Source organism: Emys orbicularis, chromosome 2 (assembly GCF_028017835.1).
Source record: "Emys orbicularis isolate rEmyOrb1 chromosome 2, rEmyOrb1.hap1, whole genome shotgun sequence".
Lineage (NCBI taxonomy): Eukaryota > Metazoa > Chordata > Testudines > Emydidae > Emys > Emys orbicularis.
In genome coordinates, this window is record NC_088684.1 from 267,917,135 (window position 1) to 268,205,492 (window position 288,358).

Genomic DNA, 288,358 nt, shown 5'->3' on the forward strand with positions numbered 1-288,358 from the left:
ACTGCCCATGCCTTGTCTTCACTAGGATTTCAGAGTGAGCCAGTATGTTCTCTATTTTGCTGTAACACCCCCCGACACACACGTTTTGGCGGGTGAAGATAAAAACTTAGCTGTTCATCAATAAGCTGCCTTTATAAATGTATTAAAATTACTGCTCTAACTCCTAGGGTGCTGTGAGAGGCCTAATTAGTTAATGCTAGTAAAACACTTGGGCAGTGTAAATGTATAATAGAATACATGTAACAAAGCAACTGCACCTAGGCACTATGCAGAGCTGGCTGCCTTTGCTAGCTAGGCTCAGCAACTCTTTGGAGGCGGGTGGGCAGGTAACCCCCCCTTGAACCTGCAGCTGCCAGACTAAAGCATTTTCATTCTTGCCCCACTGACTGATTTTACATTTTGGCACAAGGACTTAACTGACTGCCCCTGGCAGCCCCCAGGATACAGCTACAGCCCATGCCCCCCCATACAGTTACAGCCCATAGCCCTAGGTTACAGCTCCAGATCCCTGCCTTGCTCCCTATCAAGTTACACATACAGCTCAAGTCCAGTGACAGTCCCAACCCCCCTGCCTCCCAGGATACAGCTCCAGCTCCCCCACCAGTCAACTCCCAGCTCCTCTGCATATAGACACACCTCTCCCAGTCACCCCCTATCCCCACCACAGAGCTCCAGCCCCCCCAGTCACCCCCTGGACCCTCACCACAGAGCTCCAGCCCCCCCAGTCACCCCCTACCCCCCCACAGAGCTCCAGCCCCCCTAGTCACCCCCCCACCACAGAGCTCCAGCCCCCCCATCACCCCCTGGACCCTCACCACACAGCTCCAGCCCCCCAGTCACCTCCTACCCCCACCACACAGCTCCAGCCCCCCCAGTCACCCCCTGGACCCTCACCACAGAGCTCCACCCCCCCAGTCACCCCCTACCCCCCCACACAGCTCCAGCCCCCCTAGTCACCTCCCCACCACAGAGCTCCAGCCCCCCATCACCCCCTGGACCCTCACCACACAGCTCCAGCCCCCCAGTCACCTCCTACCCCCACCACACAGCTTCAGCCCCCCTAGTCACCCCTGGACCCTCAGCACAGAGCTCCAGCCCCCCTTGTCATCCCCTGGACCCCCACCACACAGCTCCAGCCCCTATAGTCACCCTCTGGACCCCCACCACACAGCTCCAGCACCCCCTAGCGACCTCCTACCCCCACCACACAGCTCCCGGACCGCCCCCGGGACACTCCTGCTGGCGGCGCGGCTCCTTTAAGAAGTATCTGCGAGAGCAGCGCGGAAGCGGCCCGTGCCGGGGTGAGACCCGCAGGGCAGCGCAGTGGCCGGGCAGGGGCAGAGGCAGGAGGCGGGGTGCGCCGCGCCGGCTCTGGGACAGCGGAGCAGCCACTCCGAGGAACGGGCCGGATCCCTGCAGGCCGGCGGCGGCGGGGCAGTTGCTGCCGGGCTCCCTAGATAGTTAGGGAGCCGCCGCCGGGGCCACCGCGGGGACACGGGACGCAACAGGGTAAGTCCCTCAGCTCAGCTCCGGGCAGGGCGGGCCAGGCACCGCCTCCCCCCGGGGCACGGCACTACACCCCCGCCCCCGCGGGCGCTAGGGACGCCTCCCCACCCCCGGGCACCGCTCTTTCCGGGTGTGGGCGCCGGGGATCCCCTCCCCCCGGGCAGACTGCTCCTGGGGCGGGGGGCCGCGGGGCACGAGGTCGCTCTGCTCTGTCTCCCCGGCCGGCAGCCTGGGTCCCTCCCCGTGCAGCTGGGGAGGGTGCGCGGTACGGCCCCCGGCTCGCGGAGCGGTGTCCCTGCCCCAGAGTCACTCGCAGCCGGGCTGCTGCGGGGCACTGAGCAGCGCCGCGCTGCGTGCCTTGGCCGTGCGCACGCCCCCCGCCGGGCTGGGAGCCGCCTGCCGCGCTCGCTCGCTCGCTCGGGGAAGTTTCCCTTTGTTGGTAACTCTCCTTTCTCCTGGCGGTGCCGCGGGCGTAGGGCGGCGCGGAGCAGGTGGCTGTGCTGCGGGGCCTTCGCTGGAGACACCCGCCTGCAGCGAGGTAAGGGGGGATCCTTCCTTTGCCCCTGCGTGTGCCGAGCAGGGACCCCCACGCGCTCCGTGTCCTGAGCGGTCTGCAGGCTAGTGACCATGCCCTGTGACCAAGGGGCCCCGCTCTCAGCTGTAGCCTGGGGCCAGGGGGCAGCATTTGCCTTGAGAGGGGCTTGCTTCAGGTAAAGCGTGTGTTACCTGCCTGCCGGGGTGATTGCATGGCTCAAGGGCCGTTTGCCCAGGTGAAAGTTTGCCCATGGCAATCTTTGGGTGTAGGGTGACCTGATGTCCTGTTTTTATAGGGACAGCCCCGATATTTGGGGCTTTGTTTTATATATCCTATCACCCCCCACCCCCGTCCCAATTTTTCACACTTGTTATCTGGTCACCCTATTTGGGTGCGTGGTGAGACTGATAGGGGTGACGGACTTTTTCTCCAAATATCCTCACTCCCTCTTGCCCCCCTCACGTACAGACTTCTAATTTTTTTAAAATCTGGATAACGCCTAGTACATAACAAACAGCTAATCAGACAAGCATTGTAGGACGTTGTGCAAACCAGTGTTAAGTCTCTTGTTGAGCCCAGAGGGAGTTTGACTTCTCCCCACCTCACAAAAAGGACTGCTGGCAAAATAGTAAATAAATGAGTATGGTAACATACTCTTTGCAAGAATCCCCTTAACAGCCAAGTGACAGCTTTGTACTGCCCTCTTTAAATCATGCGCTGTAAACAGATATCACATGATTTTAAATGGACAGTATCAGTTTCATCTAAGTTCTAATATCTTGTTTACTTATCACTATTTATACCGGCTACTTACATTTTGCCTTACTTTCCACGTGAGCAACGATTCAAAGGTCAATTTCACCATTGTGTATAGTGAGTTTCACTTTCAGGGCCTTAATTTGAAATATTTAGTTTCTAAATACTTCAAGGCAATGTTTTTGTTTAAAAGTTTAAGAAAAACTTATGTTGGATTTATGTTTTGCAAAAGCTTTTTCCCCCCTCAAAAACTTACCTTAAGTTTGTCCTTTAAAAAAAAAAAAATTCAGCTCTCTTCAATGCAGGAAAAAATCTTGCAGGGCTGTTGGCTGGTAATTTGCCTACGTAGCGTCATCATTTTTTGTTGTAAATTGCTTATTTTAATACTAGATCAAGGTGTTGAAGTATCTGCCTATAGTTATCCATAGTGAAGCAGAGCTATGATAAAACAGTTGTCCACAAAATTTCTGTCTTTTACAGTGACTAGAGCATATAGGAAAATATTTAGTGCAGACACTATCGAACTGTATTACTAAGACAAGGACAACTTTCACTAAAATGGAACTTTCCTTTATCTTGACATCCTCCCCGGACTCGGAGCTGGTAGCAGTGTTGTCTATAGTGCAGCAGAGGGTGCTCTTCCATTATTGCACTCACTCATTATTGCACAGGCAAGTAAGGAATGAAGTTTAAAAATATGAAGGAAGTGTCATTTCTCTTTACTGGAAAAAGTTGTCAGAGGCGTGTATGTGTGAGAGAGATCTTCTGATTTTGGTTTAGTTGGAAGAGTGCGAAGAGGAAAGAATCAGCACAATATCTGGTTACTGTTATGCATAAACTCTTGATTTGGCCCACAGCCCAAAACCAAAAGATGAGGTTGATTAGCTGTCTCCTCCTGTAGGAGGTCTGCAGTGGGATTTTGGCCTGCCCTTTCCTATTGTCACTGTCTTTTTTGCAGAAGTATGAATAGAAGGGGAAACAAATATGTTTAGGTGGACAGGAAAAAACAAGTAGATGAATAGATGCTAATGTTTATAAACTCTATAATGTTTTGCAGGATACTGCCTGCAGTGCAGAGGAACGGCACTATAGCTGACTGTTTAAAGGCTGCTTTGGAACTGCTCTGCTTAACAATGCTCCTTAGTTCGGGCATGTGGTTGTGGATTATGATTCTCATGAGAGCTTGAAGGGGTCTTGCAGCAGACTGATTACGTATGGATTTAGAGCGTGGCAGGGGGCAATAAGGCAGAGGTTGGAAAGCAAACAAGAGTAGACACATTATCAGTTTATTCTTGATGTTGTGCTTGGGCTTCAACAGCTGTTAGTGCCATCTGAACTAAATAGTCCCATGTTAATGCCCCTGGTACTAAAGGGCAGGGCTTTTATATTGGTTAACTATCGTTTTTGGAGGGGTAGTTCACATATACTCAAAACGAAGTATAGCAGCTAAGTAGTACAGTCTGGTTTAATACAAATGGTGGGCTTTCTAAAAAATCATTTATTTTTTGTTAAATGCTGACAAACATCTTTCAATATTTTGAAGTCTCATACAAATTAAAAATTAATAGCCGTTTGAAAATATAATGGAAAACTCTTTTGACCAGCTGTTCCCAGTAAATCTGTAGCTTGGTTGGTGCTGTTCACAGTAGTAAGACTGAACCATATTTTAACTATGATGGGATATTATTCAGGGCCTGAGGTATACAACCACGCAGGGGACTCTATTATGGCTCCATGCCCCAGCCCTACCCATATACTGTGGGCCTGCCCCTGCACTTAGGAATGGCAGTGACAGGAGTCCCCACTCACCTTCCAGAGATACAGGAGCAGTGGCATATGGTCCTCACTCATCTAGGAGGGGCAGCAGGGGTTCCCTTTCCCATCCCAAGAGGCAGGATTGGCAGCGGGGGGAATCTCCTGTTATCTTGTCTGCTGGGATATCTGCTTGGGTCTATTGCATAGTCCTGCTAGGATAGTGTTGGCTGCTTCCAGGCGTAGCTAACACCCCATTGAGATGCATGCGGTAGTTCACTCCTGTCAGAGTTATTATTTCCAGCTGTCTGTAGAATCTGTCAGACAGTTTACTGTAAGGTGGATGCATAACTGGTTGAAAGACCGTACTCACAGTAGTTATCAATAGTTTGCTGTCAAATTGGGAGGGTGTATTTAGTGGGGTCCCACAGGGGTCAGTCCTGGGTCCAGTACTAGTCAATGTTTTCATTATCCAATTAATGTAATTGAGTGTGCCTATAAAATTTGCAGGTGACACCAAGCTGGGAGGGATTGCAAGCACTTTGGAGGTCAGGTTTAAAATTCAAAATGACTGACAAACTGGAGGGCTGGTCTGAATTCAACAAAATGAAATTAAATAAAGATCAAGTGCAAAGTACTTCACTTAAGAAGGAAAAATCAAATGTATAACTATAAAATGGGAATAACTGTCTAGGCAGTAATACTGCTGAAGAGGATCTGGGGATTACAGTGGCACTAGATGAGGCCCCAGCTGGAGTACTGTGTCAAATTCTGGGCACCACAGTTTAGAAAATATGTGGACAAATTTGAAAGAGTCAAGAGGAGAGCAACAGAAATGATAAAAGGTTTAGAAAACCTGACCTATGAGGAAAGGTTGAAAAAACTGGGCATGTTTAGTTTTGAGAAAAGAAGACTGAGGTGAGCTGATAATTCTTCCACTATATTAAGGGCTATCATAAAGAGGATGGTCATTAATCACCTGGGGAGTTGTAAACAAGGGATTTACAATTCTGTAAGAGGGCTGTGCAAGCATCACACTGAGGGATATTGCTCAGCTCTGTGACTCAGCAAAGCCCACCAGGACCTGTCTGGGCTAGTGTTTTCCAGGCACGTGGACTGATTGTATAAAATAAGGGACAGTGGCATCATGCTTTTACCTTTCTCGTCCCCCACCTACACTGGCAGCAACAAGAACACTGAGAAGACAAAGACTTGAACTGATGAGACTGATCCCAGACTTAGAAGGGAAGCCTGTGTATTAACAATTGTAACCTACCTGCAACATAGAGTGGGGTGAGAAAAACTGCTTGATTGAAATACAGACGCTCCCTGGGTTACGCAAACCCGACTTATGGAAATCCTGACTTACGGAAAAAGTTCCGTAATCTTTTTTGTGTGTGTGTGTGTTATTGTTGGAGATATGTTCCCGACTTATGCAAAATTCGACTTGCGTAAGACGGGGAGCTTCTGTACTGCTTAGTCTAATAAGGTTTAAGATTTAGACTGTGTGCTTACCTTTTATTTTCTTTGGTAACTATCCCTGACATTTGTGACTACCACTTATAATCACTTAAAATATATCTTTCTGTAGTTAATAAATCTGGTTTATATTTTACTTAAAACAAGTGTGTTCTGCTTGAAGTGCTTGGGAAATCTCAGCTCGGTTTACAAAGGTGAGAGTGTGTCCTCTCCACATTGAGGGGGGGCGGACTGGGTAGTGAACTTACACTGGCCAGGCTTCTGACCAGGGCAAGGATGGTACAGCTCTGGGGTGCAAAGCTGGGGGCTTGGGAGATTTTTCTGGTGCCTTTCTCTGTGTGATTTGTGAGTGGCTCAGGGACCATTCCTGCAATTTAGCTGGATGTGTGGCTCCACATGCAGTTCTACTGAGTGATAACAGTGTGTTGGAGTGGTTTGCTGTTTGTCACTAGCAAAGCATTTTGAGAGACAGCCCAGGCTGGAGAGTTAAGGGGGCACAGCAGTACCCCAGTTCCAGGCTGTACCCTGAGGGTCTCATCACAAGGAGTATCACAGCTCCTCTTCCCCTGGAGTTGTATACAGTCCCTTGCTTACAGGTGATATATAAACTTAGTACAATATGGTCGCCAAAGATATTGTATGTGGTTGCAATAACTGTCACACAGATGGTACAGAAATGTCACTTCTCCTCCCCTCTCCAATGATGAATGTGTAACTCCCATTAGATGATAAATTCTGAATTATGTGCATTTAACCAAGGTAAGCTATGAAGTTTCATTACCTAGCTTGTGTTTTGGTGTCCAGCACAGCTGGAAGAAATGGAAGTCTCCTTCATATTGCTAAACATCGATCAGTTTGTCAACACCACTCAGTCTTGTCTTATCCTCATCAACTTAAATGTATACCCCAAATTAAAAAACATCGTAAGAGAACCAAAAAAGTGCCACCATGGCTAAACAACAAAGTAAAAGAAACAGTGAGAGACAAAAAGGCATCCTTTAAAAAGTGGAAGGTAAATCCTAGTGAGGAAAATAGAAAAGAGCATAAACACTGGCAAATGAAGTGTAAAAAGATTTTGAAGAACAGCTAACCAAAGACTCAAAAAGTAATAGCAATTTTTTTTAAAGTACATTAGAAGCAGAAAACCTGTTAAAGAATGATTGAGATGCTAAAGGAGCACTCAAGGACAATAAGGCCATTGCGGAGAAACTAAATGAATTCTTTGCATCGGTCTTCATGGCTGAGGATGTGAGGGAGATTCCCAAACCTGAGCCATTCTTTTTAGGTGACAAATCTGAAGAACTATCCCAGATTGAGGTATCATTAGAGGAGGTTTTGGAACAAATTGATAAACTAAACAGTAATAAGTCACCAGGACCAGATGGTATTCACGCACGAATTCGGAAGGAGCTCAAATGTCAAATTGCAGAACTACTAACTGTAGTTTGTAACCTATCATTTAAATCAGCTTCTGTACTAAATGACTGGACGATAGCTAATGTGACGCCAATTATGAAAGAGGTTTCCAGAGGTGATCCTGGCAATTACAGACTGGTAAGCCTGACTTCAGTACCGGGCAAACTGGTTGAAAATATAGTGAAGAACAAAATTGTCAGACACATAGATGAACGTAATTTGTTGGGGAAGAGTTTTTGTAAAGGAAAATCATGCCTCACCAATCTACTAGAATTCTTTGAGTGGGTCAACAAGCATGTGGACAAGGGTGATCCATTGGGTATTGTGTACTTAGATTTTCAGAAAGTCTTTGGCGAGGTCCCTCACCAAAATAAGCTGTCATGGGATAAGAAGGAAGGTCCTGTCATGGATTGGTAACTGGTTAAAAGATAGGAAACAAAGGGTAGGAATAAATGGTCAGTTTTCAGAATGGAGAGAGGTAAATAGTGGTGTCCCCCAGGGGTCTGTACTGGGCTCAGTCCTATTCAACATAATTCATAAATGATCTGGAAAAAGTGGTAAACCATGAGGTGGCAAAATATGCAGATGATACAAAACTACTTCAGATAGTTAAGACCCAAGCAGACTGTGAAGAGCTACAAAAGGATCTCACAAAACTAGGTGACTGGGCAACAAAATGGCAAATGATATTCATTGTTGATAAATGCAAAGTAATGCACATCGGAAAACATCCCAACTAGCTGTTATCACTCAAGAAAGAGATCTTGGAGTCATTGTGGACATTTCTCTGAAAACATCCACTCAATGTGCAGCAGCAGTCAAAAAAGCAAACAATGTTGGGAACCATTAAGAAAGGGATAGATAATAAGACAGAAAATATCTCATTGCCTCTATATAAATCCATGGTACGCCCACATCTTGAATACTGCGTGCAGATGTGGTCGCCCCATCTCAAAAAAGATATATTGGCATTGGAAAAGGTTCAGAAAAGGGCAACAAAAATGATTAGGGGTATTGAACGGCTTCCATATGAGGAGAGATTAATAAGACTGGGACTTTTCAGCTTGGAAAAGAGACGACTAAGGGGGGATATGATAGAGGTCTATAAAATCCACACCCCATGAGCAACACAGTTAAACCAACCTAACCCCTGTTGTAGACAGCGCTAGGTTGATGGGACAATTCTCCTATCAACCTAGCTACTGCTCTCGGGGAAGTGGAGTAACTATGCCAACGGGAGAACCCCGCCCAATGGCATAAGTAGTGTCTTCACTGAAGCGTTACAGCGGGGTAGCTGCGGCGGTGCAGCTGTGCCACTGCAGCATTTTAAGTGTAGACAGGCCCTTGCCATGATGGAAGGGGTTCTTCTGTCTCTGTAGTAAGTCCATCTCTCCGAGAGGCAGTAGCTAGGTCGACAGAAGAATTCTTCCATTATTCTAGTGGTGTCTATACCAGTGGTAGAGCTGCTTAATTACCTCACCCAGGGTATGACATTTTTCACGGTCCTGAGCAATGTAGTTAAGTCAGCTTAACTTTGTAGTATACAGACCAACCCTAATAAGAGTTCGTGACTTGGAAGTCGGAAGATCACTTGGGGACCAGGGAGACAAAACTTTCACGCAAGTCCTTATTTAAGTACAGTATTTGGAATTTGTCTCCGTTGCATTACGTTAGGACATAGCTTGCAATATGTTACCAGTGATTGCATAACAACTAACAGATGATGACACCCTCATGTGTAAAATGCGAACTGAGGGGAGAGTATTGTCTTGCTGTTTTAGGAAGTAAGCTTGTATTTTCACAAAAGTAGGTCACATGAGATGGCCTCTCTTCTCAAAAAAATAATCTTCCAAAATGCTAGATTTCTTTATAAACTAGCTAACTTTTATGCAGGCAGGCTCTATCTTAGAAAGTTTACATACTTGGTTTTCTTTCCTTCCTTCATACTACCTCAAACTACAGTGGTAAGAAGGAACCTTTGTGTATTGCAGATGGCAACTTACACAGTACTGTAGAACTGAACAAACTTGTTTTGGCAACCACTGGTGGAAAGCAAACGTTAATTCAGAACATTTTTAGTGACACAAAGGGACTTTCTCTTTTTTGAGGTTAACTTGTGATTTAGAATCTTGTACCTTTTTGTCCAATTGGAAAATAGGCTGTCTATTTTGGTGATCAAGCTGCTGCTTTTAGGATGAAAGTCATATTTTGTAAATGTGAACTCCATTTGTATCCACTTGCTGTGCTTTGTCTATGAAGAAAGGAGCAGCTGTAGTGCATGTGCCAGACCTGCATTTGGCTGTTGCTGCCATTGTGTTGTGTATAAACATGTACCATTATTTTGGATCACATAGCCTGTTCAAAAGTGTCTTGCATTCCCCAGCTGTTCCGCAACTTTTCCATCTCTGAGCTTGCCAGCTGCCCAGAACAGGCAACTGTAGTTACATGTGTTGCTTTTGTGTAAGTACTAGAGAAGATAATTTTTTTTACCTTTTGTTAAATACTAGTAATTGTAACTAACTGTGTTATTCCTAATAGGTTGGTTACTAAAGAGACAATCTGTATTTGTGTTTAAATTTTTTTATGTGAATAAACCAAGGTCTTAGAAGAAAATGTATCTACGGTATGTTAGAGTGAATGACTTGCACATAAAACATCTTAGACATTTCGTTTTAGGTATAAAATGGAAAGGTTCATAGTTACTTAACTAAAAATATATTCAACAGCACTTGTTTTTGCTGTGGGTATATTTTAGTGGCCTTTATAGAAAACTAATCTAAAAAGCCCCTGTGGTTTGAGGAGGAGTCACCTCTTGAAATCATATTATTAATCTATTTTCCTTTCTTCCCCATTTCATTGAGGGATGCCTACTCTTAACTGGTTGTCTTCTGCTACCTTAAATAAAATGCAAGACCAAATAACTCGGAGGGTTTGACCAAATGTTTTTGTTTCACTGGTGATACTGTTAGGATCAGATGGTTAGGAATAAAGTAGCTCTGTCAACGTTTTCAGATGGATTAGGTAGGGCTGCTGCTTGTGGTTTAGGTGAGAGTGTTTTATGTATATCTTGTATTTAAAGGCAGACAGAATCCATTTGCATAGCAAGTTCAATTCAAAACTTTACTGCATTGTGGAGCGACTTTGATAGCAGGGGGCCATTTGCTTTAACTTGCTCTAAGCTCATTATCATTTTTAAACATTTCTCAGAACAAGCTGTCAAGTGCTGCATAGTTAAGGACTGAAGCTGGCTGTTGTCAGGCGGGAACGTTCATGATCTTTATTTGTGACATCCAGGCCAATGATGTTTTTGTCTATAGTCTGTATGTTTTCCTCTTTCTATTGCAACAAGACATATCTGGAATTGTCACTAGATGGTTATTTATCTGTTACAGTAACACCTAAAGGCCCCAGTCAGGATTGCATAAATAAACTAGAAAGAACTTGTTTATCTTGGCAAACCAAAGTTTCCTATCTCTCTGTGTGCTGCCCGTCAAGGGAGATGAACTCCAAGCCTTCCACTGGAGAAGCTGGATTAAACAGAGAGGAACCTGCACCTGATCATATCCTCACTCATTGTAAGGCAGTTTGGTGGGCTGGTGGTCTCTCCATGTGAGGAATGACTTCTTGCAAAGCCGGGCAATGTCTCTGCCATATGCTTTCCCACCTTTTCCATTGTTCTCCAGGACCACAAAAACAGGAAGGTGAGAGCTGCGGTTATACTGTTTGTCTTTCTGGCTGAAGAGGCTGTGGCTCACAAGCCTGATTAACCTTTCCAATGTCTCTGTCTCTCAGATGTTTTGCTATTGCAAAACCAGTCCTCCATCTGGGACCAGACACGTTTGGTTTGGGTGAAGTGATCATTCTCATAGACCCCTAAAGAGAAGTCAACAAATGGAACATATTCTACTGGCTGGTGCAAAGCCCATAGTGTAACTACTATGCGAAACAAATGAGACATAGCCTTGAGTTCCCCCAAGAGAGTCTTGATGTGGATATATGTGTCTCCAAGCAAAAGTCAAGACTATGTCATTATCATCATGTTCCCATTACGCCTCTGACGTTTAGGGCAGCAATGAAGCTCCTCCACTTCTGTCTGTTTTTTGGAAAGTCTTTCAATGGTTCCCCAGCTGTGCCCCAGGTTTTTCAGCTCAGCTTCCACAGCTCTACACGATGTTGTTTTCAGGCGGCTTCGTTTTCGCTTGCCTTCAGGTGTCCATCTTATTGCTACTCTGTTGATGATGGGATCCATTTCTATCCAAAGTACGTGGCCAATCCATCTCCAGTGCCTCCTGGCAATGATGGTGCTCATATCCTCTTGGCTGCAATGTGTCGGTAGATCTTGGTTTGAGATTGTTCTGGCCCAAAAGATACGGAGGATTTTTCTGAGGCAGGTTGTATGGAATGAAGACAGTTTGAACATGTCAGACTTTCTCATTCCCCAGCATTCTGCACTATAACATAATGTTGAAAGTATGCAGCTCTGATAAATCTTGTGTTTGGTTTTGGTGTTATATATTGATGATTTCCAGACTGTATTTAAGCTCCTTAAGGTGTTCCTGGCTTTAATGATTTTGTTCCGGACGTCCTGGCTTGTTTCACCATCCTGGCTGATGATGCTGCCCAAGTATCTGAATGTTTCTACTTTGGTGAGAACATAATCCTCTATCTGTATTGGTGATGGTGAGGCAATATTAAAGGTCTTGATATCTGTCTTATTGTGGTTGATTTTCAGTCCAATTTGCTGGCTGAATGCGTTGAGTCGAGTTGTTTTTTTCTTGTATATGATGTTGGGTATGTGATAGGAGAGCGAGATCACAGGTCTTCAAGGGATGAGAAGGGTGTACATTTAATGCCTTTTGGCATGTCTTCTGTTGTATGCTGCATTACCGAGTCGATGGCAGTGTTGAAGAGGATTGCAGACATGACACACCCCTGACATACTCCTGTTTTGACTTCAGAACTGAGCTCACTGTGATCAACACTGCATGTAAAGTTGAAATAAAAGCTTTTGATGATGATGACTATACGGAGAGGGATTCCATATTCCCGCAGAATGAGCCATAGGCTGGTCTTGTGAATGCTATCAAAAGCCTTCTCAAAGCCTATGAAGTTTATGTAGGATTGCCGTTGCCATTCTAAGCATTGTTCTATTATGTTTCGTAGAGTAAAGTTCTGGTCTGTGCATCCACGCCCTTTCCGAAAACTGGATTGCTCTTTTCTGAGAATGTTATCAACTGCCTCTGATATATGTTGGACTATGATCTTACGCAATACTTGGCTTGGCACAGATTAAAGTTTGATACCATGCCAGTTATTACAATCACTGATCGTTCCTTTCTTTGGTATCTTCACTATAACCCCGTTGGTCCACTCATCTGGCACTTTTTCCCTTTCCCAGACTGATGTAAATAGAGGGGCCAGGATAGATGCTGCTAACTCAGAATTTACCTTGAATAATTCTGCATTCAAGTTATCTTTGCCAGGAGCTTTCCCATTTTTTTAAGGATTTGATGGCTTGAATGATCTCTTCCTTAGTTGGGGTGTCTGTGTGGATATCAAGATCTTCTTTAAAATGCTCTGTCCAGCACATTTCTTGTTCTTTCTGTTGTTAGTAGGTGGCCTTGTTTGTCCCTGATGAGTGTTTGTTAGTGTCTGCGGTTTACCACTGATAAGCTGTGTCATTTTGTAGACAGTTCCTTGTTCACCATGAGCAGCTGCATCCTCTGCTTCTGTTGCCAGATTATCAATATAATGTCATTTGTCTGCTCTCGTAAGGCGTTTGACCTCCTGGTGTGCCTTGCTATACTGCTCGTGATATTTATCCATTAGCTTCTGGGATTTTGTGTCTGAAACTTCTGTGTCTAAAACGTTATTGATAATGTTTAAGAAAAGACAGTGTTGTACAAATCCCAACGCTAAATGCTTCCTTAAGGTAACAACCCTTATTCCAGCCGCATAAGGTCATAGAGCCCAATCTTGGAACCTCTTTCTGCTTCTTGCAGCACTATCCAGATTGACTTCCCTGCAAGAGATGTCATTAATATTTCCTGTCCATTAAAATGATCTCCCAATAGCTACCGTCTCTATTTGGATGAGTTTGGAATTGGGGGGGAGGGGGGCTCTCAGATGAGACCCAGTATTGTACTTTTAATAGAGACAAGTGGAAATTCTTGCTATTGTCATAGCATTCATTTTCAAAATAAATTGATGTTTTTTTTCTAGGGCTATCGATTTTAATCGCAGTTAACTCACGCGATTAACTAAAAAAAATTAATCGTGATCAATCGCACTGTTAAACAATATAACACCAATTGAAATTTATTAAATATTTTGGATGTTTTTCTACATTTTCAAATATATTGTATTTTGTGTAATTGAAATCAAAGTGTATATTATTTTGATTATCATTTTTACATTGCAAATATTTGTAAACAAAAGAAATAGTATTTTTCAATTCATCTCATACAAGTACTGTAGTGAAATCTTTGTTGTGAAAGTGCAACTTACAAATGTAGATTTTTTTTTTTTTTGTTACATAACTGCACTTAAAGATAAAACAATGTAAACTTTTAGAGCCTGCAAATCCACTCAGTCCTAGTTCTTATTCAGCCAATCGCTAAGACAAATAAGTTTGTTTACATTTACAGGAGATAATGCTGCCCTCTTCTTATTTACAGTGTCACCTGAAAGTGAGAACAGGCATTTGCATGGCACTTTTGTAGCTGGAATTGCAAGGTATTTATGTGCCAGATATGTTAAACATTTGTATGCCCCTTCATGCTTCGGCCACCATTCCAGCGGACATGCTTCCATACTGATGATGCTCGTTAAAAAAATAATGCCTTAATTAAATTTGTGAGTGAACTCCTTGGGGGAGCATTGTATGTCGCCTGTTCTGTTTTACCCACATTCTGCCATATATTTGATGTTATAGCAGTCTCGGATGATGACCCAGCACATGTTGTTCATTTTAAGAACACTTTCACTGCAGATTTGACAAAACGCAAGGTACCAATGTGAGATTTCTAAAGATAGCTACAGCACTCGACCCAAGGCTAAAGAATCTGAAGTGCCATCCAATATCTGAGAGGGACAAGGTGTGCAGCATGCGTTTCGAAGTCTTAAAAGAGCAACACTCCAATGTGGAAACTAAAGAACCCAAACCACCAAAAATGAAAATCATCCTTCTGCTAGTGGCATCTGACTCAGATAATGAAAATGAACATGTGTCGGTCGGCACTGCTTTGGATCGTTATCAAGCAGAACCCGTCATCAGCATGTCCCCTGGAATGGTGGTTGAAGCATGAAGGGACACATGAATCTTTAGCGCATCTGGCACGTAAATATCTTGCGACGCTGGCTACAACAGTGTGATGAGAACGCCTGTTCTCACTTTCAGGTGACATTGTAAACAAGAAGCGGGCAGCATTATCTCCTGCAAAATGTAAACAAACTTGTTTGTCTGAGTGGCTGGCTGAACAAGAAGTAGGACTGAGTGAACTTGCAGGTGCTAAAATTTTACATTGGTTTATTTTTTGAATGCAATTTTTTTTTACATAATTTTACATTTGTAAGTTCAACTTTCATCATAAAGAGATTGTACTACAGTACTTTCTTTTGTTTTTTACAGTGCAAATACTTATAATCAAAAATAAATATAAAGTGAGCACTGTACACTTTGTATTCTGGGTTGTAATTGAAATCAATATATTTGAAAATGTAGAAAACATCCAAAATATTTAAATAAATGGTATTCTATTCTTGTTTAACAGTGCAATTAATCACACAATTAATCGCAATTAATTTTTTTAATCGCTTGACAGCCCTAGTTTTTTCTTATGTTAAAAACTAGACTTTGATGTTTGGGAGCACTGATAATTTCAGGGTAGAGAAATCTTGTCTCCTGTATTGAGATCTGCTAATTTGGACACCAATATGTAAATTCATCAAATTCAATATATTAGTTATCTCATCTTCAGCCAATGCCTTTTTTGGCAGAAGACTTCAGCATGTCTTAAACCCAGAGAAGAGAGACATTATATAACTTATTTCATTTTTGATATCCATATTTAAAGGATGATCTTGCTTTCCAATCAGGGGAGACACTGCTGCAAAAATTCCTTTGCAACTGATCTGTGAACTTTAGCACAATGAAAAATAGGAAAATTTATCTGTGCATACCTGAACAATTTCTTTTTTCAAATAATAAGATCCACAGATCCAGCCCACCCTGCAGAAAAGTAGATTATCCAGAATAGGGATAGAAATTGACATCCAAAGATTTGGGTTTATTTCATTAAGAGGACTTTCCTACCCTCTGCGCTAGGAAAAATGGTGCCTTTTTCTTCAAAGTATATTTAACAATCTGTAATTATGGGTATGTTTACACTGCAATTAGACACCCACGGCTAGCTCATGCCAGCTGACTTGGGCTCGAGCTAAGGGGCTGTTTAATTGTGGTGTACACATTTGGGCTCGGGCTGCCCTAGCTATGGGACCCTCCCACCTCGTAGGGTCCTCGAGCCTGGGCTCCAGTCAAGCCCAAACATCTACACCACAATTAAACAGTCCCCTTAGCCTGAGCCCTGCGAGCCTGAGTCAGCTGACACTGGCCAGCCACAGGTTTTTAATTGCAGTGTAGACATTCCTGTAGGAAAGTAGATTTGAATTATCCTGGCTGTGGAATTTAGTCTCAACTGAAGGGAACTTCAGTAGGTGGGGCATTCCCTCTACTACCAGTTGCTGAGATGTCTGATTCTTCCACAAAGCTGCAAGCAGGTTGAAGTACCCATTGACATGGACCTTATTACCGTGAGAAGAAACTTTCAGATAATTTTTTTGGTCCTGTGTCCATTACCAGTTCCAGTTGACTCTAGCCAATTCTTGTTTTAATGACTGTATTCAGCAACGACAGTACTACCTAGGTTACAGTAATAGGAGGATTTCTTTGGTTTAATAATAGTGCACTGCTTTGAAAAAGCAAATTTAAATTTTATTTGATGTTTTCAATTTAATGTAGCATATTTAAGGATCTGTTTTTTATATATTTCCAAATAGCTGAAATACATTTCCCTCAAATTGCTAGTGGTCTTAAAAGAAAATGAAACATTAACTGTTTCTGGATAAACACTTACTTTTGCAATGTGGAAAACTATTCTGTCAGGATTAACATCAGAGCACTAATATTCAGATTTATTTTTGTCTTGAAAGTTATAGCAAAAATATTGATCTGCCAGTTAAAACTATTACTGTGTTTTGTGCACTCAAATTAGTGTAACTGTGTACTAGAGTCCTAAAGTACTCGCTTGAAATGTATAATTAGTTAATTTGGAAAAAGTGTTTAAGAAACTAACCCCTGTGCTAACTCTGATAGGTCTATAGATCTGCATAGGTCTTCATGAAAACAGACAGACACAGAGTTCCTGCCCTGAAGAACTGACAACTTAAATTAAGTCAAGAATAGGTGAGGGTAGGGGAAGATGAGTAAAAAGATCGTAATCTCCCATTGTTGGTGGATCAATGGATGCATTTTGAGACTCTTTTTTTAAATGACTAATTTATGGATCTCTCTGCAGTGAGTGTTGGGAAGGGATTTAAAGGAAAGTGGAGTTGAGGATGGTGGGGAAAGGGTATGATCAGGAAAGGGTTTCCAGGCTGCTAAGAACAGAGGTAGGTATTGGGGAGTGGGGTGGTGTGGGGGGCGGAAAGGGGACAAAGGAAGCAGTGGAGTGAGTGGCTTGGGCTGAGCAGAGGGAGAGGAGACTAGTTGAGAGGTAAAAAAAGAGAACAAGGATCTTGAACTTGGGAGGCAATAGGGAGCCAACTAAAGGATCTGAAGTGGGGCTGAATGTGGCCAAATAATCAGAAAGGTAGCCTTTTTCAGGGGAATTTTGGACTAGAAGGGGATGAGGCTAGTGCCAGGAAAGTAAGAGGAGGCGGTTGCATTAGCTGAAGACGTAAGACATTAAAAGCTTTTCATGGTGGAAATCAAGATGTGTTTTGAAGTGGCAGCAGGGGAGTGGTGGTGGTGAGGAGAGATAATGGCATGTTCGTAAATGTAGATGAAGAGTGGATTTCAACCAGCTTTCCTTAAATTCACACACTTTTTCCTCCCTGTTAACTGATTAAGTTTATAGTAAACAAGTCTTCTTAGAGTTGGTATGGCAACCCCCATTTTTTCGTGTGTGTGTGTGCGCGCGCGCACCGTATATACTTGTTCATAAGCCGAATATTTTTGGTAAAAAAGTGACGCATCAAAGAGTGGGGGTCGGCTTATAAACGGGTCTACACCAAAATTTGATGATTTTAAACTCTACGGAATCATTGAATTGAATATCTAATACATTGTCATTTTCTTTACCTGGAGCGTCTGCAGGCATGGAGCCCCTCAGCTCCCTGTGGCCGCAGTTCGCTGTTCCCAGCCAATGGGAGCTGCGGGAAGCTCCAAGTAAACAAAACGTCCCGACCCACCAGCGGCTTACCCTGATGGCCGGGAGCCAAAGTTTGCCAACCCCTGAAATATAGGGTCGGCTTATGAAAGGATCATACAGTTTTTGCTATTTTTACCTAACCATCTTGGGGGGTCGGCTTATAACTGAACAGGCTAATGAACGAGTATATACGGTATATAATCTTCCTAGTATATTTTCCACTGCATGCATCTGATGAAGTGGGTTTTAGCCCACGAAAGCTTATGCCCAAATAAATTTGTTAGTCTCTAAGGTGCCACAAGTACTCCTCATTCTTTTTCCTATGGGAATGGAGTAAAATTCTCTTTCGTCAATTTCACCACCCTTTTAAAGGCTAGTGGCTCTCTACCCTGCAACATCTTCTGCCCTCAATAAGACTGGCAGCTGAGGGGGTTCCATGGGGCAAAGCTTTAAAGCCCCGAACACCCCTGGAGACAAGGAGACCAGCAGGGCAGAGAGGATTTTTGCAGTCCTCTGACCTCAGAGACTTCTGGAATTCAGCACTTCATTCGTTGACTCCTCCAGCTGTAGTCAGTGGATTTCTTGTGGGCATTAATGGTGTTTGCTTGTTCAGTCACCATGCATCTTACTTGCATCTTCCTTTTCATCTTCCTTCCCCATCCCCTGCCTCTTCCATTGTCCGCTATAACTTAAAGCCTCCCTGGATGTCTGCGTGGTGTTTAAAAATAAAAATAGGAAGAGACTAAAGTAAAAACTGGTTTGAACTTTCTAATAGTGCATATTACTTGCACATTCATTGTGTAATCTTATGACTGTTACCTTTGTCCTCCCTCCTGTCATCTGCCATTGACTTGTTGCCTCAAGCTGGATTAACTCTTCACGTTAGGTATCATGTCGTCTTATGTTTGTGTAGCACCTAACACTGCGGTTTTGATCCTGACTGGGGTCTCTGACCATACCAGAACATACATAATTAACATATTTACAATCACGCCTTTAAACACAGGCATACAGTTTTCTGGATATAACTTTTCATGTTTTATTAATCTTACATGTCCTACTCCTTGACCTATCGTATGGGGTCACCAATCTGAACTGTTCTGTTTCCAAAACACAGCTCCTAATTTCCTTGAAGTAATGACTGGTGATATGAACTCACTATCAGCAAGAATAAGTCTATTTGTGATCCTTCCTAGAGGGAATCCAGAAATAAGCATTTCTTTACTTGGTGGCTATATGTTACCTCCTAGAATGCAGAAGACTGGTACAGAGTTATTTTTACATAATACCTGAACAGCATAATATCTGGTGCATGCATGACACTATATTTGCCATGTAAAATGTCTTTTCCACACTGTGTTTGTCGTGTTTTTCTTTATCTTTTTGAGGGTTGGAAGAGAAGGTATTCTAATCTAATATTTTAGGTAAAACACTACAGTATGAAGTATAGTAAATCTGCATATAGAAATATTTGTAGGGAGTCCAGGTATGTGTATAGGATTCAAATTGAAATAACTCTTCTAGGTTTGGAGTGAAACTACTTTGAATTAAATGTGCTGCGGGGAGGAGCTGTTAAGTGATGTGGAACCAGTCTAAACAAGCAAAAATAACTTCTTGAGACTTGTTACATTAGTCAGATATGCTGTATTTAACTTTTATTGCTGCAGGGTATTGAGTGTGCTATGAATTCTTAACATTTCAGCTCTGGAAGAGGTCACTATAGCTCAGCTAAGGTACAATTTTATTATATTACAATAATGCCCCAAATGTTCTAGGCACTGTGCAAATCTCAGAAGGCACAGTCCTTTTACAATCTTAAAAAGAAAAGGGGATGTGCTGGTGGGGAGTGGGGAAGTGAGCATCCCAGGTGAGACATGAATCCACAGTCCCTGGTTTGGGATCCCAGTGCCTTTTCCATTAGGCAACTGGGGTAAGAGTAATTGATGAGTTATTTTTACCTGCCCTGCAGTCTATTTCTTGTTGACACGTTGTGACACTACTCTTAAACACATTATGTTGTGCAGGCTCTGCAAGAATGCATCTACCAGTAACAGAAAATCTGAAACTGAATATGCAAGTATAGTGATAGAGAGAGGGGAGGGGTTTGGGTTTGAATATGTGTGGTGTTGCTCCTCAGCCTGTGTAAAAGACCTTTCCAAACACAAGCGAGTATTAAAAAAAAAAAACCCAAACTTGTACATATTTTAAAAAATTTAACATAAACTCAAATACAACAACGCTGGCAATGATTAAATTGCTCTGAGAAAACTGAATTTATTGAGTGCAGTAGTTGATAGTGTCCCTGTAGCTCATACAAATGCCACATTTGTTAAGCAAATATATCCCTTTTGTCACAAGTTTGCATAGGAACTCTTAACCGTACCAGTTTTTCCTGAACTAAGTCACGATGTCTTGGCATTACAGAAATTAGTTGTTTTATGCAACCCCCTAGAAAAGTTTCCATGAACGAATTAGTTCCATTCTAGAAGACTAGGTATCCTTCCTCTTGCAGGAAACCACAAGTTCTTATTGTGTCAAACTTCTGTTACTTTTGTGAAACAGTCATTGGTTTTGTATTAGGTGTTGAGAATGTTTAGCTTATTTGGACTAACCTCTAGAGAGCTACTATAAGAAATTTTACTGTTTGGTAATAAGTGAAAACTCACTTCCTCAAAGCTGCCTAGTCCCTAATGTTCACTTTGCACATTACCGGAGCTTCAAAAACTTACCCAATACTTACTATCCTGAGGGCTGAGTCTAGTCAGGAGTTCAACTGCCTGCCCCCCCCGCCCCCAAATCCGTGTCACCATGTATCCACCAAAGCCGTGACTTATACAATCTAAATATAAAACAGTTGGCTATGTTCATTCAGTATAGTGTTTTAGTTGATTATATGCTGGAATTACCTTTTTAAAAGCTAAATAGACAGTTATCCTGCTGCATCAATTGCTTTTGTTACCCCTCATTGCCCTTTCTGCCTTTTTTTCCCCACTGATCGTGGGGTATATCTTTGTTTTCAATGTCTATTTCCTTTTCTCTTGCACTCTTATGTATCTGTTGTTACATTATTCTCTACATCTTCTGTTGTTTTTAAAAATCTACCCCAATCTTCCAAAATCAACCAATATTCCTTTCCTCCCTGCAGCCCAGATCTTTGTGTGTAACTTGTGAGCTCATTTTAGATTGAAAAGCTCTTTGAACATTTTCTGTGAAGCACCTACCACACTTGTGGGGGCTATAAAATAACTGGTAATCAACCTCTTTCCAAACCACACTTATACAACATCCAGCTTAATATTTCCCACCACTCCACCCACCCACCGCCCTGCATCCCTTATACCTGCTGCTGTCTCCATGACTGCCACCCGCTTCTCTGGCCATTTTCTCAAGACTAATATATGAGATTGAGACAAAACACCTCAAGGATGAACTAAGATGAGGCTCTCCACTGTTGAGGGGTAATGCCCAGCAACTCCCTTAGTTACTGGGGAAGGGAGCATGTTGGGATTGCTCCCAGGGTTCTGTTCCTGGATCTTACTCAGTGGTTCCATCTTTTACTAACTGAATGCTGTGGGAGTTTGATCAATGTGGAGTCTACCAATGCCCCTATCAGTCAGAAGGGAGGAGTGGTGTTTTCCCCTACTACGCCAGAGCCTCCTAGGTGCTGTGAGGCTAGAAATCATGCACCTTTCTGATAACATACTCCTCTGCAGCCTCTGATTTTTGGGTGGTTGTCCTCAGGCACTAAAACTATTCCCTATCTCTGTTACAGCTCTTAGCTTCCCCAGGTAGCCAGGGAGTGAAATGGACCGTGTCAATTTCATAGCTGCCCATACCCACCTCAGTAGCAACAATGAAAACAAGATTTTGGTCTGTTTTTACTCTGGTGCGATATTGGAAAGGTTTGAGAAGTGGCAATGGCAATGGAGTTGTCTGTCCACAGACTTCAGTAACCACGCTGGAGCTGCTAAGATTTAGACAGAGGTATTTAGATAGTAAAAGTTATGGACAGGTCACGGGCCATGAATTTTTGTTTATTGCCCACGACCTGTTCGTGACTTAAAAAACAAAACAAAACCATGACTAAATCTTAGCCTTAATAATGAGAATTTACATAAGTGTAATTTAATGCACCCTGCAATTATATTCACTTCAAAAGCTTTTCTACACATTTAGTGTACTAATAAGAGTATTCCTTGAACAATATAGTTCCATTACAAAACTAGTAAAGTTTGATGTAAGTTGCATAAACTGATACTGATGAAGGATTATATTGCTGTGCAGAGCTGGCTGGGTCCTTTAACTATTCAAACTTTAATCTGAAAATGATGTTTGGGACTTCTGTAAAGTATAACACTTTAGTAAAGATGATGTAATACTGTTTTTTGGGGGTGGGGGTTGCTGGACTATGACATACTTGAATGTCATGGCTGTTGTTTCAGGACATGCATCTGTCATGACGTCTGAAGTTTGATTTCTCATTTCTCCAACAAATGTTTTACTTTTATATCCTACTTACCTTTGTGTAGCTTATTTATCTGAGTTTCTCAGGTTCTTTGCAAGTGTTATGTCTGACCTCAGCCCTGTGACACAGATATTACAGATAAGTAGAGCCACAAAGAGGTGAAGTTAAAGGTCTAAGGGGGTAGCATCCCAAAGCAGGGAGTTAATGGGAATTCAAAATGTCTGGGTTCATCTGCTTTAAACACTAGATTGCCCTAGCAAGCTCAAAATACTTAAAATCTTGTTCCGTGTTGAAATATCTAAGTATTCTTTGTATTCTAATACCTCAAGTATTGGAAGGGGCACACTAACTGAAAACATAACTCAGGAACAAAACCAAGATATGTTAAGCATACTGTCAAATCTCTTAAAATGTAGGTTTTTAAATTATAGCAAATAAGTACAAAAGGTATACCCCAATACACTGTTGGTCTCTGTATTATGGCCAAATGTCTTGTCCCACCTGAAAAAGGCATGATGAAGCAAATCAGTCCTATTGAAGTCAATGGGCCTTCTCTGGCCCTAATAACTTAGAGCTTGCTAATGCACATCTTGACATAGCCTGTTGCTTTCAAGGTATGGCTCATATATTAAGTTCTTTGGACTATTTGGACCTCTCTTTCCTTGCTTTTGTTTGAAAAAGTGACTGCTCTTTCAGTAGCAGTTTGTGGCCTGACAGCCGTTAAAATTGCACCCTATTTTAAAAGCCAATATTGGACTATAGCCAACTGTTCCCAGCTCACTCCCTACTCAGACATGTGGGTTAACTATCTGCAGGTTCAGAAATTGCTGCTGGAAGGGGCAATTTGACAGTTTAGGGGAAGGAGGTAATTTAAAATAGTCACTTCCTACTTTCCTTAATCTTCGTTACCTTTGAAATTATACCCTGTAAACTTTGTTTAAAGAGGCACTCTTTAAAGAACAAAACAGAATTTCATTAAAAAATGAGTTTCAGGTACAATGTCTGCCCTGATTCCCATACTAACTTTTATGATTTTTACAGTAACATTGTCCTAGTTTATAATGTCTTTCGTTCTCTTGTTGCTGTGTGAATTATCCACATAAATGGGAAACTGAGTCTACGGGAGAAACAGCAAGATTGACTATACAGTGTGTATCTGATAGCAAAATAAACATTTTTTTTAAAAAGGTTTTTTTCCTCATCTAGTTTTTCAGTTACTAGGTTTAAAAAAAAATAATAATCATCCAATGTTCCATTGGATAAGTTAGTTTCCTTTCACACTTGAAACAGGGAAAAAGGAAAAAAAAAAATTATCACTTTTTTTCACCTCTGTTTTCCTGAGCTGCTTCATTCAGTGAACATGAGCACTTTTTTTTCAGTGAAGTCCAGCTGTGAGGTAGTGAGAGTTGGTACAGAAATGTGACACAGTTGGGCCCAATTGGATTGTGGCTTTGGATGATTGGCATCCCAATCTTTATTCTAATACAGTGGTGCACAACCTTAGTACACAGGAGGGCCACATAAACCTACGTACAACTTTGTGTGGTCCAAACAGATTCTACATTTTTTTAATAAGATTTAAAGTCACCTGTATTGATTTATATTTTAATTTCAGCTTTTTTCATTTGTATTTAGATAGCTTGTTTCTATGTATAGTATTGTCTATTTACACACTTGTGTAAACTAAAACGATGTAAACCTGATGACAAAATACTAATGATAGCCATTAGTATATTGTGTTGAAGCAGGCCGCAGGCCTTATGAAATGCTCTGGTGGGCTGTATACAGACCACATGCCATAGTTTGGGCACCCTGTAACATGTACTTATCACTGCAGACTGTAAGGGAAATTTAGTGATGGAAGTGGAGACCTATTGTCATGAGATAGCATGAGCTGTCACTGAAATTCTGGAATTGATTTTGTCACTACCACGATGCATCTCTTCCAGACTTTAAAAGTGGGAGGGGGATAATGGGGGGAGGAGGGAAAGGAGAGGTTAGGGAGGAGCGATGGTTTCATTGAATGTGGTCAGGATTGGAACATATTCTGGGTCACTCAGGCTGATGGAGGGGGAAAAAAAAAAGTTAAGGCTTTGAGACCTATTTTGTCTTTAACAGCCTGTACAGACTCTTTGGGCATCTACACAGGTTATTGGAGACGCATATGTTAGCTAAGATGGCGATGGGCTGCAGCATATGCTTGTCAATAAGGCCTAATTTTTCAACAAACTTAACAATTGGGATTTACTTTGACTGAAAGGGGTCAAATGGCTTGCTTGAGTTAGCATAATGCAAGTGTCTGGTTGATATGATCCTGGAACTGATTTGGTTCCTAGCCATTTGCTGTCACCACTAAATACTGCCACCAGTGCATATTTGGCTACAAAGGAGTTATGAAAAAACTGTATAAACTGCTGTGTATGTGAACATCATGCATAACAGTATTAAATGATGTCTTAAAAGCAGCTTTTAAAAAATCCAATAAATCTGCTGCCTTCAAACAAAATGGGTAGCAATCTACTGTAGCTACTTCTCCTGGACCCTGACTTCATAGTTCTGGGAATCTGTGGCATCTGGGGTGCAGCTTGGAAAATTAACCTCTAAAACAAATAAATTAACTGTATCTGCTGTATAGGTGGAAGGAAGTAGTTTATTTTCTTCCAGGAGCCAGCACATCCTGAATCCTATTGCTCCTGTCTTTGTAGGATTAGTGTGAGGCGGTCCGAGAACTTCCTGGGTTTTTCCAGGTGGCTTCTACTGTACCTGCCAAGCACTGTCCACTATTTCAGGCTCCTGAAGGTACATAGATTATTTTGGAGATGGCTATTAAGTAATGGCCAGACCTTCTGTGAGAGAAGTGACTGAGTAGGGGGTTGTTGTTGTTTTTTTAATTAAAAGTCCTGGTTTCTGTCGCCCCAGCGAGCCCTTTGAAAGGCAAGACTCCTCCATTATTTTTTAAAATTCGGTTTCTTACATATGTCCTATAACAGAGTATTTTCTTAAACTATTAGCTCCATATAACTTTAAAAATGCTTTTTATTGTAAAATTGATTACGTTTGACTTCTCATTTCTCATGACAAACATTAATTGCAATATTGCAGAGGTGGCCAACCTGTGGCACCAGAGCCACATACGGCTCTTCAGAAGTTAATATGTGGCTCCTTGTATAGGCACCGACTCCGCAGCTGGAGCTACAGGTGCCAACTTTCCAATGTGCCGGGGGGTGCTCATTGCTCAACCCCTGGCTCTGCCACAGGCCATTCCTACCCCCTCCCCTGAGCCTGCCGTGCCCTCACTCCTCCCCCTCCCCCCCCCAGAGCCTCCTGCATGTGACGAAATAGCTGATCAGGAGGTGCGGAGAGTAAAGGGGAGGCGCTGATCAGCAGGGCTGCCAGGGGCAGGAGGCACTGGGAGCGGGAGGGGGAGGGGAGCTGATGCGGGACTGCTGACTTATTACTGTGTCTCTTTGGCAATGAACATCGGTAAATTCTGGCTCCTTCTCAGGCTCAGGTTGGCCACCCCTGCAATATTGTGCTATAACTTCCTTTTAAAATTTATAATTACAATTTTTCTATTTACCCTTATTTACAATCCATGATCCAAATGAAGATACCACAGGTGATTCAAGAGAGGTCAAGATAATGTAAAGTAACTGTTGCATTAGTGTAGATTCAAATGAAGTAAAAATCTTAAGCGAATCCACAGGTTCCATAGAGTCTCTATGGATAGAAATGTCATGCTCTAGTAAAAATATAACATTAGGGATCTATTATCGACCACCTGACCAGGACAGTAATAGTGATGATGAAATGCTAAGGGAAATTAGAGAGGCTATCAAAATTAAGAACCCAATAATAGTGGGGGATTTCAATTATCCCCATATTGACTGGGAACATTTCACTTCAGGACGAAATGCAGAGATAAAATTTCTCGATACTTTAAATGACTGCTTCATGGAGCAGCTGGTACGGGAACCCACAAGGGGAGAGGCGACTCTAGATTTAATCCTGAGTGGAGCGCAGGAGCTGGTCCAAGAGGTAACTATAGCGGGACCGCTTGGAAATAGTGACCATAATACAATAGCATTCAACATCCCTGTGGTGGGAAGAACACCTCAACTGCCCAACACTGTGGCCTTTAATTTCAAAAGGGGGAACTATACAAAAATGAGGGGGTTAGTTAGACAAAAGTTAAAAGGTACAGTGACTAAAGTGAAATCCCTGCAAGTTGCGTGGGCCCTTTTTAAAGACACCATAATAGAGGCTCAACTTCAATGTATACCCCAAATTAAGAAAAACAGTAAAAGAACTGAAAAAGAGCTACCATGGCTTAACAACCATGTAAAAGAAGCAGTGAGAGATAAAAAGACTTCCTTTAAAAAGTGGAAGTCAAATCCTAGTGAGGCAAATAGAAAGGAGCACAAACACTGCCAACTTAAGTGCAAGAGTGTAATAAGAAAAGCCAAAGAGGAGTTTGAAGAACGGCTAGCCAAAAACTCCAAAGGTAATAACAAAATGTTTTTTAAGTACATCAGAAGCAGGAAGCCTGCTAAACAACCAGTGGGGCCCCTTGACGATGAAAATACAAAAGGAGCGCTTAAAGATGATAAAGTCATTGCGGAGAAACTAAATGGATTCTTTGCTTCAGTCTTCACGGCTGAGGATGTTAGGGAGATTCCCAAACCTGAGCTGGCTTTTGTAGGTGACAAATCTGAGGAACTGTCACAGATTGAAGTATCACTAGAGGAGGTTTTGGAATTAATTGATAAACTCAACATTAACAAGTCACCGGGACCAGATGGCATTCACCCAAGAGTTCTGAAAGAACTCAAATGTGAAGTTGCGGAACTATTAACTAAGGTTTGTAACCTGTCCTTTAAATCGGCTTCGGTACCCAATGACTGGAAGTTAGCTAATGTAACGCCAATATTTAAAAAGGGCTCTAGGGGTGATCCCGGCAATTACAGACCGGTAAGTCTAACGTCGGTACCGGGCAAATTAGTTGAAACAATAGTAAAGAACAAAATTGTCAGACACATAGAAAAACATAAACTCTTGAGCAATAGTCAACATGGTTTCTGTAAAGGGAAATCGTGTCTTACTAATCTATTAGAGTTCTTTGAAGGGGTCAACAAACATGTGGACAAGGGGGATCCGGTGGACATAGTGTACTTAGATTTCCAGAAAGCCTTTGACAAGGTCCCTCACCAAAGGCTCTTACGTAAATTAAGCTGTCATGGGATAAAAGGGAAGGTCCTTTCATGGATTGAGAACTGGTTAAAGGACAGGGAACAAAGGGTAGGAATTAATGGTAAATTCTCAGAATGGAGAGGGGTAACTAGTGGTGTTCCCCAAGGGTCAGTCCTAGGACCAATCCTATTCAATTTATTCATAAATGATCTGGAGAAAGGGGTAAACAGTGAGGTGGCAAAGTTTGCAGATGATACTAAACTACTCAAGATAGTTAAGACCAAAGCAGATTGTGAAGAACTTCAAAAAGATCTCACAAAACTAAGTGATTGGGCAGCAAAATGGCAAATGAAATTTAATGTGGATAAATGTAAAGTAATGCACATTGGAAAAAATAACCCCAACTATACATACAACATGATGGGGGCTAATTTAGCTACAACGAGTCAGGAAAAAGATCTTGGCGTCATCGTGGATAGTTCTCTAAAGATGTCCACGCAGTGTGCAGAGGCGGTCAAAAAAGCAAACAGGATGTTAGGAATCATTAAAAAGGGGATAGAGAATAAGACTGAGAATATATTATTGCCCTTATATAAATCCATGGTACGCCCACATCTCGAATACTGTGTACAGATGTGGTCTCCTCACCTCAAAAAAGATATTCTAGCACTAGAAAAGGTTCAGAAAAGAGCAACTAAAATGATTAAGGGTTTAGAGAGGGTCCCATATGAGGAAAGATTAAAGAGGCTAGGACTCTTCAGTTTGGAAAAGAGAAGACTAGGGGGGGACATGATAGAGGTATATAAAATCATGAGTGATGTTGAGAAAGTGGGTAAGGAAAAGTTATTTACTTATTCCCATAATACAAGAACTAGGGGTCACCAAATGAAATTAATAGGTAGCAGGTTTAAAACAAATAAAAGGAAGTTCTTCTTCACGCAGCGCACAGTCAACTTGTGGAACTCCTTACCTGAGGAGGTTGTGAAGGCTAGGACTATAACAATGTTTAAAAGGGGACTGGATAAATTCATGTTGGCTAAGTCCATAAATGGCTATTAGCCAGGATGGGTAAGAATGGTGTCCCTAGCCTCTGTTCGTCAGAGGATGGAGATGGATGGCAGGAGAGAGATCACTTGATCATTGCCTGTTAGGTTCACTCCCTCTGGGGCACCTGGCATTGGCCACTGTCGGTAGACAGATACTGGGCTAGATGGACCTTTGGTCTGACCCAGTACGGCCTTTCTTATGTTCTTATGTTGCATGACCACTTCTCTTTCAACACTTTTTACCAAGAATTGTGTGTTAATTCATAATATACAAACTCTGTAGTAAATTATGCTGAACTTTAAAACAAAAAGCAAGGACATTCAAATATACACCAGACTTTTTATTTAATTTAGTGTGTCATAAGTAGTATTATGGAGTTTTTCCAAACAGTGGGCTATTTTAATCTGATGAATTTAATTGTTCTTTCTGTGTGGGAATCAAATCAGTTTCCAGCCCTAATTCTGTATTACTTTATGTCCTGCCATTATCATTAGACTTCAATTTGGAAATTTAATTGTAGAATTCCTTGAAGTTGGACTGCTGCTGTGCGTGTAGCCAAAAGCAGGTGCAGCCACTGTACAAGTTTACTCCTTTAACTATGAGTTTTCTCATGACCTGCAATACCCCAGACTTCCAATTTTTGTCTAGAAGATCAAATATAACACTTGGATTGAATTCTGAGATATTTGTGATGTTTCCATGGTGATGAGTGGCTGAGATCTATGGCTTGGCTGCACTAGAAAGTTTTGCCATTTTAACTATACCAGTGTAGTTAAAGCAGCACCCCCCCAGTGTGGACTCAGCTACACTGGTATAGCTTACTCTGATCGGGAACTGAAATAAGCTATACTGGTAAAAGGCACCTTTGTGCCAGTATAAATGTGTCTACACTAGATGTTTTATTGGTATAACTGTCAGCAAAATATTGACAGTTATACTGGTAAAACTTTTAAGTGTAGACTAACCAATAGTCCAGATATAAACCTTGGCCCATAGGTAAAGAGACTGACAACTATGCAAAGGCCTTTTGGGGGTGGGGGAAAGAGGAAAGGGTGGCAGGAGGGTAGATTAAAGCTTGGAAACTATCCACATTTTACTTGAGTGCAGCTGCTCTGTTGCATTGAATTTTCCATATAAAAGCAAAACTCAGTAATAGTCTATCCTCAGATCAAAAGACAGCTTTACTTTTTAACTTTTCCTTTAACCATGTGGCTATTTTACTGACCAAAATATTACATAATACAACTCCAAGAGGGTTAGACTATGTTAGGGCTTGTTTAAGTTTGTAAGCTTGAAGTGCAAGACCACTGCCCACAAAATAATTCCTTAGCGCTCAAAGGTGACGTGTGTTGGATTATACTGACAATTCTTACCTTACTTTTCTCAAGCATCAATTGTAGCATCAGTTTAATTAATCTTATCAAGACATACTATCTCCTGCACTAATGGAAGGGGAAGGACTGATCTAACTCTTCCATCTCTAATATCTGATTCACTGTTGAAAATATTGGTATTTCATCTGGTTGTGGAATGCAACAAAAGTATCCTTTTTTTTTCCTTTTCTTTTTCGAAAAAATAATCTCTATAGCCCCTCTGCACCCAGTATTGGATTCTAATGTTATTGGCTGAGGAAATGAGGTCCCCGTAAATATGCAGACTAGAGGATTTATCTGCAGAAGTCTTAAAGTTGTCCTTTGTTTTCTAAAATACTTCCTAGACTTGCTCCAACCTGTTTTGTAGCTCTTGTCTCTGCTCCTTTCCTGTATTGTCATATCTGACTTTTAATGTCAGTTGAAAGCCTTTCTCCCTTGCCTACAGCTCTGAATTTTTTCTCTTTCTGCAACTGTGTTTCTCCCTGGTTGTACCCCAAAGTACTTTGTAGAGTAAAACATGAATTTGTGTGAAGTATGCCACACAAAAGTTAGCATATACACAAGGTGGTAAGTATACCACCCCTAAATTCCTCAACTGGAGTGGGGACAATGGAGTGTATACTATGTATTGTAAGGGCTAAGGAGAAATTATCTTATAAAACTGGTTCCTGCTGCTCCTTGATGCAAAATAATACTCTTCAGCCTGATTCTGCAGAGTTGTTCAGAGGGGAACGAGCCAGATGTGGAATTGTAGGAAGAGGGAGGGAGGTGCTTTAAAGCAGGCACTGATGAAACTATGTCTCCCTCTGGTCAGAGTTTTTGTGCTCTCAGACTCTAGTGTGAACTCAGTATTGTTTATAGATGAAGTATTTTTGAAAATCTCTGCCAAAGTAAATAGGAATGAGAGAGACAGCCTATTAAGTCCAGTTTGGTCATAATTACTATTGCTTCCCTAGAAAATCTCCCTCCTAGACTAATACACTTCTTCCTTTGTGAACTGAATTTAATTAATATATTTGTAATTTAATTAATATATTTGTGAAAGTTTTTCTTCCCATATGTTTTAAAAATGACAAGTAGATCTGCCGTGTCTTGATGCCTGAGCCCACAAAATAAGTCTTTCAGACACATTTCCCTCAGGCGTAGTCTAGACTAGCAATTTATGTCGTTATAACTACGTCGCTCAGAGGTGTGGAAAATCCACATCCCTGAGCAATGCTGTTATACCGACCAAACTTCCAGTATAGACAGCGCTATGTTGATGGGAGGGCTTCTCCTGCTGACGTAGCTATTACCTCTCGGGGAGGTAGAGTATCTATGCTGATGGGAGAAGCCCGCCCATCGGCATAGATAGTATCTTCACTGAAGTGCTACAAGGAGCTGCATCAACAGAGGATTATGGAGCAGAGGATTATGGTCCAATAGTCTTGCCTTAGGTAAGGGACAGTCAAATGCCTAACGTTCCTTCCATTTCCTGATCTAGCCTTTTCTGGAGCCAGGCCTTGTTTGTGACTGAATAGTGTTTGGTAGAATAAGTTTCACTTTCCTTATATTCTGATTCCTGAGTTTTGTATTCTGTCATATTTCTTTCCTCAATATCTTCTGTTGTTTTTCTCTTCTTCCGTTTTCACGTCTGGTTCTTGGCCACACATTCTTTCCCAACGTGCTCCAGGTAATTTTGGTATTAGATACTGGTACTGGAGCTAACCATGATGCAAGTAGTGCTGTTGCGGGCTCCTTGATGATAGGGATTGCCATGATGTCCTAACAGGATAAAAATCATGCACTATTGGACTGGGATGATATGACTGTGGTGCTTCCATGCACCCTGAGAAGAACCCCCCTGCCTCAATTAGGAGGCATTCTTGTTCAAGGGAGAGGAAGAGGAGGGAAATGAGATGCTGTTTGAGGGGTAGGGAGAGATCTGCTGCAGAAGAATAGGTATATGTCTAAATGAGCATTTCTGTTAGGAAAGCCCTAATAGAGATTTCTACTTCTGATCCTCATTTAAAATTCTATGAATGACTTTGTTGCATCTAAACGTAACCTCTGGTCAGGGTGGATAAAAATCAATGAATTTTTTTTTTTTAAAAAGGACTTTTTTTATTTTAAATTGGATTTTTTGATAGGGTTTTTCCTCAAAAAACATTTTATCTAAAGATTAGTTTTAATTAAGATACATTATAGCTCAAAGATATCTCATCATGGAATAGAGATTATAAATTCTAATTCTATAGTATGAGACAATATATTCATGTAATGTTTAAGAAAAGTTTTGTAAATGAGTTCCAATAGTTCATGGATTAGGGACCCAATCTTATGGGGTTTCAGGGGCTTCTGTATAGATTATTTAAATTAATCTTTCCATCTACCCAATGGGACTCAGTGCTCCGTCTAGAAGATATCATCAGAGATGCTTAGTTTTGTAATTCTCAAACTGGATTTGTGTCTCCAGAGGTAACATGCTTGTTAACAGCAAAAATGTTTTAAATAAATAATATATAGAGGTGAGAAATAACAGACCTCAACTCTATTGTCCCTTTGCAAATGTGTGTACACAGAATCAATCCCTTACCTCTCTCTAAAAGTGCAAAGTTTCAAAAAGTTCAATGAATAGAAGATTGTTGGGGGTCGAATAGATCTGGACAAGGAGAAAAAGTCTGGAGATAAATGTGAGAAGCGAGGGACATATGCTTGTTAAAATATTATATGTTTGCTGTTGAAGAAAAAAAAACAGAATACTTAACGTTGTTGTTTTAGTTAAATAAAACAATTTAAATGTATGTCTGGTGATGTTCTCCTCCTAATACAGCACGGCAAGAAAATCCTCCAAATATTAATGACTAACCTGTTGAATTGGAGATAGTTCACCTCCCAATGACTTCATAAATATCTGCTTCAATTACCTTTGGTAAATGAAATAACCAAGCAATCATTCATTTTCTGATATAGCTGTAAAACTAATCTGAAACGTTTTCAAAATAAATCACTGTTTAAAAATGTATAGTGTGTACTTTCTAAAAACGAAACCTACATCTATCTCTGAGTTGTGAAGAATATGTATTAAGGTTATAACAACCAACAAGAATGCATTTTTACGTAGAAAACCATGATTAAATTGAGTCTTCCTGACTAGTGATTTAAATCAAATCCACCCTGCCTCTGGTTTTAGCCAAATATATGCAAAACTTTTATTGTTGCAGTGCTGTGCTGCTTTTGACAGATGTTGTTGTCCAAGATACAGAATTGTGGTTGTTATGCTAATGAAACTTCAGTGGGACGTGACCAACTCATTAATGTTGTCTTGGCCAAACCTAGATTTGAGTCTGGCTCTTTAGAGATAAAAAGACTGTGAATTAATCACTGCTCCACATAGCCCAAACAGATTTACAATACAGCTGAATGTACTTAATGAAAAGGTCAAAATTACCTTCCAACTTTAATAGCCAGTACCAGCTGTGAGTATGTGACTGATCCAGTAATGAAAACTGACCAAGTGGAAACTTAGTCTGTCTTCTTGCTCAAGAGTTAATTTGAGTGGAATTGAGACTTTGGCTGGTAAATGAGGCTGCCGCATTTCAGCAGGGTGAAGATTGAAGCCCCACTTTTGTCCCTTTTGTTGGTTCTTGTTTTTGGGACCACTGTGGGTCCTGGATTCTCCACTGTTGTCTCTTAACCCGGATGTCTTACCCTTCCATAATACCCACCACCTTTTCTCTCCCTTTCTCCATTTCCAAACTCTCCTGTCTCCCTGTTCCAGAAGACAGCATGATAATTCTGTTCTTCATCCACTCCTCCTTTCCTCTGACCTATGCTCCACCCAATTGGCAATGATACAAGAATGGGCTAGCAGTATGAAGGCAGGGCTCCTTCCCCTGGCAAGATAGTAGGAAGGAAGATATTACCATCTTAAAAAACAAGAAAAGTAACTAGGACAAAAGATGTAAAAGTTTTATGTGGCCAAAAACTGGGCAGACATTAACTGAATAAGCTTAAAAATTAAAATGCACACATTTTGGTATGCCACTAGTTCTCTCCTTAATTCTTGCTGTGCAGAAATGGACACTTATTTTTAAATGGCATTTGAGCCTTCTGTTGGGGGTGAAAATTATGACGAAAAGGTGACATATGTGATGCAATGGATTTCCATTCTACTAGTAAGATTATAACCAGCTCCCTTGCTGCTTACAATACTGGTTTACAGCTTTCTATTCCCAGTATCACAAATATTGCTGCTGTTAAACCAGATGCTGAGAAGCAGTAGCATGTGAAATGCCAGTTATAACAAATTTAAATGTAAAATACTGTAAGTGGCGAAAAGTGTTTCGTTGCAAACACTTTTAGGCTGACCCCGTAAAATGAATGTGGAATACTTCTATAGTGGAAATGCAAACCTCTGTGCTGCTGTTGAAAAAATAAGTGCTGGAGTGGTTCAGACTATTGTCATCCGTGGTAGAGTCACTTTACCATAGAGGTTGCTTGTAATTAAGGTTTACAGTGCTGGCACTTAAGAGAAAACTGACAGTGTAGCAGACGCTTGCTCTTAAAACAGTGCCTGGGGGGAAGGGGGCGTATAGAGTAACTCTTCACTAAAAATTGGTCTGAAATCAAAAGCCTTAGTGTTGTAGCAAGCATTTGATTGCTCTATTTACTTGCTAGTTTATTTACTGCAGGCACCATTCCTTTTTTGAACTTCTCTAATATAGTATGTTGCCATGGTTGGGTACATTAAAACATCCAGTATAGCTCAACATCTGTGTACAGCTTATGCCTTAGGAGCTTTTCACAGTATGAAAAACCCTTCCCTATTTTCATATAGGGGTACAAGTCTAGTTAATTCTGGAAGTGGGTCTAGGGCAGGGGTTCTCGCAACAAATTTTTTGGTGGCCTCAGAGCTCAGCCACCAACTCTTGCTGGTGGCGGCCCTGACACTTTTTCCTAAAATACTTGATTAACTTTAGGAAGAACAAACAAATAGCACATCCACATCATTGTAATTTATGTAGGGTTTTTTTTTGCAGACTCAGTAATAAAAATATTACTGTGAAAAGTAATATTTGTATGTTAATATCAATCACTTTTCACAGGACACTTAGTAGCTGTCTGGAAGGTTGTGAAAAGTGATACTTGCATGTTTGTTAATATCACTTTTCTCAGCAAGTGGGGGACATGGTGGGATGGATGTGGACCTCCCAAAAAGGAGGCAGTGGGGGCCCGGGGCGATGGAGGGGTGGATGCGGAGCCAGGGTCCAGGGGCGATGGGGAGGGGTGTGTGGATGTGGGGCCAAGAGATAGGAGGGTGGGTGGTGAGCCCCTGCAGCTGCGCGGCTGGAGCCAAGGGTTTGGCGCCTGCTGCCGTGTGGCGGGGATCAGTGCCCATGGTTGGAGCTGCACGGCCAGGGAGGGAGTAAGTGCCCACGCCCAGAGCAGGAGCTGCACAGCCGGGGCAGGGAGTTTGACCCCAGTGCCCGTTGCCATGCGGCCGGAGCTGGGTGCTGGAGCCTGGGACTGCATGGCCATATCTGGGGGTCAGTGTCACGGGGCTGAAGCCAGCACCCACTGCCGCGCGCCTGGGGATCGGTGCCCACCTGGGCCCGGGAATTGGCACCCGGCCGGGGATCAGTGCCTGCTGCCACGTGGCCGGGGATTGGCATCCGGGGCCAGCAACCAGGACTGGGGGTTGGAGCACTCGGCTGGGGGTTGGTGCCCTGAGCCAGCGGCTGCCACTGGGGGTGGGGGATCGGTGCCTGGGGCCAGCGGCAGCTGCCAGGGTCAGGGGTTGGTGCCTGGGGCCAGAGACAGGGATTGGAGCCTGCCGCTGCGTGGCCAGGGGTTGGAGCCTGAACTGAAGCCCTATGGCCGAATGCCAGGGCCACGTGGCCAGAGCTGGGGGGTCAGCGCCCAAAACCCTGCAGCCGGAGCTGAAGCCCCATGGCTGGACCCCTGGTCCATGCAGCCAGGCTCCTAAGTCCTGCCACTGGAACCCGCCTCCCAGCCACCCCAGGGCTGAAGCCCAAGCCTCATTTCTCTCCCCCAGGTTGAGAACTCACAGTGCTCCTGGAGCGTTGTGCCCACCTTTCTCCATGTGCAGCGCTGCACATCCAGGTGGAACAGGGAGGGACAGGGGAGGGGCCAATGCTTCACGCCCCTCCCCCACGGCTCAGGAAGCTGTTGTGGCCGCAGGGAAACCCCCTGGGGGCCACGTGTGGACACGGTGGCCACATTTGCGAAACGCTGGGGGTACATTACAGTTATGTGGAATTATGACCCACTAGTACTTTGTCTCCAGAAAGTGAGTTGCAATCTTGCTGATCACAGATCTGCTGTACTGAGAGGCTACAATCTCATTTTTAATAGACGTGTTTCTTCTGCATGCACCAGTTGCTAGGTGCTGTATTTTAGCATGCAAAAATAATTCCATCCTTTGGTTCAAACCTGTTTCTGGGTGTATTGCAAAGATTCTGTAGAACTGTACACTAGACCTGAAAATAAATATATAAAATTTATAAAATAAATAAATCTTTAACTTCAAATGGAAGTAGGTAAAGGAACAAGATTTTGGTAATACACCTCTATCCCGATATAATGCGACCCGATATAACACAAATTTGGATGTAAAGCGGTGCTCCGGTGGGGCGGGGTTGCGCACTCTGGTGGATCAAAGCAAGTTCGATATAACGCGGTTTCACCTATAACGTGGTAAGCTTTTTTTTGGCTCCCGAGGACAGCGTTATATTGAGGTAGAGGTGTACGTTGGAAATTGACTTGAGCATTCTGACTCTGCTGGGGTATAGGAATGACTATCTTATCTAAAAAATTCTTACTCAATTAACTGACATTAATGTCCAAATTAAATGATGTTCATTTGTGAGGCATTTTGCTTCTGAATCCAGCTTAGAAATGGAAAATGTTTCAGATTTTCAGTACTTCTCCCCAAATTAAAGTGCTGTGGAAAGTAAGAGACCAAGGATAAAACAAAAGCTGATAGTGAAGACCATACAAGATGACCTTCATCAGATATCGGATGGAATAACTCAAGCTTTTGTGAATGAGTGCTCTAATTTTTTATACCAGGCATCTACATTAAAAGCTTAGAATAGTTAGAATATGAAATCACAATGGGAAGGATGCCTATCATAAGTACTTGTAAACTGGGAAATACCAAGCTAGACAAACAAAACAATGGTTAGCTTATGGCAGTCCCATCTTGCACTTACCTTTTTGAGAAAGAAATATTATGCTGAATTTCAGAGTGCTTAAACAAGTATGTTGGCGGTAGGGGGCGGAGGAAAGGGAATTACCATAGATATGAAAGCCAGAACACTCAAGTCTCCAAGCATGGAAGAATGTTACTCAAAAAAAATCCCTCTGAATGCTAAGAAGCCAGCCTAAGGAATACAAGCATTACTACTTGAACTGAATTATACAATTATTAAACCTGTTTTGCAGCCCTTATAATGAAACTTTCCCTAAACAATTGATGCTTAGGGGCTGGAGAAAACAGGTACAGTGTCAATACTTGTACACAGCTGAAGCATGTTTGATCACAGAACTTCTACACTGAAGAATTCTTTATAGCTTGTTTAAGCTGAGATAGGCATTCCATAATTGAAGAGAGTTTTTATATTTCCTTCAAGCATCTGTGAGAACTTCTTGAAACTGTAAAATATTTAATATTTCTCTCAGTTTAACCTGACGGTTTATAATTAAAGCTAAGATTTTTGGCATGTGTATTTTTATAAAAACAAACAGACAGGATGTGGCCAATAAACAATAAATCACTGAAATGTACACACTAATGCAGTTTTCACTATATCAGTTCTGAAGCCCAAACCCTGCTGCCCGGGGCTAAATTACTGGAATTTTCAAGAAGCCGCTGAGGTCTCGTAAAATCACAGAATCTGTGACCTCTCTGATAGATTTGTACCCTTATTTATAATGGCAAGTGACACTTGGCATTCATATTCACTTTCCTGTAGCAGCTCATCTTAAATTTGTAAACTGCTGTATTGTGCAGATTAGCTGAGTCACTGAAATACAATTACAAAAGAAACCTGACAAATTGAGCTCCATGTAGTTTCTCTAAGTTGCTGCAGATACTTAAATTACGCAGCTATTACCTCATTAAGCATACCAACTAGTTCTATTTCACTGCAAAAATATGAAATCTATACATCAAAACTCCTGTTTAGCGATTTACCATGATATGATATATAAAAGCTTAAAATGAAGTAATGAAATGAGAAGAGCTTTGAATTCTAGTGACATTTCTACTCCTGGCACATGTACTATGTTTCTGCACACAAACTAGCTTTTATTAATTGAATTTTGGAGCTGAAATGAGAAAAGAGGCTTATATGTTTCAAGTTGCCAAAAATAATTTTTGCCAAGATAATCAAGGATGATGGAGTGAACTTAAATTGAAAATTAGGGTTGGAATCAACTTCCCTGGAGTGGGTGTCTCAGACACAAGAACTCCTTAAAAGTCAAGACAGATTTAACAGATAATTGAAGTCCTGGCAGCGTACTAAACACTGAAGAAGATCCGCCTCTGCCTTGAGGAGACTGCAGTCAAAATAGCATCTTAAATATGCTACATGCCCTGGAACTAACAAGATAGTGCACTCTGGAAGAGCGCATGTTGCAGACTGGATTATTTCATTTGGAAGTCTAATTGTGAAAGTAGCTGTTTGGTGTCGAGTCCAAATCTAATTCCAGTAGCCCGGATGGGTGGATCCTGAGGACTAGCTTCAAATGGCTGATGTGAAAGGTTCCACACAGCAGCAATCACTTCATCCTGAACTCCTTTTTGGACTGCTTGGAGGAGGCTATAGTCAAGTCCCACACTTGCTGTCCCATCCTGGAAATATCCAGTTTTTGGACCTCTTCTCTGCTCCTTCTCCCCAGTTCAGCTTACTGGTAGGGACATTCCAAAACTTGCAATTCCCCTTGAACTTGCTACAGCTGTGCCATTAAGGATCATGAAAATACTCACTGACTCACTCACCCCTAGCAAACTGAGGTTCCTCTCTTACTATGCCTAGCATAGCATTGCTGTGCTCCTGAGGGCATTGGCTTTCATAAGACTTGGCTAACTTGTTCAAACAGACACTGTCAGTCTAAACATTTATAGACTGCCCCATAGCCAGTGTGGTACCTGAAACTGTTTAGTTTTTTGGGTTGGGTTTTTTTTTTTTTTTTAAAGCTGAGTGAATTTCAAATTGACTGTATCCATGTAATTTCTTTGGATAGTTGCCTGGTTTAAAAACTTGGAGCATTAGTAGCTTACATACAGTACCAAGATATGCTGTGTAAACAGGAGATCACTGGGTAATTGACTCTAAAGTATTCCCAGGTCTTGAAAAATGCACTTGCTCACACACTGTTGATGAGTAGAACATTTTTGTGGTAGATGAGCTTAATGGCAGCCAGGTGCTAAATAACTTGGTTGTTAGTGCTGTTCCAGATGCTCCTGCTAAGCAATGGGAACAGTAAAGAGAGGGCGTTCTTTTTGTTACCTTCCAGACCCAATGCCCAAGCAGTGGAGGATGGAGTCCGTGCCTGCTGTTGCTCATAGAATTCCAAGTGCTAGCAGTGTAGTGAAGGTGGGGGGGAGGTGAGTGAGGGAACATGGGGTCAGGGGCTTCCCATTTGATCAGTGATCCAGACTTAAGACACTTGTTAACAAAGCCTGATATGAAAGTTAGAGCCTCCAGGCAATGTTTAGGATGAGCATCCTGTTGGGATCCCAGCAGTTGTAAGGGGCGGTACTGGGTTTCTCACAGCCTGATGCTCCTGTAGCTGTCAATGACGTGAACTACTCAGTCCCCTCACTGTGCTCTTATGTGTATGCCTGGTTACAAAGCTTTTCTTTTAAATATTTTAAAATAGACTTTACCATAATGCTGTGCTGGTCAGTTTTTTTCACTTAGTTGATCGGAAACTGTAAAGTCCCATCTCAAGTGACTTTTGTACAGTAGAGACCACATAATTTGCCTCTTTAACAAGAGCTTATGTATGCTCATGCACTTGTAATTCCTTTTAATTGCTTTTTCAATCGTCTGTCAAGAAGCTTTAATCTTTGTTTAGAATTCATCTCTGTTATTCACCAGCTTTGTATGGTAGTGACATTGAAATAATTAAATATAATAGAAGTGCTGTCTTCTAAATACAGAACATCGTCCTGTTGCTGGTTTACAAGACGTGGCTTATAATAAATACACCATCAAAACTTTTTGATTTTATATCTAAAGTAGAACGTAGGTTTTTATCTTCCATAAGGTAGGTCTGTCTTAAGGTGACCAGACAGACTGTTGGCACAATAGCACATATTGCCCTTGAGTAGAGACAGTAAGAGTGGGCATAGCAAGGGGTAAGAGAAGCACACAGTGCTATGAAATCTAATCAACTAGATGGCATATACTGCAATTGTTTGATCTACTTGGGTGAATTATCCAAAGCTTTGTTTTTAAATTGAACTGATTTATTTACACTGTGATTGGAACTCTGATTTCATGAAACAAATGAGGTTACAAGAGGGGAGTCTGAAGGCTCCTTCAGCTTTGCAGATAAAGATGACATCCATTTACTTACTGGTTTAAAAATACCTGGGAGGAGATGCACAGCTTTAGAATTGTGTAATTTCTCCAGGTAATGGCTAGGTAAGTTAGAGAAGGAAAAGCCTCATTAGAAGACTCACTCCATTCCCCAACTCAAGCAAAATTGTTCCCTACAGGACGCTTCCCACTGTTCTGACTAGTTTAACTTTAAAAGTCAAGTGACTGGGGTTTCCAGCATTTCCTTGTTCCACAGGCTAATACATCTTGCTGTCAAATGTTTCCTGCCTTATGTTCTAGTTCTGCTAACAAAATGACAATTTTTTTCTTCATGTTACTGCTTTGGGGCTGTTTAATTCTCTAGTCTGAATATAACCTCAAATGCATTTATCAGTTTGAGGTTGTCTAATACTGGTTAGATAATTGAGGAGTGAGAGTAAGGAAGAGCGTATCATTTTCTCCCCCCCCCCCCCCTTCCAGATGGCTAAAAAACAGCTTCTTATCTTGTCTGAAGGCAGAGGAGAGCGACAGCTGACAAGCAGAGTTCTGCCTTGACTATTCTGGGACACTTATTATACCCTTCTTCCCCTGCCCCTAAGTAGCCAGCTTGTGAAGGCATTAGTGGTACATGTGTCACATGATTGCAAGTCCTCTAAACAAGGAAATCAAAGCTGCATGAACCCTTTTGGTGTACAAATGTATATCTGCATGAACCTTCTTCAGCTTTTCTCTTTCTGCAGTATTTTTACAAACAAACGTAAAAGCAACAGGTGAATAAGGAATCATGAATTAGGAAGCAAACTTTTGGTGGTGGTGATGCAAATTTCTGCTTTATAGTACTATTTTTGTAGTTTGTACCCAGATCTTGGAAACCAAAATGCTTTTATGTTTATTTCCATTTGCTTCTGTTGCATTTGGACTTCTTTAGATACTTACTCTAGACAGCCACAAATCATTCATGTGGTCCCCTCTTGCCTTTACAGAATGCTCTGGAAACTTTCTTTGCTTCATGAAATCCTGACCTATGTCCTCTTGATAATGGAGACAGACTGGTTTTATGGCATTGTTAAAAATTACTCCAGTTGCTTATGTCTCATACAAGCTTAAAACTTGGACCAGGGAGTTTTCCTGTAAGGAACTGTTACAAGAAGCCTTGGAAAAGAGAGCGCACAGGATTAACAAGCACTTCCTGTGAGTCATCATCTCATGGCTTCTGATTGGATGGTATTCTTAATGGTTGAACTAATCCATTCCTTATACTATATACTTGGGGTGTGTCGTTATTACAGAGCCTTGCCAGCATAGCCACAGTGGAGACACAGCATAAGCTGGTAGAAGAAGCTCTTTTGGCAGTGTAGCCACACCTCCTCCAAAATGACATTAGCTATGCCGTCAGAACCACTCTTCTGTTGGCAAAGAAGCATCTACATGGGGGTTTTGTCAGCATAGTTATGTCAGGTAGGAGGTGTGGTTTTTCCACATTCCTAGCCCAGATAGTTATGCTATCAAAACTTTGTAGTGTAGATAGACCATGTTTCATTGAGAGTGTTGCTGAATGTAGGTTAAGTTGAACAACTGGAACGTTATTAAATTCTGTATCAGAGGGGTAGCCGTGTTAGTCTGTATCCACAAAAACAACGAGGAGTCCAGTGGCACCTTAAAGACTAACAGATTTATTTGGGCATAAGCTTTCATGGGTAAAGTGGTTTTTTACCCATGAAAGCTTATGCCCAAATAAATCCGTTAATCTTTAAGGTGCCATGGGACTCCTTGTTGTTTTTATTAAATCTTGTGCACTGCTCTGTCCATGTGGTTGAGTTGCTTCCAGACTAACCCACATGTTCTCTGTTCCACTGGAGTCCTGTCAATAATAGTCTTTCCAGGGAACATTGGCCCTTTGACTCCAGTTGCACTGATCATAATATATCTTCCCTATTTTACAAATATTTTAATATAAACGTTTAAAACAAATAATTGATTCCCAGACCCTCACCTTGTGTCCCTTTGACCAAAGATTGCTAGCACATAGCTAAGTTGTTTTGCCACAGACTCAGGTGGTTACATGGTTACATAGTCTTTGAGATAGTTTAGTGTCTTCAGAAGGCAACCACACCAGAAGGTGACCTATCTCCATCTGAGTCAAGTTAGCAAATTATTTCTCTGTGGCATCTCTTCCTCCTTCCCTGTGAGGTTGGTTCTCGGCCTCCATTCTGTGATGTCCTCTGTGTGCTCTCTGGGTGTTGTCTTCTGGCTCACAAATGCCTCCTGTTCCTATGGATCACTTGTCCCTCTTGTGTAGACATTTTATGAGCTGGGTGACACTGCACCCCTCATGACTCCATTAGTTAATGCTTTACGGTATTTCTCTAATGGCTGGATCCTCACAAGAGTGCCTGTCTCCAGGGCCAGTGGTCCTTGGCTGACCTCCCAAAAATGTGAATCATAATCTACTGTAGTCAAATATTGCTTTTCTTGAAGGTAGGTAGGTGTGCTCCCACCTTTCCCCATGTCCAGATGGGCAGTTCATGCAATAACAATCATTCTTCTGGCAATTATCACATGACTGGCAGGTGTCACAGTCTTTTATCAAGGAGCCGAGTTCTGTATTCGTTCCTGGCTTGGTAAACATACTTGTGAGCCCATCTAAGACAGGTGTCAATGCCCAGGTGTGAGGCGCACCTATGTGTGGTGTGGGGAAGGGAGGAGAGGAGAGGTGTGTTTTGTTTTTGTGTGGTGGTGTTTTTTCCATGACATCCTCACATAAAGAGGCAGGGACAACAGCTCTGAGTCCTCTAATATGACTCCATCCTGCACATTCAGTCCATCTTTAATTTTCTCCTACCACTACTTGGCTTTTGTCTGCTTGCCACCCTGCCAGTATCACTCTCTTCAGGTTCCACTGTGGGGTCTATTTCCAGTTGTAGCTTTTCTTCGAGGAACCTGTCACCTTTGAAAACATCCCCATATGCTTTTATAATTGTCTCCACTGTCCATGCCACTCCTGCTTCTTGCACTGCAGCTATAAAATTCTGCTTCCCCAGCGCTGATCTGATCAGATCCAAGACTCGTATTGTTGTATTTCTACAAGATGGAATACCAAGATGGAATACCACCACAAACTTCAGTTGGTACCATTTGTTATTTTTCAGATTAGTTACTATGAGGCCACACTTTTTCTTACAGGCTGCATTATTACTGTTAATGTACTCTTGTACGTTATTAGATTGCTCCTCCTCTTTGTAATGGGATGAAGTAGATTTTAACACATCCAAAGAATCACGTTGCAGGAGGCCCCACTATCCAGCTGAAATCTCATATGGTGTTTCCCTGTTAACATTGTTGTTGGCATAAAGGTTTGTATTATCCCTTGTTGCTTTCCTGTCCTGACAACCTGACTTGATATGCTCTCATACTCAAGAAGAGAGTCAAGATGTCATCACCACTGTCTGATGTAGAGTGTCTTCCTCTTTTACAAGTTTGACCGAATCTTTCTGAGACCTTCCTCTGCTCTTGCACACACTGCTGAAATGGTTCATCTTGCCACATTCCTTTTCAATGCTGTCCTAGGTCAGGGCACTTCTCCTTTATCTGCTCAAGATGTCTCCCACAGTAAATGCACCTCACTATGAGTATGGAACTCTGGCCAACTGCTCTCCTTTGCTGTTGTCTCATTGCATGTGTGATGTCTGAGTGTGTTGTGCCTCCTAGGGCTTTCATCCATTCTCTGAGGCTTCTCCTGTATGCACCATTTGTAAGCATCTGTCTAATGTAAGATCGCTTTCCTGGAGCAGCCACTCCTGCAGGTGTTTGATCTCAGGTGCCACAGATTATTCTGTCCCAAATCAGGGAGTCTCTCAGGTCCCTGAAATTGCATGTAACAGCCAGCATGCATAAGGCAGAAACATAGAGGTCTATCCCTTACCCTTCAGATTGGTCTCAAGTGAAAAACCTGTGTGGCTCCACAGTTTCATTCTGCCCTGAGGTGCAATAAGTCCCAAGGGCTCCCACGACTGCTGAGAGTCTTGAGGCACTGGTGAGCTTCAGAGTGGTACAGATCTATCTGTCTTGTTCCCCATTAAGTTTGCTCCTGGGGGAATGCATGGACGCATAATTAATGAGCTGTGCATATTTTTATTTTTTTTGCGCAGAAAATAGCTTCTGCCAGAAAGTTCCTGCAGTTCCGCCTTTTGCCCACAAGAAGGTACTGTGGCAACAGAACAGAGCAGCTGCTCCTGGCCAGCTAGGGAAGAGAGAGCCCGCAGTGCATTCTTCACAGTACCTGTTGGGCCAGGTCAGGAGACGGGCTATGGGGAGACAGACAGATGGGACTGCTGGGCGGTCACAGACAGGGGCTGAATGGGAGTGGAGGCAGAGGGCCACAGGGGAGGAGGGGGTGACTGAGTGAGGGCACAGAGACACATGGGGAAGTAGTGATGGAGATGGGGGAGGGGTGTCTGGGGGGGAGGAACACATGTGGACAGGGGTGCAGGGACACATGGGAACAGGCAGATGTGCCTGACTGAATGGGAGAGGCTAGGGGTCAGCCAGGGTCTGCCTGGGGAGGCTCCCTAACAATCCCTCCCCACCCCCCCAAAAAACTTGTTCCATATTTTTCCCACCCATACCCAACAACCCTCCAAGTTCACACCCAGGCTCCTTCCCAGCAATTACTTCAGCTCCTCTGTTACCCTTGACTCCCCCAAGCCTTTGCACTGCTTCTGAGGGGTGAGGGAAACTTTGTAGTTTAACATAAGAACATAAGAAAGGCCGTACTGGGTCAGACCAAAGGTCCATCTAGCCCAGTATCTGTCTACCGACAGTGGCCAATGCCAGGTGCCCCAGAGGGAGTGAACCTAACAGGCAATGATCAAGTGATCTCTCTCCTGCCATCCATCTCCATCCTCTGACGAACAGAGGCTAGGGACACCATTCTTACCCATCCTGGCTAATAGCCATTTATGGACTTAGCCACCATGAATTTATCCAGTCCCCTTTTAAACATTGTTATAGTCCTAGCCTTCACAACCTCCTCAGGTAAGGAGTTCCACAAGTTGACTGTGCGCTGCATGAAGAAGAACTTCCTTTTATTTGTTTTAAACCTGCTGCCTATTAATTTCATTTGGTGACCCCTAGTTCTTGTATTATGGGAATAAGTAAATAACTTTTCCTTATCCACTTTCTCAACATCACTCATGATTTTATATACCTCTATCATGTCCCCCCCTAGTCTTCTCTTTTCCAAACTGAAGAGTCCTAGCCTCTTTAATCTTTCCTCATATGGGACCCTCTCTAAACCCTTAATCATTTTAGTTGCTCTTTTCTGAACCTTTTCTAGTGCTAGAATATCTTTTTTGAGGTGAGGAGACCACATCTGTACACAGTATTCGAGATGTGGGCGTACCATGGATTTATATAAGGGCAATAATATATTCTCAGTCTTATTCTCTATCCCCTTTTTAATGATTCCTAACATCCTGTTTGCTTTTTTGACCGCCTCTGCACACTGCGTGGACATCTTTAGAGAACTATCCACGATGACGCCAAGATCTTTTTCCTGACTCGTTGTAGCTAAATTAGCCCCCATCATGTTGTATGTATAGTTGGGGTTATTTTTTCCAATGTGCATTACTTTACATTTATCCACATTAAATTTCATTTGCCATTTTGCTGCCCAATCACTTAGTTTTGTGAGATCTTTTTGAAGTTCTTCACAATCTGCTTTGGTCTTAACTATCTTGAGTAGTTTAGTATCATCTGCAATTGAGTAGTTTAAATGAATTATTACTCAGAATTCTGTATTAATATACTAGTAAGGAATCTATTTGTCAAAAAACATTTCCTGAATCTTTTTTGTTGCAGAATTTTAAAATATTGTACACAGAATTTTTAATTTTTTGGTGCAGAATTCCCCCTGGAGTAATTAAGGTAAAGTAACAGTTTTACTTTCCTGTTGCTGCTGTCCTCCTGCAGGGCCAGGTCTCTGTGCAGCTCAAATGCCTCCTTCCACCTGGTCCATTATTGGGCTAAGTTGGTGTCTTCAAGATCCAGAGCTCTGGAGAGCTTCAGACAGAGTTCCATGGTTCATGCTGCCAGCTGCTGCATTGCAGAGAACCCACAACTCAGACATTGCCACCAGTGTTCCCTCTAACTTTTTACATCCATGTGCGGAATGAATTTTGTTATGTGCACCAATATGGAGGCGATGTGTCACATGTGGTGGAGGTGGGACTGAGGGGTTCGGAGTGTGGTAGGGGGCTCAGGGCTGGGGCAGAGAGTTAGGATGTGAGGGGGATGAGACCTCTGGCTGGAGGTGCGGCTGGGGATGAGGGATTTGGGGTGCTGGAGGGGACTCAGGGCTGGAGCAGGGTGTGAGGGCTCCAGCTTGGTGTGAAGGCTTTGGGGTGGGAGCCAGGGATAGGGTGACCAAATGACCCCATTTTTATAGGGACAGTCCCAATTTTGGGGTCTTTTTCTTATATAGGCTCCTATTACCCCCTAACCCCGTCCTGGTTTTTCATACTTGCTGTCTGGTCACCCTAGCCGGGGATGAGGGGTGTGGGTGGGGGCTCAGGGCTGGGACACAGGGTTGGGGAGCAGGAGGGTGCGGGCTCTGGGGTGGGGTCAGGGATGAGGGATTTGGAGGCAGGCTTCCCTTGGGGCTACAGTGGGGAGAGAGGACTCCCTCCAGCCCTCTCCTGGCTACGGCAGGCCTGGGCCAGGCCGAGGGAGGGGCTCCTCTCCCCGGCAGCTCTGGCGGGCCTGGGCCGGGGGAGTGGCGCCTCTCCCCGCCTGCCTGCGTGGCCCTTGAGAGCCTGCAGCGCAGCCATGCAGCTTACAGGGAACATAGATTGCCACCATATTTCACTCACAAAGAGTGATGCTGAATGCTGGTTAACTTGAACAAGTGGAGCTTTATTAATCCCTGTGCACTGCTCAGTCTATGTGGCTGAGTTTCTTCAAGCCTAACTTCACTGTTTCACTTTTGTCCTATCACTAATAGTCCCTCCAGGGAACGTTGGCCCTCTGGCTGTAGTTCAACTGATCTAGACCTGATATAGACAAGGCCTAATACTCAAGTATGCCAAGCTGGTTTGAGGACCTCCATATAAGATATAATTTAATTCAATGTTTCACAAGTAAACTGTGTACTTCTGACCAAGAATACACAATTAACTTCTGACACTCCTGTAGGAATCTTGTTTATTGGATTACAGTGCATACAGACAGTAACCTAATCAGTGACAGGCCTGTTTATGTTCAGGACCACTACTTTTTAAGCAAGGTAGCTGATAGGACAGACTCTTGTGTCTGTAACAAATCCCTTATATGGAATTGGAAGACTGATTAAATTAAACTGGGTCAATATATTATATTTACTGACAACTCTACACTGTAAAATATACAATGTATCATGCTATCAGTGGCAAAATATGAAATCCTGCTTAGAAATCCTGCACTGGGGTTACATGATTAGTCACTAACAAAATACACAATGTATTTTGAGCCATGTTCGTTGTGGCTAAAACCATATTAAGCCTAAGGCTTTGAGCACAAAGCTTAGAGGAAAAACTGGTGTATTCTACATGCCCTGTTTATGATTTTTTTTAATTTTTTTAATTTTTTTGGTTGTTGCATTCATCCTAGGGGGGGAGGTAGTGGTGAGGGGAGAAAGGGGGATAAATTGGGCAACTTGTGTCTAATATTCCCATGTCCATTTTCTTAATGTTTGTAGGCTGGCAGTAAGAATGGTTGACCTACCTCATCCATCTGCTTTTCCAATTGCACAGGAAAAATGTCTTTTTATCTTTTAAAATAAAAAACAACTGAACATTTCAGAGAAGACTAGAAATGTTCTAGGTAATATGCTTTTTTTGAAGGGTAGGACATATGTTAGTCCAATTTTTAACTAGAATAAATTGTAGACCATTGTTGTTTAAAAAGTCTGTCATAAATTTTCAAGCTAACTCTTAGAATATTTTTGCACTCTTAACTTTTTGAAATGTCTAATAATGAAGAGTTCTTTTGTTCTAGTCTTTGTCTAGCTTTTTTTCTAAAACAGCGTCAAAATCTGTGTGTTTACACAAATCATAAGTCTTCTGGAAACAAATGCATTATTGTGCGGATTCTTACATAGCAGGTTTTTCAGGTTAAGTTGTAATTAGAGACTCGACCTTAGTTACAAAGTTTGGAATATACCTCTTGCCCTTCGAACCTGTAAGTCTGATACCAACAATAAATATGTAATAAATGACTGCAATGTGGAGCACATGGTTTTTGCTTCACGTTATATCATCATTCTTCTTAGTGTATGTGCAATGTGCCTCAGGTGGCACGTGACCAGGATTCATCACCAAATTTGGTCTGCTGGTTGGATCATTAGTGATGGGGTGTGTGTGTGTGTATATATATATATATATATATATATATATATAATATATGCATCCAAAGAATGTTTTCTCCCCGTGAATAAAATATACCACTTTTAAAAAATGGAAATGCAAATTCTGTTGCATGCAACCATAAGGATCTCCTACAAGGATCATCAGCAAAGTATGAACGCCTTGGGCCTTCAAATACCTGCATAGACCTAAACCACTTGAGCTACAGGAACAGTTCCTGTCAGCTGTGTGGAGCCCCAGAGATATCCTTGATAAACACTGTGTCAGTAGGTTGCGTAACTGTTTGCTAAACAAAAGTAGAATATTAGCAATCAGGACCCCTAAGTTGTATCCCTAACTGTGGGTTGAGTACTGGTTATCCCAGAGGTGGGCAAACTACAGCCCGCGGGACTGTCCTGCCCGGCCCTTGAGCTCCCAGCTGGGAAGGCTGTCCCCACTCCCCCGCAGCCTCAGCTCGCTGTGCCGCCAGCGCTCTGGGTGGTGGGGCTGTGAGCTCCTCCCGGGCAGCACAGCTGCGAGAGCCACTGGGTGTAGTGTATTAAATTGCTCCCCCTAGGAATGTGCTACCTGTAGCACCAGGACTGGCAGCCATAAGTAGTACACCGTAAGTAGCACATTCCTACGGGGAGCAATTTAATACACTACACCCCAGATAGGGAAGGCTGTGCCTCCCCAAACAGCCTGGCCCCCACCCCCTATCTACCCCCTCCCACTTCCCACCCCTGACTGCCCCCCTCAGAGCCCCAGACCAATCCAACCCCCGCTGCTCCTTGTTCCCTGACCGCCCCCTCCCAGGATCCCCACCCCTAACTGCCCCCTGCAACTCCACCCCCTATCCAACCCGCCCGCTCCCTGTCTCCTGACTGCCCCCTGGGACCCCCTGCCCCTTATCCAACTCCCTCACTCCCACACCCTCACCCCCTGACAGGCCCCCTGGGACTCCCACGCCTATCCAACCCCCTCCCTGTCCCCTGACTGCCCCCTGGAACCCCCTGCCCCTTATCCAACTTCCTGCCCCCTTACCATGCCGCTCAGAGCACCAGGAATGGCAGCCGTAAGTAGTACACCATAACTAGCACATTCCTACAGGGAGCAATTTAATACATTAAATCTGGCCCTCCATACAGTTTCGGAACCCCGATGTGGCCCTCAGGCCAAAAAGTTTGCCCACTCCTGGGTTATCCATAGGATAATCAAAGGACATATATTTGGCACACACTCAAATCAGGAATGAAATGTGGTTGTGTGGATAAGACCTGAGTCTGCCATATTAGACACCTGGATTCTATTTACAACTCTGCCTGAAGTAACCTTGTGCAACCTGCATTATGTTTTGTAAAACTGGGGTGGTAATACTTGACTACATACTACAATTGGAGTGTGAGGCTTAGTTATTAATGAAGGGCTGTAAAGCACATGGAAAGAAATAACAATTGGTAGAAGTGAGATTTGAACTTGGTGTTCTGGCTTCCAGCTCAGTACTCTTTCTCCCAGACTACAGGTTATTTGGTGAGGAGGAGCCCGAGGGATGGACTTTTTTCACTCTTGTGTGTCTGTAGAACACTGCCTGCTTTTGTGATGCAGCAGAGCAGGCAGCCAGCTTTGATCAAAATGCAGAGTCCTGCAAAATCAATTATATTTGAGGTCTGGCTTGGGACTGCTCAGATTCTGGGTTTTGGTTTTAGGCCCCTATGGGAATTCGTGTATCTGGCATAAGCTATAAATAATTTAATACTGCGCCCATATTCTTCAGCAATGACCAGATTTTTGTCTTCCAACTATCTCCTTTTGGGCATAGAATTTTAGAAGTAACCTCTAATTTTGGGTGCCCAATTTTAGACACTTGACTACATATTTTTTTCAAAAGAACTGAGCACCTGCTGAGTTTGACTTACCTGTGCTCAGTGCCACTGGAAGGGCAGGTTTTACATGTCTAACACTGGGCACCCATCATTAGAGGACCTATACTTCTAGACCAGTGGTGGGCAACCTGCGGGCTGCACGCGGCCTGTCAGGGTAATCCTTTGGCAGGCTGCGAGACAGTTCGTTTACATTGACCGTCCACAGGTATGGCTGCCCGCAGCTCCCAGTGTGGCCGCAGTTTGCCATTCCCAGCCCACCACTGTTCTAGACAGTCTATAGTCAGTAAAAAGAACAGGAGTACTTGTGGCACCTTAGAGACTAACAAATTTATTAGAGCATAAGCTTTCGTGGGCTACAACCCATTTCTTCGGAAGTCAGTGTGAACTAGACTGCTTGAAACTGAGAGCATGTTGAATTTTGCCCAGGTATTTATTTAATTAAAAAAGTCCCTGTTAATGACCGTCTTTTGGAATCTTGAAATATTTTTTTCTGACTACAGTAGAATCTCAGAGTTACAAACACCTTGGGAATGGAGGTTGGTTGTAACTGAACAAAACAGAGTTATGGTGGTGGTTTCAAAAATTTACAACTGAACATTGGCTTCAGACAGCTTTGAAACTTTACTATGCAGAAGAAAAATGCTGCTTTCCCTTAATTTTTTTAGTAGTTTACGTTTAACACCGCACTGTTCTGTTTGCCTTTTTTTGTGTATCTCTCCTGCTGCCTGATTGTGTACTTCCAGTTCCAAATGAGGTGAGTGGTTGACTGGTCAGTTCGTAACTCTGAGGTTCTACTGTACTGAGAAACTGCAATGGCTTTTTTGGCAGTTAAGGTTCTCTCTTTGAGTGAATTTAGAATTGCTTGTTGACAATTTAGCATTCTTTTGTTAATTTTAACTGAGAACAGGTGCACAACATTAAAATTGCACAGCTTTTTGGGGTAAGAATGGGGGAATAACTTAGGAACTTTGACTAAAAGTTAAATAACTGCTTGGGAAGTGATAGTTGAGTTTATAAGTGCTTCTACTGTCCAGAGTAGACAAAGCACTTGGCACAACCATAGCTGTGCGTGTCCATGAATTCCAGAGGAAGTGAGCAAGGAAATCTGAACACTTAAAAACTTTTGAATAGGTCACTCGATTCAGAAGCAGTTCTTGAATAACTTCCCTACTTTAAAGGGAGGGCTGAGAACCAAATCAAAGATAGAAACCAGTATGTCTTATGGGATTCAGACTATGTCTGCACTACAGTTTATGTTGGCATAATTTAACGTTGCTCCTCTGAGCAACATAAATTACACCAACATAAGCGCTGGTGTGGACAGCACTATTATCCGTTGGAGAGCTTCTCTCGCCAACATAGCTTCTGCTGCTTGTGAGGGCTGAAGTAGTTAAGCGGATGGGAAAGCTCTCTCCTGTCGGCTTAGAGCAGCTACATTAGACAGCTTACAGCGGCAGCGCTGCAAACTCTCTAGTGTAGCTATGCCCTTAGTATCTGTAATCTTAGGGCCAGTGTCTTATGGAACACCCACAAAAGAAATATGAAGGTGAATAATCATGGATTCAGCACAGCCATTGAATCTTAAGACCATCCTGTTGGACTTGTTTTCAACTTGTTACTGCTACGATAAAGGATCTCTACTGAAAAGTAAAATGTATTTAAAACAAAACCAGCCTCACCGGACAAAATCCAGATTCCATTGTGCCCAGTGAGCGTCGGGCACTCCTTCTGAAGCATCGCAAAGCAGGTTTGTATCTTCAAACTAAATACTAATTTAAAAAATTCAGTCTTGGGTTCAAAAACAGCTTCAAAACAAATTTCCTGGCAACCTCAAAAATAGGTCTGCATCAGTCCCTAAGAAGAGTCACAGCACCCTTACTGACTCGTGTGGGCATGGAATGCTTCTCCATGGAGCCTTGTCTCCCTTGAAGTTTGAAGGAAGTGGGGTGATATCCTAGGTGGGCCCCTCATTCCTAACAAAAATTTCTTGTGTTCCAAATATTGGCTGTAACATGTGCATTTAACTCAACTAATGCTTTTGGAGCATGCAGAAGCTGCTACGAGGCAAAACCCAGACTTGTTTATTTTTATTTTGTAGAATCCATTGTGAAATTATTGGACTCGGTGGTGTTTGAGCCATCCCAATCTGGCTTTTGGTGGTTTTATTTGACTGTTTTACAAAGTTCATTAAGCCTGCTGTACTTCACAGAATCTGTAGGAGTTAAAAATAAATAAATGAAGCTGGCGTTCAAAGTAGCCCAGTGCGGCTTTGATGTGGAGAGCATTATATAAACACAGCAGCAGTTTAAATCATTAAAGCATTCCAAATCTTATAGTTTATTTTGATATTTTTTTCTCTCCAGTTTTTTTTTAAAATGTGAGTAATCCTATGAGATCCATCTGACCTCAGTCTCTTTTTATTGTCTGAAAGGCAGATCATGGTGGAAATAACTTACTAAACGTTTCATAAAGCTTTGAAACAATTCCTGATGTCTTAAGTTTTATTTACTACACTAGAGGTCAGTGTGTGATGGGAACTTCTACAAGGTAGTGTAGAGTTTCTCTCAGAATCCTGTTCCATCAGATCCTGAAACAAGATTCTATGAGAAGCTATACTCCAGCACTATGGAAAAAAACTTCAAATTAATGTGTCTTATGACTTTCTTGGCTAACGCTCGTATTTGAGCTTTCTGCTTTTAATGTTTCCTAATTAAGGGAGGTACTTGGCAAGTAGCAGAAGAAGTTGAACACACTATTCAATCCTAACACTCTGCTGTTTTTAATACATAGACAGCTTCTCCAGCATGCATCTCAAACATTCATTTTGTGTTGCAGTGACATGATTTTTTGGGGTCCAATATCCTATACACTGTGCTATTTACAGGAATCATCCTTACCCTATGTGCTATATAAACCTAATCTTGGCACAGTGGAAGGAATTACATATGCACCTCTATTTTTAGTATAGCACTCACAATTCCCTGAGCATATAAGTGATAACTTTAATTTTTTTTTTAAAAAAAAGATCAATGGGCAGAGAGGGAGGTGTTGTCATGCATACTTCTGTCATGATACAGTCACTGTCATTCTATCTAGCCAGTCTCCTCAGCTCTTCATAGAAAATCAGTCTCTAAACTAATGGGGAGGGGGAAACAGCAAAGAATGTGTGAAAGAATTGTTGGCCAAAGGGCTATGACAGATTGACAGTCCATAATAGCATTATGGGAGGCAATACTGAAAAAATTTAACTGAAGGAGACTGCTATAACCAATGTCACTTTAAGATTGCGAGGGGGATTGATATAATGGTAGGTGGGTTTAACTTTCTTCTAAAAATAAAGCTTTTAAATTTATTTGCTAAAGAAAGTGTCTAACATTCAGCCAAACACTATGTAAGCTAAAACACTTAGCATCCTAAATTGGACTTTCTCTTTAAATATCTGGAAGTCTATCCTTTTCTTCTGACGAGTTTCTCTATTATCTCTAAGGGTACGTCTATACCCAGCCGCTAGTTCGGCGGCTGGCAATCGAACTTCTGGGTTCGACTTATCGCGTCTTGTCTGGACGCGATAAGTCGAACCCGGAAGTGCTTGCCGTCGACTGCGGTACTCCAGCTAGACGAGAGGAGTACCGCAGAGTCGACGGGGGAGCCTGCCTGCCGCGTGTGGACCGAGGTAAGATCGAACTAAGGTACTTCGAACTTCAGCTACGTTATTCACGTAGCTGAAGTTGCGTACCTTAGTTCGATTTGGGGGGTTAGTGTAGACCAAGCCTAAGTTTACTCACTGTACTGCTGCCTGTGAGCAGACTGTATCTGTAGTAGCAGGCATAGCTTGGAATTGTGTTCTTTCCTTAGCTTTTAATTCCTTTGGTTTTAAGGCAAATATATGCATTAGCACGAACCATACTTCTGGATATGGGCAGAAAATGATGAGTAAAGGCATTTGTAGTCTTTTCAGGGACTTTTTTTAAAAAACACAAATGTCAGTTAAAATAGTCACAGGACTAACCAGTTTCCCGCCCAGCACTACCTGTGACCTGATATTAAAGGAATCTGTTATAAGCAAATTTCCATGATCTTTTAATTAAGTGTGTGTTTCAGCTTATCAATATGTTAAAACCTGGGCAGTTGGTTTGCCACTCAAGTATATATTTTAATCAGCTGGTGCTCGTGGGCTTTTGGCATCACTCTTGCTCACATGACTGTTTTACTGACTCCTAGTCACCATCTCTGCTGCTTATGCTCATAAATGTTAAATATGCTAATTGAGGCTTTGTAGCCTTACAATAGCTATTACTGCTACAGGGCACATGCACACTGTGTTCAGTCAGCTTAACTTTACTTCCTAATGGGGTCCTCTTCCCTGTGTGTGACAAGGACACCTGATGTACTGCACAGAGTAACAACTGCCTCACTTGGTAGCTGGAGTAGTGGCACCTCCCTCATGCACTGCTGAGAAAGAAGTACTTGTGGTACTAATAAACCACATGGTTCTCCAAACACAAAATTTGAACCCATTTTGGCTTCAGTTTCAGTTGATGCTTGCTGTTTAAAACTGGCAAATAAGTCAAGAGTTGGCACCCACGGGCCAACATTGGACAAATGTAGAATTTTAGTCAGACGTTTGCACAGATGACCTCTCACTATAGAGGAAACTCCTTCCCAAAATCTTATCCTAAATAGATGACGCATAATATAAGTCTCAAAAATATTAGCAGAAAAGTTTCCTTTACCTGATGCCTGCTCCTGTCATACTCCTAATGCTCCAAAGAAGGTCAAATTGTATAAAGCGTATATGTAAAAAGCAAATATTTATAAAGCATGTTTCTGAAAGTGGTTTCTGTCCCTAAAACTTTCTTGCTCAAACTTGATGTACCAAGATAATTTCAGCCCCTTCTTAGAGGGTTTATGTAGAACTTATTGACAGGAAAAGAGATGCTACCTTAATGTAAGGTAATGTAAGCTCAGTAAAAACTCCTCGTATGTACATGCATACATGTATGCCTTGAGGGAAATTTTGTAATTTGAAGGAATGTTAGCAAAACTATAAAGGTTCCAAAAAAGGTTTGGCTTTTCTTTTCTTTTTTTAAATAATACAAAAATCCAAGATTCCATCAGTCTCTTATTTCTGAGGCATCTTTGGACATTCTCTTCAAATAAAATACAGCCTTAAAAAACCTCTAGCTATTCAGAACAGCTGTCTGAATTAATCCAGCATAGGACAACTTTGTTTCTGAAATACATAAAGTAGTTGTACCCGTCATTGATAACTTAGAGAACCGCTGTTCTTAAACATATTGTAGTAGATAGTCACAATGGCTAAAGAATGGGACAGACTGCCCCCAAGGTAGCTGTGATGCACTTTTGTCAACATTCTGGGACAGGGACTGTCTCTTCATTGTATGCATGGTGCTAAATGCAATGATTCTCTGATCATGGTTGGGGGCCTGATTCTAGGCATTAATGCAATACAAATAATAATCCAGGCAAACAGGGAAGCAGAAGCTTTGATTTTACTCTAGGCCTGAACTTCAGTTCTGATGCATGTCTTAAACACTATTTTCTATTTGGGGCCAGGTCGAAATGCTTACAAACTAGAAAACAGAGTGAATGGGTAATTGCAAGTGTCCAAGGATATTTGGATCTTCCTCCTTGCCTAAATCATTACTCTGCTGTAAAGATCTAAACACTGCTTTACTGGTATGAAATACAGCATCCCATCAAAATATAAAAGCCAGTATCTGAATGATACTCTCTACCCTGTTTTTCTAACTTCTAAAAATTTGAGAGTCACTAGTTCTGGACTCCAAGTGACTTAGTAAAGAAAATTGTAAGAGATTAAATATGGGGGTAGTACAGGCAATAATTGCAGCCAAAGTCGAGAATATTTTAGTGACTGTAGACCTCTGTTTCAGCTTTATGTATTCAGATTTCCACCAACCATCAAACGTTTCCTGGGAGAGGCAGTCTTTTTCAGTATTCTCTTTTAGGCCTCATGCTCATCACCACTCTACTTACTACAAGTTCTTGCCAAAATTTTCTTGATAGTGTCAAATGCCTTAAAGAATGTATGGAAAGCCCCATACCTAGACAACCAGCTAAAGAAACAACACTCCCTCAAGATAGCTCAAATTTTAGAGGCCTTTCAGAGGTGGGATTTTGAAGTTTTAAAGAGAGAATTCCATTACGTAGGCTCCAGCTTTCTTTCACTGGCACTGATGGGCAAAGAGCATCTAGCATGTGCTGCAGCAGAAAGAGTAGCCAAGTAAGTTGGTACAGTTATGGAGTGTTGATAGCAATAGGTATGGTTGAAGCAAGCTTCACACTAAGTCCTGTCTCTTCAACTTATTCCTCCCCCTCCTAAAGGAAACTGACTTTCATGAAGCTTCACATGCTGCATCTGATCTCAGGATAGGCTTTGGGTAATTTGCTAAAAATCAGAAAATGGGGTTTAAAGTTAAATTTCATTTGAAGCTCACCTTTTGAAAATGTTTATATTTTTGGCTCATCTCTGAACTTGTGGATTTGGCCTGGCTGAAAAGCGCTTTCGTGCGTGTATGTAAAGTGTAATTTTTTTGGAGGGGGAGAAGGAAAGAGCATTACAAAGATGTACTTAAAAAAAGAATAGCTTGTAATGCTCATACTAAGGTAGAGGGGGAGTAGGTTTATTAGGACTATTAAAGCTGGATAATAAAAATAAACTAGTTGAATGTAAAGAGGACGATTCTTGAGGATAGAAAAGGAGGCGGTACCTGCGTAGCTGAGCCATAGGGTCAAAAAGCAAGGAGGGACCAGGAGATGGAAGGATAATATGCTGTTTAAGAAACTGTCAGTTAAGGATTTGATTTTGGTTTATTTTCCTCTGAGCTTAAGCTTCTCTTGCTTGCTGTTTTGGGGGCCAGGGTGAAGAGAACCCCAGTCTTGATGCCCTGTACCTTAAAAAAGGGCAGAGGAAAATTCATGTTGAAATACTTGAGACTAAACAACGGTGGGGCGGGGGGAGGGGAATCGGGCACTTTTAAGGTTGCATTTCCTTTTCTAGTGTCTTGTTTTGATTCCAGTACATAATTTTGCCTGAGAATATGGAAAAATAAATGTAGGGGGGCAATGTAAATTGTGTGGGTGAAAGTGAGCGATGAACTAACTATATGTAACATTGGTAACAGGCTAGATCCCTTTCCTATTCATTTCTAGACATTCTGTGATTTGGGTTTTTTAAAGGAATTGTTTGATTTAGGTATTGCTGGATTCCATTTTAAAAAAGAATGGAAGTGTGTTTGTGTGTTTGTTTAAATCTCTGGCCAGTAGCAAGGGAAACACCAGTTTAGATAGGACTGACCTCTTGTCTAGATATTGTTCCTTGTGCTCAACTTTCCTCTTCTCCCCAAAATGTGTTTAGCAATGGCTGTGGAAGCAGAGCAGTAATCTGCTAGCCACAACAGTTGTTGTTCCAATAAGTCAGGAAATCCATGACTTGGTTTTATAGTATTTTCAGAATGTAATAAGGCTTATCCTTGAAAGAGCTGGACTAGGCAATAAGTAACTACCAGTGCATCACTGCACAGATGTCTTTGGTCTCCTATCAGCAGCTGTACAGGGGCAATTGCCTCTTTAACAAGACACATTTTTTTTTTCTTAGAATTAGTTCTGTTATTGAATTTCATTGTATCCCATGGTAGTCCTAATAACAAACAACTGCATCAGTGGTTGGGTGTATATAAATGAGCCTGAAGTACCTTGCTAATCAACGACTCTTACTTTGTTTAATTTAAGAAATAGGCATCTAGGCACCCAGAGTTTAGGAAGTAAATAAAGGCAAACCTGGTTAGAGGCAGTGATCAAAAAGCAGACCATCTGGCAGACATTCTGAACGCAAGCAAGTTTGCTGAGATACAGACATGTTCAACTAGGACAGTCCTCAGTTCTGTCAGGTGCTTGGTCCAGTGCTGGGAAGACTGCCAGCTCCTCCACACAATCAAAAGACTTTAAAGTTAAAGCTTGTTGTGGTTTTAGTTAGTAGCTTTCACTAGATGCTGCATCTGTCTCACTAGCTTTTCCCCTACTTCAAAACTTCTTGCAAGTAGCCCAACTGGAACTGAGGAAATAGATAATGTCCAGTCTTGAACACCGTGGAAATCCAATTTTTCCATCTAAATTCTATTGGAGAAAACAGTATGTTTATAGATAGGATTAAGTAGGATTTCTTCTAGGTACTTAGTGTTCTCCAGTAACAGGATCTGGGATTGAGCTTGTAGTTTAAAAGGCCGCACTTTCTTGGACTTTTAATTAAACTCTGCAAAAGATCTCACTGTCCTGCCATATGAATATCTAGCCAGAGTGGATTGTCAGATTCTTGGAAAGTAGATTTCCAAGTGCCGAACACTTTGCCCATGAAAATGGAGGGAGATAACTTCTTCTTGTAGGTTTCCCTTTCTCTCCCCACAGCTTGTGATCAGATCAGCCCCTCGTTCTCATTCCTAAAGTTGCTTCCTTATTCCATGTGAAGCGGAATGTCTGCTTGTCTTTCAGCCATCCCCTACTTTCTAAAAATGCAGCAAGGGCAAATTCTGCTCTAATGAATTTGAGAAGTTTGCTTCCCTCCCCCTACCTTTCTTCAGATCCCAAGGCGTCGGACATGATCCTGTAATTTGGATTACTACTTGTGTTTGAGTCTTCTAAGAGAGGCAGGTTTGTAAAAGCCTATTCCACTAGAGAAATGGCATTTTGCTGGGCATCAGCCGTATCTCCATTCTGCAGAGATTTGCATGAGAGGTACAGTCTGTCCATTGTTTTTACAATACTTTGTAAGTTACAAAGTGGGGCCTTGGCTGTAGCATGTGACAGGTTACTCAGTGCTATTCAAAACATTAATGAGTTCCCATTTGGGATTCTGTTTATAGCAATTTTCTAGCATTCTACGTCAATCCATACATCTGGACTCAGTCTAATGAGCACATAAGAAAACTTGCTCCTGACTTATAAATTGCTCCATTAGGGAAGCCTCCAACATGATTGGACATAGTAAACCTATTTCATTCCCCAGTAACTCTGGAGTGACTACTGTACCTTAAGTAATGTTTGGTGGTGGTGAAGGTAAATCTGCTCGCTTATAAGGCAGAGGTTTGAAGTTAGGAATAGAATGTGGAAGAGAATTGTGCCAAAAATTGCCAAGTATAATTGTTCCACCTGCCAGGTTAGAGTGCAAGAGCTGTTTCAACTGGTAAATCTAGTGAGCAGAAGCCTTGTTTTTTTGGATCATAAGTAAAATAATGATAGTTATAGATAAATGTACTGGGAAAATATTTTTTTAATGAACTTGTACACAAGTGTCACATTTTAGTAATGGAAATTTGAAAAAGAAGGAAGCAGGTCAGACTTTAACACTTGGTCATACTTTTCTTTATGTGTGTTTAGTATTTCTTACCTTTTTCGGGTAAAATTTAAAGATAACAGCACTTCCACAATTCCATGTGTGGGTGAGGGGGAAGCTGCATGATCACAGGGGACTTCAATTTGAGTGACATATGCTGGCCGTTTCATGCTGTCAGTACTAAAACATCCTTGGAATTTCTAAACATTATAGATGACAATTTTCTAACTCAACCAACACTGGAGAATTCTATATTAGACCTCGTCTTGACTGATAAAAGGGAACTGATCACAGAACTAAAATTAATAGTATCTTGGGAAGAAATGATCATAACTTGATCACCTTTGTAATGTGCAAATTGAATGAAGTCCAAATCAGTAAAATATACTACTTGGTGCTTTAAAGGAGCCAATTGCACAAAACTGAAAACAGTCACAAGCCACATCAGCTGTGAGGAAGAATTTAATCAGAAAAATGTGAATAATAATTTACTAGATGCCCAAAAAGTCCCCTCACAATCAAGGAAGAAGGCTGTATTGGTTAAAAAAACCCATTGATTTAGAAGGCGAGTGAAGGCAGCTATAAAATAAATATAAAAATAAATGGAAGAAAGGGGAATATAAATTAGAAGCTAGGAATTGTAGAAAATTGGGAAGGGAAGCAAAGGGACACAAGGAGAAATGTATGGCCAACATTGTTAAGGACAATAAGGGGTTAAAGTATAGTAGGAACAAAAAGAATCCTGATAACAGTATTGGTTCATTACCAGCTGGAAATGGTAGAATTATCAATAATGATGCAGAAAAGACAAAAATATTTATTGAACACTTCTGCATTGGGAAAAAACAGATGATGTAGTCTCATAACACACTTTCCATTCCACCAATATCTCAGGAGGATGTTAAAAAGCAGCTACTAAAGATATTAGGGAGACAAGGTGGGTGGGGTAATATCCTTTATTGAACCAACTTCTGTTGGTGAGAGAGATGAGCTTTTGAGCCAAATACAACTCTTCTGTGCTTCGAAAGCTTGTCTCTCTCACCAACAGAAGTTGGCCCAATAAAAGATATTATCTCATCCACCTTGTCTTTCTAATATCCTGAGACCAACATGGCTACGACTACACTGCATGCTACTAAAGATAGACATTTTTAAATCAGCAGGTCCGGAGAACTTGCATCTGATCGTTTTAAAATTGCTGGCTGAGAAGCTTTCTGGACCGTTAATGTTGATCTTTCAATAACTGTTGGAACACTGGGAAGTTCCAGATGACTGGAAAAAAACGAATGTGCCAGTGTTTAAAAAGGGTAAATGGGATGACCTGGGTAATTATAGGCCTGTCAATCTGACATCAGTCATCAGCAAGATAATGGACCTGTCTTGATTAGTAAAAAATTAAAGGAGGGTAATATAATTAATGGCAATCAATATGGGTTTATATAAAATAGTTTGACAGGATCTAACTTTATATATATATATATATATATATATATATATTTATGAGATTACAAGTTTAGTTGATAAAGGTGATAGCACTGACGTCGTACGCTTAGACTCCCGGAAGGTGTTTCACTTGTTACCACATGACATTTTGATTAAAAAACTAGAATAATATAAAGTGTAACGTGAGTCAGACAAGATGGGTGAGATAATATCTTGTATGGGGCCAACTTCTTTTGGGGAAAGAGATGAATTTTTTCTCTCTCTCCTATCATGGGATCAACACGGCTTCAACAACACTGCAAACATAAAATTAACATAGCACATGTTAAATGGATTGATAGGTGTCAAAATGTAATTATAAACAGGCAATCATCATTAGAGAAACATATGCTCAGTACGGTACTGCAGGGGTCTGTTCTTGGCCTTACATTATTTAACATTTTTATCAATGACCTGAAACAAAACACAAAATCATCACTGACAGATTGCTGATGATACCCAAATTAGGGGAATGGTAAATAATGAAGAGGACAGGTTGCTGATACAGAGCGATCTGGTTCACTTGGTAAACTGGGTGCAAGCAAACAATATGCGCTTTTAATACGTCTAAATGTATACATTCTGGGGACAAAGAATATAGGCCATAATTACAGGATGGGGGACTCTGCCCTGGAAAGCAATGACTCCGAAAAAGATTTAGGGGTTGTTGTAGATAATTAGCTGAACTTGGCTACAGTGTCACACTGGGAGCTAATAAGGGCTAATGTGATCCTTGGATGAATAAACAGGGGCATCCTGAGTAGGAGTAGAGGCTATTTTACCTCTATTTGGTACTGATGTGACCGCTTCTTGAATATCGTGTCCAGTTCTGGTGCCCACAATTCAAGAAGAACGTTGAAAAATTGGAGAGGGTTCAGAGAAGAGCCACAAGACTGATTAGAGAACTAGAAAACATGCCTTAGTTATAGTTGTAGATTGAATGCGCTCAATCCATGTAGTTTAGCAAAGGGAAGCTTATGGGATGGCTATAAGTATCGACATGGGGAACAAATATTTAATAATGGGCTCTTCAATCTAACAGAGAAAGCTGTAACAGAATCTAATGGCTGCAAGTTGAAGTTATCCAAATTCATATAGGAAATACGGCACAGATTTTTTACAGTGAGAGTAATTAACCATTGGAACAGTTTACCATGAGTTGTGGTAGATTCTCCATCGTTGACAATTTTAGAAAAACATCTAGTTTTGATTTTAAAAGATATGCTATAGGAATTATTTGGGGAAGTTCTATGGCCTGTGTTATGTAAGTGATTAGACTAGATGATCACAATGGTGCTTTCTGGTATTGGAATTTATTCATCATCAGAGCCAGGTTAAATTGAGGATTTCTCCTCAGATTCAACCCGCCAATAATAGTGTAGAGCAGTGGTGGGCAACCTGCGGCCTGTCAGGGTAATTCACTGGGAGCTGCGGGCAGCCGTGCCTGCGGACAGTCAATGTTAACACTCTCTTGCGGCCCACCAGCGGATTACCCTGACAGGCCATAGGTTGCCCACTACTGGTGTAGAGACTCTTGCTTGAATCTGTATAGTCATCAATAGTCTTACCTATACTTCTTGTTTTCTCTAGGGTGCAGTGCCTACAGCTCAAAGCCCATCTCGTTTTGAGTGGTGAACATTTTGACACCGTTCCACTTGTGAAGCCATATGGCCTAATGATTAGCACTTGAGGTAAGCCCTGTATAGAAAAACTGTGGATTTTTAAAATTTGACTTTCACTTGTAACTGCTTTCCCTCTTTGAGAGGTTGGCCAGCTGCTTTGTACATGACTGACTGTTTAAAATGAGGCACTGTTTACCTCAACTCTGACATGGACATCACACTACTATTGCTGACAATACAGGGTGAGGATGAAAATCAATGGTAGCCTCTCTGGGGGCAGAGGGATTAGAGAGATAAGTATTAGGGAAAATGTATACTGACCCCTCTTATTGGAGAAATGCTTTTCCACATAGCAATTTTATTGAACAGAACATTAAAACAAGGAAAATGTTGGGATAAAAGATATTTAACAGCACAGGTGCTGTACCTACCCTATATGTTGTGAAGCTGTTGTCTCCTAAAAGTACACTTTTTTTTTTTTTTTAGTTGAAGAGCAGATAATAAAACTAAAGACATAGATATCTATTTCACCTTTTAAAACCTTGAATGCTTCTGATTTTATGGGCTTTTTGAATATTTGAAGCTTAGATGTATGATTTATTTTCAGTTTTGAGCTATGTCAAGATGGTTGTGCCTGGACCCATTCTGTCTAGTCTCATAATTTGTATCTTTATTTTCTGTAATTGAAATAACTTTCTAGGCTTCTTTTGTGTAATTGATAATGGTTCTAATGTATGTTTTGTGACTACTCAAAGTGTTGTGTGGACTGCTGCTATGCAACTTACATTTGTACTGCTAGACCTCAAAGTTCAACTATCTGAACTTAGCTAGCAAAACACTTCATTGCTAGCTTCATTTAGTATCCTTGTCATGCCGGGCAGTACTCTTCAGAGCCCTGCTTTTTTATACAGCAGAATCAATCCCTTTTGAAAGCCAACGTTACAAATAGGCCCATAGTTTTCCATGCAGTCATTGTTTGGAAACAAACCTCATGATCCTTAGGCACTTATAAAGAATCTTTCTCCCTACTGATTTACTTCATTGTTTTCCTTTTCCTGTCACAGAAATGCATTTCTTAGCTTCTAGCATTAGATCTTACTGCATATTTAACAGCTGTTCAGACACACCAACATAGAATTCAAATAAACATTTCTTTGTTTCTAAAGCACTGTGAAAAAGCTGAGTTGTTGACAAATATTTTATGAGCATCTCAAACTGTCTTGTGTGTAAGCTTCTTACTTCTATTGATCTTAGCAGTTTAGAACTCTGGTTAACCCAGAAAACTAATGTAGCACTTTTGACAAATGTTTCTCTCCCAATTCATCTCTTAAACTTACTTGGTCAATCTCTCTAGTTGGGCTTTCTGCTCACATTTATTACAAATGGAGAAATAAACTTGACTCAAACTGAAGTCCAAGAGGATTATCTTGTTTCAGGCCGCAAAATATGGATTTGTAGTAGGTAAATACTCTTCCCATGAACCAGCTGTATTTTAGTAGTATAACTACCCTATTATTGAGCTATGTTGGAGAAGTTGTGGCCAAACTGTCCTTCACCATGTGTAGTGATTGTGTCTGCTGAAGTTATAATGTTACTACTGTTATGAGTGTGGCAGTGACTGCTAATGGTGAGGGTTATATAAGAATTTCAGTTTGCATCCTTTGTTTCAGTTGCTTATAACTTTCCTTAACTTTTACTCTTCAAGCTCAGATTCCCTGGGCTTGGAAAGTTTGAGTAAAAATTATTCATTTGTTCTTCAGGACAAAGAATTGCGGGGGGGGGGGGGGGGGGAAGAAGGTGTATGTGTGTGTGTTCCCTCCATCGAACCCTTTGTCGTCAGGAACAGGAGAATTATTTCTTATCTATGTCTTAAAAGAGCCTGAAGAGCCAAAAGGACTTGGGATAGAAAAGTGAAAATTGGCATGGATTCATTAAGCAAGGTCTCTTCACTACTGTTGTGAAAATTGGATTCAATTTAACAGTTATGACTCATTTTAAAACTTTATTCATTGAATGAAACTTAACCTCTTTAAAAAAAAAACAAAAAAAACCCCCATGAATATTAAGGCTGCACAACTAAGCAGTCAAGTCAATAAATGACAAAGCTAAGGTTGCATGTATAATCTTAACTAGGGCTGTCAAGTGATTAAAAAAAATAATCTTAATTAATCTTGATTAATCATGCTGTTAAACAATAATAGAATACCATTTATTTAAATTTTTTGGATGTTTTCTACATTTTCAAATATATTGATTTCAATTACAACACAGAAAACAAAATGTACAGTGCTCACTTTATATTTATTTTTTATTACAAATATTTGCACTGTAAAAAACACTTCATACAAGAACTGTAGTGCAATCTCTTTATCATGAAAGTTGAACTTACAAATATAGAATTGTGTACAAAAGACCTGCCGACGCAGCAGGTAAACAAACTGGCCCGGCCCGCCAGGGTGTTTACCCTGGCGAGCCGCATGCCAGAGGTTGCCAATCCCTGATGTAAAACTTTCGAGCCTACAAGTCCACTCAGTCCTACTTCTTGTTCAGCCAATTGCTCAGACAAACAAGGGTATTCACATTTGTGGGAGATAATGCTGCCCGCTTCTTGTTTACAATGTCACTTGAAAGTGAGAACAGGCGTTCGCATGGTACTGTTGTGGCCGGCGTCACAAGATATTTACATGCCAGATGTGCTAAAGATTCATATGTCCCTTCATGCTTCAATCACCAGAGGATATGTGTAAATGCTGAAAATGGGTTCTCCTGAATAATGATCCAAAGCAGAGCGGACCGACGCATGTTCATTTTCATCATCTGAGTCAGATGCCACCAGCAAATGGTTGATTTTCTTTTTTGGTGGTTTGGGTTCTGTAGTTTCCGCATCAGAGTGTTGGTCTTTTTAGACTTCTGAAAGCATGCTCCACATCTCGTCCCTCTCAGATTTTGGAAGGCACTTCCGATTCTTAAACCTTGGGTTGAGTGCTGTATCTTTAGAAATTTCACATTGGTAACTTCTTTGCATTTTGTCAAATCTGCAGTGAAAGTGTTCTTAAAACAAACATGTGCTGGGTCGTCATCCAAGACTGCTATAACATGAAATATATGGCAGAATGTGGGTAAAACAGAGCAGGGGACGTACAATTCACCCCAAGGAGTTCACTCACAAATTTAATTAATGCATTATTTTTTTAAACGAGTGTCATCAGCATGGAAGCATGTCCTCTGGAATGGTGGCTGAAGCATGAAGGGGCATACAAATGTTTAGCATATCTGGCACATAAATACCTTGCAATGCTGGCTACAAAAGTGCCATGTGAACACTTCTCACTTTCAGGTGACATTGTAAATAAGAAGTGGGCAGCATTATCTCCCGTAAATGTAAACAAAGTTGTTTGTCTTAGTGATTGGCTGAACAAGAAGTAGGACTGAGTGGACTTGTAGGCTCTAAAATTTTACATTGTTTTGTTTTTGAGTGCAGTTATGTAACAAAAAAAATCTACATTTGTAAATTGTACTTTGAAAGAGAATGCACTACAGTACTTGTGTGAGGTGAATTGAAAAATACTATTTTTTATCATTTTTACATTGTAAACATTTGTAATAAAAATAATATAAAGTGAGCAGTGTACCCTTTGTATTCTGTGTTGTAATAGAAATCAATATATTTGAAAATGTAGAAAAACACCCAAAAATATTTACAGGTCTGTCGCATCTTAGGCGCATTTAACATGTGCGATTTCAGCTTTACGCGGTCGGCAAAGAGAAAAATAACAATTTAAATACTGTTTGTGTAGTGCGGGCGATTCCGCCCACCATTACACTCAATGTAATTTTGAGTATACGCGATTTTCGCTTTAGGCGCTGACTGCGGAACGTAACCCCAGCGTAAGATGAGATAGACCTGTAATAAATTTCAATTGGTATTCTGTTGTTTAACAGTACAATTAAAATTGCTATTAATCGCAATTATTTTTTTTATTTAATTGCATGAGTTACCTGCGATTAATTGACAGCCCTAACCGTAACTAGTCTAATTACACAAAGTGAACAACTTCTCAGGCATATTAATTTACTGTTTTTCACAACATTGGAGATATGCATACCATATAATGACTTGAAGCAAGGTGTAATTCTCAATGTGATAAAACATTTTGATACAATTGCTGTGTATTTTTATATTACACACTATAGAGTTTATATAGAGAGAGTTATACACTATATATTACACACTACACACTATAGAGTAGTAGAACAGAGAATGATAATTGAAAAAATTGCTGGCCTCTGTAGGCCACTTAATTTTGTAGCTCAGCTTTATAGTTCACTGCCACATCCATTGAATTGGACCTGAGGAAGGCTGTGCTGCTGGTTTTGTGGGGTGTGGACTATGGTACCTGAATACTGACTAAATTTATTAGTCATCGAATTTAAGGCCAGAAGGGACCACCATCATCTATTCTGACCTCCTGTATATCACAGGCTGCCAACACATGCACTGTAAACCCAATAACCAAAATTAGACTAAAATATTACCGCCCACAGGAGACTAAACAATTATGTGCCACAGGCAGAAAATATGAGGGACCAAGGTTCACCAATGCCTGAGGCCTCCACAGTGTCACAGGATTGATTGAGAGAGATACGCAGATAATTCTGGCAAGTGAGCTGCACCCACACACTCCAGAGGAAGATGGAAAAACCCCAATGGTATCAGCCAATCTGAGTTGGGGGGAAATTGTTTCCTGACTCCACATGTGGTGATCAGTCAGACCCTGAGCCTCTGAGCAAGCACCAGCCAACTAAGTATGAGAGAGCACGAATGCTCGATGCTGCCTCAAATCACTGGCCCACCCTGTCCAGTGTCCCATCTCCAGCTGTGGCTATTTCTGATGCTTCAGCGAAAGAAGACCAAAGAAAACCCCACACACAATACATAGGGAGGGAAATCCCTTCCTGACCCCTGCAGGTGATTGGCTGAAGCCCTGAAACATGAGCTTTAGGAACATAAGACATAAACTGGAAGGAGAACCCCAGGGCTGCTGAGAACTGCCCCCTAATATCACGGGCAACTCCATCATGTAATCATAATCATAAATTTGTCCAGCTCTCTCTCAAAGCTAATTAAGTTGTCTTCCCTCCCACCCCCAACTCCTATTGGGAATTGACCACGAGTGACCAGAATTGTACACAGTATTCCAGTTGAGGGCTTAACAGTGCCTTTTACAATAGGATTAATGCCACTGTATCTCTACTGGAAATGTTTCACCAGTTACATCCTAGATCGGATTTGCTTTTTTTCACAGCCACAGCACAGTAGTGGCTTGTAATCATCCTGTGATCAACCCACACACCCAGCTCTCTCTTCCTCTGTTCCAACTGATGACCCCCCAGCTTGTAGCAGAAATTCTTATTATGAGACCCTATGTGCATGACTTCGCATTTTGTACTGTTGAATTTCATCCCATTTCTGTTACTCCAGTCTTTAAGGTCATCCAGATCTTCCTGTATAATATATCGATTTTCCTCTGTATTGACATTGCCTCTCAACTTTGTATCATCAACAGATTTCATTAGCACACTCCTACTTATGTGCTAAGGTCATTTAATAAAAATATTAAAGAAGATTAGTCCCAAGACTCATCCTTGAGGAACTCCACTAGTAACCTCCCTCCAGTCTGATAATTCACCTTCACACAGCCTGTTACATTCTCCCCTTTAGCCAGTTCCTTGTTCACTTTACAGTGCTTATACTGATACCCATCTTCCCTAATTTAACCAATAATTTCCCATGTGGTGTTATGTCAAAGTCTGCATATTAGTTCTTCTGCATTTCTCTTCACTAAAGTCAGTTATTTGCTTAAAGAAGAAAATCAAATTATCTGGCACAATTTGGTAAACCCATGTTGAATTATATCCCTTCTTCTGTTTTCTCTATGGATTTAATTATTCTTTCTTTCATAATTTTGTTCCAAAGTCTGACTACTGAGGTTAGATCAGGGGTCAGCAACCTTGGGCATGCAGCCCATCAGGGTAATCCGCTGGCGGGCCGTGAGACATTTTGTTTACGTTGACAGTCTGCCGGCACTACCCCCTGCAGCTCCCAATGGCTGCGTTTCGCCGTTCCCAGCCAATGGGAGTTGTGGGAAGCAGCGGCCAGGATTATCCTCATTTTTACATAGAATCGGTCCCTAGCCATCTCCGTTGTCTCTTCTGCAGGGACTGGTTTTCCTTCTTTTCTCCCCTGTCCTACCCCCCCATCTGCCTGTTCCTCCTCTTCTTTTTCCAATGCACCAAACCTGTAACTCAATTTTTTTTTTCACCTATATTAGCCAATCTCTTCCTCTGCTTTGTCTGGTGGTCACATTCTACCATGGATCACCCTCCTCTTCTTGCAGTTTTCCCTCCAGGTTCTTTTGCTGATCTGGTGTCAGCAAATATTGAGTTGTCTGTACCCTCTGCTCTTCTCTCCTGTTTTTGTATCTTCAGATCCCCATCTGAATTCTATCATTAGTCTCCAGCTGCTTATCTTTATCTTTGGATCATCTCTGCCGTGAGCTATATCAGGCAACATTTCATGCATAGGGGCTTTCATCAGATACCCACTCAAGGATGTGGCACATCATGCAGCTTCCACATCCAACCATCTTCTGTCTCCTCTCCTGCTTGGGTCCTTGCTAGTGGTGCCTCAGGAGCCATCATTGTCTTCTCTTCTTACTACCTATTCCTAGAGAAAAAGAAGGAAGAAAGAAATTTTTAAAAATCCTCCCAAACTGCCACAGAAACTCTATTAGCTGCTAACTGTTAAAATACATAGCTGAGGGAGGACTTACTTAAAAAGTCTAAATCAGTGTATATTTTGGACCATAACACCAATGAACAGTATCAGCAGCAGCAACAACAAAAATTGTCTTGTATCAAAGGCAGTAAATTGTCTGATACAGATGTGTGAAATAACATGTGACCAGGCAGTTGGATTGTATCATGAGGCATACACAAAAGGAAGCAGAGTGAAGGCTCCACATGCAAATCTTAATTCTTTTACTTCCTGGCTGTCATCTTGGTAGGGCTGCAAAATGTCCATTTGGTGTAGCTTCATGAAATCAAATAAATAACTACACTTGGCATCCTCTAATCCTTCTCTTTTATAAAAGTTCAGCCATAGTGCAATTTTTGACCTAGTGAAATTTTCACTTCTCCTCGCTGGGTTATAACTGAAACACCAGTGATACCCAATTTTTTTAAGTCCCATGTTTTGATACAGTGCAATAGCATTTACGCTGTTAATGTCAGAGATTGAACATCATCACTAAATCTAATTTAGGTAAGCTAGAAACATACTCTGGCTCTACATGCCTATGGGGCTACTTTTATTTTCTCATTTCCGTTGATACCAATCAAACTGTTCCTACTTCATCTTTATTAGTTTGGAGTCAACTCCTTTCTGAGAACCATTTAAACTGTGTTTAGCATGTGCACAGGTTGAGAAGTACTACCACATTTGTATCCATTTATCTTTCTTTAATGTTGAAATGATTTGTGCTTTTGCCACTCTGTGATTAGATTGCAGTAATTGCTACACACTGACTTGCCAAACCAGGTTCTATCTTCATTCCCCAGAACAAATATTTGATGCTTTAGTTTCAGAAATGTGGTTAAAGCAGGTTTAAATGCTTGGGAAGCTTTAAGGGCAGACAAGTTCAGAATTTTCTTCTAAAAGTGGAAATGACTGTTCCTGCCAATTGTAAGACTGGGGACTGAATTGTGTCACCTGAGATGACAGACTTTTGGGTGATAGAGAGGCTCATCTTCTGTATTCTAGGAACTGCAGTATGGGATGATACCAGTGGCCAATTTAGACCTGTGTCTTGTATCAGATAGGGACTAAGTACCAGCTACTTCAAAGAAAAATGCATGGAATGGTGGAGTAGGCAGTTAGGGAATAACTTTCTCACATGGAAAGTTTCTTCCTTGCTCCCATTAATTAAGGGTTAGCTTATGTCTTGAAGCATGAGTTTATATTTCTTCCCAAACTCTTGTTTTGGTGTCCTATTATTGTAACTCTGGATGCCAGGAATAAGTTGTTTTCCTTCTGCATGTATTATTTTTCCAATGTGGTTAACAGACTGAATCAGAGCCTGTATCCTGGCCCAATGCCACTTAAAGCCAGAGTAGATGCAAAAAATATATGAGGGATGGTGATTCAGCAATGTTGCTCATGCTAATCCTCCTAATTGTGGGTTCCAATTTGTTTGGATAGCCTTAAACTCAGTGTTTATAACATGCTGTTCACATCCTTAAAAGAAGGGAGAACTCTTTGCTTGGATAGGTAATAATTTCAAAATTTACTTGTGTCTTTATCACTGAGTTATGAGTCCTAACATAACTAGTGTGCTGAGGTTACAGCTTAGCAAGTATACACTCTTAATTTAGAAAAAGTGATGCTTAGCTGGTGCTTATCAGAAGACCGATAAGGAACAGAGGCATTTCATTCACTCGGTGTTTGAAGCACGTGTATAGACATAAATTCTGTTGACCATTCAAGCTATAAGAGAGACGACCTTAACTTCCAAAGTCAAACTTCAGATCTTAAGGATTTCACTATACAAAAGCAACCTTTATTTTTTTTAGGGCCTTCCTTCAACTCCATTGTAATTGAGAATCCTGCCATCTCCCTATCAAATGGAAATTCCATGACATTGTTTTTTGTTGTGGTTTGTGTATTTCCCCTACCCCATCCTTAGCTGGAATGTTGTTTCTTAAATGGGTTTAAAACCTCTGAGTATTTCACACAGACCATACATTGTAGGAGCCATGAAACCAATTGCTACTTTTATATTTCCCCCCCCCCCCCCCCCCCCCAGTGAGGAACAAGTAGTCTCCCAGCCCTTAGAGTTCTTGGTGGTATTCACATGTGCTTTTCATGCAGTCAGATCACTTCCTAACAACCTTCAAATTGTCTAAGGGTATGTCTACACAGCAAAGAAAACCCTGCAACTAGCCTGTGCCAGCCGACTTGGACTCGGGCTTGGGCAGGGTGGGAGGGTCCCACAGCTCAGGCTCCAGCCGAAGCCTGGAAGTCTACACAGCAACGAAACAGTCCTGTAGCTCAAGCCCCATGAGCCTGAGTTGGTTGGCCAGTCACAGGTATGTGTACACTGCGAAGAAAAACCCTAAGAGGGTAAATCCTGTCTCACCATGGTATATCCAGATGTAAAAAAGAATGCAGTTTTTCACTGCAGCAGGGTTGGATGGCAGCTCTTGAGATGCCCCCCCCAAACTATGTGGATCCTTCAGCCACTCACCCTGTGGATGAGAAGCACGGTAGAATTCGGGGTTACTGCAGCGTGCGGGGTTGGGTGTTTTGTTTTGCCTCTCACCAGCATACAGGCAGTGTGTTTCTCAGGCAGTGTGCTGGGGAAAGTATTTTGGCCCTATTAAAATGAAACCAATTGGGACTATTGAGTCACTGAAAAAGTGAACTTTTCCCTCTCCCGGAGGGAGGAAAAACAAGGCTGGACAAAAACTATGTGGGTCATTTTAGGCTTGCACAGAAACATGAATATGCTAAATAAATGAGGTATTTTAAATGGACCAATAGGGATAGCTAGACAGAGGGTACAGGCAGTGCTTTTATCCCACAAGAGGGAGGAGGAGTGTATGAGCCAGAAGATAAAAGCTGAAACAAAGCCATGCTGTGTCCCTTTGAGTTATTCACATAACACTGGATGGTAAGGCTTTCTGCTCCTGAGACACAGAAGTGGGGTCATGATTCTAACAATGGACGCTGGTAAGTTGCATTAAGTTTGCCTTTCTCTGTATAACATAGCTTTTCACAGGAAGGAGCAAAAGCCAGTAGCTAACTTTTTTGTAAGTAATGCAGTTTCTTGTGTAGTTATACATCTTACAAAGCCTGCAATAAACTTGGCATAGTGTGTGTATTATACTATAATTGTTCCATGACTGTTACGCATTGAAACGTGGATCCTCTCTGGAAATATGAGTCCATGATACCACATGAGCATGTTAATACGAGCCCTTCTGACTTAATTAAAGGGACAGTCATCATGGGTCTGAATTACAGCCCCAGTGTCTCACTTCTAGAGAAGCCAAGATAACTGTCCATGAAAGGTGTAGGCTGAATCACATCTATACTGTGAGGTATCATGGAAGGAAACCTATGACAGTAAGCAAAAACTAATGGTGACGCTAAAATTTGTTAGCTGTAACTCCTCAGGGTCTTTGGGACCCTACAAAACTTGTACTGTGTGTGATGGGGTCAGAGCACTTTTACAAGATTCAGAACCTCTTCCCGTGATTTGTACTACTAAGGCAGCTTGTGTGAAAATAGGATCTTAACGTTGGGTTTTTTTAAAAAAGGAATAGTTCAGGAGGGTGGGAACCACCTGTGTTGGTAGTGACAATAAACTTACTGTTTGGCTGTGTAGTGGTTTGTGTGAAATGAATTGGTAATCTCAGTCCAGTTTCTTATTCATGGGAGTGGTGTCTGTGTCATAAGGGTCAGTCATTTTTAGAAGTCTTCAGATAAGAGAGCCAGGATTTAAATGGATATGGAGAGAGCACCAATTGCCAGAACTTCTGCTGTACCTGTGAATAAATTGTTTGTTGCTGCTTTCAGTCTGATTCCCATCACAAGCAGATTATTTACTCCAATTTAATGAGTATAGTAATGTAAGAATTATTTTGAATCCCTTCTGTTACCAGTCACAGTATACTCAGTTGTGGTGGGAAAGGGGAGGCTACAGATCTTAGAAATCGTTTTATTTACAAATGAATTACTTTTTAGAATAATGTTCAAACGGAAAAAAAAACGGTTAAGACAAAGTTCTGAATACTTGTCAGCCCAGTGCCTTTCTCCAGTAATGTGCATCTGGCTCCATTTGGATTAATATTTATGCTCTAGGGCTTGAGGAAAAAGTTGTCTTCATGCCCTCTTTCAGTTCTTGGCCTTTCTGATCAGACTTCAAAAGCAGGCCAGCTGAGGTGATTTGTTGATGGACATTTCTTCACCAGAAACTGAGCAAAGATTACAAACACCTTTACTTAAGTCACCAGCATTTTACTGAAACTATTTTGAAACTAGTAACCTGGTTACGATTAAAACCAGTGACTCAGATGTGGTGCTCACAGTGTGCTAAGCGCTTTGCAGACAAGGTTGAAACCAGGACCTTGCCACTGTGTAAGTTGACAATGTGCAGAATGAGGAAGGTGATGAAATGCAACACAAAGCTAACTGGTAGGTTTATCCATGATTTTCCTTCTAGGTTTTGGGGATTTTCAAACATTGCTTCATTTTCATTACAGCAGCACCTAGAGGCCCCAACCAAAATTCAGGTCCTCATTATGCGAAGCGCTGTGCAAACTCATGGTAACGGGGAGTAGTATTCCCATTTTCCAGAAGGGGAACTGGGTCACAGGCTAAGTGACCTGTCTGAGGTTGCAGAGAGAGAGGCTCTCTCAGAGCTGGGACTTAAACATAGCTCTCTCAAGACCTAATCCAGTGGCTTCTGCAAGACTATCCTTCTTCCAAGAACTGGAGTTTGTAGGCTTCATGGAAGCAGTTGTGGGCTTGTTTGTTTTGTTTGTAAGGATGAACCTGAGCGAAAATGTGGAAGCATATAATTTAATCTTAAAGATTACATCTAATTTTATACTTTCAGTTTAAGAAAATATACTTTAATTGGCATGTTCTTTCCCTGTGATGATGAGTAACTTAAAATGAAATGCTGTTCGGGCACCATTATTCGTAAGTCCTCGCTCTTAAATTTTCCTCAGGACAATGTCACTATTTTACACTTTTCCAGGCGTCACTGTCCTTCAGTAGTGCAGTTAATATTTTTAGAAAGTTACATTGCCTTGCATTGGTAAAACATAAAAATTGCCAGTGGCTTCAAAATGTTCATGTTTTTAAATGGTAGTTTTGTTTTTTGGTGAGGGAAAACACTTCTAAATACTTCAAAGGAAACATGGTACTTTAAGCATGTATAAAATGAAGGTCTAAGATTTGCTCCAAGGATAATATTTGAACATTTGGTTTTTGTTTTTAAAAGTCATGGAAAAATATCTAGGCAGTTTAATCCTCTCACTCTAATAAAAACACTCGAGTTGTTACAGTGTTACTATCTGCTCAATTTCACTTGCATTTAAAACTCAATTTGTTGTTCTTTCTACTATTTACTTATTTCATATCATTTGCTTTGCAAGTCTGGGCTATTATTTTGTCTTGGACATCAGATTGTTAAACTGCTTTCTTACCCACTAAAACTCTGCTGGTTTTTAAAAGGATTTTAAGAGATACTATTTTAATAAAAATCTTTACTAGAAGCACTCTCTCTCTACTTACTTTCCATTCCATTCCCAGGCCCGCCTCATATCTGTAATTGGCTTTCTTTGTTTTATTGCCCTTTAGTTTTTGCTGCTTTTAATTTCTTGGTTTGGTGAGAGGATGTAAAATGAAAGCTGCAGGACATAGTTGATAATATAATTGGATTTGAAGTAACTACAGGCTGGGAGTGTTGCAACAGCTGATCTGATCCTTCTGAGTTTCAAGAGCTATTTATGGTAGATTAGCTGGTATCAAAGCTCTACTGTTCAGCCCATAAATGGTTGGTCCCATGTGAAGTTGCCACACTGCATTTGGCTTAGTCCTCGGAGGTTGGAAAGCCTGTAGTTTTATGTGGATAAATCAAGTGATGGATGGAAACACTAAAGGCAGATCAGGGAACTACATTGTTGAGGACTTTAGACGGCTGAGGACATTTGAAAGAAGAGTTTTGCTGATAACTTTCTTCCCAAATATTTCAGAAGCAGCACTGGGAATATAGCTTTTGCATATTTACTCTATTTGGCACCCACATGCCATAGGAAAGCACCGTTCTAAATTTATCTGTCTCTGAATCATCTTGGCTGCAGATGTTCTTGCCAAACTTGCATGTTGATATTTGGTAACTTGAGTGAGGTGTCATTTTTGTTTTCTTAGCACCTGAATGTTTTATGTGCTTTGAAAAGAAATTTTTAGCTGAAGTGAGAAACTTCTCCAAAATAGTGCTATGGAAGTCTAACTCTTACTGTTGGCTAGAAGGAGTTGCAATAGTTCTGTGACTATTCTGTGAAGACTTTTTTTCTTTTTTCCTATATAAAACCAGACAAGCAGTTTTTTTAAAAAACAGGATTTTGAAGTAAGTAACACCTCTTTCTAAAAGCTTGAAAGCAGATGTTTAAAAGCCAGTTGTTTTGAGAGTGTTTGAAGCTTTGTCAGGTTGAAGTGTGAGTAGTTTTTTCCAGCCTGTGCATGCCAGTCATTCAGTCTTCCTTTGAGGCATTTTTATTCTCATGGTTTTGTTTAAACGAAGAGTTCATTTCACTATGGATGGAAAGTCTGTCACTGACTGGATTGTGTGTGAAGTGTGACACTTTTAGAGTGTATTAACCTATAATACCAATATCTCAAATTGGGTTAGGAATATTATTTAAATAAAAGCTATTTCAGTGTGTTTTCCCCCCTCCCGCTCCCCACAATATTTTGGGGGAGGTGTTGTAAAACCAGTACACCTCTACCCCAATATAACACTGTCCTCGGGAGCCAAAACATCTTACCGCGTTATAGGTGAAACTGCGTTATATCGAACTTGCTTTGATCCGCCGGAGTGTACAGCCCCTCCCCCCCCCGAGCACTACTTTACCGCGTTATATCTGAATTCATGTTATATCTGGTCGCGTTATATCGGGGTAGAGGTGTACTTAAATGTATGATTTGAATCTGACAGAAGTCTTACAGTAGTTTAGATGAGATACAACAGCTGCATTTTAACAATTGCTAGACTTGGAAGTTTACTCGGAATACTCCTCTCCAACTCTCCAGTTTCCACTCTTTTCACATGTTCTCTGGCTTTCTCCATTAAGATACCTTGGCAGAAAACTGGTTGTGCATTCATTCTTGACCACCAGCACAGCATTATTAGCTGCTGAACCTTTAGGGTTTTTCTTTCCTTGCTCCCAGTATGCCCCCTGATGTTCTACCTTAACTGGTTTAGAGACACTAATTTACAAAACATCCTGTGAACAGGGCCGGCTCCAGGGTTTTGGCCGCCCCAAGCAGCCAAAAAAAAGCCGCGGTCGCGATCTGCGGCGGCAATTCGGCGGAAGGTCCTTCGCTCCGAGCAGGAGTGAAGGACTGTCCGCTGAATTGCCACCGAATAGCTGGACCTGCCACCCCGCTCCGGAGTGGCCGCCCCAAGCACCTGCTTGCCAAGCTGGTGCCTGGAGCCGGTCCTGCCTGTGAAGGAAATATAAATACTTATCCCCATTTTAAAGATGGAGAAACGGAGGCAAGTAGTTTCCCAGGAGCTAGTGATCATGAGTACATCTCTCAGTTCTGTACTTGAACTGCAAGACCATAACCTTTCCTCAAACAGCTCTAAAAACTTGTTCCCATAATATACCCACTATCCCTTCATGAGCTTGTGTTCTCTTCGGGTGTTTCACTATACAGCATCAAATGGACCAGACAGCTAGCTTTTATGTATTAAACTGTTAACAGTCCTCTTTCATCCATTGGTGAGTGGAGGTAAGACATTTTTATTTAAAAAAAAAAAAAAGGTTTTGTTGTTTTTTGTATGCACTTGAATTTTGGTAAATACTGCTTGAATGCCCATTGAAACCTATGCATGCAGTCTAAGTCTGTCCAGTATATTACAAAAAGATGGATCCTCCCCAGTACCGAAGCTGTGGCCTTAGTCACATGCTGTATCAACTGAAATCATCCTTCAGACACCATGTCAGCTCGGTCTCTGACAAACAGAAGTTAGTTGTGTTCTCAATGTCTTTACTATCTTATCTCACTAAAACTCTTATAACTCTTTTATAAAATAATTCCTCCCCTTATCAATTGGTTGACTAGGTTTGGATTTTAATAGCAGCATATTCTAAAACTTTACCTCTTCACATAAGTCAATTATTCCTTGTCACCTGCCACTGAGAAAGATTGTTGGTAATAAATCCTATCACTATATTAACATACCTGTACTGTGCACTTATAACCACACATTGAAGGGTGAAGAGTTTCTTTTGGAAAATGTCTTGTCTGCTTCTGCACCTGACCCCTACATGGTGGTTTTGGGCAGGAGAATTGGGACTATTCCTTCTATGAATTAGGAATATACAGGGCTACTGCAACATTCAAACATACATGCGGATGTGGTAAATCTTATGTATCAGTTCAAATCCAGGGTTACCATCCTGTAAGAACAGGAGGACTGTGCTAGAATCCTTAACCTTGGATCTAAGCTCAAATGCACTAAAGATGTAGCTGGATATTTTAGGAAGCATTTTGGTTAATGAAAAGTAACATTATCGGCCCCTCTTCATACAATGAATTCTCAAATTACTAGGATTTGGCAATGAACCAATCCCCACCACAGATAACAGGGACAATAAAGTCATTCTGTCAAGCATTAATAATTCTGCTTTTTAGAAGTACTCTTTTTCCTCTGTCACATTCCTAGCAGAGACTAAGTCTGTGTACGAGTATTTTGAATTAGGAGCTACATTATTCAGTTAGGACTACAGGTGTGTAGCTCTGGCGTTCATGCAAAACTCCTAATCCTGGTGCTATTTGGGGGGGAAGGGAGGGAGGTAACTTCCTTATCTTTAATCCGTTAAAGATGTCCAAAGAATTCTATTTTCAATTCATTATGCAGAATGGAAACATTACAGTATGAACTTGATATACACTGAGCCTCTGGGATTCTCGCTAAGAAAAAGTGAAATGGCATTTCTCCTTTGTTTTACTTATTGCAAAAGTATGATGGACCCAGTCTGTTGTAGTGAGATGTCAAAGATGCTATAGTTGAGTCATAGGTTAAGAGTCACTTGCCACCACAGAGAATTAAGGTGCATTCTGCAATCACAGTGGCTTTATTTGTGAGGGGAAAGAATCTGTGTATCATTTAAAGAGAGAGCATACGGTATGTTGTAAAAGCAAATTGGTCCAGCATACACATCATTAAGCATCATGAGCTGAAGTTGTTTTCCTCTGGAGATGCATGTTCTCCAAGTGCGGGTGTGAAGGCTTTTTTTAAAAACCCAGGACATTTGCTTATGCACATTTGTGTTCACTGATTTGTGGAATTTATGTTTTGACATAGGAAAACTCACTACCTTCATTTTTTTTCTTATAGAACAGGTCCACCAGACCAGTTCATCCAAGTGAATTTTAATATGAAGAATGTAGCTAAAGAAATGAAAAAAATACTGCCATTGTCAACCTACTTGTCCTCCTTCCCCAGTTTGTCAATTAATGACAGGTTGTATATAGCATGGTTGTCATTAATTATAATTGTGATTTGTAGCTTTAGAATGCAAAGATGTAGCTGGCTACCTGAGACATCTCACCTTCCACAGGCATTGCTTGTGATGGAGGGTTTTTATTCAGACTGCCTTTCTCCACTGGGAAGGACCCTGCCCTCTAGCCAGAATTGAAGGGCATAATTTCCCCTTAAAGAAGCAGTAGGCAAGTTTTTCTTCCGCTTTTTAATGACACATTCTTATCTTTGTGTTAACTCTAAACTATCTATTTGAAGTAGCTGAAACGCTTGAAGGTCTCTGGTTTTAGTGAGCAAAGCATGTTCCAGTTGGAATCTGCCTTAAGCAGATAAGGATGCATTGGGTAACTGATAAAAATGCTTTGTTCAATGGAGTCTTTCAGTAGAGAAAACAGGAAAATTATATACTAAGGCCAGGTCTACACTACCGCGGTAGTTCGACGGCTGGCAATCGAAGTTCCGGGTTCGATTTATCGCGTCTGGTCTGGACGCGATAAATCGATCCCGGAAGCGCTCGCCGTCGACTGCGGTACTCCAGCTCGGCGAGAGGAGTACCGCGGAGTCGACGGGGAGCCTGCCTGCCGCGTGTGGACCGCGTCTGAACCACGGTAAGTTCGAACTAAGGTATGTCGACTTCAGCTACGTTATTCACGTAGCTGAAGTTGCGTACCTTAGTTCGAATTTGGGGGTTAGTGTAGACCAGGCCTAAGCCTTTACTGATGGGCTTCGATTTATTAATGGAAGACATTTTTTTCTTTGTAAGCTTGAATTGTTGCATCAAATCAATTTTTTAAAACTTAAATGAAAGAAAAGACATTACATATCCAGATTGAATGAGATTTCAGTTTCTAATACTTTTTAACAGACTTTATTCAGGTATTTGGAGAAGTGCTGTGTAGACTCTCGATAGATCAGAGAAAACCGTGCATGCCAAAGAGCAGTGGGGAGTTAACCGTATTATTTGTATGGAGTTAATTATTACCAGATGTTCATTGTGATTATACCTGCAAAATCTACTGTTAGAAAACTACTGGCATTCAGCTGACAGCTGTAGGGTCTCATTTTTTGTTTAATCATATTGGTCTCAAATGTAAGATAACTTTTTTGAAGGATGCACTAGATAATTTAAGGTCTATTTTCCATTGTGGTGGAAATGGGGTATGAGGTGTAGTATTTCAAAATGAGATTAAACACACAAGAAGTGCTCTAAAGTACGTTCAGATTTCATGTGCTTTACATGAGTTTTCCTTTCAAGGTCTCTCACTTACGGCAATCTGTTCCATTAAGCCGCCAGGGAAAACCTCAAATAGTACTGTGTATACTCTTAATTAACTAAAAAAAAATAACCTCAACCATTATATTGTACTGAAATATGAAACCTAGGAACCAAGGCTAGTATTCACCGGGGCACTGAAATGGTGGTCTCATGCTTACAACATGGGACTGACAGTAGGGACATCTAGGTTCAATTCTTGTCACTTTTGGTGGCAAAGTCACTTAAATTGTTTCAATTTTTACAGAGGGGGAAAAAGAAGGTTCAAACAAGTAACTATTACCTAACCCCGAACGTGTGCTACAAGGCTGAGTACCCTTGTTTGGAGGGTGCTATAGAAGTTCGCTAATGAATAACATCTTCAGTTTGTACACTTAGGGCTGGTCTACACTAGGGGGGGGTCGATGTAAGATACGTTGACTTCAGCTACGCTATTCCCATAGCTGAAGTTGCGTATCTTATTTCAATTTACCTCGGGTCCTCATGGCGCGGGATCAACGGCCGCGGCTCCCCCGTCGACTCCGCTACTGCCGCTCACCCTGGTGGAGTTCCGGAGTCGACGGGAGCGCGTTCGGGGATTGATTACTATCCGCCAATTCGGCGGGTAGTCTGGGCGTACCCTTAATCTGTTAACTCTGTAACACCACTTCCCTGGGTGCATCATCAGCAGTCGTTGAACCACAGACCTCTAGATCTAACCTCTACTGCCTCAGCTAAGGCCCAGGCGTTTGGTCTCAAAGCCAGTAGCAAATTTACAAATCTCCGTGATCTGGCTTTTAGTGAGGGATGGAGAGTCATGCTTCAAGTTTTGGTTACACTTGCAATATCTCTATTGGTTTGAGTTGCCTCTAGCCACATACAATACACACATGCTGAAAAGATAGATGGTTGCGGGGGGTTTGCAGGAAAAGGATGACATTGAACAGTACTCCAATGTGTGTTTATATCCACACTATTTAGAAGGCATGTAGAGATGCTGGCCCAGAAACTCAGTGGAGTAACTCTAAGCGGTGTAACGAACTTCTTAAGCTAAGGCAAATGCAATACACTGCACATTTTCAGAATCCTGTTTCTACATTGCCTTGAAGTAATTTTGAAGTAAATTAGCTAAGTATGTGTTCCTTCTTCAAGAGCACATAGCATTCAAACTGGCAGTTTGGGGGAGCAGGGGAGCAATTGGAAACACCAGACGCCTGGATTTTTCAAAAGGGCTAAACGCAGCCTATTTCCTTTGCAAACCATTGGGATTTCAGCACCCAGCTCCTTGGGCCCCATTGAAAAATCACAGCCTAAAATGTGTATCAGATGAAGTCTCCCATTTGGATGATGCAAATTGACATTTTTGAATTAAATTTAGCCTTCGCTGCTTCCTGGGTTCTGAGCAGCACTCATGCTCTTCAGTTCCAAAATAACTCTCCAAAAAAGTAAGTTCCATCTTGTAGCTGTAGTGCCCCATAAAATTGCATTGCAAAAACAGTCTATGACTTAATTGTTGTAGCTTAAGGGTTGAACTGGAGCTTGTCTAATTAAACACTGTAATCTTAGTTTGCTATCTCTCATCAGATGGAAAATACTAGTGAAAATAATTACTGTGCCTTGCTGATAAAATCATGGTCTGGTATCACTGATTTACGTGTAGAGCTCCATAAATTAAAATATTCCAGCAATGAAAGCACAGAACAATAATGCTGTAAATTTCAAAGTTAACAATAAACATTATTATGGTGCTAATTGAAAATAGTAATTTAATATAGGCATGACTTTGTTTTGTCAAACTACATATGGACGTTATTAAGCCTGGACAAAGTATTAGCCAGAGGGCTCTCACTTTTTAATGAGTGCTCTCCTACTACATAAAGCCCCCACTTAGCTTCCCTGTTCGCCTGCAAAAATAACTTTGAAATGACTGAGTAGAGCCAAGTGTAAGAGAACCATTAAACCAAAACTCTTGCTCCAAAAAACAGAACACCACCTTTTCAGATTTTCAATAAAATGATGCTTTCAGTAAGCCTTAAATTGGTACACTAATTAATTAGCTAAAACATCGTTTATATAAATGTGCAACTGTGTTTTAAAAAAAAAAAAAAAAAAAAAAAAAAAGACTCTGGAGTGTTACCAGTTTTATTTCATGGAGAAAGTAAAAATATTTCACCTTAGGAAACGTATTCTTTCCACAGAATTGTTGCTTTTATTTTGTGTTCAGAGAGAAGGTAGTATTTTAAAGAATACTTTGGTAATGAAAAAGTACTCATAGGAAATTTATTTCAGCCTACTTGCCATTATGATCTCACATAAACTCTGTTATGTTCATGTAGCAGGAAGCCCTGTTTGCCTTTAAACCCTATGATCACGTCCCTGATTAGTCATGATATTGCCTGCTAGGTGAACTCATAACATTTTAATGCGCAATCATTCAAATTAAGGGGGCTGTAATGGGGTGCACTCTGTCCCCGTCCTATGATGCCCCGGAAACCTCTCAGACTCCTTCAGTAGGTGGCAAGTTCATGTGAATTTATTTATATTCCCATCACCAGTACCAATACAGACTCATGTAGCAAAATATTTTGTTTCTTTCCCACAGGGCTAGGGAGGAACAGAGGTCTTCCTTCCTTAAAATGTCAGATCATACTGGGCTCAGTTAGCCCAGGTCCTCCCTCCTCACTTCCTTCTGGTGTCCTCTTTTATGCCCCTGAGCTAATAGCTAATTGATTCATCAGCTCTCCCAGACGGATCAGCTAATTAGCTGCATATCCCCAATCAGCCTTCTCCAAGGGAACTGGTTGGTGTCTAAGTGATCAGAGTGCTGGCTCTCCTGTTAGCTTCCAGCAGTCTGTCATAGTGGCCCCAACTAAAATTAACTACACTGACACGTCCCTCATTCAAAGCAGTCAAAGGTTTGCTTTTCTAATTTTAATCTTTCCTTGCTTTTTGCTATTTGATTTATTTTTTAATGTAGTACACTGCAGTCCTGTGTCAGGAGCCTGAAATCGTCAGAGTAAAGAGGGGGTACATATTGACATTATCTACCAAACTATCTTGCTATTGCTTATTGCTATTATATTTTTTACTTCAGTAAAATTAGGGGGAATGTAATGAACACTTTTATCTGATTTTACAGCATTATCCTGTAGCTTTTAAATGGAAGTCACTTGCTGAAGTGAGGTTCCAAAGTAAATAGAATGTTGCCTTCAAATTTTCCAGGTTATTGTATGGCCTCTGTTATAATACTGGAAATGGATAATTGGATTCCAAACTTGATGCATCACACATCTTTAAAAGTCCAAAAGGTAAAAGGACATGAAGAAATACTACATGACAATATAATTTTATACAAGTAAAGATTACACATAGCTTTTAACCTCTAACTCGATAGTTTGACTCTTCTGGCTTGAAAAAGAGGACAGTGTCATCTTAGCATCCTTTTTGTCACATTATTGTTGGCACATGAAGTCCCCAATATTGGCTTACCTTATTTTAGTAAATAAAGGTTTCAGAGGACAATACCTATCATGTAACATTATCTGTGGGGAGGGTTCCTGAAATCACTAATTTGGGTCGGATCAGAGGAAGGTATTTGGAAGTTGCACAACCCACAAAGGTGTTTGATTAGCATTTCAACCAGGACTTTCCTCATGACTGATTTGGTTTCCATGATGGGATGGATCACTTGATGATTACCTGTTTGGTTCATTCCCTCTGAAGCACCTGGCATTGATCACTGTTGGAAGACCGGATACTGGGCTAGATGGACCACTGGTATGACCCATTATGTCTGTTCTTATATACTAATTGGGGATTGACAGAGCACTGTTAATTGTAGAGCTACTGGAAATGCAAAATCAAATTCCAGATTAGGAAGAAAGAAAACACTGATACCCCCAGTTACAAATGTATGTTTTGGTTACTGTTGGTAAACTACAACTCATAATAAAGATCTGATCTACACCCAGAACTTAGATTAAACTAGCTGTCATTCACAGGTGCAAAATTCAAACCCCTGAGAGACATAGTTTAAGATGACCTAAATCCTGGTGTCCACACTGCTAGGTTGATGGAAGAATGCTTCCATTGACCTAGCTACTGCTTCTTGAGGGGATAGATTTACTGCGGAGATGGAAAATCCATTTCTGTCGCTGTAGCAAGTATCTACACTACAGCAGCATAGCTGCAGCAGTGCCACTGTATTACTTGTGGTGTAGACATACACAGACCACTGGTTTTGTGGCTCATTACAACTATTTGTAACACTCCACACTGCCTGTTACCCTTAATTGGCACTATTAATCCTTTATGAATACAATCTAACCCTTAATTGTCCATTTCATTTCAAGTGACCCTTTACAACCAGTTAGAAGAACATCTTCAGTTTGGGGACAAAACTTTGTCTAGAATTCTGAGGGTTAACGGAGGCTACTTTGTGAATAACTAGCTGCCTCTGGACCTACAATTCAGGCTAGATTAATGTGTATATATAAAATATAAGATATATTATATATTGGGCATGAATTGGAGGTCCTAGTGTAGGTAACATATATATTTTGGCTCATGGGAACTTACCAGGTTCACTGAAGCAAACAAAAGCAATTGGTCTCTGCAGAAACATTTAAATGACTAGGTACTTCTAAATCATACCAAAGGCAATTAAGTGTTTTATTAGACTTCTGTAATGAATTTGGAGCTGCCTGTAATTTATGGATGCTGTATCTTGACGTTCACTGTGTGCATATATCAATTCAAATGCACCTAGGAAGAGGGGAGGTGGGCCTCTTAGCAAACACTTGAGACAATGCAAGAGGCCATTCATTTTTATGCTCTTGCTCAGCTCCCTCCTGGGCTTGCCAGACTGGCTTCTTCAGGAATGACTTGCTCCCTGTGGAGGGGGTTGGTCAAGGGATCCAGGAGATTTTAAAGATCCTTTGTTTCTTGAGTGGAAGACAAGTTTTTGGGACTGTACCCTAAAATCAGCTGTGAGAAGGTCTGAGGGAGTTTAGTCCTTCCAGGGTCTCCATGAGAATAGTTAGATTCTAGGTAAGATAGATATGCAAGTAGCCCTTTTTGTCTTTTTAAAATCCTTTCTATTATGTTATGCTTTGTTCCTACTTTTAAGATTAAACAGTTGGTTTAATTGTTTTGGGTCACTGTATTCCCCACTTGCCACAGGCTCCCAAAGGAAAGAACCACAGATACTGAAACAGAGTTGGATGTGCAGGATAAGAACACTTGGTAAATAAGTTACTATAGCCTAGGACCCAGTCTGAGAGTGGGAGAATCAAGAATTCTATCCCAGGAGAGGTAAAGGCATGAGGCCTGCCATCTGAAGGGGGTGCTCTCAGTGACCCCAGACAAGGGGTCAGAGGCGCAGCTAGCCCTGTGACTGAGACAACTTTCTTACTCAATAGCTTGAGATTCCTTTTTGTTCATTCTACACTGATGTAGAAAAATTTAAAAATTTGATTAACACTCTTAACTACTCTCTTCCCTGAAATTTTTTTGGGACAATTACTTTAATGTACAATAGGAGACTGGCATCTATGCAATATTTATGGTTGGTCCTGCTAATCCAGATCCTTACATTGAGTGTGATTATAGTTTACAATTGCATCCTTCTTTATCAAGGTGCTGGCTGGCTTTTCTTCTTTATCAAGGTGCTGGCTGGCTAACAGCCCTTGAATTGAGAACACCTGCGATGACTAGAATTATCTGCCCTGAAGGCAAGCCTGTGTTCTGCTCAGATTGAGCGGGCTTCTGATTCCAAGGGGTACATTACCAGTTCAGCTGGGCTTTAATATGTTCAGCTAAGTACAGTCTAATTGGTGGTGGTTCTGTTCCTGTGACCTTCTGACCACACTATCTGTAGATGGTCCAACAGGGCAGAGCGGCTCAGAAATTAAGCTGTAAACATGAGAAAATGCTTACATCATTTAGGTACCTGACCCAGGCCAATGTGGCTGCATCATTCTGTATGCTGTGGGATGACCTGCCTCACAGGGACCAGACCCCCCAAAACTGAGGCCAACATCTCACTCTTCCATTTAGCTAGAGTGCCTTCCTGAACCCTCTGAAGTGTCATGGTCCTTTCATCTCTAAGGACTGACAACTGAACTAAAATTTGGCCCTATTTGCAGCTTAGGTTTTGGCTCTCTAGGTTCTAAGGGCTAGAAACACAGTTCTGCAAAGCAAAGCTTATTCTTGAGCTCTTGCAATGGGAGCAGCAAATTCAGCTTTTACTTCATGATCTCAGGAGGAGTAAATTAGGTTAGGCTTGTTTCCAGGGCCTATGGAAGCTGCACTTCAATTTAAAGCAGACCTTATATTTGGAGAAGGATCAACCCCAGCTTCCTAAGGATTACATTCCTTATGGAAGCCCACAGGCTGCTTGTGATTTTTTTAGGTCTCCTGTGTTCTGGAAAGGACAATGGGGATGGGCTTTTACGGGGAGGGGGGAGGCACTGGTGTTCCCCGCATTCTCTAGGGCACCCCACCTTCACCCTTCCGTGGGCTCGAGGCGTAACCCAGTCAATTTAGGCGCCCCCACCCTTTCCCAGTTCCTAGGGTTCAGGACGTAATCTTCTGCGGGCTTGCAAGGTCTTTTTACCAGTGAAAGAGTCTTACACAGTAATATCCTTAACCTCTATTTATTAACAGTTACCAAAACAGAATACACACGCTAACCATACAATGCTCACCACTCCCAATAAGGCAGACAAATTTTCCTGGTGACCATTCAGGATCAGGTCGTCCAGGGACTCCAGCTTCTGCATGATGTAGTTGTCAGGGTGTTGAGGTCTGGCAGCTCTGATCTTGGGCTGTGTCCTGAAGTTAGATTACAAAGAACTTCCTTTTGGACCCCAGTTTATATAGTTAAACTTGAGTCCTGCTTAGCTCTATCGTAAAGTACTACAAAACAGTATTTTTCACCAATCCTAGCCCATTATGAAACAAATCTTTAAGCGTTCCTACCTCACCACCTTAGTTGATTTAAATCTTGCAAAATTAGTTATGCAACAGACAGAAACAATTAAAGAATCAGAGAGAGAGAGACCATATAGATAAACAATAGAGAAGTAGGGACCATAAAGGCAAAACAATAGATGTCTAGATTTCACAAACACACCTGTTGATAAGTCATTCCTTGCCAGATCGAATGCTATAAAACAAAGTTTTTCCTAAACATCTCAAGATCTGTTTCTTTATCTGATGATGGTGGGTACTATTAGGACAGGAGGGCCTTCTTAACAGCCTGATATAACACTCTTTGTTTTGATGCAATTGAATGTGAGGATGTGACTTTCTGCTGCTTAGCTCATGGCTGCTACTGTCCTAATGTGGCTGCAGAAAAAGGCCTCAGACCTTACACTGGAAAAGGCAGAACAAATCCTTGCCAAGTAGGTTGGTCTCGCACAAGGGTAAATTGGAAATATTGTAATTTACCAGAGACTTGTCTAGACTGCATCAGTGAGGATTGTCTAGAACAGGGGTTCCCAAACTTGGTTTGCGGCTTGTTCAGGGTAAGCCCCTGGCGGGCCGTGAGATGCTTTGTTTACCTGAGTGTCTGCAGGTATGGCCGCTCGCAGCTCCCAGTGGCCGCGGTTCGGTGTTCCTGGCCAATAGGAGATGCGGGAAGCGGTGGCCCGGCAGCTCTGCTACGAACGGCCGTACCTGCGGAGGCTCAGGTAAACAAAGTGTCTCGCAGCCTGCCAGGGGCTTACCCCTGAACAAGCCGCGAACCAAGTTTGGGAATCCCTGGTCTAGAAGCTGAATAAAAAGACCTTGTTCTTAAAGTTTGCTTTGAAACTTTCTGTCTCTCTACAACCAGATCCTACAGCAAGATAACTGGTCTGGTGGCTGCAGAGGTGAATCACACCTATTTGAAATTGGCCAAGTGACTTGCAGAATTTCATCACATTTGTTATAACTTAACATAATTGATTGTCCTGTATCATAGTAGTACATGTCTTGGACTTTCTGGTTTGACTAGTAGACTACTGATGTATCAGTCACAACTGATACCCCTTCCTTTCAAACTAACTCCCATTTACACCCGAGAGCTTCACCATAGACCTTGTCAGGTCAGTCCCCCAGGCCCCTGTCCTATCCTGCTGGCCTCTCATCTGAGGGTTCCCCCTTCTCCCTCACACAATGTGAATATTCTACCGGTTAGATATGGAGGCCACTTTAAATATTACCTTTACCAAGAAGACATTTGGGCAGCAGTGGGAAATTGGACCCTTCCAAGTCCAGGCCTCATTACTGCTTTGGAAATATCTCGAGTATCTCCATTATAGAAAAATGAATGCTGACTTTAATACCTGTTTTTTGGACGACTTCTATGCCAGGCCAAATTTTGGCCATATTTGTTTGCACAGAAGCTGAACAAACTTGCATTGTCTATACATTGTTTTAAATTAGGCTTGGTCTACACTTACCCCCCAATTCGAACTAAGGTACGCAACTTCAGCTACGTGAATAACGTAGCTGAAGTTCGAAGTACCTTAGTTCGAACTTACCTCGGTCCACACGCGGCAGGCAGGCTCCCCCGTCGACGCCGCGGTTCCCCCGTCGACGCTGCGGTACTCCTCTCGTCTAGCTGGAGTATCGCAGTCGATGGCGATCACTTCCTGGTTCGACTTATCGCGTCCAGACAAGACGCGATAAGTCGAACCCAGAACTTCGATTCCCAGCCGCCGAACTAGCGGCTGGGTGTAGACATACCCTTAGCTTTCAAAGGTGACTGAGCTAGTAAACTCAGGGCAGGGAAATGAGGATCACAATTCTACACTGCCTTGGACTGCCCATCTGTTGGCAGGTAAGAATTATAGCCAAACGTCTGTGCAGTAGAAATGGTATGCTACTTAGCTTTCAACATTTTTTTCATGTCAACTTTGCAGTGACATTAGGAGGATGGCTACTGAAAGTTTAATTTTAAAAATCTCTGGATTAGCACTTCAAGTGTAGTTTAAATTTCACTGGGTTCACAAACTTGGCTTCTTGTTACTGATAGATATCAAGGGCAAATCCTTTGTTATTTGAGCGGCCTCTTATATCAAGTGACAACTATGCTGTTTTTTTTCTGTCCCATACTGCAGATAGCTGCCCTATGCAAATCAGAAGCTTGCATAAATGTGAATAGTCCATGCCATTAAATTCAAAAGAGCAGCAGAGCTGGCTTAGAAGTTAGGAGCTGCTTTGAATCCCGAGCCTGTAAAGCAGCTTTTTGTGAATTAGATCATGGGTGACAAGTTGTGTAACTTAATTTTAAACTTGTTCTAAGTGCAGTACTGGATGCTACTATTGTGGGCAGTGAGAACTAAATGACTGCCATATGAGTTAGCATTTCAGTCCTCTTGATATGCAAGCAAAAACTATTCAGACTCCCATAAATCTTCTTGGCATTGAACTTCATGGAATGTGTGTCAAACTTTATTTAGCTTCTGTAATGTACCAGTTTCCAGCAGGCTTGTAGCATGTATTGGAGTAAGCTGGGTATGTAAAACAACTGTCTGAACAAATCTCTCAGAATTCTTATGTGAATTATTTGGACTTCAGAAGGGTGAAATCTGCTCCCATATGTGGAAACAGCCTTGAAAATTTATTTTAATTCAAATGGCATGTAAAGGAAGTGAAATAGGAAATAAGGGGGAAAAACTAGTTTTAAAAGCCTATAACAGATTAACCCATGTGAAAGAGGCATGATGTCCAGGAAGGAGATTAATGTGTGGTACTGAGATGTCTGCTGCTTCTGCTAATCTGTGTAAATGACCTAGATGGAAGGACCAACTACAGGCTAGATAAATTTTCTGACCGCATAAAACTGGGTTTGTAAAAAGCACACAAAGCAAACAGCAAGTATAATGCAAAGGATTGGAAGCGGCATTGTCACTGGGTTTGTAAAAATCCCTGGAAGTGTAATGTTGGCAAATTAGTATTAATGAATAGGCCATTAAAATTAGAAGAATCTTGAGGGGTAGTGATGAAAACTCCAGAGGTAATTATAGAGATGGCAAAATATTAGGCTATCTAGTTTAATAATTACCTTGTCTAGGAAACCATGATGAGATTATACTGTGTGGGAAAGCCTTACTGGGAAGTTATCTGTTCTTTGCATTTTATAAATGGATCTCTGAATTAAAAGTATGTGCTTACTTCCATCTATTAAGTAAACAGATCTCCATTTCAAGTGCTGAGACTGACCTTTCTTTTGTTCCGTTTTTGTGTAGATCACAACTGCTGGTTTGCTGGCACAGTGTATCTTTGGATGAGGGAAGGGACATACAGAGTGGTTACCCTCGTGAAAAACCCTCAGTTGTGTTAAATAAATAGACCTCCGTATCTGTGGTAATCAGTAGGGTAAGGGATTTCCCTTACCCTACTGATTACCACAGATACGGAGGTCTATTTACTTTACTTTACTGCAAATACTAGGGTAACCTTGGATAAATATAAAAGCTAAAATTGTACATTTGAAGGATGGCCACAGCATATAAAGGACTGATTCCCTTTCGAAGAGATGAAGTTACCAATACTTTGCTTGTTAACAATATTAAATGTTCCTTTAAAATAAAAACTGTATGGAGTCTAAGGAGAACTACACATTCACAGTTTGTATCCATCCCCTGGCAAATAGAAGTTAATAGAAACTTCTATAACTTGGGTATAATATGTTTTGATGTTTGGGTTCATCCAGGCCATTAAGGGGTTGGTCATCATCTGCCTTGTAACCCTAGACTGGTGGCTGTGCCGCTTCGGTGCAGGCATGGACCCCAACAGCTTGCCAGCACCCCACAGGCCTCACCCTGGCTTTGCCCAAGCTGATTACTCCTTGCAGGCTGACCTTAGTACCCTTCTGGCCCTGAATTTGCCCCCAAATCATCCTATTGCAGGGACAGTCCCTTTCACTGGACCCTCACAGAGACAGTGTTTAGGTTTGCAGCCTTTACCGAGGCAGTAATACACTCCAACCTGTTAGCTTTCAAGAAGCACATACTTTACTGAACTTACACAGCACTGATGATTTTATAATGAAAGCAAAATAAGTTTATTAACAAAAGTGGATTAAGTGATACCACGTAAAGAGATAAAGGTAAAGATGGTTACAAGCAAATAAAAGTGAAAACATCCATCTAAAATTCTAAAACTTAATCTAGCAAGATACAGTCTTTGTTCAAGATGGTTTCTGTCCCTGAGTCTCCTTTCCATCATTTACTGGCCAGGACACATCACAGAGATCAAATCGCTTGGTTGTTTTTTTTTTTGTCCCCTAAGGTGAAGGATAAAGTTAGAATGTCTCTCTGTGCCTTATGTCCCCAAAGGGATGTCTTTCTCTGAAGCCCTACTGGGCATTCAGTCTCCTGAGTCTCTCTCTGAGGAGCAGAAGCCATATTAATTCTCTCTCTTGAGTTCAGGATCAGGATAACCCCACTGGTTTCGCTCAATGGCTTTGTTTACTGATAATATGTACATTGAGGTAAACTCGTATTCCTTTGGCCAGAACAGACCTGTTTATCACCTTTACCCAGGCTAGGCTGTCTGGTCTTAAATGTGTTCTAGTAACATCATACAGAGGCAATTTATAACTTCATTTATAACGTTAACACATTCATTGTGCAATATTAATAACCAGCATGTTATTAGCTTTCAGCTGATACCTCACAAGGCATATTTCATAGTAGTGTGTATGGTGTGACGGGGTCACATACGCTTGTATTTCTTTTTTTTATAGAATAAATATAAAGGGAAACTTAATTTTGGAACAAATGCTGAAGCAAATCCCCACTGGTAAGACTAGCATTTGAAATGTGGGTAAACATGAAACATTTGAACATTCTTGAGTAGGTGAAGTCCAAAATATAACGAACCTTTAAAGTTTGTTAGAACTGAGCTGTTGCCAATCAATTTATAAATTTCCACAGGTTTTAGGGTGGGAGTAAAGAAGGAACACACCATTTTGACACTCAAAAATTAAAGATGTCATATATTATAACTTTATAATGACGATGAAATGCCTCTGAAATCCTGGGGGGGGGAAATAGTATGGTCTGAAAAAAACCCTGTAAAATTAAAAACAAGCCAAAAGGACCCTGAAGGCTTGGAGGCATTTAAACTGTTCTTCCAACTTGATTTCAAATTGAAAACAACACTTTTAGAAATGACTCTTCAGCCACTGACTTCAACAGATAAGCTACATACCCATGAAGCTTTAAAAGCGCTCTGTTAATTTAGCATATGAAGTATTAATATAAACCAAAAGAGAAAATAACCATCACAGGAACTCTCCCACCAGCTGGTAACCTGCAACTGAAACCTACTGCCAGCTGGTCAGTTCTACTGTGGTGTTGGGGGAAGGGAGAAGACATTAGTTCAGCTCTGTCAGCACCAGGGCACTGAGGCAGCAGGAGACCAAAGAGGGTAGGCCTGCTTATTAGGGAGATGTCCTGAGGCAAGTATGCAATGAGTTCCAGAGCAGTGGTCTGCCAATTCTGAAGACCATTCATGTGGAAGGCTTTTTAGAAATAATCTGGTTGTGCACAGCAGTGGGGGCTATCCCAGAAAGTGCTTAACTAAGTGAGAAGCGTGTGGTCCTGCCTCCCTGTTCATCAAATCAATCTTCAGAAGAGTTAGGTCATTCACTAGTAATTACCCATAGAAACGATTCACCTTGTTTGATGCTTCTTACCCCAGAAGGCACTTACCTTTATAACCTTTGATTTATGTGTTTCCAATTCCTAATTTTAAAAATAAGGAATAAAACCAAATTGAATCCTTTAAGGAATAGGGTCTCCAACTGTGGTTTGGGGTTGTGCCATCAGCATATGGGGTTGCAGGTCCAATGGTCCAGATTCAGCTTGAGATGATGCCATCTGTACCCAAATGTGTCCAGACCAGCTCCACAAATGCTGCATCAGGAGGGCACTGTCTTGATCAATAAAATGGTGGCCTCCTGGTGGTGTAACCTCACACATAAGTGAGTGCGAGGTCATGTGTGGACGCTGCCAATTTGTAGTAGTTCAAAATGGCGGCCCCCGGGTGTGGCATGTGTGGAGCAGGTATGGACATGTTGGCTGTACGGAGATGGCGTGCAGATGTCAGTTTGGCTATTTGCACCACCTTCTGTGGAAGCATCCAGGTGAGGGACTTGAGTGCAGAAGATCCTTTTCTGTGGCAGCCACCTCATTAACAGAGCATCCTCTCTGCTTGAGCTGGTAAGAGCCTGTGCTAGCTTTTTCTGAGATAGGAATCTGCAGGGCTTGTAAGCTTCTTAAGGCAGGGTCTATATCTTCTTTTATGCCACCCTGAGTACCTTGCTGATGGATTAAAAAAAAATCATTGCAAGACTGTTTCTGTGCTGTCTTAGTATCACCACATAGGGCCTTTCTAAGTCTTGGCCTCATTTACATAACAGTGAATTCCTCTTTCTGATTTGCGATAAGAGGCACAACTGACTCATTTTTATGCAGAGTATCCACTTCGGCCTCCAGCGGTGAGTCTAGTGATGCAGGAACGAATGAAAAACAAGAAACATGCTCACAAGTATGGCCAGGCTTTCTTGGATTATGGCATCAGCAGTGTTTTGGTCAAGAATGAAGAAAGGCCAAAATGCCCGTGTCACGTGGTGTTATCTAGTTTCACATTAGAAAGCATTAAATATACTTAACATGTGGGTTTCTTGGCCACTTTGTTGCTGTCTGGGATCACAGGAAAGAGGAAGTCTCAAAATGGGGTCACGCAGGCTTTAAGGTTCAAGCCTCCAGAGCAGTTACAGATAATTTAGTTTAGTGGAGGACTGTGACTGGCACAATGAGTGATTAAAATTAAAAACTTTGCTTAACTATTTTATATTAAATAAACAGGTATTACAATATAACCATACACTGCATTGACACCCACATTCTAAAATGAAATGATACATTTTGGGATGATCAGTCCCTAAATGAGGAGAATGGGTATTGGTACCTTGATGGTGGATGGGCATGCCTAATCTTAAATTAGCACGTTACCCTTTTTAGAATCAATTATAATAATGCACCTTAAGTAATTAGCATTAAATCCACCTTCTTTACCATAAAATAGTCTGTGAGAAAATAGAAAATATTTATTAATATTAAACTCATATTTAATTAATATTTGCATAAATGCCATACTAATAACTATCAATATAGGTAGCATTTTCCAAAACATTAACACTTCATGTAAAACACTTGTAAAAACCAGTTAGGAGCAAAACATGTTTACTACATGACCTTATTTTCAGCTTGCTTTTTAATTTTCTCACTTCATTTCTATATAAATGTAAGCAAGCATCACCTCTATAGGCTACAACCTACATGGCACTTTTCTCCCTCTTTGACAAATACTGGGGGGGAAAATCAGGCAGGACAAAGCCAAACTCTCACTTGCCAGATGCACTTCTTGGTGGAATTGTGCTTCAAGATACTTCTCGACAAATGGTGCCCACTCAGAGTACCTTTCAGAGTACAACTTACTGCCACCGCAAACCCTATTGGTCACATCTGCAGTTGGGCATAAGGTATCGTGTAGGGAGACCACAAGGCCATCTTCCTAAGAAGAGCACCACGCTCCTCTTTGAGGGTTCTCATTTGCCAAGCCACAGCCAGCCTAAATGTCCACAAATATTTCCTCTGGAAGGAAAGCCCTGGCTTGTTTTCAGTCCAAGATATCCCAAGTGAATGATGTTTCTTGACTAGATATCTCTTCCACCCCCCCTCCCCCACCCCCAAGTGTCTGTTCATAATTATCTCACTGTCATCTTGTGCATCCCTGTTCTGTCTACATTCACCTGTTGTGTCTTAGCTTTCCCTTGAATTTTAAGGGCCAGGACCACGCCATTGTTATGTGAAGTACAGTGCCTAGCAGAGGAAATTCTCACCCCTTAGGTGCTACCACAATACAAATAATATTCACAGGCCTGGGGACTGAGATAGACAGCTCATTCTTTCTGGGGTTTCATCTACAGCTAGTTGAAGACGAACCCAAATCCATGGAAGTGTGGAGAAAAGGGGTTTGTTTCTTGAAGCCTGGTATGTTGCTACGAGGGCTAGGCACCTGGTGAACGCTGTCTGCTGTGGCAAGATAGAAGAGCGAGACTTGGTGATGGTGGTTTTACCACACAAAAATACTTCTAGTGAGTCAGCTTTGATAGCGATTGTGAAAGTATAAATTGTTTAGGTCAAGAGCCCTGAATCAGTCTTCCAGGGGAAGTGTAGGAATTGTACAAGCTAAAGGACGTGTGAAGAATTTAAACTTTGATATAGCATTTTGTTTCAGTTCTTTTTTGGTTTTGGGGAAGATGAAGTACCTTGAGTAGAAACCCTCTCTCTCCCCTCTCCCCCCCGCTCACCTCCCAGTTCTGCTTTAACACCTTTTTCTATGTCCCTTGTCTCTGCTTTGAGCATTGTCTTGTCAGAGAGATCCCTAAAAGGGGATGGGAAGTAGCACAGTGTGGAACTGGATCACTTCTCTCACTTGGATTCTTTCCAACACCTGGCAATCTGTTGTAATTCCACACCATTCCGCAAGCAATAGACCAAATACTCTCCAACGGGAGGAGACGAGGGGGTAATGGAAATACCAAATGGCCTGAGTGAGCTGTCAAACTCAAGACCAGCTGGGTGCTGAGGTGTGTCCTCTTTGTCTCTTCCACTGCTGGCATAGCTGAGATTTCTGGAAATCAAGAGTAAAAGGCACCATATAGAACCAAAAATAGACTAAGCCATATATTTTCTCCAGGAAGGATAGGCTGGCCACGGTGCAAATGTTGTCTTTATCTTCTCAAGACCTCTGGTGGAGTTGAAGCAGTCAATGGAAATGACTTAATGTCCTAAGTCTATTCACTTGAAGACCTCTAACTTTGTACATTCATATATTGGTTTTTGGGGCTTGTCTTTATCACAGTGTTGCATGGCTTAAGAAAACCAACATTGGGAACTGTCAAGAACATTAACGTTTTTGAATGGGTGATTTATGTAACCACAGAATATTTTTGTAACAGTTGCCCATCCTCCATCCTTTTGTTTGTCATCCTTGCTTGTTGTGTCTTGTCTCAAATGAAACTGTAAATTCTTCAGGACAGGGACTGTCGCTTGCTAGAAGTGGGTACAATGTCTAGCCCAATAGAGACATATTTATAATTTGGCCTTGAGGGTGCCATGGTTAATACAAATAGTAAAGAATTTTAAAAGCACAATAGCATCAATCTTAAACCAGTCGGTTTAAGCAATTCACTTCTCTAACTACAGATAGATGATTCCTCCCCTCCACACTTAAGAGATTACTAAATAAAGGGATTATTGTGAATGGAATTAATCATTTTGTTAGAAACCATAAAGCTTTTGTAGAAGAGTCTAGCTTTTTGAAAATCCTGAAATTCAGCACATTTTTGAGTGGCTAGAGTAACAGAGGCAGCACACAGCTGAATTGATTGTGCCAAGCTGTCACTCATTTTGCCAAGTTGTTGCTAGTTTACATGTGGCTGAATACCATTTATGAAAACAGTTATGCACGGCCTGCTCTTGCTTTGTCTCCAAATAAAGGCACATCTGACAAGAGAGGAGTTAAGCCTCTAACTGTCAGACCTTGAGAGAAAGGACCTTTACTATGAACTGAATAGAAGTGATTTCGCTGTAGCAAACTGTTTCCCAAAAAGTTGATTTAAGCTTTCAGTTATGCAAACTTGAAAGCTTATACATTTTAAAAGCATGCTTATATGCTTAAAATATATTTTGCTGTGGAGCCTAACTTTCAGGCCTGGGGCTTAGCCCTGCAGTTGCTTGAATAGACTACTAAAATGCCTAATCTTATCTCAGGTAGTTAAACAGAATATTTACTGTTAACAGTAAAGGAATGCAAAAGTGAGCCTTCTCTTGCATATGAGCTCTGGTTGTTACACAGAAGCATGGTGTAGACAAGGGTGTGCCACATATTGTAGAGCTGTGTATGGGTCCTGGAAGGCATACTGCAGCATGGAACCTAAGGTAAGCCTTTGATGTAGTCTTCTGCTGTGGGTTCTGTTGAAAGGGTAATGATGATTTTCTCCTCTTAATATGAAAGTAGTTTTTACTATAAGTTGTTCAGAAAGGTTGTGGTGGCTTTATAAGGAATATGTGGTAGTTTAAGAGACTTGAATTTTTCAGATAAAGTGCATTTCAATTGGGTTCACATGGTTTTAAAGGGGTGTAAGTTCTTTAGGGCTGGTTGAGAAGGGACACTCTCCTTCCTAGGTCTGACCCAGCTATTTTTAGACCCAGGTCTAAAAAGAACTTAGTTTTGCATATTATTTATATTAATTCCCAACATGGTTCATGGGTTAAATTTTCCCCTTCCTTTGTAGCGGTGGTTTATAAAATTGCTTAGTAGGACAATTTGTAGCTGTAAAGATAGTGAGTGGTTAAATAGTTGTGTGTTTATTTCAACTAATTTTCTTCACAAAAGCAAATGATCCCCACCACTGCCTTCCAAAGGCAGATACATACATACCTTCTGGGAGGAGCCCTGAATGTTGATAAATAATAGGGATTCTGAATAACATTAGAGATATAATGTAAGAAGACAGGAACAGGATCCAGGAGTGAAGCTTTGGTTGAAATGTTTGTGCCTTTGCACTAGAATGAACTCTGTGGTTGTTCTAGGAGTGTAGCTGGCAGTTTGGTGGTGTTATGTTTTGAATTAGGAGGATCTTTTATCAAGGATGTTGCTTGAATATAAATTATGACTGACAGTGCATTTCCAATGTGTATTGGATTATATCCTGGGGGCGGCGGGACCACTAAATATTCTTTCCCAAAGTTTTTTTCACTTCCCTTCTGTATTGCTGTATTCTCTAGTTATTAATGTTGTACCTAAAACTACCCTGGACTAAACATTTTGAAGTGGGAACCATTAGCTTACAACTTTGTAGGCAGCTTTCTTTGCGCTGTTTGACGCTTATTGTACAAATGCCCTTGGATTTTCAACTGCGTACAGACTAGAACATCCCACAAAAAAACATGATCTGACCTTAACATCCCGAACTGATTTTCAATATTAGTTCAATATTTAAAATGACAGACACTGCAACAACCAGTGAAATGGGTGCAGTTGGTTCTTCCCTTGAGCCGTAGGGCTGTGTGTGAAATGGGAAAGTCTCTTTTTGTTCAGCTGTTTCTTGTTAGCAGTGAGGGAGCTGAGTAATTAGCGCTTGAGTTTAACCTAAACTCTGGTTCTATGGGAGGTCAGAAGAGCTGAACCTGATTTAGATAAAGTGCTTCCTAGAAAAGGAGTTTAGTTCTGTTAGTAGCATTTGTCTCTTTACCAGAAGTCATATTCTTCCCTCCTGCTGAACCAGAGAGCTCCTAAAGTGGAAGGAAGTACTTGTGGAGCTCCCAAATGGGACGTGAGCCCTGTTAGGGAGAGTGACTGACTATGCACCCCTTTATTGTGCCTTGTCACTGTAGGATCGAGATTTTTCTTTGCCTCTCTGAGACCTGAATTCTCCCAGCAGCTCTCTCAGGATCAAGCCATATATATAAAACTATTCATTTTTGCTTATCTCAAACAATACAATTAGACACATTTTTGTTGAGTTTATAAACTTGGTGAGAGTCCTCATCCCTGCTCTGCCCCTTTCTCTCTCTCTCTCTCTCTCCTCCCTCCCCCCCCCCCCCCCGGTCTCCACCATGCCCCACAGTGTTGGAAACTGTGACAAACCTACACACGTTCATGCTTGTTTGAATTTGTAAGAATTGCTTCATTGTTTAACAAAAATGTTGTATGTTCGAATACAGCTCTAAGGGTATGCCTGGTGCCTGGTATGGAACCTGCCCCATGGAGCGTACAATCTGATTGTGAGCACTTAAGGTGGTGGCAGATGGCCTCATCCAACAGGAAGGAGGAGCTAAACCAAGGGCGGGCAAACTTTTTGGCCTGAGGGCCGCATCGGGTTTTGGAAATTGTATGGAGGGCTGGTTAGGGGAGAGGGTGTGGCCCGTGCCCCCCCCCCATTCCTCCACCCCTGCTTCTGGCCCCCTGACGGCCCCCCCCGGACTCCTGGCCCATCCAAACCCCCCTGTTCCCTGACGGCCCCCCTGGGACCCCTGCCCCATCCACCTTCCCTGCTCCCTGTCCCCTGACACACACACCCCGGAACCCCCACCCCTGACTGTCCTGCGCCGCCCCATACAACCCCTCCTCTCCTTCCTGACTGCCCCCCTCTCCCCCCCCCCCGGACCGCTGCCCCATCCAACCACCCCTTCTCCCTGTCCCTTGACTGCTCCCGGAACCCCCGCCCCTGACTGCCCCCTGCTGCCCCATCCAACCCCTCCTCCTTCCTGACTGCCCCCCCGGGACCCCTGCCCCATCTTGGTGCTCAGCTAGCCCTCATTGACACAGTGTCTGTCTCATGACCATTAACACATTTTTTACAGAACACATATGAGGTAGGGCAGTAGTATCCTCATTTTACAGATGGGGACCTTGTGCACAAAGAGACTATGTGGTAGAGCTGAGAAATGAACCTAGATCTCATTAGCTTCAGGCAAGTGCCTTAACCACAAAGTCATCCTTTCTCCTACAGACCATGCTTCCTCCATAATAAATTCGTTCTCCTCAGGCTATTTACCCACTTCAAAACTTTTAAAGCTCCAGCCTGCATCCATGGAGGCTTTTAGCATCTTCTTCCTCATGATAACTTACAATAAATTAGAATAGCTTTTGGCAAAAAAAGAAAAAGGGAGTGCTCACAAATGGCAAGTCACTTAATGAAATGTCCTTTTATTGTCCAAAGTTGACTATTAAAATGAAGCGGTACTGTCCAATAAAATCCCCATGTAATGGCCTCCTTAGCAGCCATCCACTAGTTTGGATCAGTCTTATAAAATATGTTCTAGTGCCCCAAATTTGCTTGGATATGCTTTCCTTCTTTTACAGCACACTAGTGTGGCATTGTAAGCTAATGCAAGTACTGGATCAACTCCAACCTCTTTTGTACTAAATCTAGACTTCGGGTATAAGCTGATTATTTTTGTTTCTTAGGAAGTCAGAAACCAGAATTGAGCTAAAGAAAATGTTGCAGCCTTGCACAATGATCCCCCTTGTTCCCACATGCTATTAGAATGATTTTAAATTTCTTGTACTGAATTTTAATTTAGGGATACTGTCCAATAGAGTTCAAAATACTACTGTAGTTTGACTTGAAGCCATTGGCAGTAGGTCCACTTACAAGAAAGATTAAATTACTTAAATCACAAAATGGACTCAGCTTTGTTTCTGTTTAGTTGGCTACTTGAGAATTAGATTTTGAGGTCAAAGTGAGAACACTTCAGTATATGCTTTGCAGCAACTTTTTGATTTAGACTTTATCTAGAGAAGCTCTGTTACTACCCAACTTTTCTGCTATTTCCACTTACTTATTCAGCCTGATCTGACTTTTATTTCTGGGGGGGGGAGGGGGGATTTTTGATGTGGGGATCATGTCTTAATTGGTTTGCAAAGCACCAAATACACTTAGTGCTGAAAGAATATTCACTAATGGCATTTACATTGGGACCACAGTCAGAGGGAGAGCTGTTCTCACACACATTGTAAGAATCTTGAATATCTTTCCAGAGGCCCTTTCAATGTGACACTTGCTAGCAGTGTAGACCTTGTAATCTCCAGTAGTTTTGTCGTACCCTTTTTAATAGATATACTATGTAAAGTTTTCTATCTGTTGTATTCACGTTTTACGTCTACTTAGAGAAGTGGTTTTCAAACTTTTTTCCTCGTGACCCAGTTGAAGAAAATTGTTGATGCCCGTGACCCAACATAATTATATCTTTTAACTAGAGTTTTCATAAAATCATAATATTGCAATACATTCCAGCTTAACCCACTTTACATAACTAACGCTAGACACTAGCCTTAGTAAGCCTACGGTAAGGAGAGTGGGAGGTGGCCCAGGGTAGGGCAGAGGGTGCAGTGTGGGGGTGAGGGCTCTAGGGTGGAGCTGGGAATGAGGGGTTCAGGGTGCTGGAGGGGGCTCAGGGCTGGGGCAGAGGGTTGGGATGCAGGGGTGAGGGCTGTGGGGTGAGGCCGGGGATGAGGGGTTCAGGATGCAGGAAGGAGCTCAAGGCAGCAGCAGAGGGTTGGGATGTGGGGAGGGAGTGAGGGCTCTGGCTGTGCAGGCTCTGGGGTGGGGCCAGGGATGAGGAGTTGGGGGTGCAGGCAGGCTGCCCCAGTGCTGGCACCAGAGGACTCCCCCCAGCCCTCTCCCCACTGGCAGCAGCTAGCTCCGGGGGAAGCGGCCCATCTCTCTCCCTGCTGGCAGGCAGCATGGAGCTCTGGGGGAAGGGTCCCTCTCTCCCCGCCAGCAGCAGGGAGCTCCGGGGCCGGGGGAGAGGCCCGCAGCAGCCCTGCAAGCCCCAGTTTGCTCCCTTCCCCAGTTCCCGCCCACCCCCACCTCTCTTCTCTCCTCTCCAGGTCCCTGCTGTGCGGCCCTTTAGAGCTGCTGCGCGGCAATGATGGTTATAATTTGAATCAGCAAGGCGACCCAGTGCCTGACATTCTGCAACCCAGTACTGGGTTGTGACCCCTACTTTAAAAAGCGTTGACTGCGGGTACGTCTTCACTACGGGGGGGGGGGGGGGGGGTCGATTTAAGATACGCAAATTCAGCTACGCGAATAGCGTAGCTGAATTCGACGTATCGCAGCCGACTTACCCCGCTGTGAGGACGGCGGCAAAATCGACCTCCGCGGCTTCCCGTCGACGGCTCTTACTCCCACCTTCACTGGTGGAGTAAGAGCGTCGATTCGGGGATCGATTGTCGCGTCCTGACGGGACGCGATAAATCGATCCCCGAGAGGTCGATTTCTACCCGCCGATTCAGGCGGGTAGTGTAGACATAGCCTTAGAGGATGCATATTTTAAGGTTGCATGATTAAGCACTGGAGTCAGGACTTGCATGTTTAACTCTAGCTACAGTGCTTGTGGTTTTTATACCACTGCTTCTCAACTTTTCGGAGTCTGTACCCCAACTAGTTGTCCTATGAGCTACCGTATCCCATCATCCCTTTTTACCTGTAAAGGATTGTGTGGTTTGGTTAACAGGAAGACACAATGGGGATACTAGATGGAACGTGTCACCCTCATCTACTCACCTACATGGCACTCTTCTCCAGGCTAGTGCTGCTTCCAGAGACTGACGTCGGCTCCACAGTCCTTTGAAGCACTGGTTCCTCTGTCCTGGATCTGAGCACTTGTGACCAGGGCTGGTGCAAGGATGTATCGCGCCCTAGGCGAAACTTCCACCTTGCGCCCCCCTCCCCGAGCCCTGCGGCAGCTCCCCCCCCCCCACATAAACACCTCCCCCCCCCATGGCAGCTCCCCTCCCCCGGCCCGGGGAGCCATGCGGCAGCTCCCCACCCCAGCTCACCTCTGCTCCACCCACTCCCTGAGCCCTGCGGCAGCTCCCCCCCCCCGCGCCCTGAGGCACCTCCCCCACGGCAGCTCCCCGCCTCCCCCGTGGCAGCTCCCCGCCCCCGCCTGGGGAGCCGTGCGGCAGCTCCCCACCCCAGCTCACCTCTGCTCCGCCTCCTCCCCGAGCACGCCATTGCTGCTGCACTTCTCCCGCCTCCCAGGCTTGCGGCGCCAATCAGCTGATTGGCGCCGCAAGCCTGGGAGGCGGGAGAAGCAGAGCGGGGCGGCGTGCTCAAGGGAGAAGGCGGAGCAGAGGTGAGCTGGGGCGGGGAGTTCCCCTGCGTGCCGCCCCCCCCCCACTTGCTGCAGACGGCCCTCCCTGCGCCCCCCCTACCCCAGCTCCCTCTGCTTAAATGCCGGGCGATCAGGGCGGCCGAAGATCCAGCCGCCGCGGTTGCTGCCAAAGAAAATGCCGCCCCCCAAATCCTAGCACCCTAGGCGATCGCCTAGGTCGCCTAATAGGTTGCACCGGCCCTGCTTGTGACTATGGGTTGATATAAATCACCAATTTTAATCATGATTTAAATCATCAAGCAGGAAACCTTGATTTAAATCCATTTTAATCTTGTTTTGCCTTTGTACTTTGCCTTTGTACTTTCTAGTTCTTTTGCTAAAGAAAGGTTGATTCTCATTGGTTGGTAATGATTAAAACATGTTGATTTGCAATGAAATATAGCCTCTAAACTAAATTTGATACTGCTTTATGCTAACTAGGAGATTATAGTATAGCTATACATAGATATTTAAGGTATTATATAGCTTAACTATTCATATTCTCAATTTTTAAGGTTTTTATGTTGTCTTTTTAGTCAATAGATTACTAACGTTTTACTTACGATTTTTTGTATCAAGCTCTACTTGGATGGAAATTAAAATTCAAAAAAGTTGCACAAAAACATTTTAAAATGTTTTTATTAGTAAAACAACGCTAAATATGCTGGATATGTAAAAAAATACGTTTTGCATTTAAAACTGATTTATTAAATCAAGGAAGTATTACCTATAGTTAGTGAATTGAACTGATGGCCCTTCAAGATTTGAAAGTAATAGATCTCATCATCTCTCACCTAGTTTTTATTCATAGATTGGAAGAGGAACAAAATCGTTTCTGCTTCTTCAGCTCCCAATTGGTTTCTCATCTTTAAATGAGCTAGTTCAAATAAACTGAAAAGAAAATATTCTCGTTGCACCTATAGAAGAGGCTACTGTTGCCAAAAGCTGGTTTAGCACTTCAACAGATTCTATGGTTCACATGCTTACCAGTGACTTCCCCAGTTCAGTGGCTTAAGTTTCTTTTTAACTTGGCAGCAAACATGTACTACTTAAAATCATTTAAATAAAAGAACATTATTAGATTATAGTAACTTTAGACCTTAATATAGGTTGTCATAATTTCAAATTTAATGTAAAATGTGTTTGTTTGTTTGTTTGTTTTTTTTAATCAATTTTTATTCACCCTACTGTGAAGGAGGGGGAGAAACCTCCACTGTGATGGAGGGGTGATGGAGGGCTTGCAACTGCAGCAGGAGTCGGGGTGGTAGGAGATGGAGAAGAGAGCATGTTACAACAGGAGCCAGGTAAAACATCTGGGCTCGGGCTAGAGTCTTGACTCTAGGACCCTGCACGGTGGGAGGGTCCCAGAGCTCGTGCTCCAAACCGAGCCCGGAAGTCTTCACAGCAATGAAACAGCCCCGCAGCCCAAGCCCGGCAAGCCAGAGTCGGCTGGCATGGGCCGGACGCAAGTGTCTAGTTGTTCTGTAGAAATACCCTTAGTGACCACTGTGGGTTTTATGACTCCCTGTGCAACTCCCGCAATATATGGTAACCCACCCAGTGCTCCCTCATGACCCACCTGATGTTTGTGCCCCACAGGCTGATAAACGCTGCACTGTATAATAGTCTTTAATTATATGATCATAGACTATTATGCGAATATACTTTTTTCTGCCGCTTTAAATAAACATTTAATTATTACATATTTGGATTAAAAACCTGGATTGCAAAGTCTGTCTCTTACAAAGAGTTTGTCCATTACCATCACAATTTCGGCCTCTTCCCTAACTCGTACCTCTGGGTCACTGTAATGCAAACAGAGAAAGCTTGGAATCCTTCATTCTTTACTACTTTATTCTGTCCTAGTTAGAATACACCCAACTTCTCTGAGGAATGTCATCACCCATCTACATGGCTGAGTTGGTTGAAGAGAGGCATTCTTTTGCTGCTATTCATGGGATGAACTAGTTAACTCTGAAGCAAATTTAGCTGCCAGTATAAGTGGCCTGTATACCAGCATACTTCCATTATCGCTCTGTGGTGGTAGACTTATCTGTAGTAAGTGGTGGTAGACAGTAATCTGCTGCATAAGTACAGTTAACAGTGCACTCTTCATGTGAATGGGTTTCATCGACTGTCTGGGGTATACAGTAATGCACTATACTGCAAGATACATTTTCTTCCACTAATTTATATACATTTGAATATTATATTTCAGAAATGGCATAGGATCACCGCATATACAAGGGCCTTCTCATGACTCAGCTTGTGTATGTCTTTGCAAAGCTCACAAGGGTGCCCTCTCAATTCATTTTAATCTTACAAGATACACATGGGCCTTTTCTCCATCCTTAGGTGTCCCCACCAATGTGCAGCAGTATATTTAACTAGACTTTTCCCTGTACAGCTAAAGCACCTCTGTAGGCATGCCCAGTAGGCTTTTGTAGTGAAAAGCTACCACACAGGTTAAGTTAGGGTGACCAGACAGCAAGTGTGAAAAATCGGGACAGGGGGTGGGGAGTAATAGGAGCCTATATAAGAAAAAGACCCAAAAATCGGGACTATCCCTATAAATTCGGGACATCTGGTCACCCTAGGTTAAGTACACAGCTTTCAGAATACTTCGGGTATGTCTACACTTGGAGTTTTTGCACTGTAAGTTTCACTGGTGATAGGGAACCGGTGAAAGTGAAGTGCTGGTTTGTGTACTCAATTCCTCAGGCATCAGAGAGTGTTTACACTACCAGCACTTCCATCGCGGCTGAGAGCAGGATGAGAGCAGCGCTGTACGGCAGCTATCCCACAGTGTAGCTCTCTCAATAGATCTTGTGTGTGGGGAGGGGGGGGGGGAGCGGAAGGCATTCCGGGTCCCTGCTCAGTGCCCCGTGCTGCCCTGCTTCATGTCCCAGCAGCCCCATTACTTCCTTGTTTCTTTCATGGCATTTTTTTTAAAAACCCCTGCTGTCTGGCTGCTTTCCCTGCCATATCTACAAGCAAAGGGAAAGGGAGTTTCAAACTTCCCGGGGCTTACACGGGGAGGGGTGGACGTCTATTTACTTGGCGTCAGAGCAGCGGAGATGCTGGCCAGAGTGGTCACTTTTGGAACTGTGGGATATCCTTCGGAGGCCAAAAGGGGTTTACGCTGGTAGAACGTCTCTTCACTTTCACAACAGCGCAAAAAGAACAGCGGTAAGAGCTATATGTCTCTTGTGAAGGTGGTTTTCTTTTTGCTGTGAAACTTCTGAGTTTCACCGCAAAAAGTAATTAACAAGTTTAGATGCTCCTGCGGTTTTAGCGCACAAAAGGGACTTTTTGCGCTTTAAATGGTAAGTGTAGACATAGCCTTAGAAATGAGTCAAATCAAAATCAGTTCCCTTCAAAACAAGGTAGAGCATTGCTTCTTAATGAGGATGATTTCCTACTACTTCTTGCCACTGCCCTCTTTGCGCTAAGACTGTTCAAAATAAGGTGCAACAAAGAAAGTGTGGAAGTGTTTTTCCCCATTGTGCTAAAAAATGAACTCTTTATCAAACTGTCCAGAAAAGCACACTTTCAAGAAGGTACATTTCTGGAAAACTTCACCCTGAAAGTTTGAGCATTTCAGAAATCCGTGAATGATAGAAAATGAGTGATTAGAATGGAACCAGTTATACATTCTGTACTACCAGTGCAGCAGTCACATTCACTCCTGCTTAAATTCAAGTTTTACAATATTTTACATGCATTAAGACTTTTAGCATCTGCTAGTGTGTAGTTTTGTAGGTCTTCTTAAATGCATTGGTGCAATTGAGTATGGAATACTCAGAGATATTTGTAAAAATGGCATTGTGGGATTTTGCCTGTGATTTCTGTATTTAGTTGTTACATGTAAACTGAAGGAATGTTCTGATTTTTCCAGCCTTGCAAAATCAGTCTGCACTCTGAATCAGACTGGGGGGTTCTTGCAAATCACTCCCTGCAATAAAAGTTTTGTAGGCCAAATTGGATTTGCTACAGATGATCTTCAAATTGACCTCCATGACATCTGTAAATCCCACTGCCTTCAGTAGCTTAGTGCCGCTACAGCTGATTAAAACTTAGTTAATAATTCTGTTAATGTGCAATAAGCAATAGAATCCAGCTCACTGCTGCATAGTTGTTTGCTCCTGCAATGTTGGAGGGAATAAAAAGCAGTAGGAACATCCTTGTTAAATTGAGCAAGTTGGACCATGAATACACACAGGCAGCAGATCTGCTGAGTAACGTGCCGTTCTTACATAGTCACACTTCAAAATATAGCTGCACTAAAGTGGCTTTTAGAAGTATTTCTTCATTTTGCATTGGGAGAGCATAATATAGTTTGGTGGGAAAATAGCATTTTTAATGGAAAAGAATAATAGGTTTGATTAGGGTTACCATATGTCCGGATTTTCCCGGACATGTCCGGCTTTTTGGTCCTCAAATCCCCGTCCAGGGGGAATTGCCAAAAAGCCGAACATGTCCGGGAAAATGCCGGCATTACTGAAGCGGCTGGGGAGGGGAGTGTTTGTTCCTTCATTCCCCGGGGGACATGTTTGTTTCTCTGCATTTTCAGAGGAGTTGCGGGGAGGATCGGAACTTTCAACAGGACGCAGGTCTGGAGAGGTGGCATATGATCATGGGAAAGCCAGGCGTGGGGGCAGGAGAGAAGGCAGAGAACGTGTATGCTCTGCTCGCCGGGACCTGGCTTGTCCAATTCCTCTGCACCTTTGGCACCAGCGGGGCCGAGATAACGTGCCGCGCCTGCCTGGCCCCGGGGAAGCCACCTCGGCCGCAGCAGGGATTATTATTCATGCCCGGGTGGCCGGGCCGCGGGGAAAGAGGAGAGCCGGTTCCCGGCGGCTGGCGGGGAAGTGACCTCCCTGGCTGCTCCCAGCCAGGAGAAACGGACCAGCCAGCCTGACTCCGAGCTCCCCCCCGGGGGACTGCGCCCGCCCTGTCGGGCCGGCGTGGCAAAGAGCGGACCCCGACTGGGCGTGCGCCCCGCGGCAGCCGGCTGAGAAGGAGCCAGGCGGAGCAGAGCAGAGCCAGGGGGGTCCCGGCGGAGCGGGACCAGCAGGGCAGGGAGGTGGCAGGAGCATCCCCCGAGCAGCCGCAGGGCAAAGCCACCCGCTTCAGGCTGGAGGAGCTGCACTTTCTTGCTGACCGGGGACTCGGCGCACAACCAAGCCATGGTGCACTGGTCGGGCCACAACAGCAGCGTGAGTAGACCCAGCACCGCGGCGGGGGGCGGGATGCAGACCGGGGGGCGATGCAGCGCCGGGTCTTGGACAACGTGTAGAAAACGGGGCTGGGCTGGTGGATCTGGCTGGTCTCTGGCCCTTCGCATCGGGTGTCACTCGGCAGTTTGCAGCTGGGCAAAAGTGCTCCCAGTGCCTTTCTGCTGCAGCAAAAGTTTTCTTCCCCCAGCCCTAACAGCCACCTGCGTTGCACTCTCGTTGCTCTTAACTGGGTGAGGCCACCGGGAGGTTTGGAGAGAGGGCAGGGGTGTGACTGGAGAGGAGGGAGCAGTATCCTCCGGGCTCCGGCTGCGCTGGGGAAGCGCCCGGCCGGGGGCACAAGGTCTGGGGGCTGCCCAGTAAACCGTGAAGCCGGTAGCGCTCGGGCAGCTGTTTCGCGTGGCTGGGAGGGAGGAGGGGGAATGCGGGGCGCTCAGGGGAGGAAGCGGAGTTGGGGCAGGGACTTTGGAGAAGGGGCGGAGAAGGGGCGGGGCCAGGGCCCCGTGGAGTGTCCTCTTTTTTTTTTTAATGCTTAAATATGGTAACCCTAGGTTTGATCCAAGATCTGCTGTTACACTTTGACACAAAGTGGACAGTAAATGATGATAGAAGCTAAGTTTACCAACTGTCAACATGATTCCCTGTAGTGTTTTTAACACATTCTTTTTATAAGAGCAATTCAGCCATATACACTAGTACTTTTTAACCATGATTGTATGAGCAAGAGATTCATAAGAACATAAGAAAGGCCGTACTGGGTCAGACCAAAGGTCCATCTAGCCCAGTATCTGTCTACCGACAGTGGCCAATGCCAGGTGCCCCAGAGGGAGTGAACCTAACAGGCAATGATCAAGTGATCTCTCTCCTGCCATCCATCTCCATCCTCTGACGAACAGAGGCTAGGGACACCATTCTTACCCATCCTGGCTAATTCATTGCAAGGGTAACTGTACAGTTGTTGCAGTAGTCCCCCCGCACCCTACCCCCACAATGGCAGATTTGGTTCCCAAACCCAGCTTTATTTAGTCATTGTGGACTAAAGATTTTCTAATAATGGAAGTCACTTGGCAAATGTGTGGCTGTTGTGCCCAATAACACTGGATAGTTATTTTGGTTTTATGCTGTGTCAGTATTTTTCACTATTTCAAACCAATGTATATGAAATCCGTGTCGAAATCCAAAAAGTGAAGAAATATTTCCAAGTTGTCAGACAGCATCTTTTTGTTGGTGTCTAGTGACCTGGTGACTACCCCCTCTTTCTTTTATAAACTTTCCTTCCCTCACCCCCAATATCTGCTGAAGAGTGGAAGTCTCCAGTCCTCTGGAAGGAAGTTAGTTCCTAAATTGTGCCTACAGGGTCTTAAAAAATAATACTGACTCAGATGTTGGAAGTGGTCATTTGGGGAATTGCACTTAAACTGTTGGTGTGGGAGGCCTGGTGAAAAAGCCAATTGCAACGTGAGGGGGAGCGCTCACTGCACCATACAACAAGAGGGAGCATGTGGAGGGAGCTCCCTTCTCCTATACCTAGAGTGGGATTTGTACTGCCCTCCACTCCCCCCTGGTTTTTACCTGTGCTGTAAGCCTAGGGAACGGTCTTGGTGCTCTTCTCTCATAGGCATCCACTAGTAAACATAACACAATGGCAGTGTAGCATGTGAGTTGGGAACTGCATGAAAACTTTTGTGAATAACAGTAGGAGCTATGGGCATCAAAAGCTAAAAAATTACCAAATGATAGTTTTGGTGTGAGTACTCCACTGCAGAACTCTTCTGTACCGTTGTACAACGGAAGTCTCTCGCTACCAAAGATTATCAAAATTAAAAAGTGTTTCAAATGAATGTTTCTATTTTGCTTTCATCTAGTTCAGGAGAAAATACATGTATTGGACAGTTAGGTACCTTGCTGTCTAGAACGTTGGAAAGTAGCTGTTTGCAACTGCTGTAGTGGCCCATTTTTAAGCAAGCAGCAAATGCGTTTATTTGGAAACTGATTGACTTTGAAATAGCAAATTGTCCTAAAATGTGTTGAATAAAAAATAATTGCACTTACCATCTGGGGCTTTATGTTCATGTCCGTAAAATAAATTAACAAAGCTGTAAGCTGCTAGTATCATGAAATGGCAAATGCAATATGTTCCAGCCTCTGCAAATGAGATTCGGCATCTTCATAACTTTGCATATAGTAGTCTCCTACACAATGGTTCCTATTGCTGTGTTAATATAGTGAAACTTTTTTTCTGCTGTTGACAAGGGATAGCTGAGCACCCTCTGTCTGCCAAAAGGTAGGCTGTCAGTTGCTTGCATGCTGTAAGCTTGCAAGGTAAACACTGGATGACCTATAAGCCAGCCAGTCAACTTGCACGTTGCCTTATTAGGTAAGCAGCTGAGAATGGTGTCTGGGGTCAGAATATGCTGGATGGCAGCTAACTGAGCGTTCAGCTTAGAGCTAGATACAGCCCAGATCTATGCGATGTGGCCCAGTACTATCGTACGGATAATGCATTGCATTTCAGTTCATTTTTCATAAAAGATAAAACTTTAGTTTGCAGGTGTCGCAAAGGAGGCTAAAGAGGATGTGAAGCTCTTTGTAAATGCTGTGATTTAGAAAAGGGGGCTTCAGTATTGCTCTTTGACTGCACAGTGAGCACTTTATGATTATAATATGCATTAGCTCACCACTCTCTCTGATAATCTTGCCGGGGCTTTATGAGATATATTTCTTTGTAGAGCCTGGTTGTGTCAAGTGCTTTGCTGTCTGAATATCCTATTAACTGAGAAACCAGTTTTAGAAAAACGATTTGTGACGTTCTGTTTCTTCAGGTAACATTCTTTTAGCACAGCAGACGTGCAGTTTCATTTCCCTTCTCAGAAGACGGTTTACTGGCTGAAAGAGTGAATTTATCCTTTGTGAAAGAGAGGGAATATCAAAACCAGATTTTCATGTGTAGGATAGCACTGACTGAATCGTTTCACTTACCCATCGCAATGACTGGCTTTCACACTGAGAAAGGCTTTTAAGTAAAATATACGTATATTTGCAATTGTTATTCCTTACCAGTGATATTGAGTGCCCATAGACTCAGCCAAGCATAGTGCAGCCAGGTGCTTCCCTACATAGCTCTGCTAATACAGTTCAATCCGGACCTATAACTTTCTTGCTCCGGCCCGTCAAGAGAAATTTGAAGCCCCAGTACATCATGTTTGCTGAGCCTCTGGCACAATTTACCCCCCCCCCCTTTCCTCCCCTCTTGTCAGGCCCACTATTAGTAGCTTGTTCCTCTCTTGAGCACACTAGAGACTGTCTGGTATATTTGCAGCATGCACTAAAGGGGACTAAGAGGAGCGATCTTGCTTTTAGCCATTCAACCCAGGTCACAACGGCAGCTTCCCCTCTGGTCACTGTGCTGACCAGTTCCCTTTTCATATGTTCTTAATGCATTTTGCTCAGAACTGCAGAACGTAACGTCAGACTGAAATACACTTGTCACCATGAATGAGCAATAACTTACCAGAACATTTACAATTGGGCTGCCCTAGGGCTGGCGTTCTAGACAGTTGTCATGGTGAAAACTCCTGAGATGTCACCCCAACAATGTGACAACCCAGAGAAAGGCCAAAATGTTGTGTGAAGCCAGCACTAAGAAAAAATAGCATTTAATGTTAAATATTTTGTTTAAACATTACAGCTTTTTATAGTGTTAGGCTCCCTTATGATTTAGTGTCTGCCTCATCTCAAGACTTGGAAATGGCCGTTATATTTCTAGGTAACTAGTCATGGTGTAGCTTGTGAAATGGGTGCAATGCTGCAGTGGTAAACAGAATTGATGTTTTCCTTTAGAAATCAAATATCTTTGTTTTAAAGGCTTTTTTGCAGCTGGTCTACTCTTCCTTGGGCTCATACGTGTGTTCGGAGAGTACTAATCTTTGCATTAGAATACACTCTTGTATTGTAGAGTCATCTAACTGAGCTCTTTATCCTGGCGTAGCTGTGCAGGGCCATTTTCCATTTGTCTTCCAAGCAGACTGCCTAGAGTTAACAGAATTCCACTCTGGGGGATCATCTTGTATTTGGGAGGAGACTGAAGTGAATACAAGTATGGGAAGGTGGGGAGGAAACAGTTTCTAGGAAGGAGGTTGGCACTGCCTCGCTGACAAAGCTTGTCAGAATGGCAGGGCATTTGCAAGCAATGCCTCTGAATACTGACTAGTCAAGTCCTTGTTCAATCCCAGGAAAAGTAGGGTTGCCTATTCCTGGAGGATCAGCACATGACTTAATCTTTAATTTCTGGAAACTCCAGAACAACCCTAAGAGAAGAGATCCAGTTCACTTCAGAGTTAAGAAAGAGGTGAAGCTTCTTGTTGAGCAAGTAGGGGGAAAACAGATGTTTCTACAATGCCATGGCTAAATGTGGCAGACCTGCCTGCACAAGCAATTATTTGACAGGAGGCTGAGAGCATCTGTGAACGTAGCTGTTTAGAGAAGGAGGAGGATTTTGAATTGGAGGTGGGTTTAAATTACTTAACCTGTTTGAACAAAAAAATTAAAAGCCTCTGAAGCACAAGCACTTTATTGTGAACCACATCCAGAAATAGCATTCTGGAATTTCATGGACAAGGCAAAACTCTGGTTCACAAATGCCTCAGGTTTGTATACTGTAACAGGAGAAATGTGTTTTTAATACATTTCAGCCACTGGTGATTTCTCATGTTGATATGTCTTTAACCTGGTTTTGACTTCATGCTTCCTGAACTACTGATATCCAAACCCGCACAAGATTTTAATTTAAACTTAGGCATGGCTTTATCTCCTATTTTTTAAATTCTTTAATATTATGCATAGCAAAAATTCGAAGTGGGTGTGAAGATTTTTGGCAAGATTGTTAATTTAATGGATTGCAGTAAATCAGTATTGTAATGAGTTACATGTCGACTTACTTCAAAGATTCGACAAGCCATCTTTGCTTTAAAAGCCTCAGACTTCTGATTAGAGAGACAAGGTAGAGGAAGTAATATCTCTTATTGGATCAACTCCTGCTGTCTCTTTCACCAAGAGAAGTTGGCCCAATAAAAGAATATTACCTCATCCACCTTGTCTCTCGAATATCCTGAGACCATCACACTGCATACAGACTTCTGATTTTCATTCACTCACAGAGGGAATCAAAGATGGTGTCTAGACACTGCAAATTCCTTGCAGTTTGTCCATATCAGCTTTCAGAAGGTTAAGGGGTTCTTGGTATAATAGAATACATAGATTCTGTTAGGACTACACTAAGTATTGACTGCTCTATTAACAAACGGTGCTAGGTTTAAATGAATGAAACCGTACCCAATGTATGTGCAAATCTGTCTATAATGCATATTTCAGTGTGTTCATTTTCAAACAGTGGTGTACATAATTAAAAAATCAGTTCCAAATATACGGCAGTCTTTGAGAAACTAAACAGGAGATTATTTTCCTGGGGATGCCTAACAGAGAAGGGTCTAGAAAAGATGTACTGTATACTTCTAGAACAAGAGACCTAACACTAGCACAGAAAGGAATGTAATAGGACTTGAATTGATTTTACCGTGTATTGATACAGTTCCTGTGTTTAAAATACTGTTCGAATTATTAACTTAAAAGAATTCTTTATGAACTCCAAAGCTGCATTATAGATTCAGGAGCATTTCAGGGTAAGTCTGATTTATTTGGGTCAATTCTGTGTCCTGCTGATACCCACATACGCTACAGTAGATCACTGGGTTGGGGAATGGGCTTCTCTGACATGAGCCAGAACTTAAATGGATGCGTAATACTTTTTTTAAAAAAAGTATTGATCTTAAATCATCCTATAGGCTTGATATATAGGCTAATGAATATTGACATGCATTACGTGAATGCTGGAATAAATCCCTCCATGCCTCCATCTTTCTTAAAACTTACTGCTCTTGGAAGCAATTGATAATCTTTTGCAGGAGACTTGTTGAAATTGGTGCCTCTTTCAAGAAATCTCACTACTTTTGTTCAGTGAGGAAAATGCTTACTGAAACAGTAATACAAAGAGTATCTAGATTCTTGGGGTGCATACAAAAGTATTGGTTCTTTTTTCCAAGTGAGAATTCATGTGTAAGTATATAGAACAGGTGGATGGGCCATGTCCTTTCAACACATCTGGCATTTTACATCAGATAGCTCAGTACTCAGAGTGCCATTTTACTGACCATAAGAACATAAGACCAGCCATACTGGGTCAGACCAAAGGTTCATCTAGCCCAGGATCCTGTCTTCCGACAGTGGCCAATACCAGATGCCCCAGGGGGAAATGAACAGAATAGGCAATCATCAAGTGATCCATACCCTGTCGCCCATTCCCAGCTTCTGGCAAACAGAGGCTAGGGACACCATCCCTGCCCATCCTGGTTAATGGCCATTGATGGATCTATCCTCCGTAAATTTATCTAATTATTTTTTTTGAACCCTGTTATAGTCTTGGCCTTCACAACATCCTCTGGCAAGGAGTTCCACAGGTTGACTGTGCGTTGTGTGAAAAAATACTTCCTTTTGTTTGTTTTAAACCTGCTGCCTCTTAATTTCATTTGGTGGCCCCTAGTTCTTGTGTTATGACCATTAACTTTGTTTTTGATTTCTTCACATGTGACCTGTTTTAAACTACCTGACGCAGGTGATGCAATGCAGAGTTCTATTTATCTGAAGACTTGTCCAAAATAGCAATACTAACCAAAGAGCTGGTTTGCGGCATTCAGGAGGCTCAGGGGAGGAGCGAGGACGCAGTGTGCAGCCGCGTCCTCGCTCCTCCCCCCAGCCTCCTGAATGCCTCAAGACAGCTGATTGCTGCAGGCAGGAGGCGGGAGGGGGGAACAGGAGGAAGTCGCTGATCGGCGGGATCTGCCGGTGGGCGGGAGACGCTGGGGGTGGGCGTAGGGGAGCTGATGGGAGGGCTGCCAGTCTGTTTAATACCTGTATTAAATTGCTTGTTTAAAATTGTTTAAAATGTATATAATGCCTTTTTGTCTGGCAAAAAATTTTTCCCCTGGAATCTAACCTCCCCTATTTACATGAATTCTTACGGGGAAATTGGATTTGCTTAACATCGTTTCGCTTAAAGTCACATTTTTCAGGAACATAACTACAACGTTAAGTGAGGAGTTACTGTAATTACATAATAATTACGCAGAAACGTACGATTCTGGAACTTATTGCATAACAATAGAAGTGATAAAAGGAAAGTGAAAAGGATTAAACATACTTCCCACTCAAGGGATGATCTCATGTCAGGAGATTTTATCCCGGATTAGAAATCCTGTATAAATTACCTTCACTAAGGAAAATGAGAATACCACTTGCCAATATATATGGGGGCAAGGGGTGATGAGGTGTATGTGATCTATTTTAAAATCTATTTTATTTAAAAAAACTGTGTGCAGTCTTGCTTTAACATAGAATGGATAATCATTTTCTGTTTAACGTACCACAGGACAAATACTTTAATTTTTTATAACTTTATTTTGGGGGCTGATAGCTGTGTTGTGGTTGTTTGTTTTCTTTCTTTCTTTCTGGAAACATTAGGAAAAAATGCCAACTTTGTCCTGAATTTGTGGTGGTTTTGTTTTGTTTTGTTCTTGTTGCATGTGGCCACAGTCCCCAGAGTCTTGTGATTGTGGCACAATCTAAGATGCCATTTTACAATGTAGCATCTAGCCCTCGTGATTGCAGAGAGAGGCTTGAGAAGAAACTCCCAAGAACTAAAACTCAAAATTTAATATTTTTAAAAATGTCGTGATTGGGGGTGGGGGTGGGGGTGGGCTGACTCCTGGATAAAGCTGTACTGTAAGTTGAGAGCAGCTTACAAGCAGTCTGAGCTCCAGCTTTGATTACAACAATCAGTGTCCCCAAACAAAATGATGACGTTTTGCCGCAGTTCCTGAGGGAAGTTACAGAACAATCTTCAGCTGCCAACAGATCTTTCGTGGGCAGTCTGTTTTTGATTAGCAATGTATGCTTAACCTAATTTTTTCATTAACTGCAATTTTAACTTCCAGCTGTGCTCATATGTTAGAGGCAACTGACATTTAAAAATTGGTCTGGGGGATGGGATGGGCAAGGAAATAACAGCAGATCTATAGCATAGCCTTGCTATATCACTGAGATGGACATGCTTCTGCTCTTGATCACTTGATCATTTTAAAGGACAGAATGGCCACCTTGAAATATTTGGAGATCTCCCTGTGACGTTGTGCAGTCTATATGGTTTTATAAAAATATAAGTGAGTATAATGTAACTGGGATATGCTTCATGCAAAAGGTCTCTTGTAAGGTATCATTACAAAGCTTATAATCTACTGAGTGTGATCATCCGATTTGTATAAATGTACCACTCTTGTATCTAAAACTAGAAATATAAAACATAACTCTGAGGGCCTATTGTAATTATGTAAAGTGTGGGCCATTAATGATGGTTTGGAATCTTGATGACTCCCATTAACAAGGACCATTGTCTGCAGATGACTGTGTTTACCTGTGAGTCTTCCTGTATATGTGTGCTGGCAAGTGAGTAATGAAGTCTTGCAGTGACATGTGATCATGTCACCTGAACTGGAATCCATCTTTAACCTGGTGCTTTTCCAGTGAGGGGGGGTGGAAACCCAGAGAGACAAAGGGTTCCCGCCTTATGCAAAAGATATATAAAGGGGTGGAAGAGAACAGAGAGGGAGAGGAGCCATCATGGAGAATCCCCTAGATAACACCTAAGCTGGAACAAAAGCTGTACCAGGGGAAAGAATTGTGCCCAGGCCTGGAAGGTGTCCAGTCTGAGAAAAACTTCCTGAAGCATCTCTGAGGGTGAGATTATCTGTATTTAGTTTGATTAGGCATAGATTTGCGCATTTTATTTTATTTTGCTTGTGACTTACTTTGTTCTGTCTGTTACTACTTTGAACCACTTAAATCCTACTGTCTGTATTTAATAAAATCACTTTTTATTTAGTAATTTACTCAGAGTATGTATTAATACCTGGGGGAGCAAACAACTGTGCATATCTCTCTATCAGTGTTATAGAGGGCGAACAATTTATGAGTTTGCCCTGCATAAACTTTATGCAGGGTAAAACGGATTTATCTGGGTTTAGACCCCATTGGGAGTTGGGCATCTGAGTGCTAAAGACAAGCACACTCCTGTGAGCTGGTTTTCAGGTAAACTTGCAGCTTTGGGACAAGTGATTCAGACCCTGAGTCTTTGTTAGAGCAGACTGGAGTGTCTGGCTCAGCAAGACAGGGTGCTGGAATCCTGAGCTGGCAGGGAAAACAGAAGCAGGGGTAGTCTTTGCACATTGGGTGGCAGCTCCCAAGGGGGTTTCTGTGATCCAACCCGTCACAGTGGCGTAGTCGGCAGGATCTGTGCACAGCTGATTGCTTTGAGATACTGGTAGTGATTTTAAGTGAATTTTAAGTGTGGTGGCTGAAGAACAGACAAAGTGGTTACTGGTTTGTTATTTTCTGTTTGCTTATTTCGGGAAAGGAAATTAGGGACAAAAAAGGAAGCAAAATAAGTAAGAATGAAGATCAAAAGAAGCTAAAACTACACAAGTTGCAAATTGCCCAGAAAGACTGAACAATGGGCGCTGGAAATGTCTCTGTTAACTAAGAAGCCCCTGAGCTGAGTACATCTCAGTTTCAGTGAACTGCAGATGGGTGTGGCCCAACCTCTGTCTGTGCTGAAGCTGACTGGAGTGTCTAACCTAGCAAGACAGGAGGGGAGGGGTGCCTGTTCTGGCAGGAGGGTGTTCTCTGTGGTATCCCAGCTCATCAAGTGATGGTCTCAAGGGAAGACAAATGGAAATTGATGTACAATTTGCCTGGGAAAAGGCTGCCCTGGAAAAAGAAAAGGCTGCCCACCAGCCTGGACTTAAGAGACAAAGCAATTAAGACCCAGAAGCATGACCTGGCTGTAATGGAGTGGAAGAGGTGCACAGAGACATGTATCCTGGAGCTGGAAGTTGGGGTCCTGGTGACTGCTGCGGTGGGAACAAACCCCAAGGACTCTAGCTGGAAGCAAACCCAACCTGAGTGAAAGGGGGGGGATTTTGCTGGCCAGCGAAAGGTCTCTCATAGCTGGTAGCTGTGAGCCTACAGCTGGATCAGGGTCTCTTTCCCTTTTGGGGGACACAGGAGTGTCTGCCCCATAGGGGAGCCCAAAAACGAATTTTAGGTATACTGCCTCCGCCATGGTCAGTGTCCAAGTCTCTGGCAGTAAGTTCAGGAGGAGGGTGTGACGTTGTGCAGTCTATATGGTTTTATAAAAATATAAGTGAGTATAATGTAACTGGGATATGCTTCATGCAAAAGGTCTCTTGTAAGGTATCATTACAAAGCTTATAATCTACTGAGTGTGATCATCCGATTTGTATAAATGTACCACTCTTGTATCTAAAACTAGAAATATAAAACATAACTCTGAGGGCCTATTGTAATTATGTAAAGTGTGGGCCATTAATGATGGTTTGGAATCTTGATGACTCCCATTAACAAGGACCATTGTCTGCAGATGACTGTGTTTACCTGTGAGTCTTCCTGTATATGTGTGCTGGCAAGTGAGTAATGAAGTCTTGCAGTGACATGTGATCATGTCACCTGAACTGGAATCCATCTTTAACCTGGTGCTTTTCCAGTGAGGGGGGGTGGAAACCCAGAGAGACAAAGGGTTCCCGCCTTATGCAAAAGATATATAAAGGGGTGGAAGAGAACAGAGAGGGAGAGGAGCCATCATGGAGAATCCCCTAGATAACACCTAAGCTGGAACAAAAGCTGTACCAGGGGAAAGAATTGTGCCCAGGCCTGGAAGGTGTCCAGTCTGAGAAAAACTTCCTGAAGCATCTCTGAGGGTGAGATTATCTGTATTTAGTTTGATTAGGCATAGATTTGCGCATTTTATTTTATTTTGCTTGTGACTTACTTTGTTCTGTCTGTTACTACTTTGAACCACTTAAATCCTACTGTCTGTATTTAATAAAATCACTTTTTATTTAGTAATTTACTCAGAGTATGTATTAATACCTGGGGGAGCAAACAACTGTGCATATCTCTCTATCAGTGTTATAGAGGGCGAACAATTTATGAGTTTGCCCTGCATAAACTTTATGCAGGGTAAAACGGATTTATCTGGGTTTAGACCCCATTGGGAGTTGGGCATCTGAGTGCTAAAGACAAGCACACTCCTGTGAGCTGGTTTTCAGGTAAACTTGCAGCTTTGGGACAAGTGATTCAGACCCTGAGTCTTTGTTAGAGCAGACTGGAGTGTCTGGCTCAGCAAGACAGGGTGCTGGAATCCTGAGCTGGCAGGGAAAACAGAAGCAGGGGTAGTCTTTGCACATTGGGTGGCAGCTCCCAAGGGGGTTTCTGTGATCCAACCCGTCACACTCCCTCTTCATGGAAAGATTTCCCCTCCCTCCCCCCCGTTTTGTTTTTTAATGCCAAATTGATGGGTCTTCTCACGGGACTGGTTTTAGTGTAACAGCAGTCTCATCACTGTGCTGACCCCATGGGCCCTATGAAACTAGGTTTTGCCACAAAGGAGGTCAGGTCAAATTGTGTGTATGGGGGGGAGGGGAAGGTGGACTTGCTCATTATATAGAGGATGGAGAAACTCTTGAAGACTGAAGTATGTGTCCAAATTCCCCCTGTTTCTGCATGGCGCCACACTGCTGTTGTATTTTAATCCTCTGCCTCCAACAGAACTAATTCTGAAGGACCGGAACAGACCCATTATCCGAGTGCCAGTAATGTAGGGTCACAGAATGCTATGGTAGAAGTAGTATTCAGTGCTAAGATCAGGGGGGTGTATTCATGGATATCCTGCACAGAGTAGCACTTGGTGAATAATTCCAGTTTCAGGTGAAGAGAGCTTGATGCTGAGCTCTAGACCAAATGATCATTTGGGAAAAATCAGATATGGATATTCTCTGTTGCAGTTCATCTATTCCCTCCCCCGACCTTAAGCCCTCCATAGTAGTAGTTATCTTTACACTCATGAGCTACCCCCTGCATTCTTGAACTGTCAGCCCTGAACGCTAGGAGAGGAAGTCCTACCCACAGTAGTGTCTGTCATAAGTTCTGCTTTCACAGTGGAATTGGCAGCTGTTCTGGAAACTCAGGATTATTTACACATCCTATAAGTAGCATTTGAACACCATGAGTAAGAATTCATTTAAAATTACCAAGTTCATAGAGGGGTGTTTTGAAGTTACGATGTCCTTCCAAGACTACATATACTTTTTTCTTGCTCATTGTATCTCTATCACAAGCAAGATGATGGCTAAAGTCCTAGAGGAGACTAAGGCTAGGTCTACAGTACGGGGGGTGGGGGGGGTCGGGTCGACCTAAGATACGCAACTTCAGCTACATGAATAGCGTAGCTGAAGTTGCGTATTTTAGGTCAACTTACCTGGCTGCGAGGACGGCGGCGAGTCGACCGCTGCCGCGCCGCCGTCAACTCCGCTTCCGCTTCTTGCCGCGGTGGCTTTCCGGAGTCGACGGCAGAGCGATCAGGGATCGATTTTATTGCGTCTTCACTAGATGCGATAAGTCGATCCCCAATAGATCGATTGCTACCCGCCGGTCCGGCGGGTAGTGAAGACGTGCCCTTACATAGAAGGTGAGTGAAGGAGTACAAGATGCCTTCAGCTTATAGGGATTAGGCATTTGGGCCCATCACAAAGAAGGTGGGTCCATTTTAGAGATAATGGACATAACCTCCCTCCCCACCCCACTGTCCCCCCAAAATTGCAACAAGTAGACCTGGTAACCAGGAGATGTCTGGCTATACTTCTGGAACCCAGATCCTATCTTCTGTATTAAACATGCTACAGGCTGTTTAAAGAAACTGGAAGAAGTAATAGTGTCTCTCTTCCCCCCCCCCCCCCCCCCCCCCCCGAATGGAGTCAGAAATTACTCATAAACACCAAAGAAAATAAAAGCAAACCACTTCAAACAACCTGACAGGCATACATACTGCTTCCTGGTAAACTGGCTGAAATTAACATTTTATTTTCTTTTGACTGGACGATACATTTGAACTTAGCGGTCTGCTAACGTTAAATCCAAAATAGCATCTTTCCTAAGTTTGTATTGTGGTAGTGTATAGAGACCCCTATGATGGATTCGGTCCCCATTGCAGTAGACACCATGCAGGTACATAATTTAGCACAGTTCCTGCCTCAAGGAACATACAGTCTAAGTAGGCAGTGGCTCTACGCCTGCACACCCATAAACTAACATTTTGTAAGTCTAACATTCCTGACTGCTATTTTGGCCTGGTCTACACTACACCTTTAATTCGGATTTAGTGGCTTTAATTCGAATTAACTCTGGAACCGTCCACACAACGAAGCCATTTAATTCGAATTAAAGGGCCCTTTAATTCGATTTCTGTACTCCACCCCGACGAGCGGAGTAGCGCCAAAATCGAATTTGTCAATTCGAATTAGCGTTAGTGTGGCCGCAATTCGATGTTATTGGCCTCCAGGAGCTATCCCACAGTGCACCATTGTGACCGCTCTGGCCAGCAATCTGAACTCGCATGCACTGGCCAGGTGGACAGGAAAAGCCCCGGGAACATTTGAATTTCATTTCCTGTTTGCACAGCGTGGAGAGCACAGGTGACCACAGAGAGCTCATCAGCACAGGTAACCATGCAGGCTGATAATCGAAAAAGAGCACCAGCATGGACCGTACAGGAGGTACTGGATTTGATCTCTATATGGGGAGAGGATTCAGTGCTAGCTGAACTGCGTTCGAAAAGACGAAATGCCAAAACTTATGAAAAAATTTCCAAGGGCATGATGGAGAGAGGCCACAATAGGGACACAGATCAGTGCCGCGTGAAAGTCAAGGAGCTCAGACAAGCCTATCAAAAAGCAAAGGAGGCAAACGGTCGCTCCGGGTCAGAGCCGCGGACATGCCGCTTCTACGCTGAGCTAAATGCATTTCTAGGGGGGGCCGCCACCACTACCCCACCTCTGACTGTGGATTCCGAGCTGGGGATAATCTCATCAGGGACACCTGATGATTCCGCGGAAGGGGAAGAGGAGGAGGAGGAGGAGGACGAGCTGGCAGAGAGCACCCAGCTCTCCGTTCTCCCCAACAGCCAGGAACTGTTTCTCACCCTGACTGAAGTACCCTCCCAAGCCTCCCAAGCCAGCACCCAAGACCATGACCCCATGGAAGGGACCTCAGGTGAGTTTACCTTTTAAAATATAAAACATGGTTTAAAAGCAAGCATTTTTAATGATTAATTTGCCCTGAGCACTTGGGATGCATTCGCAGCCAGTACAGCTACTGGAAAAGTCTGTTAACATGTCTGGGGATGGAGCGGAAATCCTCCAGGGACATCTCCATGAAGCTCTCCTGGAGGTACTCCAAAAGCCTTGCCACAAGGTTTCTGGGCAGTGCAGCCTTATTCCGTCCTCCATGGTAGGACACTTGACCACGCCATGCTAGTAGCAAGTAATCTGGTATCATTGCCTGACAGAGCCTGGCAGCGTATGGTCCCGGTGTTTGCTGGCATTCAAGCAACATCCGTTCTTTATCTTGCTGTGTAATCCTCAGGAGAGTGATATCGCTTAGGGTAACCTGGTTGAAATAAGGGAATTTAATTAAGGGGACTGAGGTGGCCGTTCCTACTGGGCTGTTTGCCTGTGGCTGAAAAGAAATCCTTCCCTGCATTTAGCCAAGTGCAAGGGGGGGGGGGGAGGATTGGCCCAGAGCTTTTCGCGTTTTGCTAGCAGGGATCTTCCCTGATACCAGCCAGGCGGTGGGGGGAGGGATAAAGCACTCATCCCAGAGAATTCATGGCGGGTGGGGGGGGGGGGTGTTAGTTTGGTTCCTGCAGGGATCTTCCCTGATACCAGCCACGCGGTGGGGGGAGGGATAAAGCACTCATCCCAGAGAATTCATGGCGGGTGGGGGGGGGGTGTTAGTTTGGTTCCTGCAGGGATCTTCCCTGATACCAGCCACGCGGTGGGGGGAGGGATAAAGCACTCATCCCAGAGAATTCATGGCGGGTGGGGGGGGTTTGTTAGTTTGGTTCCTGCAGGGATCTTCCCTGATACCAGCCAGGCGGTGGGGGGAGGGATAAAGCACTCATCCCAGAGAATTGGATGGGGGGGGGGTGTTAACCTTCAGCAGCAGAAAACAAGCTAACAGGAAAACTGCAGCACAACGGGCTTTGCTTGGTATGTGGGAAAGCAGGGCGCAGAAGCCTAAAGACAGTGGCTTACCATGGCAGCATGCAAGGTGAATTCTGTTTCCCCGACCTGCGTCTGTGATCTCTAGCAGCAAAGCCACAGGCACTCAATATTAAGAGGCAAAATGCGACCTTGCACAGAAATCACATGTGCTATGTAATGTGAATAGTATACACCGTGAAAGAGTATAAGCATTGTTCTGAAAAATGTATCTTTTAAAAAAATTCTCTCCTTTTTTCACTCCCTCCAGCAGGTGCAAATGTTTCAAGCCTCCCTCCTCCTTCCCGAAGGCTATCCCAGATAAGGCGTCGTAAAAAAAAAACGAGAGAAGAGATGTTTTCCGAAATCATGCAATCCACCAGGAATGAAAGAGCTCATCTGAATGAGTGGAAGGAGACGGTTTGCAAGTATAGGAAAGAAGCCAGTGACCGTGAGGACAGGAGGGACCAACGTGAGGACATGAGGGACCAACGTGAGGACAGGAGGGACCAACGTGAGGAGAGGAGAGACGCTCGAGATGAGAGGTGGCGGCAGGAAGATCAGAGGAGTCGGGAAGCAACGCTGGGGCTGCTGCGTGAGCAAACAGACATGCTCCGGCGTCTGGTGGAGCTTCAGGAACGGCTGCTGGAGAACCGAGTGCCGCTACAGCCCCTGTATAACCCCCCTACCTCCTCACCATGTTCCATAGCCTCCACACCCAGACGTGTAAGAACACGGGGGGGGGGAGGCTCCGTACACCCTCCCATTCCACCCCAGTGGACAGCCCAAGCAAAAGGCTGCCATTTTCTTAACCTTTTTTTACTGGGCTTTTCCTTCCCGCTGATCCTCCTCCCAAACCCCACTCAGGTTCTCTCCCTCTTTTTATAATCAATTCATAAAGAATAAATGATTTTTAAACAATGGTGACTTTATTTCCTTTGAAAGCAAGCTGGGGGAAGGGGGAGGGTGGGTTCCTTACAGAGAATGAGTCAATAAAGGGGGCGGGTTTTCAGGAAGGATAAACAAACATAAATTTCACACTGTAGCCTGGCCAGTCATGAAACTGGTTTTCAAAGCTTCCCTAATGCGCAGCGCTTCATCGTGTGCTCTTCTAATCGCCCTGGTGTCTGGCTGCGAGTAATCAGCAGCCAGGCGATTTGCCTCAGCCTCCCACCCTGCCATAAAGGTCTCCCCCTTGCTCTCACAGAGATTGTGAAGCACACAGCAAGCAGTAATAACAATGGGGATATTGGTTTGGCTGAGGTCTGAGCGAGTCAATAAGGATCGCCAGCGACCTTTTAAATGGCCAAATGCACATTCTACCACCATTCTGCACTTGCTCAGCCTGTAGTTGAACAACTCCTGACTCCTGTCCAGGCTGCCTGTGTATGGCTTCATGAGCCATGGCATTAAGGGGTAGGCTGGGTCCCCAAGAATAACAATTGGCATTTCAACATCCCCCACGGTTATTTTCTGGTCCGGAAAGTAAGTCCCTTGCTGCAGCCGTTTAAACAGATTGGTGTTCCTGAAGACGCGAGCGTCATGAACCCTTCCCGGCCAGCCCACATGGATGTTGGTGAAACGTCCCTTGTGATCCACAAGTGCTTGCAGCACCATTGAGAAGTACCCCTTGCGGTTTATGTACTGGGTACCCTGGTGCTCCGGTGCCAAGATAGGAATATGGGTTCCATCTATTGCCCCACCACAGTTAGGGAATCCCATTGCAGCAAAGCCATCCACTATGACCTGCACATTTCCCAGAGTCACTACCTTTCGTAGCAGCACCTCCGTGATTGCTTTGGCTACTTGCATCACAGCAGCCCCCACAGTAGATTTGCCCACTCCAAATTGATTCCCGACTGACCGGTAGCTGTCTGGCGTTGCAAGCTTCCACAGGGCTATCGCCACTCGCTTCTCAACTGTGAGGGCTGCTCTCATCTTGGTATTCTGGCGCTTCAGGGCAGGGGAAAGCAAGTCACAAAGTTCCATGAAAGTGCCCTTACGCATGCGAAAGTTTCTCAGCCACTGGGAATCGTCCCACACCTGCAACACTATGCGGTCCCACCAGTCTGTGCTTGTTTCCCGGGCCCAGAATCGGCGTTCAAAGCCTATAACCTGGCCCATTAACATCATAATCTCCAAAGCACCGGGGCCCGCGGTCTCAGAGAATTCTGTGTCCGTGTCCATGTCCTCATCACGCTGGTCGCTGCGCTGCAATCGCCGCCTCCTCCTCCTCCTCGCCTCTTGTTTCTGGTCCTGTGTAAGCATAAACTCCACGAGAAAGCGCGAGGTGTTTATAATGTTCAAGACTGCGTTCTGGAGCACAACGGGATCCATGCTTGATGCAGAATGGAGTCTGCAGAGTTCACTCAGGAAAAAAGGCGCGAAATGGTTGTCTGCCGTTGCTTTCAGGGAGGGAGGGGGAGGCTGTACCCAGAACTACCTGCGACAATGTTTTTTGCCCCATCATGCACTGGGGTCTCAACCCAGAATTCCAAGGGGGGTGGAGACTGCGGGAACTATGGGATAGCTATGTAAAAGCTACCCACAATGCAACGCTCTGGAAATCGATGCTACTATGGTAGCTTGGACGCACACCACCGAATTAATGGTGCCTAGTGTGGCCGAATACATTCGAATTTATAAAATCGGTTTCCTAAATTCGAATTATATAAATTCGAATTAATCCTGTAGTGTAGACATACCCTTAGTCTTCCATTGGTGTTTAATCATTTAAGTGGTTCTGAGTGGAGGAGGAGAGGGGAAGGAGAGTACTAGTTATTCAATAATTGCCTTTGGCTGTTTTGGGTTTGTGTGTGTGAATTTTTGTCTCAGCCATTTTTAACACCTCTTTGGTTGGTTGGTTACTTCATTTTACTCCTGAGATGATCAAACAGGTCTGCTTTGTAAAACAGTTATTGCACCCTTCTGAAGAAGTGCTTCCAGATTTTTAGAATGGAATATAAAGGATCCTGAAATTCTCATTATTGAAGTCCACAATGAATCCAAAACCTATAAAATCTAGTTTAAGATAAATGTGGCAGCCATGCTGTACTTATTAGATAAATTGTCTTACAGTTCTACACCTTCTGTCTCAAATTAAAATAAGTGTCTGGGTATCTGTTCTTAACTCCCCTTCTCCCACCAGTAATTTTGTTCATATGTTACCCATAAATCTTCGCTGCTTAAACATTCCTTTTTGGCCTATCGAATGGGCAAAATGTTAAGCATAATGATATGATTAAAAGTCAGTCTTCTGACAGCCCAGTTGCTGTGCTTTACTTTGTGTTTAAGCATTCTTTGCAGTTTATTCTGATTAGAGATAAGAAGGAATTACTCCTCTTGGAGAGAAATTTATTTTCCTGTAAAGAATATTGGGTTTCTGCAATATCTTCTTGCTAGAATATAATTTGTGATTTGGCTAGAGCTTTGAAGTAGTAATATTATAAAGCTCCCAATCACCATTGTCCAATTTGTTTTAGCATTCATGTGCCTAATTTCTGCTTGTAATCTGATTACTGGGCTTGAGCTGCTCTACTTTGCAGCCTATTGCTATGCATTTACTGTACTCCCTGGGACTTGATAGCCTGACAGCTTCAGTCCTGTGCTATGAAAAATCTCTACACAGTATTGCTTAGACGGGCCTAGGGCTGTGGCTGGTTGAGAATTAGCTCCCATTGTAGTTTCTCATTGCTGAATCCTTTGTTTGTGCAACCATGTTCAGAAATCCTTGGATCTCCAGCTATTTGGGAAATGTTAAATACTCTGAGGAGCAAGGTAAGAGTTCAAAGTGGATAGAGAAGAATGCAATTGATTTCTCCCCCTCCACCCTTTTTTTTTTTTTTTTTAAATGTATATGCATACTATTTGTTCTTACATAGAAGCATTTGGTACTTTAGTAATTAGTACTCAGTTTGGGATCTAGTCTATTTTATAATTTCCTCAAAGGTCACTTTTCAAAAATCCGATTAGATGGATCTTCTAATTAGCTTAGCTTGCAGTTGAATTAAGGCCTTTAAATGTACTGAGTAACAATGGAATGTCCAGGTTTCCTAAATTAATATTCTAACTGCTTATATTTTAACTGCTTTTGTTTTTAACCACTATTTTGTAGATTGAGTGGAAATATATTGAATGGTTAAACTCACAAGCAAGTTCATAATTTAACACTGAAGTAAACATACTCTGAATTGTAAATACAAATACTTAAAATTATTTCTGATAGGATTATAAGTGTGTTTATAATCTTCTTGTCACTGTTGAGGGAACACAATATTGTTACATTTGCAGTGATTTCTCTTTAGCATACTGGACTGTGTATGTTTTTAGGTTAACCATTGAAATAGAGCCACCTTAAAATGATTGTTCTGTGGACCTGTTAAGTTCTCCTGAAAGGAGCCTTTTTTGCCATTCTTTCAATGTTTTTATTAACTACATTTTAAGGTTTAGTAGATTGTGACAGTAAGTTACTTTATTACACTGTAACAAGTCTTCAACATGTGAACGAATCAAGGCAAGGGGACCCATAAAATATAGCTGTATACCAGAAACAAGTTTTTGTGGGAGCAGATGAATTTGCCCTATAAAGTGCACAGCAATTTAAAAATGTTAAATGTTGTTAAACGTGTTTCATGGGTAACAGAGTCCGTCATGCCATGCGGGCAGGGGACTGGACTCGATGACCTCTCGAGGTCCCTTCCAGTCCTAGAGTCTATGAATCTATGCCCCTCTGCGAGCCACTGCCCCTTCCCCCTTCTTCAAATTTCAGATGATGAAAGCTGCTCTCTCCCTTTTTTGGCTGCGGTGGGGAGGAATTTTTCTGTTGCCTACATGTGGTTTTCGTAGTGGACAGCTGTTTTTGTACCAAATAGTATAAGATGGGTTATATACTATTTGAATGGTTATAAATTTTATGCATGCCTGGTTTTGATTAACCAAACTCATACTGTGTTGGTTTTTTTGTGGAGAATTTTTATATGCTGTGCTTTTACAGTATTATAAATCTGGCCTTTCTAGAAAATGTTTATGGAATTTTTTTTTTAATTATTAGTGTAATGATTAGTAAACCATTCGTAAATCTTTGCTTATAACACTTTGTAGCTGGTCTTACAAAATGTCTCTGCTGTATGATTAATGAGCTTTATTTTCCATGTAGTTAGTTGGAAAGAGAAACAAAATGCCAACAAAAAAACAGGAAAGATGATAATGCCTATATAAACTAGAAGGATGCTGTTTACTTGTTAACAAGATTGCTTTAAATATTGAATTGTTTCAGTGTATTCCAGTATTCTAGAAAAAGGTCATTGGTTTACATATTTTCTAGCCTTTTTATAATCCTATTTAAATGGTCTCCATTTAAATCTATGCATCTGCTGAGGCATGGGAAGAGAGAATGAGCGAGCAAATTTTTAAAGGTTGTACAGACATGAGACCCGTTGACAATGTAACTCTTGGTAACCAGCTACATTAAACCTAATTACACCATTATTCTACCAGTATCCCTTGGTTACATCATAGGTTCCATCAAGATTATAAATAGCTGTGTCGGGTACTGGTTATAAACCTGTTGTCCCTCAACATGGTTACACCACAGTACCCATCTCAGTGTAGATGGCACATACCAGCTTTTAACCATGTCCTTGAATCATGTTAAAGTGTTGGGCATGTATCAGTCTACATTGCAAGATGCAACAATCCCTCAGTTATGTCAAGGAACAACCATTCTGTATCTTGGTCCCCTGAGACAACTCACTTCAGTGCAGATGGGACCGAAGGCTGTTTCCCCACTAGGAGCAAATCATGGTAGCTTCATCTATGTTTAAATAGCTGCTAGCTGGTTTCTAGCACAACTTCCCTGATCGGGTTGTTTCTCAGTCTCCTAACCTTACTGCACTATTGACTGCTTACCTCCCTAGTGCATAGTATGGTTCTTCAATATTAGGGGTTCTGTGCTAGAACCCTGCCCGCTATAAATGTTTAAACGGGATTGTATCTAACACACCTTTACACCCACGGTGAACAAGACCCAAGGATGGAAATGACTAAACGTATTTCCAGTTTATTCAGGAAGATTTGGTTTTTGCCAGATATTAGGGGAACCTTTACTAATGTTTGCCACTGACATCAGAATATATTGCTCCACCAAACATTTACTTAGGTATGTCTGACTTTTGCAGTGAATGTGCAGTTTTTATAATAACGCTAGGGTCCAACCCATGTTTGTTACAATATGTTTTTGTAACCCTTTTCCTCTTCAAAGTACTTTATAAACCTTAAACTCAATACTCCCCTGTTAAGCAGGTAAATAGGTCCATTCTACAATCAGGGAAACTGAGGCAAAGAGCTTAAGTAACTTGCCCAAGGTCACAGAGGAAGATGCAGCCAGAGTCAGGGTTAGAATTTAGTAGTTCCTAGCTCAGTCTCCTGTGTTTAAACCACTTGAACCATATATATTTAGTTGTCACAAAGAATATTAAAAACTTATAGGGACATATGGTCTCTGTACTTTTTCTCAAGACTTTAAGTTGGCACCATTTTAGGCATGCAGCTGTACATATTCATTCAACTATAGATTCTAAGACACTACCATTTCCAACATCAAAGAGTTGAGATAATGATACAGCCATTTAAATGTTAAATATTAATACACGGCCTCTTTACTGTGTTTTTCTTTTCTCATAGATTTTGACAAAGAGAATTCAGTCAGATTTAAAACCTCAAAACTACTCCAAAGAAGGAGAGCATTAAGGTAAAACATTGTAAAATTCCTTTTATCTGTCCAGTTTCTTGATAGTAAGATAATAACCTGTAATAACCATTTGAATCTGTGTTGCTTCTGATGTTTTTGAAAATTATTCTTTGCCCTGTACCAACTTGACAAAAAGCTATGTATCTGAACTGGGTATTCAAAGCTCTAAATGCCTGTTAGTTAGGTGTTTTGGAGTAACTTATTTAAGCATTTGCTCAACAGGACTCTACTACACCAAGTACCCCCTTTTTTTTTTTCTTGGCTCTTTCTCTCCACCTTTATTGTTCCATGCCCCCTCATTCTTTGTGCAGTGTAGAGAAAAAGGGGAAAGGGAATAGGAAGACCTTAAAGTGGGCGACATAGGAGAAATCAAAATGAACACCTTAGAGGAGAGGGACTTAACTGTGACATCAAAATCTTTCCCTTTCAAAGAGCAAGTGGAGGAAATGATGTAAGGAGAGAATGAGAAACAAGAACCATATGCCCAATTTGTAGAGTGGCAAACCTATTTTATGATGGTGTATTTCTGTTGTAATATTAAATCCCGAAGAAAAATATCGCATAGTAGATGGGAGGAAGCAATGGCTGAACACTGTTGCCGATGGGATTTGAGTCAAATTGCTGTTTGCTTCTGGATATGTAACTAGGTTAATGGAGCAGCTAATTCAAACATTACATGCTACAGTGGCAGGTAAAGTTTTCAAATGTTAATCCCTGTTGTCTAAAAACAACTGCCTGCCCAAAAATTGTCAGAGGAGAGCAGTACAGCTAGTTTGATTATTAAATTCTCTTCTTATGCAGCACAAAAAAGTGATTGCATTTAAAGGAATAAACTAAAATATGGAGACTAGGAAATGCTACCAGACACATTTGACACAATTCGTGTGGATTCCTGAAGATTATTTTTTTATTAAACTTTTCACTGGGGAAAATACTCCAACACTTTTTATCATGTCTGGAAATAAACAGGAGCTTGTGGCACCCCATGATCTTGATCAGGCTTCATGAAATATAATTACAAGACATCTTCCAGCCGAGGACGTTGGATGCATTTCTTTCCTCTGAATCCTGTGCAGAATCCAGATTTAACAGTGGCTTTGTTAAGGAGAAAACAGAAGAGAAGGTGATAAAATAACTTTTTCAATTTCAGCCAGAAAAATGCAAGAAAGGCAAAACGTAAAAATCCTGAGTGTGTGCCATAAATCATTTTAATACTAAAAACTGAAGTGTTTAACAGTAAAGTACACCAACACGAAAGTTTGTAGTGCAGCTGCCCAGAATCAGCACCTAATCATATTAAGTTACTTTTTTAGCTTTTTAAGCTTTTGGAATGGGGAATGAATATTGCTAGAATGTGGGAGTAGGGGGAGGGAATTTAAAGATGTCTTTTAAATACTAGATTACGTATAAATCAAGAGACCACAGATTATCTGACCCAACAGAAGCAGCTAACGTTGGGGCTGCAACAGCTCTTCCAGCAGAAAATAACTAATGGAGCAAAGAAGGGAATCTGTAAATATTTTCCCCATCTACAAAAAGAGAAAATCAGTGAGAAATAAATGAGTTGTTAGCATCTTATTAAAACCTTTGCCTCTCATGACCTGTAGTACTGAAACCATAGTTCTTAGTTACCATGATCTCACTACTTTGAGTTCAATTGAGCTTGCAAATAAACATTTGTATTTAATGTTGTTATAAGGGGGGGATTTGTCCCACTGTAGTAGGGGAATTTCTGTATGTATGCAGTTCCCCAGCTGAACCAAGCAACAAAAGGATCTCAGTCCCTCCCCGACTCACTTCATCCGGTACCTGCCCACCTCGACTTTCCCTCCCAGCCGTGCATGAGCAGGACTCACACTATGCAGAGAGGACTGAGCTCAGGGGTTCCTTCACGTTTACCTCAGTCTCTCTATGGGCAAGGATTGCCAACGTATTTCAAAAATAAGGGACTGTTTTCTTAGCACCCTCACCCCACCTCCCGATATTATTGTTAAGAATTAATAACCAGTACTCACCTACATTCCCTAGGACGATTTCTTGCTGTTTTTGCAGCACTCAGCAACTCCCAATTTTGCTGTACGGAGATGAAGAAATAAGGGACTGTTGGCAACCCTAAACTCTGCGTGGGGATGAGGGTGCCCCCACTCCAGGATACTCCTAACTCCCTTGTTACCCTTTGAACCCGTAATCACTGCCATTCACTTAAACACATATACAGTTTATTTACACCAAGCTGTTTCTTTGGCCATTAAAGAACACCCTGGAAGCACTGTGAGGAGATGGCTTGGGTAAGGGTCAAGCAGTCTCTAACATGCAATAAATTTTACAGTAACAACAAATTTACGAGTCCGGCAAAGGCTTCCTGGACCTGGATGCACTGCTGTGACGCTGCTGGTGTGGCACTGCCCCAGGATTGGGCTCTGTGACAGAACCCGTTCTGCCCTCCTGTCAGGCCACATCCCCCTCTGGCACTTGATGCCCTCCATCTCTTCCTAAACCAGCGCTCATGACTCTGCTGCATGAGCAGGAGACCTGCCCCAGCTCTCTCTCTCTCCAATCTGCTGCTGCTCTCTCCCCAGCTGTGTTCTGAGCCCTATCTTATCTTATCTATCTATCATTCTGCCCTGGCAGCCCCAGCTCACGCTGAGGAAGGCCGAGGGCTCTTGACTCCCTCATTGACCTCCCCCCCGCCCCGTGCTGATCCTATTGGTTTGGAGTGCTGGCCTCCCCCATTAGCCCTGGGGACTGTCAATTTCAGGATCCCGAGTCCTCTTTGGCCATTTTCCTTTCTCCTGGAATTGGGAAAGAGCCAACCAAAAATCCCCCCACAGATTTCAGTAAGAGGTCCCTCACGTAGTGATAAATCGTAAATGCATCTCTACTTTTTCAGGACTACTGTATTTCTTTATGCCACATTCTTTGGATAAATTGTATTGTTTTTAAAGAGCAATATCTTCCTTTTTGCCTTTTACTATTGGTATAGACGTGCTGTCTGGGTAAAGCAGTACGGGGCATTGATTTGATTAAGTAAATGTTTTTGAACTAGTCAGATGGCAGCATGATGAATAAGGGACACATGTTCCCAGAGCTCCCTCGGCAACTTACTACTAAACCTGCCTCAAAATTCTTTATGTGAGTTGAAGCTACCTAACTGGCATGCTGCCACATCAGTTTACAGCACACATGGTCCTATGTAGAAGATCTTTAAAACAACAACAAAAAACTTCAGAACTTGAGACGGGGTTGAGGAAAAGCAGAAAACCCACAGAAGATATAGTGTCCAGTATAGGCAAGGGCTTCGCCCATTGAGTCAAAGGGGGATGTAAGCACATGCTCAATTGAAATGTGCTTTAATGCTTTCCTGTGTCAGGAGTCTATATTGAACTAAACTCAAAGTATTATCTTATTTCACATGCACTATGGCAGCATAATCAATGTTGTCAATGATACTACTAGCCCTATGGCCGTGGCTCTCAACCTTTCTAGACTACTATATCCCTTTCAGGAGTCTGATTTGTCTTGTGTACCCCAAGTTACACCTTACTTAACAACTACTTGCTTACAAAATCAGATGTAAAAATACAAAAGTGTCACAGCACACTATTTCTGAAATATTGCTTATTTTCTCATTTTTGCCATATGATTATAAAATAAATCAATTGGAATATAAATATTGTACTTACATTTCTGTATATGGTATACAGTGTAGAGCAGTATAAACAAGTCATTGTCTATATGAAATTTTAGTTTGTACTGACTTTGCTAGTGTTTTTATATAACCTGTTCTAAAACTAGGCTAATACCTAGATGAGTTGATGTACCCCCTGGAAGACTCTGTGCACCCCCAGGGGTACGTGTACTCCTGGTTGAGAATCACTGACCTAGGGATTCAAAAGTGATGAGTCGGGCTGACACCCAAAGATTAGTTTAAGTAAACAGATTTTTTAAATAACTAATTTTGAGTTTATTTACCTTTATGAATTTTGGCCATGTGCAATGTAATTAAGCCAATCTAAACCACAGTGTAGACACCGCAAGATCTTCTGTCGACCCAGCTGCCACTTCTCAGAGAGGTGGAGTTAGTACAGTGATGGAAGAAACCCCTCCATCACTGAAGTAAGTGCCTATGTTACAGCTGTGCTGCTGTAGCGTTTCTAGTGTAGACATACCCTGATTCTCTCACTAGACCTTCCTAACTTAACATAAGGGATCTCAGTGCCAACTGAAGATGTCTAGATGGTATAACACCTGTATTTTACATAAAAATGTCAAATAATGCTAAACATCTGTATTTCAAGAAATATTTTTCTCACGTAAGTGGACAGTCGAGCCTTTTTAAATTTTTTTAAACAAGAAAAGATGCTGGATGGCCTGTGTTCTAAAAGCCATTTTAGATCTATAGATGTATGCGTGTGTATCTCATAAATGTCATATTAATTGTACTAAGGGTGTTCTGTTTAGAATGTGTCATATAGTCCCGAAAAGATAAATATAACCTGCCACATTAATGTTAACATTTCATACAAAGTTATTTATAAGGAATGGTTTTACCAAGACTGTTTCATATATAAATTAAGGCTGTCAAGCAATTAAAAAAAATTAATCTTGATTAATCGTGCGATTAAAAAAATGTAATTGTGATTAATTGCAGTTAAATAATAGAATAAATAATAGAATACCATTTATTTAGATATTTTTGGATGTTTTCAACATTTTCAAATATATTGATATCAATTACAACACAGTATACAAAGTATACAGTGCTCACTTTATATTTATTTCTGATTACAAATATTTGCACTATAAAAAACAAAAGAAATAGTATTTTTCAATTCACCTAATACAAGTACTGTAGTGCAGTCTCTTTATCATGAAAGTTGAACTTACAAATGTAGAATTATGTACCAAAAAAACCTGCATTCAAAAATAAAACAATACAAAACTTTAGAGCCTATAAGTCCACTCAGTCCTACTTCTTGGTCAGCCAATCGCTCAGACAAACAAGTTTGTTTACATTTGCAGGAGATAATGCTGCCCACTTTTTGTTCACAATGTCACCTGAAAGTGAGAACAGGTGTTCACATGGCACCGTTATAGCCAGCGTCGCAAGGTATTTACATGCCAGATAGGATGACCAGATATCCCAATATCTCCTGAAATTCGGGGCTTTTTCTTATATAGGTGCCTATTACCCCCCCACCCCGTCTCGATTTTTCACACTTGCTGTCTGGTCACCCTAATGCCAGATGCACTAAAGATTCATGTGTCCCTTCATGCTTCAACCACCATTCCAGAGGATATACATCCATGCTGATGATGGGTTCTGCTCCATAACTATCCAAAGCAGTGTGGACTGATGCATGTTCATTTTCATCATCTGAGTCAGATGCCACCAGCAGAAGGTCGATTTTCTTTTTTGGTGGTTCAGGTTCTGTAGTTTCCGCATTGGAGTATTGCACTTTTAAGACTTCTGAAAGCATGCTCCAGATTTTGGAAGGCACTTCAGATTCTTAAACCTTGGGTTGAGTGCTGTAGCTATCTTTAGAAATCTCACATTGGTACCTTCTTTGCATTTTGTCAAATCTGCAGCGAAAGTGTTCTTAAAATGAACATGTGGTGAGTCATCATCCGAGACGACTACAACATGAAATATATGGCAGAATGCAGGTAAAATAGAGCCGGAGACATACAATTCTTCCCCAAGGAGTTCAGTCACAAATTTAATTAACACATTATTTTTTTAACGAGCGTCGTCTGCATGGAAGCATGTCCTCTGGAATAGTGGCTGAAGCATGAAGGGGCATACAAATGTTTAGCATATCTGGCATGTAGATACCTTGCAATGCCGGCTACAAAAGTCCCATGCGAATGCCTGTTCTCACTTTCAGGTGACATTGTAAATAAGAAGTGCTCAGCATTATCTCCCATAAATGTAAACAAACTTGTTTGTCTTAGCGATTGGCTGAACGAGAAGTAGGACTGAGTGGACTTGTTGGCTCTAAATTTTTACTTTGTTTTGTTTTTGAGTGCATTTGTGTTTTTAAAAAAAATCTACATTTGTAAGTTGCACTTTCACAGTAAAGAGATTGCACTACAGTACTTGTATGAGGTGAATTGAAAAATACTATTTCCTTTGTTTATCATTTTTACAGTGTAAATATTTGTAATAAAAAATAATCATATAAAGTGAGCACTGTACACTTGCCAAAGCCTGGCTTTGGTTTCAGTTTCTTTACTCTTTCAGAGGTGTACTACTTATATTACGTTAAACCTATTGTAGTACTTACATTGATTTTGTTTACTGTACTGCTTCCATTAATTGTCCCATTAATGGGAGTCTGGCCTTGTTTCTGTGTCTCCTGAAATCATGGCAAATACGCTTCTTTGTGTCTGTATGTTAAGGTATCATGAAGTAAATCTCTATATACCTTGGCTTAATTTGATCTGTAGCTGAAGTGTTCACAGCTCAGTAAACCAGATATTGTTTTCAGTTTTCAGAAAGAATTTTCATTTGAGGATAAAGAAGAACTTGCTAATAGCACAAAGGACATTGATGCTAATCTTTTAGCAGTGCTTCCGAAAGGTAGGTAAAAAAGGTGTGTGTGTATGCACATTGGGTAACAAAACTTAATATAGACAAATGCAAGGCACAGTTGAAACTAATAATAGGCACACAGGGCTTGTAAATTAGTTTTCACCTCCCTGTGGCTGTATTAATAAGGGAGGAGAATGATATAGAAATTAGATGCAATTTTATATGTGTCATTTGTTAAATCGTTGCCTGTGGAGTTCAATTTTGTTTACCTAACTTCAAAAAGGTCAGACAGAAGCTGAAATTCAAAACTTCCAAAAGAAATTAGTAGAGCTAGATGAATACTTAGTACAGGAAAAGAACTTGCTTAAATTTACAAAAGAACTTCCTTTGGTTGTGTTTGCAGCCTTTTTCTGTTCATCTTTAGCAAATATCCAGGTCGCGAGTTTCCTTGTATAAATACTCAATGAATTTTAAGCTTATGTGCTAGAATATCTGCACAGGGCCCAGTACATCTTACTTCAGATGAGATCCTATGGGGGCGGGCAGGAGTGAGACAGTGTTCCCCAAGTCCCTATCTCATGCAATTAAACAATCCAGATAAGCATGTGATGGCAATCTTTGTGCCTAGAACCACCCAAGCAATTATTTGAATGTGATGAGAAAAAAAGTAACCCCAAACTTTGCAACTAGCCAATAAATGCCATCTAAGCCTAATTACCCTAGGAATGTTGCCTCTGGCAACGCCTGTGCTTTCTAGCAAGGGAAATGGTTACATTTCCTGCTCCTTTAGCCATTCTACCTAAGAGATTTAAAACACCACTAGCTTCTTAAATCCTGATCACAAGTTACTTAATCAATTAGGGAGCCATAAAAATGCCATGTGACTTGTGACCCTAACACATTTTACTGGGGAAGAAACTAGGAAAAATCCAGATAAATGGAAATGTCTGTCTGTTCACAAATAGCCCTTTTCTGTTCAAGGGCTAACTTCATTAAGTAAACCAGTGACTTGAGAATAATAGTATGTAGCAGGAATCAGGAAGTCACCCACACTCCAAAGCATAATATTGCAGGGCTCAGGATGTTGGTACGCCGCATTCATTCCTCTTTCTAAAGATAACAGCACTTGCCATGGTGAGACAAGATAGCATGGTAGACTGGTTTGTTGCATCATGATGATGCCTGTGTTCCTCCATGCATACAGTTGGTGGCAATACATTTTAGAACGGAACACTGTTTCCCAGCATGTCATTGTCAAATAATGTGGCTGATCCTGCACTCTTTCTGTAATCACCTTTGTGATGTAAAATCAATATGCATTTTTTGATGTGGGAAAAAAGTACACATTCATTGAACTGGGCACTTTTTGCAATAATTGAGTAACACAATAGAAAAAGGTATTCCTCAAATATAGAATATAAGCTATCCATAATACTACTGAGCTGTAGCAATCAATACCCCCTCAGCCTCTTCATATACTGTACCTTAATCTTTACTCTCCAAGGAGGAAAAAAATGGGCTTGACAACATGCTTGGAAGCTTAGTGGATTGGGCTCTGGCTGACCAAGAAGGGAAACAAGTTTGGAGTGAAAAGGCCTTTATTAAAAACACCCTGTCAGCAACTGCCTTGTACTTAAACGGATTGAACCCTCCAGCCCAAGAAACTCTTCTGATCATAAATGTGTAGTTTAAATGTCATTTTATCCTAAAAAGTTATGAAGTAACAATGGCATTGAGGTTCCATTCTCGCTATGCACTAGGTTTTCAATAGGGCTCAGCTACCACCAGCTCTTTTTAATTTACATAGGAACTACACCTCTACCCCGATATAACGCTGTCCTCGGGAGCCAAAAAATCTTACCGCATTATAGGTGAAACCACGTTATATCGAACTTGCTTTGATCCGCCGGAGTGCGCAGCTCCGCCCCCCGGAGCACTGCTTTACCGCGTTATATCCGAATTTGTGTTATATCAGGTCGCGTTCTATCGGGGTAGACGTGTACTTAGTACTAAGTGTCTTTTTGGACAGTCTAGCTCTAGGTAATACTGACTTTTCAATATCAGATTTGTTCAATTTTCAAATGAAAAGATGGGGGGAGGGGAGGTTTCTAACTGCCAGCTCAGCAAACTCATTTGACACTCTAAGAGTCAAGTCTGGAATCTTTTATACTACCTGTAATTAAAAGGTTTTCAGTAGGAATTAGGCTCTGTGACACCTGTGCAACCCTGTTATCCATAAGTGGGCCAGCACATGTCCTTGATGGCATTATCTGAAGATGATGGAGTTTCCTAGTTATGTCTGGTATAATTTGGCCTGTAGAGCACCATAAAACCAAAAACATTTATTAGTTTATTGGATTTTCCTCAAAACAAAGAGGTTTAATGCCTGATTTTAGGATTATATTATGACATCTATTAACTGTAAATGAGGAGTGATGCTCTGGCAGGTGAATTTTGCTCTACCAGTCTGACCAACCAAGTCCATATGCTCATCCTCTGAGGGAATTGTGAAAGGTTTAATTATTTTTGCTCTTAAAACAGAGCTGTAAAAATGTCATATGACTTTAAATCTTACATGATTGGATCCTCTCTCATATCTAAGAGATTTATAGCCAAAACATGAAGGTGCTGCTACCTTAGCAGGAAGCTTGTTCCTTCCTGAATTTTTCAGGATTTTTCGAAAAGCATCCAATAAGAATTAATTTTTTTTATTTTATTTTTTATTTGGCCTGTTATCTTTTGTCCTTGAATGACATGTAGCTGCCTTGGAAGATGAGTACTGCATCTGCTGAAATGGTCAGTTTGGTATCACAGGGTAAATCCTGCTTGGAAGATTGATAGCTATCAAAACGAAGATAACTTCTGAGAGTCTTCAATAGAGAATAACCCATTTATTGTCCTAACCAAGATTCTAAAATAGGTTCTAATGTCAAAGGCTTGAGCTGTTGCTGAGGGCATAATGGCTGTCTCACTTAGCTACAACACAGACCACCAGTAACTATTTATGTACTTTATGCCAAAACAAAGTATGGAAGTTTCAATGTAAATTAAACATTTTACACTTTACAGATGTTTCTCTTTTTCCCCCTTTCCCAAGTGTTGCACATTTTTGAGTCATGCAGGGATAAGTTCCCCACCACTACTGAGTTACTAATTAGTTGAAAGCAATATTACCCCCAAACCTGCCATGTGTGTGACTATGTGCAACGGTGTAATTCTGTTTGGTCACAGAACAACACATTAGTGAACAGGCAGGGCCTTGGCATCAGTGCACATAGAATTGGAGACCATAGTAAAAAGAGAAACCCAATTGGATAAGGTTGCAAGAGCCAACCAGCATCTTTAGAAGAAAAATGTATGAGCTTCAACATTTTATCCAGCAAATAACAAAACCCTGCAGTAGCAGACTACCTGCCTATTTTTAAATATTTCCCAAATAGAGAGTATGAGTGCGTGCGTAATCTGAAATCTTTTTTGGGAAAGTGCTATTCAGATGTTGTTCTACATACCTGAGCAACAAATACTAAATGAATGCTTTAAAAAAAAACAAAATAATGTGGGTGTAGGTGAGGAGTGGATTAATTAAAATCACTGATTTTAACTATGACTTAAATCAGCAAGCAGGAAACCTTAATTTAAATAATCAGTTTGGTGCTACTTAGTTATTTTCCCAAAGAAAGATGGATTTTTTTTTCAAGGGTTGAGCGCAATTAAAACACATTGATTTGCAACTTAATATAGTCTTTACAGTAAATTTTGGTGCTTTATTTTACTGACAAGGAAGATACATTGTATCTATACACATTTATTTAAGCATATATATAACTTGCATCTATTTAGATTCTTAATTTTTCAATTTTTATGATAGAAAATGTTGAATGATTAGTTTTTATTTACTAGATTAATTTTGTATTTGTGATTTGTATAAAGCTCTCTTTGGCTGGAAATTCAAATTCAATTAAACATTGAACAAAACCAGTATTTTAAATTTTATTAGTTTTATTTAAACTCTCTTAAATGTGCTGATGAAGGAGAAAAAAGTTCATCAGAAATTTTATCTAACATGTTTTGCATTTAAAACTGATTTATTTTTTTAAAAAAGGAAGTATTCTCTGTAATTAGTGAATTGAACTGATTGTTTCTGGTCCTTCAGGATTTTAGATCTAGTAGATCTCATCTTCTTGAGCCTAATTTTTATTCATAGTTTGGAAGAGGGGGGAAAAAGCGTTTCTGCTTTTTCAACTCCTATCATTTTCTAAACATTGAATGAACTAGTCATTGAACTGAACTAGATGAATAAACTGAAATGGAAAAAATTTCTCTCTGCAGCTGCAGAAGAGGCTACTGCTGTCAAAAGCAGGTTTAGCACTTAAGCAAACTCTGATTCCAGCTACCTATCTTCATGCCATTTTCAGTGATTTGACTTCCTTTAAAACTTGGGAACACACATGTACTGCTTAATATTTTTAAACAATTTAATAGCTTTAGTAAATTTAGGTATTAATATAGGTTGTCATAATTTTAAATTTAATTTTAAAATTAAAAAATAATTTTACATAAAAATAAACCTGAATTTAATTTAAATAAAGTCAGATTTTAAAAAAAGGCTTTTTAAAAATAATCAATTTTTCTCCATGCTAACTTTGAGAGAAGACAGCCCATAAAACTTCCACACTCGTTATCCAGCTGTCGTGGCCTTGTGTTTAACATGCAGTGATCGAAAACAAAAGAATTCAACTTTGCTAGGGTTCATCCTTTCATAGTCCATGTAACTTAAGCTGTGATGCCTACAGAAAACTTGACAATTGATAATCAGCTGGTATGTTGAGACCACTGCCTCTCATGCTGATTATTGTGTCATTGTTTCTATTTGCTTTCTCTGTCAGTATCCACCTGTTGTCTCTTGTCATCTACTTAGATTGTACGCTGCTTGTGTTTTGTACAGCACCTAGAACAATGGGACCCTGATCCAGGACCCGGACTCTTAGGCACTACTACAATACAGTTGAAAAAAAAAAAGTTGATTTTGCATGTTGTCTTTATTGAACCTCATGATCCGGTGTTTAAACACTATCCATTTCTTTATGGCCACAGAAGAGGAAAGTTAACACATGCCACTTACGTTGCAACCCACATTGCCTATTATACAAAGCTATTTCTGTAGAATATTTAAAGGTTCAACATGTCGACATGTTCCCCTAACACTCCCTGCCGCTCTCTGAAAATAAACTAAATTTTTTTTTGAAGCAAACTACACATGGCTGCCCATGAGACTGTTCCAAAGTCCAATATTTAAACCAAGATTGAAGATAGTGTACACTGATAAGTGTTAGTCCTACTCATGCTTTCATACAGAAATCCTGCGACCAATCTAAGACTTTGTGATCAGTCTAGTACACCGTGATTAATATATTTTTCTTTTTTTAAAAAATTGATGGGATTGAATCCCACACTATTACTGCTGTAACATTTTTACACTAGTTGGTATCCGATCATCCTGACTAGAGATATCCAGGATATACTGTCGATAAAGTTACAGTATTTTGTTAGTTAATAGTACAGTATTCCATATGCATTACATTTCATCCATTTTAGTTTAATTTTAAAGTGAATTTTGGTGCTTGAGGGAAGTTCTATTAAGAGCACTGAGGGTTGAGAGATCTGTCCTTCAAACAGGTGCCTTCTTGTACAAATTGCCTGGAGTGCCCTGCATATGTGCTTTGATCCTGGTCTGATTAGATTACTCTGGACCAATATTTAAACTCTGCACTCTTCATATTGAATTTTACCAGGGAGGCTAATATTGGAGATAACTGGGGAAATCCACCTGATCTTAGTAAACTGTTTTTCCTTTTGAAGAATATGCATGCTGTGGCAAACCACAAGAATGATTTTTAATGGTGGAATGGGAATCTAGCAACTGACTTTTCCATTTTCCAGGGATCTCCTTTTTATTTTGAAGTTGCTTGTTTCCATGAGTTACAGTTGAATCATACAACTTCTCTCTGTGATGCTATCACAAATTACAATCTACCATTTGACAATCTGTTATATTGATAGCATCACACGAGAGTCTTCTGTTTAAAACAAAAAACAAACCTGCACACCAAAAAACTATCAGCATAAACCCTGAAAAGCGCAAAAGACACACAACTGCAACATATCGTTTTATGTATAGCTGTGATATATGTCAAGGTCAATCTGAACACTACAGAACAAGTGCTTGGACCATGTTCTGGAAGTTCCTGTGCAACAGTCTTCCACACCATTTTAGCAACCACTGATAACTCATGCACCACTAGGATCATAAATTCACATCTTGTTCCCCTTGAGAGCGACATTTCCAAATTTACAGGGGGTGGAAAGGCATCTGGTTTCTTGCACTAGCGGTTGACCAAAAAACTGGTTGAGAAAATCCAGTGGAAAGGAAGGAAGTGAGGGAGAAGAAGCTCCGTGCAATTTGAATGGTGCATATTGTAATGCCTGTTCTTATGTGCCGCCTAAGCTACAAGGACTAAAGCTAGAAATCTGGTAAGCTTACCTTTGCAGCGGTGTAGAACATTCTCTTCCTGTTCTAGCAGTTCACAAGATGTCAGGCCTTCCCCACTGGTTCAGGACTAAATAGAGCAAGTTTCATTTTGGCCCGCTTTAATTTTCAATCCCTGTCTAAATGAGCTGAGAATAAAGGATAAAGGGGCAAGAGGTGGTGGAATGCTTTAATACAGTTGCCTTTCACTTGCAGAGATATTTCAGGTATGCTGATAGGTATGTTCATCACCCATATTGTGCCATGCAAGTTAAGTCCAAATGTGCATTCATGTTACTAAATACTAGTGGTATGTTCTAAAACCTCTTCAGGGACTTAATGCTGCAATAAAATTGAGCTCTTGGTTGAATGCCAGCCTTTATTCTGGGAAGTAAATATTTTAAAATATGGTTAATCTTGACCTTCCATAAACTGAATGTTTATTTTTATGCTGATTTGTTGATCATACTTGCTGTGGGCAAGACCCTGGGTTGACACTGCTGTATTACTAACCAGACCACGTTTCTACAATACGTCAGTCTGTATATTTATGGAATATAGTTGCAGCACCTAAACTGAAGTCATGTGAAAAGAAGTAAATTACCAGTTTCATGTAAAACAAAAACCTAAACTTTACATAAAGAAGCAGCAAGTGTTTTAAATATCAGAGGCACGGTCAAACCCTTCTATATTAAAACCCAATCAAAGGTCTGCATAGTGACTCAGCTTTTAGTCGTATACTATTGCAAGGAAATCCGGCTTCTAGCTTCTCACTCCCCAGCCCCTGTGGTCACATACATGGAGTTTGTTGCCTGGTGAAAAGAAATTGTGCCATATTTATTTATATAGCATCTTTTTGTTCAAAGAGGTTTACCAATGTCAACTGACACTGTATATGTAGGGATTACTTCACTCATCACTGAAATGCTAGTGAAATGACAGGAGATGAAATGTGATAGTTGTCTAACAGCAGGTAACACTATTGAACAGTTTAGGATAAGAAGTAAATATTTATACAATTAAAACTACAGGGGGAAATTATTTAAGCAGACTGTAACTAACAAAGTAGGAAAATAATCAGGGTTCTGGGGTTAACTCTGGGAACAGTTGGTGAAAAGTACTATGTGGTCTTTGGCCACAAGTCATCAGGATTCTTAGGGCTTGTCTAGACTAGGATTAAAGGGGTTAACTTGGTGTGTTTTTAAAAACTTATTAGCCAACACATTTAGCTAATAGTAAAAATACAAGTGTAGACAGACCAACCTGTATTAATATATTAACTGATTGTGATGTCACCTAAACTACCTACCAGGATTAACCTCAACCAACTAATGTGTTTACACTAGTGTTTTAAAACATGTTGACAGGGTAAATTGTATTTTAACATGTTCCTAAAATACCATGTTTTAACTCTAGTCTAGATAAATTTTTAGAGGACTCCCTTGTATTTACTACAGTATTTGCAAAATGTGTTTTAAGGAGGTTAGTAAGCAAGGAACCCAAATAGGAAATGTTTACCTATATGTGACTGGTTATGTGAAAACCTACTTTTCTAGACCATCCCTTCTTGCTTAAAACAGAAGCATATAGACATCCTGCTGTGATGCCTGAGAATTCCTAATGTATAAAAGATACACTGCATCTTTTCTTTTTTTTCTTTTTAGTTTCAGAATTAAGAAAACTCTTTGAACCAAACAAGCAAAATATTTTGGAAATGAAAAGGTAAAACAGCCTTTTGTCTAACTGCTGTAAATACAAATAATTTAGTAATAGACTTATTTTGTGACCTCCTCTAGAAACTATCTCCAAATCTTTAGATAACATTTACACATTTTCTTCCATCTTTTGCAGGAAAGAGAGGATCGCCAGACGTTTAGAGGGAATTGAAAATGATACACAGCCCATCCTCCTACAAAATTGTCCTGGATTAGTTACCCACCGTTTACTAGAAGAAGATACACCAAGATATATGCGTGCAACAGACCCATATAGTCCCCACTTCGGTAAGAAATACATTTACATATATATATCTCAAACGGACATTGCTGAAGTACTTCATGCTTGCTATGTTATCGGCCTTGCAGTAGCAGATACACAGTTCTCACACGTAATGGTTTACTTTCAGAGAGAACGCTGTCGCAAGATACCGTATATACTCTTTCATAAGCCAAATTTTTTTAGTAAAAAAGGGAAGCACCAGAGAAGGGGGTCGGCTTATGAACGGGTATAGAGAGGGAGAGGTGGGACACAGCCCCTCCCCCCAACAGAGGGAGCAAGGAGAAGCAGCAGAGCCAGAAGGGAAGAGGCGGGGTCAGAGTCTCTCCGCTTCTGGCCACGCTGCTCTCCCCCCAGCCTCTGAAGCAGCTGCAGCTCTGGGGCTGGCAAGCTGCAGCCGTGCCACTCGGCCCCGCCCCCCAGAGCAGGCTGTGGCCGCGCCACCCGGCCCACTGGAGCACGCTGCGGCCATGCCGCCCAGCCCAGCCGACTGGAACATGCTGCGGCCGCGCTGCTCGGTCTGGCCTGCTGGAGCAGGCTGCGGCTGCACTGCCCAGCCTGCCGGAGCAGCTCCAACCAGGTCAGAGACATCCTCCCCTGGCCCTCCCCAGATAAGGTGGGAAGGGATGGGATGGGGAGAGTGTGGGTGTCCCGGGCTAGGGGGGTGGTCACAGAGGTTACTCCCCTGACTCCCAGCTCTCCCCCGCCCAAAAAATTTCCCCACCAGTTGCTGTCCCGGCCCATCAGGGTAAGCAGCTGGCGCGCTGGGACACTTTGTTTACTTAGGTTTACCTCCGTGCCTGCAGACGCTCGAGGTAAACAAACCATCTCGGCCCCCCCAGCAGCTTATCCTGATGGCCCAGGAGCCAAAGTTTGCTGACCCCTGAATTATAGGGTCGGCTTATGAATGAGTTATAAAAAATTTTTCCATTTTTACTTATCCATCTTGGGGGGGAGGGTCGCCTTATAAACGAACCGGCTTATGATCGAGCATATACGGTACTTTTAAATTGCTTTTCAGTTTTCTGTCTGGCTTTGATTGATTTTTGTACAGTATCTCTGTTCTTCCACCATTTTAGAAAGAGACACTGGTTTTATTTTTAAAACCTGTAGGTTATTATAAGAATTCTAACTTCCTTTTGAAGGTGAAATACATACTCAATATTCAGGAGCATTTACTGCACGTTTCTTGTTCATTTGTATGTGTTTTGGAGATGTCAGTCAAGTAGTAGAGGGTTATTTCGGAGTAGTTCATGGGAGTATCCATAAACAGTTTTGCTAGTTCATTTGAATTGCAAAAACCTATAATAACTAAAAAGTCACACTATATACGGTTGAAGCCTGCTTACTGAATGGCAGGTGTGATGCTCCAAAGAGATTTGAATAATATTTTTAATAAAGTGTGAATTCAGGACAAGTCACTAATCCCTCTTATGTATTCTACATACATACTTTTTGTAGGAAGATCAAATGAAGAAGAGGAAACTTCAGATTCTTCTGTAGAAAAACAACCTAGGTCATCCAGGTATCGAGCAGAACCTACAGGAGCACATTCAGAGCCTACATATAGCACAGGAGCCATGGATACCCAGGGACTTGAGTCAAAAGCAGAAAGAATAGCTAGGTACAAGGCAGAGAGGAGACGCCAGCTAGCAGAAAAATATGGATTGCCTTTAGAATCTGAGGGAGATTCTGAATATTTATCCAGATATACCAGGGCAAGAAAAGATCCTGATGCTGGGGAAAAAAAAGAAGTAAAGAGCGACAAGCAGGAGGATGAAAGCAAGGAGTATAGTTCCCTGTACTCCTCCATGTCTGAGAATAAGGAGTCATGGACTACTGCTTCTGAATCAAAGGAATATTCCTTCCATGAAAAAGACAGCATTCCAGATAGAGAGGAGCTTTCAAACTTGGAGAATAAAAGAGCACAGGACGTTAGTGCTCCTGGACAGGCTCAGGACTTGTCATCAGAAGTGGATGGTTCTGCATCCTTTTCGTATTCTGAACAAGAATCCTCCTTTAAGGAAGTGCCAGTGTCACCAAAGCAAACTTGCAGGGTATCCCTTTCCTCACCAAAGCAGCCAGTTTCACCAAGTCATTCACACAATGACCAGCCCTTGTATAGTGACACCAGACATGGGTAAGTATGCTTTTTCTATATTGGTATCCTTTGACCTTTATAAAAATCTCTACAATACAGACAAGACTTAAAGATGATGTACCTGAATAAACAAATTCTCCACTAGTGCTAATGTCTTGTGTGCCTTGAACTGAGTTCTGTTTTTTGATATTTAGATACTCATTGTCATATCTTGTAAAACTGGATTACTATGCTTGCATGCAATAAGGTTTTACAAGTCCATTGTGTATTTGCTGAGTGTTTATTAGATTTAAGCTACTGTAAAAAGAAGGTCCTTTTATGAAAAGAAACTATCCTTTTTAAAGAGATTTCTGGAGAAATTAAGAATGGGGGATGGTTACAGTACTACATTTGCTGCATTTTGAAAATGTGCATTTACTGTTTGATCTAGAAAACACTTTCAATTTAAGTGTATTTACTTCAAATTCAGTATCTTTTTTTTAGTAAAAGCAAATTTTCTATATTATTATTTTTCTCTCTATGTAGTGTTTTACCAATATTAAATAGAAGTAGCCTGTTTCCATAGCCTGCAAATGAAAGTCTTAAGCTAAAATGTACGTTGGGTAGGTTGAAAAGAATTGTCTGACCATTGTAAAAAATTAGGGCCATGGGATTTAAGCAAATTCTGATTCTGTTGGTAGTCCCATACATCATATAAATATTCTTTTACGAGATCCTGCATATGTTGAGTTCCAGAACACTTGAGATGTAAACTTTTCCACTGTGTCCTCCCCACATAAGTGATAAGTTTTCACATACTCTGATGACTCGAAGTCTGATATCTGGTGGATCGGAGATTCAAACTGATTTCCCAGTCTTCATTTGAGAGCAGCAGCATAAGAGTGCTGATGTTACTTTGAGGTCTGAGAGCCATCAAATGCTTTATTGTAGCAAATGAAAACAAAGTCTGACTAGTAATTCTCTAAATACTTCATCTTCGAACAACTTCTTCTCCTAAAAATATGCAGCTTTAGTTGTTTGGCTCCCTGAAGGTTAATGTAAGTGAATGTATCGCAGGCTGTAAAGAAACAAGATGAAATGGAGACATCCTGTAACAGTAGTTTGACAGTGTACCATCTAAAAAATGGACAGTAAGCTGTTGTCAGTAAGATTTAGCTGTGCTAGGTAATCTTGACTATTTCAGAATAATTTACAAGAACTAATATAAGTGAAACGATTTGTGAGGATTATGTAAATTTAACCAGCGATGGGAAAAGATTATTAAAATCAAGTTACTTTGATTTAGTATATCGTATTTTCTTAATTATTTTATTAAATTAAAATGAGAGAAGTAAAACTCCCGAAAGTCTTTAAATTATTCCTAAATTCCTCGTTTCATGGTATTTATACACCTTTCAAGTAGTGTAAGGAAAGTCTCCCCTATCCCCTCCAAGTGAAAGGCTAATACCTGTAGTACGAATGTCTCTTTTGGGGTTTTCCTTTTCCTGCCAGTAGATGGATGCAGCCAGCTATCCATTATCCATATTCAGTAAACTTGTGCAATTTTGCTTATTTCCCCTTTCTGTTTCACATAGGACAGGACTGATGATAGTACAGGCAGTCCTTGACTTTACGACGTTCAACTTACAATGAACGGCACTTACGATATTTCTGAATTGACACCCTGATTCATCTTATGACAATTGGTTTCGACTTTACGATGCTCAGTCCCGCAGTGGAGTAGACTGTGGTTCTGAGTTGTAACGTTTCGACTTCCGATGCAATTTTCAGGAACCAATTGTGTTGCAAGTCCGAGGACTGCCTGTACTTCTAATATTTTAAAGCCTTGAAAACTCAATTTTTAAGACAGCTTCCTTTATGCACCTGCATACAGCTGTCTTTGGACACTCCACTTAAGCAAAAGTCTGAGAGGAAAAGTGCTCATCTAAGGGAGCTATCAGTAGAAAGTAGACAAGACTGAGACTGCGTTATTATATATGCAAATAACTGCACTGCAGGCTTTTGACCAGCTATTCCGTTCTACTGAAATGTTTCAGGGAGCCTAGTCCAACAGAAGGTCTCAGCCCAGCACTGCACACTTCTATCTCAAGCTTTATTCAGTTAATCTAAAGATAAATCACTCCTGACTAATCCTATTACTAATAGGAACAATTAAAGTGTGAGCCCCCACGACTCTTCCTTCTCTGGTTTATAAATCCCTGAAGCTAAAGGAGTGGACCAAATTCTAGCCTTAAAAAAGGCACAGAGATTAGACTGTTACTCTTCAAAGCCAAGAACCTGTCCACTTCAATTTGAGGTTCTTGTTCTCCCCTGTAATAAACCACAGCAAACACCCCGAGTACATATAGCCATGAGGAGACACTTTTAGAATAACCCTCTCTTCCATGTTTTTTACCACATTCCAGCTCCAGAACATGTTATTTGGACTTTTCCACCACTGTAGGATGGTGGGAAGACCAGGCTGTGTTCCTGGTAAAACAGTATAAAGATCTTTGTGACCGTTTGAGAGTAGAAAACCCCCTAAAAAGCAAATTATCTGTATTTACCTGAGGCTGTCTTATCTTGTCATTGTTTTGTTTCCTGTGGGTTTCCCCCTACTCTGGTCTGACTTAATTCTTTGAGTTTAAATAGGCAGCAATACAAAATTGAACAGGAACACTAAGGCTACGTCTACACTACAGCCTATGTCCGCAAAACTTACGTTGCTCGGGGGTGAGTATTCCACCTCCCTCTCCCCCCGAACTACATAAGTTACGCTGACATAAGCACAGATATGCGTGGCGCTATGTTGGTGGGAGAGCTTATTCCGCCGACATCGCTTCTGCTGCTCGCGGACGTGGTTTTTTAATCCCAACGGGAGCCCTTCGGCATAGGGCATCTTCACCACACAGGCTGCAGCGCCTGAGTGCTGGAACAATTTGTATAGTGGGGGTGCTGAGAGCCATTGAACCAAACTCTAAACCTTGTATATGATGGAAATCACTTCAAGCCAGAGGGTGCGGCAGCACTCCCAACACCGCTAGTTCCAGCACCTGTATTGCAGCGGCGCAACTGTACTGTTACACCTTAGACGTGGCCTAACGCACACAATATTCAGAAAACTAATGTGAATGTCTTCCAGTTCATCATAATAGGCTTTAAAGAAATCAGAACTATTTTTCAGAAATACTTCTAGTTGTTTCAGGAGGCTAAATGAGCTGTTGTCTCATGCAGTCTGTTCTACTAATGTTGCAATGTTGTATTCTCCATCAAGTTTGATTATGCAAGGTATGACTAAAAATCAGCTTGCCTGGTGTAGAGCTTTGAAAATCAGAGTTTAAAATGTCAGTGTTAGATTCTTTTAACTTTTGTGTTCAGCTGATTTAAAATTTAAAAACAAATACAGCTTGTGACTTCCTGTGTTAAGAAGGTTTGATTATGAATTCTATTTCCATCATTGAGAAGGCAAAACCCCCACAAAGATATTCTTTGATAGTCTGCATTTAAAAAAAATAAATAAAGTGTCAGATTAACCTCACATTTTTAACATGGTTTACCTACGTTTGACTGCTCTTTTCAAAGGACAGGAGATTGAACACAAATGCTTATTGCTCAGGCCTATTGTGATAAATGCCAGAATACATACTAACGAGCTAAGAGGAAGTTTCGTTGTTTCAAAGCAACCAAATCTCTGCTGGGTCAACGCCCCATGGAGTGCTTTGAAAGGCTTTTCCCACCCTTTTGTGTGAAAAACTCTTTGGTGATCTTAGTAAGATGAAAAACAAAAATTGTTTTAACAGTAAGGGGTAGATTTCAAATGAGAGATGTGGAAAAAGTCGTAATTATGGTTGAGGTTTCAGACTGAACATTATAAATAGGCAGATTTATTTACAGTACCTATATATGATTTCCCTGGGATCTTTTATCTGACCCTAATAGGAAGGCAGAATAAGAGAGTTTTTAATGAGTTTAAGGCTTACTCTAAATTCTTTTCAGTTTAATAAAGATCCTTTTGCCAAATTCAGCTCTTAAAGCAGTATGTAAATCCAGAGTAACTCTACTAAATTATAAAGAGCTACTCCAGATTTACACAAGTGTAACTGAGCAGAATTTGGTCCATTATACCTTTACATTGCATTTTGTACGTAAACTTCATCATTGTCTAAAAATGTATATGATCTTCTATGGAGGTGGGACTCTTTGTTGTGGATATTACAGATATTGAATGCATCTGTGAAAGAGTGCAATGGTATATCAGTTGTTTCATGAAGGGCTTTTGTAGCCTTCAGTGCTTTCAAATTTCAGTAGGCACTCATATATTGTTTCCATTTTGGAGTCTGATGCAAAAAGTATCAGGCCAAGAATGTGTTTCTTTGCTCATTTAGCGTATTTTAACGCTTCCCACTTTATCCTAAAAGACCGCATACTCCCCACTCAGTGTGCTGGGGGTTACTGGATCTGAATTCCTGAAACCCGGCATATTGCTCTCAGAGGAGGGGGGTTTCTGATGTTCATTCTCTTTATGCAAGAATTTCATGTAAGCTATGGTAATACATTCTCCTAGCGTCATTAAACTTGTGTCATCTGTTTATTTGGGGCTAAAGATCTTTTGGTAGACTTTAGCTCTTTAGATTGCAAATAAAAGGAATAGTCTAACCGTAATCCTGTGTGCAATATAGTGCTTCTGTCCATGTAACTTATATAAAATGTCAAACCGGGAAGTAAAATAAAATTACTTTCTATGTAGCTTCCTAACGATGATTTAGATGTGGATGTCCAGGTTCCTGACAATTTGGGCATGGTTAGTTAAATGTCTTGGCAAAATGTTTAGGGTGCTGTGTGTTTTCAGAGGGGATGGATCACTTGGCGATTACCTGTTCGGTTCATTCCCTCTGAAACACCTGGCATTGGCCACTGTCAGAAGATAGAATACTGGGCTAGCTGGACCTTTGGTCTGACCAGCATGGCTGTTCTTATGTATTCTTTTGTATGTGAAGGTGGTTATTTGATAAATTATCATGCAAATTTGTTAAAGTTAGAAGTGTGCAGTGCCAGTACTTCAGAAACCAAGACCTTATAATTGAGAAATTTGAAAACCGTTTTAAGATTAAGGCGGGGAGGGACTGAGTGTGCATGTATTGTCTTACCAGAAAGTTATCTGAAATTCTGTTTTCTATAGTAGTACAGGGAAAGCAAAACCTGAATGGTTTCTTCAGAAAGATTCAGAAGGGGACACACCTTCACTTATCAGCTGGCCCTCCAGGTATCCTAGAATGTAGCTGTGTGGCTAATAATCGGATTATACCTATTGTTACTGACTTCCCTCTCCTTCTCCTTTCCCCTGCCCTCATTTAACATTTGTCTTTTATATCCTTTAACAGCAGTGAATCGGAAAATACTATTTCTGTTCAATAAACTGCTGTGGAAACTTGTTTCTGGAGCATCTGCTTTTTGTCACTTATAACTAATTGATGTTTTCATGGAGAACTAGACATGCCCCTAATGTTTTCTTCACAGCTATTATGATATTGGTCTTTGGCTAACTTCTTATCTTATCTCCAGCCTGTTCTTAACCATCCCCCCCCCCCCCCTGCACTCTGCAAGCCAACAGATTTTTGTATTACAAAATGCTTTATGCCCTGAATGCAGGATGTGCCTAAAAATAAGACTTGATCGTTTTATTTTTTAAGGATGGAGTGGGGGAGGAGGAGTAAGAATTAAGTCACTGGGAAGACAAAACAACCAAATTCAGAGCTACAAATAGCTGCTACTCTCCAGTTTGACAGAACATCAAAAGAGTCCACAACTGGAAGCATGCATTCCGGGGAGAACTCTTCATTGCATTTCAGACTGTTGATTGAACTAATTATCTGACTCTGAAAACCTCATCAGTGACTGTTCTGGGTAATTGGTGGGTGCATAATACCCTGAAAAGCTTTTTTTTAAGCTTTGAGAATGAGCACTCTTATTCGTGTTTTGAAGTAAGTCACTGTGAGGTCCTTCATTTTAAAATGGACCAATCCTCATAAGAGAGAGAAAATATTAAGCAGATGGAAAGGGTGATGTGTCAGGTAGTTGGGAATATAGTGGATTATACTAGTGCTCAAAAGCATTAGTTTATTTTTTTAAAATCTTGTTTTTATGTAAAATAAATTCTGCAAGTAGGAAAAGTCTGTTGGTAGCAAGCCTTGAATTGCACTTACTTGAGGGTTGGAATATCTGTTAATTGCCACTAAATAGTTAGCTTGGTACTGTATATGAGCTTTTCCCAACCTTAGGGCAAAAAACCACCTTACTGATTACTAGTTGCATGGTGGGTGTGGGGAAATAGCTTTCGATTTTAATTTTTTATGACATTTTAAAATGTTATTCAACTGTCTCCCTGACTGTGCACTTTTTGTGGCTCTAAAAATTATGCTAGAGATGTGTTACAATTATGTGGTTACGTGTAGGACAAATGCTGCCCTCAGGTGCTTGTTATGCTTAGCTCCTGTTGATGTCAGTGGGAGCCAGCAGCAGGCATCCAGAGGCAGAATATGGCTTGTATTTGTGCATGTACATCGTAATGGTTGAACAGAATTGCTAGAAAATAAACCAAGGTGGGATAAGTTTCAGTACATTCTCAGAAATTTAGCATATTGGGATGTGGTGAAACATTTCCTAAATGTTCATACAATGCAAGTTTTTGTGCAAGCCCACAAAGAGTGACAACCATGCTGGGCTTCCATTTTCTACCGACATGTTTTTCATTTTTAGAGAGGCTCCTTAACATTATTTGGTTTCATTTATCAAGAAAGATAAAGTTGTGTGCAACATTTGAAATGCTCCCATTTCTGAGGTTTGCATGGAGATTTTGACTTGTCTATGCAACATATTCTTCTGCAACTTTTTTTGGGGGGGGGAAGGGATATGGAGAAGATACCAAGATATTTGACTAATTTGTTTCAAAGTGAGCAAGGATCAGTATGTTGGCAGCTTAACAGTACATATAGCAAAAGGAGGTCGGAATTTCACACTAAAGACACTCTTCAAAAAACTATATTTTTTTAGAAAGCAACTCCTAATTCTCTGTTTTGAAAAATATGAAAATGTATTATGTTCTACAAAGGAGTGGAATTGTGATTACTAGGAACCTGCTTTAAATGTGATTCCTTGCTCAGTTATCTTTCTGAAAGGTCACACGTGTATTAGGTGCCTGTAAATAATTTAAAATGTCCTTAAGGCTGGTGTTAATGCCAAGATTTTAAGATGGGGAGGTTGTTTCAAAGTATATCCTTAAAATACTTAGATGCTTATCTTTTTATTTTGTTTTACTATATGATGTTGCTCTCTGGTCCCACAATTGATATATGTTTTTCCCAAAACTAGTTATTGCTGGTCACAGCTTTAATCCTTTTTCTTTCTTAAAGAGTAAAAGTTAGAGAGAAACTGGTGAAAGAGGAAAGTGCTCATGGAAGCCCTGAACTTGTCACAGACCCTGTATCTCAGAAAAAATCTCATCCAGTGCCAGTTGATTACATGCCTCTTCAGTCAGAAACTTCTTCCTTTGATAGGGTTGCCAGCCAGACACTCAGTTCAGTCCGCCAACCGATACATGGATATATTCAGCCTGCTGGTGTTGCTCATACTGCCAAACTGATGGCAACAGAAGACCCAGAAAATATCTCAATTAGCAGCCTCTTAACATCAGACAATGCCGGCATCATGACAAAATCCCCACCAGCCACTGCACTGGAAAAGGAAAAAAGTAACATACTTCAGAATTATGGCTCAAAGCCTGACGAATTTCCTTTGGGGACAGAACAGCTTTTGAAAAACAGAAAACCAGTTTTGCCATCTGAGGTTCTCAGGCAAGGGAAGAGCAATGAAGACCATTTTAGAGCAAGTGAATTTGACAAGGCTACTGTTCCCTCATCTCTTATAAGCAAGCCAAAGGCTAACTCATCAGAGCTTCAGAAAGAGCTAGAGTGCACTAAGCACCAGGTGCCTGAACCCCAGTTTAAGACTCGTGAGAACACTGAAAGGAGTGAGACAGTTATGTACGTACAAAGTGGATCCGTATCACATTCTGCTAAGGCGAAAGGTCAAGCTCAGGAAGTGTCTACGATGAAGCATAAACTCCTGACTCGCTCAATGTCTGATTATACTGGTTCTCCTAAGCCAGAGGCTTTAAAAAGTAAGGAAACTGTTACGAGAAAGGAGATGGCGTTCCAGAGTGCTGAAGTAAATGTGCCCAATGGTGAGATTGGCATGGTTGACACAAAAGTCTCTGTTGCTCAACTCCGTAATGCCTTTCTGGAAACTATCAATGTCCACAAGAAAACTGAACTGTAGGTGACATTTCAGAAATATTTTCGTGTGACACTTGCACGCCCTTGGCAAAATGACAAACTCAACATCAGTAGTGTTCTGCATTAAACCACACAGCTTAGCTCTCACCAGTGTGTACTGGAGGCTGAGTCAGCCTGAATCTGCTCTTATGCTTCTGCTTGCTACTGCAAGTTATGATGTTGGGTAGCTGGAATGTTTGCTATACTTCTGTGCATGTTACTGTAGGAGCATGCAGAGTGATCTTTAGTGGATTGTTTTGATGGGATGCCTATATCTGTGCTTTACTTTTCTCTTCTATTCTCTTTTCTTTGCACTTTCTATCATATGATTAAAAGTGAATCTCGATTTGAGATGTCAACATCAGGTACTGATTTATCTGCCAATACTGAACCTGAAAGAGTGTCACGAAGGCCAAGGCGCTATTTTTCTCCTGGTGAAAGTAGGAAAACTTCTGAGAGATTTAGAACTCAACCAATCACTTCAGCAGAGCGAAAGGAAACTGATAGGTAGGCATGTGCGAGACTGTATGTAGTGTTCTGGTCCCGGTAAATATGAATGAGTTTAAGAAGAGAATTTTCTCACAGTAATGTTAGCAAAACCATTGTACAAAGGGTTTTGTTTCACTATAAAAGTAAAAATAGTCAAGTCTTCATTTTAAGATGAGAAATGTAGTTTTTCTGACACCTGACAGTTTCGTTTCTTTAAAAAATAGGACTTTCTCTAGGTATCTAGTTATAGGAATAGGTAATGAATTGTTGTAAAACACTGAAGTGCGGCTATGTGATTGGTTCTCGGTAATAATACATGATTTGTGTGTCTGTGTAAAGTTAGGTCTTTTTAAAAAAATAAACCAAAACTCAATGTTGGGTTAGAGGAACTGGCAGAAAATCTTAAACTATGATCTTCTCTGAGTTGTACTTGAAATAATCTTTCTTTACTAGATTTAAATTTGGCTGGAATTGCTCGCCTTTCTGCTTCGTTAGAGGTTGTCCTAAATGAAAATTATTGAAACTTGGACAGCATCCATGATTTTCCTCATTCATAAGACATTTGGTGTCCCATCTGACAATTTGAGTGGAAGTTTTGTGTTTCTAGATTTTCTTTCCAGCTGACTTTTTTTTTATTTGCTGATTTTTACTAGGTCCACTCTGAGTCCAGAAATGCCAGCTGCTGAGGGTAAGTCTCTGTCTCTTCACCCCCATCCCTCTTGGTTAACTGTGAACTTAGTTTTTTTGAAATGGGAGTTATGTCAATATAAATATGAATAACTAAAATATGCCATTGTTCCTTGAGCTGTATCTAGAAGGGTTGATTTGCCATTCAGTGTTAAGCCCAAAAAGTTGCTTCTGCAACTTCCTAATGAACACTATATTACAAAAAAGAAATTAAGCCAAACTACTTTTTTCTTTATGTAATCAGTTGTATCTGACCAAAAATACAGATGAGTTTATACCAGGAATAAAAATCTATTACTTCAAACCAGTGGTCTGGGACCAGTGCTTGGAAAAGCTTTACTGCTGATGGAAACACTTGCACTGGTCTAACAAAATGTTCTAGCCAAGAAAATTGCAAGCTATTGGATCTTAAAGCTGCATAATTTTGACTACCGTTTTGCTAATCTTTGCCCCATACACATACTTCAATTCTGACTGACACAAATTAAGAAGCTAGTTTCATGTCTAATCTCATGAATGGCTAAATGTAAGAGTTTGGTGGTGTGATAAAGTTGGAATATTTTATTATAATTTTGAGTCCCGTTTGTGCTTCAGTTTCCCCTATATGCTGTCCTGTTCATAGGCACTGACTCCGTGGGTGCTCTGGGGCACCCACGGGGAAAAAATGGTGGGTGCTGAGCACCCACCGGCAGCCCCCCTATCAGCTTCCCCCAACCCCCCCAGTGCCTACTGCCCGCCGGTGGGCCCCGCGGATAAGTGCCTCCTCCTCCCTCCCCATGCCTCCTGCCCGGCGCAATCAGCTGTTTTGCAGAGTACAGGAGGCTGGGTGGGAAGGGGGAGGAGCTCGAGGGAGGGGTCTGGAAGAGGTGGGGCCTCTGGGAAAGGGTTGGAGTGGGGGCGGATCTTGGGGCAGAGCCAGGGATCGAGCACCCCTCGCCACTTCGGAAAGTCGGCGCCTGTGTGGGTAGAACATATCTGTTTGCGCTTGGGGGAGGCTAAGATACGGGTTAATAGCATCTAACTGTCTGGGCCCTAGGCCCCATATCAGTGGAGCAGACAATAGGAGAAGACCATAGGAAATCCAATTGCCTGGACATTGACACTTAGCAACCAATGACCTAGAGGGATATGGACTTCTCACCTCTCCTCATGGAGGCTGAACAGTATTTCCCCAGTTTGAGAACAAAGGACTAGAGAGGTTTGAGGTGGGGAATAAGATTTCATTGCTGGAAGGAGTTGGGGCTCCCACCGGGAGTTTGATGAAGAAAATTAGATGGAGGTAGACAGACGGAGCTTGAACCAAGTAGTTCACTACAACTTGGCTGGGCTCTGGGCTAACCAGAATGGTCTATGCTTTAACCATTTCTCTCTGCTACCTCAAGGACTTCCTATGCTGTGTTCCAGTAACAAATAAATCCTACTGTTTTGACAACACAGTGCGGGTGTGTCTGCAAATGCTTGGCAAGGTGCATTAATCCATGAAGATTGTACAGGTCTCCATCAGGGGTCTGTTTCAGTTGGACTCACTGAAGGGCGATCACGGTGTGAAGCAGGAGTGCTGAAGGCCCAGAGATCCAGTCTAAGGAGATGATGAAGCCATGTGGCTTACCCTGGAGGAAGTGTGAGATCCCTAGGGTGTCTGGCACACCGAAGGGGTTCCTCCTAGAGACTGTTCCAAAGCTGGGGCCATAGCACCGATCCTATGGATCCATGACAGATGTCTTATGCTATTTGAAAGCTGATATTCCCTGCAGCTTTCAAGATGCATATAGCACAGGTTTTCAGAGCTGGAGGTGGACAATGGTATCTGCTAAGCATACCAGCTGAACTTTTTGAAGCAGGAAGCAAGATAATAATCAGAATGTCTTAGTCTTAAGGTCTGATATGGAACAGGTTATACGGTGGTATTGGCATAAAGTAGGTCTGTCAAGCGATTAAAAAAATTAATCACAATTATGCATGCAATTAAAAAGATTAATAGAATACCATTTATTTAAATATTTTTTGATGTTTTCTACATTTTCAAATATATTGCTTTCAATTACAACATAGAATATAAAGTGTATAGTGCTCACTTTATATTTATTTTTAATTACAAATATTTGCACTGTAAAAAACAAAAGAAATAATATTTTTCAATTCACCTACAAGTACTGTAATGCGGTCTCTTGAAAGTTGAACTTACAAATGTATAATTATGTACAAAACCAAACTATATTCAAAAATAAAACAACGTAAAACTTTAGAGCCTACACATCCACTCGATCCTACTTCAGCCAATCACTCAGACAAACAAGTTTGGTTACCATTTGCAGGAGATGCTGCTGCCCGTTTCTTGTTTATGATGTCACCTGAAACTGAGAACAGGTGTTCCCATGACACTGTTGTAGACAGTGTCGCAAGATATTTACGTGCCAGATGCACTAAAGATTCATATGTCCCTTCATGCTTCAAACACTATTCCAGAGGACATGTGTAAATGCTGATGATGGGTTCTGCTCGATAACGATCTAAAGCAGTGTGGACTGATGCATGTTCACTTTCATCATCTGCTTCAGATTCCACCAGCAGAGGGTTGATTTTCATTTTTAGTGGTTCGGGTTCTTTAGTTTCCACATTGGAGTGTTGCTCTTTTAAGACTTCTGAAAGCTCCACACCCTGTCCCACTCAGATTTTGGACGGCACTTCAGGTTCTTAAACCTTGCGTCAAGTGCTGTAGATATTTTTAGAAATCTCACATTGGTACCTTCTTTACATTTTGTCAAATCTGCAGTGAAAGTGTTCATAAAACAAACATGTGCTATGTCATCATCTGAGACTGCTATAACATGAAACATATGACAGAATGTGGGTAAAACAGAACAGGAGACGTACAATTCTCCCCCAACAAGTTCAGTCACAAATTTAATTGATGCTCATTAAAAAAATAATGTGTTATCAGCATGGAAGCATGTCCTCTGGAATGGTGGCAGAAGCATGAAGGGGCATATGAATGTTTAGCATATCTGGCACATAAATACCTTGCAACGCTGACTACAAAAGTGCCATGCGAATGCTGTTCTCAGGTGACATTGTAAATAAGAATCAGGCAGCATTATCTCCCATAGATGTAAACAAACTTGTTTGTCTTTGCGATTGGCTGAACAAGAAGTAGGACTGAGTGGACTTGTAGGCTCTAAAGTTTTACATTGTTTTGTTTTTGAGTGCAGTTATGTAATTTAAAAAGTCTATATTTGTAAGTTACACTCTCATGATAAAGAGATTGCACTACAGTACTTGTATGAGGTACATTGAAAAATACTATTTCTTTTGTTTATCATTTTTACAGTGCACATATTTGAATCAAAAATAATATAAAGTGAGCACTGTACACTTTGTGTTCCATGCTGTAATAGCAATCAATATATTTGAAAAATAGAAAAATATCCAAAGATATTTAATACGTTTCAATTAGTATTCTATTGTTTAACAGCGCAATTAATTGCGATTCAGTTTTTTAATCGCGATTTAGTTTTTTGAGTTAATCGCGTGAGTTAACTGTGATGTGATTAATCGACAGCCCTAGTATAAAGCATTTGTTTCTAGGCCACAGTGAGGTGAGATATTGAGCCTTAAAATGATTACTGGTCCTTCTGTCTAGCAGTGTTCTCCTGATGCTTGACCAGGGCTTAATACAAAATCTAAACATGAGCCAATATGATTTTATTTTATACGCTTATTGGAATGACATATCAAATTAATGCTAGTACATAAAGTAACTGTCCAGAAGAAAAATCATTTTCCATTCTTAAATCATGTTATAATATGCTGCACCTAAGAATGATTCTGATTTTAAAAGTCAATTTTACACTAATTCATGCATATGCATGGTCACATTACTTTTGTTGAGCTAAACAGACACTAACTTGCTCTTACATTTTACTGTTGGTCATTCTTTTGGTGATTCCAATGCTATTAAAAAAGCTTGTTCTTGAAGTTAAAAGGATTTCTTGACTTGGTCTCTGAAACACTCACATTTAGAGTGTAACATTTCAGATTCCTGCTATATCATGTTGTTTGATTTCTGTAGATGAAGAAAAACTGGATGAACGAGCCAAGCTGAGTGTTGCTGCAAAGAGGCTGCTTTTCAGGGTAAATGTCATGTTTTCTCAACAGAAATATTTTTGCAGAAGGGTAACGTCAAAACCCATAATGCTACCTTAGTATGCTTAATCTGTAGCCGTATTAGCATTCGTATCCCAATACAGGTCAATGCCCTGTTCTCCCCTTATGAGTGCTAGACATATTGTTTACATAGTTCTCAGGACACCATATGTAATCTGGTGTATGTATTTTTATCTCATGGTACTGGTTGTCATAGTACAGCTTACTGCCAATTCAGAGAAGTCCATCCAAAAAACTTGACACCTGGCATCAAGGAAAGCCAAACAAACATTTGCTTCAGTAATTTCTTCCTCTGAGTTATTGATACTGACATGTATCTGATCCTAGGAAATGGAAAAATCATTTGAAGGAAAAAATATTCCTAAACCACGTTCAAGAAATTCAGCAATAGAGAGAAGATTGCGGCGTATGCAGGATAGGTCACGCACCCAACCAGTTACTACCGAAGAGGTGGTCATTGCGGCTACGTAAGTTCCATTTATGTGTTAGCCTTGGCATTAGTTCAGAGATTAAATTTCATACATGTGGTGTTTACAGCTTGGTAGTCAGGAAAAAGGTTGTTAGGAACCAACTTCCTTGAGAAACGTATGGGGAGTGGCCACATAGAGATTGTTTTGGGGGGCAGGGGTTGCAGAGCAGCATAAAACGCATGAACTATAATCTGGCGAAAGGCTTGAGAAGTAATATATTTGAGGGGCGAAATTAATTACAACATTGGTTTGTAAGCCAAGTGAAACAGATTTCTGCCTTGAGGAGGTCCACACAATATATTATGGAGCATATTTGTATTGGAGAAAACCTGCAAACTCAATAAATCTCGCATGTATGTTTTGAAAATAAATTTCTTATCCTCTCTATTCACGCATCCTGTAACCCCTCTGAAAAATGCAAGAGCAAGCCAGTTGTCAGAAAAGAATACATGCACATAGCTAATTACTAGAATTTGAAAACTGGTTTATCTTGTGAGAAACCAGCAAACTCTAGAGAGAGAATCTGTGTCTTAAGGTTTTAGTTCCTGGCATTATTTTGCAAAAGATCACAGCAGATAACTTGTAGTTGTTAAACATTGCTGTTTGATATTGTCTTTTCTGTTAACACTTCATACAATGCTTTTCTTAATGCTTTTTTCTTCTCTCTCCTTGTGAATTTTCCCTCCCTTGGCAATTCTTTTTAAAGTGAACCTACCCCTGCTTCACGTACTGTGAATACCCACACTGTAGTGACAAGAATACCTAGTCCCACTGTAGTTAAGAGCACTGTACAACCTACCAGGTACTGGGGGCGGGGGGGAAACCTGCATGCTACATGGAGCACAAGGGTCCTAGATAGCAGATGCATCTTACAATCCTTGAATGCCTTATCAATGTGTCAAACAAGTCAATGACATTTATTTTAAGAATGTTTTAAAGATACATGTAACTTCATTTAGTTTTCTGCATGGTAAAACGTTAAATCTTTTTGCTTGTTAAGCATTTGACTTAGGAACTTTCTAACCACAGTTAACTATTTGTTCTAGAGCATACATGTTTCCTATATGGAAGACATGAACTTGCATGTTGAAATCCTAGCAAAACCCCTCCTTGCTTTTTAATTTTTTTTTTTAAGTGCATTGTGTCTCTAAAATGAAAATACCAAAGCTAGTGGTGTCTGATTTCACAAGTAGTACATCCCTATTTGTCTTTCTCAATATATATTTTTAGCTTGCAGAATTAATGGAAGGATAAGAAATTGCACCATCTATAGGTGTAAGCATAAATTCCTGTTTGCTATAATTGCATTTAGTTCATAGAATGATTTTTCTTGTATTCTGTAAATACAGCAAGCTGTATTTACAGAATACATTATAGAAAAATAATTAAATATCAAAGCACTTTAGAACTTTGATCTGTAACTAGTTTCAGTGAAATGAGGTATACAGAGACGAGTACAATTATGCCTATATGAACAAACATAAACCTATATGCTGTCAATGTTGATCAAATTGCCATTAAAGTACTGCAATGGACTTCAAAATTACTATACATAATTCCACTCAAAATTACCAAAGCAGAGTTCTAGAGATCTATATTAGCTCAAATTCTAAGTGTGCAGAAATTGCAGTCCTATCTAGTTGTATAAAGGTAACCTATAATCTTCAGTGAAATAAGTATACTTTTTGAAGTGTAAACTGCAACTCTTGTGTTGCCTTTAAACAAGATGTTTTGCCCCAGCCAATCTATAAAGAAATTAACTCTTAATTTTTTTAAGTCTGCAGCTGTTTAATCAAAATGCGTGATGCCAGTGTTTTACACACTGTTTTATATTGGCTGTTATGCTTTGTGTGCAGTTCTCTTGGCTTTATATCAAGTTAAAATATTAAACCATAAATTCCTACAAAGAGTTTTTTTAATTAATTTTTAGTTCTACTGTCTCAGTTTACAGGCATCAGCGCACCAAAAGACTTTAGCTAAAGAAGAAATCAAAGAAGCAGTCGAGCAAGATCAGTCTGGCGAGCCAGACTCCTCCACCCTAAGCTTAGCAGAAAAGATGGCCTTGTTTAATAAATTGGCTCAACCAGTATCGAAGACCATCTCTACACGGAGCAGAGGGGACATTAGACATAGGAGAATGAATGCTCGTTACCAGACACAGCCCGTCACGCTTGGAGAAGTTGAGCAGGTACTTCCAACTTTAACTTTTCACCATAAAACAGGCAAAGTTCAATTTCAATGTGAGCTTCCTTAATAGTTGTGAGCAGAGGTCAGCTATGACTGACAACAGAGGTACTGACAACATGTACTTCTGCTTACAGGAAAAAGCTTGTCAGGAAGCAAGCTCCTGGCACAAGGGAATAACATCCTGTAAACTCTTAATCTAGTTGTATTCTTTTAACTGGCAATTTAAGAATAGCAGCTCTTGCTGGCCTGAAAATTCATACATTGTTGTACCTTTCATAGTGCAAACAAGAAAAGATGTTCTATTAGACTAAGCCCATCATGTCAGAACAATTTTCCAGGCTGAAGTGAAGCAAACCCTGAAGCACAATGTGCCTAAAATTTGTTGAGAGCTCGTTGGACCCCTTGTTTATGCACATTTCTTTATTAATGTTTTCTACACTCCTTTGCAGCCAGTGTGTGTTCCTCTTATTTGTTGGGACACTATTCTTGGTGGTTTCTGCATTTTTTCTCTATATGGAGATGTTGATAAGATCTTCAAAGGCAGAGTGTTCATCAACTCTGATCATCCCTGCAATGGCAAATTAAACTGTGTACTGAGGTGATTTGTGCAGTGGTGTTTGTCTGCTGTGCAATGGACATTTTCTGCCTTGGACCTTATACCAGCCACTGAATTGCAGAGGAACTCCCTTTACTGCAGAGGTTTGAGTACAGAATGGCCACACTGCAGTCCAGGAAGGCTAGCAGGAAGGGCAGCAGAAACGTCACCCGCTTAGTATTACCACATTGAGAATGAAATCACTTGAAGGTGTCAGGCTACTCAAGGGTGCAAGGTACATTTCTAGGTATTTTACATCAATTTGAGTTTAAATAAGGTGCTTGTTCTTGATTCTTGGACACCATGGTGATTGTTAAGAAGTCTACACCCTTTCCTCACTGATCACGCCCCCTTTTCTCACTTCACAAAATGGCCATGTTCACTCATTTATCCACACTTTCACTAACCGCAAAAATTTGAGAGCTTTTAAAACAGGCTGTCAGACTTCCCTGCTGCGTGCTTGAATTCCACTTCCGTTCATGTTATAGACCCACCATGTGAACACAGAGCCGCCTGACACCTTTGCTGACAGTGATGGTGTGGGAATCTGAGGAATAGAAATGGGACTGGAGCATGTGGGAGGGAAGTCTGTGATGGCCGTGTATTATAATCTGCAAAACTTTTTGCTTGCTGAACTTGATCTTAAAACATGGAAACTCTTTAGGCATTGGGGCTGTGATCTTTGGTCTCATCTTTATCCCAGCTAAGGAGGACTAACACATTTACCTGTAATGAACACACTATGGTGTAAATACCTTTTGAACAGATGAGCCAGTAGTGAACTGTGTAGATGGGGGGGGGGAGTAGGATTTAGTTGTACTAGGGCAAAACACACAACAGAGAAGATTGTGCAAAATAAGCGCTGCATATGCATTACTAAAAAAGGAGCTAAAATAAAATCTGCTGCATAAGAGAACCTAATTACAAAGTAGTTAAGATCTACCAATTAAAGCTTAAAGCCCCGTCTTGTTGTTGTTCTCCTCAACCTCTATATCTGGTGACTCGCTGCATAGTTTGGCTTTTGAGAACCTGTGAACCTCTTCCTGTCTCTGGGAGTCTCCGAGAAAGTTCAGTGACATCAGCTTTGCTTTCCATTTTGGTTTAATCCAGGGGTCGGCAACCTTTCAGAAGTGGCGTGCCAGTAATACATTTTAACGTTTTTAGAAGGTCTCTTTCTATAAGTCTATAATATATAACTAAACTATTGTTGTATGTAAAGTAAATAAGGTTTTTAAAATGTTTAAGAAGCTTCATTTAAAATTAAATTAAAATGCAGAGCCCCCAGACTGGTGGCCAGGACCTGGGTAGTGTGAATGCCACTGAAAATCAGCTTGCGTGCCGCCTTCGGCACGCATGCCATAGGTTGCCTACCCCTGGTTTAATCTAAAATCATCTCACTCAGGGTTCCACTTCTTCTGTGGCGTTATGGAATTTGCTCAAGCATTTTACATTTTTAAAGGCAGTTTCTTCCTTCTGCGTGGAGCCAGACAACTCCCTTTGCATACTGTACACTTAATAGGTCTAGTGCCGGACCTGAAATGACTAATGTCCTTCATATAAAAGTGACTTGTGTCAACTCCTGTGCAGCTTTATTCTCTTCTGGGCAGACACAATTAAGCCCTTTTATTTCAGTTTCACATGGAATGTTTAGTCTCTCAAACAATAGTATAACAAACTAGATGATAGAAAAGATCGAGAACATGCCATGTTATAAAGGCCAAGTCATGTAACAGTTTTCAGAACAAATTAAGTATTTGCAAGGGGGGGAAGGAGGGTTCAACCTTTATATTACTGAAGATGCAAACACACTGATTTGTAGCACAGGGGACTAACAAAAGGCAAACTTTGATGTTCCAAATGTTTTCCAATAATGGTCTCATGTCAGTGTCTTGTGGTCACTTGCATGGAGAAAGACGTGTGTTTTTTCCTCAATTATGAGGGGAAGAGAAACAGCATGCTACTGAAGATGCTAGCATTTTGATCACCGATGGAGTTGTTTCTTGTTTACGTGCTATTATGTATTATGTCCCCAAGCCAAATTGTAAGGACACGATTCATGCCTTCATCATCTGTTCCCACTATATATTTAGATAGAACCATACACTTGCACAGGCACACATTCCTTGCCCTTAAGAATTTATAAGCTGCTTATAAACCTGTACTTGTGAATTACTATTCGAGCTTTGTTTAGGTCACACCTTTTTCAGTAATGGTTTTATTATGTATAGGTACAAAATGAAAGTGGAAAAATTACTCCCTTGTCACCTACTGTTGTAACATCAGTGTCAACTATGGCGTCTGTGATTTCTCCAATGTATGCTGGGGATCTGCGTGCGAAGTCAACAGTTGATGAAACTGTAAGTGCTACCAGTAAACCAGATTTGAGAGTCCACTCTTCAGTAGAAAATGCAGACACTCCAGTAAAAGGCATACTGAAATCAGAACATTGGCAGCCGTCAGTGGAAGTAATGGAAAGCAAACGAGCATCGAGGGAGCATGAAGAGGGAGAGACAAACAGATTCTTAGCATATGAAGATAATGATGTCAAAAAGTACAGTTCTTTTGAAGAAGTAACCACACATCCTGTTCTTAGTAAAACAGAGGACTACCACAAAGAGACAAAATACACTTTCCCAAGAAAGAGCAGTATGGAATTGTTTACCCAACAAGGACTTTTACAGCCTGCGGAACAGAAGGAATTTGTTTTTGATACTGTCCTGCAGGGTAAACAGGAAGTCAAAGAAGGACTGTTCTTGGAGGAAAAGATGGAGTTGGAGAGTGTCTTGAAAAGCAAGACCTTGCTGAGAGGTACAGTAAATAGTTGCTTTCATTGTGGATGTCTGACATAACCTGGAGCTTTTTCTAGCCTCCCAGTGTGATCATTTACCAAAATAGAAAATTAGTTGTTTATCTTTAAGCCTTTTTAAAAAAAAGTGATGAACAAATATTGTGGAGTTTGAGGTTTTGGCAACCATCTGGGTTTCTTTAGTTTCAGCACCCACGCCCCCTTTTCTTTAAAAAAAAAAAAAAAAAAAAAAAAAAAAAAAAAACTTTTAAAACTCATTGGTCTTCAGAGGTGATTTTAGTAATCAAATAAGGCTTTCTCTTAGTGAGGAAAAAATAGTGCTTTGTATTGGGGGTAGAACCCCTTCCACCCCACCCCCAGCAAACAGCTAAGCAATCCCAAAATGGTGACTTATGTTCAATATCTGTACATACAGTAGAACCTCAGCGTTATGAACATCTTGGGAATGAAGGTTGTTCCTAACTCTGAAATGTTCATCACTCTGAACAAAACGTTATGGTTGTTCTTTCAAAAGTTTACAACTGAGCATAGAGTTAATACAACTTTGAAACTGTACTATGCAGAAGAAAAATGTTGCTTTTAACTATCTTAATTTAAATGAGACAAGGACAGAAACAGTTTTCCACCTTGACAAATCTTTTTCTAAATTTCCCCTTTATGTATACAAAGTACAATATGCAAACATAACTTCTTACATTTTCTCTTGCCCCTCTCCTCTTGTCTCTTCAAAGTGATATGTAAAACCAGTCGTATTCAAAGTAGTAGAACTTTTAAACCGATGATGTTTGTGTGGATTCAGTATTAGATAAAATAAGTTTGCCTGTCCCTACTTAAATGGCTTCTTGGCACATGATCAATGCAATCAATAACACTCTAATATAGGCAGATTTTGTGTAATTACTATTGTGTTTGAATTGTAGGAGATTCTTAGATTACATCGATTTGCTTCTGTTTTATTAATGGGGAAAATTTGGCCCCTGCATTGTTAATGTGTTGTCTTCTCTCTGAATTTGTTCTTTAACTTCAGTATAAATGAAACTCATCTCCGAAAACAAAAATGCCAGAAGGGCCTCTTTACTATTCACACCCAGCATGCATTCTGCACAGTTAATTTCCCAGACTGTATTGGGAAGAGAGAGCACTAGAATAGGAGCAATTATTCCTGTTCCTTTGTACCTCAGAGCTATAGCGTGCCTGTCAAGTTTTCAAAAAGAAAAGGAAGGTACTCCATATCATCCTAATGGGTGGTTCTTCAGTACTGGGTTTTCCCATTGTACATGGTTGTAAAGAGATTTTTTCCCCCAAGCTATTTTGTTGATGCATTCTTTTGTAAAACCCCTCTTTTTCTTACAGATGCCCTAATATGCACTTTCACTCCATATCCACTTACCTACAATTCATTTTCTCTCCCCTTTCTTGTTCCCCCTGCCTGCCTACCATTGCCTCTTCCACTTCCTTGGTTTTCTCTCTTCCTTTCCCATCTTGGTCCCTTCTCTCTCCTCCCGTTGTTTCTCTTGATATGGGAGCTGGAGCATGAGTTCTGTTTTCTTCAAATGAAGGGGACCTTACAGCCCTTTTTAGTCAGTGCAAGGTTGAGATTTTATAGTGAGCACACTACCCCTGGGGTAATGGTTCTTTTTGAATTCTTAATTCTAGTAAAATAATTTAGCTAGAAAATTCTTGCCAGTTAAGGTAATGTATGATCTGAATGATAAATAGCAAATCGGCTGGTTCCTGGTTAATAATATAAGAAATGTTTGGTTACAGCAGTAAGTGCTAATTCTGCACTTCTCAATACGCAGACCATGTTGAGCCTACTTCTGAACTTGGCACGACGGCAACACAGGCAGTAACGGTGGTATCGTATAGACAGCAGGAGGCTTCTGAACAACTAGAGGAAAAATTCTATAAGAACCCCTGTGAGCTGTTTGCTGCTGGAGACAACAAAACAGAAACAACTGAGGACACCCTGGATGCACCCAGCAAAACACTGTCAATTAAAGAACGGTAATTAGGTTTCTCTTTTTTGAAGTGATCTCTGCATATACTCCTTTATAAGGTCATAGTGTACACAGGATCATTTATTTGGGATTGTTTTTTAAAAGCTACATATGTGCTAATGACTAGATTCTTTACTTGTCAAACGACTAAAAGTGAAAACATGCAGCTCATCTGTCTGACACTAGACTTGTAAAGCAGACAACGGTGAATCACAGTTACCATAAAGAGAACATGGTAATCTAATTTTAAAAGTGCCAACTGAGTGACAAGAAATAATTAAGGAAGCAAGTAACTCTAAATGCATATTTTAGGTACCTTTTGTGCTAGTGTATTTAATGAATTTTCTCAGGTTCTACTTTTATTTGCAACACAATTACAGTAGAAAATTATGACTATTTTGTACTGTACAGTAATCATGTGCTTTTTGATCTGGAGCAATCTGTTTTAATAAGCAGAATATTGAGAATTTAGCAATAGAATCTGTGTGTAAAAAGTGTTGGCCTTTCCTTTAGAAATGTGTACGTGGCTTCAGTTTGTTCATTTTGATTTAGGAAACTGCTGTATGGGATAACATTTAAGCATCTGTGTGGAAATAGGAGTGTTTATAAGCTCATTGTCAAAACCCAATGACATTGTGTTGAAATAAAACATTAGGACTGTCCTATGTCACCTAGCATGATGGTGTCCTTGACTACATCTCCTAGGTGCTGTGGTCATACAGATAATAATGTGGACCCTCGAGTCTGGACACTCAAGTCAAGGTTTTCAGAAACAGGAACCTAAAGTTTGGTTCCTAAATGCGTTTTCAGGCACCTAAATATGTGGCATAGTTTTCTACTTCAGTGGGAATGATTCCTCTCTCGATGCAGTTACTCTCAGACTTTTTCCTTCCTTCCCTGCATAGTTGGAAGGCAAGTTTGATGTGGGGAGTAACAGTAATCATCTCATTTTAAAAACCAACAAGCCACCACATTTTATGGTTCAAATTAGACAATAAAAGTTTAAACTGCTGAACTTGCTGTAACATGATCAGAGATCAGGAGCCCTCTGTATTCCTCATTTGTAACAGCATGTCCTTCATGTGAAAGATCTGTAAAGCCAAACTTACTTAGTGGGTGCTGAAGGAAGGGAGCCGGGGGGAAGGCAAGTCCTGGCACTTGGATAAGCACAACTGATGGCATATTTTTAATGTCCCATAAAATCCTTACTTTCTGAAAGCTACAAACTTCACGTTAATGTACTTTTGGTGAGCTAGGGTAGAAATCTGGGATTTTCCCCTCCTTTTTACTTCTCATTGTCCCCTAGTGTCTTCAGAGATCCCCCTATTCAGTTCCCCTTCCAGTAGAATAGAGCTAGACCCTATGCCCTCCAGTGACAGTCAGCACCTCTTCATACTTCAGCCAGAGGTGGTTGCTCACAAATAAATATAGTAGTTTGAAAGAAAACTGGTTCTGCTGGTGTTCTCCATTTTAAATGTAAGGGCTTGTATACACTTAACAGAGGATCGATGCGCAGTGATCGATGCATCAGCGGTCGATTTAGCGGGTCTAGTGAAGACCTGCTAAATCGACCGCAGATCACTCTCCCGTCAACTCCTGTACTCCACTGGATGGAGAACAGTAAGGGGGGGTCGACAGGAGAGCATCTCCCGTCGACATTGTGAAGTGTGGACCCCCGCGGTAAGTAGATCTAAGCTATGTTGACTTGAGTTAGGCTATTTACGTAACTCAAATTGCGTAGCTTAGATTGACTTTTCCCTGTAGTGTAGACAAGGCCTAAGGAATATCTCTCAAAGCAGTTGAATCTTTTAAAGCTGGACAAACTTAAATGCAACTGCTGAAATATGACTAGTTACTATTGCTTACATGCGACTGTGATAGCACTAAGATACATATGAAACACTCCCTATTTCCTAGGTGCTTACCTTGACATTTCCAGTGTCTTAGGCCAGGTACTGATTGAAAAACTAGGGAATTGAGTGGCTGCTGGACAAACTTGCCTCCTTATTGCATTTCAGAGAACATAAAAATCTCCTTAATACATTGTCAAGTGTAAAATACAAAATGTCCAAATAACATCTTTGATATTTTGTCTTCAGGCTTTGGGCTCAATTACATGGCAAGCCAACCTGTGAATCTACAGCACGTCAGTTTGCCACTCACTAATGTCCTGTGTAAACACTGCTGCAGCACAGCGAATGTCCTGAAGTGCAGCGTAGTTCTACTGTACTAAGCTGTGCTGTGGGAATTTCACTGCACCGTAGCAGTGTCCGTAGGGCAAGTTGGTATCCTGTAGATTCACACCTTGGTTTGCCATGCAGTAACTCAGCGTGTAGACAAGCCCTGTACACGTGTTTTTTGAGTTTCATGTGCCTAAACTAATGGTAACACATTTAGAAGCCTAGTCAGAGGCTTACTTAAAAATTTCCTGACCAAAACATTCTTGAAATGATGCAGACAGCTTTCCTGGGTAATGTTGAAATCTACATGGTTGGCATATTTTTCCTTCTTAGGCTGGCGCTGTTGAAGAAGAGTGGTGAAGAAAGCTGGAAAAGCAGGCTTAACAAAAAGCAGGAGTATGGGAAAGTGTCCATCACTGAGCGTAACACACAACTGCAAGAAGCTGAGCAGTTGTTCAAGAAGAAGGTAAAGCTTCCTATGATAGGAAAAAGTATTCCTTTTGAAACACTACTGCATTGGAGATGCATCAAACTAGACAAGCATGCCTAACATTGGCTAATAGCTACAGCTTGTAGGATTACAGACATCCTTAACTTGCCTCAGGGTTTGTTTTAAAAAAAAATCTCTGTCACAAGAGCTCTTAAATGAGAAGTTGTCTTGTTGACTGTCTGCTGCCTTAGTATTTTTAGCATTGGGCAGAGTTATTTTCATCAGCAGATTACCAAGAAGTAAATGGGCTTTTAAGATTTTGAGGGAGGTTAAATAATTTCTGAAACATTTGGATTTCACATGTTCACAAAATCAAGAACAGGTTTCAGCTTAACTATTTAATTTATATGATTATTTCTTGCTATTTAATATAAAATGGTTTTAAGATCGTAAGTTTAGGGATTTTCTAATGAGAAAGAACTTTTAAATCTTTGGGTGGCCTTTTGCTGTCTTTATGGACAGAAAAGCATTTTCAGTAGTTCTGATGGAACCAAGGATTAGTTGTTAAAGTACAAATATTAGAATACCCATGAAGTACTTCTCTTTATGAGTACCTTATATAGTCCTGGCTGTTAGTGGGTAGCCAGGGCCACCAGTAATCTCCAGACTAGTGTTTTTTTTGTCTTGCTTATAATATGCTCTTTATCAGTTGGGTCAAGAATTTTTGTCTCATTCGTTAATAATAAAAATGTTGTTTTTATTATTTAGTCAATGCAGGTACCCAGCCAATAGTAGAATATATGTCCTATTCCCAGCAGTATATGAGTAAGGGTAGGGTTGGTGATCAATCTGTCCTTACTGAAATAACTTTTTTTTGTGTATCCACGAGCACCTGAATCATAAGTGAAGGTGTCTAAAACATCTGTTACCTGCACAATAAGACTAAGAAAAGAATCAAAGAACCATTCGTGGCTGTATTTTTCTCCGGTAGACTATTTTTAAAAGATGCAGTGCTTTGCATGGTCGATAAAGCAGACTTAATTTGATCTCACAGTGTAACAGTTCAGTCTACAAAATCACCACCTTTAAGGTCACACTAGTAACATCCTCCAGATGAAAGCAATTTAAGAAAATCACCAATGAACTTAAAGTAGCCAAGGTAGTGTAAATCCAAAAATAACGTTCTTGCAGATGGCTCCCCAGCAGCTATCAATGAGCATATCATTCCTAGTGCTAGGACTTAGTTCAACACCAGGCCAAAATAAGTATGAAGTGCCTTGAAGTGTGTTTAGGCCTGGATGTGATCATACTAGCAACTTGTCCCCAGGAAAAATTGAGTGTTCTGGAGTTGCACAGTATTAGCCTCAAAATAGGCAGGCGCTATGTTGAAGGTTTATCACTCCTACCAAGCTACTGATGAAGCCTGAGCCTGCCTGAATGAAGACACAGTACAAAAATCTGACTTTGTGGCAGTCTTACTTGTACTGCAGCATTTGATAATTCCTAGAACTGTACTGACATCAGTGATGCTGGTGCACAAAGCAATTTAAACTTTAAAGCTTCACTAGAAGTAGTTTGTGTTTCTAAAGGTATTACAGATCCCTAGAATACTGTCTGACTCGGTAAAGTTTTGAAATCACTTTTAACCTTACTGTCTTCCATTAGAATCTACTGTAAATGTTGTTACTAACTGGCCTTGAAGCCAAAATGGCAGTTACAGTAAAACTGTCCTGATTGCGGAAGACCACAAAACAGTACTTCACTCTACAAAACATCTGTGTGTTGGGTATAGCTCGCATTCTCCTTTTAAAAAGTGTGCAGTCTGTCTATTGTTGGATTTGCAAGAGTACAGGAGTTGTATTGACTGCTAAGCTTTGAACTAGTAAAGAATACAGTCTTTGCTTACTAGAATCCTGTCTCAACAGCAGGGAATAAGTTACATTCATGGTACATGCTTGTTCTTATTCAGAATAAGGCATGGATTTTCTCAATGCTACTAATTTGTCCAATTTTATTGATTAACATGCTTGGATGTAGTTTTAAAGAGCATATGGCACAACTTACTAACCTTGCTTTAGAGGACTTGTTTATTGTCGCATGGTGTGTAAACATGTAAGTTGTCGAGTTTGTCAAAAGCCTTTAAAAAAAATAAACCATGCAGGTAGTAAGATTCAAATTCCACAAATTAGAATGGGTGCACTGTGTACAGTCAATACATTTTAATCAAAATGCTTAAATTATCAATGGGCAGTTAGTTGCCTACAGATCAGATCTTTCCAATACTCCAGAAATGAAGTTGCTTATAAATGTTCCACTAATTTACGTGTAGTTTAAAACTTTGAAGAGACATACAGTTCCAGAAGAACTTGCCCTCATGTCCTCAGATGAAAGAATAATATAGAGAAGAAATGATAAAATGGAGGAGCTTGATAAGCTCTGGAAGAGTTACGGTTTACAAAAAGAAAAATAAACATTTTTTAAAATAAACGATCCTAGTGTATTCTGTATATGTTTATTTAATGTTGAAATTTGATGTGAGGATTTTTAGTTCTTCATGTGTACTGTGGAGCCTATTCATACAATTTATAGAGTACCCTGTATACTAGTAGATTGTCTGCATAGTTCCCAGCCTGATAAAAAGATGAAGTGCCTTGACATACGGAATCCAAATTATTTAGAGATCTAACAGATTGGATTTAGTATGTTGTTGTATCAGTCTATCAGGTTGGGTAATAGGTCATTGGTTTTCAGGGGATTGGTGGGTTGTTTCCCACGAAAAATAAAAACACAAAACGCTTTCTAGCATCAAAAGCACAAAATTTTACTGGAATGAAAATTCCTATGTCATAGCCATTTTAAGTGTAAATCAACTTAGCGTCCCGGATTAGTGTATGATTTTTTCCCCCCAACTATGCTGCAGTAGTTTTAAAACAGTGAATCAAGTTTGAAATGTTTCGTTCCCACAGCACGTTCCTGCAAACTTATACTGTAATCTGTTACATTGCTAAAAGTATTTGTTTACTGTTGTCATGATTCAGAATTACTCTGAGGATGATGCTTGTAAAACCCTGATGGGGTAAGCCCTTTAAAAATAATAATAATAAAATAAAAAAGCATGTGTGCCTCCAGACAAATAATTTGTCTCTTGTTTTGGTAACAAGAGAGAAAGTTATGTATACATAGCATCTACTGGATGTGCATGTACATAGTTCTAATTGTATCTGAAGCACTAGTCACTGGAATGTGAGTGAGCTGTTCTCTAATGAATTGCACGTTTCCAACGTTCTGTGCAATGTTTCCTGTTTGTTTTAACATGTAGGAAGAAGGAGGAATTACAGATGATAATACCGTGTCTAATCAGCTTTGGGTAAGCCTGACTGTACTGTTAGGAGTTATTCTAGACTTTGGCTAAAGTAGTGAATTCGCTTTTGCTGGGTGCTGTGTGTTAGTTTTTCCCCCCCAGACATCTTTCCAATTTGTATTCAAGTTTTAGAAAACTTTGCTTGATTTTATCTGGAAGATACATGGTTCCTTATTCCAGTAAGGGCTGAGGGCACTTCCAGTGGAAATATCCATGTTGCGATAGACATGCTTCAGTAATTTAATGGATCATGAAAGCAGAGACCATTAAAAACATCTGAGTGTGAAAAATTTTTCTCCTGTGCGTACAGCTCAGTTTCACATCAAATTGCTGCGATATTGTCACTAATTGGTTTAATTACTGCATGAAATGGCTGTGGTAAACATGCTGTTATGTGAAACTTTTTCTTGCACTGACTTTTCAGTAGGGAAAATGTTTCTAAAAGATTAGGGTTGGAATTGCAATATATATATATATATTGCAATATATATATATATCTTTTTTTTAACAAATCACTTGATTTATCCTCCATTGTCTGACAAATCATTTCCTTCCCCCCTCTAATTCTCTTGCTGTGCTTTTGCCCCTACCATAGGAACCTGTCTATGCTTCTACTTATTCTCCTGCTATACCTGTTGCCCATAAATTTCATCCTTTTGTACCTATTCATCAGGTGAGCAAAAGCTTGCACACTTTTACATGGTTGTTGGAATTCCTGATCACTTAAAGAGTACTTAGTTATGTGGGAAACTACTATATATTCTGCCTAGTAAATACTTCTCTAAAGAAATGTACCATAAGAAGTCCCTATACTACGTACTTTCCACCAACTTAAATTCCATTAGTATTTTTATTAAACTACATCTCTAAAAATTGAATTTATCTTTTAGATTATAGATGATAAACTAAATCAGGCTCAATACAATCTGCCCAAGGATGTTAGTGTGTTCACTTATAGTACCATGAATCATTAGAAACTCACTAAATAGGATTATGAATGGAGTAGTTCCTAAATGCTATGCATTTTTGCTTCTTACAATAACTGCAGTGCATCCTGCCTCTCTTTGAATTAAGTTTCTATGAAAAATATATAATATTAAAAAACTGATCACATTTCAATTCATTAAATGAACAAAGCAGTCTGTCGTAGATGGTTTTTATTTCATGCTCTCCTCCAGAGATGTTTTTCTTACGTTGCATTCACTACTCTTTTGTTCTAAATGATTTTGTTAAGGTTGGCACATCCTGCTTCTGTGTTCTGCCTCTCCTGTCTTTCCTCACTCTTCTGTTTCTCTTCCTTTAAGGTCAGTAGTTCTAGTTTGAGAGAATCAAGCCCCCTGGTCTTTGATGAACGGCATCCTTGGAGATGGAAGGTGAAATATTGCATAAACTTCCTGTTTTAGTTGAAGGAGGAGTGAGACAGAAAATAAAATGATTTTAAGACACATTCCCAAAGCAAATTAGCGTGACCAAATGGATGCTTTGGTTGGTAACAGCATTCTTTTGCTGTTGTAGTAAATGTTAGGAGTGCGTCATATGACATTGCAAAATATGTCTATATAAAGGAATTCCAGGTCCATATTCTAAACAAGTTTTAAAGAACTAATTTAAAAGCAGTTAATAGTTAATGAGGGCTTTTAAAGTAATTCACTTTCTCTCAGCCTCTTATTTAACCAGCTTAGTACAGCAGTCAGAGTGAGCAGAGCCAGAATACCAGCCCTCCTTCAGAAGAGATAAGCGAAAAATGGGAGTGGGAGGGTGGGGAAGGAGGACTGAACATATAAAATAGAGTTAAAAGAAATCTGAAAGAAACTGAAAGAAGGAGCAAGAACAATTAATTTGAAGGTCTGAGCAGATCTGGCAGCTCTGATCTTGTTTTATATCATCACCCTGTCCTCTACTCCCAGCACGGATCTATGGTTGAAGCATTATAGGAAAACCTTTGAGCTTTTCTCCAGATTATATACTAGTTGCAGCATGTGCTGTGATTGTCATACTTAAAATATATGGTTGTAGTATGGCTGCATGCCTTTGAGTAAGTTTTATATATATATTACCGATAAAAAGAACAAATGAGAAACTGTCCACACACTTCTGGAGTTTCTAAATAAAGCTTCACATTGATCACGGCCCATACCACTTTTATTAGCTTTTCATGACTATTTGTATGAATGAAGTTTTGTCTGTACCAATGGTTTACCCAAAATAAAACCTCTAATTTTGGGCCTGCAGCTGAAATTTGCTAAAACTAGTTTTGTGACTACATTAAATTCATAGTTTATAAAAAAGAGGTCATCTACTAAGGTAACAGATACATTAACCTTTAGAATCATAGAATATCAGGGTTGGAAGGGACCTCAGGCGGTCATCTAGACGAACCCCCTGCTCAAAGCAGGACCAATCCCCAGACAGATTTTTGCCCCAGATCCCTAAATGGCCCCCTCAAGGATTGAACTCACAACCGTGAGTTTAGCAGGCCAATGCTCAAACCACTGAGCTACACCTTAGGTACATGTAATTCTGTTCAGATATTGGACTGGTAATATTAAATTTTCAAGGTATACACAAACTGCTGCAAGGGCAGTCTGCATGGTGTCTGCACAAAACATTAATCAAATAACTTCAAATAGCAAACAATCTAATAAAAATGGTCTTTTGTTTACAGAGACCATTTGTGAACGGGAAAAAGGGCTATGTTACTATAAAGTCGCATAGGAAACAAAAATAATTCCTAAATTGTAATCCTCTCCCACCCTCCAATTCTTAAATCCATTGGCTTTCTCTCGTGCACTACATATTTTGGAAGCTCTGTTCCTGCTGTTCTCTGCTTTACAAGCTAAACTAGCACCTTTCTTCCTACTCCTCTGCATAATTCACAGCATACAGTTTAAAGGAAGTTCTTGTTCTTTTGAAAACTACATTTTGATGTTTCTCATCTCTTCATTCGGTCTCTTCCTTTCAGGCAGAGACAATCCTAGTGGTTGCCATCCTTAACTACAATCCATTAATTCTCTTATCTCTTGCATTCAAACATACATGCAGCCGTATCACCTTGGGTTGTGATCTCATAAGGCAAGGAGAGACATGATGTGGATGGGAAAATCCAGTGTCGCAGGAAGTGGCGCATTTACTTAGTTGTAAGCCATTCCTCCCTCTGAATTGGTACTGAATAGATGTCGAAGCACAACATGTTCTGGAACTGTGCTGCTATAGATTTTAATGCAGAAGAGACCATCATGAACATCTAGTCTAACCTCCACAGGAGGTTCTGCCTCATTTAGTAGTTCCTGCTTCAAGCCTGTAACTTGTATTTTGAGCTAGAGCATATCTTTTAGGAACATATACAGTCTTGCTTTAAAACCTTCAAGTGATAGAGAATCCACCACATCTCCATGTAGTTGTTCCAATAGTTAACTGCCCTCACTGTTAAAATTTTTACCTTATTTTTAAGTCTGAATTTGTCCAGTTTCAGCTTCAACCATTGGGTCACATTATGCCTTTTTCTGTTAAAGAGCCCCCTGGTATCTAAAGTCTCTTCCCATGAAGGTACTTGTATATCATGATCAAGTCATCCTTGTAAACGTTTCTTGAATAAACTAAATAGATTGAGCTGCTTTATCTCTCATCATAAGGCATGTTTCCCAGATGTCAAATCATTCTCATAGCTCTTTTATGAACCATTTCCAATTTGTCAACATCCTTTTTGAAGTGTGAACACTAGAACAGGACACAATTTTCCAGCAGTGGTCTCACTAATCCCTTATACAGATTAGGGTACCTTCCTACTCATACTTCCCCATTTATACATCCCAGGATTGTGTTGGCTGTTTTAAGTACAGCAGCATGCTGTGAACTCATGCTCCATTATTTATCTACCATGACCTCTAAGTCTTTTCCAGAGACACTGTTTTTAAAGATACAGTCCCCCATCCTGTTCTTGGTTCCTACATCTGTGATCTTGCATTTGACTGTTACTCAAATGAGTCCTCCTTACCAAACAATCAAGGCCAGTCAGTGTAACTGACCTGTCTCCTCATTATGGGCCAAGAACAGATTCCTACAGCAACCCACTAAAAAAACCGCCATTGAATAACTACTTCCCATTTACAGTTATTTTTTGCAATCTATCTGTTAAACAGTTTTAAATCTATGTAATATGTGCTGCGTTGACTTTTGTATAGTGCTAACTTTTTCAGAAGATCATGCATGTCAAATGGCTTACAGAAGCTTTAAGTATATTATGTCCACACAATTGCCTTCATCAGGCAAATTTGTGATCTCATCAAAAACAATAAGTTCTACATGCCAATTTAAAAAATGTTTAATAGTTGGTGTTTAACATCCTCCCTCGTTAGTGATGAAACAGAAATTGTTTCATTATTACTGGAAGATTTGAATACATGATCCTGCTTTTTTTAATACAAAAAAGAAATATTTATTGAATATTTTACCTTTTCTGCATCCTGATTGATAATTTTATTATCCTCATCTACACCATTGCTAGAATTTAATTTGTTCCGGGTATATTTTAAAGAATGTCTTATTGTTTTTAACCCTACTGGCTGAAGATTTTTCATTGATATCTTTAGCTTACCTTATCAATTGTCTGTATTTCCTAAATACTGATTTGTACTCATTGCTATAAGCTTCTCCATTTTTCCATTTGTTAGATATTTTTTATTTTCTGTTGCTGTCTTCATCTCCCCTCTTCACCAGGCTGTTTTTAACCAAAGAAGCCGTCTTCCATGCCTGGAATTGTCTTATTTGGGCCTCTAAAAACATTAATTCCCAATTATGATTCACATTTTTATGTTTAAATATTTCCTCCCACTCATATAATAGTTTTCAGCTTTGGGAAACTGGCTTTTTTTTAAAGATTATGTGTATAAGTGTGTATATATTAGTGGTTGATACTATATTCTGTTTGCAGATAGTATATAAAATCAGATCATGAACACTTGCATATGTGTAACCAACAGTTTTTAGTTCAATAATCAATTAAACTTTCTCCATCAGAATGAGGTTGAATATGGAATTACCCCAAGTTGGTTGCAATACTTCTTGTGTTGGAAAATTATCAACTATAATTTTAGAAACTCCAAAGATATTTGACCAGAGGAAAAATGAAACCTCCAACATATGTCCCCCAGGTTGAAATCCCCAATGACATTTTTCTTTCTACACATTATGGATAAACGTTTAAGGAGGTGCTTATCCTGGTCCCTTGTCTGATGTGGTAGTCTAAACTCACCACTACCCCCCTCTTGAAGTTTGTCAGTACACTGATCCATAAGCATTCCTGTTTCTGCCCTTCTGAATTTTCAGTAGCCAAGAAGCACAGGTGCAATCCTTCAGCCAAAATTAAATCACTTGGGGTTTTTTTGTTTTTTTCCAAAAAGCCACTTGATTTTTTCCCACATAAATAAGGTTGTGTTAATGCCAGAGTTCTTGCCAAATTATAACTTCAGTATTCACTTTGCATATAAAATCCCCCTTGTGGTTTCAGTAGGATCACTATTCATTTCCTGTCCAGATCTCCTATGGAATGTTGCTGTGATCTAGGAAACCAACAATTCACTCCAGAGGTGGCTGCACTTCCTGTGGGGGATGAAATGTTTCTTATAGTTTGTAAAGTATTCTGGCCTCTCTCGCAGCGGCAGCTGTCTGGAACAGGGCGTTTGCACAGTGAGTGAAATGGTGCTCTGCAGCACAATCAATGTGTGGAGACAAAATGGCATCCTCCATGAAGCATGACCTCGCAAGCACTATACGGGATATGTCATGCCATGCACGGGATGCAATGTTGTAGAGCCGGTCTTCGGCCAGCACACACAGTAAAGAACAGCACTTCAGTGTAGTAGCAGAGGGTGAAGGAAGATAGCTGGTGAGCTGCAGCAGCCGGAGAGTAAAGGTAGCCGTAACCGGCCCTTCCTCCGATACCCATACCTAGAGCCCAGTCTCCTGTAGCACTCAGTCTCAGATAGTGAGGACTGACCAGTTTCTCTCAATTGCAAGGGAGCAAGTAACTGTAATGGCTGCTAGCAATAAAAGAAAAGTGAATGCAGAAAACGAAGCATTTCAAGGTAAATGGGAAGAAGACAACTTGTTCATTGAATGTAATGGATAACCACAATGTCTCATGCACTTGAAAGTGATAGCTGTGTTGAAGGAGTACAATATCAGTTGACATTACAACACACTTCACAAGGCAAAATGTGAGAAGTACCCTGGAGAGTCACTTGCCTCTCTAGTTAAGGACTTGAAAAGCAAACTTCAAAAGCAGAGAAACATACTGATGAAACCTGCAGCTGTACTAACTTCAAGTCTGGCTGCCTCTTACAAGGTGTGCCTTGAGCTAGTGAAATCTAAAAAGCCTTTTAAGGATGGTGATGTGGTAAAAATGTATGCTATCAAGCTGGCTCATCCATTGGGAATGGAAAAATGGCAAAGAATTTTGAGTGTGTCATTGCCTCAGCAAACTGTAGCGAGGAGAGTAAATGACATGAATGATCCTGTGTCCTCAAAATTGAAGACAGTTGGTGAAAATTGTAAGTGCTTTTCATTAGATTAGCTCTAGACAAGAGTACTGACGTCGGTGATACCAGATAGTTATTGCTTTTCATCTGAAGCATTGATGAGGATTTCTTCATGCATTAATAGTTACTGGAGCTAGTTGCAAACAAGTGCAGTACAAAGGGGGCAGATATTTTCTTGTTTCTGCTATGAGCAAATATGGTGGCTTCCAACAGTGCTGCTGCGTTGTCACAGATAGTGCACAAGCCATGACTGGCAGTAAAAGTGGATTTGTAGGTTTGCTGAGAGAAAATGGAATTGGAAATGAAGGCAGTTTGTGGGAAATCTCTTAAAATTAGTGGTGTGATGACCAGCGTAATACAAACAGTCAACATCATCCATGGAGGAAACAGAGCACAGGGGCACAAGAAATGTATCCGCTTCCTTGAGGAGTTGAATTCAGAATGTGGGATTTGCATCTCCGGTCACAAGTTCAGTGGCTGAGTGGGGGGCAGTACCTGCAACATTTTTTTTCACTCAGAAAGGAGATTCTTGCTGTTCTGAAAGAAGAAAATGTAAGCAACGCTGCCCAGTGTCAAGAGTAGTTGGAAGACTGAGCATTTCTATGCTCATTGGCCTTCCTAACAGACGTAACCAGCTCATCTCAATTCACTCAGTCTCTGGCAGCAAGGTAGAGATCAGAATATTTCTACACTTCTTTGGGCCATTTTTCCACAGAAAACTTGGACTCTTCAGAAGAATTGCATCACCCATTTTCCATCATGCAAGGATCTCTCAACTGAGACTGTTGTTGCTGGTTTTCGCAGCTTCTTGATAATTATATTGGTTATCTCAGCAGAGTTCAGCACCAGATTTGCAGATTTTGAGACTGAGATCCAGCATTCAACTGTTCAACAATCCAGTGGAGGTACCAGTTGAGCAGCAACCACAAGATCTTTACCTACAGCTGTGTGAACGGCAGATTTATCCTTGGTTTCTTTCAAAGAAGAATGGAGTATGTGAAAACTTCTGGAAACTTGTCCCTAGTTCAAAGGCTTCTTCTGCTGAAGCTGTGCTCAATATTGGGAAGCACAGACATTTGCAAAAGCACATTCTGTCATGAAATAACATGTGAAGTCAAAACATCGCAAGATGTTGGAGAGTGACACCCTTGCTGCTCTCTCTGGCTTGCCACTAAGAATATTGATAGTGACATTGGAACTGTAGTGCAAGGGGAATAAATTCCTCAGTGTTCTCACTGAGATGTGTTATTCTCTGATAGATTCATTTTATTTTAATGTTTTTCTATGGCTAAAATAAATCATGACCTTAATAAAAATCTGATTCTAAACTCTGGAATGATATTTTTGTATGTGACCCACCAAGGTGCCCCAAAACTAGCATCTGGCCCACAGCATTGAAAAGATTGGACCACACTCTGAATATTTTATCTAAGTTGTCATATATCTTGATGTCAAAATGTCTGGCTGCCCAGCCAGTTAACAATTCTATTGAACTCCAAACAAACATAATTGTGCAGAGGTCTGTGGAAGAGGCACAAACAGCTGGGGAAAGAGAGGGAGCTTCCAATCCTTGTGTTAGCTGCTTCCTTACTCTGTAATTCCCGCTACTGGTGGATGATTCTTTATCTTTTCAGATAAATTCTTAGTTATATTGAATTCCTTCCCTGTCTACCTGCCTCTATAGTCATGCTCCTGGTCCCTTAAAAGTATTGAACTGTGTTTAATTCATTCAGTATTGTCAACTCAAGCATTCAAAAATCATGAGTCAGGCTCTTTTTTAAAAGATGTGATTTTTTTTTTTTTAAGATATAGATATAGCTATATAAATTGGGTTTTTCTATTTTCTTTCTGGTTTCAGAGCCTGTAGGGTGCATTCATTTCAAGTTTTCAAGCTTTTCTCTGTAATTGTGAGGGCTAGAAAAAAAAATTAAATGAAAGCTGATGTTCTCATGCCATTGTTTGATTACAGCAGCTGGGTTTCTAAGAAAAGCACCAAATAGCTTAAGAGTTGCAATACAATTGATGGTTGGCAATGCTGTTCTTCGGTGTGTCCTGTTCATGATTTCTGTATAACACAAATCCAAAAAATGTTAGCTTCTTTTTAAGGTAACTGATTTGTAGAAACTGAACTGATTCTCTGATCTGACTCAGCTAAGAGGAGGGAGAAATTTATGGTGGCTTTTTTTCCTACTTAATGTACCTTCTTCCCCAGTTTCCTGTATGGATGGAGGGCACTGAAATAGTTCCTGCTCATAGCTGTTTCTAATTACTGAAGCTATTGAATGTCTCTCTTAAAACAAACTGGCAAAAGCTCCATGTGGGTGAGACAAAAGGCATTTGAATGATCACAGAATAAAATTATTCAAAAAGAACAAGCTGGCGCAGATCCCAAAGCGATCAGCCTCTAGAGACAAGGCTGTTAAGCCGGTTTGGAGAATGTACAGCTAGAGACTGAATTAAAAATCATTAAACTCGGAGGTTAAAAATTCTATTTATAATCCACTGTGCTACTTAGGAATTCACATTTGGAAGCTTATCACAGAAATCAGTCAAACAGATTACCAGGAAATATCTCAGCAGTACAATAATTTAGAAAATTTAAATCACCTAAAGTTTTAACATTATTAATCAATTTGTTTATTTTTATTAAAGCTAGGCTAATTGTCTTGCAGTGAGTGATTGATGTCAATTTCCTGAGCCAAGATATGCCATTGACTGAAATTTCATCTTACTACTGTAATAGGATAGCAAAACAATAAAGCTTTTTAAGGTGCAGGGTCCCTGGGCTGTAGCATCTATGGATGTCCCTTTGTAACATGTATCGCTTTTCTCTCAATTTAAAGGATAGTGGTTGAAATGTTTCTCCTATTCATTGTTACGTATTGCAGAGTTTACAGCAGTTAAACTCTATTTCTTCATTTCTCAAAAAAGCAGAAAGTGGCAGATAGCCATGAGAGTCAAATGAGTATTGAAGAAAGAAAACACCTGATTACTGTTCGGGAAGAAGCCTGGAAGACAAAGGGTAAAGGAGCAGCCAATGACTCTACCCAATTCACTGTAGCTGGCCGAATGGTAAAAAAAGGTCTGTAAAGAAATCATCCACATATAAATAAGCCACTGCTTCTCTATCTGGTCAAAATAAAGGGCTAATCTTAAACAGAAATGGTATTGGTGTTTAGCAAGAGAGGACTGTTTATCTTCAGCTAAATGTCATTGTGCTGTTTGTTGTAACTTCCAGTGAGTGCTTCTGTTGGTCATTTTGTCCTGCATTGTTTGCAGTTGCATCCAGTTATTATGAAGCTCAATAGTAAATTGTTTGTACACTCATACCAATGTTCAGTTTTTGTCCCCAGTCCTACCCGGAGGGCACAATTGGATTTCCCTTTATTACGTAACTCTCATTTGACAATTGAAGTGCTCTGTCTCATTAAGAATTGAGAGAGTTAGCTATTGACCTGTAACTGGCTTCTTTTTGCAAGAATCTCTCAAAATATTTAGCAAATGTACATCTACTGATTTTTTTTTTTTAATGAGTTGTATTTAGGCTATGAAACAGAATTCACCAGTAACTTTACTGTTATGCTGGTATCCTTGAGATACCATAATCAGCTGAAGGATTTACAGCAGATTTTCTGCACAGAACAAATAATTGGGGTATCATAGAATCAGCCAACCGCAAAACCCTTGTTTTTGATCCTAAATTGCATAGGGATCTGTACAGATTGTCCATCTAAAGGTCAAAATATCAAGAAAGGCTCACCCTCTTTAGTCAGTGGACCTAGAAAGGTAGCCACTGGTGTCAATAGATGCTGGTCCCTGCCACGCTAACTTTCTGCCATCCTCACCATGTTGTGTGACCAGGGCCAGAAATATCACTCTTATTAGCATTCCTGTGTGTCACCATATTACAGAGCGGGCCACAGCTCAATAGAAAATAGAACTGATCTCCGGGACAGAGCTGGGCGAATAACTGATTTTTTTGTTTTTGTTTTTTATTGGCAGTTCTGAAAAATCAACACACTCAGGTTTGGGTCAAATGAAAAATGTGTTTGACCCGAAAGGAAACATTTTGTTTCTGTTTGTGGGAAGTTTTGTAATGTAAAAGCAAAGGAGGGATTTGGACTTGGCATTCCCATGTTTCGGGAGAGTGCCCTAACCACTGTGCTATAGGCTCATCTAGCATGGGTCTGTGGCAAAGTTGCTACTCCAGTACATCCCCTCCTGCCTAGCTGTGGCACCTTGTACTTCAGTTTTCCCCTACTGTCCTTCAGCCTACTCAAGCTGTAGAAGTATCCTGGCCCTCGGCCAAACTACTTCATAGAGTCCTGCCCCTTCCAGGGCCCCACAGGGGTCCAGCCCAGGCCTGTGCATCTACACAGCAATTCTAGTCCTGCAACCCAAGCCTGAGTCAGCTGGTATGTCTACACAGGGATTAAAAGCCCCGTGGCACAGCTGTGGCTAGCCTGGGTCAGCGGGCTTCAGGTGCGGGACTAAAAACTGTTGTGTAGATGTTCAGGCTTGGGCTGGACCCTGAGCTATGGGACCCTGTGAAGATAAGAGGATCCTAGAGCTTGGGCTCCAGCCCAAGCCTGAACGTCTACACAGCAATATTTAGTCCCGCAGCCTGAGCCCCGTGAGCCTGAGTCAGCTGACCTAGATCAGCCGCGGGAGTTTGTATCCTGTTAACGAAATCCAGCAGAAATACTCAAAACGATGGAATATTCAGCCCACTTGGGCTCAGCAGGCCACCTCTTCCTGCAGGCATGCCTTGGCCACTGTAACTTGTCCCTACGCCTAGTCCCATGCTCCTGTGCCCCCAGAGGCTAGCAGGCTCTTTCCTTTTTTCAGGGGTTCAAGCAGGCTTTCACTCTTTGGGGTTCCAGCTCACCCTGGGGGTAGCCTGTATGCTCTTTTTCCCTCTCTGCTTCCCAGCCTCCTTTCAGGCTGTTTGCCAGAAAATAGGCACTTCCCCCTCCTCTCCTCTGGTTATCCCCCCTCCAGCTGGACTCACCCAGCTCTTTATGAGAATCCCCTGGTGGGTCCAATAAATAGGTTGAGCCACCTGTTCTCCAGTTAGCCTGATCTGTCACAGGCTGGACCATTAAGGGCCAGCCAGCCTGTGTTGGTGTCACTCTCAGGTTAGGTCTACAATACGGGGCGGGGGGGGGGGGGGGGGGGTCGACCTAAGATACGCAACTTCAGCTACATGAATAGCGTAGCTGAAGTTGCGTATTTTAGGTCGACTTACCTGGCTGTGAGGACGGCGGCGAGTCGACCGCTGCCGTTCCGCCGTCGACTCCGCTTCCGCCTCTTGCCGCGGTGGATTTCCGGAGTCGACGGCAGAGCGATCAGGGATTGATTTTATCGCGTCTTCACTAGACGCAATAAGTCGATCCCTAATAGATCGATTGCTACCCGCCGATCCGGCGGGTAGTGAAGACGTGCCCTTAGTCTCTCTTGTTGAAGCAGTTCTGTTTGGTATAAAGGACTTGAATAGTCACTGAGCCAGAGAACGTGAGTGACCCTTAGGCTGGAGGTTAGGGTTCTCATCTGGGAGGTGGGAGACCTGCTCCACATCAGACAGAGCGGGGAATTGAACCAAGGTCTCGTACATCCCCGGTGAGTGCCCTAACGCCTGGGCTAAACGTTATTGTTGGTTTTTTGCTCACTGGAGCAGCCAGAGGAAGCTCTTCATCTCTATGCCAAAAATGTAACTGACAGCAAAACTATGGAGTACACTCACAATGCAGGGTTGGAAGGCTCCACCTGTTGATGATAGGGTGCAACCTCCAAACTTCTCTAGCTTTGGACGTAATTATCCAGTCCTGCACTAGGGACTTTAGGTCCAAAAGTAAAATACTGCATGATGGTATGTTTAAAAAATAAAACGCACAGTAGATTCCTTGTGTAGACAACTCAAGTTTCATTTAGAGTATGTTAATTTTAAAAATAACTGAATTACATGGGATCATTTCAAACTTCTTGAAATCTTTAGATTCATTTGAACCAGGAGATAAAATGATATTCCTTCTTTCCACTAGGGTCTAAGATTGAAAATGATAATTCCTTGATTTATAGAATTAGTGCTTTAATGACATGACAGATTGTTTTCAACACACAATGGCAAAGGCAAACTGTCACACTGAAGAGCTGCTAGAAGACCAGAATAAGGTTTCTAATATTTTCATATTTCTGTTTCAATTATGGCATTGACAGTAATTTGTAGGGTCAAACTCAAAGTTCTGTCCTTGGTCTTAAAAAGTGCTAATTTCATAAGCCAGAAGGACCATTATGATGATCATCTAGTCTGACCTTTTGCATCACACAAGCTATAAAATTTCACCAAGTAGTTCCTGCACCATACCCAGAACTTTTAGCAGGGCTGAAATCATGAAGGTCAGGTATAATCACAGAATCCGTCACCAACTCATAGCCTTAGTTATACCCATAGTACACTTGACAAACCAGGAAAATTATTTTAGTAGCAGCATTCTATATGTATTTAAGGGGAAAGTTGTAAACATCAAGGCCAGAGAGAAGGTTGCAAGCCTCAAGCGGGGAGAGAAATAGGGCCTGAACAAGACTTTAGTGATGAGCAGGAGTTGAAAGGAAAAGTCAGGTCCTGGAGATGTAGATATAGGTAGGTGTCAACCAAATTTGCAGCTGTGAAAATTGCATCACAAACGGTGAAATCTGGTCTTTTGTGTACTTTTATACTATAGGGTAAAAGTACACAGTGTTTCTCAAACTGTGGAATCCAACCCAAAAGGGGATCACAAGTCCACTGTAAGGGGGGGTCACAGGATTCCCACCCCTATCTCTGAGCTACCCTCACAGCTGAGCGGCCAGCAGCCACCAGCCTTCACAGCCAGGCAGAGGGCCAGCAGCCGCCACTCTCAGCTGTGCCTTCAGAGCTGGGCCGCCGGAGAGCAGCAGCCACTGGCCGGCTGCCCAGCTCCAAAGGTGGCATTGCCACCAGCAGCAGCACGTAAGCAAGGGTGGCATGGTATGGTATTGCCATCCCTACTTCTGCACTGCTGCTGCTGGCAGCTGCACTGTCCCCAGGATCTGGGCACCCGGCCAGCAGCCGCCACTCTCCAGCTGTTATGAAGGAGGTACCACCGCCTCCCCCTATTTTATGAAGGGTGCCTAAGACACCACTTCTCCCCCCTCCCCCCTCCCCCCCCAAAAAAAATTTTTTTGGCTGAAACTATTCAGCAAATTTGTGTCAAATTTGTAAATTGTTTCAGCTCAACCAAAACTGCATTTTTTTGCTGAATAAACTATTCTTCTGAAAAATTTCACCCAGCCCTTCTCATTGGCCATTTCCTTGTCCTATTTGTGATCTCCCAGACCTTCTCCACACACCCTACCATCTGTGATTGTGTAACATCCTTGTGGGAACTGCATTAGGTGTTTAATGGAGAAGTAACATTAGGAAAATTATTTATTTCTAGCTGCTGGTAATCGGAGAGCCAGTGCCATGTGAACTACCATTTCTCTGTGGGCCTTCAGCAAATGCTCAGTGGGCCACAGATTGAAGGCTGAGAACGTGAGCCAAACATCCCTAAGTGCTTGATGCTAGCAGTTGCTCTTTAAAAACAAAAACAAAAAAAAAACAGAGAGAAGAAAAAAATTGGGGGAGAGGGGGAACTGCTCAGTTGCTGTGGATGTTAGTGTTGTGGAGGAAGCCGGAGAGCCACTGACATTTGTACTGGTTAGAAGTAGTCTGAGCTGGATTTTATTTACATATATGCACCATTTATGTATTGCCTTGATGTTGGAATTATCAAAGATCAGATTTAAATTAAATGGCAAGGTAAAAACGCAACAAAACATACAAAATTAAATCACTGTTTTTTTTCCTTCAGTCTTAATCACTTTGTGGTTGAAGATTCTTGTGTCTCCAAATTGGCAAATGAACGTTTATCACCCTCAGGAGCTCTTCTCTGCACTGATTTGTTCATCCAGCAGCAGGGGGAGTTGTGTGATCAGTCCAGGCACTCTCTCACCTATACTCCATTGGCCAAAGGCTTTACCGGCTACTTTAAAATCTGCCCCTAGCTCAGGCCTCGTTAATTAGTAGCAAAATGTGTCTTCATTAATAAGCTGCCCAATTGTGTTCTATATTCACTTCAGTGTTTTGGTAATTACTGCATGCTAGGGCTTGCTCCAGGGTGATGTGTCTTTCATATAAAGATAATGAAAAGAGTTGTTAAACTGATGCAGCTTCAATTTATGTTATCTGAGGAAAACAGTAACGTTTCCAAAACAAGACTTAAACCTGAGCTCCTCAGTAATTAACAGCCAGTTACTACATGGAAAAATAGTCATTACATTTTTAAAAGGTATAAAGATTTTTCTTCTTCACTGTTTAAGCTAAGGAGTGAGGGATACAATTCAGTGTTGCGATGTACGATCCCAACTAATGTGGCGAACCTTAATCCCAAATAGTATCACTTCTTACTGAATCTCCATATGTTCATTTAAAAAAAAAGTTCTAAATTTATGTACTGAGTTTAATTTGTTCTGGTCAAACTTGTGCTAGTTATTAAAGTGCATATTGAATTGGGACTGGGGCTTGAAATATACAGGATGCAGTTCCTGAATCTGAGTCTACTGCTTTGCTTCCCCTGTAACTCCTGTCTCCACACTTGCATATGAAAGCCACAGAGCCCCGTGGACTTTGGCTGCTGGTGGGAATGGGGAAGGGAATTGTCTTGACAATTCAAGCCTTTCTTTTTGCTACCTTGCTTAGTAGGTGTGTGAAGATTATTTCCATAGATTATGTTCTGAGCAAGAGCTCAGTAGATTCCCTGCAAATCATTTATTTTGCACAAAAACATTACAAGTGTCTGAGTGATATGCACAATGGTACATACAATCCAAACCATATAAATTTTAAAATAAGCACAAAGGGTTGTTTTAATAGAAAACCCATTTCCCACACTAGGTTACTTTAACAGGCATTAGTTTTCAAGAATAAAGCCTCCTAGTTTACAATGGATGTGGCATTCTGAAAGACTCTGCTTATTCTGCAGGCTTGGCATCACCTACTGCCATAACTCCAGTGGCATCCCCTTTCTGTAACAGGCTGAAGTCTACCACTCCAGTTTCAAAGCCTCTGGAAGGTAGGTAATCAAAAATAGCTGAAACTTATGATGAAGCTTTTATACGTGCTTTAATCACACTGTAACTATTTTTAATATTTTCATTTTGCTTAGAAATAGAAGCCAGGCCTGATATGCAATTAGAATCAGACATGAAGCTAGACAAGCTGGAAACATTCTTGGGAAGACTGAATAACAAAGGTATGTAAGAGTAATTTAAGAATGTAATAGACTCTCTACCTGATTTTTCAAATCAGTTAATGTATTTTAGTTACAGTACCTGGTAGCAGAACTTTGTGTACTTGTATTGTTCATTTCACCAAGAGCATAGCAAAGGTTGTACACTTTTTTTCATGATTCAGTCTTTGCAAAATTTTGTTAGTCACCACCTGCTATTTGTTTTGTAGACAACAAAAAGCCTTTTTAAAAATCGTAATTCTTTTTTTGTACTGTGTCATCCCCACACACACACCCCACATCTTTTCCCATTACATTCTTGCTTCTAGTTAGTGCTTAATTTGTAATGAAAGACATGCCAGGGCTCAAGCAATTTTTTTACATTCCTAACTGATACAACAAGCCCAGAGGTGCCGGGGCTATAAACTGCCAAGTTTAGAGGTGCCAAGGCTCAGCCCTGGCAAACCCTGGCACAAATTAAGAACTGCTTCTAGCAAATTATCCAGATAACATTATAAAGTCGTATCACCACTTCGGACCTTGCATAAGAACCTATCATTACTTATGATAATCTGGCTTCCAATGCTGGTTCGTTGTTTTAATCTTACTAATACCAAACCAGTGCATTGGTCATCTTCCCCACCCTCTTCACTGAAGTAATTTTTAAAAATCTTTTTATAGTGTCTTTTTATAATTCACTTTATAACTTGGTGTCTTTGATTATAAACTAAGTTGTCCCCACATCTAGACATTTCAGGTTTTCCCATCTTTGTTTTGGGACCAAGACCTTATTTTCATATTTGGCATTTTGTCAAGCATGTCAGAAATAAATAAGTGTGTTTACTGTTCACTGGAGGAGGTTAAAATGAGCAATTTAATGTGGTGAGGCACTAAAATAAGATCTGGATTGTGCCACTCTTATTAACCCTGAGTAGTGTCTTTCCCTACAAGTAACCTTGATACATTACTTGAGGTGAGGATGGCAGAATTTGGCCTTCATTCTTTAGTGTAGGAAATCCATGCTACTGAGCACCACAGGCCCTGCACGTATCACCGTTGTGTCAAGCTATCTCATCTTAGGCTAGCTTTTAAATTTTATCTCTCAGTTTTAAAAAAAAAAAAATGCACAGAAAAACAAGACTGCCACACACAACTTTAAGGTCAGAAACCCAGCATAGTATTTAAGAGAATCTTTCTTTTATCTGTATCTGCAGTTGGTGGGATGCAAGAAACCGTGCTAACGGTCACAGGAAAATCGGTGAAAGAGGTGATGAAGCTGGACGATGATGAAACCTTTTCCAAATTTTACCGTCACATGGATTGCCCCACTTCCACGGTGCCTTTGGAGCTTGATGAGGACTTTGATGCCATCTTTGATCCTTATGCACCAAAGTGAGCTCATTCTCTTTCGCTGTTCTGAATGAATAAATATAAATTTTTCCACGATGTCTTACAAATGGTCGTTGGTCTCCCCTTTTTACCGGTCCCCTCCCCTCCCATCTTTACCCCAATAGGAGAAACCTTCCAACTTAACCAAATCTTTGCCCAGAGTTGGTTAACTTTAATCACAGATATGCAGAGCTCGCCAAAATGTTCAGTTGTAGAAATTTTTTTTTAGATGTCTCTTAACAGTGGCCACATCCAATTCTTCTCTGGATTTCTGGAATACCCTTACGCATGCATCAGTGAGCTGACTTTAGCTTTAAATATCATCCCAGTACAGAGCAAGTCTGTAAACATTAGTGGCTTTTGACTAAGACCAATTATGTCATCTGAAGATTATAAAACTTTCATTTGCTGCTTAGGTTAACTTCTTCTGTAGCAGAGCACAAACGTGCCGTGAGACCTATGCGCAGAGCTCAGGCTTCAAGGAACCCCCTGAAATTGCTGGCTGCACGAGAGGACATTCTTCATGAATACACCGAACAAAGATTAAATATTGCTTTCATGGAGTCAAAGCGAATGAAAGTAGAAAAAAGTAAGTCAATTTCATGGCCCTTATGTGCCAGTATCTTTCTAGTAGTGAAGGGCTAAAAAAAATATACGCATAACACTCTCTGAGAGGTTTTCAGTTAGAAGGCTGAACATCGGTAAAATATTGAACCCCAGTGGAACAAGAAAGAAGTGGGGGAACCTTGAGGGAAGGTTACCTACTTCAGTACTCTGATACCAACTTTTCCAGTCTATTCAACCAGTGAAGAGAGAACAACACTGAGTTTTTGAGAGATTGGGTCGAGTTGGGAGGAGAGGGGCTGAACATGCCACTAGCATCTAGGGAGCAGATAAAATGCATGTTTAGTATGATGACCAATTATTCTTCTGTTCGGAAAAGAGAGCAAGTCTAGTTTGTCAGAAATAGACCAACTTTTATTCTTGTAAATTTCCCTCAATCTCATGGCCATAATTATCCCTCAAGAATTCAAAAGTGACCTCGTAACTCCAAACCATTAGCTTCCTTACAGAGTAACTGTATTCTGGCAGGAACTTGCAGTGAAGTGCATTAGTGACATTGTGTTCTCATGATAACCACAGTATTAACAAGTCACAGTAGTGTAATGTTTCTTCAAAGTTTATTTGGCAAACTATCATTACAGTGCATTGGTTAAGAGTTTCCCTTTTGTCACTGCAGTGAAGAGAACTAATCTTTATGTTGCCTGTATTGATGAAAACAAATTCTGTGTAGTATTGTACTTTGCAGTGTTATACTAAACAATCTGTTCCACCTTGTATTTAGCTGTGACACTCTGAGTACCTTTCCCAGACCTGAAGAAGAGCTCTGTGTACTCAGATGCTTGTCTCTTTCACCAACAGAAGTTGGTCCAATGAAAGATCTTAGCTCACCCACCTTGTCTCTCTAGTATTGTGATGTAATGTAAAGAGAAGCATTAATCTGAATTATAAACTTCTGAAATCATTTGTTTTGGTTGAGAAATAGGTGTTAATTGTGAAGAATTGAGATTCTTTTAGAACTTTACAATAAGCTGACTCTGAAACTTTGGAGTGTGTAAATGCCTGTTGTATCACAATGGCTGAGATAAATTTGAGGGGAATTGCAACTAATTAGTCTTGGCTTCTCTCTCAGCATCGTTAATCATTTATATTTGCATCACAAATGTACACTGCACTTCCCAAAATATTGAGTAAGATATTTCTTAAGTTGGAATTTCTGAAAATAAAATATGTTTGGTAAACTGATCGTTGACAGTTTACTATGGGATGATATCTAGAAACTTGCCTAATGATTAAGACGAGCAGAGTCTTTGGACTAGCTGTTAACTTTAAATTCAACCTGTTTTTTGTTGTCTTTTTCAGTGGCAACAACAAAAAAAGCTGAAAATGAGCCATGCAAGAAAAAAATCTAATAAAATATAGAAACGAAACATAATGTGTTTTTTTTGTTTTTGTTTTTTGCTTTTTGTGTCTCCTGTTTGGTTTTTTGTTTTGTTTTGTGTGTGTAAGTGTCTACAAACTCAAATTTCTCAGAAGTAGCACTTGCTGGTTTAGCAAGCAAAGAAAACTTCAGCAGCGTCAGTTTACGAAGTGTCAATCTAACTGAACAAAACTCCAACAACAGTGCTGTGCCATACAAGAAACTGATGCTGTTGCAAATTAAAGGTATGCAAGAAGGTTTTATATTATCAATATGTATTCATTATGGTAACGTCCAAAGGCTCCTCTAGAAATTGGAGCCCCACTATATTGACAAAGACCCCCCCCGCCCTGGAAAGTTTACAACCTAAAAGATTCAAGAACAAGTGAAGGTTATGAGTCATGGATATAACATGCCACGTAAATGAACATGGTGGTGACTGGCACGGCTTTGGTAAGGAAAGAGGAGAGGATAAACTTCAGGATTTCTGTTTTGCTGTCCTGTGGGGTTTTATTTAAATTTTTGCTTTATCTCCCTAATATTCGCCTCTATTCTGGTACCCATTACTATGCACTTTCCACTTGCAGTAAGAATACCATAATGCCATTTCAATTATTCTTGCAACACATTGTTACTGAGCCTAATCTCTGCTAAATACTACTTGTTTGGCAAGTCAGAATCTTTAAATCATTGATTATATGATTGTCTAGTAAGGCAATAAAGTAGTTTCACAAATGGAAAAGGCTATGGATTTTGGCTGCTTTTTATGCCATTTATTATTATTCTTTTTTTCTCCAGTGGGGTTTAAAATTGTCAAGGCAGGAACAAGTGGCAATATAGAAATATCAGTTAATAGAAGAAAACAAATTGTTTTCCCCAAGTATGAACCCTGTGTTGTTCTTTATTCATTCTTCTAATGAAAGACTTTGGGGAATGGATTATTAGTGCAATGGGATCAAGTTTGTCTTTCATTCAAAATAATTAGGTCTTCAAAGATTGATGGCAGTATTTTTAGGAATATAATTATCCTGGTTTTATATTTTAGGAAGAAGACATGTTCAAACAAGATTAGTTGAACCAAGGGCTTCATCACTGAACAGTGGTGACTGCTTCCTGTTGTTAACTCCACATTACTGTTTCCTTTGGGTAGGAGAGTTTGCAAACGTCATAGAAAAAGCTAAGGTTAGTCCACTAAAATGAGATCTCACTGGCCATTTCTTCCTTTCACATAATCACTCTTGATGCCAATTATCTGAATAGTCCAGTGCTGGAATATGTGCACAGTAGCATATCATTGATAATCAGTGGGAGGCAGATATGTCTTATTCCCCTAACCTCTGCATTTATTGGAAGCTGACGTGGGACATGCAAGTTGCAAAACCACAATAGAAAATAGGAAATCCTCAGGAAAGGGATTTGTATTCAAACAGAAAAATAGTTTGAATTGCAGGATGTCCTTTCTGTTTCTGCATTCATTAGGATCAGTTCTCATTTGAATTACAAATAAAAGCACTGGTGTAGTTGTCATTTTTCTCTCGCTTCTTGGTGTTTAATAAAAGAGAAGTAATGACCATTACCACTGTTACCAACCGTGCTGTCCCCTTTCTCACTCCTGCACTTTCCCTCGACTGAACGTGCACAAATGACTTAACCGATCCTATTCAGATAATTATGTTAATCTCTTAGGCATCAGAACTTGCAACTTTAATTCAGACAAAGAGGGAACTCGGCTGTAGAGCTTCTTATGTTCAGACCATAGAAGAAGGGATAAATACCCATACTCATGCTGCCAAAGACTTCTGGAAACTCCTCAGTGGCCAGACAAGTTACCAGTGTAAGAGATTTTATATTTTCACTATTTCAGCCCCTGATGTTTTATCATCGTAAAATAGCTGAATTGACTGTTCCAATGTAGAGAAATTTAATATTAGAACACTGAGTATTTATGATTTTTTTTTCTCTCTTCAAGCTGCTGGAAACCCCGAGGAAGATGAAATGTACGAAGCTGCAATAATAGAAACAAATTGCATCTATCGTTTAGTAGATGATAAACTTATTCCTGATGATGACTACTGGGGGAAAATGCCAAGATGTACTCTGCTACAATCCAAAGAGGTACAGTAAGTTACATTTAGGAGTTTGAATTTGGAACACTTAACACTTCCTCTGGAAGATACTGATGGTCTGATTTTCAGTAAGTTTGTAGGCACACAATTGCAAATACACGTCTGCACACTTACTGAAAATCAGGTCCTTTGTACTTCTGATACTTTAAACCCTTCGCTGCCAGAGACTGACCATCTGCAGAGCCCTTGGTGCCAAGAAAGTAAAGAAAAATTAGAAAGTATTATCTCAACACTGACAACTTTTTTAAAGACTTCCAACCCTTTTTGTCCATGGTGGGTTCTTTTGCTTCCAGTCCATCCAAGTCTAAACCAGATGGCCCTAACTTTTTTTTTTTCATCTCCCCTTCCCAAAACTCTTTTCCACCCTCAGTAAATTCTCACTGCAGCCACATCATCCAACCAGGAGGAATTGAAAGTAGGTTTTTAGAACAAGTCAATATTGCTTTGTGATCAGTAAGAGCTTTCAGTTCTCCCATGAACTCCCTCCCTCATAAGCAAATTCCTCTGTAGCATTCCTAGTACAGTAACTCCTCACTTAAAGTTGTAGTTATGTTCCTGAAAAATGCAACTTTAAGTGAAACAATGTTAAACAAATCCAATTTTCCCATAAGATTTAATGTAAATGCGGGGGGTTAGGTTCCAAGAAAAAAAATTGGGGCAGACAAAAGGCATTATATATTGTACTGTACTGTACTGTGGTTGGGAAGTGCCCCAGGCTTACCCCACACAGGCACAGCCCGCTGCAGGCAAGGATGCTAGGAAGCACCTTTGCAGCAGCGGCAGCTTCCCCGGAGAAGAACAGGCGCCGACTTTGCCGGGGAATGCTCCAGGCCTGCCTCTTCCCGTCCCCGCTCCACTCCAGGCCCACCTCTTCCCACCCCCACTCCACCTCCTCTCCAGAGCACAACGCGTCCCTGCTCCTCTCTTCCCCCTCCCCCCCAAGTCCTAAGCGCTTGGGGGGGGGGGGAAGCGCTTGGGGGCGGGGGAGGAAGGCGGAGAAGAGGAACTTGTGCAATGCTCCCTTGTAAAGTCACTGCTCTTCCGCAGAATCTTGCAAGCAGTGGACAGAGCAGGCAGCCAAATTACGTTATAAGGGAGCATTGCACAACTTTAAACGAGGATGTTCCCTAATTGAGTAGTGACGTAACTTTGAAACAACGTTAAGCAGGAGGACGTTAAGTGAGGAGTTACTGTACTGGCTTACCAAATATGCAAGTAATCAGGCCCATAAGTCAAACCCAAATGCTATGCTGTGGCTGCTATTTCATTGTCGGCTCCTTTTGTCACATAGGACATTTGTAAGTATTTGTTTCGCTACATTAATTATATCACAACCTGGCCAAAGTTATAGTAAAGAGTTTTTGGTATAACTGAGCATATTTTCCCTGCAGTTAAATTACTACTGTAATTATTTCTAGGTTCTGGTTTTTGATTTCGGCAGCGAAGTATATGTGTGGCATGGGAAAGAAGTCACATTAGCACAGAGAAAAGTAGCATTCCAGCTGGCCAAACATTTGTGGAATGGAACATTTGACTACGCCAATTGTGACATAAATCCTCTAGACCCTGGAGAGTGCAATCCCCTTATACCAAGGTACCAAACTTACAGCTGTTATAGTACTTTTGCTCTCTTATTGATACACTGGGGACATACATTATTGGGAGTTAATGCAACTGAATTTCCTTAGGCTGGGTCAGTGTGTAAATGCCAGCTGCCATTTTTCTTTGTGGAAACAATGGCTTTTAGTTGCCATGAGCCAGCATGATATAACATGTAAAGTTGTGCCAGCTGGGGAGCTGTGTATTGGCAAATAAACATTCGGGGAGGCGAAATCTTTCAGGCTGCCTTTGTACATCATAAAGAAGAAGGTACACAGCTGTTTGCTTTCCTTTGCTGGTCACCTTTAAAATCCTACATCAAGTCACTGGCAAATGTTTGATATCTGAATAGTTTCAAACTTTATAATTTGCAAACTAGAGTAAAGACTTAGAAACCTGTATTGAACATGAGTTTTCTCAGGGATGTTTAAACCATTTGATTTCTTGCATATATGTTACAGTGTGTAATTTAATCCAGTTTTTTGTTTTTTCTAATACAGAAAAGGACAAGGGCGTCCTGACTGGGCTATCTTTGGCAGACTCACAGAACATAATGAGACCATATTGTTCAAAGAAAAATTTCTTGATTGGACAGAACTGAAGAAACACAATGAGAAGAACTCTAGTGAATCTCTTAACCAGAAGGTAGAGCAAATAAACTTACTGAGTATTTTCAATACTTGATTTGTGTGTCTGTAATGGGAAGACAATTTTGAATTCAAAACATATAAATGACTGATATTCATCAGCAGAGACGTAAGTTTTGTACTCAGTGGTCTAAACTGCTTCCTTGATCAGTCTGTCTTTAGAATGTCAACCAGAACAATATCATTGATTGTAAACCCACATACATGCTCTTAATCAACTAGTGTTTGGGGGGTTGATCAATGCTTCAAAACTGGCTTTAGTACAAAAGGAAAACAGTAAAACTGTGTCACAAAGTATCGCATACATTTGCTCCTTGTATATTTATAATTAAATCGAGTAAGAAGAAAAAAAGCTAAACGTAGACCAAAAAAACCCCAACCTGTTACATGTCTTATCACAGGAAGACTCCAGGTCTGACTTTAAACCATATGATGTCATGCTAATGGTACCGGTGCCCCAAACTACGGTTGGCACAGTCTTGGATGGAATAAATATTGGCCGTGGCTATGGATTTATTGAAGGAGAAGATGGGAGGCAGTTTGAAATTATCACTGCCTCCGTGGATGTCTGGCACATCCTGGAATTTGATTACAGTAGGCTGCCTAAACAAAGCATTGGACAGTTCCATGAGGGAGACACGTATGTGGTTAAATGGAAGTACATGGTGAGCACTGCAGGTTAGTGAACAACTGAATTTCTTCATGCTAGATATTGATGTCTGTGGCTAAAACAGCTAATGTTATAGCAAAATCCAGAGCTAAATTTCCTTGCATGTGATGCATCCCACTAGGCAAACAAGATAGGAATTCACTTACAGCATGTGGCCATTAAACGAACTTTGCAAGCAAGATATGAAGTAGAATTCCTGGTAAAACCATTGCTGTTTTTCCTCTTCCTCACACCAAAATGTAATCTGTGCCATCACACAGCAGTTTGCCATGTATTAGCTTACTTGCATCCAAATTGCAGTCGCATAGTTTTGGTTTGCAAAATGGCTTGAATGATGATATCAAGAGTAACTGTAATCTTCTTTAACTTAGAACTGAATCAGGTAGGGAGCTGGACTAGAGGCAGTGCTCTGAACTGACTTGCAAGAGATGTAGGTTTAGTTCCAGGTGAAGCCTTTGCCAGGTAGTGGAGAGAGGAACCAAGGGGGAAGCAAAAGTCTGTGCTAGACTGTGAAGTCAAAGTGCCAGGAGGGAAGGAATCTCTCTTTGTGCTGGCTCTCCAAACACTCATCAATGCATTTCAGCCTTGATTTGAAAATTCTTAACTGTGCTCCAATTAAAAGACTGATTGATTAGGCAGATCTCTAGCAAACAACCAACTCGGGGTGATCTTTGTTGAGGTAGGGGACTGGTAGGGCTGTGCTTCACTCCATGCTTTCAAAATGGGGAATGAACTCCAGAACAGGAGATGGCCCATTGGTAAGTAAAGTACGAACAGCCCCACAAATGAAAAGTGTGTTCCAAGGGGGCAAGCCCTAATCAGCCACAGCACAAATATGGCTTCACTCTTAAAAGTAGTGAGAAAATGCAGATTAATGTGTGATTGTGGAGTCAAGATACTAGAGAATCCAATTAGAGGACAAAAGGGTGTGAAATTTGAATCTGAGAGTAGCTGTAGATGAAGTAAACCCAGACACACATGCTTTGTTGCAGAAACTTTTGAATAGAAAACTATCTGACTTAAACATGAAACCATGAACTGATTCCATATGTAAACAAAACAAGAGAGAACCAACTTCTCGCTCCTTGAAGAATTTGGGGTGGTTGTTTTTTTCCTTACACTTTGCAAATAGTTTGAAAGTACAAATCTGCTCGGTTGGGCTGGTTTTGTCAAAGGAGGCACCGCCTTTCACTGTTTTGAAGGGTTTAGGAGGAGACTGATGCCAAGATTTTCAAGTAACTAGTGATTTTGGGTGCCCAATTTGAGATGACTTTAGAGGGCCTGGATTTTCAGAGTGATTGTTCAGCACTTCTGAGTGTCTGGTAGGTGTCAAAATAGATTTAGGAGACTAACTTTAAACAGTTTTTGAAAATCTTGTCCTAATTGTGTCACAGGTTATTCAGAATGTTCAGTAACTAAAGTAAAGCTTTCCATCAAGGGTTTTAATGTAGAACTTGTCTTTCTTCACACATGCTTTTGATTACTAATTGTAAGATTCAGATAATGAATAAAGGTCTTTTTAAAAAAAAATATTCTTGGCTCCGAGTCCTCTGCTCAGACTAACATGGAGCATTTAGTTAATTGGAAAATGAAACTTTTACAAGTAATCACGAGACTCTTTTCATGGAAGTAAGTTATTAACTTAGTGTTCTCTGATTGTCATAACTTGGAATCCCCTTGCAGTTTCCTTTTTTAATATAATTATACCAAGAAGAATTTTCGTGTTCTGCCTTTAGCTGTCTCAACTGCTGCTGTTTCCAATATCGTTCAGCAGCCAGCTAATCTCTTGCTGCCAAAGAACAGTGTATTATGGAAAATGAGACACTGTGCTTTTTTTGTTGTTTGGTAACATGACTGGCTACACCATTCCACGTTGTCTGATTCTCTCAAGTGATGTTAATTATTTTACATGATCCTTCTGGTTTGGAGGCCTTTGGCCAGTCAGTGGAGTCTGTGCGTGCAGCTTTACATCCACCAGATGATGTCCCTGTGAAGGATTGGCACATGCATCTTGCACTGCTTGACTTAATGTTTCTCAGATTGTGCGGGTAGTTAGTGCTGCACTGGATTTCACATCACTGAGCTGGCTGGCTGTGCACTCCACAACGCTAGCAATAGCTGTTTTCCTTCAACGTGAGCCATTTCTTTTGCAGTTGGAAGCAGACAAAAGGGAGAGCAGCAAGTAAGGGCTGTTGGAAAAGAGAAGTGTGTGTACTTCTTTTGGCAAGGGAGGCACTCCACAGTGAGCGAGAAGGGCACATCGGCACTGATGACTGTGGAGCTTGATGAAGAGAGAGGAGCACAGGTGAGCTGCCGACATACCCACTACATAGAAACTGCTATGGGAAAACTGTAGTAAAAAATTCTAGTACTGTCCAAATGCCCACATTTGGTGAGTAAATGTGGTGGTGGGATTTGGGGATCATCTTTTTTTTTTTATTATTTTTATTTATTTTTATTTTTTTTTGCTCCCTTCTAATGCAGAAGCCGTACTTATTGCCACTACATATACATATACAGCCCCCCAAAGTCCCCTTTGGACTTGCAGAACAACATTCCAGCATTGTAAAAAATTTGCTTCTTTGTGGATTATGTAATTCCAAGATCTGCCTTCTGCGAAGTCTGAGGAAGAATGTTCCTTCTCTCCTTCCCCCTGCTGTAGGAAAAGGCATGACTTGTAGATACATCCCCTGCCTTCAGGTTCAGAATCCAATTAAGGAATTCATATTCTGTCACACTACAAGTATCCGAAGAACTGCAGCCATTCTGCTAAGCCCCATAAGAAGCATTTTCTGCCAGGCCAAGACATAAAATTGAATTGTATTTGCAAAGTATTGTAATGACATAGCTTGGGGAGCAGGCACGGGGTGAAGGGCGCAAAGGACATGATCTCATTTGACACCTCCCATACCAAATTCTGTGCAAGTGATTATAAACCAGTCTGTCCTATCCGTTTAATAAGCAGCAATGTCAGTTCAATAACGACAAAACTTTTTAAGGCTTCATAGAAGCCAGCATTTTAAGCAATATTAAAGCATATTTGTACAAACACTTCCTGACTTATGCAAGCATTCTGTTCTGGAATGCCTTGCGTAACTCGAATTTTGCATAAGTCGGAAACGTATACCCGACCATTACGCAAACCCACCCCCCCAAAAACCTCCTATTACTAGCTTACGGAACTTTTTCCTAAGTGCAGATTTGTGTAAGTCGGGTTTGCGTAACCCGGGGGGCATCTGTATATGATTTTTACAATCTTCATAGGGCTGCCGTATAACTATTGTCTCAAAATGTCTCAGTTCTTTCAGAAGAATGACTCCTGCCATTAATGGACTCCAATGCTATTTGAAAATAAACCAATTTAAATTACATATAGTCAGTGCTAATTATCCTCTGAAATTTAAGATTGCTGAACACTGAAACATGGGTACAGGTTCCTCTTAGTTATGCAGTTCCTAACCAGAACAACATGTACGAGTCCCACTGAATGTTGATGTATTTGGCAGCTCAAACAATAGTCAGCGTTTTAACATATTAGAAAAACCACCCTTGTGGGTGGCCAGGACTATACTATTTTTAATACTCTGCCAAGAGGCAGTTTTTCCTCAATCTTTAAATTCATTTGCTGTGGTTTCGGTATTGTGGTGCTCTCCATTTCTAGGTACAAGTGCTTCAAGGAAAAGAACCACCATGCTTTCTGCAGTGCTTCCAGGGAGGGATGGTTGTGCATGCTGGAAGAAGGGAAGAGGAAGAAGAAAATACACAAAGTAAATCACTTATTAGATACGTTTTTTCTGCTTCATGGCCCTCCTTTTCTGGAAAAAATGGATTTTAGATGAAGGCTAAACTAGCACTCATTCTATAACAACGGGAATAGTGGAGCTTCTTCTGTAGATGATCTTTGTCACGGGGCTTATACTCATGCTTTCACTTTAGTTCACTCCTCACTTAAACTTAAAATGTGTTTTGTCAACCCAGGAGCAAACAAATTCATTTTGCTGTACATACATTTAAATTGTCCCCTCTGCTTTAAGATGCTTCTCTGTTTTACATGGCAAAAAATGATTATTTGATTATGAACTTGCAGTTTTGCATGTTGTCATTTTGGACTTCTATTACTCAAACAAAACAAAGCTGCTGTGACCTTTTTACCACACACTGCAATTCCTACTGTGTATTCTGTGAACACTAGGCAAATTCTTTTCAATCCAGTGGCAGCTTGGAAAGGCTGCAATTGTATTGGGATAAACCTGAACTTGACTTGATATGCCTAAATATTGCAGTTCACCAAGTGGAGATGACATTAAAAGATAAGGTACTATTATTATATTGGTCCCTTGTTCACCCTAAATAGAAAAGGGGGAGGGTTAGGGAGCAGTGATAAAACTGACTGAATTTCCTTTTATCACTTTGTGACAGTTTAAGCTTGTGTAATGCAATGCAGTGCTTGCCATTTATCCTAAAAGATCTTGAATTAGAAGTAACTTTGCCAGAATGTAATAAAGTTTTCGTCCTGTTTGTGCCCATTCCAGGTGACTGGAGGCTGTACTGTGTACGAGGAGAAGTTTCCATTGAAGGAAATTTACTTGAAGTAGCATGTCACTGCAGCAGCCTAAGGTCCAGGACGTCTATGATTGTCCTCAATATAAATAAAGCCCTTATCTATCTGTGGCATGGCTGCAAAGCACAGTCTCACACAAAAGATGTAGGAAGAACAGCAGCCAATAAAATAAAAGAACAGTAAGTAGCTGACTTATAGACATTTGTATTTTGTAGCTGGATTATTAAATGTAGCTGTCTGCCAGAAAAAAAACAGCAACCCTCCAGTAGCACTGATCGGGAGTGGGTTAAGAGGTTGCAGCAAGGCTGTGTGTTGGGACAGGAGGAATGGACAGGGCACCTAGTTCATTATGTGCATATTCTGATTTTCACACAATCCCAATAGGGTGAGATATACTTACTGTTCTTGCAGTACTGAATTGCCATTCCTGTTAAAGAATGGGAGACCGAAAAGCATCTAAAAGTAAAGATTCAACTATGACCTAACAGAGGTAATAGGATAAGAAAAAGCCTTATGAGAGAGAGGGTATGACGAGGCTAGGGAAGGAAGCTTGCAAGAGGCACTGATGGGGGATGGAAAGGAGAAACTGAAGAACTGGTAAAGAGCTCACATGAGCATTCTCTCACGCTCTGCATATATGATCAGTCGTACAAATAAATACCATTACTGAAATGTCACACCTTACATTGTTGTTTCCTGTATTGATTTTCATATGGATTAGGCTGGCAAAAAGGAAGTGCCAGTGTCCAGAGAGTCAGTCTTTGGACTGGCTTGGGTTGCTGACAAGTGCATGAAGCTGTATGTTGTTGGAAGTAAGGGTATTGGGTTCACATCACTTGTTTGTATTGCAGATGTCCATTGGAAGCTGGATTGCACAGCAGCAGCAAGGTGACAATACATGAATGTGATGAAGGGTCAGAGCCATTGGGATTCTGGGATGCATTAGGAAGGAGAGATCGAAAAGCCTATGATTGCATGTTGCAAGGTAGTATTGCAGTCCAGTGATCTTCACCTACATGCTACTGTGTTGTAGGACTATAAAATACATTGTTTTTTTAGTTGAACACATTTCCGTTGTTGATGTGAAACTTTAGCAATAGTCAGGGCCCTGGTGAAGTCAAGAAATGACTGGAGAATAAAATATGCTTCCTGCCACACACAAGTGAATCTATTGGTGTCTGGGGATGCAAGGGGCCGGAGAGTGAAGTGTCCTCCCCTCACACACACGTAGAACAGAGCAGCAGTTAACTCTTAGCCCACCAGATATGTTGCAGTTCTCCTCTGGAGGGATTGGATGATGGTTTTGTGTTTAATCATTGACCCCTCTTCTGGAACTGCCAACAAAGATGATAGTTGTGGGACAGATTTACAATATGAAAATCTGTCAGTTAAGTAGTAGATATGTGAAGTAAGCCTGTCTCACAAAGCCACAGAACAGTCCGCCACCAAGGGTATGTCTAAACTGTAATTAAAAACCCATGGCTGGCTCATGCTAGCTGACTTGGGCTTGCAGGGCTGTTTAACTGCAGTGTAGACTTTCGAGCTCTAGGACCCTGTAAGATGGGAGGGCCCCAGGGCTCAGACTGCAGCCTGAGCCTGAACGTCTACACCCCAGTTAAGTAGGCCCTTCACCCGAACCCCATGAGTACCACTCAGCTGGTGGGAGTCTAATTGTAGTGTGGACATACCTCAAATGGCTGGTCACTGCTAGCCAGGGTTGGATTCAAAATGGTGGCTAAAGCTAAAATGCTTTCTATCCCAGCCATTGCCAGTCTCCTTTCCTGATTATTCAAAAGCCAAAGTGTAATGTAGCAAGCGTAAATGCAGCTTTTCAAATTAACTTTGTCCTGTTGTACTAGACATTTTTGTCTTTTGTTCTATTAGATCCTGGAAAGTTTAACTTCACCCCCCGCCTGTTCATCCTCAGCAGTTCATCGGGAGACTTCTCAGCCACTGAATATATATATCCTGCAAGAGATCCCACTGTTGTCAGTTCCATGCCATTCCTGCAGGAGGATCTCTACACTGCCCCACAGCCAGGTACAGAAGCAGACTATTGATGTAAATACTGCACTGATCCCAGCTAGGATATCCAGGAATAAATGTCCCAAATACAGAGACCCCTAGTATAAAGTTATTCTAACATGTAAGTAGAGAAACGTACTGACAGGAATTATTGAACAATGGTGACCTATAAAAGTATTCATGCAACAAGCAAGTAGGGAGGGAAAAGGCATAGTCCCACACTGCTTTGCACTGGGATTCAGTAAGCAGAACTCCTGGGGGAATTCTGCACCTAAATATTTTGCGCACAATATGTTAAAATTCTTCATATTTTGTCAAAATAACATTGTATGATCACACCAGTTTCAGTTATTTTGGTGATTTATTTCAAAGTACCTCTGAGCACTAGAGTCCCCCAGGAGTAGAAAGTTAAAGAAATCCCTACGACAACCCAGTTCCTGTTTCTCTGCATCCTCCCTCACAATGCCCAGTTGCGGGACCAGACTCCCATGCCCTCTCCCCCCTAGAGCCCAGCTGTGGGGCCCCCGCAAGCCAGACACCCACATCCCTCCCACCCAGAGTCCAGCCTCAGGACACCCCCCAGCCCAGACACTTGCACCTCCTCTCCCCAGTGCCCACCTCCAGCTCCCCCTCCGCCCCAGCAGTGTCCTGTATTTGCAAGCTGGGAAGCTGGGCTCTGCCTGGTCCAGCAGTCCCTAATGGCAGCCGGAAATTCTGCACAGAACATTAATTCTGCACAAATTCTGCATTGTGCAGTGGCACAGAATTCCCCCAGGAGTAAAGCATGGGTCTGTTCAGATTTAATTAATAGCAGTAGTGCTTCAGTGTGTGTAAAACCAGGAGGGGTTCAACCTTTAGCAACAAAAGATTGAAATTTCCACTTTGCAGATACTTAAAACCAATTCAACGTATTTGTACCCAAACTATTACTAAAGAAAGCACACTGTTTCCTGTGGGGAACCAGAGCTCAGCCTCTTGCTTCTTGGGTTTACAGAAATCTCTGTGGATGGATAACAAATGACATTGATGGCCTCTAAGATGAGTCTCATTTGTCCAACCAAAATAGGCTGATTTTAGTCAAGGCTGTGCAGTTTATCTTATGGAGAAACCTAGTAAAACATATACTGACTAAATCTCTGGTATTTTTGGATCTTCTTTGGCTGTATAGCACTCTTCCTTGTTGACAATCACCATGAAGTGTATCTTTGGCAAGGCTGGTGGCCTGTAGAAAACAAAATAACTGGATCAGCTCGAATCCGATGGGCTACAGACAGGAAATGTGCCATGGAGACAGTACTCCAATACTGCAGAGGTAATAAGAAAGCTACTCTGTGCCAGTGTTGATCCTGACTATTTTAAGGTTTCTATAGTAACGCTCACCAGAGTATTTAAGTGCTCCCCAGGTAAAATAAATCAGCAAGGGTCTCTAGTAAACTAGGGTGAGGTCCCTAGTAAACTTCAAGGAATTTGTCTATTCTTTCCCCCAATCCTTCCATCAGGATTAGAGGCCTCTGTTGGGAAGCAATGTTTTATTGTATTTAAATCATCTTGCTTGTAATGTGAGTGTACTTCCTCAAAGAGGGAAGTGGGCAGATGGTGGATTAGTCTGATCTCTGGAAATTCATGCTATTACAGAACCCCCTTTAATGCTGAATGCTGTGGCTCCAGCTCTAATGTGCTTCGTCCTGGGTTTTGTAAAGTGTATTGTCCCAAAGGAATGGTTGGAGATGCAATTGCTGATGTAACTGGGTTCTGATTTGTTGATGGCTTTGAAAATCAGGAACAAGGCTTTGAACTGACAAGCTGGAAGCTGACTGGGAGCTCGTGTAGGGAGCAAAGCGTGGGGTGATGTGCTCACAGTGGCCTGCCTCACAAAGGAGACAAACAGATATGATCTGCACAAGTTAGAGCCTCTGCACTGCTACCACATTTAGTCCCACATACAGTGATCCAAGCTTGAACTGATGAATGCGTGGATTGCGGTGGCTGGATTCTGATCTTGGATGAAGGGATGGAGTTTCCTTAGAAGAAGGGGATAGAAAAAGGCTCAAGCTTGGAGATGAGAAGAAAAGGACCTTGAGGCGTCTCACCTCTCTGACAAATAGGGGTTGGATGATGGGATATCTTCATTGGAAGAAGAGCACATTGACCCAGCTGTTATTTCAGAGCATTTCCTCCATCTGACCAGCATCACCCCAATTTGGTTTGAGCCAACCCTTCCCAGTTACAACTAAAGAGCTGATCTCTTGTGGCATTGTGACATCCTCGATGGCATTGGTTTCAGCTGTGGTAAATGAACTGTACAACTCACAGCTGAGTCAGTGGCACCTTCCAGCTTCTCCAGTGGTTTCTCTCATATGTGAAAGAGCTGGAGAGGCGGGAGGAATAAATGTTGAACTCCACGTGTGTGGGCCCTTGGGGAAGAAGGTGCCAGTGACTGATCACTGCTCTCTGGGTCCGGGTAGGAGAGGAATGATTGTCATTATGCTACTGTGCCATCTACTCCTGTTGTGTCACCTAAATGGATCAGTAACACCTTGTGGCTGAGTGTGGAAAGTCACCGAAAAGCTGAGCATTGAAACATGACGTGTATCCATTGCTATGCAGAAGTCCTCTTCCTGTGCCACTGGAGCACTCTTTGTGCAGAATTCTGATGTACATCCAGGATGTTGACAGATTTTTTTCACGTGTTGGCCTTGAGTTGTTTCCAATTGGTCCTCTTCGCCGGCTAAGTCGAAGGGCCAACCGAAGGCCCGAGGACGCTCCCCGCACAAGAGGGTAGCACCCGCGAAGACCGCAAGTGCTACTAAGGCCGTTGCGGTCCCAGCACAGATCCCGGTGCCAGTGGCTGCGGCGCCAAAAGGCCCGTCGAGCCCCGGGATAGGCGCATCGAGTGAGGAGGAAGGGCTGGAGGAACTGTTGGAACAGCCCTCCACCCCGGACACATTTGGGGCAGCAAAGGACCTCATTGAATTGTCCGCTGAAGGCACCCTCCGCGCTAAGGACATTCCGCCGAGACTGCCATCCAAAGGCAAGCCGGAGATGATGCGCCCATCACGGTCGCCATCTCAGCACCGTTCGCGGCGCCGATCCCGGTCGAGCTCCGCCTCGGTGGACTCCCGGCTTCCCTCCGCGCAGCGGGCCGCACAACCGTCGGGCCCCAACAGGCGCGAGACACCGGCCCAGCAGCCCTGCTCGAGCAGGCACCGGGACGTTTCGGTTGCGCGATCCCTGAGACCGTCCTCCCGCAGCCGTTCCCGGTCCCGGGGCCACCGGTACCAATCCAGGTCCAGGTCAGCACGGCGCTACTCCCGGTCACGAAGGCACCGCTCTCCGCCCCCGGACCGGCACCGCCGTGGCCCTCTAGATCACCGTCCATAGTTTCGGAGGTGGACTCGGGCCATTCCAGCAAATATGCCCACAGAGCGCAGGCCAGTAGGGAGCACGAAGCCTCTTGGCAACCACAGTGGGGCCACCCAGGGCAATGGCCATTCTGGACCCCTTGGGCCTACCACCAACAAGGCCCCCCGTCCAGGACCTCGAGATCAGGCCCCTCAGGACACCGGTCCCGCTCCCCACGGTGGCGCCCACCCTCCCGCAAAGAGGCCACGGACTCCAGGCCGCCAGAAAGGGAAAGGGCTGACTCGGCACCGAGCCCGGCACCGTCCCAGGCCCACGTCAGGGAACGCACTCCGGAGGAGCACCCTGCTGATGGGGAGTTGCAGGAGGAAGAGGACGCACAAAAGGCCATGACCTCCTCCTCCTCACCAGACGAAGCCATGGCGGGCACAACAGTGTCCGGTCCTCCCCCGATTGACCATCGGGCACACCAGGACCTGCTCCGCCGAGTAGCCCTCAATTTGGGGTTGCAGGCAGAGGAAACTGTCGAGCAGGAAGACCCTATGGTCGACATTCTAAGCCCGGAGGGCCCCTCCAGGATCGCGCTCCCGCTCATAAAAACGGTCCAATCTAATTATAAGACTGTATGGCAAACACCAGCCTCCACGGCGCCTACCGCAAAGGGCGTAGAGAGGAAATACTTCGCCCCATCCAAGGGGTTTGATTTCCTATTCTCCCATCCAACCCCATGTTCGCTGGTCGTCTCTGCGGTCAACGAACGGGAGCGACATGGCCAACAGGCCCCGGCCCCCAAGGCCAAGGAGGCAAAACGCTTGGACTTATTTGGGAGAAAGGTCTACTCGTCCGGAGGCCTCCAGCTGCGGATCGCGAACCAACAAGCGATCCTGAACAGGCACAATTTCAACTCCTGGGCATCGGTGTCCAAGTTCAAGGAAGCCTTGCCTCGGGGCTCGCAACCCGAGTTTGCTGCCATAGTAGATGAAGGGAAGGCGGTAGCCAAAACCTCCTTACAGGCCTCACTTGACTCCGCTGACGCAGCCGCTAGGACAATCGCGTCAGGAGTGGTAATGAGACGCTCGGCATGGCTGCAGGCTTCCGGCCTTCCCCCAGAGGTGCAAAACACTCTCCAAGACCTTCCTTTCGAGGGTTCAGGCTTGTTTTCGGACCAAACGGACGCCAGACTACATAGCCTCAAGGACTCTCAAGCTACCCTCAAGTCGTTGGGGATGCACACCCCAGTGACGCAGAGGAAGCCCTTCAAGCCCCAACCTCCGCAGAGGCAGTACCACCCTTGTCCTAGACAGGAACCGTACCGCAGGAGGGGCAGGGATAACATGCGTAGACGCAACAATACGCCTAACCAAGGCCAAAATCAGGGCCAAAACAAACCGCAGCCGGGAAACAAACAAGGGTTTTGAAGCTGCGATCGAGGACAGTGTACCAACCTCTATTCCGGATCCCCCCCCTGTGTTTCAGGGACCGCCTGTCCCATTTTTACCGTGCTTGGTCACGTATAACATCGGACCACTGGGTCCTACGCACGGTGGAGGCAGGCTACACCCTTCAGTTCTCCTCACCCCCTCCCTCCCACCCCCCACCCCCGTCCCTCTTCAGGGACCCCTCTCACGAGCAACTCCTCTTGCAGGAGGTACAGACCCTCCTCGCAGTAGGAGCGGTGGAAGAGGTTCCTCCGGACCTCAAGGGGAAAGGGTTCTATTCAAGATACTTCCTCATTCCCAAAGCGAAAGGGGGCCTCCGTCCTATCCTGGACCTACGCAAGCTAAACAAGTACTTGCTCAAACCACGTTTCCGTATGGTCTCCCTTGGTACCATCATTCCATCCCTGGATCCGGGGGATTGGTACGCTGCCCTCGATATGAAAGATGCCTACTTTCACATCGCCATCCGCCCGGCCCACCGGCGGTTCCTGCGCTTCACTATCAACCAGCGCCATTTCCAATTTACAGTTTTGCCCTTCGGCCTGGCAACAGCCCCACGCGTATTCACGAAATGCATGTCCGTGGTAGCAGCCTTTCTTCGAAAAAGAAGGATGCGCATCTACCCATACTTGGACGACTGGCTCCTAGCGGGCCGGTCGGAGGCCGAGGTTCGCTCCCATGTGACATTGACGCTACAGGTGTTCCACGAACTCGGTCTACTGGTCAATGTACCCAAGTCATCACTGGTCCCCACGCAGAGGCTGGACTTCATAGGGGCAGTCCTGGACTCAGTGGCGGCACGGGCGAGTCTTCCCGTATCGAGGTTCCTGGCCATTCAGAAGGCCGTGAGCTCCATCCAGCAATTCCCCACGACCACGGCCAGATGTTGCTTACAACTCTTGGGGCACATGGCGGCCTGCACCCACGTAGTCGGACACGCACGCCTCAGACTCAGGCCACTGCAGTTGTGGCTGGCCCAAGCATATCGCCCCAACAGAGACCCCTTAGACCTGGTCGTTACGATCCCGGCTCGGGTGTCGAACGCCCTCCGTTGGTGGCTCGATCGGCAGCAGGTTTGCGCGGGGGTCCCTTTCGCCGCTCCGCAGCCCGTTCTGACGTTAGTAACAGACGCGTCGGACCTGGGTTGGGGAGCGCACCTGGGGGACCTGCGCACTCAGGGCTTGTGGTCCAGGGAAGAAAAGTTGCTTCATATCAACCTGAAGGAGCTAAGGGCGGTTCGCCTCGCCTGCCAGACCTTTCACGCTACCATAAGAGGCCACAGCGTGTCGGTTCTGATGGACAACACTACCGCCATGTTCTACATAAACAAGCAGGGCGGGTCCCGGTCCTCTCCCCTCTGTCACGAGGCACTCCGCCTCTGGGACTTCTGCATAGCCCATTCAGTCCACCTACTAGCGACTTATCTCCCGGGGGTCCAAAACGGGTTAGCGGACCGCCTCAGCCGGTCCTATCTCATGCACGAGTGGACGTTGAGGCAGGACGTCCTGCGTTCAATCTTCCGGAGGTGGGGGTTCCCCCCGGTGGATCTCTTCGCCACCGAGGACAACAGCCAATGCCCCCAGTTTTGTTCATTCCAGAACCGCAGTCTGGGCTCATTGGCAGATGCCTTCGCAATCCCGTGGGGCGGGAGCCTGAGGTATGCCTTCCCCCCATTCCCGCTCATCCACAGGGTCCTCCTCAAAACCCGCAGGGACAAGGCGACAGTCATCCTTATCGCCCCGGCGTGGCCACGTCAGCACTGGTTCACGTCCCTGTTGGAACTGTCCGTGACCACTCCGATAACCCTCCCCCTCCATCACGACCTCATCACGCAAGACCGAGGTCGCCTACTCCACCCGAACCTACCGTCGCTACATCTCATGGCGTGGTTTCTCTCTGGCTAAACGATATGGAGCACGGGTGCTCTCATGAGGTCCAGCAAGTCCTCCTTGGTAGTAGAAAGCCCTCCACAAGAGCGACCTACCTTGCCAAATGGAAACGGTTCTCCCACTGGTGTGAGCCTCACCACATCCGTCCTCTGCAGGCCTCAATCCCATCAATTCTAGACTACTTGCTACACCTCAAGCATCAAGGGCTCGCCCCCGCCTCAATTAAGGTGCATCTGGCTGCCATATCGGCGTTCCACCCTGGGGAGTTGGGGGTTTCGGTGTTCTCCAACCCCACAGTAGTCCGATTCCTCAAGGGGTTGGAGAGGGTGTTTCCCTACTCGCGCCCACCGGTCCCTGCGTGGAACCTCAACCTGGTCCTCACTAAGCTCATGGGGCCGCCCTTTGAACCCCTAGCCTCTTGCTCCCTCCTGCACCTCTCATGGAAGGTAGCGTTTCTCGTGGCCATCACATCGGCTAGGAGGGTATCGGAATTGAGAGCCCTCACTTCGGAGCCTCCTTATACAGTTTTTTATAAGGATAAGGTGCAACTGAGGCCGCACCCTAAATTCCTTCCAAAAGTGGTCACGCATTTTCATATGGGGCAGGACATTTGTTTACCGGTGTTCTTCCCCAAGCCCCATACGGACCCAAGCCACCGCAGCCTGCATACCCTTGATGTCCGTCGGGCCTTGGCGTTTTATCTAGACCGCACCAGGCCATTCCGCAAATCGACTCAGCTGTTTATTGCCGTTGTGGAGCGAATGAGACGCCAACCTATTTCGACGCAACGCTTGTCGGCATGGATTGTGCTTTGCATACGCACATGCTACGAGCTCTCCAATGTACCAGCCCCGGAGATCAGGGCTCACTCAACTAGGGCCCAAGCGTCCTCGGCGGCCTTCTTGGCACAGGTTCCGCTCCAGGAAATCTGCAAAGCAGCCACCTGGTCGTCGGTGCATACGTTCACAGCCCACTACGCGATCCATCATCAAACCAGAGAGGATGCGGTTGTTGGCAGGGCTGTGCTTCAATCAGTTATTCCTTGACTCCTACCCTCCTCCAATGGTAAGCTTGTGAGTCACCTAATGTGTAATGGACGTGAACAATCACTCGAAGAAGAAAAAACGGTTACTTACCTTCTGTAACTGTTGTTCTTCGAGATGTGTTGTTCACGTCCATTACACTTCCCACCCTCCTTCCCCTCTGTCGGAGTCACCGGCAAGAAGGAACCGAGGGAGGGTCAGGCCGGCAGGGATATATATACGCTAGAGCGAGGCGCCGCTCTGGCGGGAGGGGAGACCCCTGCAGGCCCGACGGGAGCCGCTGAGGGGAAAGTTTCCGACGTTCGTGCACGCGGCGCGCGCACACCTAATGTGTAATGGACGTGAACAACACATCTCGAAGAACAACAGTTACAGAAGGTAAGTAACTGTTTTTTATCCCCATTTTACAGATGAGGCACGGAGGTGCAGTGCCCAGGTCAACCAGCAGGCCAATGGAAGAGCCTTGAATAGAATCCAGGTCTCCTGAGACGCAGTCCAGGGCTCCAGCTGCTAGACAATACAGCCTCATGTTAATGAAAACTTTTTTCCCCCTGGCTTTCATCAAAGAGCAGGGGGCAGGTTGTGACTTGAATGTGCCTCAGGATTTCTTGAATTTCAATGGCTGTAACGGTAGCAGGGTGGCGAATGCTGTCTGCAGTGGTTTGGATTTTCTGCCTTTCAGTTCCCCCGTATTTGAATGCAAAGTAGGATGAGAGCTCCTCGGTGGTCTGCGCTTGGGATTATGTGTCACAAACTGATTAATTGCTTCGCTAAGTGCAGTAGCTCTGCTGGCTATGATTTCTCAGCTGCGGTGGCTTTGGAGTTCAAAGCTCCCTTTGCTCCCTTTCCAGGTGTGGTATAGTTCTGCAAGAGCTATTTGTGCTGTTGATGTAGCAAGTTTTTCCACCGTCAAAGTCCTAATATTTTACCTATGCACTTCCCCTTCCAAAATCAATCTGAATCCCAGGATGATCTCAATTGCTGTGAAGGAGGAGGAGCTAGGTTTGTGGCCACGGTGTCAGTGGGAGCAGGTACCATTTGACTATGATGTTCTACTGGTTTCTTAGCCTCTTGGGCCTGCGGGTTGAGTGATTCTCCTGTCAGATATGCTGAAAACTTTACAGGAATTAACCTTTCATGGGTTAATTAGTGCTGGTCTTTCATTGCCCTAATAAGATGTCACAATTAAATAGCAAGAAATATAAATACTGCAGTTATCCTAAAAGTAAAAGAGAATAGCAAGAAGGATCTAGTTAAGTGGGTAATCAGAAGAATTTAAGTGTGTTTTATTACTTTTTTTTGGCTTACAGCCAGCATTCAAACTACAAGATTATATGAAGTACTTTAGTTTGTATCCTTGGATAACAGCTTGAATATTCCTAGCGGCACTCGTTGCTTCTTTTGTGCACAAATCTCTTTATCTAACCTGTCAGATTTTCTTGAAACTTTCTGAAGCTTTGTCTGCTAAATCAGCAGACTGCTTTGGAGCACTGAGCTCCCGCATAGGAGAGAGAGAGAGTGTGTGTTGCAGTTCGGATTCTTGCATAAGAAAGGCAAACCAGCTTGAGTAGAGGGCAGAGTTCACTTCATTAACTGAAATGATGAAAATGTTTCTCCACTCAAAAATTAAATTGTCCTACCAGATGGCTAAGCCGATATTAGAGCATTATCTGGCACAAGCAATCCTTCCTATATTCCACCACTAGTATCACTGATCTGTGTTGCTTACTGTGTAGACTAGGCTGACAAATTTTGCAAATTGCAGAGTTTCAAATCGCTGTCGTAGTATTATATGGCAAATTCAAGCGGTTTCCACAATGCAATTGTGGAACTGGAGGATTCAGATGATAAATCCCTTGTCTAAATTGTGTAGTTGAAGGATTCTGATTTGTTGCTAATTTGTTCATTGGGATACTTGAGATTAAAGCTCTGTAGATTAGTCTGTTTCGTGCGACTAAATTCTTTCTAATCTGTTTGCTACCAAATGTTTGACCTCAAACAAAACATGTAGTGCTCACAGTTTGCAGAGTTATTGAGAAAGTGGTTGTGATGGTTCTCTGGGTACCCAGGACTGTGAGTCACCTTGTTACCCTCTGCCTCTAGTGTGAGGAGAGAGTTTTCCTTGTGCCTATCTGGGTGTCAGCTTCCTAATACCACCAGCCTGTTACCCACCCAAACACGATCCCCTGAGCTATGCCAGCCCTAGCTTTGCCTTGCAGTGTCACAGTAGGTGCACCCCGGTCTCTGAGTCCTTTTGAAGCGTTCCCCTGTGATATCCAGCGCCTCATGCTGCCTTCTCTCAGAACTGCCACGTTCCCAAACAGAACACACCAACTTGTAAGAGTCAACTCAGGATTAGCATTTTGCTTAATATCACACTTGGATAAATTTATAATGTAAACAAGGATAAGTTTATCATCAAAGTTTCAAATGATAGTGAGTAGGAATATTGGAAACAAATGGTTACATATGAAATAAAATCATAACACTCTAGCTTAACTAACAAGTTAACCTGTCTAAAGAAGTTTATCTGACCCAAAGTCCTCTGCAGCGTTTTCAACCAAGGCTGCTTGAGAGCCCGTTTTTATGAATGCAAACGCGCTGTCCATTTACTTCCTAGGTGCAGGGTGAGGCTGTGTCTTATTTGTCTCCTAGCTATACCCCCAAAGTTCATTTTCTTTACTCTTAGGCCTTGGCTACACTTGCAGCTGTACAGCGCTGTGAGGTAAACCTGTCTTCGTGCAGCTGAGTAGGGAAAGCGCTGCAGTCTGTCCACACTGACAGCTGACAGCGCAGTGGCGTGGCCACACTTGCAACATTTGCAGCTGTGTTGGGAGCAGTGCATTATGGGCAGCTATCCCAGCATTCATGTGGCTGCAACGTGCTTTTCAAAACGGGGGGTGGGGTGGAGTGTGACAGGGAGTGTGGGGGGAGAGAGAGTACTTTTTGGAGCGTGTCAGCACTCTATTTTGCAAGTTCCGAACTCCCGGCCCCCTGCCCATTCATTCACTCACTCAAAGCAAACAGTTTGCTTTTTCTCTGTGGTACAAGCTTTGAAACCGCCACTTCCACATTCCTGCAGCTGGTCACAACAATGGAGAGGATTGGCCACTTGACAAGGTGATCAGTACAGCGCTGCAGGTTGATTCCTGGTACACGCTCACAGGGGAGAGTCGTAGCCACTCCGCTGTATCTCTTATGCTTCTCGGGGAGGTGGAGTACCTGCAGCGGTATACCCAGGGAGATACAGCGCTGTACGTGCCTTGCCAGTGTAGCCGGTCAGTGAGTTACAGCGCTGTGGGCGGCTTTAAAGCGCAGTAACTCACAAGTGTAGCCAAGGCCTTAGCCAGCAGAACCCCCCTCTACTCCTCCCTGTGGATTGGGCTTTTTTTCCTGTGTGCTCATTCCCTGTTGACTTCACATTCTTCACATTCTTCCTTAACGTTTGACTTCATGTGTAGGTGGGCATCCATTGTGTTAGTTTACAATGCTTGATTTACATCCCAACAGAGAGTGACATTGCTCACCTTCCCTCCTGTCTGGAGGAAAACCTGTTTTGCACCTTTGCTATTGCTTAATGCCTTGATACAGACATGAAAACCACATTTTCAGTATATATACATAACTCCTTACATTGTTTCTATACATGGAATTCACAACAATAATAATGACCCAGCTGACACTGGCTTTCATTTGAGACCTCCCATGACATTCTTTGGTAGACTAGAATGTACACACCAGACTGACGAGATTTCTGCAACCCCTCTGCTCCCCCTTGTCAGTTGGCATTAGGTGGTTCTTGGGTCACAGTGGTGAAGAGAACTCTGGCAGTGTCTGGACTCCTCAGATTTCATTGATCCCTGTCTGTCTGGTTTACGTGTAGCTATAGTGTGAAGCTGGCACTAGTTTCCGTGACTGACTTTCTAGTAAGGTATCCATGCTGACTCTTCTAGATCCGCCTGCTGCTTTTATTACCATGGACCGCACACAGTTTTAAGTCCAGACAGTGAGTGCAATAGACAGGATCACTCTTGATCCTGGATTGGTGCTGTTTGTCCTCTGAGATCCTAGACTGCTTGGTAACAGCTCAAGTGTGATCTCTTGCAAGGTTCTGTTCTCATTCCTGTGGTCGTTATCTATGGGCATGTCTTTCTGACCTCCAGATGGGATTATTGCAGTGTTCTGTGTGGTGTGCAGGGCATCCTTTGAAGATCCTTTGTAAGTTCCAACTGCAGCAAATTGCAATGGTCCAGCTGGCCATAGGGAGCATATTATGAGTGCTGCATAGACTGCACTGATTTCCTGTTCACTTCTAGGTACAATTCCAGGTGTTTGTATTGCTTTCTAAAGGCCTGTATGGTTTAGCTTCTAACCACCATTACCACCTTGCATTCCCCACATACTGCAGTGACATTGTGGGCAGCTGAGATATTCTCACCGGGGTCTCCAAACTTGAATTTTGCATCCTGCTGACATTTTCAATGCAGGACACTCTGTTCTGGAATTCCCTTCTTTTGGTAACCTCAGAACATTATGCAAAATTCATCTTTCCACTCGGGCTTTTTTGCAGTGTGGTGGATTGGGCATGGGGAGGGGGGGAGGCTTATATTGTGCCATGTTATGAGAGGAGTCCATTTTGTTTTGTTGTTTTTCAGTAGTAAGCTATGTATTTGGATTTGTACATATGCCCGGAGATGACATGATAGGCACACTTTTAGAATATTGAACAATACACCTTTTAAAGTTGCTCTGATGTGCAAAAGAAAGTTTGTTGAGCACAGTCTAGATCAGGGGTTCTCACAACACATTTTTTGGTGGCCTCAGAGTGCGGCCACCAACTCTTGCTGGTGGCCGCTCTGACAATTTTTCCTAAAATACTGAATTAAGTAAAGGGGGAAAAAATGTACATATGCATGTCCAAATCATTAGTCACAACAGACTAACTCAGCCCCAGCAAGCCTGGGGACAAATTAAGCCCTGAATGGGGAGGTGGGTACAGAGGCAGTGGGGGCCAGGGCAATGGGGGGTGGTGAGCTTGGGGCCAGAGCCCGTCACTGTGTGGCCAGGGAATGGAGCCTGAAGTCCCGTGGCTAGCCACCCCAGGGCTGAAGCCTGACCCCTCCGTCCCCGAGAAGGTGGGGAACTCACTGGCGACCTTGGAGGAGGGGCTGCTGCTTTGCGTTTCTTTCTCTCCCCCCCCCCCCCGCCCCGCCCCCATCACAGCCCAGGAGGCTGTGGCAGCAAGAAAAGCCCCATGGTGGCCACATTTGAGAAACGCTGGTCTAGATCAGTGGTTCTCAAACTTTTTTTTTCGCAGACCACTTGAAAATTGCTGAGGGTCTCGGCGGACCACTTAATGATCTTTCCAAATGTTGTTTGTACCGTTAGCTAACTATTGCAAAGCGCTTTGGATAAAAGTGTTATATAAAAAAAACTTTATAATAATTAATGTTTTTTGTTCTACAAATAAAAGCTCACAACTCATAATTTAATATCAGTAGTCTTACCTTTCTAATGCGATGGATGTACCATCTCTCCCCTGCTGTGGCAGCCCCCAAGCTGGGGCTGGGAAGGAGCGGGGGTCTCTCCCCGGCAGCCGCAGCCCTGGAGCTGAGGAAAGTTGCCTCTTTCTCTGGCCGCTGCAGCCCTGCACGTCCCAAATTCCAAACTAATTAGGTACCTGGACCCTGGAGAAGAGACACATGTAAGGTAAGGTGGTGGCCTTGGGGAGCCATGCCTGCGTGGCTCCACTAATTAGGTGTGTGGCCCTTTATTTTCTTGTGTGAAGCCGCCCAAGTGTGCACCTTAGAGGGAACTCTCTGCGGCCCACCTGAATGGAGCTTGTGGGCCACTGGTGGTCCACGGACCACAGTTTGAGAACCTCTGGTCTAGATGAAAGGCCCTGCTAAAATTTTACCTGGCAATATAGAGTGACCGAGAGCCTGCAAGATAATTCATGTTTTACAACACCTCTCGTTTTGTATTTTGGATGTCATAGGAAAAAACGTAAAGAAACCTCCGAAATCCTACCTAATTCATGCTGGTCTTGAACCCCTGACGTTCACCAATATGTTCCCTAGCTGGGAACACAGAGAAGACATAGCCGAGATCACAGAAATGGTAAACAAGCCTTCTATTGCAATTGTTTCCTGTTGCTGCGCTTGTATTTTTCTGTTTGCTATTGTTAGTAACAGCCAGCATGTTTTATGCTGGGAAGTCCCAAACTCCAGAGAATTAACCTAAATAATGCACTTCAGGAATCTGGAAGAAATAAGTATCATTACATGGCTGAATTTTGACAAGTGCATTATAGATATTTTCAATGAGTTATAGATTTTCATACATTCTAGTAAATGTTTCATTCTTTGAAGACTTAAGAAGTGGAACTAAGAGATTCTTAACTTGACTCTTAACATTGAATCCTACCTAAAAACTAGTAAGATAAAATAGGGGTGCCACCTCTGAGCTGCACAAAACCTTGATTAAGCTCTGCCTCTGTCTCCCAACAAGGTAGGCTCCTGTTTTCTTTGAAACTATGGACTGGAATATTATCTGTTTCCATACAAAATATCGCACACGCTTTGGTGGGGATGACCCACCTGGAAAAGTCTCAGTGTAACTGAACAAAACAGGCAGCAGTATGTGGGGGTTTTTTATGTAATTCAAATCAGAATCTCCATACTAGCATGTCAAAGTGCCATTCTACAGGGATTTCTTTGGGCCTCTGCATCAGTTTCCCCTTCAGGGAAATGAAGTTAATTCCAGCCCATGTGACTACTTTAAGATCCTCAGATGCAGGGTGTTTTTAAGTGTAAACTATTACCAAGAAGAGACACTGGCTATCTCCAGGAGTTTTCTGAAAGTCTTCCTCCTTAGTCAAAATGTGGTGGCAGGAGTAAAAAAATGGGTGAAATGGGGTTTCTTAAGGAAGAGGAGTGCCCTTGTGTTCTTAAATACAAATATTTTATAGTAGCAGATTGTTCCAGCCAAAGAACTGGGTTAGCACCAAATGTGCATAGTCTACTTCTAAAATACAGGGGCCGGCTAACCATCCCCAGCTAGGGCAGAATTGGTACCAACTCTGTAGTAGGCTGTATTTAAAATCAGCAATTGCTGATTTCAGTAGCATGTTTCTAAACTCTTTCCTTTCATTCCTTTCTCTCCTCCAGGATGCTGAAGTTTCTAATCAGATAATCCTTGTAGAGGACGTGTTAGCCAAGCTGTGCAAAACTGTGTATCCACTAGCAGATCTTTTAGCTAGGCCTCTACCTGAGGGAGCTGATCCACTGAAACTTGAAATTTATCTTTCAGATGAAGACTTTGAGGTAAGGGGGGAGGGGGAGATAAATTGTTGTGTACATGCATGTATTGAATCATTCCAAACCTCTCTTGTGACAGCTTCACTACTCGATTGGTGAGCACTTTGAGTTTAGTAAATGACTTTCCTAACAGTGATGTGTCTTTTTGTCTTAAATTCAGGCCGCCTTAGAGATGACAAGAGACGAGTACAATGCACTGCCCTCTTGGAAGCAGGTTAATGTGAAAAAGGCAAAAGGACTTTTCTAAGTAATGTTATCGCTTAGTGATAGTACCAGAGGGATCTGTATCGTCACTTTCAACACCTTGGAATTAGCAAAATGAATTGCTCTGGATTAGTGTTCAAAAAAGAAATTAGAGATGATCTTAAATTTTTAGATACTGCCTGATCTTGAGTTGTGTAATATTGTAAATGTGCAAGAGAACTCTTTGGAAGCTTTGTTCAACTCCAAGGGTAATGTGTTTAAACTTTGCTCTCCTGTGCACTTAAACAGTAGTTTCTCAAGCTACTACTGCAACAATCCTTTGGCTATATATAGGACTTGCCATGTGTTTTTTGAAGATGTTCTCTTTGTAAAGTGTTATTTTGTTTGTGGATTGCAAAGAATTTATATTTATATAAACACATAGAACAAGTATGTATTTAACAATGCAATATGTATTCACTTTCAAGACTTTCATGTAAAAAAAAAAATTCTCTATACAGAAAGGTAGTCGGATGGCAGTTGCTTATACTGAATTAGCTATACCACCCATATATATCTTATGCATTCTGAAAAGTTTCTCTTTGCAATAGGTAATGAATTGTTCTCAATGCTGCTTCAGGTGCTAAACTGAACAAAGCATTTGTATTTATGGCATGGGTTTCTTTAGAAACTATGCAAATCAACCTTTATATTTCAATATCCAAAAATGTATAGTGCCTTGTTTTTGTGTACAGTTTATATACAAAAAAGATTGGTCTGCATTTTGAAGATGGTTTAGAACGGTCTCCTATATTACTTTTATAATAGTAGAAATAAAAACATCTCAGTTTCTAATACATGTTGTAAAGATTAAACGTCTTTCATTATATAAGAGCTTAAAGTAAAACTTCAGAATAATGACTCAGTGATGCTCTGGCTAGTCATTCTTTACACATATACCCTATGCTATCACAGAAAAATGTTCCATAATACTGTATTTACATTTGAACTATTTGTAACCTGAGGCATTTAGAGGATTTTACAGTGTTATGATTTAAGAGTGGCAGATAATACAGAGAAATTTATGATTATACAAAGATAAAATTAGACTGTACAACAGTCTTAACTAGTGCTACCTCTTGAAACAATTATAGAACTATTGAATTATTTTCAATTGCCCCCTTTTTATACTTGATGTAAAATGTTTGGCCAATTGAAAACCTACCAAGAATATGAATGATGGTGAGTAAAGCTCTTGAAACAAAATTAACATGGTATTGAATATTAACTGTATTTTCATTCTCAAAGAAAGTGGTAGAACTGAAAACGTGGCCATTTGCATTAGTTTGGGCAAGCAACTGTTTAATCAGGTGTCAGATTCTGTCATTGCTTGAAACTTTATCTTTATTTTCAGGTAGTTGTTATCTCTGACCTTGAATTTCTGTAAGGATTGCTACTGTTACCTTTGCAGTATCATTGTACCTTTCAAATACTACGTCCTGTAAACCCAGAAAACTTGCCTTGTAGACTGTAGCTACTGGAAATCTCCTTTCTACTTATAACACCTTTGTTACCTATCAGTGCCAAGTGACTTTGTATTTTTGATAATTTGCTGCTCTTGACCTGACTGTGACCACAGGAAAATAAAGTGGATCATGAGTGTAGTGGGATGTATGTTTTGTCAAACCTCCATACAAAACCTGATTATCCACGTGCTTTAAAAAGAATAGGCTTTGTAAGTATTTTGACAGATCAGTGAAAAGTTTTAAATTAGCGTGCCCCTTTTTTTTAAGTCTAAAATTTTTTTCCCCATCTCTGGCATAAGTACCATGTTAAGTTGCATTCAACAGATGTGCAGTTATTACAGCAAAAGGATTTTTACAAATAGTATCTCTTCTTTTGTTACTGGTCTCTGTGAAGAGTTAGAAATAATAGCCCAAGGGGAAATACTGCCAATATTTCCAACCCCTGAAAACACTTTTTCTTTCACCCTTTGCAGTGATAGGATCAAGCTAGAATTAAGGATTAGTTCTATTTATTCATGCATTCACTTTTTTTTTTTTTTTTTTTTTTTTTACTGTTTTCATTTTGTCTCTACAATAAAAAGCTAATCTGCATAGTCTGACTTTGTTTTTGCCCCACTGTGGGAGACCATCACTAGATTTTTGGGTTGGTTGGTTTGTTTTAAAAACACCAACCGTGTTCTGGGTGCTGATCAAGACACAGACAATAGCCGCCCCTTGCTCTACAGACTTAAAAAAACAATTAGAGAAGCAGGCACAGAAATCCAGAGGCGGATAATATGGAATGCAGGGTTGTCAGCTCATGATTTTTGACATTTCTTATGCTGTTTGGAGTGTCTCTTAGTCCCAGTTTCTGGAGTCCTGTGATCATATGAGATTCTGAGCTTTTCATTTAAAAAAAGGTAAATTTCTTGTTCTTATGGTTGCAGGAAAAAAAAGTTTGATGTGAACTCGAAAGGCTGAAAAACCAGGAGGCAAATAAAAAGAACCTACAAATTATTATTTAATTTTCATTTTTGATCAAAACTCATACTTGGGGGGAGGAGGACTCAGATTTTTTGAACACGTAAGGCTGACATCACTGAGCATGTGCCCTTATAAAGCAGAATCGTTGCATATGGGTTTTTCACAGAAGATCTGCCCACTGTGATGTAGTTAGAAATGGCCTGTCCTTTCATGAAGGAGGAGGAGCCATTAAAACATTTGAATTCTTGTGATTGCAGCTCTCAATGAAATGGAAGTGCAAGCGCCAACGAGCAGTCTCCTGAGAGCACACCTAAATCTTTGGAGTGCCCTCCATAAGGCAAAAGCTAATGCCTGGCACTTGGGCTCTGTGGAAAAGACAATTGTAGCTTCAGTGTGTCATCCTGGCTGGCTATTCAGCTACTAGATGAAAACAGCATTCTGGATAGTCTCACAAATTCTCATAACTTCCATCTTGCAGACTTAAATGTGTCATAATTAGGAATTTGACCTCAAAGGCTTTTATTTATTTATTTTTAAGTACACACGCAATCTAGACATCTGTAGCAATGTTGCTTCCCCCCCCCCCCCCCCCTTGCATGTGCAAGAATGTTTATGTAAGGATTTGTTAGGTGTGAAATGGGCTGGAAGCAAACACACCAAAACAAATATAACTTTATGCTTGAAAACCCACAGCTGGTATGTTTCAGCTACAAGAGGAGGCTAATGAAGCATAGGAAGGAAAAGAAACAAGTAATCTTACCTTTGATTACTGGTTTTCTCCAATTGGTTTCAATATTTGGTACCAAGAATTGTGGGCAGGCCCTTACTGAAGGCAAAAGCGTCATCCAAACTCCTCCAAAAGAATGTACTAATATCTCTGCTTCATCAATTGAAGATGGCTGGATGATGTGGAGACTGGTAATGCAAAATGGGGTGGGCGGGACTCAATGAACAAGAAACCATAACACTGTTAGTGGCCTTGGTCAGTAAGTTACGTGAACCACTCATTTCAGTCTACATGAAGTGTGCCTCCTATATTATAAAAGAACTAATGGATTACTTCTCTCTGAATTCCAGGTGTCATGAGCTGAATGTTGGGGGAGGGGGGGGGAGACTCTTAAAAAGGGCACTTCAGCAGGCAGAGAGAAATTCCACTGGGAACGCCTGCATCTCTCTACCAACTGCCTCATAGTTGTCTGGAGCTGGCTACCTGAACTCTTGCCTTCACTCTACATACCAGCTATGCAGCTCAGCTAGTACATGAACTGGAGAGAGGGTGGAAATAACTGGACAGAATCTCCACTACTTGCATTCTCTACCTAAAATGTTCTGTTGCCACTTGGATACGGTTGCAGATGAGCAGTGCTAAAACTAGTATGTCAACCCTGGTACATGGCGGGAGAGCACAGCGCTTTCCCTTGCGTAGAGGCATAGGGGCATGCGGTGGTAAATATCAGCGAACAACCTAAGAAATGGCTGGGAAGGCAGCACGGCGACCTGCTGCCACCTGCTCAAGTGCACAAGGACATCCGTTTCAGTCACCGACGACCGGTGCCGCTAAGGAAGCGAATACTTCACCTTTTTAGCAGATTTTTCTATTCTAAGAGGTCAGTGTTAAAACTGAGTAAAGCCCTACCATGCTGCTTGGTACGGTGCTAGGTACAGGTACCATTGCATATCTCCGGAGAGGAGACGGGGACTGGATTGATCATATATGCCCAAGATGTTTCCTCCTGTGGGAGGAAATTGTTTTGACTTTGCAGCTTGTCCAGACCAAAAGCTGGGCATTGTTAGGGGGTTGGATTTTTTGGGTACAGTGCCGTACAGGAAGGTAGTTTTTGGCACAGATCTTCCTTGCCTACCCCCATATTTATATTCATTTGCCTTCCAATTTGACTTTTGCCCTTGTTGACCGTGGCTGCCACTTCTGTATCGTTTCTCATAGTCTATTTATCTGTATCGAATCCAGAGGTGGGCACACTACAGCCCGCGGGCCACATCCCGCTTGCGGGACCGTCCTGCCCGAGCTCCTGGCCCGGGAGGCTAGCCCCAGCCCCTCCCCTGCAGCCTCAGCTCGCTTGCTCTGCCTCTGGCGCAATGCTCTGGGTGGCAGCGCTGTGAGCTCCTGGGGCAGCACAGCTGCAGAGCCCGGCCTGACCCGGTCTCTGTGCTGCGTGGTGGTAGCGTCAGCGTGGCCCGGCTCCAGCCAGGTGGCACGGCTGTAGCGCCGCCAGCCACCGGTGCTCCAGCCAGCGCGGTAAGGGGGCAGGGGGAGTTGGATAGAGGGCAGGGGAGTTCAGGGTGGTGGTCAGGGGGCAGGAATGTGGATAGGGGGCAGGGTGGTTGGGGGGGGAACAGGGGGTTGAATGGGGGCAGGGGTCCCGGGGGGGCAGTCAGGAAGGAGGGTGGGTTGGATGGGGCAGCAAGGGGCAGTCAGGGGCAGGGAGAAGGGGTGGTTGGATGGGGCAGTGTAAAACTAGCACACAGACCAATGAGCTGACTGTGAATAATGGTGCTATAAATGCCCCGAGAAGTCTGTAGATAATATTTCCCAGTGTCAGAGCAGATGATGGTGATCCCAGAACCCTGGAATAACTCCATGAGTCAGGTATCAGAGGGGTAGCTGTGTTAGTCTGAATCTGTTAAAAGCAACAGAGGGTCCTGTGCCTATACTTCTGTTAGTCTTAAAGGTGCCACAGGACCCTCTGTTGCTTTTTCCATGAGTCAGAAATGTTCTGGTTTGATTTGAGTAGTGCAAGGATTGGAGACTCATCCAGCATCTCCTACCCTCCCCTTGTGTCCTCCAGCTTCCCCTCTTTTAGACCACCAGAGGGTCAGAACGGACATTCAGAACCTAAGCCCAAGGGAGGAGGTGGGGGCAGGGCCGGCTCTAACTTTTTTTTGCTGCCCCAAGCAGCAAAAAAAAGCGCCGCCCCCCCGAGCCCTCCCCCGCCGAGCGCCGCGCCGCCAGAGCCCCCCCCCCCGAGCGCCGCCGGAACCCCCCCCGAGCGCCACGCCCCGCGCCGCCGGAACCCCCCCCAGCGCCGCCCCCCGCCGAGTGCCACGCCGCCGGAACCCCCCCCCGAGCGCCATGCCCCGCGCCCCCCCCGCCGAGCACCGCGCCGCCGGAACGCCGCCGCCCCCCCCGCGGAATGCCACGCCGCAATGCCCCCGCCACCCCAAGATTGGCCGCCCCTTACCAGGTGCTGCCCCAAGCATGTGCGTGGTTGCCTGGTGCCTGGAGCCGGCCCTGGGTGGGGGAGTCCCTAAATTTGTGCAAGGGCCCCAGCTAAGCTTGGTTAAATGTTGCCATGGTGCAATGTTACACTCATAATGTCAAACTGCATCGTTCTTACAGGATGGTGTCTGACTAGGGGTGAAGGGGCCTGGCCCTGCAGCAAAGGCTGAAAGTGGGGGGCCTAGGCTTCCTTTCTTTTTCTCCACATTCATGTTTGAGGGTGTGAGCCTGCCTGCTTCCCCAGTATCGCTGCCACGGGACCATACGCGTCTATCCTTTCCGCCTCCTGATCGCTCCTTCCCCCTGAGAGTAGCTGGAGAGAGAGGCACAGCCCAAATGACAGCAAGGTCAGCCCACGAATGGAGAGTATTAGGTAACAAATGTTCTATTTAGCAGTCACTAGCACAAATCCAGGGAAGATGCTGGTAGATAATCATCAGTGTGCCTGTTGATTTTAACCTGCTGAACTGACTCCCCCTGCTCTAGGACAGTAGCCAACACCACTGCTCTTTTCCTGAAAACCCATTGTTCTAAAGTGGCAGCAATGAACGCTAATTCCCCAGGGCCGTGGCTCACACCCGTTGCATTACCTGTCTGGCAAGAAACGCCTGCAGCTTGCCATGTAGTTCCTTGACACATCAAATCACACCAATTGTTCCACTGCCTGCTTGGCAGGTCTCAGTCCTGTGTCAGGGACGGTGCCGGGTGGGATGATCAGTTTTTGAGACATTTAGGAGGGAAACCTGACAAGTGTTATGTATCCTGCATGACATGCTTTTGGCAGCCCTGTCATGGAGAGACAGAGACCGTCTCCCACCGTCTCCTAGAGGGAAGCATGCTGGGCTGGGAGCCAGCAGGCCACAGCCTCTTAAATTTGTCTGATCTTCCTAACAGTGCAATTTAGATGCCACATTTCTATATAATGGTAAAAGCACTTGAGGGTCAGCCCCAAGCAGCCTGCAAAGCTGTGGACTTGGTGTAAAGCAGATTAATTTTTGATCTCTGGAGAACGTTTCTGCTACCATTCAGTGTATTTGAATGGAGTCATGGAATGGGGCTTCTGTAATGCATAAACGATGTAGATTCTTGTGTTCCAGGCTTCCTACAGCCCTGCTCTGCCTCCAGTCACCCCCCACCCCCAGACCTTGGGGAATCTGAGTTCTCTGTGCTGTAAACATATGGTCTGGGCATGCAAAGTGCTCCACAACAAGACTTTTTTTCCTCCCAGGGCTGCGTCTCCAGGATAATAGGCCAGATTCTGGGATATCTCTCAGGAAGTGAGGGCAAAGGTGGCTTTACACCACGTCTGTGGCTCCTGATTACAGTCAGCCCCAAGGTGGCAGAACAACCCCCAGCACAAGTCAGAGGTGCCCCGGGGGCTGCTAACCCGTTGATCTGCAGCCCAGCATTGGCTAAGCATAGACCACACTCTGGCTGCTGCCTCAGCATGCCCCTAAACTGAGACCAGGAAAGAGCTGTGCAAATCAGTTCCCCAACACGCCTGCCCTAGGGGTGTTCCCCCATGGACTGTTTCAGCCCCTTTACACTGCCAGCATGGTGCAAGGCGGCCTCAATCGGGTGGCAGCTATCTAGCCCTATATCTCCATGGAAGGTCTAGTTTATGAGAGAGGACAGTTACCTGTTCCGTAACTGGCGTTCTTCGAGATGTGTTGCTCCTGTCTATTCCACAGTAGGTGTGCATGCTCGCCACGTGCACCGGTGCTAAGGGAAAAACTTCCGGCAGCATCTGTAGTGGAGGAGCACTGCTGTGACCCCTGGAGTGGCGCCGACATATCGCGCCATAAAGGGGGCTGCGTGCTCCCCCCCCACCCTCAGTTCCTTCTTGCCAGGCAACTCCAACAGAGGGGAAGGAGGGTGGGATGTGGAATAGAGAGGAGCAACACATCTCGAAGAACGCCAGTTACGGAACAGGTAACTGTCCTTTCTTCTTCGAGTGATTGCTCCTGTGTAGTCCACAGTAGGTGACTCCAAGCTATACCTGATGGAGGTGGGTAGGAGTTCTAAATGATAAAAGTTAAGGGTTGCCCGGGCGGAGCACCGCCCTACCAAACCCGGCGGCGTCCCTTGCTTGGGAGACGATCGCATAGTGCGATGCAAAAGTATGGACAGAGGACCATGTAGAAGCCCTGCAGATGTCCCGAACAGGGACATGAGCTACATAGGCCGCTGACGAGGCCTGGGCTCTCGTCGAATGCGCCTTAACAATAGGACGCGGGGGAACCCCAGCCAGGTCATAACACATGCGTATGCACGAGGTGATCCAGCGGGAAATCCGCTGGGTGGAAACCGGTTGCCCTCTCATGTGCTCGGCCGTAGCAATGAAAAGCTGAGGGGATGTCCGGAATGGCCTTGTTCGATCAAAGTAAAAGGCCAGCACCCTACGCACATCTAGCATGTGTAGGCGTCGTTCCTCATTGGAGGAATGGGGCTTAGGACACAGGACTGGAAGGAAAATGTCCTGGGCCATATGAAACGCCGAGACCACCTTCGGTAGGAAGGCCAGGTGCGGGTGAAGCTGGGCCTTCCCCTTATGGAAGACAGTGTACGGGGGTTCCGAGGTGAGCGCCCTAAGCTCTGAAACCCTGCAGGTTGAGGTGATAGCCACCAAAAACGCCACTTTCTCAGATAAGTGGGACCAGAAACAAGTGGCCAAGGGCTCAAAGGGAGGTCCCGTGAGGCATGACAGTACCAGGTTCAGGTCCCAAGGGGGAACCAGGGGTCTAGCATAAGGGAACGCTCTGTCCAAACCCTTTAAAAACCTGGAAGTCATGTGGTGGGAGAACACTGACTGTCCCGCCACCAGAGGGTGGAAGGCCGAAATGGCCGCCAGGTGCACCCTGATCGAGGAGGGAGCTAGCCCTTGGGTCCTAAGGGACAGGAGGTAGTCCAGGACCAGCTGGAGCGGAGCGGACGCGGGGGAGGAACCTCTCTCCCTCGCCCATGAGGAGAACCGATACCACTTAGCCAGGTAGGCCCTCCGTGTGGACAGCTTCCTGCTTTCAAGCAGGACCCGTCTAACAGCCTTGGTACACTTCCCCTCCTCCACATCTAGCCACGGAGCAGCCACGCCGTCAGGTGGAGCGGGGCCAGGTTGGGATGGAGGAGACGACCTTCCTCCTGGGAGAGGAGGTCCGGGCGGAGCGGCAGCCTGCGAGGGGGGGCTGCCAAGAGTTGCAGTAAGGTCCCGTACCAATGTTGACGGGCCCAATCTGGGGCTATCAGGATAATTCTCACCCCGTCTGACTTCACCTTCTGTAGGACCCTGCCTATGAGGGGGAAGGGCGGGAAGGCGTACATCAGGGGCCCCGACCAATCGAGCAGGAACGCGTCCATCATGGCCCCATTGCCTTCTATCACCCTGGAGCAGAACCTGGGACACATCTGGGTGGCGGCGAATAGGTCTACCTGGGGAGTGCCCCAGTGAAGGAAAATCCATTCTGCCACCTCCCTGTGCAGGGACCACTCATGTTGTTGTGAGAACACCCTGCTCAGGCGATCTGCAAGCGTGTTGCTCTCGCCGGGTAGGTGGAACGCTCGGAGGAGGATGTTGTGGGCTATACAGAACTCCCACAGGAGTTGGGCTTCCTGGCATAAGGCCCTGGAGCGCGTGCCCCCCTTGCCTGTTGATGTAATACATTGCGGTGGTGTTGTCCGTGAGGACTCTGACCAACTTCCCTTGTAAGTGCTGGCGAAAAGCCAGGCACGCCAGGCGCACTGCCCTGAATTCCCTGACATTTATGTGCAGGGTCAGTTCCTCGGGTGACCACATACCCTGGGTCCTGATGTCCCCCACGTGGGCTCCCCAGCCCAGGTCCGAGGCATCCGACACTAGATCTAGTTAGGGACAGGGGTCTCAGAAGGAGATACCCCGGAGCATGTTGCTCGGGAGGGACCACCATTGGAGGTCTGCAACCACCGTTGGCGGCACCGTGACAACCTTGTCCAGGCCGTCCCTGGCCTGGGAATAGCGGGAGGCCAACCAGAGTTGGAGGGGCCTCATCCGGAGCCTGGCGTGGTGCATGCTGTCATGTGGCCGAGGATTTGAAGGCATATCCGAGCCGTGGTTACCGGGAAGGCCGTGACCGAGGCGATGAGGCCTTTGAGCGCCTCGAACCTGTCCCTTGGAAGGGAGGCCGTGGCCGCCTGGGAATCCAGCAGCGCTCCTATGAATTCTATGCGCTGGACAGGAACTAACATGGATTTCTCCTCATTTACCACTAGGCCCAGAGCTGAGCAGGTGCGTAGCAAGAGGGATATTTGCTGCTGCACCTGGGACCAGGACTTGCCCTTGAGCAGCCAATCGTCCAGGTAGGGAAAGACCTGCAGCCCTCTCCTCCTGAGGTGGGCCGCTACCACCGCCATACATTTGGTGAAGACCCTGGGGGCTGTCGAGAGGCCAAAGGGGAGAACCGTAAACTGATAGTGGTCCTGACCCACCAGGAAACGGAGGAAGCGCCTGTGACCCTTGAAAATGTGGATGTGGAAGTAGGCATCCTGAAGGTCCAGTGTTGCAAACCAATCCCCCGGGTCTAGGGAGGGAATAATAGAGGCTAGGGACACCATGCGGAATTTGCAGCGTACCAAGAACTGGTTGAGCTTCCGCAGATCGAGGATGGGCCGAAGCCCGCCCTTCGCCTTCAGGATGAGGAAATACCTGGAATAAAACCCCTTGCCCCGGAATTCCCAAGGTACTCTCTCCACGGCTCCCAGGGAGAGGAGGCGCTGTACCTCCTGACCTAGGAGGAGCGCATGTTCCGGGTCCTCCGCCGACTCCCTGGCCGGAGGGCAATTGGGAGGGGGCGAAACAAACTGCAAACTACAGGAAGTCCCTGTACCCCAGGGATATAGTATTGAGGATCCAGCGGTCCATAGTGATACGGAGCCATTGCAAACGGAAGGCAGGTAAACGATTTGCAAACCTGAACTTTATTAACTGGGGGGGGGGGGGGGGTTTAACCCGGCAACAGGCCCGGTGACCCCCTGCAAGCAGTCAAAAACATCGCTTCCCTGGCCTCCTGGCCTTAGAGGGCCCCAGACGAGGGGCCGAACGGGATTGACGTTGTGACTGGCGCCTCTGCTCCTGCTGCTTCTTAGGCGGGGGCTCATATCTGCCCCGAGCCTGTGGAGCAGAGGTGTGAGACCTGGGCTTGTCCTTGGCCGGCGGGACGTACAGGCCCAGCGTCTGCAGGGTAGTACGGGAGTTTTTCATCCCATGCAGACGCGTGTCTGTTTGATCTGCAAACAGGGCCCGATCATTGAACTGCAGGTCCTGCATGATCGACTGGGACTCAGCCGATAGGCCAGAGAGCGAAAACCAGGACGCCCTTCTCATGGAAATCACCGCGGCCATCGAACGAGCGGCCGTGTCCGCCGCATCGGAGGCCGCCTGGAGCGCCGCCGCACCCTCATCAACCAGAGCCCGGAACTCCTTTCTGTCCTTCTCGTGGAGGGAGGGCTCAAACTTGGGAAGGGACCCCCACAGGTTAAAATCATATCTGCTCAAGAGTGCCTGATGGTTGGCCACTCTGAGCTGAAAGCTCGCAGACGAATAAACCTTTCTCCCAAAGGAATCCAGCCTGCGAGCGTCTTTGTCCTTAGGGGTAGGAGCGGGTTGGCCGTGTCTCTCTCGGTGGTTCACAGACTCCACCATTAGAGAGTTCGGAGTTGAGTGGGAGTATAAGTACTCGTGCCCCTTCGTGGGCACAAAGTACTTCCGCTCGGCCTTCTTGGAGATCGGACAAAAAGATGCCGGGGTTTGCCAGAGGCCAGTAGTGATATTGGCCACCCCCTGATGGAGCGGGAGGGCCACGCGCCCCGGCGTCGAGGAGGTCAGGACATTAAACAATGTGTCCGATGGCTCCTCCACCTCCTCGGCCTGGAGCTGGAGGTTTGATGCCACCCTCCTGAATAGCTCCTGGTGGGCCTTGAAATCCTCCTGAGAGACCGGAGGGGGTGGCGCCATGGAGTCATCCGGTGCCGAGGAGGTCGGTGCCATGGTGTCGTCTGCACCCGGCTGTACCGAAAGCTCGATGTCCTGACCCGGGGCCCGAGGCGGCGACGTCGGCTGGGCCTGGGACGCTCCCGCCACGGAGCGGGGTCCCGGCGGTGCCGGTGCCTGGGGCCACGCCAGGGAACTGTGCCTGCCAGGGAACGGCCTGGCCCTGGGACGCGAGGTGGCCCAGAAGGGCCAGCTGGTCTTGAGGCACCGAGCGGCTCGACGAGGGGCGGCTGCGTGCCGAAGTGGAAGTCCGGGACGAGCGGACGGTGCCGTACGAACGGCTGGAGTGGTCCCGTACATGACGTCTCTGGCCCCTGGAGGAGGACAGGTAGGAGTCGGGAGTGCTATCCCCGTAGTGCCTCCGGCGCCCAAGACTACGACGCCTCGGTGCCTGGGATTCCCATGACGAGCTCTGGGCGTAGCGCCTTCCACGGCAGGTGCCGGAGCGGGAACGGCGGTGCCGCCGCCGACGAGACCTGTCCCTGCGGTTACTTGTTGAACTTTTCTCGAAGAGGGGCGGCGCCGTCTCTTAGTGCCTCCCTTATGGTCTCCTGGAGTGGAGGTGGAAAGCTCGCTCGCAGACGATCCTGCTTGCGGCGTGGAGGCGCGCCGAGGTCCGCAGCTCAGCCCTTCAACTTGGGATGGTACCTCGACCTCGGAGACGTCCGGAGAGGGTTGATGGGCACTGAGCGAGGGCTTCCCACTGAATCGGGGGCCCGACTGAAGCGACGCTCCCGGTACCAGAAGTGTCATGATGTTGCACGCGGCCTGAGCTGCCTCCGGTGTCGAAGGCATTCTCACCTCTGGCGAGGTGCACGTGGACAGCACCGGACTACTCCGCTCCACCCGAGTCGGAGGTCTCGGTCCCGATAGGGATCGTGGGCTGCCCAGCGCGGGTCTAGCCTCACCCCGTTCTTTCTCCCGGCGGCGCTGAGTCTTCCCTTGCTTCTTAGAAGGGGAGCGGTGCCGGCTCGTCGACGGGGCCTCGCTGCGCACCGACGACGCAGTACCGGGCGCGGAATCAGGACGGCGCGCCGGGGGCGCTTTGCTGCACGCCGAGGACGAGGTGCCCGGCGCAGGGTCGGCTCGACGCGCCGGTGCTGGGGTCAACGCCGACTCCATTAGGAGAGCTCGGAGTCGGATCTCAGGCTCCTTCTTTGTTCGCGGCTTGAAGGAGCGGCAAATTTTACACTTCTCACTAATGTGAGCCTCGCCCAGACAGCGAAGACACTGAGTGTGTGGATCGCTTCTGGGCATAGAATTGCAACAAGCGTCGCACAACTTGAAGCCCGGGCCACGGGGCATGCCCCAAGCCCAGCACTAACAGAGAAAAGTTCAACAAGTAACTTCAGGGAAAGCTGGATACCACTAAGGCTAGAAACGCTGCAGCAAAGCTGGAGCACAAGTTCCGACTACCTTCACTGGAGGCAAGAAGGAACTGAGGGTGGGGGGAGCACGCAGCCCCCTTTATGGCGCGATATGTTGGCGCCACTCCAGGGGTCGCAGCGGTGCTCCCCCACTACGGATGCTGCTAAGGGAAAAACTTCCGGCACCGGTGCACATGGCGAGCACGCACACCTACTGTGGAATACACAGGCGCGATCACTCGAAGAAGCAACAGAGGGTCCTGTGGCACCTTTAAGACTAACAGAAGTATTGGGAGCATAAGCTTTCGTGGGTAAGAACCTCACTTCTTCAGATGCAAGTAATCTCCATTACTCTCATGCTCCCAATACTTCTGTTAGTCTTAAAGGTGCCACAGGACCCTCTGTTGCTTTTTACAGATTCAGACTAACACGGCTACCCCTCTGATACTTGACACTCGAAGAAGAAATACCAGTTTTGTCCACACAGTGCTGCTGGCTACACCAAACATTCTGAGCCACTGGTAGCATTTGCAGAAAATTGCATGCAAAAGAGTTGTTGGTTTGACTGTTTCACATGCCTTTACTCAGCAGCACTCACTCCTTTTTTTTAAAAAAAAAAGGGGGGGAGGCCTAAGGCAGGCATTAAAACCATTAAGTTTTTCTCATCTCCCTTAGATGCAGAATTGAGTGAGTAGCTCATCATTACAGAGTAGAGCTAAAAGGGCGATTGTAAAGAAGGTGTTCAAATTTCTCAGTGATCATTACAGCTGTTGAATTGACTTCACCTCAGTGAACTGTGAAAATCCCTGATTGCATTTGTGGGTGTGATGTTATACATGAATTGATTCACCCAAGCAACAAATATCTTCTTCCTGTGCACAGCTGCTCTTGGGTGAAAAGCAAATCTTGGTGGGTGCTGCTACTCGCACTATAGCTGGGGAGCCTCTTAAACACACACATAGAAGTATTTGTAGAAGTACATTCTTTTTCCCCACATGTATTCCAGTTCTCCATCCCTCTTTTCACCTCTATATTGGACTGTAATGGTTCCAGCTGAAGCCCACTGAAATTTCACCTGTCTGCTTAGCGGAGTTTCTCTCTGTGTTGCGTAACTTTTGTGTGCCATTGTCTGTGCTGGCTTCTGATTTGGTTCCAGGAGCAATTCAAAATCTGGAGTCTGACTAGAGCTGGTGGAAATATTTTCACAAAATGAAACAAAAACACCCTTTTTTCACCCTTTCAGAAGCAAAAATGTTTGTTTTTAATGAAAACAAAAAAGGATTTGAGTGTCAGGTTTTTTTCCACTTCCCTCTTCCCTTTGACCCTTCTTTAAGTGGTAACATGGAAATAAGGGGAGAGTGAGGAAAGAAAAGCAGGGGGGAGGGGCAAAGGGGAAACCCATAAATGTGTCATTTAAAAATAATGAAAACCGTCCAATAAACCAAAAGTTGGTTCCTGTCTGAAATTTGCAGAACAAACATGACTTTGAAAATTTTGGGAGTTCTTTGTGAAAAGCTTGTTATCATTTTTCAATCAGCTCCAATTTTGACCTTTATCAAAAGCCTGTCCGTAGAAGCTGCCTCTTGCTGTGTTACCAACACCACTAGGATCATCTCAGGCACTGGAACAGATAGCCCCTGCTTTACTTGACTCTGTAATTCAGTTCCTACCCTTGGTTACAGAGAGTTTGAATGTATTGACTCTCAGGTACATTTTCAAGGTCAGTTGATTTTTTTTTTTTTTTTTTTTAAATCGGGCCTTGAAAGAAGGGGTCGGGATAAGGGTAGGACTTTGGTGTTTGTTGCCCAGCAATTTCAGGACCTCATAAAATGGTGGCAGATACTCTAGCGATACCACTCAAAAGAAGTCAGGGAATCACAATACACATTGCCAGAGATTCTACAGGTGGCAACACCGAGCGGTCAATAAGGTGCTTTTGGATCCAATGAAGATGGGCTGGTAGACCCCAGCAACAGTACCACCAACTTGCAAGTGGGCAGATTAAAAAAAAAAAGTTATGTCTTCACCAAGGACTCAAACTTTTTATTCTCCCATCCCCCACCTAATTATATGGTGATAGATGCAGTGAATGAGCGGGGGGAAATAACCACACCAGATTGACTCCATCTTTCAAAGACCAGAAGTGCTTGGATCTTTTTGTACGGAAGTCCTACTCATCTGCAGCCTGCAATTTCAGATTGCAAATTACCGGGCAACCATTGCAGAATATAATTATACAAACTTCACCAAATTTACTGCATTTATTGAGTACCTTCCATCAGAGTAATGAGAATCCCTGCACGTTTTGAAAGGCTCCAGGGCTGCTTTACAATTGCTGGGAATTTGCATCCCTGTGAACATAAGAAATTTTAGCAGGTTACAAACTGCCCAGAGATCCCCACCCAAGCTAATTCTCTGTGTACCAAAGACCAACTGGGTCAGGAGATAAACTTCCTTCTTTGTTTAAGAGTGATAGATCCTCTTCCTGCTACACACAAGGGAAAGGGTTTCTACTTGATGTAATTTCTTGTACCACCAGCAAACCGAGGGTGGAGGCCGATATTCGATATAAGGTTACTAAACAAATTTGTAAATCCTCAGAAGTTCAATATGGTGACTCTGGCAGCTATAATTCCTTCACTAAATTCACAGGATTGGTTTTTGGTCCTCGACCTATAAGATGCCTATTTCCATAGAACGATACATCCACCTCACAGAAAATACCCGCCTTTTGTTATAGGCCAGGTTCATTTTCAATACTGGGTGCTCCCCTTTGGCCTCTCCTCAGCTCCAAGAGTGTTTTCAAGGGTTCTTGTGGTGGTGGCCGTTTACTTTTGTCGAGAGGCCTTTGTAGTTATGTCATAACTATAAAGGGAAGGGTAACAGCTCTCCTGTGTACAGTACTATAAAATCCCTCCTGGCCAGAGACTCCAAAATCCTTTTACCTGTAAAGGGTTAAGAAGCTCGGGTAACCTGGCTGACACCTGACCCAAAGGACCAATAAGGGGACAAGATACTTTCAAATCTTGGGGGGGGGGGGGGAAGGCTTTTGTTTGTGCTCTTTGTTTAAGGGGTTGTTCACTCTTGGGACTGAGAGGGACCAGACATCAATCCAGGTTCTCCCCATCTTTCTAAACAAGTCTCTCATATTTCAAACTTGTAAGTAAAAAGCCAGGCAAGGCGTCTTAGTTTTACTTTGTTTTCTCAACTTGTAAATGTACCTTTTACTAGAGTGTTTATCTTTGTTTGCTGTACTTTGAACCTGAGACTAGAGGGGAGTCCTCTGAGCTCTTTAAGTTTGATTACCCTGTAAGGTTATTTTCAATACTGATTTTACAGAGATGATTTTTACCTTTTTCTTTAATTAAAAGCCTTCTTTTTAAGAACCTGATTGATTTTTCCTTGTTTTTAGATCCAAGGGAGTTGGATCTGTATTCACCAGGAGTTGGTGAAAGGAAGGAGGGGGGAAGGATCAATTTCTCCTTGTTTTAAGATCCAAGGGGTTTGGATCTGTATTCACCAGGGAATTGGTGAAAGGTTTCTCAAAGCTTCCCAGGGAAGGGAATTAGCTTGTGGGAAATGGTGGCAGCGGACCAGATCTAAGCTGGTAGTTAAGCTTAGAAGTCTTCATGCAGGCCCCCACACTTGTACCCTAAAGTTCAAAGTGGGGATACAGCCTTGACAAGTTATTTCTGTACCTCAACGATTGGCTGTTCCAGGGTCAGTCTTATGAAGCAGGGCTGGCAGGCATGCAGAGGTTCTTCTTGCTGTTCCTGGAACTGGGTCTTCAACTCAATGTAAAAAAAAAATCCATCTTGACCCCTGTACAGCAAATACAACTCATAGCAGCATCCTTGTATTCGTTGGCAGCCAGGGCCTACCGTCCCATGGACAGATTCATGTTGTCAAATCTATCCAAGATTATTCAAACCTCAGTGAGAAAGTGCCTCCCTCCTCCCTTTGGGGATACGGCTTTCAGGAATAACCTGTAGCAGAGTGCACCCTGTGCAGTGACCTAACTCTGGTTCTTGGTAATGTGTCCTCTTATGGGGGCTCCACTCCCACCCTCCTTCCCTTCGACTTCAGAGTTTCCATTGTGGGCCTTTGCAGTAAGAAGGAACTAACGGTTGTTCACCCACTCAGACCTATATAGCCTTGATGCAGAGTAGGAGGCTGTGTAGGATGCATATGCAAGCAAAATGGACACTGCTAATGAAAATCTCTGGAACGCACACGCACCTGAAGTGGTGCACTCATAGGGACACACATCTTGAAGAACCACAGTTACTGCACAGGATGAGTAACCTCTTCTTCATGAATGGTTTCCCCATGCAGCTCTTTTATAGGGCTTAACTAATACAGGGGGCTGGCAGCAGAAGTGTACTTCACTAACAAATGAAGGGAACCACCTCGTAACAAATAATGATTCGTGCAAAACAGGGAAGGAGAGGGATGGAAAATGTTCCCATGGATGAATAGCCACTCCATGCATCCTACATGCTTGTTTTACATACTCAGAATATTCTAGTCACCCAGCAATTTTTGTTGTTGACAAGCAGCAAAAATATAGGTTTTTTTCATTAACATTATGGCACAGATGGCCAGTTAATTTTTGGCTTAATCTTGGTCATTTTGAAGCATTTTCACAAGGCTGCATTGAGTTATTGATGGGATTAACCACCACGTTTACTGTATCTCTGAATTAGTTTTGAAAAGCCATGGAGAGCTGAGGAGGTGCCATGCAGGAAGACTGGAGAAGAGCAAATGTAGGAACAGTTTTCCAAAAAGGCCAGGAGAGCCTTCCTGTCAGTTGTCTGGTAAATGTTGATTATCTTCACTTAGTATTTTAGTTTTTGAGTTTAAATTTACTCTTATCCCAAATTGGTATTTTGTTCAAACCCTCCAATTTAAATCTCTGGGCTCCAGACTCTCTTACACTAGCTGCTCCTTAAAGATGTGACCCTTGTCAAATATCTTGGTCTGTAATGAGATCAGTCTGACATGCAATCATCTTATTGAACAACTAATTTTTAAATTGCACTTGTGGTTGAGTTTACTTTATGGGAATATTAATTGTTTTTATGCAGCCAGGAAATATATAATATCCTAGATTTTATTGCCTAGTCTAGATAATGGTGACATATTACTAGGAAATGCATCTGCTTCCTAACTTCATAAATTGGATGTTATTTATAATGCAGCTGGAGTGGTAACACTTTGTTATAAGTGCCCCTGAACCCATGGAAAACCATTGTTTTCTGTGTGATTGATAAATTGGTCATCACTTAGAGAGAGCAAATAAATTAATCTGTCTTGTTTTATTTACTGAGTATGCAAAATTTTATCTACTTGTATAATTTTTTCACTAAAAGAATCATGTTTATTCTGGAGAGTCATTCAAGTAATTAGTTCTTTATTCATGTAAAATTCAAGAAAATCCTCTTGCTTTTTCCTTTTGTTTCTCCATCTTTTCCCCACTAAGAGCACTACTTTCATTTCTGTAAAGTCTTAAAGAATAAAATATGGCCTTTCTTTCATGATCCACATGTTCTGTCCTTACCTATGTTTGTATGAGCAGGGCACCAAGTCTGCACTTCTGGTTGCTAAAGGGATTCTAGTGGGTGGCACAGTTTTTGTTTCTGCTACTTTAGTGACTTCTCAGAGTTGCTGAGCATTCCAACTCTTCTGTTGCTTGTCCAGTGTCCTTAATATTTCAGGTTCATCTGTCCTCAACGAGAAGGAAATTACCATTTCTCTCTCAAGAAACACAACTACTGCTGGTGCTGTCGGTCAATAAATATAATGCACTTATAGCAACTTTCTTTTAAGCATCTCAAACCATTTTATTAGAGCTGTGGAGAGGATGAAGTTCCATTTCTGGAAGGATTAAAACATTTAAAATTTTGACTTCATTTTGAATCAGAATGAAAATCGAAATTTCAAAATTCTCCAAAGGAAAGTATATTAATATATAACAAAAAATAGAATTTGAAAAAAAGTTTCAAAAAATAAAAATGTTTTATTCTAAGAATAGCGAGACAGGATATTGCAACACTGCTGGAACTTTTTTCCATTTTTCTTCCAAAATGAAATTCCAGGAAAATGACCCAATTTAGAAGCAGATTGACCCAAGAATCTGACCCAATTTTGATTTCAGCAGAACCATATTTTCTCTTGGACTATGGTTCTGTCAAAAATTTTCTAACCAGCTCTACCTTTTACAAATGTGAGCTAATTACGCCTCACAACCCCCCCCTCCTCCCCCCCGGCAAACTACATTGGTATTTGTTATTCACATATTTTTAACTGCTAGGTAGACTGAGGCACACAGTGACATGCCCAAAGTTATACAAGTGAGCGATGGAGTGTAAAAAAGAATGGAGTCCTGATGTACAGTCCTTGTTCTAACCACTAGAAAACTGAGCTGGAGCCTTTGAGGAATTGCTTGTAAATGAGTACTGTGGAACAGACACCCAAATGCTGTGGAAAAGGCAAGAGGAAATCAAACCCCGGTAAAAAGATCTCCAAGGACCACGCCCTTCCTCCTCTTCAATATATCTGTACAATAAGATTCCAGATTGTCACTCTGAAGCCTAGAAAATTGGAGTCAGTATGAAGTGTTGGAAGAGGCTATAAACATGGCTGAGAGCTCTTTTTGTTCAGAATATCACTGGGTATCACTGTCCAATTGTTAAGTTCTCAGCTGTTTTGACTTTATGAATGACCCCTGTTATAACTATAAAGGGAAGGGTAACAGCTCTCCTGTGTACAGTACTAAAATCCCTCCTGGCCAGAGACTTTAATCTGCTCCAGAGAAACATTTTCCTGCCCAATAAGATTTTGCTGCTCTTGATTTTACTCCAGATTCACTTCTGAGACACTAGACCGACATTCAGAAACTTCCTTTACAGACAAATAGCTCTTCTCAGACAAACCTTTGGAGCAACCCTCCCCAGGCAAATCATTGCCCACAATAGACACAGGTTTAAGATCATTCCTGTCCTGTGACTGACTACCTGGACTGAACAAAGCTTTAACATTTTCCCCAATCAAAAGATCCTTAGGCAATAACTTCCTTACACCCAGACAACTGCTCCGAGTTATACAACATACCAACATTGTTATAAACTGGACTTTGAAGAGGATACAATTTTTGCTGTTCTTTCCTTGCTTTTTGGACTTGGAAAAGCTCAAAGGACCCCCCTCTGTCTTAGGTTTAAAGTATAGCAAACAAAAATAAACACTTTAGTAAAAGGCACCTTTACAAGTTGAGAAAACAAAGTAAATCTAAGACGCCTTGCCTGGCTTTTACTTACAATTTTGAAAATAAGAGAGACTTGTTTAGAAAGATGGGGAGAACCTGGATTGATGTCTGGTCCCTCTCAGTCCCAAGAGCGAACAACCCCTTAAAACAAAGAGCACACACCAAAGCCTTCCCCCCCCCCCCAGATTTGAAAGTATCTTGTCCCCTTATTGGTCCTTTGGGTCAGGTGTCAGCCAGGTTACCCGAGCTTCTTAACCCTTTACAGGTAAAAGGATTTTGGAGTCTCTGGCCAGGAGGGATTTTATAGTACTGTACACAGGAGAGCTGTTACCCTTCCCTTTATAGTTATGACAACCCCTGTGTAGTGTATAGCTACAGTAAGGTATATATCTATGCCATACCAAGAATCCTAGAACTTCGTAATATCTGAGGTAATTTAACCAATCACCACACTTCCTCTATGGCTAATTTGCATGCAATAATTTCTTTGGTTGTAGGCGGGAGACTGCATGGGTGGTGGATTATTTGGCCCAACTGCCACACCCATGCACCTAACTACCACCTGCATCACTCAACCGACATTTCCCAGCACAAGCCCCCAGACACAGATCAACACAACCAGCATGCACAATAACCACCATCACTCCAGAGTCTAGAATGTCTGTTGAGTCAGTGAGATGTGATAGACACAGCTACACGTTCAATTATTATGGGAACTCACAGGCTGCTAGTGCTCAGCTTTATGTTCTTGGCATTTTTTTTTTTTTTACACAATTTTACAAGTTACACCTGTGTGACATCATGGGCTTTCAGACAGTGAGGGGCCAGCACATTCAAACCCACAGTGTGGTTCCCTACTCTCGCCTGAGGCCACAGAAAACAAGGGTCAAGCTGTAGCATCCTGATAGGGCTGGGGTGGGGGGCATGTTGCTGTTTAAAAAAGGTCATTTAGCAAGCAGCCAAAGATTACAATTACCCATAGCATTGTGTCACTTACTTGAAGGAATACACAATCTTGAGCTCCAGTCTATCCTTACAACGCATCTGTGATGCTTTGGGGGTTCTCCAAGACCAGTTAGGAGTTCTGTCATCATCTGTCCTGTAACCCTGGGTGCCTCTGCACTGTGCCACTTTGGCTTGGAGCCCTGACACCAGCAGCCTGCTCTGACCCTGGCTTCCAACCAGCCCACTTACTCTTTGCAGGGTAACCGCAACAATCCCCCCAAACCATCGCTCCTGCGGTGTCCAGTCCCTCTGACTGGTCACTCACAGAGGTGACACCAAGTTCGCTCTCTCCAAAGAGCCAGTGTACAGCACCTCACGAGCTCAGCTGGGGTTATAAGCTCCACCCTAACGCACAGCACTGAGATGGTTAGTAGGAAAACTAAGAATAAGTTTATTAACAAAGAACATAGATGTAAGTGATTTCAAGCAAAAGTAGAAGAAAGATGGAAGGGTTAAACCAGTGGCAGATTATCCAATGGGGCCCATGCCCAGGGATCTTGGCCAATGGGGGGCCCCTGCAAAAATGGGCTCCCCAGCAGAAATCTGCTGCAGGGCGCCGGAAGCGTGGAACCCTGGCAGAAACTACAGGGCAGGCAAGGGAAGGCCCAGCACCCCAGAAGCGCTGGCTGGGCAGGGTAGGGGAAGCCCCAGTGCCACAATCCCAGTCCCTAGCAGAAGTGCCAGGTAGGGGAAGCCTCAGTGTCCTGACCCCAGTTCCTGGCAGAAGCGTCAGGCAGGGCAAGCCCCAGGGCCCAGACCCTAGCTGCGGCCCCGGGACTGAAGGCACTCTTGCTCCCTGCCGTGGCCTCAGGGCTGGGGGACCTCTCCCTCCCTGCTGCAGCCTTGGGATGGTGGCAGAGGAACAGAGCTTTTCTGGTCTTGGGACCACAGGGGAGGTGGCAGAAAGGAACAAACGCGTTGTGGGGCCGCGAGGGGAAGGGGGGGCAGAATAGGATAGGAAAATGGGTAGAACAGGGGTGGGGCTGTGGGGGAAGGGGAAGAATAGGGTGGGGATGCAAGGGGGGGAACAGGGGCAGGACCATAGAATATTAGGGTTGGAAGAGACCTCAGGAGGTCATCTAGTCCAACCCCCTGCTCAAAGCAGGACCAACACAATCATCCCAGCCAAGGCTTTGTCAAGCTGGGCCTTAAAAACCTCTAAGGATGGAGATTCCACCATCTCCCTAGGTAACCCATTCCAGTGCTTCACCACCCTCCTAGTGAAATAGTGTTTCCTAATATCCAACCTAGACCTCCCCCACTGCAACTTGAGACCACTGCTTCTTGTAGGGTTACCATATTTCCACAATCAAAAAAGAGGACACGGGGGGGGGGGGGGCTGCTCTAGCCCTGCCCCACCCCATCCACCCCATCCACTCCCTCCCACTTCCCACCCCCTGACTGCCCCCTCAGAACCCCCAACCCCCCCCTGCTCCTTGTCCCCTGACTGCCCCCTCCTGGGACCCCTGCCCTAACTGCCCCCCTAGGACCCTACCTGTCCCCTGACAGCCCCGACCCTTATCCACACCCCCACCCCATATTCACCCCCCGCCCCCAGACAGCCCCCCGGGGACTCCTACGCCCTATCCAACCGCTCCCTGCCCCCTGACAGGACCCCCAGAACTCCCGACCCATCCAACCCCCTCTGCTCCCTGCCTGCCTCGACCCCTCTCCACGGCCCCCCCCAGAACCCCTGACCCATCCAATCCCCCCTACTCTCTGTCCCTTGACTGCCACCTCCAGAAACCCCCTGCCCCTTTTCCAGCCCCCTGGCCCCCTTACCCTGCCGCTCAGAACAGCATGTCGGGCTCCGCTCCCCAGCTCCAGTAGCATAGCTAGCGGGGTGCAGGGGAAGCAGCCACTTCCCCTCAGCACATGTTCCATAAGCGGCGCCTTTCCAAAAGAGGCCGGAGGAGCGAGGGGGGGGCGCAGGCTGGCGGCCCGCAGCGCGGCCGGCAACCATGGGGGGCGGCGGGCGCGGCCGGAGGAGTGGGGGGGGGGGTCACGGGGGTGGCACGGCAGGGCCGGAGGAGCCATGGGGGGGGGGGGCGGTGCGGCCGGAGGAGGAGCCAAGGGGGGGGGGGCGCCTTTTTTACGTTTGCTCACCCTCTTCTTAGAAGCTGGCTACGCCACTGCCCAGCGCAACACACAACCCGGTCCCTGCCCCCGCACAGTGCTGCCGGAGCGGGGCGCTGGGCAGCAGGGGAGGGGGAGCAGGGGAGGAGGAGAAGGGGGGGAAGAGGAGGAGCTGCCGAGGCCCGATGCGAACGGCCCGGCCCGGCGATCTGAGAATGCAGGGAGGGAGGAGAGGGGAGTAGCTCTACATTGGCCGGGCTGGACTCCGGCAGCTGATCTGAAGCTGCGGGGGAAGGGCTCTGGCTGCCGGAGCCCCATGCGAGCGGCTGAATATCCTGCAGCCCTGCTGCGCTCCGCATGTGGGGGAAATCCCGGACATTTGTAGCTATTTACAAATTCCCCCCAGACTCTATTTTTAACCGAAAAAGCTGGACATGTCCCGGAAAATCTGGACGAATGGTAACCCTAGCTTCTTGTTCTGTCATCTGGCACCACTGAGAACAGCCGAGCTCCATCCTCTTTGGAACCCCGCTGCAGGTGGTTGAAGGCTGCTATCAAATCCCCCCTCACTCTTCTCTTCTGCAGACCAAATAACCCCAGTTCCCTCAGCCTCTCCTCGTAAGTCATTTGCCCCAGCCCCCTAATCACTTCCGCTGCCCTCCGCTGGACTCTCTCCAATTTGTCCACATCCCTTGTGTGGTGGGGGGACCAAAACTGGACATAATACTCCAGGTGTGGTCTCACCAGTGTTGAACAGGCAGAAGGGGTGAGGAGGGCTCCCCCCACTTGCTGTGGCCCAGGGCCCCAGGAAACCTTAATCCACCTGTAACTTTAGCGCCCTCGTAGCCAAGACGGCATCTGCTCTGCAGGCAGCTCTGGCCAAGAGAAGGCGCACGCAGGAATGCAGCAGGAGAAATCCCTTCCACGCCAGGGGCACCTGTTCCAAACCCCCCAGAGTGAACACCCACACCCACAGGAGATGTACAATGGATATAAGAAAGGGAAATATTTATTTACAGAGGAATGAGAGGAGAAATACAACAAGGGGAAATATAGGGGGAGCAGTAAAACCGGGTTGCATCCAAACCAACGCCCCACAGGCCCAGTGGTAGCACTGTCTGGAAGGGCAGACACTGAGCAATGTGTCTGCACACAGAGTTCAGGAGTCCTGAGCAAAGTTCCAGTCCAGTGGTGAGTCTTGGGTGCTCCTGGTCGTCTTCGGCACCAGTAAACTTTCCCCAACAAACCCCTCCAGTGCCCTCTTCTGCCGCTCTCTGCAAAGCCACACAGAGCGACCCCTTCCCCACTTAACTAGCTAACAGCCCTCCTTATTCCCAATGCAGAGTCACGAGCCCCAGTACTCACAGCCCCATGCAGCTCTGGGCAGCCGTGATACTGGGTCCAGCTCCGGCCTGTCCTTCTCGGGCGATTCCTCCCTGGCACAGTGCTCCTCCTGGCTCCAGTCCTGGGGTGTCCCCAATCGGCCACCCTGTCCTTCCCAGGCTTCAGGCAGGTTCTCTGCTGCTTCACTTTGTGAGGGCCTGCGGGCTGCAGCCCTTCTCTCTCTGGAACTCCAGAGCCACCCCCTGGAGTTTCCCTCCTTTCTCTCACTGCTCCCCCTTCCCCCTTAGGAAAAAGATTTAAAGGGACCATGCTCTCTAAACCCCAAAGGGTTACACACCTCTGAAAGGTTACAAAGAAAAATAACATGCTTATAGTGTGTAAAACTTAATTGTAGCAAGATACAGCTTTGCCTAACCTAGTTTCTTACTCACACCAAGTTGTCAGCAGTCTCCAACATGTTTAGAAGGAGGGACCCATCATTCATAGATACAAGGTACTGGCTTCTTTATTCACTCAGGTGATGGAGCCCCAAAGTCTTCCAGCAATTGCTGAAATCCCCAAAGTTTATATTTGTCTTCAAAGTCAGGAAGCCTGCTTGGGGGCTTAGTTTTTTTTGTCACCCATGGAGCCAATGCCATGTTTAATTTTGCAGTCTCCTGTGATTTTACAGTGCAAATGAAATTCCTGCAATCGCCAATGCAAATTAATAGCCGGTTTTTCTTGTCCCTGGTCCCACCTGGCTTGATTTACGATTAGCCAAAGAGATGTTTAGCTTTCTCCTTTGTCTGGAACAAAACCTGTCTTGGCTCCTTTGTTTATTTACAGACTCCAAAACATAATATTGGAGACTAGCTATAATGCCACATACAGCGTTGTTACATATGTTTCCCAGTGATATTAATGATCAGTGTGGTGTTAGTTTTCAAATGATCTATTACAATACACCTTTGAAACAAATATCAAGAGAACAGCGTGTGAGGTGTATTGAGCTGGTCAGGCCAGTTGAACTTTACTGTTACACACCAGGGAGCCCCTTGCCATCAGCACTGGGGATCTCTTAGAGTTAAAATATGACAGATCAAAAGAAGTCTCCTGTAGGGGAAAGTTTTTGCAGGAATGCTGTATTTCAATGACAGGTTTCAGAGTAGCAGCCGTGTTAGTCTGTATCCGCAAAAAAACCAGGAGTACTTGTGGCACCTTAGAGACTAACAAATTTATTTGAGCATAAGCTTTTGTGGGCTACAGCCCACTTCATCGGATGCATAGAATGGAACATCTAGTAAGGAGATATATAGACACATACAGAGAACATGAAAAGGTGGGAGTTGTCCTACCAACTCTAAGAGGCTAATTAATTGAGAGAAAAAACTTTTGTAGTGATAATCAAGATAGCCCATTACAGACAGCCCATCAAGATAGCCCTCACACCTACTTGTCAAACTGTCTGTAATGGGCTATCTTGATTATCACTACAAAAGTTTTTTCTCTTAATTAATTAACCTCTTAGAGTTGGTAGGACAACTCCCACCTTTTCATGTTCTCTGTATGTGTCTATATATCTCCTTACTAAATGTTCCATTCTATGCATCCGATGAAGTGGGCTGTAGCCCACGAAAGCTTATGCTCAAATAAATTTGTTAGTCTCTAAGGTGCCACAAGTACTCCTTTTGCATTTCAATGGTTCTCCAGCCATGGGCTACAGCTCCTCCTGCGTTCCAGAAACTAAATAGCATTAAAAAAAACAATCCCATAACAGTTCCATGTAAGGAATTGCTGTATTTGTCATCATAACGTTTTGTGATAGCAATTGAATCAGTGGGTGGGCTGTGAAATTTATAATGGCCAGGGAGGTGGCTTGAGTTAAAAAAGTTTAAATTGTTGGGAGCAGCCTATATAGACAGCCTGATGTTTTTTAAAATTCTTTATTCCTTATTGACTATACTAATCATAAGTTAGAAAACAGAACTATGCAAACATTCTACCAGCCATGAGCAAGACCAACAAATGTTTGGCAACCTACCTGCTGCCCCGTAAGACCAGCAGCGAAGAAGAACTGGCAGTAAAAAGTATTCAGTGAGAACGACTTGAGGGAAACTCCTAAAAAAACAAAAGCCAAGCCTCATCAGGAATAACACAGCCCCAATTAGGCAGGTCAGTAACAAATTCAGAATGCCTCGGTTTTTTAGAGCAATCCTTAGTGGTGCTTGTGCCTGTGGCTGAATAGCACATTGGGAAGTTTAATAGCATGTTCCAGAGTGCTAAGAACAGAAGCATCTTACATAGAAATCTACTGGGGGAACAAGAGACGGGGAATGGCTCTCTTCTATTGGATCATTCAAGTAAACATGTAGGCTACTTTTTGTCTCACCCTAAAGGCCACAACTCCTGCCTACATCAGAGTTGAAGCTATGCAATAGACATGATTGAATTGTCCAGGGCACCATGGTTTCCCTGACAAGTGAGGGCAGGGATGAGAATCTGCAATGGGCGTAGAGCTCTTGCGATTTTATAAGAATTTGGATTAACAAAATACTGAACTCCACAGGATCCTAAAGCTCACCACATTGCAAACCATGCTGTGCTAGACTAACCAGGGAAGAGAGTGTCTATCACACGGTTCTTTGGAAGGGGAGTGGACCCCCTATTTGAGACGATCAAGGAAATCATACTAGCAACAGTACTTTAACAGGATTGTTGCAAGCAGGTTCAAACACAGTGTTGGACACGGCCAAATACAGAACTGAATTTGGAGTACCAGGTCTCTTGCAGGAAACCAATTCTATATCACTCACCATGTTTTGCCTTTGATTTTGTTTGTGGACACAAAACAAAAATGAAGAAAAATATTAGAAAAATCAAGATTTCAATGGCATGTTCGTCTAAGCTCTCTTGGCTCACAGCACGGTCACATCTCATTTCCTCAATATTTTCTCTATTTATCCTCTGTTAGCGCTTCCTCTTTTTGCTCAGTTTTTAATGACTTCTCTTCCTCTGCTGCAAGAGGATCTTTATTGTGCAGCACAAAACACATCTTGCCCCCAAAGTTCTTGTACTCTTTTTTCCTAAAACCATTCGTAGTGGGCCTGGCCTGTTAATCAAGCACCAGCTTTACATTTTTGAAGTCCCAAAGGTGTGCTCCATCATTGCTTGGCAGTGTGTTTTAAATTAAACTTATTTATTCGTTGCTAAGCCAAATTAACTGAAATCAGCTGGGCTGTTGTCAAGTTAAATCCGAGATGATATTGGGGTGTTGGTACCTAGAACAAGTGTTCAAATGAGACTCTATCCAGCATCAAAGGGAAATTGCTTAGAGAAATGAAATAATTCATACAAAGGAACCAGCATGAGTGCAGTGGTCATGCCCAGAGCATGCAATGTGTCATCTATAGATTGAAGATAGCTGTCTACTATGAGGATCATGATGTGATGTTCTGCTCAGGGGACACAGAACCATAAGCCACTGTGTTACCCTGCTGCCCCAGCACGTGAACTGTTTGGCTATTGCTAACCTCTGTGTCAGCTCCCTGACACTCCAGCCTGCCAGCGTTGCTAGCAAACTCTTCGAGGTGCTGCCATTCAAAACCTTGCCTTGCGGGTAGCAATCAGGGAACTCCAGTTCCCGAGTTGTCCAGAGACGTCTCCCTGCAGTGTCTAGGCCCTCTCACTGGCCACTCTCAGAATAATGAAGCTCGCTGTCTCCACAGAGGCAGTGCATGCACCACCAGTCGCTTAGTTTAGCTGAGGACTCTTCTTTTACTTTGATATAACAGCACTGAGCTGGTTTTGTAATAAAACAAGACTAAGATTATTAAGAAAGAGAGTGAAAAGAGTTACAAACAAAACAAAAATAACACGCTTGCTTGTGCCTAAAACTTAATTCTAGCAACCTAGAACTTTCCCTAAAACCGTTTCTCACTTACAGCTATCAGCAGCTCCTGCCCTTTGGGCCAAGAGACTCCACTGTTCACAGGCCCAGAGGGGCATTGTTTCCTAAGTGATGGATTCCTGGGGGTTCAGACTCTGGCCCCTGGTGTGCTTCCTAAACTGTTTCCTCAGCCACTTGTTAGTTTGATTGCTTTGTTTACCTTATATGTCAATATACTTTCATTGTCCTCTGCCTATAATCCAGCCATGTAATGCCACAGTCCTTTGCCTAGGCCGGCTTGATCTATTCACTGCCTCAAAAATCACATTTTAAGAACATATTTTCAGCACGCATTCAAAAGTCTTTATATACAACCAGTACATATGTCACACAACGCTATTCCTGACCAGTGCGTCACCAGTCTAAATCGATACCTTACAAGCCACCTTTAGGTACATCTTATGATAACAGTGTGTAGGGGCCAGTGGGCATGTCAGGCCCGATGAGAGTTACAGTATGGTGGGCCCTCTGCCCATGGTTCATTGAGGAGTCTTAGGGTCACACATGGAGTATTGGCTAATACAGTATTTATTATATTGGTTGTGTCAGCATCTACCTGCATGCTAAGTGGTGGAACTGCTTTTCTGTGTTTCCTCATTCCCAGCGGAGTGAAATCCTTGGCTCCTAGCACCTCAGGAGTCACGAAAAGTTTCCTTCAGTGTCAATTACTACATTGCTCAAGAACATGCTGTCTAGGAATGGCATAAGGCACCTAAATTCAATTGTCCAATCCACCTGGGTGACAACTCCTCTGGCATACATTTGGCCACCTTTGTTTTAATGCTATGTCACTTTGCTTTAACCATTTAATTTGCAGTGAATTATACCTATATTGCTCGTCCACCTTCTGGCATACTGTTGAAAGGCTATCAAGTCTAATGCAAGTGTTATTTTTCACACACACACACCCCACCCTGAACTACCTACTGTACATGTTTTCAATCCATTTCTAAGTGTCATCCATGTCTTCATTTTTCTTTTCTGAATTTGTTAGTTTTGTTTTAGAAAAAGCTTGAAGCTACTACTCTCTCTATATATATATAACTCTTGTATTTTATGTCAAGAAGCCAATCTAATGTGCTATCCTTGTCTGAATTTAATATGAGAGCATTCTGTTTCATGCAGTAATAGCTTATGTCTCATCATATGATGCATGATCATGAGATCTTGTGAGGACAGACGAGTAGCTACAGTACTGTACAATATAGCTGGTTCGAGGGCAATGCCCTTTCCAGCCACTTTGGGAACAGTGGCAATACATAATGTATATGAGTGTGATTGTGTCTCAGTTCTCCCACAATATCACCATCTGTACTGGATGGAAAGTCAGACCTGCTCAAGAGTGTCTGAGCATGTCAGAGTGGATAAAAACTTCTACAAGAATGACATTGCAAAGTGTCATGTCACCCTTCATTGGCTGAAGCCTACAGCGGATCGAAGCATGGAGACTTCAGATGGTGTCATAAGATGGTTATGGCCAAAATTTTAAAATCTGAGTGTCTAAACTTAGGCCACTAAATCCAGAGTTAGACACCTGAAATAAAAGAGGCCTGGTGTTAAGTGCTGAGCACCCACAAATCCTACTGAAGTCACTGGGAGCCGCTCGTACTCAGCATCTTTGAAAATCTGGCCACTTTTATGTAACTAGACAGATTTCACAATATTGGCCTATGTGTCACTGGACTTTTGTATTACAAGTGTATGTATGAGTACATCTATGCAATTAACAACACTGGTATTAAACTACAGCCAAAGAGTAAAAAACGTGCGTTCTCAAACACAGCCTGAGAATGTCATTGCCTGGCTTTCAGTATAACTCCTGTAAGCTGGGATTTAGTGACTGCTTTTTTTAACCTCTCGCGCGCCTCGCACCCCCTCCCCCAGATTCTTTTATTACATCCTGTGAAGTTGCTCTTCTGTTCATGGCTGTTATTTAGGTGCAGTGGAGCTTGTTTTAATGCAATGGTGTTGGGAGTCCGGATTTCCTGATGCTAACAGCCAATGGAGTGTCTCACTGCTACTGCACTTGCTGTTAGCATCAGGAAATCCTCTCTCTCTCTTCCCCCTCCCGTCCCCCCACCGCCCAGCCAAAGATTAAAGGCAACAGATGGTCTTTTTTGGTTTACTTTGGCCGTTGCCTGTCCATATGTGACCTGTTGCTCATCAGAGTTGACTAGGCAAAAGCTCAAAGTGGAGAAACCTTTCAAGGTGCTTTTTCACCAAACAGCTTCAAAACCCCAGGAGGTTTAAAACAAAAACAAAAAAACCTTCCTTACTTCAGCTCTTCCTTAAAGACAAGGGCAGCTATCACTTTTTCCACCTTATGGTTGCACTGACTGAGTGAATATACAGAGGTTTCAGCATCTCTGAATCCTTTGGGTTGTGCAAATATTTAAGTTCTAGTAAAGTAATTTATTTCCTTCCAGTTTAATTCTATATCCCAGAAATTCTCTTGAAAGCTACAGCCCCAAACTGTGTAGTTATCTAAACAGCCTCTTCACTTAAATGTTTTGAGTCCTTATCCCACCATTTTGAGGATTGCCAGAAAAATATTACATTTGGGGTATTCCAAGTTGAGGTCTAAAACTTTGAATGTTGCAGCCTCATGGCTGAAATCAGAATCACTGGGTGTTTGCAAATAGCAGCGGGGTGGCAGAGAAATGTGACGTTGACACATACAACCAGCAGATGGCACTTCAGGCTAATTAAGAGAGCTAGTTTGGATCTCAGTGCACTAGTAAATGCTATGGAACAACTCAGGGTGCAGCCCGGAGAAACAGAGTGTGGGGGTTTTTTTGTCGAAAGCGGTACTAACATGTAGAAGGATAAAGTTGATCAGAAAACTATTTTCAGGTTCTCCATAGGGGGGGGGGAAAGTGCTGGCTACTAGTTTAGTGTGAATACCGTGTGCTGTACAACTAGCAATGTAAACTGGAAAGTGTTGAACAGTTATAAAGACTACAAAATAAAAGGAAAGAAACAGCAAGTTAACATGGGCTGCTAAGCTTCCAAGTTGTACTAGGCCAGGCCAAGATAGATCGTTAATTGGCGCTAGTTAAGGCTATTACATACAGTAAAACCACCAGATTGCTAATTTACACAATCTGGGTTAAAGGAGTGATACTAACTCTGGTAAGGAATGTTAACCCCAGCAGCCCTAAGCACGCAGCCAGCTTTCACACTGACTTCCCCCTGCTAACAGGACACAATCACAGAGCAGCGGCTTGTTTTCTGTGCGGCAGAGGGGTCGAGCAGCTAGGACAGCACAACACCGTCCCTGCAGTAGCAATCAGCCACCCTCTTTTACTAGAGACGGGGGTGGCATGGAAATTCAGGAAAAAGGAAATGTGATCTCATAGAAGATTCTTGCTTTTAGCTAGGCAACGTTGGCATGTCACAGTTGCCATTGCCAAGGCGGGGGTCTGAACATGGGCAGCCATTTCGGGTTTGTTTGCCAAAACTGATAATTTAATGTTTCACGTTTAAGATTTATAATTTAATTATTGTACCGTACTTGGATTCCAAAAATGTACACGCTCAGCGTGCCAATTACGTCATGATGGCATGATACATAGTGATGTATGATTCAGCACAGAGCGGCAGCATCAATAATTTACTGTCCAAAAAAAATCAGATACTGGAGGGAATACTTCAGCAACACTACTGGAGCCTGCTAGCTGCTGCTTTCTCGAGGTGTCTGGCATTCTTACAATTCCGCAGGGGCAGTTCGGCTGCATCCACAGCATTCACAAGTCAGGCTTGGAAGGGATTGTGGTTAAATCCCATTCTAGGACATGAGCTTATCCCCACTGCTGACACTGTGCTGTACAGGGAGATGACCCAGGCTTCAAATAGGATTTTAAAACCACGTTTATTTCTGCCTGTGTTCAGTGGCTATAGAGAGTCTATGATTCTATGCTTGTAGCTCACACTAATGCAACAAGGGGCTTTGTTTCTCTCTAGTGGCTGGACCATGTAGGAGATTTTTTTTCTGCCTTACTGCCTTTAAGTTAATCGAGCTGGTTGTTTAGGGCAAGCAGTAGAGGCTCCTGCCTTTAGATTCAGAAATCCCTGGTTTCAAGCCCTATCGGGACCTTCCATTCCTATCAGTGTTGAGGCAACAGCTCAACTCCCAGTGATGAGGCACTGGGCACATCAGTTCATCTGCCTTTTATGGAAGTTACAAAGGGGTTGTCCCCTGCAACTTCTCTGAAATGGGCACATCTGCGTGATAAGTGCAGCAGCTTCCTTCATACACCCCACAAATTAAAGTCTAAGATGGCAGTTCTACTCTTCCTCCCAAAGTGCATTTTGTCACTAAATGAAATACAGCCACAGGCCCCAAAGTCCTTTTCTCCATGATCATTATCACGGACAAATTCTGTCTTCTCATTTGCCAAAATATTTACAATATTTTCGCCCTCTCTTCACCCTGTGCTAGTCATGGTCTTTGGCTCCAAAAACCACAGACAAAGGACTCTCTGGTAACTGCTTGTAATATTATCACTTATTATCTGGCTTCAGGTCAGCCACCGGGAAGCAAGATGTTTATAAATGGAGCATTTATAAATACTGGAGCAGCTTGATAATCCATCCAGTAGAGGGCACTGTTGAACACACACAGGTCAGTGTATTATATAATATGTGGCTGGTTTACATATAAGGAAGTCACAGACCACTCCTTCAATTTGTACCAGGGAGGCATTTCTTCTATAATGGAACTATTGATTCAACTAATCCAGTAGGTTTGGGGGGGCGGGGAGAGTGTGGCATCCTGCCAGCAACAGAATGTGCATTGTTCCTCACGTAACATTGATGCTAATGTCTGTCTTTATGCAGGCTGGTGTGACACTGAGTGTGCTCTGGCTTGTGGGAGATGCTTTGGCCTATTGGGCATTTGCCTCTTAAACTTGGCTGAAAAATGTCCCAGGGCCGTTTAACCCTTGCTCACCATTCCTGTTTTGAATATTTCAGCGCTTGTGCTTGCTCACTGGGGCCTAAAGCAGGCTGAGTGCATGGATCAGGCCCTCTCACTTTAAAGGCATCTCATAACGGGAAAGAGCAGGCCACGCTTGTGAGTTTGCAGTTGGTGTTTTAGCAGCACAGTACAGTTATGTGGCTTTTACTCTGTTTACAGTTATTAGCTGTAATTAGGCCTGGGTGAGCTCAAGGGAAGGGCTGCCTGATGGATGCTCTCAGAGAGGGGGGTGGTGCTTGGAAAAATTTCCCTGTTATGCACATTGGCGAAGCTCACTTAGGGCATCCTAAATGAAAGGCACAAGGGAATTTGAACAGTGAAGGGAAAAAAGTGAGTTGTGTGACTTGGCAGTGTGTGCACATGTAACATTATGCTGCAGACTCGCCCCCCCCCCCCCGCCCGATCTTCCTCTCAAGCCCAAGCAAAGCAACTGGCAGTTCTGTGACCAGTTCAGCAGTGGCATACATCTGGCACATATCAGCTATGGATATCTGGCCCACAGCTGTTCGATTCAGGATTTGCTAGCTTGCTACATTTTTCACCCTGCTGTGCTGCCCAGAGAGAGAGAGAGAGAGAGAGCTGCTTTAGTCCACTGCTAATACTAATTCCAGTAAGAATCACCTTGCCAAACCCTGCTGGAGTGAGAGCCACCAGTTCTCACTCCTCCCTCAAGTGCCCTGCTCCACCCCCTACTTCTCCATGAGTCACCCTTGTGGTCTCTTGCCTTCAGAACTGTCAGGAAATGTTACCCACATTTAGCCCAGTCTGGGGGAGGACGTAACACCTGCTGCTGGTTTTTAGCTCTTGGCTTTACAAGAGCTCTTGTGCGGGATAAACTAGTTATTTCTTTTTATTCCATTTGTGAGGTACTTTGTCACCTCACAGCCATCATATTTTGCAAAAAGTTGAATTTCTTTAAAGACAAAGTTGTGCTGAACAGCTTCAGTATTTCCTAGCTGAATCCCTTATACTTTTGGCGGGATACTGTGCAATGGGGGATTTTTTTTTAAGCGTCTGTCTTGTTATTGTATTACATTTATAAATTCTATACATCTCACAATACATTACCATAATAGTGTGTTTCCAGAGCTGTAGATTGTTTGGGCTCTACCACATTTACAGGTATTGCTTGTGCTTTTTGTTCTGGGTGGGGGAGTGTGCTATTTTTAGCCCCTGTGTCAATTGTTAATATTTGGGAACGGGGTAAATTTCGGAGTGTTTTAGGAGAGGAATAGGTGGTATTTGTGTTGGAGTTAGGGCAGGATTTCCACCAAAGGGATGGGGTGGACTGGGACTATTCCCCAAAGAAGGGCTGAGCTGGTTTAGCTCCCAGCTGCCAAAACACTCACCTATACCAGGGTGGCACCAGAATATGGCTGCTTCCTTCCAACAGCTCTCACCCCAGCCACTGAGCCAGGAGGCAGAGTCAGCACAACTGAAGGGCACAGGGCAAGAAATGACCAACAGTAGGGAGGAGAAAGGGATGGAAGGAATGGACCTCAGAGATGGGGGAGGGGCAAGTTGTGGAGGGATTGATATGACTGAATGAGGTTGAGTCCATTTAGTATTCAAATGATACAGAGGTGATTATAGTACCTGAGCCCCCTTCCATAAATCCTAGCGGGTGGCCTGCACATACACAGAGTCTGTTCTCTTTCCCTTCCCATGAACAGGCAGAGGTTTCATTAATGTTTTATTATAGGAAACCCAAGGCAAAGAGTTAGGCCTTGCATTCTTAGCTCCTTTGGAAGGAAATGGACAGCTGTTGGGTGCCTTAGAAGCCTGTTCCATTCCACTAATCTCACCTTTTAATGTTCAACATTCTGATGCTCCCAAAGATCACTGATGCCACAGGAGCTCTAGGTTCCAAAGGGAGAGACAGCTGAGCCCTGCCCAAGACAACCAAGAGTTCTGAATATCGAGAGCAGCTTTTGCAAAGGAGGATTCAACGCATGGCAATTGACCGCTGGAATCCACAGGACCAGATAGGGACACTCCCGTTTGTGCCACAAGGTCAGGGCTAGATCCAGCTAGGGGAAGTGTAGATATACCCTGCAAAAACACAACAAAACAACCCAACCAACCTCACAGCGAGTCTCAGAGCCCAGCTCTGCAGACTCAGGCTTGCACTGGATAGCATGTAGATGTTCCGGCTCAGGCTGGCACTTGGTCTCTGAAGACCTCCCCCCCCCAGGCTTCAGAGCCTGAGCTCCAGCCCAAGTTGGAACATCTACACGGCTATTTTTAGCACCATAGCGGGAGCCCTGCAGCCATGTCTGAGCCTCATTGCCATGGGTGTGTTTTTTGCAGTGTAGACATACCCTTAGACGCCCCCTCGCAGGAGAGTGCCCTAAGCACGGGGCTAAGGGTAGTCTGGGGCAGGCCTTGCTCAGTCTGTCCTGTTGCAGCAGCTCCACTGCGGATAATGAATTAAATATGCATTGTACCGGGGGACTTGAACTTGGCTGTCCTGTATCTCAGGTGAACACCCTACACCGGGTATAGAGTCACGCTCCTATGCTCTGGCTCAATGAATATTTAAGTATTTATATAAAGTAGAACCATATCAACAGGAGAGAGTGAGGAAGTCCTGTCCCAGAATCCCTCGTCGCCCAGCAGTTAGGGCGCTCTTCCAGGAGGGGGGAGGGACAACTTCAGCTTCCTTCGCCAGAGCAGGCTGAGGGGGGAATTGAATCTTGGTTTCCCACAGGGCAGGTGAATGTTCTCATCACTGAGCTAAAGGAGGAGGGTGGCTGCAGCACCAGCAGCAATGTTGTGTTGTATTGTATAGTGCCTGAGCCATTAGGCAGCTGGGGGAATGCTCACCAGACCAGGGCTTGCAAGTGAGATAAGCAGGAGAACACCGGGTTTGAAGATCCTGCTGGGACATAGGCCTGAGCTAGGGGTCTGGGCAGCTAAACCGAGGCATCTGTCCACATCTCTGCTGGCCAATTTTTAGCTGCCTAAGGAACTTTACCAGCAAAAATTTAGGCACCTACAAAGTGAGGCAGCAGCCAAGTGGAGGTTTTGAGGGTGTGAATTTTGGATTTAGGTGCCAGAAGTGGCAGTTCAATCCATTTGTGGATCTAGCCCTGGCAGTGCCAGGCAGTCCACTGGAGCCACGCGGGCAAGCTCCTTTTACAGTCAGAAACAATTATGCTGGATGAGACGTTGCAGCTGCTAGAGCTACACAGAAGATCGAGCGCTTCACGTTTTCCATGGTCCTGGCTTAGGACTGTAGGATTTCTCTTGGCAGAAGCTGCCTGTGGAGCTGAAAATGCGCTTGTAGCATACTTGGTTTTGAGCCCTTAGAATAGTGTACGTACTCTTGTTTTGATCAACCCCATTCCATCAGAGTCTGTAAAGAGGATCCCTGCCCACAAAGCAGGGGCTATCCTCTCCCTCCACTCCCCAGCTCTTGTTCAGTGTGATCCCGAACCGCCTCCCACAGCCTGAAACTTACTTTCCAGGTGTCATACATCGGGATATTAGAGACCGTTTTAGGGATTAAGTCTGATTTCAGTGAATATTAGTCTGCAGAATCCTTTATAGCCTAGTGAAATGGTGAAACAGAAACCATTTCCTGTAAGAGATCCATTTTCCTCAAACCTCAAGGCAGTGAAATTAAAAATGCTCAGTTCCTGGCAGCAGAGGCAACTCCTCAGTCATCAAGTGGAAAACAGGCCCTCAGGAAGTGAGTGATGCACTGATGAAAGGCCGTGAAGCAGCTGATAACATCCAAGAACTGAGAGTAACCTTTGTTAAAAGAAATAAAATAAAAGCAAAGCCAGAGCTGACTAAATGGTCAGGTTTGGGACATCCGGTAGCTGTACTGGAAGGTATTTTGGGTGGGCTTGAGCTGGTAGAGAACATTGCTGAAGAGAAAAATGTAACACCATTCACGCTAGAGCCCTGAAGCGCAGAAATGGCACAGACTCTCAGGCCCTAAGCTTCAAAGATATTTAGGCACCTAACACCCATTGCAATCAGAACTGCATCTCCCAGAATGCCCTGCGAGGAACCCTTCTTAAGTAGACATTATAGCCAAAATTATTGATGGGATCTACGAGCGCTCAGCAACTCTGAAAATCAGGACATGTTCATTTTGGTGTTTAACTTTAAACAACTGTGTTTGAAAATTTTGTCTGCTCCTTTCCCCTTATGACACATGGGACCCACTGCAGGTTATTCTGGGAGATGTAGTTCTGAAAGCGTCTGTGATCACAAATGCATGCCTGCAAACCACTACAATACATCTCTTGGTAATCAGACAGCTATGCTAGAAAAAGAAAGCAAGGTTTGTTAACTTGCTTCTTGTTGTTGTAGCCCATGAAGGGATGAAATCTGGTGAACTGGATGGTTCCTTTGCAAAATGGCTGGCAGAGTTCCTGGATTCACATGCTGGCTCATCTCCATTTTCTCCAGATTTTGGCCCAAACAATTTGAAACAAACAGAGGAGGATACAGAAATAATGCAGAGGGACTGAGAGGTTAGAAATATGAGCAGGAAATAACAGAATTAGACTGAGCCTGGGAAAATGGAAGTTAATACATCTGGGGAAAATAATCCAAAACACAGCTATTCAATATAAGGGAGAAACCTGGAAAGCAGAGCACTGATAGTGGACAACAAGTTAGATATGACCTGGAGTTGCAACATGGAAACAAAATAAGCTGGTGTGATTTGAGGCTATATACACAGAGGTATCGCATCACAGAGCAGGGCCGTGATAGGCCCAGGTTACAGGATGCTGCTGAGACCGCACCTGGAATATTGCACTCATTTCTGAGGACCACAAAGATGTTGACAAATTGGAGAGAATTCAAAGAATACAACGACAAATAATTAAGAGGCTGGAGGGAATGACTAAATGAGGAAAGGCTGAAAGAATTCAGTATGAGTAGCTTGGCCAAATGATGACTAAGGGAGGAGGATATGATAACCATCTACAAGTATTTGAAGTCTATGAAGGCTATAAACACCCACAGCAGTTCATGTGGAATAAAAGTTGGTGGAATGGGATGAATTTACACACAAGTAAATCTGTATTTTCCCTAGTGCACAAACTGAATGGTGAGATGCGCCAGACTCTGGAAGAGTCTCCCTTTGTTTGGCTCATGTAAAACTGGTTTAGATAAAGTTCTGACATGGCCTTGTAGAATCCAGGAGTAAAACACTACATCAAGTGGGTTCACTGGCACACAGCAGAGTAGAACCCCAGCAGCATACTCAGACTCTGAGTTTATGGCCAGAAGGGACTTTCATGATCACCTAGTCCTGCACATCGCAGGCCTCAGAACCACACCCACCAACTCCTGTAATAGGCCCATAGCCTCTGGCTGAGTTAGTGAAGTCCTCAAATCTTGAATTAAAGTCTTCAAGTGCCAGAGAATTCACCATTTACTCTAGTTCAGACTAGCAAATGACCTGGGTCCCACACTGCACAGAAGGGTGAAAACCCCCCAGGGTCTTTGCCAATCTGAAATTCCAACCCAAATATGGGAATCAGCTAGACCCTGACCATGTGGGCAAGACCTACCAGACACACACACACGGGGCCCTACCAAATTTACTGTCCATTCTGGTCAATTTCATGGTCATAGAATTTTAAAATCATAAATCTCATGATTTCAGCTATTTAAATCTGAAATTTCACAGTGTTGTAATTGTAGGGATCCTGACCCAAAAAGGAGTTCGGGGTTGTCACACGCTTACTGTACGAGGAATTGCAGTACAGCTACCCTTACTTCTGCACTGCTGCTGGCAGTGGTTGTGCCTTCAGAACTGGGCAGCTACAGAGCAATGGCTGCTGGCCAGGAGCCCAGCTCTGAAGGCAGAGCTGCCGCCAGCAGCAGCGCAGAAGTAATCATGGCATGGTATGGTATTGTCACCCTCACTTCTGCGCTGCTGTCTGCAGACGTGGGCCCTCAGTCCGCACTGGCTGCCCAGCACTGAAGGCAGCAGCGCAGAAGTAAGGGTGGCATGGTATGGCATTGCCATTCTTACTTCTGCGCTGCTGCTGGTGGGTTGCTGCCTTCAGAGCTGGGCACCTGGCCAACAGCCGCCACTCTTTGGCCACCCAGCTCTGAAGGCAGCACAGAAGTAAGTGTGGCAATACCGCGACCCCCCCCCCCCTGCAACTCCCTTTTGGGTCAGGACCCCCAATTTGAGAAACGCTGCTCTCCCCCGTAAAATCTGTATAGTATAGGGTAAAAGCACACAAAAGACCAGATTTCACGGGGGGAGACCAGATTTCATGGTCTGTGATGCATTTTTCATGGCCGTGAATTTGGTAGGGCCCTATATATCAAATATTGTTACTATCTCATGGCATACGCCATGTGAATACAAAATGAGACTGGTGGGCTAATGTTTCCCTAATTGATAAGAGACCTCATCATAAAGGCCAGCATCACAAACCTTGGAATTAAGATCATTGTTGATAGCCTCAGTAGAGAAGCCAAGGATTGAATGGACCATGCGAACTGATCTGACTCCTGCCCTGCTCTTAGAGGTGCATTTCTCCCCAACCAAGATGACACCACCTTGGAGAGGAGGTGTGGGAGAAGCACACAGCCTTTCTGTGGCAAATAGAGCGCTCCAGTCTGCAGGGCTGTCAAGCCACCTTTCACAAATGGAAAATCTCATCACCACCAAGAAACAAAGTATCCCTCTTTAGGGAATTGCACAGCACGCTCGCGAGAATACAGCAGCTGAGGCAGCTCAGTAAAAATGAGATTTCAAATACAGATTTGCTGTATCAAAGCTTGACCCTGCAGGCTGCTAGGCCCCTCTTGCGAGGTGCTTAGTGTGCCCTCAACTCCAACGTAAGTCAATACTAATCCTACCTCCAATGAAGTCACTGGGCAAACTCCCACAGATTTAAATGGGAGCAGAAGCCAGGGCCGGCTCTAGGCACCAGCAAAACAAGCTGGTGCTTGGGGCGGCACATTTTTAGGGGCGGCATGGCCGGCGCCAGAATGCCGCCCCTAAAAATGTGCCCCGGCCGCCCTAGCTCGCCACAGCGCGCGAAACAGCTGATTCACGCGCCGCTGCTCCCCCTCCCTCCCAGGCTTGAGAGCCTGGGAGGGAGGGGGAGCAGCGGCGCCCGCGCCGCGGCCACTCGGAGTCTCCCCCTCCCTCCCAGGCTCTCAAACCTGGGAGGGAGGGGGAGACTCCGAGTGGCCGCGGCGCGGGCGCCGCTTCTCCCCCTCCCTCCCTCCCTCCTAGGCTTGAGAGCCTGGGGGGAGGAGGCAGGGCTGGGGATTTGGGGAAGGGGCGGAGTTGAGGCGGGGCCGGGGGGTGGGGTAATTAAAAAACGGGGGGGGGGGGCGGCCGGCCAAAATTGTTTTTGCTTTGGGCGGCAAAAATCCTAGAGCCGGCCCTGGCAGAAGCAGAACCTTTGGTAGAAAAAATATTGTTTCAGGTGTGGTTCATTTTCCAGGGTTGATTAATTAAACACATTTTAAAATAAACTTTCCATACCCCACCTTGGAAGTCGCCTGCTTTGTCTGGCATTCAATGGCTGAGCTGTAGTTCCTGTGTCACCGTCTATATAACCAAACCTTCATGGTGGCAGCTTCCTGTTTCACTGCTAGTGATTCAGCAATAGTCGATTTAAGACATTTTCAAAATATCAGGCCAAATCCAGAAGCTACACCTCACGTTTTACTCACTCTAAGTGCATAACGAAGTCCTGAACAATGGCCCCAGGATCTAGGGCCCAATTCTCTCTGATGTTGACTGCTCTCAACTCCAGTGGACTTCAAAACTGGCAAAAAAATCTGTAGGTGTTAATGGAAGCTGTGGGTATTCAGCACCTCTCAAAATCAGGACTTTGGTCCATAAAAATGTAGAGCTTCATGCTGCACTCTCAAAATTCCTATTGCCACTTCAATGAATAATGAAGTCAGTGGGCATTTGGGGAGTACAAAAAAGCGCCCAATCTTATTTATAATGAGATATAGTGACCAGACTAATGTTACATTGCACTCCTTTAACGGCATTAGTTCAGTTTTCATGTTGCCCTGTCCAACATAAACACACAAACACTTCAATAAATTTTCCCTTCCAATGTAAGTAACTCAAGAAAGAAATGAGTGTTGGACAATAATCCTCTCTGCAGGGATATTTTGTACCAAATTTTTCATGTATTTGATGAACTGCAGCACATGGGGAAAGGTTATTTTTCTGTTTGGTTTCCAACGTCTCTCAATGCATCAAACAAACCATTTAAGAAATGCAAAGTAAAGCCAAAATAAATCATCCTAAGGGAAGCCTGAGGTGCCCTAAAAGGTGGGCAGTAAAACTGTCTCATGGCCTCCCTGGACAAAAACCCTGCCATCATTTGTTTTTAGAAGACAAAATTGATTTAGTGTCCTATTATAAATTGCATTTTTCTTAGTTCAGTGGAAGCCGGAGTCCTTTCGTTCCTATACCTTATCTAACAATTTTCCTAATGTAAAAACAAAACTACCCTGAAGTCATCATGCAGAACCTGAAAAGCAATTTTCTAGTTAACTAAGGCTCTGTTTACAGGCTTAAAAAAAGCCACTGCTTTTTGTTACCTATCCCATATTTAAGGAGGGAGCTCTGTTTGCAGGTGGATTTATATATGTATCTCCCCCATTTAGTCAGGTGAGGCTATTGAACCCAAAAACATGCTGGATAATATTTCTAGTTTAAATCACTAGCTGATTTTAATGAGGACTTTCTCACTTCTAATAAACTGATATAATGGAAACTCATTAAATATAATCGAGAGGCTCCTCCCGCAATAAATCATCATCATATTTTATTGCATTCTAAAGTGTAATGGTTTCTGACATTGCTAAACATTCCATAAGTGAACTGATCTTCCAAGATGTTACTAAAGAATTAATTTTTCATGGGGTTGTCCCAAAGAATAACAAAGAGTTAATACCCCAGCTTCATTTCAGTTTGTCTGGTAGATCAGACATTTGTCATAGTAGCAGAAAGAAAGAACTTGCCAGATGCCTGACATTAAAGCTCAGTCTAGCAGGAGATAATGCTGAGGTACTGTACCTAATAAAAGGCAGCAGGTCTGGAAGTGCTGTGCAAGTCTATGGAATGGACACACACAATGGCTCCCCCTGGAATTTTCAGATACGTGCTAAAAGGAGGCTGCTCCATGTACAAGCCATTTAATTAGCATGTTAAATATGCATATGTCAAAATGGTGCCAATAGAGAACGCTGCTTAAGTAATTAGCCTTAAGGAACCTCTCACGTTTGCAGTTTTTTCCCTATTTGTTTGTTGCTCTTCAAGTGGAAAAGGGGATTTTTATTTTATTTTATTTATTTGGTAGCATATAGGGTGATGGCCAATAGTAAACTCCCTGGCTTGAACTATCGTGTAGTACAGCAGCACTGAGAACTTTCTTGTGCTCTTTCCTGCATGAGATCGTACTGAAAAGCATCCTTTTATGCTGAGAAGGTTTAGGGCAATGGAAGTATATTGCAATGCTAAAATCTCCCAAAGGGTATGGGCAAAACATGGGGTTATTATTCTAGAGTTCTGTGGAGTTACAAGTGCAGGAGACCAAGTCATTTCATGCCACAGGGGGCTCAGTGAACCTTTCCTTTGGGTTTTGTTTTATGTTATTTCTTTTTGAACTTCTGGTCTGAATGAACCTGAAAACAGAGTGAAACTGCCAAAATCACACGTTTTGATGGCTTTCAGATGAAACCTATGAGAAACAGGCGCATTTTCCAGGGCTTTCACATAAATCCTTCTCCAGAAGACCTCTAACATCCCTGGTACCCAGAGGGCCTGGGGAAAGCCCCATGAGGCTCACCTCACTTCAAACCAATCTCCACATCTCTGAAGATGCCTCAGGCTCCCCCTTCCCTTACCATTTACTGTCATCTTGCAGGAAGTCCAGTATCTTACTACTTTTCTTATTTCATAGATCTCCACGCAGTTGCCAACTGGCCTCCCACCTCCTTCCAAATTTTTCATTGAGTATTCAGGTGGCTTCAGTTTTCACGGCCCTGACAAGATAGACCAGACCCCAGTCAGTCAGTGTGGAGGGCAAGCCATCTGCACAAGTTGCCAAAATGGACATGTGGTTTGAGTCAGTTCTCATTGTACCTGTTAGTATCTAACACTTGTACGTAGCACCCCCTTTACAAAGTTCATTCCCGTTTTTGAGATACAACAGGTTTTGAAGATATTTCCTCTACTTAAAATAGGGTATGCTGCTAGAACTGGTAATCTCTCTAGCGTCGGAATTGAAGTGCTACCACTGTAGGTGTGGAATTAACTGGCTAGTGAGTAAGCCTCTCCATAGAGTGGGAGCTCTATAGGTTAGGAGGGAGAAGAGATGGAGAGCAGCTGCTTAGTGGGGCATGCTCAAGACCTCACAGATATCCTGGAGGCTAACCATGAAGGAGTTAATGCTGATTCAAGCATTAACTCCCGGAGTCCCACCTCCCCTCTGCTCTTGACTTGTACTGCTCAGTCATCTGGAGAGGCAGCCAACAGGCAGGGTGTTGCCAGTAGAGAAGAGCATTCTGCAGAACACAATGCCAGGGGAAGTCAATGGGAGTTGAAGGCACTGAGAGCATTGCAGGATCAAGCCATCCGTGAGGGAAGAGAATCTGAAGAGAAGGCTCACAAGTAACCAACATGTTTGGTCACTGAGTACTACTCATTATTAGTCATATGTTGCCAGAGGAGCTCTAAATATGTATGAGATGACAAGGAGCTGACAAAAGTGAGAAGGCGCTAGTGGAAATCTGTAAGACAGCAAGAAGTGGGGATGTTGGAGATGAAAGTGCAGTTTTGAATTCCCATTCTTCCCCGCAGTTTCATAGTCCATTGGGTTTGATCCAAGCTGACATGAAAGAACTAGCGCCTGTCTTAGAACACATTAAAAATAACACACATTAGCCATAGCAATATCACTATTTTCTTAAAACTGGATTTCACACCTAATTTTTACTAAAAAAATATGTATTGTGAGATTTATAGCTCGGCTCTGCCTGGCTTTCCTCATTAGCTGTGACTGGTGTTTCGGGAAAAATGATGAGATGCTGGGCCTTGCCGTCAGTGCCCGTTGCTGCCCAAAGCCGAATCAATGGTGCCAATGGGCCACCTGCATCTTTAATAATGTCAAATGGATCCAAAACATTGACATCTGCTCATGAAGTTTGCAGTTTAAGTGCTTTCTCAGAGATGCAAGTCAACTGACTCTACCTGGAACCTCGCTTGGAAAATGTTTGACATTTCTATAGCTCATTTAGGAAAAAGTTATCCAGAGAAAATATGGGCTTTGCTATCTAGCCAATTCTTACACACAGTGAGAGTGAGCTGTTCTCTTGCTTCATTTCTAAGTTGTCATGTTTCTACACTAGGGAGACTCGCCGTGGCTATCAGTCTGAATGCAGGCTTTTCACCTCCCAGAGGAGCTTTAGTTCAGTGCTCGCAAACTGGCAGCTTTTGTTTTATTTCCTCTTTAATAACTGAGTAGCAAAAGACCAGTCAAATTGTTTTTGTTGTTTAACTGGAATTATTTATCACTGTGCAATAATGTAATGAATTTAGTACAGTGATTGAAATTATTACCCAAACATCAAAGCATTGGCAGAAATACAGTATTTCTTACAACGTAAACAGGCTTTTTCTAAAGACCAACTGTAAGTCTTAAATTTATATTCTCTTATAAGTGCCACATATATGAACCTCATATGTTCACATGGTACAATGATGGGGCCATATAAGTACATATAAGGACCCGTGGGGAGGGGGTGCTGATGCGGGGGTGGCACGTGACCCTTGACCCCCTCTCCTCCCCCCCCATACTGGCGCCTCTGGCTCCTATGGTTCATCAAGGAGTATCAGATGTGAAACAGCATGAAGTTATTTAAGAAGCCAACTCAAAGAGCTCCTCCTCAGGTCTTGAGCAGTCCAGGCAAACAATGCACGTTACAACAAAGCTTAAACTTGTTCTTCATAATAATTTAAAAAACAATACTAGCTGCCTATTTAATTTTAATAACAGCAAAAAATATCCACCTCCCTTTCTATTTCATAAAAGGAGTCCTGAAGTTTAAATCTCCTCAGTGTGATAGATATGCTTGCTTTGATCTGTTTAGCTCTTGGAAGTCCCCAAGGCTCCGGGCTGCTGGCTCCGTGCTGCCCGGGATCCCTATGGACAGCTCTGTCCGCCATTAGGGAATTTTTTCCTGAGAACCCCCTGTAGCATTTCATGAACACCCAGGGGTTCACAAAGCCCAGTTTGCGAACTACTGGGTTACAGTAAAGTAGTTTAGTCAAAATATGAATGGGGTATACAAATTAACTCAAATGAATCTGATTGGACCTTAGGTGCTGACTCCGTGGTGCTCCAGGGCTGGAGCACCCATGGAGAAAAATTAGTGGATGCTTAGCACCCACTAGCAGCCAAGCTCCTCTCTCTCTCTCACCCCCCCCCGACTCCTGCCAGCTGGTGACCCCGCTGATCAACTCCTCCCCTTCCCTCCCAGTGCCTCCTGCATGCCATGGAACAGCTGTTCTGCAGCGAGCAGGAGGTGCTGGGAGGGAGGTGGAAGAGTGGGGATGGGGTGCACACAGGGGAGGGGGAAGAAAGAGGTGGGGCAGGGGTGGGGCATGGGAGGGGCTAGGAAGAGGCGAGGTGGGGGTGGGGCTTTGGGGGAAGCGGTGGAGTGGGGATGGAGCCTGTGGCTGAGCACAGGTTGAGCACCCTCCGGGGAAAATTAGAAGCTGGCGCCTGTGGATTGAACTCTGGTAGATGAACAGAGAGCGGTAGACCTATGAGTCATCAGCATACAGAGGGTAGTTGAATTTTTACTTGTGGAGGAGATTACCTAGAGAAAGTACAGAAGGAGAAGAGAAGGGAACCAGGGACAAGCCCTGTGAAACACCTACAGAAAGCTGGCTGGGGAATAAGGAAGATCCTCCAAAGTACACACTGCCGGAGCAATTGGTGTGAGAGGAGGAGAACCAAGGAAGGACAGAGTCACAGAACCCAAGAGAGGACAAGAGTTCAAGGAAAGCATGGTTGATGGTGTCAAGGGCGGTTGACATGTCAAGGCAGATGAAGATTGAGGTCTGGTTCTGAGCTTTGGCTAGGAAGAGGTCATTAGAGACTTTGGCAAGAGCAGTTGCAGTGGAATGCAAGAGACAGAAGCTGGATTGGAGACAGTTTAGGATGGAATTGGAGGAGAGGAGCTCCAGACAGCAATTGTTGAAAGCATATTCAATAGGCTTAGAAATGAAAGCGAAATGAAGCAGTAGCGGAAGAGGCAAGCAGGGGGTCAAGTATGTTTTTGGTTTTTTTAAGATGGGAGAGACTAAAGCACGCTTCTATTGTTAAGGGAAAGTGCTAGAGAAGAGTGAGAAGCTGAGGAGAAGAGTAAGGGAAGAGATGAGTGGGCATGAGGGACGATGGGATGGGATAAGTAGAGGAATTAGAGGAGGAGTAAGAGGAGAAACTACTGAGTATGTGATAGAGAGGAGGAGAACATTTTAAGTGGGGGGTAGGAGAGCGGAAGGATCATGTCATATTTCATCAATTTTCTCTTGGAAAAAAATCAGTGAGATCCTGTGCCGCGTGAGACGTAGAGTCAGAAAGAGGGGAGGGTTTGAGGAGTGAGTCAATGAGTTTAAAAGGCAGCTGGGATTGTGGGGGTGGGATTCAGTTACATTAGAGTAGCATTGCTCAGGTAGCAAGTTGGCAGCATGTAGTGAAGGAAATCAGCCTGGTCACAGAATTTCTGCAAGGGCATGGTTTCAAAAAATTCGGGGTGGGGAACAGTGTGTCAGCACATAGAGCATTGTATGTAATTATCTGCAAAGTGGAGACAAAATGGAGCATACAGGCCTCTGAAAAGTCTGAGGGGGGAGGCGAATCATGATCTGGATGGGGCAACAGCTCCCTTGTCCTATAGCAAATGACATCCTTGGATTTCTGCCAGAGATGCTTCACTGCATGAGAGCAGGAGCAGAGAAAGCAGATGGTGGGTGATCCAGGAGTGGGGGGTGCCAGAGCAGACCGGGATGGGATAGAGGGACACGAGGAGGAGAATGAAGCATGGAGACAATCAATAACCACATCACTGGAAGAAAGGGAAGGGAGGAGAAGGTTGAGAGCAGATGAAATGACTAGTCAGAACTGATGGACTGGAAGTCACAGGTAGGGGATGGGGGGAGGGAGCAAATTAAAGAGACAAGCTGATGGCTGGAGAGGGGGGAACACAGCAATAGAAAGAGAACCGTGAAAGGAGGGACATTCTGTATTAGTGGGGAAACACTTACTTATGTGGAAGGCTTGGAGGTTTTTTAAATGATGTCTATATGGGAATGCTCAGAGTTTGGACACACACACACACACACACACACACACACACACACACACACACACACACACACACACACACACACACACACACACACTTTTTTAAACCCCAAAGAATGACACTGCATCCAATACTCCGAAGTGGGGCCAGAAGGACTATATAAACATTATCAGACTTCAAAATAATCTGCAAGGGTTTGTTTTCAAAGTCAGCTGAATCTTAGTGTCAGGTTCTTAGGGGCCAGTCGTGCAGGGTGCTGAACAGAGCATCTTCATAGGGGTGCTAAGCACCCTCCACTCTTACTGACACCAGTGGGACTAGAAGATATTTAGCAGCCCTCTGAAAGCGCAAAGCATCTTGCAGAATCAGGTCCTTATTGCCCAGAAAGACCAGATTAGCAATACTGCAGCAAATATCATTTTAACTTCATGTCTGTAGTGCAGTCCCTCCTTCACCCCAGCTCTGGGTTTCCCAAGGCATAGATACTCCCCCATCCTGCTTCACAGTCTCCATAGATCATTGTTAGAGAACAGAGTCTGGCACCTGGCATGATGGAAATGCACCTTTTTTGCTTATAAAAATCATTAACGGTTGTGGGTAAACATACTCAGCAGGGTTCAAAATAGTGAATAGGATATTAGACTTCCATTATGATAGGTCTAGAGTATAATTAATCAATTCTATTTTGCATTTCCTATTGCATCTTCAGTCAAAGTACAGTATCTGCAAGTACTTTACAATGATTAATGAATTAAGCCTCCCAGCAGCCGCGTGAGGATAGCTATAAGGATAAGATAAGCCATTCTTATCTTACAGGTGTGCAAACTGAGGCATAGAAGAGGCTAAGCAACTGGTCACAGTTAAAATGAAATGTTGCAGACCTGGGAACAGAAGCCAGATGTACCACCTGCTAATGCTATGCTTTGAGCACAAAACGATGGTCCCTCTCATCCATGATGCCAGTATAATGTATCTTCTCTCCAGGAATGGTGCATTTGATTTTGCCCACCACATCCAAACAAAAAAGGCAGAGAAGGAACAAAAGATCCAGGGAAAGGCACCCAAAATAATTAGAGTCTTGTAGGGAGCTTCCATATGAACAGGCTTGAAAAGAGAGAAAGAGGGGCTAAGCTGGAGATATTATATACTAAATAGCAATGGATAACACATGACAGACAGCAAGATTATAGGGTGTTCTAATGAGGCAGATATCAGTGTCAGCTTATTAGAAACAGGGTCTTGGCATCAGGAAACCTGGGTTCTATCCCTGGCTCTATCACTGATTTTCTGTGTGCACTTGGACAAGCCTTTTAACCCTTAGTTTTCCCCATCTGTAAAATGGGGCTAATACCCAACTTTGTAAAACACCCTGAGAGCCCCAGGTGAACAGCAATAAAAAGAGAGCAACGTAATATTTTATTTTTTACCTTTCATTTTTTGTTCCTACATGGCCATTCCTCTGTATCCCCGTTCTCTGACCCACCGTAGCAGCACAATGAATAATGCAGTATCTAACCAGAGGAAGTACTAAGTGGGCACATCAGAGACCTGACAAACAAAAAGGAAAATAAGTTTCAAATGGCCACAATAGCCCTCTTGGTTATTTAGACAAGCAGCTCCAGGATTTATTTTTTTAAACTGTCCAGGTCTCCTTTAAGGATGTTTTTGACACTGTGGAATTCTTCTTCCACTCTACATCCACACCCCACCTAGCAAGGCAATTTATTTAACAAAACTTACTTTATGGAGGGTTGTATGGCTGAGTATTAGAGCTAGGGATATGAACATTGATAAGGATGATGTTGATCAACCCAATTTAGCAGAAACTGAAATATAGTTACCATCTGATGGCTACTTGGGGGTTTAAGCAGAATGTGTTGGTGCTCTTACTCCAGGTCATAGGGGACGAACAAACCCATCACTGCTGGCACTCTCAGTAAAGATGCCAAGGACTCAATGGGCCATGGAGACTGAAGTACCTGCAGTGGTGATCCCTTCAGAATAGTGTCCAAGCACATTGGCAGGGCACTGTGGAGGAGCATGAAATGCTACCGTCTCTGCTATACCCAGTTTGTGAATAGAGGACCTTGGCTCCCCAGGCTTGCAAACTGGGTTAATTCATGACTCCAGTTTCACACAAAAACTAATTTAAATGAAAGAAAAACCCTGGTTTGCTTCGGCGTCGAGGTTTTCTCTTGCTAGCTACAGAGCTGTCAGAGATGCCTTTGGGGTGACAGTCGCTGTGTAAATGCAGTTTGCTGCGCGAACCCTGCAGGGCTCAGTGAACGATAGTATTTCTGACATGAACTCTGCAGTTCAGTTCCCACGTGCCTGGTCACAAGTCCTATTAGCTTAGAAGTTCAAGTTCACTTAACTCAATCCTTCAACATCCCCTTCTCCTTCAATCCCCAACCATTCCCCCCAGTTGCCTTCTTTCCCAGCATGCTGGGAAATGGCCTTATTACAGGAGAGGCCCAGTAGTGCCTTTCTCCCTTCTGCTGCTTCTTGGGTGACTGCTCGCGAACGCATGCTCTCTGCCTCTCTGCCTCCTGTATCTGACCAGGGTAAATCACAAGGGCCTTTTGAGGGAACAGGAAGTGACTTGAAATGCTTTGCTGCAGCTAGCCTTGCCATGTTATGCTTATGTTTCTTGGGCTTATTGCGAGGTTTACCTCTGCCCTTTGTATATGAACTTCTGAACTTCATGGGGGTGCTGCATCCCCCTGCCTTTTAGCGCAAGGCTAGCTGCAGTCTGCAGGGCTCAGTGAACGATAGTATTTCTGACATGAACTCTGCAGTTCAGTTCCCACGTGCCTGGTCACAAGTCCTATTAGCTTAGAAGTTCAAGTTCACTTAACTCAATCCTTCAATATCCCCTTCTCCTTCAATCCCCAACCATTCCCCCCAGTTGCCTTCTTTCCCAGCATGCTGGGAAATGGCCTTATTACAGGAGAGGCCCAGTAGTGCCTTTCTCCCTTCTGCTGCTTCTTGGGTGACTGCTCGCGAACGCATGCTCTCTGCCTCTCTGCCTCCTGTATCTGACCAGGGTAAATCACAAGGGCCTTTTGAGGGAACAGGAAGTGACTTGAAATGCTTTGCTGCAGCTAGCCTTGCGCTAAAAGGCAGGGGAATGCAGCACCCCCATGAAGTTCAGTCCGATGGCTAGAGAACCTTCAGGGGACTCCTACTAACCACATGTGAGGAAATCTATCTCCATAATTCCCAGTGCATGGTTTCTAGGGAACCCCTAAGAATTGCCTAGCTGCCATGTTATGCTTATGTTTCTTGGGCTTATTGCGAGGTTTACCTCTGCCCTTTGTATATGTAGGGGTCAAGCTGCTTCTCAGTGCCACTGAGGACCATTGGGAGAGAAATAGATAAGAGGCAGTAGGAATGGGGAGGAGGCAACCTGGAGACACCCATGGTAAACAGGGAGGGTCCAAGGAAGTGGCAGGGAGAAGCAGTGATTGCTGGTGGGAGAGAGGCCAGCTGGCTGCCTGGGGGGAGGAAGTTTGTAAGTATAGATAGCTGCAGTATATTCAAGAATTACAAGCTAAAGTTACTCACATACACAAAACCCCCTCAAAGGCAGATTGTATAAAAACTGAGAGGGGGGGAACCCAGGAAAGTCCAGAGATGCAAAATTAACTGAAAACCTGACCTCATTTCTGCTCTTCCATCCCAGATGCCATGAGAGCAAAAAGTTTCTTTTCCAGCTGCTGTGTCCAGCTTCTTTGCAGCTCTGGAGGCTGCTGATGCTTACTTGGGTTTCCCTGCCCTCTAGACACCATTCCCTTGTGTCTCATCTTTGACTGTGAGAAATCCCCAGGCTATTTTTCCATCTGTCTGCGCACAACATTCCTGACAAAAATTGTTCTACCTTACATCATGTGGCCTTTAGCAATAAAGCATCTTTTCCCACAGCCACAGACCTTGTCAATGTTCCCAAAGCCATCCAGAACCCAATATGTACTTAAGGTCCTACGCTCAATGCGTGGTACACATGTTGATGTGAATATGGAGTTTAAGAAAGAGCCGGCCCATTAGCTCCCATAATTATAAACTGCCTGAAACCCACAGTTGGGAAATCTAAGCTGAGGTTTGCAGCACTGTGCATGGGAAAGAACAAGTAATAACTTGTCTCGATGAACAAGCTAGTCCAGCTATCATCTCCTATCAGACCAATTTCAGTACCACAAGTGTCTGCACTGACTTTAATGTTTGCTTTTATCCTGGTCATAGGATTTTAGCCCATATACTTCCTTTCCCCCCCAACATGCCCACATATACCTCATTCTGAAAGCCAGCATGCGTAAGAATTAAAATAAGTTAAAACCTTTAATTTACACTTTCTAAAGCATTCACATTTGAAAATACCCTAATTCTCTGGCACCCAAAAGTGCATTATATTATAATTTATCAACCATCACATTTTTAATGATGTCAGACATTTGTCATAAAATCACCATTAAATTGTTATCTAATGGCTCCCAATAAATGTCAAAACTGACTTGCTGATGCATATTTGAAATATATTAGGAGCCATTAAACAGAGATAAAATAGAAGTTTTACAAATAATATTTTGTCAGATTTGTTGCAGAACCACACAAAAAAAGCCAGCTGAAAGATTTAAGTCAGTTTGAAACTTTTTTCATTTTTGTTATTAAAAAAAACCCACAAGTTTGTGTGCAGCGTTTTCTTTAGGAGAATCCTACCATTTCTGTAGTCAGGTTTCCTTTCTTTCTTCTTAACAACGGCGTTATACTTTCATAGCATGTTTTACATGAGCGTTAAAGAGTCACTCTCATATAAAATACATTCTGACATGGATAACTGTGATTAACAATGTCAAATAACAGTGCACTGCCCATTGCCTTCTGTTGTAAAGGATCTCCAATTACTGGGCATACCAGGGGGACTTACTCACTACTGTAATGGAGCCACAGCGATCAGAGCATAGTGGCTTTTAACAACGCATAGGAATGCCACACTATGGTTTAGCACAGGAAGTGAAGAGTACAGAAAGCAGCTGATGTGTGGGCCTGAGTTAGGCAGGCAAAATATAATTGCCAAACTGGGGTGTAAATCCCATCTCTGCAACTCACCCCACATTGCTTGGAAGCCTGAAACAGCATGAAGCCCACCAAGGCCACTGCAGAAAATCTCAGCAGCTACTGCTGCATGGTCAGCTTTCTTCCACGGGGGCTCCTACTAGCACAGCTGGGAACAGGGTCATTACCTCCTGTGATTTTTCCAGGCAGCTGCAGCTCCTGCGCTTTGCCCTCTTGTTCTGCAGTTACCACCTGTGCTGCTGAACTGCCAGGAGCTGGTTAGCAGAGTGTGGGGATAGTCCTAGTCAGGCAGCCAGCTGGAGGGGCACAAAGATACATTCAGGGAGCAGGAGAATATATGTAGCAGAGATGCAAATTAATGGGGTGTGGAAGGGTAGGTGGATGGGTGGGGGCTGAGGCAGAGACACATGTTTGAGGGGGTCTGAAGCAGAGAGATACAGCTGATGACGGAGGTGCAGAGTGACACAGAGGGGAAAATATGGGTCAGAAGAAAAGAGTTACAAATGCAATGGGGGAATTAGGGCAGAGAGATACATTTGGGGCAGTGACACATTCAGTGAGATTTGGAGGCAGCAGGCAGAGAGAGAGAGGTCTCTGTAGGGGGCTGGGCACAAAGGGCAGAGATATATGGGGCATGGGGATATGGAGGTAGAAAGGCACACTTGGGGAGGGATTGGTGGAGGCTATTTGAGGATATTATATGCTCAAACTGGAATTTGCAGAAAAGACGGTTACTCACCTTTGTAACTGTTGTTCTTCGAGATGTGTTGCTCAGATCCATTCCAATTAGGTGTGCGCGTGCCGCGGGCACGGCCGTCGGAGATCTTTTACCCTAGCAACACCAGTGGGTCAGCTGTGGAGCCCCCTGTAGTGGTGCCTTCATGGCGCTGGATATCTACCCCGGCCGACCCAGCGCCCCCTCAGTTCCTTCTTGCCGGCTACTCCGACAGAAGGGAAGGAGGGCAGGTTTGGAATGGATATGAACACCACATCTCGAAGAACAACAGTTACAAAGGTGAGTAACCGCCTTTTCTTCTTCGAGTGCTTGCTCATATCGATTCCAATTAGGTGACTCCCAAGCCTTACCTAGGCGGTGGGGTCGGAGTGAAGTACCGTGGATTGTACGATCGCCCTACCAAATGCCACATCGTCTCTGGCCTGTCTAACGATGGCATAGTGTGAGGCAAACGTATGCACTGAAGACCAAGTAGCAGCTCTGCAGATCTCCTGGATTGGCACCTGGGCCAGGAAGGCTGACGACGAGGCTTGAGCCCTCGTGGAGTGAGTGGTGAGATGGGGGTGTCGGGACCCCGGCGAGATCATAGCAAGCACGAATACATGAAGTGATCCAAGAAGAGATCTGCTAGAAGGAGACCGGAAGACCTTTCATCCGGTCTGCTACCGCGACAAAGAGCTGCGTCGTTTTCCGGAATGGCTTTGTACGTTCAATGTAGAAGGCAGGAGCCCTGTGAACATCGAGGGAGTGAAGCCGTTGTTCCTGACTATTGGCGTGAGGTTTTGGGAAGAAAACCGGAAGGAAGATGTCCTGGTTGATATGAAAAGTCGATATCACCTTGGAAAGAAAGGCAGGGTGAGATTGTAGCTGCACCTTATCCTTATGGAAGATCGTGTAAGGTAGTTCCGATGTAAGAGCCTCGAGCTCAGAGACACGCCTCGCCAAAGTGATAGCAACGAGGAAAGCTGTTTGCCAAGAGAGGTACAAAAGGGAACATGTGGCCAAGGGTTCAAATGGGGGTCCCATAAGTCTGGAGAGGACCAAGTTGAGGTCCCACGTGGGTACAGGCTGTCGTAACTGTGGATATAGATGGTCCAGGCCCTTGAGGAACCTACCAACCATGGGGCTGGTGAAGACAGATCGGCCATTCACTCCTGGGTGGAAAGCTGAGATGGCCGCCAGGTGAACTCTGATGGATATCACCACCAGGCCCTGCTGTTTCAGGTTCAGGAGATAGTCCAGAATGAGAGGCATGGACGCTTGGAGGGGAAGAGTGTCGTGGTGAGAGCACCAGCATGAGAATCGCTTCCATTTAGCAATATATGTAGCCTGAATGGAAGGTTTCCTGCTGCCCAACAGGACCTGCTGCACCAAACAAGAATAGAGAAGTTCAGAGTGGCTCAGCCATGCAGCATCCATGCCGTGAGGTGGAGGGACCGCAGGTAGGGGTGACAGAGGCGGCCGTGATCCTGTGTGATTAGGTCCGGAAAGAGAGGCAGCAGAATCGGGGCATCCACCGAGATCTCCAACAGTGTGGTGTACCAGTGCTGCTTGGGCCATGCTGGGGCGACCAGAATCAGTCGTGATCTGTTCCTGTGCGCCTTGATCAGGATCTTGTGTACAAGGGGAAATGGCATACCACAACCTGCCCGTCCACAGGAGTAGGAAGGCGTCTGTGAGAGAACCCGGGGAGTGGCCCTGGAGGGAGCAAAACGCTGGGCACTTCCGGTTGCTGCGTGAGGCAAACAGGTCGACTTGGGGAAACCCCCACTTTAGGAAGATGGCGTGGATGACATTGGGGTGGAGTGACCACTCGTGGGATTGGAAAGACCTGCTGAGGTGGTCGGCCAACGTGTTCTGGACCCCTGGGAGAAACGACGCCACCAGGTGAATGGAATGGGCTATGCAGAACTCCTACAGTCAAATGGCCTCTTGACAGAGGAGGGAGGAACTAGCCCCCCTTGCCTGTTGATGTAGAACATGGCATGGTGTTGTCTGTGAGGACCGCCACACAACAACCATGCAACCGCTCTTGAAAGGCTTGACACGCAAGACGCACTGCCATCAGCTCCCGTACTTTGATATATAGAGAGAGATCGGATGGGGCCCATAGACCTTGCATCTGGATATCCCCGAGGTAGGCGCCCCATCCCAGGGCTGACGTGTCCATGACGAGGGACAAGGAGGGTTGAGGGCTGTGGAAGGGGATTCCTTTGCATACCACCCTTGGGTCTAGCCATCATTGGAGGGAGGCCAGGACCCCTTCTGGGACAGTGACCACCAGGTTCAGGCTGTCTCGACCTGGGCGGTAGACAGATGCCAGCCAGGCCTGAAGCGGTCGGAGCCGAAGTCTGGTCACGTATGTGCAAGAAGCCATATGATCCAGGAGACTCAGGCATGTTCTTGCCATCGAGGTTGGGAAGCTTTGAAGGCTCTGGATGAGGCCCGTCAGAGCGTGGAAACAAGCATCCGGCAGGAGGATGCCACGACTGCCATACATTTGGTGAACACCCGGGGGACCGTGGAAAGGCCGAACGGAAGGACCGTGAACTGGTAGTGTTCGCGGTTGATCACTAAGCGGAGGAAGCATCTGTGTGCCGGATGAATTGCTATGTGGAAATACACGTCCTTCATGTTGAGAGCGGTGTACCAGTCTCCAGGATCCAGGGAAGGTATAATGGTGCCCAGTGAGACCACACAGAACTTCAACTTTACCATTAATTTGTTGAGTCCGCGCAGGTCCAGGATAGGCTGAGGCCCGCCCTTTGCCTTGGGTATTAGGAAGTAACAGGAGTAAAATCCCTTGCCCCTTAGCTCCCTTGGAACCTCCTCGATCGCCCCCATGGATAGGAGCGTTTGAACCTCCTGAATGAGGAGTTGCTCGTGAGAAGGGTCCCTGAAGAGGGAGGGAGGGTGGGAGGGTGAGGAGAAAGAAAATTGGAGAGTCTATCCCCCTTCCACCGTGCGAAGAACCCAACAGTCCATGGTTATGTAACCCTTCTGCCCATCTAAGTTGGCAGCAACAAGGGCTGGGTTCTGTATCTAGGGGTTCCGTTTCAAGAACGCAATGCAAAACCGGCTCGAGTCCCCACCCAGTGACCTGGGACAATTACATACCACCCCCTGGGTGCCTCTAAGAGGCAATACTTCCCCTCTCGCAAGCACGGAGTCTGAGTGTAGCAGAAAATGTTTAATAACATGAGGTAAACGACATCAGCATTAAATTGGAAAAAACACCACAAACAGAATTCATAACACAAACCATGAGCAAAAGACCCACCCCAGCAAATTGGGCCGTGTCCTTTCCCTTTGGTTCTTGAATCCAGCAACACAAATAATCACCCAGAGTCCCCAAAGTCCAACACCCCCAAAGTCTCTTGGGTCCAGCAACCACCCAAAGTCCCAAAAGTCCAACAACCCCCAAAGTCTCTGTCCCTGGTCAGTGCAGCCCCAGAGTAAAAGGGGGGCACGCAGGGTGTTAAGGGGCACCTTACGTGATCCGAGGCCAACCGGCCATCTCTCCGTGGGGTTCCACCGCAGCCTTCACCACGAGCCAGTCCACTTCCTGCCGTCCCACGAACTGCTCTGCTCTACGAGCTGCTCCGCTCCGCTCACCGACCTGTGAGCCGCTCCAGCCGCCCCCGCAAATGGCTCCGCTCCGCTCACTGACCTGTGAGCCGCTCCAGCCGTCCCCGCAAACAGCTCCGCTCGCCGTTCCTTGGGCCGCTCCAACCGTCCCCGCAAGGCTCCGTGCCACTCGCTGCTCCTCCAGCCGTCCCCGCAAACTGATCCACCAGCCGCTTAGCAATATAGCTTCAGGCTCCCCCACTAGTTAACACAGCACCCAGTGATCTGAGCTCTTAGTAACTTTAGCTCTTTTGTGAGTTCAGATCATAGTAGGGGAGCCCCAGTGCTGGTGCACCATTGGCCCAAAGTGAATTCAGCTCAGTAGCCTGTAACTAGACTCCTAATGGAATAAAGTTAGCTCTGACATTCAACAGTGGAGAGAGAAGGTGGTGCAATTGGTGTTTCGGGCCGTCAAAGGGGGCCTATACCATCGGGTACAAATACCTGTCCCCATCCTCTCTCAATTCACTAGGTTTTGTAACCCATGCCCCTTGTCAAGCAAGTGCTACTTAGTTAATGGTGAGTCCTTCTGTCATACAACAGTTCCACTGGCCTTGATTCACAGAATCAGGGTAACAAAACTTTATTCTTCCTGCCCCAATAACAGAGAAACTGGGGATCCCACACCAGCCAAAGTAACCACTTTCAGTTGCTGTTGTCTCATGCCAGGCAGGTGGGTGTGCCTATGCAAACAAGATCAGCCCCTGGAGTTCTTTTCCACACTCGCCATAATTCACCACCAGATGTCAGGGTAGAGCTCATCCTGACTCTGCTTACATCTATAAGAGACCAAACACAGTGGAAATGGGATAAACAATTCCGGAAGGGTGGGGTAGGATCCTGACTGTACATCGTCCTCGAGCATCCCTTCAAAAGTTTTGCTACGGTCCGCTGAGGGCTTGGAAGGGCCCTGGCCCTGGCCGGGTTGGTAGTTGGAGGGTTTCCTCCTGGCATTGCGCCCCCGCCTCCTATATAAGTCCTGCCTTGGCCGAGGAGTTGGCTAGGAGCTTTGGGGCTGAGGCTTAAATGGCTTCTGCTGGGTAGCCGGTGTGTGCATCCCCAGCGATTGCATTATGGCCCTTGAGTCCTTGAGGCTCTGAAGCCTGGAGTCAGTTTTGTCTGAAAACAGGCCCTCTCCATCAAAGGGGAGATCCTGTAATGTTTGCTGAAGCTCCAGTGGTAAGCCGGAAGCTTGCAGCCAAGATATACGTCTCATTGCAATGCCTGAAGAGAGGGTCCGAGTGGCAGAGTCTGCGGTGTCCAATGAGGCCTGTAATGAGGTCCTTGCCACGTCTTGCCCTCTTCCACCAGGGTCCCAAACTCCTCTCTGGACTCCGAAGGAACCAGCTCCTTGAACTTTAACATAGAGTTCCAAGAGTTATAGTTGTATCGGCTCAGGAGCGCCTGCTGGTTTGCGATCTAGAGCTGAAGACCAGCTGAAGACCGCCCAAGAAGTAAACTTTGCGCCCAAATAAATCGAGGCGTTTGGCCTCTTTTGATTTGGGTGCCGGAGCTTGCTGACCATGGCGCTCCTTCTCATTCACCACCAGTGAACAGGGTTGTGGATGTGTGTACAGATATTTATATCCCTTGGAGGGGATGAAATACTTCCGCTCCACCCCTTCAGCAGTCGGAGGAATGGACGTGGGCATTTGCCAGATTGTTCTGGCCGTGGTCTGAATGGTCCGGATGAGCGGTAGGGCCACCCTTGATGGAGCCTCTGCAGACAAAATGTCAACCACAGGGTCCTCCACCTCTATAACTTTCTCCACTTGGAGGTTCATATTCCGTGCCACCCTACGTAAGAGGTCCTGGTGGGCATGGAAGTGTATTGGGGGGGGGACCCAAAATAGCAGTGCCTGCCACTGCCTCATCAGGTGAGGACGAGGAGGCCGCCACAGAAGGAAGAGGATCATCTAGGCCCTCTTGTTTGGCTGTGTCTCGGAGTCCTGAGCCCGCGATCTCAGCGTCCGGACCCGGAAGTGGGATTGGAGGAAGGTTTCCATGCCCCCAGGAGAAGGACGGCTGATGGTGGCCTCTGGCACCCGTGGCTCAGAGGGAGCTGAACAAGAAGCCCCTGATGGAGCACCCTGGGCCTGGTGGTATGCCCAGGGCGTCCAAAAGGGCCATTGAGTAGACCCTTGGACTGGACCTTGTCCCTGCGCCTGCCAATGAGCAGCCCCTGAGTTCAGACGCCTGTGGCGGCGGTCGGATAGACGTGACCCCGCGTCCGACTCCGCTGAATGAGAGTCGGAGCGCGATGGCCATGGTGGTGCTGAGCAGGTCTGCACCGAGTTGCGTCGACGCGATGGAGATCGATACCGCAAAGATGGAGAGCGATGCCGCAATGGGGAACGGTGCCGTGACCTAGATTGGTGCCGGGGTCTGGACCGGTGCCGAGATCTGGAAACTAGTCCTCGACGGTGATCATCATCAGGAATGTCGTCTGGACCGAGATCTGCTCCTGGATGGTGACCGGCGTACAGAGTGGTGCCAAGAATGGTGCTGGGAGTCTGATCTGTGCTGCGAGTATAACCGGCACTGCGAAGGAGAGCGGTGCCAGGACTGCGAGCGACGTCGGGACTGCAAGCGACGTTGGGAGCGGGAACGGTGCCGAGAGCGGGAACAGTGCCGTGGCTCAACCGACAGTGCCAGGTGGATAAGGGCCAACTTGCCCCGGGATGGGACCACACAAGCAGGAACCGGTGCCTTTGTCTGCTGAGGGGATGCCGACGCTGTCATAGCAATCAGATCCCTTGCAGCCGCAAATGTGTCCGGAGTCGATGGCAACTGGACTTCAACCACGCTATGCGTCGGGGAGTCCAGATGCACCAGACTCAACGGCTCCACTCTCGGTGCTGGAGTCAACGGTGCTGAAGTTGGCACTTGTGCCCCTGGTCACTCCTCTACGGGACATGGCGCCGAGGACGGGTCCAGGGAGGCTGGCGTCTGCTGCGGTGGGCCAGCCTTTTCCGGTCTATGGTGCAGCTTCTGACCAGGCGAGTGGGAGCGGTGCCGGACCAATGATGTCGGCTGCGGTGCTGGGGAACGCCGGTGCCACGGGTCCCTATCAGAGTCCAACCTCAGTGCAGTTCCTACTGTTGCCGCCGGGGCGCTGCGCACCGAAGCGCTCGGTGCTGGAGGTTGAGGGCTAAGAGCCGCCTCCATGAGGAGCTGTTGCAAATGAAAGTTCCGCTCCTTTTTAGTCCAGGGCCAAAAACCTTTGCAGATCCTGCACTTCTCGGTCTGATGAGATTCCCCCAGACACTTTAGGCAAGAGTCATGGGGGTCGCCCGTTGGCATGGGCTTGGAGCAGGACGCACAGGGTTTAAAGCCTCGGAGCCTTAGACATGAGCCCAAGCTACCGGCGGGGAGGAGGGAAGATCCCTGCCAACCCGCTAAATAGAACTATTTACACTATGACTATATAACTAAACTATTAACACTGTTAAGAGGAAAAACGCTGGGGAGAGTGGAGAGCAGCAAAGCCGAGCTCCACAGTTCCAACAACCGTCATGGGCGGTAAAAAGGAAATGAGGGGGCACTCAGTTGGCCAGGGTATATATCCAGTGCCATGAAGGCGCCACTCCAGGGGGCTCCACAGCCGACCCACTGGGTGTTGCTAGGATAAAAGTTCTCCGACGGCCGTGCACGCGTCGGAATCGATATGAGCAAGCACTCGAAGAAGAACCTACAACTAACTGAAAGGGAAAAGTGCCACCTCCATACTTAACTCTCAAACACCACTTTCCCTGCTGCCCTTCAATTTATCATGGTCTCCAGTCCACTTACTAACCAAACCTGGCCTTGCTTAGCTCGTAAGAACTGATATGATCACACCCCAAGCTGTGCCTGGAGGTGACGTCCATGCCCATCTTTGGGTTCTGACTCAAAACACTTTGTAGAGGCTGATGTGCACGGTGGTCTGGATGATGTTCTTGGAAGAAGGAGATTGCCTGTGTGCTCTTTGTGACCACCTCTGTTTCAGGGCTGGTATATATAGTATAAAATAAAAAAGTTGCACTAAGAATATACCCAACCAACATGTCACTGATTTCTCCTACAACAGGTACTCCTGGGGGAATTCTGCACCACTGCGCATATGCAGAATTCATTTCCCCCACAGATTTCTTTGCTTCACCACAAAAAAAATGACTTTCTGATGGGGAAGCAAAGGGAAGCTGCAAGAGTGGTCACGCGCCCCTCCCCAGCAGAGTGGGTGCATCGTTTCAGATGCCTGGAGCAGCTGGCAGAGAGATAAATCACTGCAGAGGGCAGGGGGCTGAGGGAACCCTGCTGGGGGCTCCTACCCTGTGCCAGGCTCAGCTGCTAGTCCCGGTGGAGCTGGGGAGGACAGGGCATCCTGTTCCCCTGCAAGGAGTGGCTGGGGCTGGGGACACGGCTGGGTCAGACCTACTCCCAGAAAACTCCCCCAGCTGCAGGAAGCTCCGCACCCCCTTTCCTGCTCCCATTGCTCCTCAGCTGTAGTGGGAAGGGTCATTGTACAGAGAGCTGCTCCCCTGTCCACCCAACCCCTGTGCATCCAGTTCCCCCCATACTCAGACCCCCATGCTGAGCTTCACCCCCCACACCCAGACCACCACCACCGAGGCCCCCAACCCTGAACCTCCACCCCACTGAGCCTCATTATCTGCATCCAGTGCTTCCCTGCACCCAGACCCTCCCACTGAACCCCACCTCCCTGCATCCGGACCCCCACCCCTGCACCCAGACCATTCCCCACTGAGCCAACCAGACCCTCACCCCACCATGCCACACTCCCCCAGCACCTGGATCCTCCTGCTGAGCCCCCCACACTCAGACCCCCCTTGCCAAGACCCATTCTCCCACACCTAGACCTCCCCTGCTGAGCCCCAACCACTTTCACCTGGACCCCCCTGCAGAGTCCCATTCCCCCTGCACCCAGAACCCCCCAACAAGCCCATGTGCATCCACACCCAGACCTCCTACAGAGCCACCTGCACTCAAATTGCCCCACACAGAACCCTCTCACCCCACACCTGGATTCCCCGACACTAAGCCCCTCCACACTTGGACCAAGCTGGGCTGAGCCTGCATGCCCCATACCTGGATCAGGGACCAGGACTGGGCATGCCTTCGAGAGTGTCCTGCTCGCTTGCTATCTTGGTGCACCTGGCAAGGTGAGGCGGGCCCCGAGGATGTTTCTGGGGCAGGCCTGGCCCTTGTGCTGTGTCAGGGTCAGGTGCAGTCTCACTGCCAAGTCCCGGCCTGGGGTGAAGCTGCAGGATGATCTCCAGCCTCTGTACAATCAGTGGCCTGTGCTCCCCACTGCCATGCTGGAGCTTCCACATTTATTTATTGACAAATAAAATATGCAGAATTTTAAAATATTGTGCGCAGAATTTTTTTTTTTTTTTTGGCACAGAATTCCCTCAGGAGTAAACAGAATGCCATCCTGCAAGGTCCCAACACCTGCTATTGCCTGCAAGGGGGTGACAATATAAAACACTAATTTCTATAAACATGAATAAAATCATAGTATTTACTGTTCACACACCTGCACCTAGTTCATGCAAAGCTTGGAAATGGTTACATAAAAATACCAGAAATTAAATCTAATTTACTGCATACTGTAGCCTTTCAGTTTTAGGTTTCCTTAAAAGAAAAGTCCCTTTTTCTCTCTGTTTTTAATTTTATAACATACAAAAGGCAAGGAAGTAGGTATGTGAATGTTAATTGTCACAGGGCTTAGACCAACACAGTGGGAATTATCTCGCACAGAGGATGTACAGCCCAGTAGGGAAAGTACATTCTAATGCAGTTAGGAAAGTGAACAACAAACCATTTAGTTACACACGTAGGTATTAGCGACCAATAATAGAACCATTGTGTCAGTCCACAAATATGTTATTATGCTCCACCTTCCTTCGTATTTGTTTCTTAGAGTACTATGGCTACTTTCCTCTCTCTTTTATGTATCCTAGAATTATTCTTGAAACAGAATAACAAGAGAAACCTTTTTGTTAAAGTTAACCCTGCAATTCCTCCCCCTTTTAAGAGAACCTGTATATATTGGTAGATTAGTGTATTTGCATATTAGAAGGGATCAAGTAAACGTGTAACATATGTTGTAAACAGAACTAATGTCTAAACATACATGAAAACCTGGGCTAACGGGTCCTGCCAAAATATTTTAACCATCTGTTTTTGCTTAGCTGTTTTTGAGCAAATTATGTTTATTATGTTAATTTATTTTACTGTCAACACCACCAAATGACACAGTTGCCGCTAAACAACATCATTATATATCACATTCTGGCATAATACCAGCAGGTTTTTTTTAATGCGACTGGAATAAATGCATATTAAAATGTCAATTTGTTTAAAATCTAGTTCAAGGTGGTAAATACATCTGCACAGATTTGCGGCATTCCAGCATACACTGTTTGCAAAGAGACTGTTAAGGATAAGGCAGCATGACAGTACTTTGAGAAGGCAAGAGAAATATGCTCTAGTACAGAATTCCTTTTACGGGTCATGTATCAGTCTCCCAAGTTAAATCAATTGGGAGGGGCTGTTTGTTTCGGCTTTGTTTTTGTGAGTTTATTGTCTGGTTTTTTTAAAGTAATTTGAAAAATAACCATGATGAGTCTTTCCTTCAGTGTGACCCGCGGGGCTCTACTCCATTAGAGGAAAACTGAAAATCAAGATTAAAAAGTTGACCCTCACCCTAATTCTGTGCATAATGCACGTGATCACGTCTCACTCCAACTACAACAACCTGCTCCTTTCTCAGAACTAGCAGGTCTTCCTTTTGCTCAGATGAAGCAGGCTTTTGGTTTTGGTGATGAAGGTACCAAGCTCGAGTCCCGATGACGACCTTGGTGCCAGTGTGTAGAGGCCATATAATACGTTCACATACAACATCCAGGACTCTCCCTTTAACACCATGGCATTTTTTGTCTTCCAGATGCGGGTCTATGGCAAGGGCAGAAGTTTCAGGAGCCCAAAGTATCTAGTACACATTCCCATGGGGTGTTCCAGAGCACCAACTGCTCGTCTCATCCTCCACCCAACAGCCACACCAAAGGACTGATGTGCACTGCCAAATGTGCCCTTAAGCCTCTACAGAAGAGTTGTGGCCTGTTGCCATATTGCTGTGGGAGGTGTGTGATGTGGAGGAGATGTGGGCGGGGGAAGGGGGGGGGAAGGAAGAGTATCGCAGTACCTACATTGTCCAATCAAAAAGCCTGAGAACTAATTTGCATACTAGTTGCTAATCCACTCATTTTTTTTGCCTCTTCCCCTTTCCCCATTGTTACATTTCCTCCCCACCATCCTGGAGCAAATCCTGTGCTAGAAAAGATTCCCAGCTGGAAGCTCTAGCGAAGGAGAGACTGTTAATGGCTCCCACAAAAGCAAAACACCCCCGCTGTGCAGTTCTGTCACTATCCACTAATGCTGCATCCATCCCCTTAGCAAAATCATTCATTGTCCCATTGCCAAAAACCACTCAATGCTCCCTTCCCTCCTATCTCCCTGCCAACAATCCCCCCTTCAAGCTGTTTCTCCCCCCCCAATCAACTTTACCTGCAAATAACTTTCCCCCTCCATCCAAACGTCAGTCCCTCTCTCCTCTGACACAATGCATTTGCCTCCCCAGCTGAGTTCCTCCCTCCAGTACCTTACTGGGGCTGGCTCAGGCTCATTTTCATTGGCCCCGCTCCCCTTCAGAGCTGCCTCAACATGGGTTGTCCTCCTTCTGTGAGTGCTGCTTCCTACCAGAGAGCTAGGAGATGCCTGCTGGGGGGCAGACCTAGTCCCGCGTGGTCCCTCTGCTCCCAGCTCCACGATGAGGCAGGAGAAGCAGACTCTGGGAGTCAGGAAGCCCCTTGCAGGGCAGGAGGCAAGGAGTGGGCCCACTAGCTGTTATGCCACATTGTGCCTCTTGTCTGCTCTGGCAGATGATGTCGGAGCAGCTCAGAGCCCAGCACACCTGGAAGGAGATTTTAAAACATTCCAGCAGGCAGCCAGAAATGCTGAAGAGGGAAAAGCCAGAACCTCTGGCCAAAAATCAGGTCCCAGGCAGGTTTTGTCTCACCCAAACACTTCCCACCTCTGAAAGGGCAGAAACTCACACTCCTTTCCCACATACCTGCTTAGTCCTTGCTCAGGCACAACTCCTCATTGACATCAAACTAGTAGAAATACAGTAAAAGATTCAAACATATGAGTGAAAGAACTGCCCGTGATGTTTTTATATAGCCCCCCTACCCTCCAATAAGAGTTGCCTACGTGCGGACTGGGCAAAAACGTGAGTTAGGACTTCAGAATTTGGTCCTTACTGAAGAACTTAAATGAAGTAAGATAAAGGTGAGTCAAGTGGAAAAAACTGGAAAGGGGCCATGAAACAAAAGCATGACAAGTGATTTCTGTCAACCCATATGGCCCCACTCCAATGTGAAGTAATCACTAGTAGTACTTGTATTGCATCAGACGTTGGTTGTACTTTATCAGTTGCTTCCTTTCTTACAGTGTATCCGTAGTTCAATGGACCATATTTATACATGATGTAGTTACTATATGGTACATACCAGGGTGCAGTATACTAAGGCCACAATCCTGGCAAAATTTATGCATGTGCTTAACTTTAGGCATATGCGTAGTCCCATGGGATTATCTGTGTGTATACCGTTAAGCATTGTATACGGGTTTTCAGGCTCACAGCCTAAGAGCACAGTGTCTTCAGTGATGACCTGTCTAGAGTTGAGGAATCTCAAAATAGCAGCACACTGCCTCTAATAGTTAATCGATGAAGAGGCAACATTAAGTAAATACAGAATAATTTCCTAAGAAATAAACAGCAAGCGCTCTGGGCAAGATGTTATTTAATAAAAGGAACAGGGTTCCTTTTTGTAAACACGAGTCATTTCAAAAGGTCTAATGAAGAGATATTGCACATACAAATATCTCGTGATCCCTCCCTGACCATAAGTCATGCTGCATTTGTTTAAACTGCTTTCTCCAACATAACAAGGACTGTTCACGGCGAATTGTAAGGAAATCATTGTTTTCTTCTAGTATCAGACTTTGTCAGCATGCTAATAGCTGAGAGGCAATGCAAAATTGTGTCTGGGTTTTTCCCCGCTCTCTAAATTCTAGTTGTGTAGAGAGGAATGTTATACGGTTTATATTTCAGAAGTTTAAGTCCTGAGAAAATAAA

General features: G+C 43.3%; 1 protein-coding gene and 1 long non-coding RNA gene across 2 annotated transcripts; both read left to right on the top strand.

Annotated features, from left to right (window-relative positions):
* The first annotated feature begins 63,225 nt into the window (after positions 1 to 63,225).
* LOC135873958 (uncharacterized) lies at positions 63,226 to 137,284 on the top strand. The gene is made up of 3 exons (XR_010561136.1): positions 63,226 to 63,309; positions 130,714 to 130,780; positions 137,272 to 137,284. It is a non-coding gene; the product is annotated as an uncharacterized LOC135873958 (long non-coding RNA).
* A 45-nt stretch (positions 137,285 to 137,329) lies between these two features.
* Positions 137,330 to 221,733, top strand: SVIL (supervillin). The gene is made up of 36 exons (XM_065400142.1): positions 137,330 to 137,363; positions 145,506 to 145,563; positions 145,693 to 145,844; positions 147,298 to 147,976; positions 153,099 to 153,179; positions 155,326 to 156,246; positions 156,583 to 156,753; positions 157,389 to 157,423; positions 161,492 to 161,553; positions 161,914 to 162,053; positions 162,763 to 162,858; positions 164,001 to 164,244; positions 167,067 to 167,646; positions 169,447 to 169,651; positions 172,158 to 172,290; positions 185,086 to 185,233; positions 191,193 to 191,282; positions 191,376 to 191,462; positions 192,653 to 192,830; positions 193,244 to 193,416; positions 194,898 to 195,053; positions 195,854 to 195,990; positions 196,495 to 196,642; positions 196,778 to 196,923; positions 198,353 to 198,528; positions 199,034 to 199,178; positions 199,582 to 199,858; positions 202,004 to 202,155; positions 203,512 to 203,617; positions 204,383 to 204,590; positions 205,263 to 205,396; positions 206,296 to 206,451; positions 207,605 to 207,748; positions 220,166 to 220,287; positions 221,337 to 221,492; positions 221,647 to 221,733. Exons 2-36 carry the CDS (start codon positions 145,556 to 145,558, stop codon positions 221,731 to 221,733), a joined length of 6,633 nt encoding a protein of 2,210 aa, XP_065256214.1. The 5' UTR covers positions 137,330 to 137,363; positions 145,506 to 145,555.
* The last annotated feature ends 66,625 nt before the right edge of the window (positions 221,734 to 288,358 follow it).

Excerpts from the sequence above, each read along its gene's own strand:
- SVIL (XM_065400142.1), top strand. Across the intron at positions 203,618-204,382 it reads GGAAGAAGAAAATACACAAA|GTGACTGGAGGCTGTACTGT; the intron begins GTAAATCACTTA and ends TGCCCATTCCAG. Across the intron at positions 220,288-221,336 it reads TAGCCGAGATCACAGAAATG|GATGCTGAAGTTTCTAATCA; the intron begins GTAAACAAGCCT and ends TCTCTCCTCCAG.